This window comes from Tachyglossus aculeatus, chromosome 5 (assembly GCF_015852505.1).
Source record: "Tachyglossus aculeatus isolate mTacAcu1 chromosome 5, mTacAcu1.pri, whole genome shotgun sequence".
Classification (NCBI taxonomy): Eukaryota; Metazoa; Chordata; class Mammalia; order Monotremata; family Tachyglossidae; genus Tachyglossus; species Tachyglossus aculeatus.
The window spans coordinates 1,164,877-1,453,234 of record NC_052070.1 but is presented as its reverse complement, the minus strand read 5'-3'; the positions used below and the strand labels follow the sequence as shown (position 1 = coordinate 1,453,234).

General features: G+C 46.9%; 1 protein-coding gene and 1 long non-coding RNA gene across 7 annotated transcripts; both read left to right on the top strand.

Moving 5' to 3' along the window:
- Nucleotides 1–61,824: 61,824 nt before the first annotated feature.
- EBF2 (EBF transcription factor 2) lies at nt 61,825–275,652 on the top strand. 6 transcript variants are annotated; one of them, XM_038746489.1, is made up of 16 exons: nt 61,825–61,955; nt 65,226–65,382; nt 66,299–66,362; nt 66,836–66,891; nt 67,278–67,351; nt 74,819–74,887; nt 224,731–224,812; nt 241,935–242,052; nt 243,607–243,737; nt 243,895–244,021; nt 256,413–256,501; nt 258,426–258,491; nt 258,907–259,084; nt 261,116–261,301; nt 268,398–268,565; nt 275,410–275,652. In XM_038746489.1, the coding sequence occupies exons 1-16, from the start codon at nt 61,825–61,827 to the stop codon at nt 275,439–275,441; spliced, it is 1,728 nt and encodes a 575-aa protein (XP_038602417.1). In that variant the 3' UTR covers nt 275,442–275,652. The 6 variants fall into 6 exon arrangements, with proteins under 6 accessions (XP_038602417.1, XP_038602418.1, XP_038602416.1 ...); XM_038746490.1 differs by having other exon boundaries at nt 241,935–242,062; nt 243,587–243,737; nt 268,464–268,565; XM_038746488.1 differs by having other exon boundaries at nt 241,935–242,062; nt 243,587–243,737.
- Nucleotides 133,304–134,126, top strand: LOC119928330. Its single transcript, XR_005451071.1, has 2 exons — nt 133,304–133,585; nt 133,921–134,126. It is a non-coding gene; the product is annotated as an uncharacterized LOC119928330 (long non-coding RNA).
- Nucleotides 275,653–288,358: the final 12,706 nt, after the last annotated feature.

Here is a 288,358-nt window from a genome sequence, read left to right as displayed (position 1 = left end):
ACACTCTGACAGTCTCCTAAAGGATGTGCCATTCTCTTGATTTGTTTTTCTACTATTTTATGGTATTTGTTAAGCCCTTATGTGTACCAAGAAATGTACTAAGCTCTGGGGTAGATGCAAAAAATCGGATTGGACACAGTCCCTGTCCCACATGGGGCTCACAGTCTTAATCCCCATTTTACAGTTGAGGTAACAGGCACAGAGAAGAGAAATCACTTGCTCTATGTCACACAACAGAGCAATGACAGACCTGGGATTAGAACTCAAGTCCTCTGACTCCCAGGCCTGTACTCCTTATAATTATAAAAGCATTTATCAAGTGCTTACTATGTGCAAAGCACTGGTCTTTACACTAGACCACGTTACTTCCTTGTCTACCATTGCATCATTGGTCAGTGTGCTGCCAAGCTAACAGAATTCTGTGACAGCTTCTAGCTCTGTGTTGCGAATAGAGATTTTGGACTATATGTATGGCTTCCTCCCTGTGGTGCAGGCTGAGGAAACATCACCTCAGTTTTGTGTAGACTCATCTTCACCTGAAACACCTGGCTGATTCAGGGAAGCGGGTTGCAATCATTTGCTTGATGTCTTGGGTGATTGTGTGTAGTGCGCAGTCATCTGAACCTAGCGATTCTTGAGTGACTGTTTCTAGGCCTCCGGATGATCCTCGAAGTCAGTAGAGATGGAAAAGTTCCCCAGAGGTGTGGAAGCATATTCTAATTAACCCCCACGTCTAGATGACTTTTAGTTGAGATGGAAAAGTTCCCCAGAGGTGTGGAAGCATATTCTAATTAACCCCTGCGTCTAGATGTCATTGCATTGTGGTGGCATAGCACAAGTTAAACAGGACTGGGCCCATTCCCCGGCCCTGTCTTCCTCAACTGGCCATGGGGCATGTATCAGACATGGCATGGATCACCTCTGAGCCGGTCAGCCATGCCATCTTGAAGTAGCCTCAGACACCTGGTAAAGAACTTCCAGAATCCAGATATTCAGATCGAATCATGTGCTGTGGTCAGGTCTCTGAACAGTGTGTGGAATTCGAGGCACTGTTCCCTGCCCTTCTCTGGTAGCTAAGGTCCAGCTACATTCAGGTCTGCTGGGCCACGTTGGGGTTTGAAGCCACTTCATGATTCTAGAAGCTTTTGGTTGATAATATTCTCTAACAGCCAATGCTGGAGGACTCCGGCCAGTATCTTCCTGGCAATGGAGGGCAATGAATTGCCACAATTTGTTCACTTTTCATCTTAAGATGGTGATGATGGTGGGTTCTTTAAGATCCTGAGGCATTTCCTCAGTGATCCATGTAATAACAATCTCCTCCCATGTTCTCTCATCTCCTACTGCCTTCAGGACATCTCTATTTGGATGTCCTCCCGCCACCTCAACTCAACATGTCCAAGACAGAGCTCCTTATCTTCCTTCTCAAACCCTATCCTCTCCTGAACTTTCCCACCACTGTAGACAGTACAACCATCCTTCCCATTTCACAAGCCTGGAACCTTGGTATCATCCTTGACTCCGCTCTCTCATTCATCCCACATATCCAACCTGTCACCTAATCCTATCGGATGCACCTTCACGACATCTCCAAGATCCACCGTTTCCTCTCCATCTAAACCACTACCAAATTAGTACAATCTCTCATCCTATCCCGACTGGATTAATGCATCAGCCTCCTTTCTGACCTCCCATCCTCCTGCCTCTCCCCACTTCAGTCCATACTTCACTCTGCTGCCCAGCTTTATCTTTCTACAGAAACATTCAGGTCATTTCATTCCCCCTCGTCAAAAATCTCCATTTGTTGCCTATCCATCTCTATATAAAACAAAAATGCCTCACCATTAGCTTTAAAGTTCTCCATTCCTGTGCCCCCTCCTTCCTCACCTCCCTTCTCTCCTTCTACATCCCAGCCTGCATACTCCACTCCTCTGGTGCTAAACTTCTCACTGTGCCTCCATCTCGCCTATCTTGCCGCTGACCCCTGGCCCACATTCTACCTCTGGTTTGGAACGCCCTCCCTCCTCAAATCTGCCAGACCATCACTCACCCCCCCACCCCTTCAAAGCCCTACTGAAGGCACACCTCTTCCAGGAAGCCTTCCCAGACTAAGCCCCCTTTTCCTCAGTACCCCCTCCCTTCTACGTCACCTTGACTTGCTCCATTTGCTCTTTCCCCACCTCCCCACCCCACGGCACTTAAGTATATATGCATATATCTATAATTCTACTTATTTATATTAATGCCTGTTTACTTGTTTTGATGCCTGTCTCCCCCGCTAGACCGTAAGCCCCTTTCAGGCAGGGATTGTCTCTCTCTATTATTGTATTGTACTTTCCAAGTGCTTAATACAGTGCTCTGCACATAGTAAGAGCTTAATAAATATGATTGAATGAATGGATGAATAATGACGATGTTTGTTAGGCACGTGCCATGGGTCAAGCACCGTTCTAAGCACTAAGGTAGAGAGAAGCAGCGTGGCTCAGTGGAAAGACCGCGGCCTTTGGAGTCAGAGGTCATGGGTTTGAATCCCGGCTCCGCCACATGTCTGCTGTGTGACCTTGGGCAAGTCACTTAACTTCTCTGAGCCTCAGTTCCCTCATCTGTAAAATGGGGATTGACTGTGAGCCCCACATGGGACAACCTGATCACGTTATATCCCCCCAGTGCTTAGAACAGTGCTTTGCACATAGTAAGCGCTTAACAAATGCCATCATTATTATCATTATTATTACCAGTTAATCAGATCAGACACAGTCCCTGTCCTACATGGGGTTCATAGGTATTGAACAGGTTAAGTAACCTTCTCAAGGTCACACAGCAGACAGGAGGCAGAACCAGGATTAGAACCCAGGCCCCCGGACTCCCAGGCCCCAGCTCTTTCCACTAGGCCATGCTGTTCTTCCATATATTGAAGCAGAGCTCGTGTAAATATTGAGGAAATGTGTGACTTAGTGAAAGAGCATGAGCCTGGGAGTCAGAGTTCTTATCCTGGCTCTGCCACCTATCTGATGTGTGACTCTGAGCGAGTCAGTTAATTTATCTGAGCCTCAGTTTCCTCATCTGTAAATAAGAGATTAAATAACTGCTCTCCCTTGTATTTAGACTGTGAGTCCCATAAGAGACAGGGACTGTGTTCAACCTGATTATCTTGTCTCTACCTCGGAGCTTAGAACAGTGCTTAACATGTAGTAAGTGCATAACAAAGGCTATTATAATTATCATCGTCATTACTATTACTATAGGGCCTGTAGTCTAAGTAGGAGGGAAAACAGGTATTGACCAGGTCCCTCAGTGTTTAGTACAGCACTTAACAGGTACTACAATACCACCATAATCACTACATTGAAGAGGTAGAGTGGCCTAGCGGAAAAAGAAGTAGTGTGGTCTAGTGGAAAGATCACGTGCCTGGGAACCAGATGACCTAGGTTCTAAGCCCAGCTTTGCCAGTTGCCTGCTATGTGATCTTTGATATATCACTTCACTTCTCTGCACCTCAGTATTCTCATCCGTAAAATGGGGATTCAATATCTGTTCTCCCTCTTACTTAGACTCTGAGTATCATATAGGAAGGATAGGGACTGTGTCTAACCTGGTGGTCTTTTACCTACTCCTGCACTTAGAACAGTCTTCTAGACCGTGAGCCCGTTGTTGGATAGGGACTGTCTCTATATTTTACTGACTTGTACTTCCCAAGCTCTTAGTACAGTGCTCTGCACACAGTAAGCGTTCAATAAATACGATTGAATGAATGAATGAACAGTGTTTGGCACATAGTAAGCACTCAATTAATATCATAAAAAAGAAGGCCAGAGACTTGGGTTGCAGTCCTAACTCTCTGTCATGATCTGATTGTGTAACCCCCCAGGAAAGTCACATTTCTGGGCCTCTGTTTCCTCATCTGTAAAATGGGCATAATATCTGCCTTTCCCTACCTCACAGAGATGTTGTGAGGCTCAAACGAGATCATTGGTGTGTGAAAATGCTTTGAAAAAATAGAAGTGCTTGACAAATCCAAGATATGTCCAAAGAATAATGGCTTCTCAAAGCAATGACATGATGTTTGTGTGGTGCCTGTCTCTGAAAAGGTGGGGGAACATTATGAGCTTTCTCTAATTCACCCTCAGGCAACCAAGGAAAAAGGTAGACGAGAAGATGACTTCTTAGAGGTTATGCCTTGCTAGTTGTCATTCAGGAAATCTGTAGCATTGCTGACTAAGGCAGCCTGGCCTTGGAGAAAGAGCATGAGCCCAGGAGTCACAGGAACTGCCTGTGCTCTAATCTCAGCTCTGCCATCTGCCTACTCTGTGATCCTTGGGCAAGTCACTTGATTTCTCTGTGTCTCAGTTTCCTCATCTGAAAATGGGGATTGAATACCTGTTCTTCCTCCTACTTAGACTGTAAGTCCCATGTAGGACAGGGACCATATCTGACACGATTATCTTGAATCTACCCCAGTGCTTAATATAGTACATGGTAAATAGTAAGCCTTTAGAAAATATGAAATTCTTATTATTACAACCAGTAGATCAAGGGTTCTCATTCTTTTGTTCAGAGCTTTCAGTGTGAAGGAGGTTTAGAAAAGAGCGTAAGCCAAGGAGCTAGGAATCAATCAATCATATTTATTGAGCACTTACTGTGTGCAGAGCACTGTACTAAGCGCTTGGGAAGTACAAGTTGGCAACATATAGAGATGGTCCCTAACCAACAGTGGGCTCACAGTCTAGAAGGGGGAGGAAGGAAGGAAGGAAGGAAGGAAGGAAGGAAGGAAGGAAGGAAGGAAGGAAGAAGAATAAGCCTGTCATCTCTCTCTGCCTCGGTTTCTCTCTCTAATACACTCTCTCCATCTCTCTGCCTTTCTCTTTCTCACTTTTTTAAATGTTATTTATTAAGTGCTTACTATGTGCCAGGCACTGCACTAAGCACCGGGCCAGATGCAAGATAATCCAGGTTAGACACAGTCCCTGTCCCATATAGGACCCACAGTGCATCCCCATTTTACAGATGAAGGAATGGAGGCACAGACAATAATAATGATGGCATTTATTTAGAACTTACTATGTACAAAGCACTGTTCTAAGCACTGGGGAGGTTACAAGGTGATCAGGTTGTCTCATGTGAGGCTCACCGTCTTAATCCCCGTTTTGCAGATGAGGTAACTGAGGCACAGATAAGTGAAGTGACTTGCCCAAAGTCACACAGCTGACAATTGGTGGAGCCAGGATTTAAACCCATGACCTCTGACTCCAAAGCCCGTGCTCGTTCCGCTGAGCCATGCTGCTTCTAGAAAAAGTGACTTGCCCAAGGTCACAGCAGACAAGTGGTAGAACTGGGATTAGAATCCAGGTCCTCAAACTTCTGGGCCAATTCTCTTTCCATTAAGAAACACAGTTTCACTAAACCATTCTCTCTCTCTCTCTCTCTCTCTCTCTCTCTCATCTGCCTATCACAGTTCTTAGATTGTGAGCTGCTTAAGGGTCAGGGGCCATGACAGTTTTACCTGTGTACTTTTTTGCCAGGACTCAGTATGGTGCTCTGAACAAAGTTAGCTCTTAGTAAATACCATTACTACCACTGTCCTTTCCCACTCTTTTCTCCACCCCTCCTTTCTTCCCTACCCTTATCTCACTGAGAACTGCTGGAGAAATGAGAAGGACGTGAAGAACTATAAAATCCCAGAACTGGAAGATGGTTCTGGGCAGGACTGTCCCTAAACAGTTCCAGATAAATAGGAAACATTTCTATTTTTAAAGATCTCCAGGGATGGAGCCTCCGAAACTTCTCATGGCCATCAATCCCCGAGCACAGGGAAGAAAAACAAATCCACAAATAGCAACTCTGGAAATAAAAATCCACATGTTGGAAATCTAATTGCTTCAGGAGGCGAGTGGGAGAGACAGTGGGGACTGCACTTCTGGGTAGGTGGGTTCAGTTCTCTTGGAATGCAGGGTGCAGGAGTACCCTCAGTACCCCAGGTTACAGAAAGCTGGCACTGCCACTGCACCCCACCACTCCCCCCAACCCCATGACATGCCCATCCCCAAACGGGCATCACTGGAAAAGCATTTCTTAATTCTGTCATCTCATTCCATCTGTGGTGAAAACCCCACTGAGGAAGAATCCGCTGGTCTGGGAGAAACAGAAAGGAGCTGGGCAGAGGGAGGGATCCACTTAATAATAGTAATATATTATGCATAATATATTATTATTATTATCATTGTATTTGTTAAGCATCTACTATGTGCCAAGCACTGTTCTAAGCTGTGGGGTAGATACAAGGTAATTAGGTTGTCCCACGTGAGGCTCACAGTCTTAATATCCATTTTACAGATGAAGTAACTGAGGCACAGAAAAGTTAAGTTGCTTGCCCAAGGTCACACAGCAGACAAGTGGCAGAGCAGGGATTAGAACCCACGTCCTTTGACTCCCAAGCCTGTGCATTCTCCACTAAGCCATGCTACTTTCCTTAGAAATGGATTTCTCCCAAGCCTTCTTCATATAGTAGTAGCAGTAGTAGTAGTAGCTGCAATAGTAACAGCAGCAGTAGTAGTAGCAGCAATAGCAGTAATGGTAGTAGTAGTAACAATAATAATGATGATATTTGTTAAGCACTTACTATGTGCCAAGCACTGTCCTAAGAGCTGGGGTAGATACAAGGTATTCAGGTTGCCCCACGTGGGGCTCGCAATCTTAATCCCCATTTTACAGATGAGGTAACTGAGGCACAGAGAAATTAAGCAACTTGTCCAAAGTCGCACAGCTGACAGGTAGCGGAGTCTGGATTAGAACCCACGACCTCTGGCTCCCAAGCCTGTGCTCTTTCCTCTAAGCCATGCTGCTTCTCTAGTAGTAGTAACAACAGCAGTAATAGCAGTAATAGTAGCGGGAGTAGCAGTTGTAGCAGTAGCAGTAATAGTAACAGTATTAGCAGCTGTAGCCATAGTAATAACATTATTTAACATCAGCTGGGTGTAGGATCTGAACTAAGTCCTTGGGAAGTCTAGAATGACCAGTTGGCATGATCCCTGCCCCTAAGGAACCTAGGCCTCACTGGGACCGATGCTTCTTGTGCAGTTGGGGCTTATCCCTGGGAAAAGATGGTGCGGGAGCGGCTGGCCGACCACTCCTCGGTCCAGTAACCTGGAAGCGCCTCGGTTCTTGTGCCAGCTCCTGGTTCAGAGCTCAGCAGACAGTGAGGACTCAGTAAATACCCCCCAGGGTTTAATCAAGGCTCTAACCCTCTCCGTGGGTCTCTACTTTAAATACAGATGTAGGCTACTACCAGAGGCTGTGGGATTTTCTTCCCTAGGCTTAATAATCTAGGAGAAAGAGGGAAAGAGAGAATGGGGGGAGCTGGGAGGAGATGTGGACATTTTGGGAAGGACTACTACTAAGCACCTGATCAATATGCAAATTATTTGGCAAAGCGCAAAGGATGTTTGAGAATCCTGAGCTTCCAGGGCTGGTCATCTCCACTCCCACCATTGTTTCCTCCTGTCTGCAATAGATTTTAGTGCCTGTCTCCCTTGCTAGACTGTAGGCTTCTCGAGGGCAGGGATCGTAATTAATTCTATCGTCCTTCCCCAAGTGCTTAATACAGTGCTCTAAAGCACAGAAAGCACTCACTGAATACCACTGATTGATTGACTGTTTGTTCACTTCCATCCTGCTTAAAAGCAGGGAGTAGGACTGGGTATGGTCTAGTGGGGATCTCCCAACCAGGGGGTTATGAACTCTATTCCCCTTTCTAAGCATAAGAGAAAACAAAATGGAAGAGGCCAGCATTTCTTTCGACAGATTGGTTGACGGAGCTTGGAGACCACAGGGACTCAGGCTTTATACCAAATCAATGAGCATCACCTGAACCCGTGAGCCACATGGGAAAATCATGCTAAGATGAACTCCACAACAATTGAGAACAAAACACTTAGGAGAACAGCGTGGCTCAATGGAATGAGCGCGGGCATTGGTGTCAGAGGTCATGGGTTCAAATCCCGGCTCCGCCAATTGTCAGCTGTGTGACTTTGGGCAAGTCACTTAACTTTTCTGGGCCTCAGTTACCTCATCTGTAAAATGGGGATTAAGACTGTGAGCCCCCCGTGGGACAACTTGATCACCTTGTAACCTCCCCAGCGCTTAGAACAGTGCTTTGCACATAGTAAGCGCTTAATAAATGCCATCATCATCATATCGTATTCAGCTGTCCAAATTCCAAATATGTACTTTCAATCGATCAATCGCAAGTATTTTATTGAGAATTTACTCTTATGCAGAGCACTGCACTAAGTGCTTGGGAGACTAGAGTAGAGCTATTAGACACCACCCTGCCCTGGAGTAGCTAGCAATCTAATGAGGGGAGAAAGACAATAATTTTATCTCCCCCATTAGACTTTTAGTACCATTATTTATATTTCAGGCTGGGGAAGAAATTGAGTTCAGAGAACAGTACATTAATAATAACAATAACAACAACAATAATGGTATTTGTAAAGTTTTACTATGTGCTGTGTGAGGAGGAGGGGGATGGGGGGCTTTCAACCAAAAGGCCACTTCCTGTAAAGGCCTTCATCTAGCCCTCAGCATCTCCCACCCCTCAGCGAGGCCTTTCCCAGGTGGCTCTGGAGGTTGCTGGTGTCACCCACATGCAAAACCTGAAGGCATCAAGTCTTTTACTGCTTCCCAGTTCTGGACCAATTCAATCAATCAATCAGTGGTATTTATTGAGTGCTTACTGTGTGCAGAGAACTGTAGTAGTTCTTGGGAGAAAACAATACAGCAGGATTGGTGGACATGATCCCTGCCCACAGGAACTTAGAGGTTAAGAGGGAGAGAAAGATACTAAAATAAGTTACAGATATGGACATAAGTTCTGTGAGCTGAGGTTAGGGTAAATATCGAGTGCTTAAGGAGTACAGATACCAGTGTAAGTTTGGCTCAGTGGAAAGACCACGGGCTTGGGAGTCAGAGGTCATGGGTTCTAATCCCGGCTCTGCCACATGTCTGCTGTGTGACATTGGGCAAGTCACTTAACTTCTCTGAGCCTCAGTTACCTCATATGTAAAATGGGGATTAAGACCGTGAGCCCCACGTGGGACAACTTGATCACCTTGTATCCCCACCAGTGCTTAGAACAGTACTTCGCACATAGTAAGCACTTAACAAATGCCATTATATATACATATATACATTATATATGTTAATTATATCATATATTATATATAATTATATATTATATTATTATATATAATGTTATATTTATATATACATATATATGTGGAAGGGAGAGGGAGTAGGGGATATGGGGGTTTAGTCTGGGAAGATCTCTTGGAGGAGATGTGATTTTAATAAGGTTTGGTGGTGGGGAGCGTCTGTGCAGTATTTTGCCCACAATAATAAAAATGATGGTACTTGTTAAGCACTTTGTGCCATGCACTGTTCCAAGCACTGGGGTTAATCAGTTAATAAGTTAATCAGATTGGATGCAGTCCCTGTCCTACATGGAGCACACACTTTTACAGTTGAGAAAATTTTTCTCAACTCTTTCAGCTGATAAAATTGAGGCACAGAGAAGTTAAGCGACTTGCCCAAGATCACACAGCAGACATATGGGAGCTGGGAATAGAACCCAGGTCCTTCTGACTCTCAGGCCCGTGCTCTATCCACTAAGCCACAATTCTTTCCTAGTAAGTATTTAACAAATACCATGATTATTGTTATTAGGAAGAACTGAAGAATATTGCCATACTGAATAGAGATAACAGCGACCTCCTGGAACGCAGCGGGGTTGCTCTGGTGAGACAAGACTCCCAGTTGCCCGGCTTTGCAGGGTGGAATGTGGGAGGAAGGAGGACACGTTTTTTAGCTGCCCCAGCTGCAGCTGCTGTTGCTGCTGTGTGCTGAACTGCTAGGGGCTCATGCAAACCAGATGGAGGCAGAACAATTGTTTTTAGATAATAATAATAATAATGATGGCATTTATTAAGTGCTTACTATGTGCAAAGCACTGTTCTAAGCACTGGGGAAGTTACAAGAAGCAGCGTGGCTCACTGGAAAGAGCCCCGGCTTTGGAGTCAGAGTTCATGGGTTCAAATCCCGGCTCTGCCAATTGTCAGCTGTGTGACTTCGGGCAAGTCACTTAACTTCTCTGTGCCTCAGTTACCTCATCTGTAAAATGGGGGTTAAGACTGTGAGCCCCACGTGGGACAACCTGATCACCTTGTAACCTCCCCAGCACTTAGAACAGTGCTTTGCATATAGTAAGCACTTAATAAATGCTATTATTAAAAAAAAAGGTGATCAGGTTGTCCCACGGGGGCTCACAGTCTTAATCCCCATTTTCCAGATGAGGTAACTGAGTCCCAGAGAAGTGAAGTGACTTGCCCAAAGTCACACAGCTGACAATTGGCGGAGCCAGGATTTGAACCCATGACCTCTGACTCCAAAGCCCATGCTCTTTCCACTGAGCCATGCTACTTCTCTCGCTATGGGCAGAGAACATAGCTACCAACTTTTAAAAATGTAATTTATTATTATTAATAATAATAATACTTGTTAAGTGCTCAGTACGTGCTAAGCACTGTTCTAAATGCAGGGGCAGATACAAGGTAATCAGGTTGGACATAGTCCCTGTTCCACATGGGGCTCACACTCTTAATCTCAATTTTACAGATGAGGTAACAAAGGCTGAGAGAAGTTAAGTGACTTGCCCAAGGTCACACAGCAGACATGTGGCAGAGGCAGGATTAGAACACAGGTCCTTCTGACTCCCAGACCTGTGCTTTATCCACTAAGCCACGTGTTTACTACATTCCAACCATTGGTCTAAGCACTGGGGTGGATACAAGCTAATCGATTTGCACTACAATCTGCATATAGTAAGTGCTCAATAAATACAAATGATTGATTAAAGACACAGTGAAACATAGTCTGAAACCATGCACCAAAGGAGGGGACTACTGGGAAACCAGGGCAGGGGACAGACCAGCCTCGTGGGCAGCATCCAGGAGAAAGGTTGCTCTCTTTGAGTAGACACTTGGGAAAACCAGGATATCAGGAGACTGGATTGAAAACAGAGGCCAACCCTTGGGGCGCACACACGTCAGAGCAGTGACTTCCGTCCCTATCAGTGGCCTGGGACTGGTGCCCACCCACTGGGCTTTCAGCCTGGTCCACAGACCTGGAGACCACTAATGTCACTACTAATGTCCCCTCCCACAGTGAAGGACAGGTCTGTTATAATAATAAATATGGTACTTGTTATGTGCTTACTATGTGCCCAGCACTGTTCTAAGCACTGGGGTAGATACAAGTTACCCTCTCAGGATCCCACCTGGAGCGTTTCAAGTAAATAATAATAATAATGATGATGGCGTTTGTAAAGCGCTTACTAGGTGTGAAGCACTGTTCTAAGTGCTGGGGGGGAATACAAGGTGATAAGCTTGTCCCACATGGGGCTCACAGTTTTAATCCCCATTTTACATATGAGGTAACTGAGGCCCAGAGAAGTTAGGTGACTTGCCCAAAATCATACAGCTGACAAGTGGCAGAGCCAGGATTAGAACCCATGACCTCTGGCTCCCAAGCCCAGGCTCTTTCCACTGAGCCATGCTGCTTCTCTAGTACTCTACCAGTCTCAGCTACAGGAGGGAGAGTCAAGCAGAGGCATTTCTATTCCTAGCTTGTGCAGTGGCTAGCAAGTGGAAGACAACCTGCTACAAGTCAAAACTCATCTGTGCTGGGCAGCAGCAGCAGCCTGAGGAAGAGTTGAAGGTGGAGACTCTAGTTTACTGTGCAGAAGGAGGCAATTGTAAACCACTTCCAGATTTTTACCAAGAAAACTCTACGGATACACTACCAAAATGATTGCAGATGGAGGTGGGGCATTCGGAGAAGCAGCGTGGTTCAGTGGAAAGAGGCAGAGGTCAGAGTCAGAGGTCGTGGGTTCAAATCCCAGCTCCGCCAATTGTCAGCTATGTGACTTTGGGCAAGTCACTTAACTTCTCTGGGCCTCAGTTACCTCATCTGTAAAATGGGGATTAAGACTGTGAGCCCCCCGAGGGACAACCTGATCACCTTGTAACCTCCCTAGAGCTTAGAACAGTGCTTTGCACAAAGTAAGCACTTAATAAATGCCAACATTATTATTATTATTATTCTGGGAAAGATGTGTCCACAGAGTTTCTATGGGTTGGAAATGACTCAACAGCATAAGACAAGATACAAGTTAGTTTGGATGCAGTCCCTGTCCCACATAGGGCTCACATTCTTATCCCCATTTTACAGTTGAGAGAACAGAGGCACAGACAAGTGAAGTGACTTGCCCAAGATTATACAATAAACATGTGGCAGAGCTGGATTAGAACCCAGGTCCTTCTGACTCCCAGGTCTGTGGTCTATCCACTAAGCCAGGCTGGGACAACCCGATGATGGTGTCACTCATCAGGAACAAAGCTTCTCCACTTGTTTGCTCTGTGACTTTGGGCAAGTCACTTCACTTCTCTTTGCCTCAGTTACCTCATCTGTAAAATGAGGATTGAGCCTGGGAGCCTTATGTAGGACAGGGACTGTGTCCAACCCAACTTGCTTGTATCAACCCATGCTTACAGTGCCTGGAACATAGTAAGGGCTTATCCAATACCATAAATATTATTTATAATCAGATGAGCTTCCTGTCCTGGACATCTGCACGGAGCAGCTGATACCAATCTAGTGGCTGTGCAGCTCCACTGATGTTCTCTCATCTCTGCCAATGTTGTTCCCCCTGGGTCACAGAGGACAGCGAGCAAGTAAGCAGACAGAGCTCGTTCTCTAGACTGTAAGCTTGTTATGGGCAGAGAATGTGTCTGTTTATTGTTATAGTGTACTCTCCCAAGTGCTTAGTATACTGCTCTGCACACACTAAAGCGCTCAATAAATATGACTGAAAGAATGAATGAAATTTCACCTGCAGGGTTCCTGGTTGCTGGGACCATTTATGGCCAAAGTGAGCACAGCACAGTGCCAATGCTGGGCCCAGGTGCCACGATCCACCAGGCACTGGCCCCTGTGATGGCTGCTAGGGCCTCTACTGCCCACATAACCAGCTATTGGTCCAGATTCTCAAAGGGTCTGTCCACCTCAGGGAACACCTTAGGTGGCTCCTTGGTCAGAAACCTTCACCACTATTGCCCAGCCCTCACAGGCACTCTCGACCTGCCGCGTCGGGATGAGAATCAGGTGTCCTGGTTGGTCTCCATAACAATAATAATAATGATGGTATTTGTTAAGTGCTTACTATGTGCCAAGCGCTGTTCTAAGTGCTGAGGTAGATACAAGCTAATCAGGTTGTCCCACATGGGGCTCATAGTCTTAATCCTTATTTGACAGATGAGGTAACTGAGGCACAGAGAAGTTAAGTGACTTGCCCAAAGTCACATAGCTGATAAGTGGTGGAGCTGGGATTAGAACCCATGACCTCTGACTCCCAAGCCCATGCTCTTTCCACTAAGCTATGCTGCTTCTCCACAGTCATGTGTCGCTGCTCCACTGGAGCAATAACTGGGAGGGTCATTCTGTCCTGGGGAGAGACCTAAATGCTAATTTTCTTTGTAGAGAAATAAGCTCAAGGAAAATCCAGCTGACACCTATCACTTGGTTAGCCTATTTGTGCCAAAGTCCATAATAAGAGCTTCAATTTGAACACTAGTTTTCTTGGTTCTCTTCGGATGTGGAAACTCACTCACTCATAAATTGGGAATGTTAAGTTGTTAATAGCCTCCTGAGAAGCTTTGCTTCTTGCTCTGACACCTTCTGTGATTTCACACTAGCTAGGGCCTCATAAAATATTCCCCCTTCTGACCACAAACATGACATTCTCTCAGTAATCTTCTTTAGTGGAACAATGTAGTGGAAACCTAAATAACTGGGTTTCCTTTTAGTTTATTTTTTCATTCTCTGGGAGAGAAAGAACTTGGTTGCCACAGCAACAGATTTATTTCTCCAAATGCATTTTGATTTTCATCAGATGCTGAGTTTGACAGTGAAGTTCTGCTCTGTGGTCATCTGATTGGCATAACCACAGCTAATCACAAACCCTAGAGCAATTCCCTTCTGCTGCCCTAAGGGCTAATACAAAAACGTGGATTTCGAGGGGACGGACATGCGTGTTAGATTACAGAAATGATTCTTGGTGAGAACATAGTAAAACAGAGTAATTAAACCTTAATATTCAGAATCAAGACATGCTAAACTTTTTGATTCTTTGTTACTGCTAAGTTTATAAAGCTCCAGTGGGGAATAAAAAGATGTCAGCTTTTTTATTCCTTCATTCTCTCCTCAACCAGTATTCCCAGTTTCCAATAGAAATAGTGGTAGCAGTGGAGCAATAATATTTATTAAGCCACGACTATGCGCACAACACTCTACTAAGCCCTGGGAAAGAATACACACGTGGGAATTAGACATGGTCCCTGGCTCTAACAATCTAAAAGTCAGTCCGTCAGTCATATTTATTGTACATTTGCTGTATGCAAAACACTGTAGTAAGTGCGTGGGAGAGTTCAATATAACAACAAATACATTCCCTGCCCACAACAAGCTAGATGACTGCAAGATAAGTGGAGAGAGGGGACTGGTGATAGACACACTCTTTCAATCAATGTCGTATTTATTGAGCACTTACTTTGTGCAGAGCGCTGTATTAAGCACTTGGGAGAGTACAATACAACAATAAACAGACACATTCCCTGCCCACAGTGAGCTTACAGGCTAGATAGGGGAGGCAGACAACAATACAAATAAATAAATTACAGATACATACATAAGTGCTGTGAAGCTGGAAGGGGGCAAGAAAAGCAAGGCAGGGCAATGCAGAAAGGAGTGGGAGAAGATGAAAGGGAGGGCTTTCTGGAGGAGCTATGCCTTCAATAAGGCTTTGAAGTGGGACGAGTAATTGTCTGTTGGATTTGTGGAGGGAGGGCATTCCAGACCAGAGGCAGGATGGGAGCTAGGGATTGGCAGCGAGATAGGGGAGATCGAGGCACAGTCAGAAGGTTAGCATTAGAGGAGTGAAGTGTGTGGACTGGGTTGTAGAAGGAGAGTAGTGAGGTGAGGTAGGGGAGAGCAAGGTGGTGGACTGCTTTAAAGCCAATGGTGAGGGGTTTTTGTTTAAAATGATCCAGGTAGCAGAGTGAAGTATGGACTAAGATGGGGAGATGCAGGAGGCTGAGAGGTCAGCAAGGAGGCTGATGCTGTAAACCAGGCAGAATAGGAAGAGTGGTAGCAGTTTGGAGAGGAAAGTGCAGATTTTAGCGATGTTGTGAAGGAGGGACTGACAGGATTTAGTGGTGGATTGAATGTGTGTTAAATGGGAGAGAAGAGTCAAGGATGACACCAAGGTTATGGGCTTGTGAAACAGGAAGGATGGTGGTACCGTCTACAGTGATAGGAAAGTCAGAAGGAGGACAGGGTTTGGGTGGGAAGATTAGGAGTTCTGTTTTGGACATTTTAAGCTTAAGGTGATGAGAGGACATCCAGATGGAGATATCTTGAAGGCAAGAGGAAATGCAAGACTGCAAAGAGGGAGAAAAATCAGGGCTGGAGATGTAGATTTGGGTATCGTCCGCATATAGGTGGTAGTCAAAATCATGAGTTCTCCAAGGGAGTGGGTGTAGATGGAGAATAGAAGGGGACCCAGAACTGAACCTTGAGGGACCTCCACATTTGGGGGTGGGAGGCAGAGGAGGAGCCCACGAATGAGACTGAAAATGAAAGGCCAGAGAGATAAGAGGAGAACCAGGAGAGGGCAGAGTCAGTGAAGCCAAGGTTGGCTCCGCCATTTGTCTGCTGTGTGATCTTGGGCAACTCACTTCACTTCTCTGTGCCCCAGTTACCTCATCTGTAAAAGGGGGATTAAGACTGTGAACTCCATGTGGGCAGGGACTGTATCCAAACTGATTAGCTTGTATCTACTCCAGCACTTAGAATGGTGCTTCGCAAATAGCAAGTGCTTAACAAATACTATCCCCATCATCAAACACAGTGCTCTGCACAAAGCAGGTGCTCGGTTCAGTCTCCCTGCACATCTGCACAATCTGCTCCCAGCACAATGCTCGGCCCAGAGCAGATGACCAGTGTAGTGCTCTGCCCACGGTAGGCAACCTGTACAGTGCTCTGCCTATAGCAGGCAACTTGTGCAATACTCTGCACACGGTGGGTGCCCAGTACATATAATGACGATGATGGACTGATGAACGGACTAGAAGTGTGTCAGGCTGATTGATTCAAGACTCGTGGGGAGTGAATTTGTGCATAACCTCATGAGTGGAGGAGAGCTGGAGTCCCAGCCTCCCTGCAGACTGTCCCCCCTCCCCATACCAGTATACTGAACTCATTCCTGGGCCTGAGCTGCAGGGGCAGTGATCAGCTGGCCACACTTTCAAAAAGCTACAAGAGACTAATAATGATTATCCAAGAAAAAGGAAATGGAATGGGTGAGTAATCATTGCAATCTGTGATGAAATCCTTTTGAGTTTACCTTCACAGCATCTCTTGAATCCACCCTTTCCTCTCCATCCAAAATATTACCACTCTGATCCAAGTCCTCATCGTGCCCCACATGATTTCTGCATCAACCTCCTCGCTGACCTCTCAGACTCCTGTTATTCAAGTCCATACTTCACTCTGCTGTTTGGATTGGGTTTCTGAAGAAAGGTTCCGTTCATCTCTTCCCCTTTCTCAAGAAATTCCAGTGGTTACTCATCACCTCCATGTCTGTCCTCTCCTGGTTCTCCTCATCTCTCTGGCCATTCATTCTCAGTCTCCTTTGCAGGATCCTCCTCCCCCTCCCATCCCCTCACTGTAGGGGTTTCTCAAGGGTCATTTCTTGGTCCCCTTCTGTTCTCTATCTAAACTCACTCCCTTGGCGAACTCATTCGCTCCCATGGCTTCAACTATCATCTCTATGCTGATGACACCCAAATCTACATCTCTGCCCCTGCTCTCTCTCCCTCCCTCCAGGCTTGTATCTCCTTCTGCCTTCAGGACATTTCCATCTGGATTTCTGCCCGCCATCTAAAACTCAATATGTCCAAGACTGAACTCCTTATCTTCCCTCCCAAACCCTGCCCTCTCCCTGACTTTCCCATCACTGTAGACAGCACTACCATCCTTCCCATCTCACAAGCCCACAACCTTGATGTCACCCTCGATTCCACTCTCTCGTTCACCCACACATCCAATCCTTCACCAAAACCTGCCAGTCTCACCTCCACAACATTGCCAAGATCTGCCCTTACCTCTCTATTCAAATCGCTACCTTGCTGGTTCAATCTTGCATCCTATCCTGACTGGACTACTGCATCAGCCTCTTCTCTGATCTCCCATCCTCCCGTCTCTCCCCACTTCAGTCTATACTTCACTCTGCTGCCCAGATTATCTTTGCGCAGAAACGCTCTGGGCATGTCACTCCCCTCCTCAAAAATCTCCAGTGGCTGCCTGTCAACCTGTGTATCAAGCAAAAACTCCTCACTCTCGGCTTCAAGGCTGTCCATCACCTCGTCCCCTCCTACCTCACCTCCCTTCTCTCCTTCTACAGCCCAGCCCGCACCCTCCACTCCTCTGCCGCTAACCTCCTCACTGTACCTCATTCTTGCCTGTCCCACCGTCGACCCCCAGCCCACATCCTTCCCCTGGCCTGGAATGCTCTCCCTCCACACATCTGTCAAGCTAGCTCTCTTCCTCTCTTCAAAACCCTACTGAGAGCTCACCTCCTACAGGAGGCCTTCCCAGATTGAGCCCCCTTTTTCCTGTCCTCCTCCCCATCCCCCCCGCCCTATCTCCTTCCCCTCCCTACAGCACTTGCATATATTTGTATAGACTTATTAATCTATTTATTTTACTTGTACATATTTACTATTCTATTTATTTTGTTCGTGATGTGCATATAGCTATAATTCTATTTGTTCTGACAATTTTGACACCTGTGTACATGTTTTGTTTTGTTGTCTGTCTCCCTCTTCTAGACTGTGAGCCCGTTGTTGGGTAGGGACCATCTTGTACTTCCCAAGCGCTTAGTACAGTGCTCTGCACACAGTAAGTGCTCAATAAATACAATTGAATGAATGAAAGAATCAAACAGAAACTCCTCAGCATCAGCTTTAAGGGATTCAATCAGCTCTCACCCTCCTACCTAACCCCTCTGATCTACTACAACCCAACCTGCACACCCCACTCCTCTAACATCAACCTATTCTCTGTTCCTCAGTCTCATCTATCTCTCTGCCAACCTCTTGCCCATGATCTCCCTCAGGACTGGAACTCCCTTCCACTTCATATCCATATAGAGAAGTGGCTTGGCTTAGTGGAAAAAGCATGGGCTTGGGAGACAGAGAACGTGAGTTCTGTCTAATCCTAGCTCTGCCACTTGTCTGCTGTGTGACCTTGGGCAAGCCAGTTAACTTCTCTGTGCCTCAGTTACCTCATCTGTAAAATGGGGATTAAGACTGTGAGCCCCACGTGGGGCAACCTGACTACCTTGTATCTACCCCAGCTTAGAACAGTGGTTGGCACATAGTAAATGCTTAGCAAATACCATAATTATTATTATTATTATATCCAAAAGTCCACCACTCTCCCCACCTTCAAAACACTCCTAAAACCACAACTCCTCCAAAGAAGCCTTTCAGGATGAAGGCTTCATTTCCCTTATCTGCCCTCCCCTCTGTGTCCACTATGCATTTGGTTGTGTACCCTTTAAGCACTTTGATGCTCACTCCAGCCCTACAGTACTTATGAAAATACTCCCCTCTCCATAATCTATCTTAATGGCTGTTTCCCCCTGTAGACTGTAAACTCCTTGTGGACAGGGATCAGGGATTAGGAGCAGTGTGGCTTAGTGGAAAGAGCATGGGCTTGGGAGTCAGAGTTTGTGTGTTCTAATCCTGGCTCCACCAGTTATCAGCTGTGTGACTTTGGGCAAGTCATTTAACTTCTCTGTGCCTCAGTTACCTCATCTGTAAAATGGAGATTAAGACTGTGATCCCCATGTGGGACAACCTGATTACGTTGTATCTTCCCCAATGCTTAGAACAGTGTTTGGCACATAGTAAGTGCTTAACAAATACCATTATTATTATTATTATTATCATCATCATATCTACCTACTCTTTTGTACTGTAGTTTCCGAAGTGCATCATATCTACCTACTTCTTTGCACTGTACTTTCCGAAGCACTTCATACAGTGCTCTGCACATAGTAAGCACTTTATTATCATTATTATTCTTGTTAAGCACTTACTTTATGCCAAGCACTATACTAAGCAGTCAGTCAATCGTATTTATTGATCTTTTACTGTGTGCAGAGCACTGTATTAAGCACTTGGAAAGTATAATATGACAATATAACGAACACATTCCTTGTCCACAGTGAGCTTATAATCTACAGGGGGAGACAGACATTCATATAAATAAATTAAATTACATGTATGTGCATAAGTGCTGTGGGGCTGGGACCAGGGATAAATAAAGGGAGCAGGTCAGAGTGATGCAAAAGGGAGGGGAGAGTAGTGAGGTGAGGTAGAAAGGGACAAGGTGCTGGAGTGCTTTAAAACCAATGGTGAGTAGTTTTTGTTTGATGAGGAGGTGGATAGGCAAACACTGGAGGCTCTTGAGGAATGGGGAAACATGTCCTGAATGTTTTTGTAGAAAAGTGATCCAGGCAGCAGAGTGAAGTATGGACTGGAGTGGGGAGAGACAGAAGGGAGGGAGGCAATAATTAAGGTGGGATAGGATGAGTACTTGGATTAATATGGTAACATTTTGGATGGAGAGGAAAGCAACGAAGTAGGTACCAGGAAATCAGATTGGACATGGGACTGTGTCCCACCCAGGGCTCACAGTCTAAGTAGTAGGGAGGGAGGACCATTTATTCATTTATTCAATTATATTTATTGAATGCTTACTATGTGCAGAGCACGTACTAAGCACTTGGAAGAGTACAATAGAATAATAAACAGTGAAATTCCCTGCCCACAATGAACTCACAGTCTGGAGTGGGGAAGACAGACATCAATACAAGTAAATAAAATTACAGATATGTACATAAGTGCTATGGGGCTGGGAAGGGGGAAGATCAAAGGGGTAAATAAAATTACAGATATTCATTCATTAATTCAATCATGTTTATTGAGCGCTTACTGTGTGCAGAGCACTGCACTAAGCACTTGGGAAGTACAAGTTGGCAACATATAGAGACGGTCCCTACCCAGATATGTACATAAGTGTTTTGGGCTGGGAGGTGGGAAGAGCAAAGGGAACGAGTCAGGGCAATGCAGAAGGGAGTGGGAGATGAGGAAAATTGGGGCTTAGTCTACACCCTCTTTTCCTCTTCTCCCACTCCCTTCTGTGTTGCCCCTTCTCTTGGATTTTCACCCTTTATTTATACCTCCCACCTACCCACAGCACTTATGCACATATCTGTAATTCATTTATTTATATTAATGTCTGCCTACCCCTCTAGACTGTAAGCTCATTGTAGGCAGGGAATGTGTCTATCAACTCTGTTACACTGTACTCTCTCAAGTGCTTAGTACAATGCTCTTAAACTCACTCCATTTGCTCTCCCCCACCCACAGCACTTATGTTTATATATCTGTAATTCTCTTTATTTATATTGATGCCTGTTTACTTGTTTTGATGTCTGTCTCCCCCCTTCTAGACTGTGAGCCCGCTGTTGGGTAGGGACCTTCTCTATATGTTGCCAACTTGTACTTCCTAAGCGCTTAGTACAGTGCTCTGCGCACAGTAAGCGCTCAATAAATATGATTGAATGAATGAATTGTCTCTTGCTGAATTGTACTTTCAAAGTGTTTAGTACCGTGCAGTAAGCTCTCAGTAAATATGATTGAATAAATGAATGAATGATCTGCACATAGTAAGCATTCAATAAATATGATTGATTGTTTGACCCTCCCCTGCCCCTTCTCTTCCTCTTCTCCACTGCTTCTGTTACTGCCCCGCAGGCTTGGGCCCGGGTGGTCTGCACAGACAGCGGCCTGGAGCAGTGGGGCCGGAAGCAGGAGGCCATTTCCACCCAACACAAGGTATCGGCTGGCTGCCAAACAAAGGGAACGGCTATGCCTCCTTTGCCTCTTGGTCCTTTTCCTCCTCCTCCTTTCTTCCTCTTCCTTCTCCTCCTCCTCCTTTTCTTCCTTCTCCTCCTCCTCCCCCTTCTCCCTTCCCCTTAGCCGATCCATGGCCCAGGACCACCAACCAGTGGGTCACCAACCGCGACTTGGACCTGCCTGTTGTAAAATATCTGAGCTTTCTTGGCCCACCCAGGGAAATTGGTCCAGCTGCTGACACCCCCCTGCTCATGAGCCCTGGGATTCCCTGGAATCTGGGCTGTCATTTGTGGTTTGAGCACAGCAGCTGCTGGGTGGCTGGCGGAAATCACTTTTCTGATCACAAGTGCATTTTGGGAGGCGGAAGCCCAGTTTGTTTCATTGGCAAAAAATGAAGGTATTCTAAGCAGCATCTCTGTCTTAATGAACACGACAACGTCTAATGAATTATTCGGCTCAGGCACTGCCTATGACTGTGGTGATTCTGTTTTCCCTAGGAAGGATGAGGTCCTTCTAGCAATTAAAGAGGAATGTGTGAAGCCTCAGTAGAAAGAATCCAAGGCACACCCAGGCCAGCAAAGGCAACTCCTGCACAGCAACCTCTCTTTGAGGAATGAGCTAAAAGGTCAACTATTTACTAGGGTGGAGAAACTATGAGGTGTTTTCTTAGCAATAATAGCCTGGGAGCTTGGGAGACCTCAGAGCTGATGCTGTCTGCTTCTGGCCCGACTCATCGATGACTTTGGTTTCAGATGGAGATTGGAGTGGGAGAGGGAAGAAGAAAAGGGGTGGAAAAGGAGATGGGGAAGGGGTTGGGGATGAGGGACCCTTCCCAATGCAGCACACTTTGACATTCAGGTGGTGCAAGATTCATAAAATTCTTGAAAGGCTAAAGGTCCACTAGCCTGGAAGGTCCTGATCTCTACTGTCTAACCAATGACCACTGGCCCACATCCTGCCTCTGGCCTGGAACGCCCTCCCTCCTCAAATCCGACTGACAATTACTCCCTCCGACCTTCACAGCCTTATAGAAGGCACATCTCTTCCAAGAGACCTTCTCTGATTAAGCCCCACTTTTTCCTCATCTCCCACTCTCTTCTGCCTTGCCCTGACTTGCTCCCTTTGCTCTCCCTGCACCCTACCCCAGCCCCACAGCACTTATATATATACCTGCAATTTTATTTATTTGTATTGATGTCTGTCTCTCCCTCTCTTGACTGTGAGCTCGTGTGGGCAGGGAATGACACTATTGTACTTTCCCAAGTGCTTAGTACAGTGCTCTGCACACAGTAGGTGCTTAACGCAATTGAATAAATGAATGTTTCGGGGAGCTCACAGCTCTGGGAGTCTCTTCCACTCCAGAGTTGGGCTGGTGGGGATCATCCTGCTACCTACTATCTGGGAAAACACCACCTCCACTCCCAAGACTGGGGAAACACCACTTCCTCTCCCAGGGCCTGGAGAAACACCACCTCCTCTCCCAGGTCTGGGGAAAGAGCAACCCATGCCCCAGGCCTGCTAAACACTACCTCCTCTTTCTCCCACAGCCTAGAGAAACACCACCTCCTCTTTCAGGTCTGGGGAAACAACACACCCACCTCAGGCCCAGAGCAGTTGTGGCTTAGTGGAAAGAGCATGGGCTTAGGAGTCGGAGGTCGTGGTTTCTAATGCCGGTTCTGCCACTTATCAGCTGTGTGACATTGGGCAAGTCACTTAAATTCTCTGTGCCTTAGTTACCTCATCTGTAAAATGGGGATTAAGACTATGAACCCCACGTGGGACAACCTGATTACCTTGTATCTCCTCTAGTGCTTAGAGCAGTGCTTGGCACATAGTAAGTGCTTAACAAATACCATTATTATGAGAAGCAGCATGGCCTAGTGGAAAGAGCATGGGCTTGGGAGTCAGAGGGCACGGGTTTGAATCCCAGCTCTGCCATTTGTCAGCTGTGTGACTTTGGGCAAGTCACTTTGCTTCTCTATGTCTCAGTTCCCTCAACTGTAAAATAGGGACACAGACTGTGAGCCTCACGTGGGGCAACCTGATAACCTTATATTTATCCCAGCGCTTAGAACAGTGTTTGGCACATAGTAGGCGCTTGGCCAATACTATTATTATTAATAATAAACCCCGTCTCCTTTCCCAGGTCTGAGTAAACAGCACCCCCTACCCCAAGCCTGAGGAAACACCACCTCTTATCCCAGAACCCTGAGAAAACACTAAGTCTTCTCCAGTTATGGCAGAACTCTACTCCCTATCCCACATCCGGGAAAAACTGCCTCCTCTCCCACATCTGGGGAACCACCACCCTCTACCCCAGGTCTAGGGAAGCACGGCCACCTCTTCCTTCAGGCCTCGGGAAGCATCACCTGGGGTGTTCCCTACCCCAGGTCCAGCAAACACCACCCCCTCTCCCAAGCTTGGGAAAACACTACCTCTCAGAGGCCTGCAGAAACAGCATCCCCTCCCCCAAGGCTGGGGAAGGACCTCGTCTTCCAGGTCTGGGGAAACAGAGCTCTCTATCCCAGATCTGGCAAAAACAACCTCCTCTCCTAGGGCCTGGGGAAACCCCATCGCCTCTCCCAAGCAAGCCTGCCAACTCCAGGTGATGTGTTGTCTCAGCACCAATCATCTGATCTGGATCAGCTGGCATGAAGCATCCTGAGGCAGTAACCAAGGAAAACAGCTGCTGTGTTTCGGGGAGTGGGTGGAGGTGATGGTTGCCACCTTGCCTTGGGAGAGTGACCACACCCAGTCTTTTGTCCAAACGAGATGAGTGAATCATTGGCTTCCTCATGTCCTCAGAGAGGGGTGGTTCCCCAGTGGGAGCCCAGCCCTCGGCTCTACTGCTTCCACTTCTGCCCAATCCAGTTCAGCTCTGGGCTCGCAGGCCAAGCTGCCTCTGGAGGTATTGGTCCACAACTGGACAATCAATCAGTCGATCAATCCATTGTATTTATTAGGAGCTTACTGTGTGCACATCACTGTACTGAGCACTTGGGAGGGTACAATAGAACATAATTTTTTTTAATGGCATTTGTTGAGCACTTACTATGTGCCAGGCATTGTACTAAACACTGCGGTAGATATAAACTAATCAGTTTGGACACAGTCCAAATAGTAAAATTAATCCCCATTTTACAGATGAGGTAACTGAGGCACAGAGAAGTTAAGTGACTTGCCCAAGATCACACAGCAGGCATGTGGAGGATCCGGGGTTAGAACTCAGGTCCTTCTGACTGCCAGGCTCATGCTCTTTCCACTGGGCCATGCCGTTTCTCAACAGAATTGGTAGACATGTTATCTGCCCTCAAGGAGCTTACAGTGTAGAAGGGGAAACAGATGGTAACATAAATAAATTATGGATATTGACACATACCCTCCCTTGACCCCAGGGCTCCCTCCGGTTAGCACCCCATCTCCATCCTTCCATTCCTCACCAGTCTCTTTGAGTTGTCTCCACCTGGTGTCTCCACCTCCTCTCCATCAATTCTCTCATTGACCCCCTCTAATCTGGCCTCCATAATAATAATAATAATAATGATAGTATTTATTAAGCACTTACTATGTGCAAAGCACTGTTCTAAGCACTGAGGAGGTTACAAGGTGATCAGGTTGTCCCACGGGGGGCTCACAGTCTTAACCTCATTTTACAGATGAGGTAACTGGGGCACAGAGAAGTTAAGTGACTTTCCCAGAGTCACATAGCTGACAATTGGTGGAGCCAGGATTTTGAACCCATGACATCTGACTACAAAGCCCGGGCTCTTTCCACTGAGCCACACTCCATCCTCTTGATTCCACAGAGTCTGCCCTCTAAAAGGTCACAGATGTTCTCCTTTTGCCAAATCCAATAGCCTCTAATTCTCCTCAATCGCTCAGCTTCCTTCAACACTATGGACCACTCCCTTCTCCTAGAAACATTATCCAACCTTGGCCTCACTGAAGTTGTCCTCTCCTGGTTCTCCTCCTATCTCTCTGGCCATTCATTTTCAGTCTCTTTTTGCAGACTCTTCCTCTGCCTCCCACCCACTAATTGTGGGAGTTCCACAAGGTTCAATTCTGGGTCCCCCTTGTATTTTCCATCTACACCCACTCCCTTGGAGAACTCATCATCAACATGTCAGATAACATGTCTACCAATTCTGTTGAGAAACGGCATGGCCCGGTGGAAAGAGCATGAGCCTTGGAGAACTCATCTGCTCCCATGGCTTCAACTACCACCTCTATGAGGATGATACCTAAATCTACATTTCCAGCTCTGATCCCTCTCCGAGCTCTTTGCATTCTCGCATTTCCTCTTGCCGTCAAGGCATCTCTACTTGAATGTCTTCCCATCACCTCAAGTTTAACATGCCCAAAGCAGAACTCCTCATCTTCCCACCCAAACCCTGTCCTTTCCATGATTTTCTCCTCACTGTGAACAGCACCACCATCCTTACTGTCTCACAAGCCCATGATTTTGGCATTATACTCGACTCATCCCTCTCATTCAACCCACATATTCAGTCTGTCACTAAATTCTGTCAGTTCAATTTTCACAACACCGCTAAAATTTGATCTTCCCTCTCCATCCAAGCTACTACCACATTAATCCAAGCACTTATCCTATCTTGCCTTGGTAACTGGATCAGACTCCTTGCTGACCTCCCTGCATCCTGCCTCTCCCCACTACAGTTCATTCCTCACTGCTACCCAGATCATTTTTCTCCAAAAATGTTCTGGCCATGTTTCCCTTCTCCTCAAGAACCTCCAGTGGTTGCCCATCCACCTTCACATCAAACAGAAACTTCTTATCATCAGCTTTAATGCACTCAATCACCTTGTCTACCTCACTTCTCTGCTCTTCTACTACGATCCAGCCTGTACACTTCACTCCAATAATGCCAACCTACTCACTGTACCTTGATCTTGTCTGTCTCACCTGTGATCTCTCACCCTCATCCTGCTTCTGGCCTGGAATGTCCTCCCTCTTCATATCTGACAGACAGTTACTCTCCCCCTTTTTAAAGTCTTATTGAAGGCACTTCTTCTCCAAGAGGCCTTCACTGTCTAAGCCCTCATTTCCTCTTTTCTCACTCCCTTCACCCATGTGGATGGATTTGCTCCCTTGGATTTGCTCGCATCAGCCCCACAGCACTTATTTACGCATTGGTAATACATTTGTTTATATTAACGTCTGTCTTCCCCTCTAGACTGGAAGCTCACTGTGGACAGGGAATGTGTCTATCAACTCCATCATATTGTTAGATTGTAGTGCCAAGGTGAACCATAGCACCCGCCATCTCAAGGTCAAAACACTAACTCGTGACTGTCTGAGCTAGCAAAGCGGAACTCGGAAGTGTGGGCGGACACCGCCCCTGAGATCTGAAGCTGCTGGACACCCTAGGCCAGGAATGTGAATCAATCAGTCAATCAATTGTATTTATTGAGTGCTTACTGTGTGCAGAGCACTGTACTAAGCGCTTGGGAAGTACAAGTCGGCAACACATAGAGACGGTCCCTACTCAACAGCGGGCTCACAGTCTAGAAGGGGGAGACAGAGAACAAAACCAAACATACTAACAAAATAAAATAAATAGAATAGATATGTACAAGTAAGATAAATAAATAGAATAATAAATATGTACAAACATATATACATATATACAGGTGCTGAGGGGAAGGGAAGGAGGTAAGATGGGGGGGATGGAGAGGGGGACGAGGGGAAGAGGAAGGAAGGGGAGGTGAAAGAAGGTGTCCCTTGCCCCCATGCCAACCAAATAAGCTATGGAGGAGTAGGGGTGAGGGAATGGAGACTGGACAAGTGGAAAACAGAACCCCAAACTGCCCAGAAGGACAGGTGATAAATACCTGCTGCTTCCAATGTTCTGGGCAGCAGATCAAGACTTGTGGCAACTGGCTGCAGGTCACCTATGCCCAGAGCATGATATGCCCGCTCTGTCTGCACCAAGTGAGGGGCCGTGGGATGGGTGAGTGTCCTGCTGAGCACTAGTGGAGCTGTCAGCTAGATGCTTTGCCACATGTATGTCAAGCATAACTGAATTCCTCCCGAGTGGGAAGCATTCATGGTCGAGAATTAGGTGCTTTGCCACGTGCAAGTAACACATAAGTGCATTCCTCCCCAGAGGGAAGCATTCGTGGGTGGGAGCTAGGTGCTTTGCCACGTGCGAGGAATGCATAAGTGAATTCCTCCCAAGTGGGAAGCGTTTGTGGGCGGGAGCTAGGTGCTTCATCATGTGCGTGTAATGCATAAGTGTATTCCTCCCAACAGGGAAGTTCAATTCGTCCTATGTGAATAACTAAAAATAAGTATATTCCTCCCGAAAGGGAAATTCAAGTCACCACATAGAATAAATTTTGTATGGCTCAGCCTTTCTGACTCTGGTCTCTCACTTTCACAACGCCAATCCTCGAACTCACAACGGGTGACCACTGTACTGTCCCAAGCACTTAGTACAATACTTGGCACACAGTAAGCACTCAATTGATATGATTGATTGATCAATAATAATAATAATAATAATGGCATTTGTTAAGTGCTCACTATGTGCAAAGCACTGTTCTAAGTGCTGGGGAGGACACAAGGTAATCAGATTGCCCTACATCAGGCTCACAGTCTTAATCCGTATTTTACAGATGAGGGAACTGAGGCCCAGAGAAGTTAAGTGACTTGCCCAAAGTTACACAGTTGACAAATGGAAGGGTGAATAAAGGGTGCAAATGCCAAGTGGACAGATTTTACTCCCAATTTAGATCATGACAGTAACAGGTTTGCTAAACCAAACCAAAGCAAACTGAAATGAAAGCACACCACACTGGGAGCTTCTATTTTGGAGGGAGAGGCTCAGAGCACATGTAGACCCTTCCTGTGAAGCTGGAAAAACAACTCTTCATTCTGAATGGGGGGAGAACTTGGGGTTGGAGAAAGACAGGAAGAGAGGAGAGGGAAAGGGGGGACAGGAGGAGAGAAAGAAAGGAGGGGAAGAGGGAGGAGGAAAGACAGGGTGAAGGAGGAGTGGGAGGGGAAGAGGGGGAGAAGGAAAGAGGAGGAGGAATAAAACCAGGCAGGGGAGGAAGAATGGTACCAGGCAAGGGAGAAAAGATGGGATCAGGTAGGGGAGTAGGGGTCAGACCAGATAAAGGAGGTTCTATCTTTGCAGCATTTCCAGAATCTGCCCTTTAATTTCCATCCAAATCACACTTGTCACTTGTCATATCCCACCTTGGCTACTTCCTCAGTCTCCTCACTGACTTCTGTCTCTCCCCTCTCCAGCTATACTACACTTTGCGTATTGATTGATTGATTGATTTCCTCAGATTTCTAAAAAATGGTTCTGTGCACATCTCCCCACTACTAAAAAACTTCTAATTGTTGCCCATCTCTTTCCAGCACCCAACAGAAATGCCTCGCCAACTGCTCTAGGGCAGTCCATCAGTTCTCTCCCCACTAACCATCCAACCAACCAACCAACCATCCATCTATCCGGTATCCATTTTTCCATCCACCCACCCATCCATCCATCCATCCATCCATCCATCCATCCATCCATCAACCCACTTCCACTACCTATCCATCTCTTTATTTGTCCATCCAACTAACCAACTGATCATCCAACCATCTTCCCATTTCTTATTATTCAATTATCAGTATTAGAAATTGAGAGAGATCAGTGCTTGAAATGTAGATTTGTGTATCATCCTCATAGAGGTAGTAGTTGAAGCCACGGGAGCGAATGAGTTCTCCAAGGGAGTGGGTATAGATGGAGAATCGAAGGGGACCGAGAACTAAACCTTGAGGGACTCCCACAGTTAGGGGGTGGGAGGCAGAGGAGGAGCTCACAGAGGAGACTGAGGAAAAACGTCCAGGGGATTAAGAGGAGAACCAGGAGAGGACAGAGTCAGTGAAGCCAAGGTTGGATAACATTTCCAGGAGAAGGGAGTGGTCCACAGTGTCGAAGGCAGCTGAGAGGTAGAGGAGGATTAGGATGGAGTAGAGGCCGCTGGATTTGGCAAGAAGGAGATCATTGGTGACCTTTGAGAGGGCGGTTTCTGTGGAGTGACATACCTCAATTCCCTCATCTGCAAAATTGGGATTCAATACCTGCTCCCCCTCCTACTCAGACTGTGAGCCCCATGTGGGACGTGATTATCTTTAACCAAGGGCTTAGTATAGTGCTCGGCACTTAGAAAGCACTTAATGAAAACCACAATCATTATTATTATTATTAGAAAAAAAGACTGCAAGCTGGAGTGTAGTGGGAGAAGAGAATGGATAAGTAGGAGGGAGAGAGCTGATTTTGTGGTTCCCCACGAGGAGCTGAATTATTGGTTCTTCATTTGCCTAGTGGATAGAGCACAGGCCTGGGAGTCAGAAGGTCATGGGTTCTAATTCCAGCTCTGCCACATGTCTGTTGTTTGACCTAGGTCAAGTCACTTCACTTCTCTGTGCCTCAATTACCTCATCCGTAAAACGGGGATTGAGACTGTGAGCCCCACATTTTACTTGTACATATTTACTATTCTTTTTGTTTTGTTAATGATATGCATATAGCTATAATTCTATTTATTCTGACGATTTTGACACCTGTCCAAATGTTTTGTTTTGTTGTCTGTCTCCCCCTTCTAGACTGTGAGCCCATTGTTGAATAGGGACCGTCTCTGTACGTTGCCAACTTGTACTTCCCAAGCACTTAGTACAGTGCTCTGCACACAGTAAGCACTCAATAGATACGATTGAATGAATGAATGAATGACAGGGACCGTGTCCAACCCATTTGCTTGTATCCACCCCAACGCTGAGTAAAGTGCCTGGTACACATTCATTCATTCATTTAATTGCATTTATTGAGTGTTTATTGTGTGCAGAGTGCTGTACTAAGTTCTTGGGAAAGTACAATATAGAAGTAAAGAGAGACAATCCCTACCCACACCGAGCTCACAGTCTAGAGGGGGCGGAGACAGACTTCAATATAAATAAACAGACATCAATATAAATAAATTAAATTACAGCGTGGCTCAGTGGAAAAGAGCACGGGCTTTGGAGTCAGAGGTCATGGGTTCAAATCCCGGCTCCTGCACTTGTCAGCTGTGTGACTTTGGGCAAGTCACTTCACTTCTCTGGGCCTCAGTTCCCTCATCTGTAAAATGGGGATGAAGACTGTGAGCCCCCCAGGGGACAACCTCATGACCTTGTATCCCCCCAGCGCTTAGAACAGTGCTTTGCACATAGTAAGTGCTTAATAAATGCCATCATATACACAAGTGCTGTGGGGCGGGGAGAGGGGCAAAGAACTAACGGAGCAAGTCAAGCACACTTATCATTATTATTATTATTGTTATTTGGCTCTTAGTACAGTGCTCTGCACACAGCAAGCGCTCAATATGAATGAATTTGGCAGTGGGTAACTCCTGGCCAGTTGTTGCCGTAAAGAGCCTCTTTGTAAATCCTCCTCTACGGCCTGCAGAGTTCGACTCTACCTCTGTTTCAGCAGCATTGATCTCTCAGTAAAGGAGGACACGTTAGAACGTTTAGCGCAAGGTGAGGGCAGACCCAAACACCCTCAAGTCTCCATCAGACCCCTGTACGTCGGTACCGAAGTAGAACCGGGCCACCTTGGGGCTTCGTGGCGAGGGCTGGGCCTTGGAGGGAGCCGAGCGCCCCCTGGCGTTCGCCTCTTGCTGCGGCTTTCTTGGTTTCTGTTCAGCTCTACTGTCAATCAATCAATCAATCAATCAATCGTATTTATTGAGCGCTTACTATGTGCAGAGCACTGTACTAAGCGCTTGGGAAGTACAAGTTGGCAACATATAGAGACAGTCCCTACCCAGCAGTGGGCTCACAGTCTAAAAGGGGGAGACAGAGAACAAAACCAAACATACTAACAAAATAAAATAAATAGAATAGATATGTACAAGTAAAATAAATGAATAAATAAATAGAGTAACAAATATGTACAAACATATATACAGGTGCTGTGGGGAAGGGAAGGAGGTAAGATGGGGGGATGGAGAGGGGGACGAGGGGGAGAGGAAGGAAGGGGCTCAGTCTGGGAAGGCCTCCTGGAGGCGGTGAGCTCTCAGTAGGGCCTTGAAGGGAGGAAGAGAGCTAGCTTGGCAGATGGGCAGAGGGAGGGCATTCCAGGCCCGGGGGATGACGTGGGCTGGGGGTCGATGGCGGGACAGGCGAGAACGAGGCACAGTGAGGAGATTAGCGATGGCAGAGGGGCGGAGGGTGCGGGCTGGGCTGGAGAAGGAGAAGAAGGGAGGTGAGGTAGGAGGGGGCGAGGGGATGGATGGACAGCCTTGAAGCCCAGGGTGAGGAGTTTCTGCCAGCGCCCACTGGGTGGCGCCCGAACCCAGGCAAAAGGCCCCGGCTTCGGGGAAGGGCCTTTGGTCCTGCTCCCGCTCTCGCCCGCTCGCCCTCCCACCCGCCCGAGGCCCCGCGGCCCAGGGACGAGCCCTGCACGACTCTCCCAGAGAAGCAGCGTGGCTCAGTGGAAAGAGCCCGGGCTTTGGAGTCAGAGGTCATGGGTTCAAATCCCGGCTCCCCCACTTGTCAGCTGTGCGACTTTGGGCAAGTCGCTTCACTTCTCTGGGCCTCAGTTACCTCATCTGTAAAATGGGGATTAAGACTGTGAGCCCCATGTGGGACAACCTGATCACCTTGTAACCTCCCCAGCGCTTAGAACAGTGCTTTGCACATAGTAAGCGCTTAATAAATGCCGTCATTATTATTATTAACCCAAGGGCCGGGCGTCTGGTCTCTGCCACAACAGGCAAGTCTTTCGGACTGTGGGCAAACGGCAGGGAATAATCTTGCAAAAATGTGGGACTCTTTCCCACCCAGGGGCTACTGCTCTCAGGGTGTCTGGGGGCCGTGGGGTGGGGCTGCGGGCGGGAAGGGAGCGGGAGATATCATGGGAGGCACTCAGGGGGTGATATAGCTAAATGACCCTTCATTAATCCACCCGTTATCCATCCATCGATAACCAGAGTCTCAGCAGGTTCTGCCAGACATCCTTTTTCTTTTTCTTTTTTTGAAAATGGTATTTGCTAAGCTCTTCCTATGTGCCAGGCTTTCATTTATTCATTCAATTCTATTTATTGAACGCTTACTGTTTGCAGAGCACTGCACCAAGTGCTTGGGAAAGAACAATACAGCAATAAAGAGGGACAATCCCTGCCCGCCACGAGCTCACAGTCTGGGGGGGCGGGGGGGGTGAGGTGGGGGGGGGCAGACATCAATACAACTAAACAGACATCAATATAAATAAATAAAATTGCAGATATATACATAAGTGCGGTGGGAAGAGCAAAGAGAGCAAGTCAGTATGATGTGGAAGGGAGTGGGAGATGAGGAAAAGTGGGGCTTAGTCTGGGAAGGCCTCTTGGTGGAAATGGGCCTTCAGTAAGGTTTTGAAGGGGGAGAGAGTATTGTCTGGAGGATTTGAGGAGGGAGGGAGTTCCAGGCCAAAGGTAGGATGTGGGCCAGGGCTCGGCAGCGAGACAGGTGAGAAGGAGGCTCAGTGAGGAGGTTAGCACTAGAGGAGCGAAGTATGTGGGCTGGGTTGTAGAAGGAGATGGGATGGAAGGATGGGAAAGTTAAAGGGGGGGCAGGAAGGAGGGGTAGGGGTTATTTTGGGGAGGTCATATCTGATGTTGTCAATTTCTCAAAGTAGATGACCAAATCATTGAGATCAAGGAATGGGGGAGGGATGGGTACAGGGGGCCTGAGGAGGGAGTTAAATGTCTAGAACAACAAGCAAAGGTGATGGGCATGGGTGTCAATAAGGGAAGAGAAATAGTTTTGTGGGGCAGAGGAGAGGACAGAGTGAAGGCAAGAAAAGATAAACTTGAAGTGGACAAAGTCAGCCTGATATTTAGATTTCCACCAGCAGCATTCTGCTGCTTGAGCATAAGAGTGAAGGAGGCTGACAGTGCAGGTGATCCAGGGCGTGTGTTAGTGGTACTGAATTAAATGCTAAGGTAGATACTAGATAATCAGATTGGACACAGATGTCTCACTTGGAGTTCCCAGTCTTAATCTCCATTTTACAGATGAGGTAACTGAGGTACGGAGAAGTGAAGTGACTTGCCCAAGGTCATAAAGCAGACAAGTGGTGGAGCCTGGATTAGAACCCAGGTCCTTTGACTCCCAGGCCTGTGCTCTATCCATTAGGCCACACTGCTTCTCATAATAATAATAGAAATAATAGTAATAATAATTACGGTAGTTGGTAAGCACTTACTGTGTGCCAGGCACTGTACTAAGCTCTGGGGTGGATACAAGCAAATCAAGTTGGATAGAGTTCCTGTCCCGCAAGGAGCTCACAGTCTTTATCCCCATTTTACAGATGAGGTAACTGAGGCCCAGAGAAGTTAAGTGACTTGCCCAAGTCCACACAGCAGACAAGTGGCAGAACCCACGACCTTCCGACTCCCAGGCCTATGCTTTATCCACTGCGCATGGTGCTCCTCATCCTCGTCAAGAACAACAGATGACATCAAGGCCAAGGCAGGGGGGGGGTGGTGATGGTGATGGTGAAAATGATGATGGCGTCTCCCATCAGGAAGGATGGATGTACCCCAGTGCTTGGCACATAGTATGTGCTTAACAAGTACTATAATTATAATTATTATAGAGCCTGAGACTTCAGGATGGAGACCCTACACAGAGGAGTTGATGCTGCTGCTAGTGACTTGCAAGCACCACATGCCCTCGGGTTTCCTGCCCGCAGTGTTCCCAGTGGGGTTCTGAGGGTGATGAGTGAGCTGATGGGCAGGGGTACCTCACAACTGCAAATTGCAGGACTAGAACTCGGGTGTCCTGACTCCCAGGGTTGGACTGATTCCCTTGGACCCATAGCAGGGCCAGTAGAGGATGGATGAGCCCAGTGGGGAGTCAGAGGTGAAGGGGCAAGTTACGTCTGAGAGCAAACTGCTTGGCCACCACCATCATCATCAGTGGTACATATTGAGTGCTTACTGTGTGCAGAGCACTGCACTAAGCTCTTGGGAGAGTACAATTCAACAGATTTGGTAGATACATTCCCTGCCCACAATCAGCTTACACAGGGTCTGTCTCCTATTTTTATCCATCCCTCAGCACTACTGGTCCTGCCTCTTTCTCCGGTAGAAAAGTGACACAAATGTCAATAGCCAAGTGACTCAGATTTGGCTTATTTTTCACTTTGTCTTTCAATGGATTGGGTTCTCAAGGACGCGAGACTTAATCGGGACTTTGCTAATGACCAACTCCACCAGCTTTGTGGACCTCCATTTCTTCATCGATGAAATGTGGCTAATAATGAAACAAGAACAAATTAGTTCTTTGTTTCTTTACCAATTCTGCTGGGTCTCTCAATTCTAATTGTTACAAAAAACAGGACAGTTCACCCTTTCAGGATCCACCTCCACCCTCCAAACGAGGGAGAAGGTGGGGGTGGGATAAAAATAATAGTAATAATAATAGCAATAATGATAGCAATGATAGTGGTATTTGTTAAGCACTAACGGGATGATAAGCACTCTACTAAGTTCTGGGTCATTGCAAAATAATCAGGATGGACACAGCCTCTGTCCCACAAGAGGCTCCTGATCTAAATAGAAGGGAGAACAGGCTTTGAATCTCCATTTTACAGATGAGGAAACAGGCACAGAGAAGTGAAGTGACTTGCTCAATGTCACAGAGCAATCAAGTGGCAGAGCGGGGATTAGAACCCAGATCCTCTGACTTCCAAGCCTGTGCTCTTTCCACTAGACCACTCTGCTCCCTGACCCCAATTTAATTAAAAATGAAAGTTCAAATGATTTCCTAAATTCAGCCTTTCCATTGTTAGTGCATTCCCTTTTAGCACTCAGAATCAGTCAATCAATCAGTCAATCATATTTATTGAGTACTTAACTATGTGCAGAAAAGACTGCAAAGGGGCAGATTTGGTTTCTGTCTAGGAATTTCAAAAAATAATGCTTCGGATAGGGTCCAAGCCACTAACTTGTTAATTTAAACACCCATGGCAACCACCCTAGTTGTGGGGTCCATAGTCCATTGGTGGCTCATGAATGGATTTCAGGCTGCCCACAGCCACACCAATCAATCATGGTATTGATTGAGCCCCTTCTGGGAGAGTACAAGAGAGTTAGAAGATATAATCCCTGCTCTCAAGAAGCTTATAGTCTAGTAGGATGGTGGGGACACAGGGAGACAGACATCTGAAATAATTAGTACCACCATCACCACCACCACAAACGCATCTGGAGATATGACCCATAGTCCTGCGGTGTTCTCCACTCCTTCTAGCCCAAGTTGGCTTTCCTCACCTGGAGAGTGCCCATGCCTGGCCCAAGGCCTACAGGAGGTTGGTGGTGCTGGTTTTCGAATGAAGTGCTGCCTGGAGCACCTGAAGCAGCCTGGCTCAGTTGAAAGAGCATGGGCTTTGGAGTCAGAGGTCATGGGTTCAAATCCCAGCTCTGCCAACTGTCAGCTGTGTGACTTTGGGCAAGTCACTTAACTTCTCTGTGCCTCAGTTCCCTCATCTGTAAAATGGGGATTAAAACTGTGAGCCCCCCGTGGGACAACCTGATCACCTTGTAACCTCCCCAGCACTTAGAATGTAGTAAGCATTTAACAAATACCATCATCATTATTATTATTATTATTTAGGGGAACTATTGGGAGATGGTCTGTGGGAATGTCCCCCACCCCCACCCCCGCCACCACCCCAGCAGTGATGCAGAAAGCTGGAGGGGAGCCCCACCCCAGCATGCTGGTAGGAACAGGGGGAGCACAAGTGTCCAACCAAGGTGTTCCACAGCCTGGTAATAATAATAATAATGATGATGGTATTCGTTAAGTGCTTACTATGTGCAAAGCACTGTTCAAAGTGCTGGGGGAATACAAGGTGATCAGGTTGTCCCACGTGGGGCTCACAGTCATAATCCCCATTTTACAGATGAGGGAACTGAGGCACAGAGAAGTTAAGTGACTTGCCCAAAGTCACACAGCTGACAAGTGGTGGAATCGGGATTAGAACCCATGATCTCTGACTCCCAAGCCCATGCTCTTTCTACTGAGCCATGCTGCTTCCCTGTCCACTCGTGCAGAGCATTTCACCATTTCACCATTTTGTGCTCCTCTAACAAATGGAATGGGCACTGGAGGCGGTTCAATGACTCTGGGCTAGTTCAGCCCCTGAGGGCTGGGGTCTCTGGGGATGTGGCCTGTGGCTGTGGGCAGCTCCATCTTCTGCCACTCCAGGGGGCTAATGGAGCTTAGAGCTCTGGTTCCAGCCCCATTCAAACAACAGTCCTGGAAGCCAGAATATAATATGTTGCCAACTTGTACTTCCCAAGTGCTTAGTACAGTGCTCTGCACACAGTAAGCGCTCAATAAATATGATTGAATGAATGAATGAATGTCCAGAATGCTTCTGTAGAAAGATGATCCAGGAAGCGGAGTGAAGTATGGACTGGAGTGGGGAGAGGTAATATGGGGAAGGAGGGAGACCCAAGTCAGGGGTACAGGGTGAGCAAAGAGGCGGTGACAGGAGGAATGAGAGCAAGATGTATACATCACTGCTAGAGAGAACAGTCCTCTACCTCTCACCTTTCACTGTTCCAGGCAACCATCCATCACTGCTGGAGAAAACAGTCCTTGGACTCTTCATTGTTCCTTGCTTGCTCAACCTGAATCAAAGCAATCAGAGCCTTCCACACCTCTCCAGTATTGGGGGCCATTTCCGACTACCCAACTCCAGTGGGAGGGTCTTCATCCCCGCCGTAGCAGGAGGGGGAGGGAGGGAGGTACTTCCCCATGGCTCCCTTGGCTCCCCGCCACTACTTGCAGGGAAAAAGTGCCAGGCCAAATGGCTGCCCTTCTAGCACTTGTCTCCAGCAGGTGAGAGAGCCCCGCACTGATAGCCCTGCGTCAGGGACCATGGACTGTCAGCAGTAAAGGTCATAACCTCTCCTCTCCTGGCCAGGACCATCCAGGACTATCCTGGATTGAAACATTCCTGACCCTATCAGGAGGGACTTGTAGGGATGGAAACTCAGCAGATTCTTCAATTTCACTACTCATTCATTCATTCATTCAATCGTATTTATTGAGCGCTTACTGTGTGCAGAGCACTGTACTAAGCGCTTGGGAAGTACAAGTTGGCAACATATAGAGATGGTCCCTACCCAACAGTGGGCTCACAGTCTAAAAGGGGGAGACAGACAACAAAACAAAACATATTAACAAAATAAAATAAGTAGAATAAATATGTACAAGTAAAATAAATAGAGTAATAAATACGCACAAACATATATTCATATATACAGGTGCTGTGGGGAAGGGAAGGAGGTAAGGCGGGGGGGGATGGAGGAGGGGAGGGGGAGAGGAAGGAGGGGGCTCAGTCTGGGAAGGCCTCCTGGAGAAGGTGAGCTCTCAGTAGGGCCTTGAAGGGAGGAAGAGAGCTAGCTTGGCAGATGTGCGGAGGGAGGGCATTCCAGGCCAGGTGTCGACGGCGGGACAGGCGAGAATGAGGCACAGTGAGGAGATTAGCTGCAGAGGAGTGGAGGGTGTGGGCTGGGCTGTAGAAGGAGAGAAGGGAGGTGAGGTAGGAGGGGGCAAGGTGATGGAGCGCCTTGAAGCCGAGGGTGAGGAGTTTCTGCCTGATGCATAGGTTGATTGGTAGCCACTGGAGGTTTTTGAGGAGGGGAGTAACATGCCCAGAGCATTTCTGGACAAAGACAATCTGGGCAGCAGCGTGAAGTATGGATTGACAGGAGAGGGGAGAGACAGGAGGATGGGAGATCGGAGAGGAGGCTGATACAGTAATCCAGATGGGATAGGATGAGAGCTTGAACGAGCAGGGTAGCAGTTTGGATGGAGAGGAAAGGGCGGATCTTGGTAGCGTTGCGGAGCTGAGACCGGCAGGTTTTGGTGACGGCTTGGATGTGAGGGGTGAACGAGAGAGCAGAGTCGAGGATGACACCAAGGTTGCAAGCTTGTGAGACGGGAAGGATGGTAGTGCCATCAACAGTGATGGGAAAGTCAGGGAGAGGGCAGTGTTGGAGGGAAGACAAGGAGTTCAGTCTTGTACATGTCTTACTCCTAAAGAGCTTCCTCCTCCAGAAAGAATCCCCTAATTAACCCTGTCCCTGCACCAACTTTCCCAGTCAGACAAGTCCATTAGCCACCTCAGAGACCATGCTGTCCACCTGTTTTTCACCAAATTCATGTTTCACTTTATTGATCTCTGCCTACTTTCTCCCTCTTGACTATGACATATTTGTCGATTTATGTCTGCTGTCTCCCCAATCAATTCTAAACCTTTCAGCAGTAAGAACTGCCTCTTTTACTCCTTTGGTGTGTTCCCTAAGGACCTAGTGAGGGACTCTTCTTGAAGTAGGTTTTTTTAAATGTTATTTGTTAAGCACTTACTTACTATGCTTACTAACTTACTTACTATAATTCTACTCATTTTGATGGTATTGACACCTGTCTACTTGTTTTGTTTTGCTGTCTGTCTCCCCCCTCCTAGACTGTGAGCCTGTTGTTGGGTAGGGACTGTCTCTATATGTTACTGAACTGTATGTTCCAAGTGCTTAGTACAGTGTTCTGCACACAGTAAGTACTCAATAAATATGATTGAATGAATGAATAAATGAATATGTGCCAGACACTGCACTAAACACTGGGGTAGTTACAAGATAATCAGGTTTGACATAGTCCACATCCCACAAGGCACTCACAGTTTTTATCTCCATGTTACAGATAAGGTAGCTGAAGCACAGAGAACTTCGTGAGTTGCCCAAGGTCACACAACAGACAAATGGTGGAGCCAGGATTAGAACCCAGGTCCCCTGACTCCCAGGCCCATGGTTTTCCACCAGGCCATGCTGCTTGGTGCAGTGGCTTGGGAGTCAGAAGGTTGTGGGGTCTAATCCCAGCTCTGCCACTTGTCTTCTCTGTGACCTTGGGCAAGTCACTTCACTTCTCTGTGCCTCTGTGCATCTGTAAAATGAGGATTGTGACTGTGAGCCCGATGTGGGACAGGGACTGTGTCCAACCTGATTTGCTTGCATCCACCCCAGCACCTAGTACAGTGCCTGGCACATAGTAAGTGCTCAACAAATACCACAATTATTATTATTATCATCATTCTCAGTCAGAACATGGATGCTAATTCAATCTCTGGAATATCTAAACTCCAGATCCTCAGTTCTCCTCTCCCAGGCCATGCACCCGAGACTCCATAGCTTATTTCTCTTTCTATCTTCTACCTATTCCTCTGACAATTTCACTCCCTATTCCACTAACCATTCCATGGCCTATTTTTCTGCCTATTCCACTGCCTATCCTTCTGCCTATTCCACTGTTCATTCCACTGCCTAACCCTCTGCCTATTCCACTGCCCATTCCATTGCCTATTCCTCTGCCTATTCCACTGTCCATTCCATGGACTATTCCACAGCCTATTCCACTGCCTAGAGAAGCAGCGTGGCTCAGTGGAAAGAGCCCGGGCTTGGGAGTAAGAGGTTGTGAGTTCTAATCCTGGCCCCGCCATTTGTCTGCTGTGTGACCTTGAGCAAGTCACTTCACTTCTCTGTGCCTCAGTTATCTCATCTGGAAAATGGAGATTAAGACTGTGAGCCCCACGTGAGACAACCTGATCATCATCATCATCATCATCATCAATCGTATTTATTGAGTGCTTACTGTGTGCAGAGCACTGTACTAAGAGCTTGGGAAGTACAAATTGGCAACACATAGAGACAGTCCCTACCCAACAGTGGGCTCACAGTCTAAAAGGGGGAGACAGAGAACAAAACCAAACATACCAACAAAATAAAATAAATAGGATAGATATGTACAAGTAAAATAAATAAATAAATAAATAAATAGAGTAATAAATATGTTCAACCATATATACATATATACAGGTGCTGTGGGGAAGGGAAGGAGGTAAGATGGGGGGATGGAGAGGGGGACGAGGGGGAGAGGAAGGAAGGGGCTCAGTCTGGGAAGGCCTCCTGGAGGAGGTGAGCTCTCAGCAGGGCCTTGAAGGGAGGAAGAGAGCTAGCTTGGTGGATGGGCAGAGGGATTGGGGGCATTCCAGGCCCGGGGGATGACGTGGGCCGGGGGTCGATGGCGGGACAGGCGAGAACGAGGTACGGTGAGGAGATTAGCGGCGGAGGAGCAGAGAGTGCGGGCTGGGCAGTAGAAGGAAAGAAGGGAGGTGAGGTAGGAGGGGGTGAGGTGATGGACAGCCTTGAAGCCCAGGGTGAGGAGTTTCTGCCTGATGCGCAGATTGATTGGTAGCCATTGGAGGTTTTTGAGGAGGGGAGTAATATGCCCAGAGCGTTTCTGGACAAAGATAATCCGGGCAGCAGCATGAAGTATGGATTGAAGTGGAGAGAGACACGAGGATGGGAGATCAGAGAGAAGGCTGGTGCAGTAGTCCAGACGGGATAGGATGAGAGCTTGAATGAGCAGGGTAGCAGTTTGGATGGAGAGGAAAGGACGGATCTTGGCAATGTAACCTGATCACCTTGTATCAACCCCAGTGCTTAGAACAGTGCTTGTGGCACATAGTAAGTGCTTAACAAATACCATTATTATTATTATTCCTCCACTTATTTTCCTGTCCATTCCACTGCCTATTCCTCTGCTTATTCCACTGCCTATTTCCCTACCTACTCCACAGTTTATCTTCTTGCCTAGTTCACAGCCTATTCCACTGTCCATTCCACTGCCTATTCTGCTGCCTATTCTCATCCTACTTCACTGCCCATTCCATTAACAAATACTTTTCTACCACTATTTTGATAGGTGTACTTTCCTCATTCACTGATTCAAAGGAATGTGTTGATTTTCACTTAAGACAAGGGAAGCAGTATGGTCCTGTGGAAAGAGCATGGGCCTGGGACTCAAATGACCTGGTTTCCAATCCCAGTTCCACCACTTGTCTGCTGTGTGACCTTGGGAAAATCACTTCACTTCTCTATGCCTCAGCTACCTCCTCTGTAAAATGGAGGTTAAAATCTCCTCCATCCTACTTAGATTGTGAGCCCTATGTAGAACAGGGACTGTGTCCAATCTGATGATCTTGCACCTACCCCAGTGCTCAATACAGTGCTTAGCACATAGTAAGTGCTTAGCAAATAGCATTTTTTAAAAATGGCCCCACACTTCCAGCCAAGTATTGGTTCTCTGGTAGAAGGCTTCTAACAATCTTGGCCCCCAACAAAAGGTTCCCAGACTCCCAAGCCTCCCTCTGGCCTTTCCTCATGGGTCTAAATTAGTGTGTTGAATAGCCGTAGTGGAAAGAGATGCAAGCAGTGCTAGGGGAAGTGAGTGGCATTTCCAGTTTGGATGAAAATTCCTCCTTGCCCAACACCAACTTCTTTTAAGCTTCAAGCCAAAATTAAAGACTGCCTTGAAGTGTGCCATCCCCTACCCCATTCTGGAGAAGGAAAAATCGTTCTTTTGTTTGGAGGTGACAGTGATCATTCAAATAAATCAAATGGGATAGTTCAAGGTGGAATTGGTCCTGGGACATGTCTCATGAGGACTTCTGAGAAACATTCAGGAGCCATGTTCATGCACATGTTTGTTCTGAGGTCACTGTGTCCCCCCATCTATTAATCACATTTTCTGAGTGCTTACAGTGTGCAGAGCACTGGTCTAAGGGTCTGGGAAAGTAGGTGGGCCTGAATGGAGTGAAGTGTGTGAGCTGGAGAGTAGTGGGAGAGGAGCAAGAATAATTGGGGGAGAGAGTTGCCTATGTGCCTTACATCCGTGAAGTCCTCAGACTCCAAAACTAAAACTCTTGGACCAGAAAAGGAATTCCAAATTGAAGCCAGAAGTGTGCATTAAATGTGTTTTTGGAAAGTGATTTCACTGTTTCGTTCATGCTATCCAAAAGTTTCATTGCAGCTCCTGACTAAGCAAGATTTATAAATACCCAGAAATAAAAATTAAGCCTGAATTTCACTCTTAAACCTTCTGTGCCTCATCAATTACCTCTCCAAACCCTCTTCATATCTCTTCCTCCCGGAAGACTACTCTTAAGGCCTTATCATAACACCTTAATGAGTTGACTTAAAGTCCTCTTTGAATAGAAGAGGATAAGGGAGATCAGACTGATTCTGCTTTTAATATCTTTAATACCTAGTCATCTGGATGGTAAGCTTGTTATGAACAGGGGATGTGTCTGCTAATTTTGTTGTACTGTACTCTCCTAAGTGCTTAGTACAGTGCTCTGTGCATAGTAAGCGCTCAATAAATACCATTAATTGATTGATCTAGAAATCCCTCTCTCCCTTTCACTCCTTAATGGAATAGATCATTGTCATTCCCTTTATACCCCGTAGGTGAATTCTGGACAGAGAAACTGAAGGTGAGTTAACCCTATCTCTCCCCTTCCAACAGTCTTTGAAATGTTTTTCTGGGAAGCGTGGGAAGTTAGTTATCCTTGTTAGGAAAAGTTCAGTGTGCCTGGATAGACAACATTGTCCAACTGAAAGAAGCAGCATGGCTTAGTGGAAAGAGTATGGGCTTGGGTGTCAGAGGTGATGGGTTCTAATCCCGACTCTGCCACACATCAGCTGTGTGACCTTGGGCAAGTCACTTAACTTCTCTGTGCCTCAGTTACCTCATCTGTAAAATGGAGATTAAACCTGTGAGCCCCATGTGGGACAACCTGATTACTTTGTATTTAACCCAGTGCTCAGAACAGTGCTTGACACATAGTAAGCACCTAACAAATGCAATCATTATTATTATTATTTTAAAAAATGCTTTTCTGGGCTTTTAGGTGAGTTTTTGGCTGATTTTTATTCTTAAAACTCATGAAAGAAACAAAAGGACATTCCAGTCCTTCCCAATCCCTTCCCTCCTCCCTCTTCTCTCCTCCCTCTGACCTCCCTGGACAGCTAAGCAGGTGAGTGTGGGTCTTGAGGTAACTTGGAGCTCTGAGACACTGGGGAAATGGGAGCTAGAATGCAGTATTCAACAGCCTGGAAAAGATACATTTCCACTCCTGAAGGAATCAAGGGTGCATGTGAGAGTCGATGGATGGAGATTTCTTCCGGCAGCATTTCCTGGGTTTGCGGTTTGTTTGCCTGCCAAGTCCAGAGCAAGCTGCTTCCTCCAGGCCAGAGGTGCCCCCTTGCTGTTGTGGGTATAGGATGAGAACAATATAATGATAATAATAAAAAAAAGTATTTGTTGAACGCTTTCTATATACCACACACTGTATGTCACTCTGGAATAGATATAAGGGAGTTTGCACCCAAGGGAGTTTGCACTCTCGTGTAGGGTCACACATCACCCATATCCTCAGTGCTAGAGCACAGAAACACAGCTGGTGGTTGAAAAAGTGTCCTATCTGGGCCACTCAGCTCAGCTCCCTTCTCTCCTTCTACAGCCCACCCCGTACCTTCCGCTCCTCTGCTGCTAATCTCCTCACCGTGCCTCATTCTCGCCTGTCCCGCCATCGACCCCCGGCCCACGTCATCCCCCGGGCCTGGAATACCCTCCATCTGCCCATCCGCCAAGCTAGCTCTCTTCCTCCCTTCAAGGCCCTACTGAGAGCTCACCTCCTCCAGGAGCCTTCCCAGACTGAACCCCTTCTTTCCTCTCCCCCTCGTCCCCCTCTCCATCCCCCTTATCTTACCTCCTTCCCTTCCCCACAGCACCTGTATATATGTATATATGTTTGTACATATTTATTACTCTATTTATTTATTTTACTTGTACATATCTGTTCTATTTATTTTATTTTGTTAGTATGTTTGGTTTTGTTCTCTGTCTCCCCCTTTTAGACTGTGAGCCCACTGTTGGGTAGGGACTGTCTCTATATGTTGCCAACTTCTACTTCCCAAGTGCTTAGTACAGTGCTCTGCAAACAGTAAGCGCTCAATAAATACAATTGATTGATTGATTGATTGATTGACTGGTGCCCAGACCCATTCTGAAGAGATGGAATATGCAGTTCCTTCTCAGCAAGGCCTGGATGTGATGCGGGGAGAGAGGGACGTAAGGCAGAGGTGTGGAGCCTGAGGGAAGCAAAGGGTTACAAGGAGGATGAAGGGAATGAGTTGCTTCAATCTTTTTTTTTATGATGATGATGATGGTATTTGTTAAGCATTTACTATGTGCCAAGCACTGTTCTAAGCACTGGGGTAGATACGAGGTAATCAGGTTGCCCCACATGGGGCTCACAGTCTTAATCCCCATTTTACAGATGAGGTAACAGAGGCACAGAGAAGTTAAGTGACTTTCCCAAAGTCACACAGCAGACAAGTGGCGGAGCCGGGATTTAGAACCCACGACCTCTGACTCTCAAGCCTGTGCCCTTTCCACTAAGCCATGCTGCTTCTCTATGAGTAGAGGATAACATCTAAATTATAAGCTTGTGAGACAGAGGATGGTGGTCTTTTCTACAGTGATGGGGAAGACAGGAGAAGGACAGGGTTTATTTGGGAAGATGAGGAGTTCTGTTTTCTCTCCATCCTCTGCTTCCACAATACTTTCCCCTCCTCCCCTTAATCCCACGGGGATTAAGATTGTGAGCCCCACGTGGGACAACTAAGTCTGTAGTGTGACCTTGGAAAGTCACTTCTTCAACTCCAAAATGGGGATTCAATATCTGATCTCCTTCTTACTTAGTTTTGTGAGCCCCATGTGGGACCTAATTATCCTGTATCTACCCCTTTGCTTAGTATTCATTCAATCAATCGCATTTATTGAGTGCTTACTGTGTGCAGAGCACTGTACTAAGCACTTAGTACAGTGTAAGCCCTTAACAAATACCACAATTATTGTTATTATGTACATATCTTTATACATTTCCAATTTCCCTTTCTGTAATTTATTTTAATGTCTGACTCCCCATCTAGACTGTAAGATGCTTGTGGGCAGGCCAATGATATTGTATTGTACTCTCCCGAGTGCTAAAGGCAATACCCTGCATACCTTAAGTGTGGCTCAGTGGAAAGAGCCTGGGCTTGGGAGTCAGAGATCAAGGGTTCAAATCCTGGCTCTGCCACATGTCTGCTGTGTGACCTTGGGCAAGTCAATTAACTTCTCTGAGCCTCAGTTCCCTCATTTGTAAAATGAGGATTAAGATTGTGAGCCCTATGTGGGACAACCTGATCGCCTTGTATCCCCCCCAGTGATTAGAACAGTGCTTTGCACACAGTAAATGCTTCACAAATTCCATTATTATTATTATTATTATTATAAATAATGTGGGGCTGGGAGGTGGGGAAGAGCAAAAAGGAAAAGGGGAATAGGAGGGGGAATGTTGGTTATTTATGTTCAATGATTCTAAAGTACTTGGGAAAGTACAATACAACAATAAACAGTGATATTTCCTGCCCACAGTGAGCTCACAGTCTGGTGTGGGGTGGAGTGGGGAGATAGACATACAAATAAATAAAATTACAGATATATACATAAGTATATAGAAACAGCGTGGCTCAGTGGAAAGAGCCCGGGCTTGGGAGTCAGAGATCAAGGGTTCGAATCCTAGCTCTGCCACATGTCTACTGTGTGACCTTGGGCAAGTCAATTAACTTCTCTGAGCCTCAGTTCCCTCATTTGTAAAATGAAGATCAAGATTGTGAGCCCCATGTGGGACAACCTGATCAATCAATCAATCAATCAATCAATCAATCGTATTTATTGAGCACTTACTATGTGCAGAGCACTGTACTAAGCGCTTGGGAAGTACAAATTGGCAACACATAGAGACAGTCCCTACCCAACAGTGGGCTCACAGTCTAAAAGGGGGAGACAGAGAACAGAACCAAACATACCAAGAAAATAAAATAAATAGGATAGAAATGTACAAGTAAAATAAATAAATAAATAAATAAATAGAGTAATAAATATGTACAACCATATATACATATATACAGGTGCTGTGGGGAAGGGAAGGAGGTAAGATGGGGGGGGGATGGAGAGGGGGACGAAGGGGAGAGGAAGGAAGGGGCTCAGTCTGGAAAGGCCTCCTGGAGGAGGTGAGCTCTCAGCAGGGCCTTGAAGGGAGGAAGAGAGCTAGCTTGGCGGCGGGGCAGAGGGAGGACATTCCAGGCCCGGGGGATGACGTGGGCCGGGGGTCGATGGCGGGACAGGCGAGAACGAGGTACAGTGAGGAGATTAGCGGTGGAGGAGTGGAGGTTGCGGGCTGGGCAGTAGAAGGAAAGAAGGGAGGTGAGGTAGGAGGGGGCGAGGTGATGGAGAGCCTTGAAGCCCAGGGTGAGGAGTTTCTGCCTGATGCGCAGATTGATTGGTAGCCACTGGAGATTTTTGAGGAGGGGAGTAATATGCCCAGAGCGTTTCTGGACAAAGATAATCCGGGCAGCAGCATGAAGTATGGATTGAAGTGGAGAGAGACACGAGGATGGGAGATCAGAGAGAAGGCTGATGCAGTAGTCCAGACGGGATAGGATGAGAGCTTGAACGAGCAGGGTAGAGGTTTGGATGGAGAGGAAAGGGTGGATCTTGGCAATGTTGCGGAGCTGAGACCGGCAGGTTTTGGTGACGGCTTGGATGTGAGGGGTGAATGAGAGAGTGGAGTCGAGGATGACACCAAGGTTGCAGGCTTGTGAGACGGGAAGGATGGTAGTGCCGTCAACAGAGATGGGAAAGTCAGGGAGCGGAATCACCTTGTATCCCCCCAGTGATTAGAACAGTGCTTTGCACATAGTAAATGCTTCACAAATTCCATTCTTATTATTATTATTATTATTATTATTATTATAAATAATGTGGAGCTGGGAGGTGGGGAAGAGCAAAGGAGAAAAGTCAGGGCAACACAGAAGGAAGTGGGAGATGAGGAAAAGTGGGACTTAGTTTGGGAAGGCCTCTTAGAGAAGATGTGCCTTCAGTAAGGCTTTGAAGCCAGGGAGAGTTATTGTCTGTCGAATTTGAAGAGGGAGGGTGTTCCAGGCCAGAGGCAGGACATGGGCCAGGGGTCGGGGGCGAGAAACGTGAGATGGAGGCATGGTGAGAATGTTAGCACCTGAAGAGGCAAGTATGAGGGCTGGGTTGTAGAAGAAAAGAAGTGAGGTGAGTTAGGAGAGGACAAGTTGATGGAGTGATTTAAAGCCAATGGTGTGGAGTTTTTATTTGATATGGAGGTGGATAGGCAAGCCCTGAAGATTTTTGTGGGGGGGAGGGGGTGGTGACGTGTCCTGAAAGTTTTTGTAGAAAGATGATCCGGGCAGCAGATTGAAGTATGGACTGGAGTGGGGAGAGACAGGAGGTTGGGAGGTCAGCAAGTAATGTAGGTGGGAGAGGATGAGCAATTGTATTAACTTGGTAGCAGTTTGGATTGAGCACTTACTGTGTGCAGAGCACAGTACTAAGCGCTTGGGTGAGTAATGTACAACAGTAAACAATAATAATAATAGTAATAATGGAATTTATTAAGCGCTTACTATGTGCAAAGCACTGTTCTAAGCGCTGGGGAGGCTACAAGATTATCAGGTTGTCCCTCATGGGGCTCACAGTCTCAGTCCCCATTTTACAGATGAGGTAACTGAGGCACAGAGAAGTGAAGTGACTTGCCCAAAGTCACACAGCTGACAATTGGCAGAGCCGGGATTTGAATTCATGACCTCTGACTCCAAAGCCCGGGCTCTTTCCTACTGAGCCGCGCTGCTTCTCCTTGTGGACACAATCTCTCTCCACAAGGAGCTTTACAGTCTAGGGGTGGGGAGACAGACATCAATACAAATAAATAAATGACAGATATGTATATAAGTGCTGTGGAGCTGCGTGTGGGGGGAGGGGGGTGACAAACGGAGCAAGTCAGGGCAATGCAGATCCGCCACAGGTGGCCACGTCCGAACCTTCCACAGTGGACACTGCCGAGTCATTCATTCATTTATTCATTCATCATTCAATCGTATTTATTGAGCACTTACTGTGTGCAGAGCACTGTATTAAGTGACGGAAGTACAAATCGGCAACATATAGAAACAGTTTCTACCCAACAATGGGCTCAAAGATGACCGGGCGCTGTGGGGCAGCCATGCCATGCCATGCCCACCCGCTGGCTGCCACCTCCAGCCCCCAGAAAGAGCCACAGCCTCCTGCTGATGGTGGAAGTGGGACCTGGGCAACGTGGTCCACTGCCTGCCTACCCGCCCACCCTAACCAACGCCCAATGCCCGCTGAACCTCCAATCAATCCCGTGGCCTTTACTGGGTGCTTACTGGCTGCTTGGCACTGGACTAAGTGTTTGGGAGACTTCCATATAGCAGAGTTGGAAGGCACTATCCCTGTCCACAGGGAGCTCGCAGTCCAGAATCAATCAGACATCGATACTATTTACTGAGCACCAACGGTGTGCAGCTTGCTGTACTCAGCACTTGGGAGAGTACCCTAAAGCTAGAAGACAAAATCTCTGCCCTCCCTCCTCTCTTCTTTCTTCTCTCCCTCCACCCTTTCCCTCCATCCTCCTATCTTTCTTTTGTTCCCTCTTACGCTCTTTTCCCCCTCTCTCCCTTCCCCAATTTCTCTTTGTTTTTCCCTCTTTCTTCCCCTCTCTTTTCCCCCTCTCTTTCATTATCTGCCCTCTTTGTATTTTCTTCTTTTTAAATCTCTTTTCCCATCTTTATTTTTCTCTCTTTCTTTCCATTTCCTCTTTCGTTCCTTCTCTCTCTCTCTCTCTCTCTCTCTCTCTCTCTCTCTCTCCTTTTCATCCACTCTTCATGCCCTCTTTCATCCCCTTTCCATTTCCTTTTCTCCCTGCCTGCTCTTTCTTCCCTCCAAGCAAGAGCCTGGAGCGGCGGTGGGTCCCCTCTGGGTGCCTCGGGGTAGCAGGGGGGGCAGCAGGGGGGTGGCAGGGGGGCAGCAGCCGGCAGAGAGGTTTGGCGGCCGGGCCCGAGGCCCGGAGAGGAGGAGTTGGATGAACTGACTCAGCCCCGCCTCGGTTCCTCCGCCAGCCGCACCACTTCCGGTTCTCTGGCCATCTCCTGCCCCCCACCCCCACCCCCGGCCCTCCTCCCCCGCCCCGTCCAGCCCCGTCCAGCCCAGCAGAGACGGCAGAACAGTGTCCGTCCAACCCTTTGCCCCGGTCAGCCCAGCAGAGACGACAGGACAGTGTCCATACATCCCTCCCCCCGCCCCGTCCAGCCCAGCAGAGACGGAAGGACAGTGTCCATCCTTCCATCTCCCCGCCCCGTCCAGCAGGGATGGCGGGACAGTGTCCATCCGCTCCTTACCCGCCCCTTCCCTGGCCAGCCCAGCAGAGATGGCAGGACAGTGTCCATCCATCCCTCCCTCTGCCCTGTTCAGCTCAGCAGAAACGGCAGGACAGTGTCCATCCACCCTCCCCCACGGTCAGCCCAGCAGAACGACAGGACAGTGTCCATCCAACCCTCCTCCCTAGCCAGTCCAGCAGAGATGACAGGACAGTGTCCCTCCACCCGCCTGCCGGCCCAGCAGAGACGACAGGACAGTGTCCATCCATCCCACCCTGCCAGCCAGTCCAGCATGGATGGCAGGACCGTGTCTCCCCACGGTGCCTCGTGCTCGCCTGTTCCGCCGTTGACCCCCGGTCCACGTCCTCCCCCTGGCCTGGAATGCCCTCCCTCCGCACATCCACCAAGCTGGCTCTTTTCCTCCCTTCAAAGCCCTACTGAGAGCTCACCTCCTCCAGGAGGCCTTCCCAGACTGAGTCCCCTCCTTCCTCTCCCCCTACTCCCCCTCCCCATCCTCCCCGCCTTACCTCCTTCCCCTCCCCACAGCACCTGTATATATGTATACATATACATATACATGTATATATGTTTGTACGTATTTATTACTCTATTTTACTTGCACATATTTATTCTATTTATTTGGTTTATATGTTTTGTTCTGTTGTCTGTCTCCCCCTTCTAGACTGTGAGCCCGCTGTGGGGTAGGGACCGTCTCTATATGTTGCCAACTTGTTCTTCCCAAGCGCTTAGTACAGAGCTCTGCCCACAGTAAGCACTCAAAAAATACGATTGAATGAATGAATGAGAGTCCGTCCACCCCCCTCCCACGGTCAGCCCAACAGAGACGGCAGAACAGTGTCCATCCGTCCCTCCCCTCCCCCCGGTCAGTCCAGCAGAGACGGCAGGGCAGTGTCCGTCTGTCCGTCCGTCCCCCGGGCCCTGGCTAGGGGCGGCAGGGCAGTGCCCTAGGGGGCAGGCAGGGCCGAGGCTCTGCCCCACAACCGGCCGGCCATCAGCTGGCTCCAACGGGCTCGGGTTTCCCGAGGGCGTTTGCCTGCGGACGGGCGTGTGGACGTCTGTGGGTGCTTGTGTGTACGCGCGAGGGCACGTCTGCGGAAGTCCAGGAGAGCGTTTATGTGTGCATGTTTGTGTGTGCCTGTTTGTGTATTGGGGGTGGGGGGACGGGAGTTTCTACCTGGCGCTCTGCTGTGAAAGAAAAGAAGTCGCAATTTTTAAGCAAAGCTTCGTAAGGCGTGAGACCGGAGGCCAAAAGAGAAAACAGCGTTAGGTGCCGCAAACATTAGGCATGACAACACGGAAAGGATTAACCTTTCTGTGTGTACAATGTGGCGGTTATGAGGTTCCCGCACTGGCCTTTTCCGCCACGCACGTTCTCCAGTGAATTTCGCCGGCACTGGTGTCTTCTTCGAAGCTGATGGACAGCTTTCTCTGGGTGTTTGTCTACCTCTCTTATGGGCCCGATGGATATAATAATGATGGTATTTGTTAAGCGCTTACTATGTGCCAAGCACTATTCTAAGCGCTGGGATAGAAACAAGGTTATCAGGTTGTCCCCACGTGAGACTCGCAGTCTAAATCCTCATTTTACTGATGAGGGAACTGAGGCACAGAGATGTTGAGTAGACTTGCCCAAAATCAAACATCAGACAAGTGGCAGGGCGGGATTAGAACCCACGACCTCTGACTCCTAAGCCCGGGCTCTTTCCACTGAGCCATGCTGCTTCTCATATGAATTTGTGTGTTGTGCCTTTTCCCATTCTCCCATCGGTCGGCGGTGGGTGTGCGAGGGTGGCTGTATGTGTGCAAGGGCGTTGTTTTTGCACTACACAGCAGGATTGAGAGAACCAGCTTTCTGAATAATAGTAATAATAATAATAGCATTTGTTGAGCGCTTACTATGTGAGAAGCACTGTTCTAAGCGCTGGGGGGATACAAGGTGACGAGGTTGCCCCACGTGGGGCTCACAGTCTTAATCCCCATTTTACAGATTAGGTAACCGAGGCTCAGAGAAGTTAAATAACTTGCCCAAGGTCACACATCAGATACGTGGCGGAGCCGGGATTAGCAGGATTTTAAAAGAGAGCAATTTGGACGTCTGTCTTGCTGTAGTACTGTCCCTTGGTGAAAGATAAGGTTTGGCCTTTCCCCAAGTCGAATGGAAATCAACACTCCTGGAGCTTCTCCGGGGGAGAGGTAGGAAAACAGGTCGACAGAGCCAAGAGAACCGAGGCTCGGGTGCTTCTCAGAGTAATAATAATAATTAATAATAATAATTGTTTAAGTCCTTACTATGTGCTGCAAGACACTGTGCTAAGCGCTGAGGTAGATACAAGCTAATCGGGTTGGACACAGATCCCGTTCCACGTTCATTCATTCATTCATTCAATCGTATTTAGTGAGCACTTACTGTGTGCCAAGCATGGGGCTCACAGTCTTACCCATTTTAGAGATGAAGTAACCGGGCCGCAGAGTAGTGAAATGACTTGCCCAAGGTTCCGCAGCAGGCAAGTGGGGGAGCCAGGTTTAAAACCCAGGTCTTTCTGGCTCCCGGGCCCGGGCCACGAGGCTTCTCCAGTAAAGGAGCCGTCTGGATAAAGACCCTAGTTTTCTTAGAGCACTTTTATACCCAAAGCGCTCTCACATTACTTATCTCCCTTTTACCCTTACAACAACTCCGAGATAGGCAGGAAGGCAGGTATTATTACCCCGCTTTTCAGATGAGGAAACTGAGGTACAGAGAGGCTAAGCGACTTGTCCACGGTCACACTGCGGGTCGGCGGCAGAGCTCGGATTCGAACCCGCGTCCAGCGGGTTCCAGCCAGGCGGTCTTCCACTACCCCACGATGCCTCCCCGATGGGGTTATTTCAGAGGGATTGCGACGACGACGACGACGACGAAATGACTTTAAATCATCCGTTCCTAAAGAGGAAAGGGGCTTTCTCGTGAGGGTGTCCGCTTGTCGTTCGCAGGTTGAAGAAGGTGCCGGTGAACATAATAATAATAATAATAATGGTATTTGTTAAGCGCTTACTATGTGTCAAGCACTGTTCTACGCGCTGGGGTAGATACAAGGTATGGAGAAGCAACATGGCTTAGTGGAAAGAGCACGGGCTTGGGAGTCAGAGGTTATGGGTTCTAATCCCGACTCCCCCATTTATCGGCTGTGTGACTTTGGGTTGTAACTTAACTTCTCTGTGCCTCAGTTACCTCATCTGTAAAATGGGGATTAAGACTGTGAGCCCCACGTGGGACAACCTGATTACTTTGTATCTACCCCAGCGCTTAGAACAGTGCTTGGCACATAGTAAGCGCTTAACAAATACCATAATTATTATTATTATTATTCAGGTAATCAGGTTGTCCCATGTGGGGCTCACAGTCTTAATCCCCATTTTACAGATGAGGTAACTGAGGCACAGAGAAGTGAAATGACTTGCCCAAGGTCACACAGCGGACAAGTGGCGGACCCAGGTTTAGAACCCACGTCCTCTGACTCCTAAACCCGTGCTTTTATGGTATTTGTTAAGCACTTACTATGTGCCAGGCACTGTTCTGAGCGCTAGAGTAGATAAAATTGGGTTGGACACAGTCCCTGTCCCACATAGGGCTCACTGTCTTAATGCCCGTTTTCCAGTTGAGGGAATGGAGGCACAGAGAAGTTGAGAGACTTGTCCAAGGTCAAACAGCAGACAAGTGGCGGAGCCGGGATTAGAATCGTGAACGTGTGCACAGATGTGCGAGCGGCACAGTTCTGGGCTCCGCCCGAAACTCTTCTCTGGCCTGGGGCCTCAGGCCGGGGTGGGGGTGGGGGGTAGGAGCGGGAGGATCTCCGGGGTCTCGGGGGTCCTCCAACTGTCCGCTAACTGTTCGGACTAACAGGACATTGAGCCAGGAGAGGGGCTCTCGTTAGGCTGGCTTTCGCCACCCGAGGGAAGGTTGCTCCCGAGGGAGCGGGAGAAACTTTGAATGGGATAAGAAATGCTCCAGTGTGCCCTCCCTCCTTCCCTGGCCGCCTCTGTTCCCTCCCCACGACCCCCTGTCTCCCTGCAGCACGACCCCCTCTTTTCCCCTTCGTCCTAGACTGTGAGCCCACTGTTGGGTAGGGACCGTCTCTATATTGTTGCCAACTTGTATTTCCCAAGCGCTTAGTACAGTGCTCTGCACACAGTAAGCGCTCAATAAATACGATTGATTGATTGACTGATTGATTCAGTCCATCAAAGGCCCCCCCTTTGGTGGGGCCGCGGCTGTTCCCAAGACGCACAAAACGCCTTTGAGCAGGCGGCTCCACTCGGGTGCCTTTAAAAATAATAATAATAGTATTTGTTAAGGGCTTATTATGTACCAAGCACTGTACTAAACGCTGGGGTAGATACACGCAAATCGGGATGGACACAGTCCCTGTCTCCCATGGGGCTCTTCAGTCTTCATCTCCATTTTACAGATGAGGTAACTGAGGCACAGAAAAGTGAAGTATCTTGCCCAAGGTTACACAGCAGACAAGTGGCGGAGACGGGATTAGAACCCATGACCTTAATAATAATAATAATAATAGCATTTGTTAAGCACTTACTATGATGTGCAAAGCACAGTTCTAAACGCTGGGGGAAATACAAGGTAATCAGGTTGTCCCACGTGGGCTCACAGCCTTAATCCCCCGTTTCCAGATGAGGTAATCAATCAATCAATCGTATTTATTGAGTGTTTACTGTGTGCAGCGCACTGTACTAAGCACTTGGGAAGTACAAGTTGGCAACATATAGAGACAGTCCCTACCCAACAGTGGGCTCACAGTCTAGAAGTAACTGAGGTAACTGAAGCCAGATAAATGAAGTGGCTTGCCCAAGGTCCCACAGCAGACAGTGGGGGGATCCGGGATTAGAACCCACGTCCTCTGACTCCCAAAGCCCCGCTCTTTCCACTAAGCCACGCTGCTTCTCTATTATTCCCGTCCACTGACAACCGGGCGCCGCGCGCCTCGCCCCCAAAGCGCTGACCGGGCGGAGCTGACCGGGCAGAGCCGGGGGCGGGCACAGCTGACCGGGCAGAGCTGACCGGGCAGAGCCGGGGACAGGCAGGGATCCTGGGCTCCAGGTGGTCCTGCTTCAAAGCGCTGTGCTTTGCACATAGTAAGCGCTTAACAAATACCATCATTATTATTATTATTACGGGCACTGCGGGCGCTGCAGAATCGTTCTCCCGCCAAAGGCAGGCCCGCCCAGGGCAACCCGCGCTTTGGGACGAGGACATTTGTAACCTTGACCTTCAGCGCCTCTTCCTGGGCTCGAGCTTTATCTTTACGGTCTCTGAGCGGTAAAACAAAAACGTCTGCGGGAAATGCGTTCCTGACTTGAGCGAGCGTGTGTGCTCACGCGTGGGTGTGAGAAGGAGACCCAGAGTCTGAAAGGCATGAAGCCAAGTGTCTCCAGTTGAAATTCCCAAATTTCCGGACTTGAAGATCTTTAAGGTGTCAACAAACTCTATTTCTTTTACTTAAGCTGGGAGACACGGCCACTCTCAATGCATCTATCGATGTAAATATATCGATAGATATATCTTAATAATAATAATAATGTTGGTATTTGTTAAGCGCTTACTGTGTGCCAAGCACTGTTCTAAGCGCTGGGGTAGATACAAGGTAATCGGGTTGTCCCACGTGGGGCTCACAGACAGTCCCCATTTTTACAGATGAGGTAACTGAGGCACAGAGAAGTTAAGTGACTTGCCCAAAATCACACAGCTGACAAGTGGCGGAGCCGGGATTATAATGAACCCACCATATCTTCATTGGCTTACTGCGAAAAATGCTTCACCTGTTTAGAAAAAGACCATCTTCAAAAAAGGGTTGATTTGGGGAGGAGGGGTGGCAATTATTTTGCAGATTTTTCTCTGGGAGTAAGGGGTAATTTTAAGATGCCCGAAGATGATTGTGTACGTAAAAGAAAGGCACTGCGCATCCCAGCCTGGAGGCATTTCTGGAGGGAATTGCCTTAAAGCCGACACCTTCAAATTGCGGAATCAACTCCTAAAAACAAGTTTCGCAAGTCCTCTTTAAAATAAACAAGAGACTCTAACGGAGTAGAGGCAATGACACGGCGAATCAGGCCCTAAACAAATAAACAAATATACGGCTAGACGAGCCTGCCCATGAGGAAGAGTAAGTTTTCTTGGTTTGAAAGCTCCGAATCGGCTGGGTTCTCCCTTTTCCTCCTCTCCCCTCCCCTCGGTGTAGACAAGGACCGGCCCCTGGCCGAGTCCTAGCTGGGCTCCCCGCACCTCCGGCCCGCAACGAGAAGGCGACCAATCTGAAAGCGAGATTCCTCAATCTTATTTATCGAGCGCTTACTATGTACAGAGCCCTGGGATTGTCGTGGTTTAGTGGAAAGAACATGGGCTTGGGAGTCAGCTGTGCTGTGTGTGCTTGACCTTGAGCAAGCCGCTTAACTTCTCTGTGCTTCAGTGACTTCATCTGTAAAATGGGGATTAAGACAGCGAGCCCCACGGGGGACAACCCGATTACCTTGTATCTACCCCAGCGCTTAGAACAGTGCTCGGCACATAGTAAGCCCATAATAAATACTATCATGATTATTATTGTTATTACTACTGTACTAACGTTTGGGAGAGTACAAATACAGCAGAACTAGGAGACACGTTCCCTGCCCACAACGAGTTTACAGTCTAGAGGGACATCCCGTCCCTCAACAATTCGGGCGGAGGGTGACGCTTGAAAACAGGAGATAGAAACGTTGAGAGAACGTCTGGGAGAAATCTTTTGCCTGCCTCCTGTCTGTACGTTCTTCCGCCTGTCCGTCCTCCCGTCTGCGTCTATACCCCTGTGCCTGTCTGTCTGCCTGCCCGCTGCGCAGCCTAACTTGATTTTCTCCTCATCGTTTTATTTTTCATCATTTATTCCTTTATTTTTTTTCCCCAAGAGAAGAGGGAGGCACACTCGAAACCTCGCTTTACAGGCGGGACAGGTGAAACAAAAATACCCCCCACCCCACGGCGAAGCCAGCACGTCCCCTTCCTCCCCTTTTAAATCAATCAATCAATCAATCAATCAATGGTATATATCCCCCTCCTCCGTTCCACCATCCTTTCTCCCCTCGCCCTTCGCTTCCCCACATCCCCTGAGCCCCCCCACCCCCTCCCCACCCCACGTCTCCCTCACACTCACAGCCTACCCCTGCAGCAGAGGTAGCCCAGAGGACCCTGCCGACTGGGGATTCAGGTTGGGGGGCGACCAGAGCGGAGCCTAGACGCGCCATGTCGGGCCCCCTCCTCGCCCCAGCCGGCCCCCACGCAGGCCATCCCGGGTCCCGGGTTACTTCGCCTCGGCGCGCCCCCAGACCCAAAGTCTGAGGGGCGGGGGGCGTGGAGAACCTAACCAGGGGAAGGGGGCGGGGGGATGGGGAAGGCCGCGGAGGGGAGAAGGGGAGTGGGGGCGCGGAGGTGGGAAGGGAGAAGGGGTGGGGGGCGGGGAGAACCCCACCAAGCTCCAATTCAAAGTTGGCCTCCAACGCCAGGCTCCCCCGGCCCCCGGCTCGGGCCGCCCCCGGGATAAAGAGGGGGCCCGGGGACGCTCCCCTCGGCTCCTGGCCCTGCCCAGCCCACAGTGGGCGGTGGGCACTAGCCCGAGGAGCCCTCTCCCGGGCACCCCCCTCTCAGAAAGGCTCCAGTACTCCCTTTCCTGCCCGGGCTTGTGCGGGGACGTGAGCGGGTTGGGGAGCGAGGGGGGAGAGACGGGAGGGGCTCGTCAGATCATTTGTGGTGGGTCCCCGCGCCCCTCCCTGACTCCCTTACCGGGTGCCCCCCGGGGCCGTCCGCTAACTTGGCATTGGGGCGGGGGGCGGGGGGCGGCGGGGTAGGGGAAGAGGGGGGAGAGGCCCAAGAAAGGAACAATTCATTTGCTTCCTGAAGTGCAAAATTTGGGTGGCAGCTGTTCGGGGCGGGGAGGATGAGTGCCCCCTGACCCTGGGTGCTGCCCTCTGACCCTCCCACTCTGGAGCTCCCGAAGAGCCAGCCTCTCCCAGTACCCCGGCTCACGACCGGATTCGATTGTCCGGGCACAAGATCACTCCCCTGCTGCCCTCCCCCGGATCCTCCTCCACACCTCCTCCCCCTCCTCGCCCCTCCCAAGGTCCAAGAGGCGGCCCAACTGCCCAAGAGTTTTAACCCCCTAGGCTCTCTGAGTGAGTATCTCCATGGGCCTGGGCTTCTAATCCTTCTTCCCCGTTTCAATCCCGCATTTCACTGATGCTTTGCGGGGCTGTCCCGCTCTCCAACAGGTTGCTAGGGGAAACTCACGCTAACAATTTCCACCTCCATCACACACCCCTCCCGTCAGAAATCCCTCATTCAGACGCGTCCTATCAGACTCCCCCATCAGAGTGCCCCCGTTCAATCAATCAATCAATCAATCAATCGTATTTATTGAGCGCTTACTGTGTGCAGAGCACTGTTCAGACCCCCCCCCCCTCCAACCAGACACCCCATAGCAGGCATCCCCATTCAGCCTCCACCCCCCACCCCATTCAAAAGCCTCTGAAGATCCTCCCATCAGACACCCTCAGCCAGAAAACCCCCATTCAGACACCTCCGTTCAGGTAACCCCCTCCCCGGGCTGGGTTAGGGGCCGGTGGGGGTGGGAGGTGGTGGCGAGAGAGTGGAGGAAGCGAGGGAAGGGACCCAAAGGCCCACAGGTGACACAACAAAGCTGAGAGGAGGGAGGGAGGGAGGAAGGGCAGGATCTTTTCGAACTGTTTTTGTTGTTTTTTCCCATTTCTGGAGGGCGAAAATCTCAGTAAGAATTGAAGAAAATCTAGGTAAGAATCTAGGCTGAAAAGCAGCGGGGCCCAGGGGAAAGAGCATGGTTCTGGGAGTCAGAGGACTTGGATTCTAGTCCCAGCTCCACCACTTGTCTGCTATGTGACCTTGGGCAAGTCACTTATCTTCTCTGTGCCGCACTTAACCTTAAAATGGAGATTAAGACGGTGAGCCCTCTGTGGGACAGGGACTGAGTCCAACCCGATATCCTGTATCTACCTCAGTTTTTAGTACTGTGCCTGGCACGTAGTAAGCACTTAACAAATATCATTTTTTTTAATGTATTTTTGACTTGGGTACAGCCGATCTCTCTGAGAGGGGACAAGTGTAGCTCGACACTCCGTGTAAATCACTGTATACACTCTATAGTAGGTTTACGTGCATACATATGCACACATGTACACACCTGCTCACATACGTATGTGCGAGCACACCCCTACGCTCCCACTTTTCCTATAGCTTTACATTGTCAGTGCAACTCTCCCTCTTGTGATCCGAAATAACCTGGCGAGATTGTTCTCTCTTCTCCGTCTCCAAGACCGTGCATCGTGCCGTTCCCGACGCCCCAACGAACGAGTTTTGCTTATCTCCCTTAGCCACCAGAGCCCACCCTGGTCGTGGCAGCTGCTCGTGGCCTGCTGGTCGAGCGTGGCAGGTTGTTGTTGGTCGTCACTGTTTGTGTCCAGATGGTCGTGACAGTCGATCGAGAGGGGCTGGACGTGCCCACTGGACGTGGCCAGCTGATGATGATGGCCACTGGACGTGTCCGGCTGGACGTGGCCGCTGGACTTGGCCACCGGTCACGGAAAGCTGGACGTGACCTCTGGTTGCGGCCACTGGGCTTGACCAGTAGTCTTGGAAAGCTGGTCGTGTCCACTGGTCGAGGCCTCTGGTCGCACTTGTTTCTGAACCGACCTTACCTGGCTCTAAAACAGGCTTCAGCTGGAGGTTCGTTCATTCATTCAATCGTGTTTATTGACCGCTTACTCTATGCAGATCACTATGCTAAGCGCTTGCGAGAGGGCATATCACAATACACAGACACATTCCCTGCCCGCAACGACTTTACAGCCTAGAGGTCCGGAGGTCCGGCGGCGAACCAACAGCGCGAGGAAACGGGTTGAGGCCTGGCTTTCTGCGGGAGTGTAAAAGGGCTGCGTGATCTCTGGCGGGGACGAGCCCGAAAGTCATTCGGCCCAATGGGGCTGGACTGTCCGCCTGGTGGTCCGGCCGGTCCCGGCGGCCGCCGGGGAGTTCCTTACTCGGAGGGGAGCGGGCGCGGCCGATGTTGATCCGGGAATGAGCCCGGGAATGAGGCCGGAGTAAGCCCAGAATGAGCCCACGATGATGCCGGGAATGGGCCCGGGATGATCCCGGAGTGATCCCGGGGATGAGCCCGGAATGAGCCTGGGATGTGGCCTCGAAGCACCCAGGAATGAGCCCGGAATGAGATCCGGGATGATTCCGGGAAAGAGCCCGGAATGAGCCTGGGATGAGGCCGCGAAGCCCTCGGGAATGAGCCCGGAACTGGCGGGCGCTGTCGCTTTAACCACGGAACAGCTGATTGTCTTCGATGGCAGATGGCTCCGGTGCACAGATTTGCATTCATTGTCTTCAAATCTGTTTTCTCGCTGGTATTACAGATTTCAGCCGCAGATCCCCACGCTGATCCGAATACAAAGGGGAGGAAGAGAACAGACCAGGCCCAAGGGTTGTTGGGGTCTCCGCGGGGCCGGGAGGTCGGCTAAGGGCTCAGTCGGTGTTGGCGGCCGGACCGCTGGCTCCTCGGCCGATTCGCTGGGAGCCCGGGGACCCGGGGACCCTGGGACCTGGGGCAAATTCGAGGCGGCTGGGATGCCCGGGGCCCTGAGCCCCGGAGGCAATCCTCCAGGTTTGGGGCCGTGGTGGGATGGTGTGACGGATTGCATCGTAGCTCAGTGGAAAGAGCACGGGCTTTGGAATCAGAGGTTATGGGTTCAAATCCCTGCTCCACCAACTGTCAGCTCTGTGACTCTGGGCAAGTCACTTAACTTCTCTGTGCCTCATCTGTAAAATGGGGATTAAGACTGTGAGCCCCCCGGGGGACAACCTGATCATCTTGTAATCTCCCCAGAGCTTAGAACAGTGCTTTGCACATAGTAAGCCCTTAATAAATGCAATTATTATTATTGTTGTTGTTGTTGTTATAAGATCCGTGGCAACTGTCCACGCTCCTCTCTCCCGCTCTCCGGTCACCTAATCTGTCCCAGCCTCAGGTCCTGCGAAGGACCCGCTTCCCCCTCTCAGCCCCTCGCAGGCTCCGCGCCCGGACCGTGGGTTTATTTTGATTAGCTCCTCGAGCGTAGGCTTTAGCTCTCTCGGTTTATTTGGACAGGACTTGTACCTCTTTCTTTCCTCTCTTTAAACTGGAGGCCCTCAGAAAACACCTCCTTCTCGCCCTCTCCCGCCTCTTCCCCCAACCCCAAGCCCCGAGGTTCCCCTACAAATCCACGCTGGGCAAAAACCGAGATCAGGCCCGGTGGAGTAGTCGAGCGGGGTAGACAGCTCCTGGGAAAGTTTGCACACATAGATATGCGCTTGTGGGTACACTGTCCCGTCCCTTATAAATATGCATGCCGGCAGAAGCCATAAATAGCCCAGTTATGAATATGCATGCAGTGGAAGTCTGCGTAAATATTCACGGTGCTGGCGGAAGGCATATTCCGAAGACGTACACAACATATGCGGAGTTAAGGCGTTCCGAAAATATTTGGCGTGGCCCCTTTAACGAACGGAAATCGATTTCTGGGGAACTCGTTCGATTTTGGAGGAGGGTGATGGTGCGCGCGCGCGCGCGCGAGCGCGCGCCCCGCGCTCGGTCTCCTTTCACCTCCCGGGCTCGCCACCGCCCGGCGCGGAACCCGGGGCCCGGGGCCCGGGGCCGGACGGGGGGGAATGGGGGTGGGAGTGGGGGACTGTCCTCCAATCCGGCGCCTCGATGCAAATGAGCACCCCTTATATGGGCATCGGCCCCGCCTCCTTGGGGGCGTGTCTCTCGGCTCGCAGCAACCCATTCATGGGGACCAGAAGCCGTTGCATCTTGGCTTCCCGTAGCTCAGTGGAACCCGTCTCTCTTTAGCTCCATTCCTGCCTCCTCTTTTCCCGTTTCATTTTTTGGGTTTTTGTTGTTGTTGTTGTTGTTGTTGTTTGTTTCAGGAGTTGGAAGCAGGGGAGGGAGGGGGAGGAGGAGGAGGGGGGGAGGGGAGGGGAGGGGAGGGGGCGCGAAGGCGACCAGGCAGCAATCAATCTTCTCCGTTTCCCCGGGAGCAGCTGATGCCCCTCGCCGACAGCAGAGCCGGGGCGCAGCGCTGCCGCGATGCTGGCAGGATGATTTAGGCGAGAGGAGGAGGACGGGGAGAAGGACCAGGACCAGGACCAAGAAGGTGAAGAAGGAGGAGAACCAAAGCCGTAGAACTCACTTGGCCAAGGAGAAACTTTGACGGCCCTGGTTCGCCAGCGCGCGAAGCAGAAGAAGCCTAGGAGAGAAAACGAGAGGGAGAGCGCCGCTCTAAACTTTTCTGGGGATTTTTTTTGTTTTGTTTTGAGGGCGGGGGAGAAGGAGAGGTCGGGTGCACGCCGAGTGTTGCGTTGTTTTCCGAAGCCCGAGCGGGGCCGGCGGCTTAAATGTTCGGGATTCAAGACACTTTAGGAAGAGGACCAGCTCTGAAAGAGAAATCCCTGGGCGCCGAGATGGAGTCGGTCAGATCCTGGGTGAGGAACGTCGGGGTGGTGGACGCCAACGTAGCGGCACAGAGGTAAGGGAAAAGGCGCCGGCTCGTTTGGAAGACAAAACCCCAAGCAAGGCCGCCCCCTCGCCCTCTCCCTTTCCCTCGCTCTCCAGCTCGCTCTCGCCCTCTCTCTCTCCCCCATCTGTCGCCTGGCTCCCTCCGGGCTGGGGCTTAGCGTGGCGATGGCATTGATTTCCACTTTCGGCCAATCTGGCGGTGGAAATTTAGGCGAGGAGCCGGGGAGCCTGCAATCCCCGGCGACCCCTCCCCAGATGCGCTTGCCTCGGGGTCGCCCTAGAAGGGGCTGTTTCCCCGGGCCCCTCTCCTGCCGGCCCGGGCGCGCCCCAGCTCCCGGCGGGACGAGAAGTTGGGCGGCCCGGCCCGACCCGGCCGAGTTTGGGATTCCCACGCCCCCTCCCCTCCTTTCCCTCCCCTCCCGGTTCGGCGCGGCTTCTCGCCCGGCGGAGGGTCGCAGGGAGCCTGGAAATGGAAGAAGGACGTGGAGAGAGAGAGAGGAGAGAGAGAGAGGAGGGAGAGCCCTTCGGTGGTCCAGGGCGGGCAGAGAGCAGGAAACCGCTCAGTTCCCGTCGAAGCCACACACCTAGGCACACACAACTAGGCACCCCCCATCCCTCCCCCGACACACTCACTCACACACACACACACACACACACACACACACACACACATCCTCACACCCCAACCTGCTCCCGAAACTTCCCCACCTGCAGTTTTGGGGCTCTCGGGAGTCGGCCCCGTGTCCGAAGCTTCCTCTGGGGTTTCCAGCCGCGAGCAGGTTTGCCGGGGGGCTTGGGCTGCTGGGGTCGGGGCTCGAGGCCCGCGCGGATGGTCCGAGCCTCCTCGGGCTCAGCATCCCTCCGGCCCTCACGTCCCGCTCCCGGGGAGAGGAGAGGGAGTCTTTCGGCCTCAAACCGTTTCCTAGCCAAAACCCGTCTCTGCGGGAACGCACCCGGGGCCCGGACCGGCTTTCTGGGCGTCGGGGACGGGAGGGATCCCACTGGTCCGGGAGGGACCCTCCCCCCCCGACCCCCGACTCTAACCCCGGGACCCTCACGACTGCCCGGACACCACCCCCGCCCGCCCCCGGCTCTCACCGCCCGGGACGGGAACCCAGGAAAGTGCCTGGTTCCGAGCGAGGGCCCGGGCGCTCCGTTTCAGAGTTGGGGACCAGTGGACCATCAGGCGGCGGCGGGCTAGCCGCCGGGCGAGCGGCCTGTTTTCACCCCCCCCGCCCATGACCTCGTGTGTGTGTGTGTCGGGAGTGTCCCCTCCTCTAACCAGCTATTCCCCTGCCGCAGTAACCTGAGGTTTGTCCACAAGGAAAGCCTAAAGGCCTGTGGGAGAGCCCGTCCCATCAGGCGGAAAAGAAAGACAGGGAGAGGGAGATGGCGTCCCAAACGGATCTTCTTTCGTGTAAGCGGAGTCGTTGCCTCCGGCCTGCTGTTCCGAGTCCGGCCCGAGTCTGGCCGGGGTCAGCCCGGGTGCCCCCTCCAGGACCCAGGGCACGTTAGGGCGGCATTGATGCAGCCCGCGGCCAAGGGCGACGAGGTGTGCTTCCAAGCCAAGTTTGACCCCGAGAATCCCATTTAGTGCCGTCTGCGGGGCTGTCCAGGGCGGCCCCACGCTCTATGTGTGTGTGTATGTGTGTGTGTGTGTTTCTCTCTGTCTCTCACACACACACATGCATCCTTGGACCTAATCTTATGAGTGTAGTGGTTTGTAGGTCCCCTTCAAACAAACATACATATAAGCATCCGTTGACCGAGTCTTGTATGTGTGTGCGTGTGTGTATTTCCTACACACACACACACACACACACACACACCAATTCTCGGACCTGATCTTGTGAGTGTGTCTCCTGTACAAAAACACATATCCACACACACACACGCATAGGTGGCTCCAATCTCGTGTGTACCAATGTATCCGGGCTTGTGTGCCTCCTTCACAAACACACCCAAACACATCCACGCTCATCCTTTGGCCTGATCTTGTGAGCGTGAATCTGTCTGTCTGTCTCCTTTACAAACACCGCTCCGCAGTCTCGGACTTGATCTTGGCCGCATTTTCTGCAGGGAACACCGGGGCTGCGGGTTCTCTCACCTTCCAACCACCGAGAGGGAACTTGAATTCTCCAGTTTCAACACTCTTAAGCTTCTCCTCCCAAAGGCACATCCCTTCCCTCCGGATCGAGCTCATTCTAGACTGTGAGCCCACTGTTGGGTAGGGACCGTCTCTATATGTTGCCAACTTGTATTTCCCAAGCGCTTAGTACAGTGCTCTGCACACAGTAAGCGCTCAATAAATACGATTGAATGAATGAATAAGGGAGAGGGTGGGAGGTGGCATTGACCCACCCCGGAGCTCAGAATGTTGGAGTCGGGGGCGACTTTTCAGAACTCCGATCCATTTCCTTTTTCATGGGCCTGGGAAAAACCTGCCCTTAAACCATCATCATCGTCATCATCATCACCGTCGTCCTCACGAGACATTGGTGAAATGATGATGATAATAATAATAACAACGACGGTTTGGCCGGATTTCGGGGGAGGTTTTCAGGTCCATTCTCCTGAGCTCCAGTGTTGCTCCTCTTTAGAAACAGGGAGGCAGTCAGGTCCAAGGAGGGAAGGAGGCAAGCGTCGCGCCCGAAAGCCGGAGGAAGAAATCCGGCCTACCCACCCCCCTAAAAAACCCAGCAAACACCTCCTCTTGCCCCTGGCACCCCTGAGCTGAGGCTCAGAGCAGGCGTCGGCGGAAGGGAAAGGCAGAAGTCGATTTGGGGCGGGGGGAGCCGATGGAAACGGAGCCGGGACTCTTGATCCTCCGGGGGCCGCCGGTCCCACCGGGCAGTGCCACCCTCCGAGCCGGCGGGCGTTGGGAGGAAGGCCCTGGCGAGAGGTCTGGACGGACCCCGGCCCCGGGGAGTCTAGACTTCAAACCGTCCGGAACCCATCTCCAAAGTAGCCCCCTTCCCGCTTCCAAGCGCCCGTGCACACACACACACACACACACACACTCTCTCTCTCTCTCTCTCTCTCTCTCTCTCTCTCTCTCTCTCTCCCCCGCACAAACACACGCACACCCCCCGCACCCTGCCCGGGGCTCGTCCCGCGGGCTCCGGAGGGCCGGGGGGCAGCGGGCGTTGGAGGGGAGGCGTTGGGGGCGCGGGCGGAGGGGACGGGGGGCGCCCGGCCGTCGGGAAGCACACGATGCGTGGTTTAAGGACTGGCCCCGCTAACGACTCCTTTCCCTCTCGGCCACTTTGCTCTCTCGCAGTGGGGTAGCGCTGTCCCGGGCGCACTTCGAGAAGCAGCCGCCTTCCAATTTACGGAAATCCAATTTCTTCCATTTTGTCCTGGCGCTGTACGACCGGCAAGGCCAGCCCGTGGAGATCGAGAGGACGGCGTTCGTGGACTTTGTCGAGAATGACAAAGTGAGTGGCGGGACGAGGGAGCGGCTCGTGGGGCCGGGGTGAGGGGTCCTCTCGCCTCCCTCCACGCCATCCCAACTGCCCTGGAGCCCACGGTTCCCATCTGTGCCCTGCGAATCACCGAGGATGATAGATGGGCCAATCTCACCCAGAGCCTTTAAATCACCGTCCTCCCCGCTCCCCCCTCTACTTCCTCTGCTCCCCTCCTCTCTGCCCCCTGCCCCAGCTGCGCTCACGGCCCCGCGGCCCACGGTCGGTCCCGCTGCCCACGGTCGACCCCGAGGCCCACGGCCGGCCCCGCTGCCCAAGGGGCTCCGGAGTAGAAACTCGGTCTGGCGGCCGCGGCCCTCGCTTGTTGCGATTTTTCCACGCGCTGTCGCTCTCAGGTCGGGTTAAAATCGTGTTCCCCCGGAGCCGGGATCTCCCCGCGCCCCCGACCCCCGTTATCGGGGAGGTAGGGACCCCCGGCTCCAAGACACTTTCCTCAGCGGCGGCCCTCGGCCTCCCAGAGGGAACGGATCCCGGCCTCGAGGGCCCGGGCCGGGCCGGACCGGACAAGATCGGACCGGCCCGGGCCCGGGATGCCCCCCCCCGAGTGCGCCCCCCGCCGCGTTGGTGCGTGGGGGCCCTTGTCCCGGCGGGAGCCAGGCTGGCCGGGCTCGGGGAGACCATCCGAGGGCCGGGCGCGCCCGGCCGCATCCAGGGCCTGCGGGGGAAGACGCAGAGGAGGGGTTCCCTCCGGCCCGGAGCGGGGATGGAGGCCGAGGGCGTGTGCGTGGCGGGGGGAGGGTGCTGGAGGCGTGCGCCTTTCGGTCCTGGGACCCCGGCGTCCCGGCAGGGCCCCTCCCTGCCCCTGCCCTGCCCTGCCCTCCGTGTCCCGGGCCGGCGCGGGGAACAGGCTGCTCTCGTCCCTCCGCAGGAACAAGGCAACGAAAAGACCAACAACGGGACCCACTACAAACTCCAGCTACTCTACAGCAACGGTCAGTGCGGGCTGGGCCCGAGGGGAGACGGGACGGGACGGGACGGCCCGGGCCGGGGGAGGCCGGGGGAGGAGACAGGCCGGGGGAGGCCGGGGGAGGGGGCTCCGGGCCGCGGTGGACCTCCGGGCCGGAGGGCCGGAGCCGAGGCCGGTTGACCCCCACTGAGGCTGCCCCGCAAGGGGAGGCCACAGAAAGTCATCCGGAGCGTTTGGGCGGTGGAGACCGGAGACTTGGCTCAGCCGGGAAAAAACAAAAAACAAAAAAAAACAAAGCAAACCCACCACAGTTGTATTTTACTTTTAAGCCTGGAATCCGGATCGGGGATTTAACCCTCCACGCGACTCTGGGTAGACGGCCAGTTTCCTCGGCGAATTGAGGGCGGGGAAGTGGGAACTCGATGCATGGATGGATTGAGTGGCGAGAAGGACCGGGAGAGATGAATGTCTTTCTTGCCTTCTCTGCCCCCACTCCAGGTGTTCGGACAGAGCAAGATCTCTTCGTGAGACTCATTGATTCAGTCACCAAACAGGTGAGCCGAGCAAAGCGCCTCGGTTCTCTGCCCCCCCACCCCTTCCAGCTCCCCGGAACCCGACTCCTCCCCATCTCTGACCCACCATCTCCCCCAAACTTCCCCTTCCCGCCCCGGCTTGTGGGGGGGGGGGGGCAATTGACCTTGACTTTTGTCTTTTGGAATGGCGAGTTTTGCCATTATCCGGATCCTTCAACGATTTTTTCCCCGAAAAATATCCGCTCACTTGGGTCAAGGATTGGGCTTTTCATTTCTAAAACGAGACAACCGCGTCGATTCCCGATTTCTCTCTCCACGGGAGAAGGCGAGTCGACCGATCCGTGGGGTTTGTTTCACAATGTCCCGTTGCCCCTCTCTCCATCCTCCCCCGCCCCCCTTCCCGCCAGCCCATCGCCTACGAGGGCCAGAACAAGAACCCAGAGATGTGCCGCGTCCTGCTCACCCACGAGGTCATGTGCAGGTAAGAGCAGCTGGACCCCCTTTCCTGGGGCGCGCTGCCCCGCTCCTTCCTCCGCATATCTCCACCCCTCCGCCCCTCACCCGTTCTCTCCACCGCACCTCCCTTCTCCTTCGTCTATCCCTTCACTTCCCCCTCCCTCCCCTATCCCCCTTTTCTCCTCATCCTTCCGCTCACCTGCCCTCCACCCATCCCGGCCGTCCTACCTTCGTTCTCTTCCCAAGTTTCCAGTCCCCCTTCACCCTCCCCACCCCCAACCGCTTCATCTCCCCTCCCCCCACTTCATCTCTGTCGTCGTCCCCGCCGCCGCCGCCACCTCGGGTCACCTTTACTGTCCCCAGCCCCCAGGCCCAAAAGCGTGTTTCCCGGCTCCTCCACATGTCTGCTGTGGGACCTTGGGAAAGCCACTTTACTTCTCGGGGCCTCAGTTCCCTCATCTGTAAAATGGGGACCGAGACTCTGAGTCCCACGAGAGAGGGGGCTGTGTCCAATCCGATTTGCTTGCGTCCGCCCCAGCGCTTAGTACAGTGCTTGGCACATAATAAGCTGTTAACAAGTACCACAATTATTATTATTGTTATTATTCTGGACATTGCCGGAGAGAGTGGTTGCTGTCCCTCCGGGTCCAGATAGCCGGGGGTTTCCTCCTCCGTGTTGTAGCCACGAAAGGGGAGGACTGCTCTGGGCGCCCAGCGCGTTCAGGCCTAGCCCGGGACTCAGGCCTAGCCATTGCCCTCACCCACCTGAGGTTAGGGGCCGGGGGTCCCGGGGGGTCCCGGGTGGATCCCGGGGCTCCTGGTGGGGCCGGGGGATGGGCGGTCAGAGCGGTGTCTCCTCGCGGAAGGAGCGAACGCCCCGAGCGCCGGTTTTAGGCTGAAGTCGCCCCTCTCAATGTAGAGTTGCTATCGGCTTTAACACAAGCCCGCGAGTGTGCCGAGTCGAAGGCACCCGTGGATTTTGCGAGAACACTTTCCCCGCCAGGAAATGTATTGCCTAGGCGTTCCTTTACCACTTCTACTGTATCGAACTGTCCCAAGTGCTTAGTTCAATGCTCCTCGGCCAGTTGGCGCTCAATAAATAAATTTATTGAGTGGAAACGGCTTCGCTGTTTACCGACCCGGCCGCCCCCCCCCCCCCCCCGCCACCGCGGGATCCAGTGTCCGCCCCCCAGTTAGACCAGGGATCCGGGTCCGCAGAACGAGGAAGGGACCAGGTGACCACAAGGGGCCATGTCCCCATATGGCAGGCAGGCTGGCTTTCTTGGAATTACGGTGAAAGATGCGACTCTCTCTCAGGGTAGCTAGATGGTTCTTTGGTAGAAATGAACAGGACGATTATAAATGTATACTTCTTTATATTACTGTGTGTCTCCCCCACTAGACTGCGAACTCGTTGTGGGCAGGGAACTTGTCTACCTACTCTGTTTTATTGTACTCTCCCAAGCGCTTAGTACAGTGCCTTTGAACATAGTTAGCAGTCAATAAATACCATCGATGGTGTTGATTATGATGATGACAAAACACCTTTATTTTTCTCGGCTAGCATTAGGGTGCTTTAAAATTCCTGGTTAGCCTCTATCCCAGGGAGGTGTGAGGAACAAGGAATTACACGGTGAGAGAGACGTATACTGAAGGGAAACTTTGAAGATGTTTTCGTCAGGACCTAGAACTTCCCTAGAACTTCCACATTTCTCCTCCAAACTACCTTGTTTCTGTCACCTCGATGTGCTCTGCTTTGGCGAAACTTCAGTTCATCCTTCTGCTGTTAATTTAGGAAATGAAGCCAAACTTCCCGATTTATTCAACGACCAGACTTGATATTTTTCAGACACTCAATGACACCTGATTTATTTCAGATTGTTTTCCATGGGCCTCGACCCCCACTCCTCCCTCCCCGAACCTGTCTAGAGGGCATTCTTGTTTTTTCCCCAATATCACGTACAAAAAATAAAAAAGATCTCGCAAGTGCAAAGTTCATCTTTGCAACGGACCTCAGCTGACAGGAATCAAGCATCGTTCTCCCGGGCCTTAGAGATGGGGGACAGAGCCAGGCTACAAACATAAGGAGATAGTTCATTATTCCGTGGATACGGAACTGCCCCTTGATAGATTAGCTCAGGAAGAAAATACAATTCCAAGATTCATTTCCCATGTAATGCCTAGATTATATAGGCAAAGCCTTTTGATTTGGTTGGCTAATCAAAGACCTGTCCCACACCCCACTCCCTTTCAAATGTCTTTGTTTAGAGAGATTACCCTTCTTAAAAAGGTTCTAGCCCATTGTTTGATGCATCACACCTATCACTTTGAATCATACTTGTGTACCCCCATCCGGCAGTAGTTAAGGTTGACGTTTTTATTTTTAAGCCCAATCAAAGCCTCCTCATTTTATGCGGTTTAAGTGGCCGCATCCATTTTTAAAGCCTCTAGTTTAGTCAGCATTAGTAACAGTATATAAAAATTTAATGTTCTGTAACTGCTCTGCAGTTGAAAATTCTGAAAATGTGCTGCTATTTTCTAAACTGGATCTCCGTCCCCCCTGGTCCCCGCAATTTAGTAATGACAAATAAACAAGTGATTTTTCTGGGCTGTGATTCGCCCCCGGAGCGGGGGTGGGGGTCCCATTAATAAATCCCAAACATGTTTTCCAGCCCCGCCCCGGGAACGAGAGAGTCAGAGCCGGGTGTTTCCCGCGGGAAAAATACCCCCTTGTCGCCCTCCCCCCCCCCCCCCCCCGGCCAACCACCCCGGCACCCCTTCGTTTAGCGAAATGGGTAGCGCCGTCTAAATCACGTCCGCAGAAGCAATCAGAGGCTCAGCTCCCCAATAATTAGTTTGCCTAATTAGTCTCTTTTGCATTGGCTCCCTTTGGCGTACCTGGACGTTTTTATCAATATATATTCTGGGCACTTTATTCACCACCTTCCACGGATAAACTCGATTCTCACAATTCCTCTCTTACCTTCGAGAGCTAAAATAAGAGGTTAAAAAATAAAATCTCCTCTCAAGGAATAACTTTTCCCCCCCTTTATTTCATTTGGCCAATGATTAGCCAGGAGAGGGTCTAGTTGTTATGCTGCTGCCAGCCGCCCCTGGGCCGCCAATGCTCAGAGGGTTAAAAGATATTATAATTTGAACAGAAGTAGTCTCAAGGCCTACAGCTGGCTAATAACAGAGTTGTATTGAGTGCAAGCAAGCCCCACAGCTGTGACTTTTGCCACAAGGCTCCGGCTAGGCAGGAGCCTAATCAGATGGACCAGCCGGGCATTGGGGTCTGTGTCTTTATCGGCCAGATGGTGTGAATTTAGACACTTTTGTTATGCAATCACAGGGAGGAGTTGGGGAGAAGAAAACAAAACAAAAGCCACCATGCTGTGCGCTTATTTGAGTTTGAAATTAGAGACAGATTTTTGAAAGTTGAGGGTTGAATTTTAAAACCATTTTGGAGGGCAAGGAGGCTCCTAGTTGTCTTGAACAGTAGCTTGACTGACTGGCCGGACCCCCGGGGTTCCTCTCTGGGGTGGCTTGACCCCCTTCTTTCTGGAAAATACATGCTAGAGGCAGCCCGGCCGCCAGTCTTCCTCTCCTCTCTAACGCAGCTCAGTGCTTCCCCTCGCCGAGGAAGACCTGTCTGGGGGTTGGGGAGAAGCTGCGGAGGAAAGCTCTCCAACGAGTAGAATGATCAGAGATGCTTAGGGGAGGCTTCAGAGGCCAGAGCCGCCTCCAAGGAACCAACAAAAATACAGAAGGGTCTTTCATTCATCGAAAGGAGCCTCCTTTCATCCTTAAGACTGTAAGGTCAGTGTGAGCAGGGAATGTGCCTGCTATTGTCCTCTCCCAAGCGCTTAGGACACTGCTCTGCACACGGCGCTCATCCACCCCCTTGAAAAATGCTTAACCCCGCCCGAAGTCGGGTTAAAAGCAGTAATATGGCTTCTTCTGTCAGTGGTAAGCACATCCTGGCACTGCATTGGGTCGCTTAAGGTGCCAGTCTCTGTTTTTAACTAAGGTGATGTAATTCCACTAGGGTGTTTTCAAACTCCAATAGCTGGTTGGTTAACGGCCTTGGAGTCACGGGTCTCTTCCAAGCATTTAGCACAATACTCTATACGCAGTAAGCACTCAATAAATTCCCATGATGGATTGATTGAAGAGCTGGTCCCATTGAAGCCTGGAGACCAGAACCACACCCCAACAAATAAAAATTGGGATAAATTTGCCTCCATTATTATTTTTTTAATAAAAAGGGTCTAAGAGAGCCTCCAGAATAGTTAAATCTGAGGGGGCTTCCTTCACTGTTCTCAATGTAGTTGGTAAAGAGGAGAGTCAGAGTGGGTTTCCTTCCATTTTTTTGTCCAGCTATACATTGTGAGCATGGCAGGAGTTCCAGTGCCTCCCTGTTGGGAAGAGGAGCCAGGTTGGATCTCAGGGTTCAATTGGAAGCATTTGTTCATTTCCCCCAGCTAACCCTCCACACTGTATCACCTTGGCTCCAGTCAGACATTTTTATCTGCTTTTCTTCTGTCAGAGGAAATCCTCATGGAAAACAGTTCAATTCAGCTAAGGAATTTTGCAAACTCACCCGGCCCCTGGACCATCCCCACAACGCTAAACAGACGGGCACATTTTGACATTGTGTGTGTTCTTTCTTAAATTGTATGCAGCTTTGCATACACATTTTGGGTTCAGTTAACATGCTGGCAATGTCGAATGAGATCGTCTGCTTTGACATTCTCTAGTTAACACGTACGTGGCTTTCAAATGTGGGTGATTGCTGCAACAGCGATCCGTGTGCTGTGTGCCAAGGTGCTATGGTGATCGGCACTGGAGAGATAAACAATCCTACAGTGATTGGACTGAAGGAGGAAGAAGAGAGCAAGCGAAAAAGAAAGAGGACAGACTAGCATTTCATTGGTACGAATCTTGGGTTGGCTTAAAAATTTCAAGAAAAAAACTAAAGTTGTTGCAAAGACAATGGGCAAATCATTTTTTTTTTTCAAAATATCCCAGTGATATAATCCGGAATTTTAGAGGAAAAAAATCATTTTTCTGTATTCAATTCTTGAACATCTCAATAGTTTGTTCCCCTGAGCTCTTTACAATGATTCCTTAGCTGATCCATACATCTCAGAGGTGTTGCTTCCCATTTTCCAGATGAATAAACGAATGGACAGAAAGACTGGGGGTCCACAAGGCAGTGGCTGAGCTGTGAATAGACTTCCGAGTTATTGTTGGTTCAGAAAACTGTCACATGACTTCACACTGTGTTTAGCCTATTGATAACTCTGATATCAGCCATGTGCTAACTGGAGAATAATTTCAAAAGGAATGATTATACATTTTTTGGTTGTTGATAAAAGGGAAATGTCCAGTCTAGCCACAGAGCGTAGGCTAAGGTAGGGGCAGTAGTCAGAGTGTTAGGAGTAGGAGTAGGCACGGCAAAAGTAAGAGGACTAGTGGCATTAGTAGGGGCCATGGGGTAGGAGGAATGGTGGTAGTGGTAGTAATAGGAGGAGGAGGAGTGGGGGGAGTAGTAGGAATAGTAGGAGTAATAAGAGTGGTAGGACTAGTCATTCAATTCTATTTCAGTCATATTTACTGAGCAATTACTGTGTGCAGAGCTCTGTACTAAGCACTTGGGAGAGTACAATATAACAATAAGCAGACACATTCCCTGTCTACAGTGAGCAGTAAGAGTGGTAGGAGTAGTAAGAGTTCTAAGAGCAGCAGGATTCAGAGTTATAGTTCCAGGCAGGAGCAGGCCTGAATTTACCCTAGAATTGGTTGGGCCCACCACCTCAGGGGGTCCACCATGGCCTCCCCACCCCAGTGTCACCCCACTTCTCGCCAGCCTCCAACCCCACCCCCTTCCACCTCACCACTCTTACTGTCATGGCAGACACTTATCACTTATCACTTATCTGGGGTCAGAAGTCCTCCAACCCCAGGAAGGACAACGAGGGACTGCTAGCCCAGGGCACGGCTGGGACCTTAATCTGGCCCCAGCCCCACTCCGGGCCCCACCCCAAGCAACCCAAGCCACTTGCCAGCATCCTGCAGCACGGACCTGGCAGTCAATGGAGCCTCTATATTGGCCATAGGAGGCCTGGAGGCACTTCAGAGCCCCGAAGGCAGCTTGGCAAACTGCAGGTGGGCAGCATGGTGTGCTGAAGTCCTTCCTCTAATCTTTCGTCACCTAAGATTCCTTCTGGTAACCACCTAAATTCCACAGGCCCTTTTCCTGTGTCCTAACTGTTTGCCCTCCAGGATCCAATGCAACTGTTGCACTATCTTTACAACAGGAAGCAGGGTGGTCTAGCTGATAGAGCTCGGGCCTGGGAGTCAGAGGACCTGTGTTTTAATGTTGTCTCTGCCACTTGCTTATGGTGTGACCTTGGGCGAGTCATGTAACTTCTCTGTGCCTCAGTTTTCTCATCTGTGAAATGGAGATTCAATTCCTGTTCTTGCTCTTACTTACATTGTGCGGCTCCCATGGGACAAGGACTGTGTCCTATATGATTAACTTGTATCTACCCCAGTGCTTAGAACAGTGTTTAACATAGAATAAGTGCTTAACAAATATACTACTACTGCTACTACTACTAATAAATCTCTTGGAATCATTTCTTTCACCTCAAAGAAAACCCTGATTCCTTTACCTTTCTCCTTAAACCATCCATTTTCATTTCCTTATTCTTTTCTCTTCCTTTCCCACTTCAGACTCACCTCTTTCCTGCCCCTAATCACCCCCTCCTTTAACAGCTTTTGGCCCAGGGATCCCAAGTGGAAGTCTGTAGGGCCCTTTGATTCCAGGCTCCGTTTTGGAAAAGAGCAGTTGAAAGGAGAGCAGCCAGAATGGAAAGTGTGCCTGTGCCCTCTCTGATTCAGCCCCTCCTCCTCTCTCTGCTCAGTAATTTTTCTTTCAGAAAATGTAATCAATAGTGGTCCTCCATCCCCTCCTTATTTATGTTCCAGGAATTTGGGGTAAATGAGAGGACTAATGTCTGTAAAGTACATGGAGATTCTACATAAGCAATGATTTATCCTCATACATAATTTTATTGTGACTTCAATTAATCAATCAATCCAGTGGTATTTATTGAAGACTTACTGGGTGCCAAGCACTGTATTAAGCCCTTGAGAGAGTACAATACAATAGAATTGGTAGACATGTTCCCTGCTCTCAAGCAGCTTACGATCTAGCTGGTGAGAAAAACAGTAAAATAAATTACAGATAGAAGAAGTGACAGAGTATAAGGATATGGACATAAGCGCTGTGAGGCTGGGGTAGGTACAGGCCCAAGTACATAGGTGACACAGAAGGGAGGTTGAAAAGGGGTTAGTCAGGGAAGGCCTCTTGGGAAAGGTGTGACTTTAGTAGGGCTATGTAGATGGGGAAAGTGGTGAATTTGGACAAATTATGCTCATTGTATATTTTTGACTTCTTTTTCCCTCTCTCCCCAACCAAAAGTCGGTGCTGTGAAAAGAAGAGTTGTGGAAACAGAAACGAGACTCCTTCAGACCCAGTCATCATTGACAGGTAGGAAAGAAACCCTCGTGATGTGTTCTCTGTGAACCACAGTGCTGATGGTTGGGCCCCTGATGCTGCACGTGTGTTTGTGTGTGTGTGTGTGTGTGTGTGTGTGTGTGTGTGTGTGTGTGTGTGTGTGTGTGTGTGTGGCTGGGGTGTGTGTTCTAAGAGGCCCCCAGTGTGAAGACCACTGGTTGTCCATGTGCAGGTCTGGCTTCTCCATGGAGGGCCATGGAGGAGCTTTTCGGATTTAATGCATGATTGGAAATCAAACGCCGAGTCATCTTACCGTACGCTAATTTGAGTTTAACCAATATTCCATGGGTGGCCAGGGTGTGACATCTCTCTTAATCAGCAGGGCTGGGTTTAACCAGATCCCTGGAAGAGACATTGTCGAATATCAGCCTTCTGTTTCATTAACCATTGCCGGGGTGGCAGTCGTGCTTAGAGCCAAACTTGGGAGCTAGTGAGACGTCTCCATTGAACTCCGCAAATGTCCATGTTTCCGTGTTGTAGAGTGGTGTTGGATTTGGAGGCTGAAGTGGGGCGTTTCCCTCCAGGTTGAACAGTGGTCACTAATGGTCAGCACACAGGACTCCATGCCAGAATATGTGGATCAGAATCCTGGCATAGCCATGAACCGGCTGTAGGATTTTGGTCACATGCTTTAGCCTCTCTGGGCCGTGGTCGTTCTTCTAAATCGTAGGGTGCTTGCCACCGCAGGCACCCCAAGAGCTGTTGTACAGCTTCTTGGGGGGTGGAGTGTAATAAATAGTCGTGAGGTCTTCTGGCTAGCATGCAGGATATGCATGTTGTCCAGATGTGTGGATTATTCTGCCACTTTAGGGGACTCAAGGTGATTTTTGGGAGCTGCTTGGAACTTCTTTAGCCTTGTATGGAGCTCTCTCTTTTGGGCAATGCAAGATGTTCATGGTTAGCCCTGAAATGGACTATTTGGCCTGAACAGATTATTTCATACCAAATGGCAAATGGAAGTCAAAGTATATTTTGTGGTTCTGAGTTTCACAGGTAATCGATCGGTGGGTGGAGGCTGAACCTGAAAGACAGCACTCTGCTCCAGGGACAGGCTCGTGATCTGCCCAATGCTGCTCAGCCATTGTGGTTGCAGGACTGGGCTCTCCAGGCCTGACTGAGCCCCTGGGCACAGCCCTGGACAGCGGTCTGAGCTCTCCTCTCCTCTCTTCTCTCTGCCATTTTCACACTCCTCGAATTTGGGGTTTTGAAAATGCGTCCCAAATCAGAAGACTCTTGGGATCAGCCTGAAAAGCTCCCAGCACACTGAGAGCAGCCCCCGGGCCATTAGCACCCCTCCACATTAAGAGAGGGGGTGGGAGGGCAGCCATTGATTCCTCACGACTCCCACCTGGCTGATCCCCGAGTCCCTCCCCGCCTTCCATTTGTCCCTCCTCTGGAGCTCCCCGGTCAGTTCCAGGCAGGATGTTTCAGGGGTTTACTTTCTTAAGAAAGGGCTGTTCTCCCTCTGGCACTTGCCTGAGATCTGGGCCTGTTTGCCAAAACCAATTTTGAGAAGGCGTAAGTTTTATCTTCACCGTTAATGAAGGGGTTTTATGTAATTAAGAAGTTCACTTTTACTGTCTCCTCCGCAACAAAACAGTCCAGCAATGGCCGTGTGTCATCTGAAATGTATTTCCTCTGAAGCCCAGCACTCACTCACAAGAATACCTCCTAACAAATCCCCCACCCAACACACATCCCAAATGGCGAATGGTGTGCATTGCGTTTAAAGGAAAACTTTGCTTGCAAACTGATACATTTGGATTGCTTCTATTTTTTTATGGTACTTGTTAAGCACTTACTATGTGCCAGGCTCTGTACTAAGTGCTGGGGTAGATACAAGCTAATTAGGGCTTTGGTTTTGCCCCAGAGGCTCTCCTTTCTCTCTTTGTCTCTGCCCTTCCATGGGATGGGTCTGCAAGTCTGCAGGAGTCATTCACTTTGCATCACAGAGAGGATGGGGTTGAAGTCTGAGTTTCCTCTTTGAAGGGGAAGGATGCTCAGCTCAGCTAGAGCCTGGGAGAACTGAGGACCCATTCAGACCCTCCCATCCACCGGGTTTATGCAACAGAGCTGTGTGGAAGATGGGGTCAGGACCACAGGGCAGTGGTAGTAGAGAGACAGCATGGCTTAGTGGAAAGAGTGCAGGCTTGAGAGTCAGAGGTTGTGAGCTCTAATCCCACCTCTGCAGCTTGTCAGCTGTGTGACTTTGGGCAACTCACTTAACTTCTCTGTGCCTCAGTTATCTCATCTGTAAAATGGGGATTAAGACATCATCTGTAAAATGGAGATTAATAATAATAATAACAATAATGATATTTATTAAGTGCTTACTATGTGCAAAGCACTGTTCTAAGCTCTGGTTGGGATACAAGGTGATCAGGTTATCCAACATGGGGCTCACAGTCTTAATCCCCATTTTACAGATGAGGGAACTGAGGCACAGAGAAATTAAGTGATTTGCCCAAAGTCACATAGCTGACAAGTGGCAGAGCTGGGATTAAAACCCATGACCTCTGACTCCCAAGCTCATGCTCTTTCCACTGAGCCACACTGCTTCTCTACAGTCTTCTCACAGGATTCAAACTGTGAGCCCCACATGGGGCAACCTGATTACCTTATATCTACTCCAGTGCCTAGAACAGTGCTTGACACATAGTAAGCACTTAACAAATACCATTATTATTATTATTACTATTACTATCATTATTATTATTATTGTTATTATTATTATTATTATTAGTAGTAGTAGTAGTAGTACTGAGCTAGGGACAAGGTAGAACCAAGCCTCAGATAACGCTGCATCCCAGATGAACACTGGAAGTCATTAGCTGAGGCTGGACTTGCAGAACTCACTGCCATCAAGAAGGGAGTGTAAGTCTTTGAGCAAAAGCTCAGTTTGAAAAGAGAGATGATGCAAAACAGAAAGCAGTGTCAGGTGCTTCAAAACAACAAGGGACAACCTTGTTGTGTGCCCAGTGTGGCCGGGCCTGTGCCCCCATTTACCTTTACAGCCACACATGTACTCATGGATGAACTTCATCAGCAGTAGTGTTTAGTTCGAATACCAAGGGCAACTGGATATATTGATTGAGCATCCCCTGGGTGCTGTGCAGCCTACTAAGCACTTGGAAAAGTAGCTCAATGAGGCATGTTGCCTTCCTGCCCACAAGGAACTTGCATTCCAAGAGGGTAGTAGAGTAATAATAATAATAATAATAATAATAATAATAATAATAATAATGGTATTTGTTAAGCACTTACTATGTGCCAAGCACTGTTCTAAGCACCAGGGTAGATACAAGGTAATCAAGTTGTCCCACGTGAGGCTCACAGTCATAATCCCCATTTTACAGATGAGGGAACTGAGGCACAGAGAAGTGAAGTTGCTCAAGGTCACACAGCAGACAAGTGGCAGAGCCGGGATTAGAACCCACATCCTCTGACTCCCAAGACACGTGTTCTTTCCACTAAGCTATGCTGTGTAAATAAATGAAAGAACAGCTGAATAAATGTGTATGCATAAGTGCCGAGGACAGGTAAAAATAAATTCACTTGGGTAGCCGGGAATGAACTGGGAATGGCATGTGGGAGAAAGTGGGCTGTCAGGAGGGATTTGAATGTGGGGAAGGTTGTGGTCTGTCTGATGTGGGGAGGGAGGGAGTTGCAGCTCAGAGGAGAAGTTGAGTGAGGAGACACTCAAATCATCTATCTTACGTTGCTGATTTCCTAGTACAACCCAACACTCTTACTTCACTCCTTTAACGCCAGTCTACACACTGTACCTAGGTCTCGTCTGTCTCACCACCGATCCCTCACCCACAACCTGCCTCTGTTCTGGAACTCCTTTCCCCCTTCACATCTGGCAGACCATCACTCTCCCCTTCATTAGAAGCCTTATTAAAATCACATCTCCTCCAAGAGGCCTTCCCTGGCTAAGCCCTCATTTTCCCTATTCCCCCTCCCTTCTGCATCACCCTTGAGTTGGGGTTTGTGCTCTTTATTCATCTCATCCTCAGCCACACAACAGTTATGTCCATATCTGCAGTTTATTTTAATGTCTGTCTCCCCCTCTAGACTGTAAGCTCCTTGCAGGCAGGGAATATGTCTACTAAATTGTACTCTCCCAAGTATTTAGTATAGTGCTCAATCAATACAATTAATACAACTGATTGATTGATTGATTGATTGGGATAGTTGACAGCCAGTTATAGTCAGAGGGTGACTCTGGAGGGTAGGTGCATGATGGAAGAGGTAGGGAACAGTCCCATGTCTACTTACAAAAAAATCATTATAGCCCATTTGAAAGAGTTTTGAGACGTTTCTGTGTTGGGGATAAAGGATTAGCGGCTGGATGAGGGGGTGCTCAGCAGGGATCAGAAGGTACACAGAGGGAGGGGCACCGATCACTGATCACGGGCACGGAAATACAGAGCTGATGCAGTGCTTTACAGGGAAAGCCCAGTTCTGGTTCTGCTTTCTTCAGCTCCTGATGCCAACCCTGACCGCTGGGACCCAGCAAGACCCAGGTGTCCTCTCAGAACCACAGAACACTGTCCTCGGCACTTGTGAGATCCAGTCTCCTCCAAGCCACAGAGCATCATCTTTGGCCCCAGTGAGACCCAGGTCTCCATGCCCAGGGCCCACAGATAATTGTCTTTGGCCCCAGCAAGGCCCAGATCTACTGTGAGCCATGGAGCACTGTCCTTGGTCCCTGTGAGACCCAGCTTTTTTCCAAACCCAGCGCCCACAGAGCAGCGTCCTCATCTCCAAGGAGACTTGGGTCTCCCTCAAATCACGGAGCACTGTCCTTGACCCCATGGTAGATTTCCTATCCTTCCTCAGGTTGCAATTGCAGATCCAGAGAGGACCACTGCCTCCTATCCATGCGCAGCTGGGCACACATGCCTTCTGGGAACACTTACCACCTGGGTACACAAACCATTTGTGAACACACACATGATCCATGCACACATACCATCTGTGCACACACGTTACTCAAGCACACATGTGGTCCTGGCACATCCCGGTCTAACAGCGTTTGCTACCAAATCTTTGGCCTCCAGCAATGTCTTGCTTTTTGTGTGAAATCTGCAGTAGAAAACCATGGAAAGGCCCTATTTTTATGGTGGTTAATTTTTGGAAAAGAAATCCAAATTTTCTTATGCTGAACATTATGGTCCTCTCTTCAATTACCGGGACTTGGTAGCCACATAAAAACAAGAGACCAAAACTGAGACTTTTACAATTTGCAGTTTCAGGTAAAGGTAAAGATTAACCTTCCTAATAGACAGAATGTTCCCCTTCCCTTTTCTCCCAATTCTTCTTGATACATGGGAGTTTTTTTCCTTATGTTGGTTAAGTGACAAAGGCATAAACGAGTCTGTAGTTGCAGCGAAGAGTCATTTGACTGAAAGTTTGACAATCAGAGAAAAGATTGCTTCTCCTTCCTTTCCCTCTCTCTGTCCCATCAGCCTCTCTTGCTCAGTTCTTGGAGAGATGCCTCTTCGTGACAGGCCGTGGAGAAAGAGGGCTTGTCTTTTAGAGATCTTCTTCCCTACTCTACTCTTTTTCAGCCTCCTTTCAATGAATAGTAACATACTGGCAAGATATGGCTTGGACCAGCATGTGTTATGTCTACTGTCACCTCCAATCTTCCCATCAGTACTGCAAGGTCCTTTCTCGGGGCATATCTGGCAGGACCTCAGGCCCTCAGGATCCAGTTTGACCCCGGGACATCCACTAGAAACAGAGTTTTGGTGAAGGAACAAAATAACTGCTCAAAGGCCGATTCCCTACCTGTATTTGGACCTAGCTAATGCCTCCAGCTTTCTCCTGGAGGACCCTGCTGGAAGGCCCCTGTCCTGTGCTTCCTGCCCCCTCCTCTCTCTCTCTCTCTCCTCTCTTTTTCCCTCCCCCCACCTTAGCTTGTACCTTCAAATATTTCTCCCTCTGCTGCAACCGGTCCTTCTACCCTGCACCTTCTCCTGCCATCTGGCATTGCCTCTTTCTGCATCTCTCTGCCTCATCGACTTCCCATTTCAGTTGAAACATATGTTTCTATCCTCTTTTCCCTGGCCCATACATCTTAATTTCTCTCTCAAATTTAATGCTTAACTTCGTCTGCTGTATTTAACCCTACCACAGATTTATGGAGGCAGCAAACAGAAGAGGAGGTGGTGCAGAGCCTGGAGTGCAATAGTGAGGGGAGGAAAAACCCTTCTGTGTCATTCGCTCCCTCCTCAGTCAGTCCCCCCTGCTGCCTGGACACAAAGCCCTAGTGGTTCCTATACCTCACCGTGGCATCTTGTTTTAATTTTATATTGGCTAAGTCTTTCCCTTCCCTTCCATGAAGGAATCCCGAATGCTCTGGCCTTTCAGCTCACCATCTCTTTCTCCTTGGGACCACAAGGTTTGTGACATTTGATGAGGGTGGCTTAAAAGCCTTGGTCCTTAAAGGACTGACAGAGGGGCCACATAGCTTTTGCTTGCTGTTGCTCCAAGAGACAGCGGCTGGGAAAGGGAGGGGTTAACTTCAAGTCCGATGCTTTACTTGAATTGAGGAAAATAACCTTGATAACCAGAGAGCTGGAAGTGAGAGGACACACAGAAGTGCATCTTGGGAGAGACACAGCCTCTAGATTGACCATGGGATCTCAAGCCATCTATTTTTTGTTTGCCTTACTATCTGCACTTTTTCATTCATTCGTTCAGTGCTATCGACTGAGCACCTTTTCATTCAATTGTATTTACTGAGTGCTTACTGTATGCAAAACACTTTACTAAGGATTTAGCATTGTACTAAGCCTTTTGTGTGCAGGGCCCTGTACTGAGCATCTATTATGTGTAGTGTACTATACCGAGTGCCCCGCTGTGTTCTGGGCACTGTACTAAGTGGCTGTTGTGTGCAGGGTACTGTACTGAGTGCTAATTTTGTACAGGGCACTGTAATGAGCACTGGGGAAAAGCACAAAAAAAGGTGAACAAAGCTTGGACTGTGGCCCCCAGGGGACTCCCAATTGAAAAGTGGGGCTGGGAGGCTGGTGGTGGCACATGAAGTGGGATTAAATCTGCCGAGACAAACTGGGGTGAGTGCTTAGTCATTCAACGGTACTTATTGAGTGCTTACTATTGTAGTGGGTTGGGACCACCGTGGAGCCCCTTTAAATGGGGTGTCAGGGGCTGGCCCTCTCCAAGGGAGTGGTCTGCTGCACAGTTGGCTGGCCCTTTGGGTGGACAGGGTTTGCTGCCTTCTTGATGAAAGCCTACTCTTCTAGCAGTAGGGGACTCTACTCAGATGGCAGGCATGGACAAACCAGCTATTGAAAAAAACTTTCTCGGCTTTCCTCCCCTCCCTCTCCCAGGGTTCCACAGAACTCCCCAAGGGATTGGAGTGAGGCACAGGGACCCTTTGATTTCACTTGCCTATGGGGATTGATTTCTAGCCATCTTAAGCACTTAGGTGTTCATGTATATCCAACTGAATGTACCATTGAATTATTCACTTTGACTAATCCATTTGCAGATAGTTTTAAGCTAGTTTCCTTTATTAGAGTGGAAGCTCTTTGTGGGCAGGGATCATGTTATTTCTCTGTTTTGTACTTCCCACGTGCTTTGTGCATTGTACCCATGGGCTCTCAGTAAATACCGTTACTACTACTACTACTACTACTACTACTACTACTACTACTACTACTACTACTACTACTACTACTATCATCATCATCATCATCAGTTGTATTTATTGAGCGCTTACTGTGTGCAGAGCACTGTACTAAGTGCTTGGGAAGTACAAATTGGCAACATATAGAGACAGTCTCTACCCAACAGTGGGCTCACAGTCTAAAAGGGGGAGAAACTACTTGGACACTACTACTACTACTACTACTACTACTACTACTACTACTACTACTACTACTACTACTACTATTTCTACTACTGCTCCTGCTACTATTATTACTACTACTACTACTATGACTTATATTACTACTATTACTACTTGGGAGGCAGCATGGCACAGCGGATAGAGCACAGGCCTGGGAGTCAGAAGGTTATGGGTTGTAATCCCAGCTCTGCCTCTTGACTGCTGTTTGGCCTTAGGCAAGTCACTTCCCTTCTCTGTGCCTCAGTTATTTTATCTGTAAATTGGGGATTGAGAATGTGAGCCCCACATGGGACAGGGACTGTGTTCAACCCGATTTACCTGTATCCACCTCAGTGCTTAGTACAGTGCTTGGCACATAGTAACTGCTTAACAAATAGCACAAATATTATTATTACTATTATTATTATTACCACTACTACTAGTCTTGCTGCTGCTGGCTGCCAAAGAATGATCAAGGTTTCGCTATGTAGATTGAGGACTTCCCTGAAAAGCAAGCTGAGCCTAGGAATGAAAGGAAGAAATGAAGAGGCTGGGAATCTATCCTCTTCCTCACAACTCCTTTGATGTGCTGCTTTGGGAAAGTTGCCATCTCCTCCAGAAGCCTCAGTTTACCCATTAGTAAGGCAAGTGTGATCCCATCCCAAAGTCTCCTCCCAGAGAAGGGATAACCATGAGTGAAATAATAACTATAGGGTGTTTGTGAGGGCCTCAGAGGAAGGATGCCCTGTAAATACTAGGTATCATAATCATAATAAACAATTGCTTTGTTATCAGAGTGCCCCAGCTCTGGAAGCCTCTGTACATATTTAAAGAGCCGCTCTGTTCATATGGTTACAGGACCTTCTCCGGGGAAGTTCCAGTGTGACTGTAGTGGTAGTACAGTGCTAAACGCTCAGTACCGTGCTCTGCATAGAGTAAGTGCCCAATAAATATGATTGAATGAATGAATGCAGCCACATCCTGGCACCGTTGCCAATTCTGGAGGATGATTGTGCCACCCTCAAGCCACCCGGGGCTGGGCTGCCTCGCCCAGACAGGGCCATAAGGGGACCCAGATCAGGGTCTAGAGGTGGATTTTAGGCATCTCCAACTTTGTGCTTGCCCAACTGCTGAGCACCAGTGGCAAGGCACAAACACCCATAATAATAGTAATAAAAATAATGATGATGGTATTAAGCACTTACTATGTGCCAAACACTGTTCTAAGCATTGGGCTAGATACCAGGTTATCAGGTTGTCCCACATGGGGCTCACAGTCTTAGTCCCCATTTTACAGATGAGGTAACTGAGGCACAGATAAGTTAAGTGACTTGCCCAAAGTCACACAGCTGACAAGTGGCGGAACCGGGATCAGAACTCACGACCTCTGACTCCCAAGCCCGTGCTCTTTCCACTAAGCCACGCAGCTTCTGCTGCTGCTTCTTACCCAGTGCCTAACTTCCGTCATTCCCAAGATTCCTTGGTCTTTGTTTTGGGCCCTTCTGATCTCCAGTCCAGGTGGGATTACTCCCCATCCAGTCTAAAAAGTTTACCGCACAAGAAAGGAGCAGAGAGCCACGGCTTGTGGAGCAGTCCACTTGGTCCTGCTTTTCAGAGTTCTTCTTCATGTTGTCATCCCCTTCCACCACTGCCGGTTGGAAACAGCGAGCTCATCTTTCTCCAGGTGCACTGGCCATGGGGTATTGCGTTGTGGGGGCGGTGACAAGGCTGCCTCGCCTGGATCTGGAACACCCGGCTCCAAAGTCTTCGCCGATCTTTCCACTTGCCTCCAAGAGCACGGGCCCTTTGTTCCCGCGGAAACCCAGATCTGGAGCAGTTAGCTGCTGTTGTGCCATCTGGTGATCTATGAATTTTTTAGTAGACTGGATGTTTAGGAGGAATCTGTAACTGAACACAGGGCCCAAACGATTTCCAAGTTGTTGTCTTAGAAAAAGAGACCCCGCCTCTAATGCCCCCAACCCTCCATTCAAAAAGCCAGCCCATCCCCTGTGGGCTGAGGCCCGAATGTGGAGTAGGGGCACGAGCCATTTGCTCTGAGTTTCTCGGAAGAGCTAATAGGCTCCGTGCTTTCAGCTTCTTCCTTATCAAAGTGTGATGTGATTAGACAACAGATTTCCCAGCAAGTTGATGATTCAAGAGGAGTGCAGGATCCTTCCGAGTAAGTCATGCTGGAATCAGGAAATGGAAGCTAGATCCATTTAGAATGAGATGCCTTCTTGGGAAGCCATCTGGAGTGGGGGAGAGGAGAAAGGAAGTGGAGATTTTCACCCGATGACCTCAGAGCACTTCTACCCTAGTTTCCCAGGGACAGAGAAGACTGATGAAATCCCTCACTCATTCTGTGCTCCCAGAGAGCTCTCACTGGAGAGGGCTTCAGCTGGCACGTCAGCATCAACCCACAAGTTAATGGAGACCTCTGCAGATTTCTAGGGATTCATTCTGATTTTATTCATTTATTCATTCAATCATATTTATTGAGTGCTTACTGTGTGCAGAGCACTGTACTAAGCGCTTGGGAGAGTACAATGTAACAATAAACAGACACATTTCCTGCCCATAATGAGCTTATAGTCAAGAGGGGATTTTCCAGATAAGAAGACTGAGCAGGGAGGGGGCTCCTCAATAAACAGTAATGATAATTGTGCTATTTGTTAAGCACTTACTATGTGCCAGGAACTGTACTAAGCATTGGGGTGGATACAAGCAAATCAGATTGGACATAGTCCCTGTCCCACATGAGGCCCACAGTCTCAATCCCCATTTTACAGAGGAGGAATCTGAGGCCCAGAGAAGTGAAGTGACTTGCCCAAGGCCACACAGCAGACATGTGTCGGAGCCGGGGTTAGAACCCATGACCTTCTGACTCCCTGCCCCACACTCTGTCCATTACGCCACGCTGCTTCCCTTCTTAGGGACCATGCTAATATGACATTGGACAGGCAGTGTGGCCTAGTGGAAAGAGCTCCAGGCTGGGCATCTGGAGATCTGGGTTCCAGTCCCTGAGGGACAGGGACCAGTTTGAATTCCCACCAGTGTATTCTTTCTCAGTGTATACTATAGTGCTCTGCATGCACTAAGTGCTTAATAAGTGCTATTATTACTATTAGTACTACTGGTCCCAGCACCTGGCCAGTTGTGTGACCTTGGACAAGTCGCTGAACCTTTCTGGTCCTCAGTCTCTTCAGCTGTAAAAAGGGCTAAGATAGTAGCTCTCCCTACCTTCTTGGACTGTGTCCCCTGAGGGACAGTGACCATATCCCATCTGTTTATCTTGGGTCTCCCTGCCGCAGTTACTGGGTGTCAGAGCCCTGTGCTATAAATGTTAATAAAGATCAGAATTGTTCCATTACTGTTGTTAGGATAAGAATGGGGGGAATTGTACCAATGGGGCAACAGCTGTACGGTGGTATGACACTTCAGGGGACTGCAGCTTTCAGGGGCCCGTCCAGAATGTGTGGGGCCTGCCATTGCTCTAGCTTCATTCTGTAAACTCCATGCAGACCTGGGCCTAGGTGACCATATTGAGGCTAATAATGATAATAATACAATTGCAGTACAATAATGCAACTTAGCAGCAACATGGCCTAGTAGATAGAGCATGGGCCTAGGAGTCAGAAGGACCGGGGTTCTAAGTGTGGCTCCGCCATTTGTATGCTGTGTGACCTTAGGCAACTCACTTCACTTCTCTGTATCTGCATCAGGAAGAAACTCCTCACCCTGGGCTTCAAGGCTGTCCATCGCCTCGCCCCCTCCAACCTCACCTCCCTTCTCTCCTTCTACAGCCCACCCCGCACCCTCGGCTCCTCTGCTGCTAATCTCCTCACCGTACCTCGTTCTCGCCAGTCCCGCCGTCGACCCCCGGCCCACGTCATCCCCCGGGCCTGGAATGCCCTCCCTCTGCCCATCCGCCAAGCTAGCTCTCTTCCTCCCTTCAAGGCCCTGCTGAGAGCTCACCTCCTCCAGGAGGCCTTCCCAGACTGAGCCCCTTCCTTCCTCTCCCCCTCGTCCCCCTCTCCATCCCCCCATCTTACCTCCTTCCCTTCCCCACAGCACCTATATATATGTATATATGTTTGTACATATTTATTACTTTATTCATTTATTTATTTATTTATTTATTTTACTTGTACATATCTATTCTATTTATTTTATTTTGTTAGTATGTTTGATTTTGTTCTCTGTCTCCCCCTTTTAGACTGTGAGCCCACTGTTGGGTAGGGACTGTCTCTATATGTTGCCGATTTGTACTTCCCAAGCACTTAGTACAGTGCTCTGCACATAGTAAGCACTCAATAAGTATGATTGATGATGATGATGATCTTCCCCAGCATTTAGTATAGCACCTGGCACAGAGTAACTGCTTATCCAATACCATAAGAAAAATTGTGGTATCTGTTAAGCACATTTATTAAGCACTGGACTAAGTGGTGGGATAGGTACATATGATCCCTTCACACACAGTCCCCGTGTCAGACTGACTTACATTCTAAGGGTGGGGGAGGCAGATGTTTAATCCCCATTTTACAGTAGAGGAAACTGAGGCCCGGGCCATGTGACACAGGTGGCTTTTGTGATTATAGTGATGGTGGCGACTTCCCACGCGCTTAGTACTTCCCAAGCGCTTAGTACAGTGCTCTGCACATAGTAAGCGCTCAATAAATACGATTGATGATGATGATGATGGCGACATTGCTCACGATGGTGACAGTGGGGAAAGTCGCAAATCTGGTGACAATGGTGACGATGAGTCCGACGGGGCTGAAGGTCAGTGATGGTGGTGATGATGGTAACGGCAGCGATGGCGGTGATGGTAATGATGCCGGTGAAGGTGGTGATGATGATGCTATACCCTGATGACAGTGGTGTCCGTGGTGACCATGGCAACGACAGTGATGGTGGTGACGATGTTGACATCACCAAGGATGGTGACGGTGGTGAGGATGCGGACGGTGGTGAGGATGCGGACGATGGTGATGACGGTGACAATACTGACTCTGCTGATGATACTTGTGATTCATTCAATCATATTTATTGAATGCTTACTGTGTGTAGAGCACTGTACTAAGCGCTTGGGAAGTACAAGTTGGTTGTGATGCTGATGATGGTGATTCTGGCAATAGTGATGATGATGCTGCTGATGATGGGGATGATGGGGATGATGGTGTCATGGCTCTCTGGTGATGCCAATAAGGATGGGCAGTTCTTAGGCCCAAGAGTTACTCATTTGGGCCACTTGTTGCTAAAGAATCTGCTTTTTTCCCTTCCTGGATCTCTCCCCCTACTTGGTGATACTGCTCACTGCTCTGCCTCCCCTCTGCCCAGCCCCTTCTGGGTGGATCTGTCATCTCCTCAGTTTTGACATGGCCTGAGTGTCCTGGTCTGCTATCTCCTTATGGTTCCCTAGGAGCCTTTTTTTTTCTGGCTTCTCTGGGCCTCCCACGCTCCCGCTCTTTCTCTTCCTGAATGAATCATAGAAGTTCGCTTGGGTTTTCTGTCTGAGTGGCTTGGAGTCTAAGACACTGAAAATTCTTCTTTCCCTCCTTTTTGGGGTCTTTGATGTGAAAGTAGTTTGCCTCGATCCCATGATGACCATCATACATACATGGAGATGGTGTTATTAGTTTAAACATGGTATTATTATTATTATTATTTCATTATTATTGTTTTTGTTTAGAACTTACTATGTGCCAAACAATGTATTAAGCACTGGGGTAGATACAAGTTAATAATAATAATAATAATAATAATAATGAGAAGCAGCGAGGCTTAGTGGAAAGAGCACAGGCTTGGAAGTCAGAGGACGTGGGTTCTAATCCCGGTTCTGCCACCTGTCTGCTGTGTGACCTTGGGCAAGCAACTTAACATCTCTGTGTCTCAGTTACCTCATTTCTAAAATGGGGATTAAGGCTGTGAATCCCATGTGGGACAACCTGATTACCTTGCATCGACCCCGGCAAATAGTAAGCATTTAACAAATACCAGAAATTATTGTTATTAATTGTGATATTTGTTCATTGATTACTATGTGTCAAGCACTGTAATAAGTGCAGGAGTAGATGCAAGATGATAATAATAATAATAATGTTATTTGTTAAGCGCTTACTGTGAGACAGGCACTGTACTAAGCACTGGGGTGGATAAAAGCAAATTGGGTTGGACACAGTCCTTGTCCCACATGGGGCTCACAGTTTCAAACACCATTTTACAGATGAGATAACTGAGGCACAGAGAAGTGAAGGGACTTGCCCAAGGTCCCACAGCAGACAAGTGGCAGAGCCGGGATTAGAACCCATGACTTCCTGATTCCCAGCCTCATGCTCTATCCACTACGCCATGCTGCTTCTCTGATAGTCATATGGGGCTTACAGTCTAAACAGGAGGGAGACCAGGTTTTGAATCCCCATTTTTGCAGATGAAGGAACTGAGCCACAGAGAAGTTAAGTCACTTGCCCAAGGTGACAGAGCAGGTAAATGGTGGAGCCGGGATCAGAACCCAGGTCGTTTGACTCTCAGGCCCATGCTCTTTCCACTAGATCATGCTAATTCTTCACAATCTCTGTCCCACTTGGAGCTCACAGACTATGACTCTTTCTTTTTCTCCTCTTCTCCTTATTTTCACATCCAACTACTCTCTCCTTTTCCCTCCCCCTCCTCTCCCTCTCTGTTCCCGCCTCCCTCTCTCACTTTCCCCTCTCTCCCTCCCTCTCCATCTCAGTTTACAGTACCATCCCATCTCTCCTGTTCTCTGCCCAAGCTAGCTCTCCTCCCAGACAATGCCTCTCACCAAGTCCTTCCCCAGCTTTTCTGGCTCAGAGAGAGAGAGCCTTCTCTGAGCTAGCTGCTAATGCCTTAATGTCTTACTTTTTTCTCTTCTTTCTCCCTTCATTCCCCGATGAAGAATGAAATGCTTATTTCTCTGTAGGTGCTCCATTTATAACTGTGTGCCAGTGGTTTTTACTTCAAGTGGAGTCCATTGAGCTTGTAAATTGTATTGGATCAGTGAGCCTATAATGAGCCCTCCAAGCCCAAATAGTGGAAGTCTGCTGGGATTTTATTGTTCATAAAGCTTCTTCCCTGGGGAGTGATAGAGTCATTAGGTGTGTGCTGTGTTTAATATTTGGTCATGACAGGGAGCCATAATTTTCCATTTTTACAATGGCTTCTGAGTTTTTTAAGCAATTGCAGTGCTCAGATCACTGGCCCTGGGAGGAGATGAGCCTGGCTGCTGGTTGTCAGTCTGGGGTGGGCACCCCTGTCTCCACCTCCCCCACCCCCACGTCCTGCCACAGTCACAGGCAGATGGAGGGCACGGCTTCTCTCGGATCCCAGCTCCGCCTTTTGGCCAAATGGTTAGCTGGAGAGCCCTTGGGCTTTGTAGACAGAGGCTTCTTCTCTCTCTCATGCATGTGGGGCCTCGAGTGACCAAGTGACTGGTGATGGCTTAGGGAACCTTCCAGTAAGCTCAGGTTCCCCTCATGGGGCTGGGGCTGGGCCCAGTTGGGCTCTCCTTGCACTAGAAAGTTTTCAAACTGCTGGCTGGGGAGAGCAGAGGGTGGCCCGGTGGCCCAGTGAAAGCAACACAGCTGTGGGAGTCCCGAGACCTGGGTTCAAGTGCTATTTTTCAGCTGCATGACTGTGGATGAGTCACTTGACCTTTCTGGGTCTCAGTTTCCTCATCTGTAAAATGGGAAGAGTTAGATGGTGAGTCCTGGGTAGAACAAGGACTGTATCTGATCTGATAACCTGTTATCCACACTAGTGTTTAGCACCAAAAGAGCATTCATTCATTCATTCATTCAATCAATCGTATTTATTGAGTGCTTACTGTGTGCAGAGCACTGTACTAAGCGCTTGGGAAATACAAGTTGGCAACATATAGAGACGGTCCCTACCCAATAGTGGGCTCACAGTCTAGAAGGGCTAGACAGAGTACAAAACAAAACATATTAACAAAATAAAATAAATAGAATAAACATGTACAAATACAATAAATAAATAGAGTAATAAATACGTACAAACATATATACATATATACAGGTGCTGTGGGGAGGGGAAGGAGGTAAGGCAGGGGGGATGGGGAGGGGGAGAAGGGGAAGAGGAAGGAGGGGGCTCAGTCTGGGAAGGATCTCCTGGAGGAGGTGAGCTCTCAGTAGAGCCTTGAAGGGAGGAAGAGAGCTACCTTGGCGGATGTGCGGAGGGAGGGCATTCCAGGCCAGGGGGATGATGTGGGCCAGGGGTCGACGGCGGGACAGGTGAGAACAAGGCACAGTGAGGAGATTAGCGGCAGAGGAGCGAAGGGTGCGGGGTGGGCTGTAGAAGGAGAGAAAGGAGGTGAGGTAGGAGGGGGCCAGGTGATGGAGAGCCTTGAAGCCGAGGGTGAGGAGTTTTGGCCTGATGCGTAGGTTGATTGGTAGCCACTGGAGATTTTTGAAGAGGGGAGTAACGTGCCCAGAGCATTTCTGGACAAAGACAATCCGGGCAGTGGCGTGAAGTATGGATTGAAGTGGGGAGAGACAGGAGGATGGGAGATTGGAAAGGAGGCTGATACAGTATTCCAGATGGGATAGGATGAGAGCTTGAATGAGCAGGGTAGCGGTTTGAATGGAGAGGAAAGGGCAGATCTTGGCAATGTTGCGGAGGTGAGACGGGCAGGTTTTGGTGACGGCTTGGATGTGAGGGGTGTGAACGAGGGAGCGGAATCGAGGATGACACCAAGGTTGCGGGCTTGTGAGACGGGAAGGATGGTAGTGCTGTCAACAGTGATGGGAAAGTCAGGGAGAGGGCAGGGTTTGGGAGGGAAGACAAGGAGTTCAGTCTTGGACATGTTGAGTTTTAGGTGGCGTATGGCAAAGTGGATAGAGCATGGGCCTGGAAATTATAGGATCATGGGTTCTAATTCCCACTCTGCCACTTGTCTGCTATGTGACCTTGGGCAAGTCACTTCACTTCTCTGTGCCTCAGTTCCCTCAATTGTAAAAATGGAGATCATTAATTGTAAAAATGGAGATCAAACTGTGAGCCCTATGTGGGACAGGAACCGTGTTCAATCCTGTTAGCTTGTACCTACCGCACCACTTGGAACAGTGCCTGGCACATTTTAAGTGCTTAACAAATACCATTATTATTATTATTATTATTAATGATTAATTCCATCATTATAACTGATGTTACTCTGACATTACCCCCTTCCTCCACCAATAATAAGGCAAGTGTCCATAGAGGCACACCTGCTCGGAGAAGAGTCCAGGTAGCCAAGCTGACCCATGGTCAACTCGGCCCTGCAAACTAGAGTTTCCACAGTTGTCCTTGAGGCTGTGCTGCCACCCTCTAGGCTGTGAGCTCAGTGTAGTCAGGGAATATGTCTGTTTATTTTTATATTGTACTCTCTAAAGCACTTGATACAGTGCTCTGCACCATAGTAAGTGCTTAATAAATACGATTGAATGAATAAATGAATGAACTCCAACTTAAACCTTGTTGGTAGTCACTGGGTTTCATTGGACTGCCTTCTGCTATCTTGTGGAGGGGCTGGGCCCTGGGCTGATTTGGGGGAGAAGCTGGACCTTGGGCTGTTAATAATAATAATGATAATAATGATAATAATAATAATAATGGTACTTGTGCCAGACACTGTTCTAACCACTGGGATAGATACAAGTTAATCAGATTGGACACAGTCCCTATCCCACACGGGGCTCACAGTCTTAATCCCCATTTTTACCGACGAGGCAATTGAGGCACAGAGAAGTGAAGTGACTTGCCCAAGGTCACACAGCGACATGTGTCGGAGCCAGTATTAGAAACCAGGTCCTTCTGACTCCCAGGCCCGGGCTCTATCTATTAAGCCTGGGACTTGGGCTGATTTCGGGGAAGAGCTGGACCTCAGAGCTGAATCTTCTTCAGGATACAGTTAGTCTGTAGTCATCTGAACACAATGCCCGTGCACAGGGTGGATGGGGACTTCAATACTCACAGGGACACTGAGCTGGGGTCCCTTGATTCTCTTTGGGTGCTCACTAAATGATGCTACTGACACTCCTTCTACTGCTAATAATATTTTTTTAAGCCATATTTGTTAAGCACTTAGTTATGTGCTAGGCACTGTATTAAGTACTGGGGTAGATGCCTTGATCTCACCTGTCTCACCATCAACCTCTAGCTCATGTCCTACCTCTGACCTGAAATGCCCTCTCTCCTCAAATCTGACAATGATTTTCCCCCAGTTCAAATTCTTATTGAAGGCACATCTCCTCCAAGAGGCCTTCCCAGACTAAGCCCCACTTATCCTCATCTCCCACTTAACAAATACCAATCAATCAATCAATCAATCATATTTTTTGAGCGCTTACTATGTGCAGAGCACTGTACTAAGCGCTTGGGAAGTACAAATTGGCAACACATAGAGACAGTCCCTACCCAACAGTGGGCTCACAGTCTAAAAGGGGGAGACAGAGAACAGAACCAAACATACCAACAAAATAAAATAAATAGGATAGAAATGTACAAGTAAAATAAATGAATAAATAAATAAATAAATAAATAGAGTAATAAATATGTACAACCATATATACATATATACAGGTGCTGTGGGGAAGGGAAGGAGGTAAGATGGGGGGATGGAGAGGGGGACGAGGGGGAGAGGAAGGAAGGGGCTCAGTCTGGGAAGGCCTCTTGGAAGAGGTGAGCTCTCAGCAGGGCCTTGAAGGGAGGAAGAGAGCTAGCTTGGCGGAGGGGCAGAGGGAGGGCATTCCAGGCCCGGGGGATGACGTGGGCCGGGGGTCGATGGCTGGACAGGCGAGAACGAGGTACAGTGAGGAGATTAGCGGTAGAGGAGCGGAGGTTGCGGGCTGGGCAGTAGAAGGAGAGAAGGGAGGTGAGGTAGGAGGGGGCGAGGTGATGGAGAGCCTTGAAGCCCAGGGTGAGGAGTTTCTGCCTGATGCGCAGATTGATTGGTAGCCACTGGAGATTAAAAAAACAAACAAAAAAACTCCTCTGCAGCCCTCCCTGAGTTGATGCAGCATAGGCTCATTCCAGGGGCAGAGAAGGAGTACATAGCCATAGCCCAAGGTCTCTGAGAAGCATGGACCTTAGGGGCAGGCAGTCTGCCCAAAACGTAGCCTGGGAAAAGTCTCCAGGGGGACCCGCCAGCCAATCTCCACCCTCCCTCACTCTGCATTTAGGAGTATGGGCTTCTTTAAGAACCCAGAATGACTCCAACTACTTTGATTTAAAGGCTTAAGTGTGTGGCCTAGTGGGTAGAACACAGGCCTGGAAGTCAGGAGGACCTGGGTTCTAATTCCAGCTCGGCCACTTGTCTGCGATGTGACACTGGGCAAGGCACTTAACTTCTCTGTGCCTCGTTGCCCAGTGTGCCCTCGCTTACCTCATCTGTAAAATGGGGATTAATACTGTGAACCCCACATGGGACAACCTGATAACCTTGTATCTACCTCAGTGCTTAGAATTGTGCTTGGCACACAGAAAGTGTGTAAAAAATACCGTTATTATTATTATTATTATTCTTTGGGGTTCAGTTACCTCATCTGTAAAATGGGGATTAAGACTGTGAGCCCCGTGTAGGACATGGACTGTATTCAACCTGATTTTATTTAACCCAGTGCTTTGTACAGTGCTTGCCACATAGTAAACATTTAACAAATATTAAAAATTAAAGCATGTGGTAAATTCTAGAGTGAAGGAAAGTGGGCAACATGGTATGATTAGACTTTTCCTGCCCAACGTACCTTAGCCAATTAGGTCAATTGAAGTAAATTACTGGCAGTCTACTGAGGCCAGGCCTGCACCTTTTCTTCCCTTTGTGCACTTCCCACCAGGCTCTGCCCATGTAAGCCCCAAATAATAATAATAATAATGATGGTATTTGTTAAGCGCTTAACTTACTATGTGCTGAGCACCGTTCCAAGTTCTGGGATGGATACAAGGTTATCAGGTTGTCCCACGTGGGGTTCACAGTCTCCATCCCCATTTTACAGATGAGGTAACTGAGGAACAGAGACGTTAAGTGACTTGCCCAAAGTCACACCGCTGATATGTGGTGGAGTTGGGATTAGAGCCCACGACCTTTGACTCCCAAGCCCATTCTCTTTCCACTAAGCCATGCTGTGTTGATGACTAAGGTGATGCAAGTACAGTGCTCTGCACGCAGTATAAATGCTCAATAAATTCCACTGATTGATTACTGGTGACGCTTGTAGATTCATTCATTCATTCATTCAATCATATTTATTGAGCACTTACTGTGTGCAGAGCACTGTAGTAAGCTCTTGGAAAATGCAATTCAGCAACAGATAGAGACAGTCCCTACCCAACACTGGGCTCACTTGTAAACTGGATTTCTCATGATGGGTGTACGTGCATTGGAGAGTACCAACATTTGTTCCGTGACATGTCTACCAACTCTGTTGCATTGTACACTCCTAAGCACTTAGGGTAGTACTCTGCACAGAATAGGTGCTCAAAAAATGCCATTGGTGCGTTAATTGAGTCTCTATAAACGAACAGGTACATTTTCTTCACAGAATGAATCACCCATGGTATGTTTATTCCTTTCCTTCATTCAGTCGTATTTATTGAGCACTTAGTGTGTGCAGAGCACTGTACTAGGCAATGAGAGAGTACAAGAGAATAATAAACAGAGATGTTCCCTGCCCACAGTGAGTTTACAGACTAGAGGGGGGAGACAGACATTAATATAAATAAATAAAAAAAGCAGATATGGACATAAATGTCGTGGGGCTGAGAGGGGGAAATCTTTCTCTGCTTCGACCTTGGCCTCTGTCTCTGACTCTGCCTCCATGACTCTGCTCCTGGGCTTTCTCCTCCTCTCCCAAGTATGGCTGCAGCGCGCAGCTGCGGAGTTGGGAAGGATTCGGTGACGGCATGTTTGCGAGTTGGCTCTAGATTGTCCTATTACTCTCAATGGCCCATTTGTTTGCTCCTGAAAAAAAAAAGTTTTCCAACCCACGAGTTCTGTCGTCCCCCTTGGGATTCTTGTCGGAATCTTTGCTGCAAGATTTTCTCTTTATGAAGCACCAAAGAAATAATTGCCTTTATCGTTAACAAACAGAATCTGGCTCTTATCACCCTGTACCCTAGAGCTTCAGTGCAAAGTTGAATCGTGCCAAGTGCATGCGTTAACCTGATATGCGCAGTCCCTTTTCAGATCCCGTCCTTAGAGGACGCTCATTGCGGGCGTTTTTGTCAAGAAGTGGCACCGTGAAAGCACTTCTTATGGTGGCGGCAGCCAAGAGAGATTGGCTGACGAATTAGCCCGGTTACAACAAAGAGAGTGGATTTGTCTGGGAAGACGGGCATATGGCATTTGGGCACTGACAATGAAGACCACTTGCAGTTTTTACATTTGTCTTGGAGTGGCCCAACTTTCGTTCTCAATCATCAAAGGGGCTCTTGGGACTTTCTGGCCTTAAGGAGGAGTTGCCCCCAAATTCGGGTTGGGCAATGAAAGTAACCCAGCCCAGCCCTGGGATGGAGATGCCCACACAAAGGGCACCACACGCAGCCGAGGCAAACCTGTGGACGTTGATTCTGAGCTGGGATCGACTGATTGATTGGAGGCTGGGCACTATGTCTGGGATAACTCCCTTGCGCCCTGTGAGACCCTCACTGATTCAAGCCTGGCTACTCCCTTACTTTATGAAAAACCCCACCTGACCCACTCCCCATTTAGGCAGGGATAGCTTTCAGGGGAGCAAAGCAAAAGGCAGAACAGTCAGTCCCAGACTCCAGATTCTGGAGGGGCTTCCACCGCCTTGCAATTCTTCAAGCGGGGTGGCCCGCCCCAGCAAGGCTGAGACACGGCCCTCCCCTCCATCAGCCTGACTGCTTTCTGAGTCCCTGATTCCTCCTTCTTTTCTTTGGAAAAATCCCAAAAAAGATGTCCAAAGTGATGTCAGCATCCGACGCTGACAATGACTCCCTGAAGATCCTTGGGGAGGCCTTCATTGGGGGTGGGAGAGATTTCTTCTCTTAAGCATTTCCCGACATTCCTTCAAGACATCTGGTTCTCTCATTTTCTCTGCCTTCTGGACCTTAGGAAGGAAAATTGCTGTCATGTTTTTTAACCATTTAACTAAAGGTAAATGGGCTGTGTGCAAACTTACCCCCATGACTACTTGCCTAAAACCCAGTTGACTTTGAAAAGGAAGTCCTGCAGGAACCTTAGCTCTTAGCAAGTATATTGAGTTGAAAAGCTCCTGGGCCCATGTTGACTATTATTTGTTGAGAGAGGGAGAGGAAGAGAAACAGGCAGAGGCTTTCTCAAGATCAAAGAAGTGGGAAAGAACTCTGAGACCATCTGACCCATTTCCTCCCTGGGAGGGGCAGAATTTTCCCAGAAGTTGACATTTCTCTCCCCTTGTTCCATGTCCTTCACCACGTAAGGAAAACCCTCCCACGTGCCTCCAATCTCCTCACAGCCATCTCTTCTTTGAGCACCCTAGAGTTCTCTTCGATTTGTGCGAAGGGGTGTCACAGGAGCAGAGGCTTCCCCATGAGTCGCCCCATGGTTGGTGGACGGAGCCTGGGCCATGGAGCCTAATCCCAGCTCTGCCACTTGCCTGCTGTCTGACCCTGGGCAAATCACTTCTCTGTGTCTCAGTTTCCTCCTCTGTAAAGTGGGGATTTGACTCCTATTCTTCCTCCTACTTAGACTGTGAGCCCTATGTGGGACCGGGACTGTTTGACCTGTTCATCTTGCATCTACTCCAGCATTTAGCATAGAGCTTGGCACATAGTAAGTGCTTAGCAAATTCCACAATTAACAAATACCTTAATTATGCCAGTTCCTTGAGCCTGGAATTGGCTGGGCAGTCAGATGCCAAAACTCATTTGGGAGGCGAGTTGGGTCATTGGGTTCCTTGCTCTGACCTCCCTGCTGCCAAAGAAATGGGTCTGAGTTAGGGAAATTGACTCTGCCAGTTTCAGTCCCCTGCTCCTCCTGGGGCACCATCCCTAAAACGAAGTATAAGTCTGCAGAATGGAGTGTGATTGGCAGTCACTGGGCAAAGGAGGCCCCAAGGTGGAACGAGCACAGATAATGAATTGCTGCTGTACCCTGGGACGGGAGGAAATGAGAAATATTAGTGGAAGAGAGCGGGGATTGGCCTGCCATCACCACTCTGCTAAAGACAGGGCTTCACTTTCCAGCATCATAAATCTAAGAGCTCTGAAACTTGTGGGAAGAAAAAGGCACTGAAGCTGCAGCCTCCTTGCTGGCAGTGGACCTTGGTAAGGGGTTCCGGTTCTTTGTAATCGACAGCTGAGGGAAGTGCGGCTTACAGACCCCCAGTGGAACAAACGCTTTCTGGAAGGGGCAGTGGAGAGTGATGATGGAGGGGAAGGGGGTCCATCTGGACAGGGGGCAGGGAGCGAGGGTACTCTAACAGCCCAACCGAGTTCCAGGTCAAAGACCATGCAGAAGGGCTTCCCAAGGATCTTAGGAGAGCTTGTTAGATGCGCCTTTCCTTCCACAAGTTCTGGTGTTTACAGTGAGGCTGGAGGTTGCCACCAACCAAGCAATCATATTCACTGAGCACTTACTGTGTAAGCACTTAACAAATGCCATTATCATCATCATCATCATCATCATCATCATCATCACCATCAGAGTACTGTGCTAAGTGCTTGGGAGAGTACAATATAACAATATAATAGACACATTCCCTGGCCACAATGAGCTTACAGAACACTTCTGTCATTCCCTGGGCCCTTGGGTTTAGTGGTGATGGAGCCTAATGGTTAGGTTGGCATAAGTCGGGGGCGGGGGGGAGTCTCTCATCTCAGGAGTCTCTCTGCTGGTCACTTGACCCAGAAGGGCCTGAGGCCTTTGTGCTTCAATAATGATTTCTTCCTGGGAAAAGGAAGAATCCCAGCTGGCCTAGGGCTCTGGAATCCTTGGATGGGAGGTGTGGGTAGTAGAGGCTTGAAGCAGCTTGATGTAAGCTGGGTGGGTAGATGCTCTGGATGGTATAGAAGGAGGAGGGTGAGGGCAAGGAGCTTTCCTGCCAATGCCTAGGATGCCCCATCGATCAGGCTCCTTTTTCTCAGGAAAGGGCCCGGGGAGGGCGTGGGGAAACAACCGAATTGATCTCGGCTGAACATAGAGCAGGTCCTGTTGCCCCTCCCCCAGGCCTTGGGCTCACGGATTCTAAGCTCTGGAGGGTGGCAGGTGGGGCTCAGATGGGCTCCAAGACAGACTCCCGTTTGTGGGATATAGTCCTGACCAAGGCGGAAGGGGACAGGAAATGCAGACACAGTGAGCTCTCAATAAATACCATGGATTGATTAATGATTGATTGATCGGTTGGCCAGGAGGGCCAGCTACCCAGGCAGTCAGGGCCTTTTGTGCAGCTTGGCTTAGCTTCTAAACTCTTTCCCAGAAAAAAAAAGAAACACCAGGGCAGCCCGGGGCAGACCCAGGCAGAGAATCCGTTCTTCAAGTCATGTTGTTATTGTTGTTTAATTGTTTTTTCTTCTGTGGTCACTATTGTTTTCTCAGCCTACCCATCACAAAACAGAGGTCACGCAGCGTGACCTTTTGCTGGTAGCTCGGGCTGCTCAATAAGTCACATGGCCAAGGTGGTATCGAGGGTCCACATTTGTTTCCTCCACTCTTTTAATCAGAATGCTCATTTAATTCTATTCCAGCACCTGTTCAGCAATTAACACCCTACGATTTGCATCTTACCCTGACATTTGCTATCTTTCCAATTAGTTTTTATATCAGTATAATTAGGTAGGGTTATTACAGTGCATCAAGCAGGGTCATGGTTATTCCCAAGCCTTTAAGCTCTTTCCCAGATTTGTTTAGGGAAGCCACTAAGGGTAAATGGTTGATTAGGATCACTGTTTTTCTTCTTCATTCAGATCAGGAGAAAACTGTTTCCCCAAGTGGCTCGTGAAAGATCAGGGAAATATGTCAACCTATAAGAATTAGTATTATGTAGTTCATGACTTTTGGGTGAATTTACAGAGGATTATAAACAAGGTTCATAAGGCAGGAGCTCTGAGGAGGCTGCCTCTGGTGGAGAGCTCTCCTTAATGGGGCTTTTGGCAGCCAGGGAATGAACTGAGAATGGACCCAATGAGCACATCTCTCCTTCAAGCAAACTTTCCAAAGTGTTCCGAGAGGGGAAGACCCACCGGGACTGAAAACAACATTTCTTCAGGTGCCTGGGTGGGGAGGCAAGGGGCAGAGAGGTCTGGGGAAATGTCGAAGCTGAAAGCACCAAGTTGAACTACCAGCCTCTAGGCTGAAGGATTGAAAAGCAAACAAAGGGCATGGACACCTTCCACCCAAGCTGATATGTCCCTACTCATCACCTATGGTTTTTTTTAATGATATTTGTTAAGCGCTTACTATGTGCTAGGCACATCATTATTATAAATACAAGATAATCAGGTTGGACGCATTCCAACTTTAATTGAGCCCCAAATAAGCAGCAGTAGTTACGGCTTACTGTGTGCAGAACAATAGAGTGCCCTAAATGGATCTCTAGCCTGGGTTACAGCCCAGCCTGAATTTTGTGAGAAAGCTATGATCCAAAATATAATCGACCCAAAAATAAATGTGGACTAACATGATGGGCCACTTGGACAGTTCTCCTCCTGGAGTCTAGAGTTTATCAAACATGCTAAGCCCACAGCAGAGACTGTCTCAGCAGAATGACAACAATGCCCGTTGCTTCTGCCAGAGTGCCGGGCTTCACCCCTCATTTGGAGAGATCATGACGACGGCAGAATCAGGAACATTCCTTTAACAGTGCCCAGTTCCTGCAAACGTTGCCTTGGGTAGCAGGAGAAACAGTGTGTGTGTGTGTGTGTGTGTGTGTGTGTCTCTGTGTGTGTGTGTGTGTGTGTGTGTGTGTGTGTGTGTGTGTGTGTGTGTGTGTGCGCTTAGACAGAGGATGAGTGACCCGTGTGAGTCTTCTGTAACTCGGGGGTTCACACAGTTCCTGAGGGCGAGATTGACTGTGTGCATTGAGCTACTCTGTCCAAACAGTTGTAGGTGACACAGTGTCAGGATTGATGCCACACGACTGTGGGGATGAACGTCTCGCTGTCCGATGTCACCTAGAGAAGGCCTTCCTCTCCTCGGGACTCTCAGGGCCACTGCCCAGGGCTCACAGCCTGTTCTGGAGCAGCCCCCACATTTACCCATGTCTGCTCTCAGTATCCATTCTTGGAAATTTGAGGAGCATTTAAAACTTCATCTTCAGCACATGAGGGGTCAATATTGTGATAACCGAAATGTCAAGATTGAAATCAAAAGTTCTGCTTCTGGGTGCTGCCAGGGTTTCTGCCTTAATAAAGAAGGAGTATTGAGAGCACAGGCATGTGGTAAAGGGTGTAGAGGAATGGAAGAAGGAGGACAGAGGCGTGGGGAAAGAAGGGAAAGAGGAGCAGAAGAAATAAGGAATGAGTGAAGCACTTTACCACAGATAAATTCATTTTCAACCTATCTCCTCATGTAATCAACCAAAAATAAATATAACATTTTATTAACACTTACAGTGTACAAAGCACTCAACTAAGTACTCAGGAGAAGTCATCCAAGCACCTCCCTGGCTTATCATCTAAGAAGAAAGGACAGACCCATAAGAAAGAGTGACAGACTAAGAAATATTCCTAAGAAAGCAGAAATCAATAATAATAATGATGGTATTTGTGAAACACTTATTATGCGTCAAGCACCATTCTAAGATATAAGCTAATCAAGTTAGAGACAGTCCCTGTTCACATGGGGCTTATAGTCATAATCCCCATTTTACAGATGAGGTAACTGAGGCTCAGTGAAGTGAAGTGACTTGCCCAAGGTTCCCCAGCAGACAAGTGGAGGAGCCGGAATTAGAACCCAGGTCCCAAACCCATGTTCTATCCAGGAGGCTATGCTTGAACCGTGCTTTGCACATAGTAAGTAAGCACTTAATAAATGCCATCATTATTATTATTAAACTAGGAAAAGAGATAGGAAAGAATAGAGGTCATCCATCTTACTTGGACAGCTTAGAGCACCTCAGTGCTTAATGCTTTACTGATAAGGGCCTGAGATAATAATGATATAATGATAATAATAAATTATAATAGCAATAATAGATATAAGATAACCAGACTGGACATAGGCCCTAACCCACATGGGGCTCACAGTCTATCCTAAGAACTTTGCTGCCAGCTGAGATGTTGTTGCAAGGAATTTCTGCCCTGTGGAAGTGGAAATGCAGGTCTGACTGTTGGGGTTTCACAGTCCCAGTTTACCTGTGGGAGAAGTTTGATTGGTGCAGTGAGTTGTCTAATCTTTCACTGAGGCTCATTCCACCCCACGGTCCACATTGGTAGGGTTCGTGGACCTTCGCCACTTCTTCCAGGTATGGTAAAGAATGAGTCCTATGGGGATGTGTTTCCCTTTGGTAGCTCACTGAAAATCTGGGGCACTGGGTAAGCAGGCTGCCCTTCACGAGGGCAGAGAAAGCAGCAAGCTTCCAGTACAAGTGTAACCCAATCCACCGGCAGTCAAATTCATTCATTCATTCATTCAATAGTATTTATTGAGCACTTACTGTGTGCAGAGCACTGTACTAAGCACTTGGAAAGTACAATTAGGCAACATATAGAGACAGTCCCTACCCAACAACGGGTTCACAGTCTAGAAGGGGGAGACAGACAGCAAAACAGAACAAGTAGACAGGTGTCAATACCATCAAAATAAATAAAATTATAGATATATACACCTCAGCAATAAAACAGAGTAACAAATATGTACAAATATACACAAGTGCTGAGGGGAGGGGAAGGGGGTAGGGCAAAGGGAGGGAGTGGGGGCGATGGGGAGGGGAAGAGGAGGATGGCATTCTCCGCCCATCTCAGCTCTGGCAAGCACTAATACTTTTATATCACTAGTAATGTCAAATGCAAACCTCAATCAATCAATCAACCAATCAGTTGTATTTATTAAGTCTCTATTGTGTGCAGAACACTGTACTGAGTGCTTGGGAGCGTACAATAGGATTATGGAACAGCCTGTTTAATATAGTTTTGATCCACTCTTGGACTACAGAGAGAGGGGAAAGAAGGAGAGAGGAAGGGGGGGGAGGAGAGAGAGAGAGAGAGAGAGAGAGAGAGAGAGAGAGAGAGAGAGAGAGAGAGAGAGAGAGAGAGAGAGAAGAAGAAGAAGAAGAAGGAAAGAGGAACAGAGCATTCTAGAGATGCATCAGAAATCACCTAGGGTGTTAAAGGACAGGGTTTTGAATGGGACAAGGCTGTAATCTTTCAAATTGCTTAGCCCAGGTGGGACAGTTTTTTTTTTAAGGCCTTCTTTACTTTGTTGTTCATTCTTTAACATTTTTAATTGTCCCCCCTGCCCAAATCTCCATTTGCAGTCCATGAGTTCTTGGTGAAAGGGAAAGACTGCAACAGTCCTCTTCCAAGTCCGAGGACCAAAATAGAACTGCGTCTGTTTAATAAAAGTCTGTGGCCCCACGGCTCTAGGGAAATGTGACTCTTGCAAGAAGGGGAGCGTTAGAAAGATAAACAGGCAGTTGCTATAAAAAATAAGATCATTATTTTATTTTCTCTTTTGCTCTGGTATCAAAGCAGAGAGATTCAGCTTCAGCTTCAAGCCTCGATGATGTTTCCTTTCTCTCGCCTGTTCTCTGCGGCTTTTGTTTTTGCATGCTCGGCTGTGGGATCGTCCCAATTGGAACGGAGAGACGCTTGTGCTCTCTGAGGATGGCTCAGCAAGTGGTCCCCCATAGGAAGCATGGCCTGTAGGGTCAGTCCACACAGTGCTCATTGATATCAAGTTGTTTCTGCCTGTGCGAGGTCCAAGAAATTCAGAAACAGGGCAGATAGTGTGCAGATAGTTGGTTTTTCTTTTTAGAACCACAGTGCCATTTGGCTTTTGTTTTATGGACTAAAATGCAACCTAGAAAATAAGGGCCTTTTAGGCCATGGCCCTGTCCCCAGTTTGCTCATCGATCAGTGCTCTGAGAGCAGGAATGATTCCTCTGATCTTTTGGGAAGGATCTTCATAGGAAATTCTAAGTTCTACTCTATTCCTGGGCTACTTTAAGCCCCTCCATACCAGAAGTAGATGTGTTTCAGTGTCGCTGTATGTAACGTGGCTGGGGAATTTGACACAAACAGCTTCATATTAGTTTCTGATTTAACAATTGGCAAGCTTTTAGGGATTGAGGCTAATTAGAAGTGATGTGAAGCAATACTTTGATTCATCATTATAAACAGCGGGAAGTATGTCATTCCCAACCCGATGCCCGCTGGATACCATACCAGGGATATGAGGCGGGAGAAACATCCTCTGGAAGAAAGAAGAAATTGGTGACTTCCTCAATGCAGCTTTAAATGAAGGGGAATGGCAGTGTTTGGGAGGGAAGGATGAGTGACAAATAATCAATCAGAAGGATATTATCAGCGGAGTTTAATTTCCCTGGAAGCAAAGCTAAGTTATCCTGGAGCCCAACCTTAAGGAAGACCTGAATCTCAGTAACCGGGCTGGCCGGTTACATTTCTGTTTGCTGTCAGCTTATTCACAAGCAGTGATGCAGAGAGCTGCAGACACTCTATTTTGGCAGAGTCCACTCAGATGTTCTCCTCCTACTTACCCTGGAAGCCCCATCCAGGACAGGAGTGTCTGACCTGATGAGCTTGTATCTACCCCAGTGTTTACACACAGTAAGCACTTAACCAATGCCAGAATAATAATAATTATTATTACATTAAGCACCATTGCAAAGGTGTGTACTGTCTGGACATGCAGAACATTCATGAAACAACATAGCCATTCTGTAATTCCAGTATTGACACTGCAGCCTTGAAGAAACAAAAATAAAGGCATAGAGGCATGGACGTACACATAAAAGTACATGCAAACACACACACATTTGTGTGTGATGATGCACTCACACAGGTTCTAATGCTCATATATGGAGAGCCTAGAGACATTCACATGCAGTATAGAAAAATTCCCTGCTCTGGACTGTCAACAGGCACATTACGATGTTTCCTTTAGCTTCCTCCTCTTAATCAAGTGACGAAATTACAAGATGTCAGAAGAAAGTAAGTAAATCTTGCTTGCCTTTGTTTTGAAATCAATGCATTGGGAAGTGGAAAGGTCAGGTCAAGCATTTAGGGATTTCGGAGGGGTCCTCTGAGGGGCCCCGGCCTCCCGGCCCCAGTAGCGGCCATCCAGATCCGTGCTCGGCCGACTCCATGGCGGTGGCCAGTCTCTGTCTGAAACGGGTGGCCACTCCTTTATTTGTTGCTGCTGCTGCTATGGGTTTTGGTTCATGGGAGGTAGTGCTGGTGGGGGTGGGGGTGAAGTTGGGGGGGGGTGGCTCTGCAGGGTCGCATTTTAACACCTTCGCTGCTCAGCAGGAGGCCAGCCCAGGGTGCTAAATTCCTGTCTGTGGCTGTCTGTGAAATAAATCTGTGTGTTGTGTGTGCAGCGCCAAGCTGTCAGCAATGGTTTGCCCTGATGGGTTCTGAAAGGAGTTTCCTTTCGGTCTGCGGAACAATCAGCAGCCACTAGGGAGCTGTCTTTAGCTCATATTTCAGAGTCAGCTCATTAGACCAATAACAGCAGACACTCTCTTCAACGGATGCACAAAGTTAGAGCCGACAAAAAAAATCCAGGGAGACACAGGGCAGTATTCCGTTGCCTGGTCCTTCCTTCAGTAGGCCAGTGTCGATAAGGGCCCAGGTTCTCTCCCTTGGGCTCCCCTGCTTTTTGAGCATTAGTATTTTTGGAAGGGTCGCCTGCCTGCCTAATGACAAGCTGATTTGGAAAAGCAGAGGTCCTCTTACCTCCCCGCTAGGCTTGTGACTCATTTTATCTCTCTGTCTCTGCCTCTTTGGCTCACCTTAGAATGTGCCAGTCACATCCTGATAGGGTTTTCTCTCCTGGCTCTTCTTGCCCATTGGCAGTAGAAGCCTGGTCCCGCTTCCTCCAGATTCTCTGGCCTTTTGTGCCGTTCCTGAAATGAAGGCAGTAGGTGAATCGCTGGGCCAAATCCTGCCCTGAGCGACTTCACCGGCTAAGTTCTTCCACTTAAATATTCCTAGGCTTTCTGAGCTCGGGAATAGCATCTTCCCGAATCACCCAGTGGGGAAAGCGGAACTCAGGTCCCACGATATCACCGTTTCCAAAGAAGCCCAGACGATTTTTGGGTGGGGGTGGGTTTGTCTACGGCAATCGCTACGGGGATCCCAGCTGTTAAAGCAATCACGGCAGCAGCGATCTATGCTGCTGAATGCTCTTCCCCAGAGGTGATTGCAATTCAAGAAGCTATTCTGATGTGTCCAATTATTATTGTTTATACTTCTTCTTATTATTCTTATTCCACTTTGAGTGTTTTTTTTCTCAATCTCATGTTCAACTTGTTTGCCTTCCATTTTGGTCGGGCAGGTCACATAAGGTTCATTATTCTTAGAGTTATCATTTATTCTAAGGCATGGATAGCTTTGTGCTTGATTTGAAATTACACACATAGATTTTAAATATGCATTCCCTTTTTCTCGGTGGGCTGTTCATGTTGAAAAAGTTCATACTTGGCTCTAGCCCAGAGGTGACTATTTCTTTCCTTTCCAAACAAAAAAGGAGGTTGAAAAAAGTGGGGTGGAGGGAAAGAGTTTTCTTTCCTCTTCTTTAACCACTTACACCTGGTGACCTATATGTAGAACGCTGCTAAGTAGGACTCTTGTATGAGTGAAATGTAAAAGAGATATTCAAACCCTTTCCTCTCTTTGTACCCAGATTACTCAAAAATGGTTCAACTTGACAGTTCCCATGTGTCCCTTGCCCTCGAAGGGATTCTCTAAGGTAATCTGAGGGACAGAGGGCAAACCCCTTCAGAGCACACAAGCGTCAAAAAATGTTTTCTTATTCTGCGAACGCGTGGTATGATATTTCACAAACATTCTGAGTTTTGGAACTATTTCCGTCCACACGTTCTAAATCCATAGAATCGGCATTTGGAATTGTTTCCTTCCACATGTTTAAATCCACAGGGCCGGTGTTTGAGAGTTTTGGGGAGCTCATTGTGAGAGAGATGTGGGTGCTCTGGAGACTGGGAGCTAAGCCTTCTTCCTGACCCCAACCCCCACCCCAAGCCCTTCCCCTTCTTTTTTTTCCCTACAAAAAATAAGGCACTAGGCAAAAATCACCAACTTTTGTGCTAAGACTTTGAGCACAATAATAAGGAAAACTGATGGTTAATTTTCTCACTGTAGGCTTATTTCGACCACAGCCCACGTATGGAATATTCTTCCGTTCTAGCTGTATTAATGGTTATGAGCTGAATGGGTTAGGGTATACAAAGAACATTTATTTGTGTGGGGATTTACTAACATTTTCTTCTCAATTTATAGCACTTCTATTGCATTAAGATTTAGTTTTATTTTTGGTATTTCTTACCCAGAGTTTGTAAACATCTATTTTATGGGTACCAAATTCATTTGCATAACCTTCGTCATCTGAGCTTTTTTATTGTAGAAAGTGAAGGAACTCTTTTTCTGAGGTGGGTCTGTTTATACAGCAGGGAGAGAGAGTGAAATGGTACTTGCAAGAGAAGTCGGGGCAGGCATCATTATTCTACATATTGATGCAATTTTCTTTATGAGACATAAAGAGTGTATGCTTTGGGCTCTGATCTGGATATATGGGTATTCATATTAGTTAATATCCAAGTACTTATTGCCGTTTTATTCTCTGAACACTGTCTGGGAGAAATATATGGGCACAATCATGGAAATTGATCTAATGTAATAAATATGTTTTATACACGGGGACTGTATCCAACACAATTTTTCTTGAATCCACCCCAGTGTTTAGTACAGTGCCTAACACATAGTAAGTGCTTAACACATACCATTATTATTATTACCATTTTTATGTCCATAGACTTTGTGAAAAGCAATATTGACCTCTCAGATCTCCCAGACCCTGCCAGTGGTGGTGACTACTTTGCAATTGGGGACTGCGTATCCCTGGTGGATTCAAATATTAGCCTCTGTGCATAATCCACATGTAGGACATTTGAAACGATTTCACTTGGAAACTATGTAGTCATATCTCCCTTTAAATAAAGAAGTTGGAACATCTGGAAAAGGGAGTGGCCGGGAACTTGCCCCCTGCTACCTTCCTGTCCGTGTGAGGCAGGGTTCAGGGAAGGAATCGGGATCTCTCTCTGTTGGCAGTCTTGGGCACTGTGTTCAAGGAGCTCCCCTTTCCCCACCCCTCCCCAGCCCAGACTTACCTCCCCCTCCCTCTTCCTCCTCTCTTCTTCCCTCCCCCCCAACCTTTCTCTCCAACTTCTTCCCTCTCCCTGCAGTTTCCCCTCTTCCCCTCTACTCCTTCTCCTGCTCTCTCTCCAATCTCTCACCCTCTCCCCACCCTTGTCTTCCCTCTCTTTTCCCTTCCTCTTTTCTCCTATCTCCCTTCATCCCTGTCCCATTCTCTCCACCTCCTTCCCTCGCCACACTTTTACCTCTCCTCCTCTTCCTCCTTGCTTCTTCTCCCCTCCCATTCTCTTCACTTTCTTCTCTTCACCAACTTTTCTCCTCCTTTCTTCTCCCCCCCCAACTCCCATCCTCCTCTCCCCCCCTCTGTCCCCTCCCCTTCCCCTCTGACACCCTTTCCTTCCTTCTCCCCCTCGTCCCCCTTCTCATGCCAGAAAATTACCCAAGGAATCTGGTAAAAGCACTCCATGATCGCTGATTCTCTTCAACACAACTATCAGATCTTCCTGCTGACCTTCAAGTCCCTAGTACAATACTCTGACCCAGTAGACAATATTGACTAATTGTTTTTTTTGCAGTATTTGTTAGGTGTTTACTACATGCCAGGCACAAGTGTTGGGGCAGATAAAAGCTAATCAGGTTGGACACAGTCCCCAACACGCATGGGGCTCACAGTTTCCATTTCCATTTTACAAATACGGAGACACAGAGAAGGTAAGTGACTTGCCCAAGGTCACACAGTGGACAGGTGGTGGAGCTGGGGTTTGAACCCAGGTCTTCCTGACTTCCAGGTTGGTGCTCTGTCCACTAGGCCATGCTGCTTCTAATTGATCGATTGATTTCATAATCTGGTACCTGACTGATCTGGAAGCAGAAAGTGTTCTGTATGTCAGATGCATACATATTTGGGATATATGTAGTCCACCTGGGCTGGCTTTGACATTTTACACCTCTGCATTCTGGGGAGAGAGGGAGAGCTCTATGTACCTTTTGCCTATTTCTTCACTTGTGTATCTATCGGTTTAGCACCTTCCTGGATTATTTTAAGAACAGCAAAAGAACTGGAGAATTATAGTTCTCTTCAATCAATCAATCAATCAATCATATTTGCTAAGTACCAATCATGTGCAAAGCCCTGTACCAAATACTTGGGAGTGTATAAAAGAGTTTGAAGACACAGTCTCTGCCCTCAAGGAGCTTGCAGTCTATCATCCTAGAGCAGTTACAGAACAAACTGACAGACTGAAGTAACAACAATCCAATGGCAAACTGGAACAAACCCCATTTCAGGGGTAGGAATCACTGGATTCAAGCCATGTGAGAAATTCCCCAAGGGCCTAAAGGGAGTCATTGGGGTAATCAGGAGAAAACACTGCCTGACTCTCGGCTTATAAATTTACAAGGCCCTGTCTCCTGGGGCTTAAGCACTTTCATTCATTCATTCATTCATTCATTTAATCGTGTTTATTGAGCACTTACTGTGTGCAGAGCACTGTACTAAGCGCTTGGGAAGTACAAGCTGGCAACATATAGAGACGGTCCCTACCCAACAGTGGGCTCACAGTCTAGAAGGGGGAGACAGACAACAAAACAAAACATATTAACAAAATAAAATAAATAGAATAAATATGTACAAATAAAATAAATAAACAGAGTAATAAATATGTACAAACATATATACATATATACAGGTGCTGTGGGGAGGGGAAGGAGGTAAGGCTGGGGGAATGGGGAGGGGGAGGAGGGGGAGAGAGCCCTGCCAGCAGATTGGGGTGGTCACAGCTCCCTTGTGAAGGACAGTGCTCTGCACACAGTAAGTGTTCAATAAACACGATTGAATGAATGAATGAATGAGTCCTGAACAGCAAGGAGAGCCCTTATCATACAGGAGAAAAGGCAATAGTATTTCTCCATAAGCTACTGAATGAAGGCTTTAGTCAGTGCCCTCCCTTCCCGGACCTACTTCTGCTCTTTATGATGAAGGTCCCAGAAATGTTGATTTCTCCATTCAAGGATGACAGTATTAATGATAATAACAATAATAATTGTGGCATTTGTTAAGCACTTCCTATGGGCCAGGCACTGCTCTAAGAACTGGGTTAGAGACAAGATTTTCAAGTCGGACACAGTCCCTACCCCACAAAGCGCTCACCACCCCCTTTTTCAGGTGAGGGAAATGAGGCACAGAGAAGTTAAGTGACTTGCCCAAGGTCACACAGCAGACAAGCGATGGAGCTGGGATTAGAACACAGGCCCTTCTGACTCCCAGGCCCATGCTGTATCCACTATACCACACTGCAAGTACACAGAATGAGGTTGGGGCTGGGGAGCCAAGGGAGGAATCAGATCGCAGATCCCCAGGGAGAGGGTGGGGGAAACCAGAGGGGCACGATTTCTCAGTAATAGTGGCTCCAGGGATCAGAGCTCCGATCTCTGAATAGTGGTTTAATTGTAGGGGCTACTGGCATTATCCGAAAGAACTTTTCTGCTCTCCGACCCTCTTGGAGCGTAGAATTCAGTTCTCTTGCTGGTGTGCTATTGACTCTTGGCTCACTGTTGGACACTCACTGTGAACTGCCCCATCCCATCGTCCTGTTAAAGAGTTGTAATGGGAGGGTCCTTGGATTGGGTCGGCAACACAGAATATTCAGTGTTCTTCTCTGGGGTTGCCCCTTTATCAAGAGAATTCATTCATTCATTCAATCGTATTTATTGAGTGCTTACTGTGTGCAGAGCACTGTACTAAGTGCTTGAATCTGTTCTGGCACCAAATGATGAACAAACACATTGGATTTTCTGGCTTCCTGAGGCTCTGGTGGACTCTCCATAATAATATTAATAAAATGATAAAACAAACTATTTGTTAAGCACTGACTGTGCTAAATAACAATGATAATGGCATTTATTAATCACGTACTGTGTGCAAAGCACTGTTCTAAGCACTGGGGATGTTACAAGGTGAACAGGTTGTCCCATGGGGGGCTCACAGTCTTAATCCCCATTTTACAGATGAGGGAACTGAGGCACAGAGAAATGACTTGCCCAAAGTCACACAGCTGACAATTGGTGGAGCTGGGATTTGAACCCATGACCTCTGACTCCAAAGCCCGGGCTCTTTCCACTGAGCCACGCTGCTTCTCCATATAAACACCATACCAAGTGCTGGGGTAGATTCAAGATAATCAGGTCAGACACAGTCCCTGTCCCACACAGGGCTCACAGACTAAGAAGGAGGGAGAACAGGCATTGAATCCCTATTTTACAGATGAGGAAACTGAAGTATTGGAATGTTAAGTCACTTACCCAAAGTCACACACAGCAGGTAAGTGGCAGAGGTGAGATTAGAACCCAGCCCTCTGATTGAATTCCTATTTTACAGATGGAGAAACTGAAGTATGGGGATGTTGTCACTTCCCCAGAGTCACACACAATAGGCATGTGACAGAGCCTGGATCGAGAACCCAGGTCCTATGACTCCCAGGCTGATGGTCTTTCCACTAGGCACCACTGATACTTGTTAGCATCGCAGAGGCCCGTTTGGCTGTAATTAAAACAGAACCCAGAAGGCGTGTTTGAGGAATGGGTCTTTTATGCTTGTTCATTTACTCTGGACCTTCAAGGGAATGCAGGATTGCCTCAGGTTCTAATAAGAGTGACTTCACAATGAGCTCCGGGCCAAATGGGCTCAAAACCGTTTTACGCCTTCAGGCTGGAAGACTGGTGAAATTTCATCCCGGGACCAGCAGGGGTCGTCGATTGCGATCAGGGCGGTGGGCCCGACGGTCAGGCACACTGTCACTGGAAGACTACCGGAGTCCAGAGGGGTGAACTCTTTCGGGAGAAATCTTTTTTTCGTGGGAAATCTCATTCAGGCAACCAGGGAGCCGGCCCTGGTGGGCTTGAGACCGTGACATGTTGCAGATAATAATAATGTTGGTATTTGTTAAGCGCTTACTACGTGCCAAGCACTGTTCTAAGGGCTGATGCTGATGACGGTAATGATGATGATAAAAAAAACCCAATAATAATAATTGTTACTATGTGGCAAGCGTTGTATTAAGCGCTTGAATAGATACAAGACAATCAGGTCTCACATGGGGCGCACAGTGTAAGTAGGAAGGAGAACAGGGATTGAAGCCTCATTTTGCAGATGAGGGAACTGAGGCACAGAGAAGTTAAGTGACTTGTCCATTCATTCATTCATTCGTATTTATTGAGCGCTTACTGTGTGTAGAGCACTGTACTAAGGTCACACAGCAGACAAGTGGCAGTGTTAGGATTAGAATCCAGGACCTCTGACTTCTAGGCCTATGCTCTTTCCACTAGGCCATGCTGCTTCTTACTTTAGTCTAAAGAAGGGAGAACTGTCAGCAAAGGAAACTTGGGCTTCATCTGTAAGAGTTTGATTTTCCTTTCAGAAGTAGTCAGACTGCTGGGCATTGGCACTTGGAGGATAGAAAGGAAGGCTGGATTCTTGGGCTGGATTCTTGATCTCTCCATCAGGATAGGACAGACGAGATGGTGGCAACACCATCAGAGAAGCAGCATGGCTCACTGGAAAGAGCCCAGGCTTTGGAGTCAGAGGTCATGGGTTCAAATCCCAGCTCCCCCAATTGTCAGTGGTGTGACTCTGGGCAAGTTACTTAATTTCTCTGTGCCTCAGTTGCTTCATCTGTAAAATGGGGATTAGGACTGTGAGCCCCCCCCCCCCGCCCCCCACCCCCGGGACAACCTGATCAGGTTGTAACCTTGTAACCTCCCCAGCACTTAGAACAGTGGTTTGCACATAGTAAGCGCTTAATAAATGCCATTATTATTATTATTATTATTATTATTATTATTATTATTATTATTATTAACACAGCCTGGTGGATTGAGAACAGGACCTAGAATCAGGCAACTTGGGTCCTTGTCCCAGCTCAGCCAATGGCCTGCTGGGTGGCCTTTGCCACAGTTTCCTCATTTATAAAATGGGGATCTGGTAGGCTGAAAGTTCCTGAACTTCAGGTAGGCATGGGGAAATTTGTTCCCTGAGAAATATGGTGGAAGTTGCTCTTTAGCCATTCAGAGACAATCCAACAGCTGACACAGGTTTCTCTTTGCTTCCCTGGCAATAAACCCCTTGTCAGTAGAAGATGAGCTCACCTTTGGACACTGGCTCTGGCCCCTGCAGGGAGACTAGCACGGATGCTCAGGGGCCAGTGGAAAGGATCCATGGCTGTTCAGACAGCAGCCGTCTGGATTCTGGAATTTCTCTTACGTGTTTTCTTGGCTTATTTAAAATGCAGAAGTGGATTTAGGGCCCTGAGGCAGGTATGCAAATACAAATTCAACAGTTCATCTACTCTCAGGGGCAAAAACCCTCCCCTAGGAAACAGGCTAAACTGGGGTATCACCCAGCAGATCCTTGTCCTCAGACCAGAAGATCACCAAACTGTGCTCTCTGACCCCAGAACGGGTAGAGCCTTTCAATATGAAGATCTTCCCCGGTCTACCATGGTTCCAAACTCAGCCTAGCAAGGGGATGGGGTGGAGGCTACCTGCTCCCATGCCAACACAGAGAGAGGGCAGCTGGGTGCGAAAGGAGAGCAGGTGCAGCCCCTCACAGGAAGCGCTAGAGACCTTTCTTCATCAGGCCCGGTGCACTGAGCCTGATATTATTATTAATATTAATAATAACAATAATAATAATAACTGTGGTATTTGTTAAGTGCTTACTATGTGCCAGGCACTACAAGCAAATCAGGTTGGACACTGTCCCTGTCCCACATGGGGTTCACAGTCTTAATCTCCATTTTACAGATGAGGTAACTGAGGCCCAGAGAAGTGAAGTGTTCTGCTTAAGGTCACACAGCAGACAAGTGGTAGAGCTGAGTTTAGAACCCATGACCTTCTGACTCCCAGACCCTTTTTCTATCCATGAGGCCATGCTACTTCCCGGAGGAGAGCAGCCACTGAGTCTGGAGGTGACTGGGGAGTGGTGGCTTTACAGCCAGCTCTTCCCACCATTGTCCCACCACACTTCTGATCCCATGACACCAGGAGCAACTGGGGGCCGAGTTCAGGACCTTGGGTCCCCCCAGCCTCCAGCCCATGGGGTCTGAGCCAGGCTGGTTGTCCTGGGTACGTTGGGCTGGATGATCGGTTCAGTGGGGTAGGGAGGTCCTGGTACCTGGGGATGCAGCAGGTGGGGAACAGCCCCACTCAATTGTCTCTGGTGCCCCTAAGGTCATAGTAGCTTCATAAATACATTCAATCATTTAATAATAGTATTTATGGAGTGCTTACTGTGTGCAAAGCACTGTATTAAGCACTTGGGAGAGTACAATACAACAATAAACAGACATGATTCCTGTCCACAACGAGCATACGGTCTAGAGGGGGAGACAGACATTAATATAAATAAATAAATTACAGCTACGTCCATAAGTGTGGTGACATTGGGAGGGGGAGATGAATAAAGTCTCAATGAACAAAGTCCCGTCTCTCCCTGCTTCAGTCTATACGTCACTCTGCTGCCCGGATTATCTTTGTACAGAAATGCTCTAGGCATGTCACTCCCCTCCTCAAAAATCTCCAGTGGCTGCCTGTCAACCTAGGAATCAAGCAAAAATTCCTCACTCTCGACTTCAAGGCTGTCCATCACCTCACCCCCTCCTACCTCACCCCCCTTCTCTCATTCTACAGCCCAGCCCGCACCCTCCACTCCTCTGCCACTAACCTCCTCACTGTGCCTCGTTCTCACCTGTTCCGCCATAGACCCCAGGCTCACGTCCTTCCCCTGGCCTCCACACATCCACCAAACTAGCTCTCTTCCTCCCTTCAAAGCTCTACTGAGAGCTCACCTTCTCCAGGAGGCCTTCCTAGACTAAGCCCCCCTTTTCCTCTCCTCCTCCCCATCCCACCCACTCTGCCCTACCTCCTTCCCCTCCCCACAACACTTGTGTATATTTGTACAGATTTATTACTTTATTTTACCTGTACATATTTACTATTCTATTTCAATCAATCGTATTTATTGAGCGCTTACTGTGTGCAGAGCACTGTACTAAGCATTATTTTGCTAACGATGTGCATATAGCTATAATTCTATTTATTCTAGTGGTTTTGACACCTGTCTACATGCTTTGTTTTGTTGTCTATCTCCCCCTTCTAGACTGTGAGCCTGTTGTTGGGTAGGGACGGTCTCTATATGTGGCTGACTTGTACTTCCCAAGCTCTTAGTACAGTGCTCTGCACACAGTAAGCGCTCAATAAATATGATTGAATGAATAAAGGAATAAAGGGAGCAAGTCAGGGTGTGCAGAAGGGAGTGGGAGATGTTTAGTCCCACCTCACCTTCCATGGCTTTCTACCAATCAGGAGCCTCAGTTGGCCCAGCCCCCCTGAGCATGTCTCCTGGGGCCCCATCAGGGTGACCCCCACACCTCGGCAGCCCTCAGTGTTGACAAACCACCCCAGGAGCCAGGGTCCACGGGCAGGGTTCCAGCCTGCAGCCCCAGAGGCCACTGGGAACCACTGGCTGCGATGGTTGGCCAGGGGACATCAGGCCAGGCCTTCCAGAAGCCTGATGCCAGATTTTCATCCTGCCTTCCGTGAAGCAGGTGAAATCTATATTCTGGCTTCCAATTACTGCATTGATTTCAAAGAACTGTATTATTATCGATCTCCAGGTTCCCAGCAGCCCCAGCTGAAGTGGCTCCAGGTTTGCCCTTTGTGTGGCCTGCCTATAATGTAAGGGAGAGAAGGAATTTATCTTTTTTTGCAGCAAAGCCTATTTCTAGTGGATCCCATTTCAAAACTTGGCTGGGGATGTATTTATCTGCTGCTCTTTGCGTTGTTGAAACAATCGGCTTTGAGGTCAAGGGTGCTCTAGAAATGTTAATAAGCAACCCTGGGGCACTTTATATTTGCAAAGTGCTTAGAATTCATTTTTATTCATGAGCTAGAAAGGAATAAAGCTATTTAGAGGGGTGGGCTAGGAGTCTCTGTTCCCAAGAAGCATGGGAAACAGCATGGCCTAGTGGATAGAGCATGGGCCCCCAAAAGTCAGAAGGTCCTGGCTCCTAATCCCAGATCCACCACTTGTCTGCTGTGGGACCTTGGGTGAGTCACTTCACTTCTCTGGGCCTCAATTACCTCATCTGTAAAATGGGGTGTACGACTGTGAGCCCCATGTGGGACAGGGAGTGGGTCCAACCTGATTACCTTGTATCTACCCCAGTACTCAGAATAGTGATGACACAAAGTAAGCACTTAGCAAATACTATTATTAGCGGATACTCAAGTTTACTGTGCAGAAGGAGGCAATGGTAAATCACTTCTGTATTTTTGCCAAGAAAACTCTATGAATACACTAGCAGAATGATTGCAGATGGAGGTGGGGCATTTTGGGAGAGATGTGCCCATAGCGTCGATATGGGTCAGAGGCGACGACTGCATGACAAGCAATTATGATTATTATTGTTCCCACCGTGGACTCTGTGGCTTATCTGGGCTTGGCATCTCTGCCCACTCCCATTTTTGCCTCTGCACACAGACGCATGCACATTCACATGGGAGGTGGGGAGGGTCTGTCTGGCTACGCACTTTGGGATCCCCTCAGGCAAGAGCCAGCAGAGTGTTGAGGGGCTCCTTCCTCCAGCCTGGCCACACAACTCTGCTGTAGGACCAGCCCGTCCAGGCCCAGCCCAGCCTAGTGCCCTGGCCTCAGAAGCCCTCATCTGGACTCAGTGCCTGCCTGGTGGGTGAGGGCGGCAGTGGCAGAGGGGAAGAAGCCCAGGGAAGAAGGCTTGGGCCGCGGTTTCATCCAATGCTCCAAAGAGAAGGGGAGTCCTGCTACCCTGTTGCTTTCACCTGCCAGGGCTTCCGCTGTGAATATCCCTGCCCCTACCCAAGGAGTCCTGGATTCTGTAGGCCCCAGCTGGGGGTGACACAGGCCAGGAGCGCAAGGAGAGAGGGAGGGAGGGAGAGATCCCCTCGGAACCAGGTGTTGTTTGTGCAGTACTTTGCACACAGTAAGCGCTCAATAAATATGATTGAATGAATGAAGAAGCTGGGCTGGCAAGTGTCATTTCCACACCTCCCCTAATGTGGAACATGCGTCTCCACTCCCGAAGACCTAGAAGTGATACACTGCCGTCTGCCTTTCCGTGGGCCTACTCGGTGCTTGTCAGCCACCCTGTGGATGATGGCAAAGTAATATGCTGATTACTTTTTTCTATCTGGGATGAGGACTAAAAGAAAGACAGACAACCAGCTGTCTGCTTTTCCTCCATGGGGCAGGAGGCTGAAGCCCAGCCCCTGAAGTTAGGGAGGCAGGGAGTTCCAGGGGGACCATCACGGTCTGGTCTGTCGCTGGTGCCCGTTGCCATGTGCTCATGTTTGTGTGCTCCCAGCTGTGTGTCATGGCCCCCTGACTCTTCCAAAGGCTGGGGCCGCACATACCTTTCCCCCTTCTACCCCTGGTATCCGCACATCACTCGCTTACATGGTGGGGGCAGAAGAGGGGCCTGGCTGACTCTTCACTAGCCAAGTGAGCAGGAGCTCCATCTCCAGGACAAGGACAAGGGAGAAATTGTGTAGCCTAGTGGACAGATCACGGGCCTAGGAGTCAGAGACACTGACTTCTAATCCCAGCTCTACCACTTGTCTGCTTGGGGACCCAGGGCAAGTCACTTCACTTCTTTGGGCCTCAGATCCCTCATCTGTAAAATGCGGAGCAAGAGCGTGAGCCCCATGTGGGACAGGGACTGTCCAAACTGATTAGCTTGTAGCTACCCTGCACTTAGAATAGTGCCTGGCACAAAGTTAGTGTTCAACACATACCATAAAAAACCAAAACAACAAAATTGACCTTCAGGGAGGCAGCCTTGCCACGGGCAGCAGCTCTGCTTTCAACCCAAGGATGGCTCTTCTGGACTGTGGAGGTCCCTCCTGAGCACTCTGGGTGGCAGGCGGCCAGGATCAGAGCTGACCTCCACCTCCCCTAGGCGGGGAGCCCAGAATCAATCGATCAGTTGGATTCATTCTCAGTCACTTTTGCGGGCTCCTCCTCCCCCTCCCATCCCCTTACTGTAGGGGTTCCTCAGGGGTCAGTTCTTGGTCCCCTTCTGTTCTCTATCTACACTCACTCCCTTGGTGAACTCATTCGCTCCCACAGCTTCAACTATCATCTCTAGAGAAGCAGCATGGCTCAGTGGAAAGAGCCCGGGCTTTGGAGTCTGAGGTCATGGGTTCAAATTCCAGCTCCACCAATTGTCAGCTGTGTGACCTTGGGCAAGTCGCTTAACTTCTCTGGGCCTCAGTTCCCTCATCTGTAAAATGGGGATTAAGACTGTGAGCCCCCGAGGGTCAACCTGATCACCTTGTAACCTTCCCAGCACTTAGAACAGTGCCTTGCACATAGTAAGCACTTAATAAATGCCATTATTATTATTATTATTTTTTTATTATGACACCCAAATCTACATCTCTGCCCCTGTTTTCTCTCCCTCCCTCCAAGCTTGTATCTCCTCCTGCCTTCAGGACATCTCCATCTGGATGTCTGCCCGCCATCTAAAACTCAACATGTCCAAGACTGAACTCCTTATCTTCCCTCCGAAACCCTGCCCTCTCCCTGAGTTTCCCATCACTGTTGATGGCACTACCATTCTTCCCATCTCACAAGCCCACAACCTTGGTGTCATCTCGACTCCACTCTCTCGTTCATCCCTCACATCCAATCCGTCACCAAAACCTGCCGGTCTCACCTCCGCAACATCGCCAAGATCCGCCCTTTCCTCTCCATCCAAACTGCTATCCTGCTCGTTCAATCTCTCATCCTATCCCGACTGTATTACTGCATCAGCCTCCTCTCTGATCTTCCATCCTCCTGTCTCTCCCACTTCAATCTATACTTCATGCTGCTGCCCGGATCGTCTTTGTGCAGAAACGCTCTGGGCATGTTACTCCCCTCCTCAAAAATCTCCAGAGGCTACCAATCAACCTACGCATCAGGCAAAAACTCCTCACTCTCAGCTTCAAGGCTCTCCATCATCTCGCTCCCTCCTACCTCACCTCCCTTCTCTCCTTCTACAGCCCAGCCCGTACCCTCTGCTCCTCTGTTGCTAGCCTCCTCACTGTACTTCCTTCTTGCCTGTCCTGCTGTCGACCCCCTGGCCCACTTCCTACCCCTGGCCTGGAATGCCCTCCCTCCACACATCCACCAAGCTAGCTCTCTTCCTCCCTTCAAAGTCCTACTGAGAGCTCACCTCCTCCAGGAGGCCTTCCCAGACTGAGCCCCCTCCTTCCTCTCCCCCTCCTCCCCCTTCCCATCCCCCCATCTTACCTTCTTCCCTTCCCTACAGCACTTGTATTTATGTTTGTACGTATTTATTACTCTATTTATTTTACTTGTGCATATTTATTCTATTTATTTTATTTTGTTAAAATGTTTTGTTTTGTTGTCTGTCTCCCCTTTCTAGACTATGAGCCCACTATTGGGTAGGGACCGTCTCTATATGTTGCTAACTTGTACTTCTCAAGCGCTTAGTACAGTGCTCTGCACACAGTAAGTGCTCAATAAATATGATTGAATGAATGAATGAATGACTATTTGCCGAGGGCATAGAGCTGGATCTGGTGCTCAGAGGCACAGTAGAGTCAATAGCTATGACTCCAGCCCCCAAGGAGCTTGCAGTTCTGCGGAGAGACTCCTCCAACTGAGAGACCTCAGTTGGTGAAAAACTATTCTCCAGTTTTTCAGCTCCCCAGGGCTCCTTTGATCAAAAAATCAATCCATCAGTGGTATTTTTTGAGAGCTTACTGGGTGCAGGGCAGAATACTAAGCCTTTGGAGAAGTATAACAGAGTCAGTAGATGTGATCCCTGCTCACCAGGAGCTTACTGACTAGTTGGGGAGATGAACATTATTATAAATTATAGTTAAAGGAAGCAGCAGTGTATAAGGATATGGACTTAAGTGCTTTTGGGCTGGGGGTGAGGGAAAATTCAAAGTGCTTAAGGGGTGCAGCCCCAAGTGCTGTGGCGATGTAGCAGGGCGAGAGAGCTTGTGCTCGGAAGCAGGGTACAGAACTATATGAAAGTCTGGGACCTGATCCATTCTGAGTTGGAATGAGGGATGCAGGGTCAGAACCCAGCAGAGCCCTAGGCCCTTCAGCTGGGGATGCTGGGAGGCATAAATGACCAAGGCGTGAATGGCCACTGTCCAGCACCCATGCCATTGTTCCTGAGAACAGTGGTCCTGGCTAGGATCAGGAGTTGGGCTGGGATGTCTAGGCTCAGGGGGCCAAGGCAACCATGAAGACACGTCCACATCACTCTGGGGCTTCCATGGGCAGGCGAGGCTGCACTCCTGGGCAGTGGAGGCCCACTGGGCCCATAGGGGTTGGCACTGACCACTCACTTTTCTGCAGTTCAGAGAGCCCCAGGGTCAGGTATAATCATAATCATAATGATTCTAGTATTTGCTCAGGACTTGCAATGTACCAAGCACCGTTCTAAACACAGGGGTAGATACAAGGGAATCATGTCACGCATACAGTCCCTGGCCCACGTGGAGCTCAGGGTCTAAGTAGGAGGAAGAACAGGTATTGAATCTTATTTATAGGTGAGGAAAGTAAAGCTCAGAGAAGTTAAGTGACTTGCCCAAGGTCACATAGCAGATAGAGGAGCGAGATTAGAATCCTGGTCCTCTGACTCTCAGTCCCAGGCTTTTCCCACTAGGTCATGCTGGGAATAATAATCTAATTACAATTCTGACTTTTAACATGTTCTAGAATCTTCTCACGAACATAAAAATGTTTCCTGATCACAAATGTGCAGTTCCTGTTTCTCTAAACCACAGCAACTTCCAGGCCTCCTCATAATTATGGCACTGGCATTTATTAAGTGCGTGGCTCAATGGAAAGAGCACGGGCTTTGGAGTCGGAGGTCAGGGGTTCAAATCCCAGCTTTGCCACTTGTCAGCTGTATGACTTTGGGCAAGTCACTTAACTTCTCTGGGCCTCAGTTAACTCATCTGTAAAATGGGGATTAAGACTGTGAGCCCCTCGGGACAACCTGATCACCTTGTAACCTCCCCCAGTGCTTAGAACAGTGCTTTGCACATAGTAAGCGCTTAATAAATGCCATTATTATCATTATTATTATTATTACGATGTGCTAAACACTGGGGTAGTCACAAGGATATCAGAACAAACAGAGTCCCCACCGCACAAGGGGTTCAAAGAACTCCCCCCTTTCCCCAAGACTGTAAGCACGCTGTGGGTGGGAATGTGTCTGTTTATTGCTGTATAGTACTCTCCCAAGCGCTTAGTACAGTGCCCTGCACATAGTAAGTACTCAAAATATACAATTGAATGAATCTTATCCCCATTTTACAGATGGCCCAGAGAGGCTAAGTGAGTTGCCCAAGGTCACCCAGCAGGGCAGTGGCAGAAGTCTCTACTAGACCCACCACAGAAGGGGTTTTCTTTGTTGTTTGGGCTTCCTTGCCAGGATTTGTACAGTGACCTGTTTGGCTGGATTCTATTGCTCTGCCCTGCTGGGGTCCATTTAAGGTGGAAAGCTTCCAGAGGGCAGGAAGCATCCCCATCTCCCAGGGTCCACTCAACTTCTGGCCCGGCACCACCCCCAGGCTGCCGATGTGGAGTCAGTCAGCCCCGGGTGACCATGCTGGGAGCTTTGCGCTGCCTTGTCACCGAGGCCAGCCAAAAACTGACTGCGCCTGTTTGCAAACCATCTGCATCGTAACTTGCTCCTTTCCCTAGGCAGTGGGAAGTGGGGACACTGAACAGAAGGCAGTGTCTAGCCTCAGTCCCCCAAGGTTCCAACGATTTGGGAGCTCAGATTCCACATGCCAACTTCCTATTTGACTGTCATTTAGGAGACTTCAGCCCTCTTGAAATTTACTGGTGCAATAAAATAGTGATTTCTGCAATTTTCATACTGCTTTTATGAGTTTCTTGCAGGGTGGCAATTGTCTGCCGTGGCAGCCCCATTGTTTATGAGTGCACTGGTGCAGCTGCTGCAGCTGCTATGGCTGCTGCGGCGGCTGTTGCAGCTGCTGCGGCTGCTGCTGGCCCTCAGGCCATCAGAGCGCAGGACTCAGCAGCCGGGCTGAGAGAAGAGCTAGCCATCTGATAGAGTGGAGCTTCTCTGTCGGCTGAGAATGTCAGGATACAGGCATGTGATGGTCTTGGTCCGAGCACGAGGGGAAGAGAATCGGAGAGGTGGGACTAGGAACGAGGTCTAGGGAATGGAGACTTGGTGAGAAGTGGGAACTGGGCATGGAGGGGCAGAGGAAAGGCATGAGTAGTTGACAGAAAAGCAAACCTTTAAAAGGGGAGAGGGACTGGGAGAGGAGCAATGTGAAGACAATGGGGCATGGGAAAACGAGGTGGGGAGAGAATGGAGGAAGAGAAGGGAGACAACGGATGGTGGGAGACATTATTAGAAAGGAAGGATGGAATAAAAAGAAGGATGGGAGAGAAGGAGGAAGGAAGAGAGGGGAGAGAAGGAGGAAGGAAGAGAGGGGAGAGATGGGAAGAAAGAAAACAAGATTGAGGGTGCTGTTTGAAAGGTCTGAGCAAGTCTGTCAGTCCAGTGAGATCTCCCAGCAGCTGAGCTTTGCCCTAGGTCCAGGGCAGAGACATCATCTTGGATAATTTTCCCCGCAGCCAGCCTGGGCTGAGAGATAGAAAGAGAAAGACAGAGGGGAAGGGGGAGAGAGAGAGAGAGATACAGTAGCTTTTTGGAAGGCAGGAGGATGGCCTCTGAAACCCTGCAAATCCAGGCAAATTCACCACAGAAAGGTGTTTTGAAAAACGTAGGCAGCCAAGAAGTAATTGCTGTACTAGGTTATTTTTCATTTTCCATTTTAGAGACAATTTAGTAACCAGGCTTGGCTTCCCCTGTTTTGATCTTTGGTTGTGAGACTATTTGGATTTCTGGTCTGCATTGTTTAGAGCTGTGCCTTTTCCAGGTTGGGTCTTGCTCGGGTAGAACTCTGACGGGACTTTTCTCCCAGACTCTCTAGTTGACCCTATTCCTCCGCCACTCTTCTGCCAGCCTCAGGACTGGCTCCAACTCCCCCGCTGGCCCAAGACCCTGTCCTTGCCTCTCCCTTCCCCTCACCCCCTGCCTCTTCCCTCTTCTTGAAAAGCCTTTCTCGGTGGGACTCGGTGGTCCCGATCGGGGTAACTACAATGCTGCTTGTTGCCGTGATGGACATTTCCCGTATTGAAGAGTCTGAACTCATCTGTGCTACTCCTATAGCAAGATATCCATCTTGGGTGTAATGCTAGGTACGCCTCTTAATTGGCCCCTTGTAATGGGTTATCCCAGAGATGATCATCTGAGTTATTTCTTTGTTAACCTTTACACAGCCAATAACAAATTAAACATCATTATCAGAGTTTAAAATAGGCCGTAAATCTCTAGGCCCTGGTAATACACTGACACGTACAACAAGGGAGCTGTAAAATGACATTTAATGACACTCTGAAACACAACCCAGAAAGTGCCATAAGTAAATGGGAAGAAAACAGGACGATTATGAATAATCTGTCGCCAAAATGAGTTTATATAAGTGATCAGCTGCCATGTGCCGATACGGCCCAAATGACCCTAATTGTGTGCCCCCAGCATGCGCCAGGTGAGGTGATAAGCACAACCCCCATAAAATACAGATCCCTAAGTTGGTTTGGGGGCTGGCTGTCCTGTAGTTAATGCCAGACCTTCTAGGAGGGACTCCCCTCAGCTCTCCCCAGCTTTGGGCTTCCCCCTTCCCATTTTTAGGGTTTAGCCTGAACACTTAATGGGGAGCCTAGAAGGGGCCGAGGAGGGAGAGAGACACTTGTGTCCATCTGACCCGCCAATCTTCCAGGCTTGCCCAGAGCCAAGCCACCAGCCTCCTCTCCCAGCATCCCCCAGGAGGGCGCTGACTGGCAGCAGTTTCCTGTTTCCATTTGGCATCTACTATCAGCAGTGCACTGTAGGCACTGTAGTGTGCACTGCAGTGATCCTCCACCCTACCCTGCCCCCTAACACACCACACAAAAATCAAAGCAAGATCTAGATCCAGACTCCCAGTCCTCAGGAGCTTGCAGTCTGAATGGGGGAAGTGGAAGGGTAGGGCAGGTAGGGCTCAGCTGGGTAGTCGTGCAAAGAAGTAGTGGTGAGGAATAGGAGGTGTGTGTGAGAGAGAGCAGGGAGTGGGGAACTTGGCAGTGTGGGAACTGTAGTATTCTCCAGACTCAACACTAGGCCCAGCTGTGGTGGGCATGGGCAATTTCCATTTCCACCACCTGATATCTCACAACAATAATAATAATAATCATTATGATACTTGTTTAGCATTATGTACCAAGCCCTGATCTAAATGCTGGGATAGATACAAGTTAAGCATGTTGGACACAGTCCCTGTCCCACATTCATTCATTTATTCATTCAATCATATTTATTGAGCGCTTACTATGTGCAGAGCACTGTACTAAGCACTTGGGAAGTACAAGTTGCAAGCCACATGGCGCTTGCACTTTTAATCTACATTTTACAAATGAGGTAACTGAGGCCCAGAGAAGTTAAGTGACTTGCCCAAGGTCACACAGCAGACATGTGGCAGAACTAAGATTAGAACCCATGTCCTTCTGACTTCCAGGACCATGTTGTATCCACTAAGCCATGCTGTTTCTCTCTCTCTCTCTTTCTCTCTCTCTCTCTCACACACACACACACACACAGACACACACACACACACACACACACACACACATCTCACCCCCTGTTCCTCACCACTACTTCTACACATTGGGTGGGGAGTCAGGGGATTTGGGTTCTAATCTTGGTTCTGCCATGGCTTGTTGTGTGATGTTGGGCAAGTAATTTAACTTCTCTGTGCTTCAGTTTCCTCAGCTCTAAAACGGGGATTCATTACCTGTTATCCCTCTCCCTTAGGCTGGGAACCCCGTGTGGAACAGGGACAGTGTCTGACCTGTTTTTTCTTGTATCTACCCCAGTGCTTAATATAATGCTTGGCACACAGTAATTTTTGGTAAATCTCAGAGTACCACAAGATCAAAATCCCAGTACTGGGAATCTGTGACATGATTTGCTCAAAGTCACACAGAGCAGGCATGGAGCCAAGTCAGGGTCGGAATCTTGTTCTTCTAACTTCCAGGCCCTTGTTCTTTCACCTCTGGACTAATAATGATGATGATGATAATAATGGTGGTATTTGTAAAGTGCTTACAGTGTGCCAAGCACAGTACTAAGAGCTGGGGTAGATACAATGCAATCAGGTTCAAACTCTAGCCTGAATGCCCCAAGGGTGAAGCGACCAGTAAGCTCACTGTGGGCTGGGAACTTGTCTACAAACTCTGTGGTATTGTACTCTCCCAAGTGCTTAGTATGGTGCTTTACACACAGTAAGCGCTCATTAAATATGATTGATTGATTGAGTGATTGATTGATTGATTGCCCAGCCAGGGCGCCTCAAGAAGGCTAGTAAGATAGCATCTCTCAGAGGGCTTGGTCTGAATATTCCTGTCATTATTCTGTAATAATAATAATATTTGTTAAGCACTTACTATGTGCCAAACATTGTATTAAGTGCTGGGGTGGATATAAGCAAATTGGTTTAGATACAGTACCTGTCCTCTGTGAGCCTCACAGTCTCACTCCCCATTTTACAGATGAGGTAACTGAGGCAAAGAGAAGTGAAATGACCTCCCCAAGGTCATACAGCAGACATGTGTCTATGTTTTGTTTTGTTGTCTGTCTCCCCCTTCTAGACTGTGAGCCCGCTGTTGGGTAGGGACCATCTCTACATGTTGCCAACTTGTACTTCCCAAGTGCTTAGTACAGTGGTCTGCACACAGTAAGCGCTCAATAAATATGATTGAATGAACGAATGTGTCTGAGTAGGGATTAGACCCATGACCTTCTGACTTTCAGGCCCATGCTGTATCTACTACATCATTCTGCTTCTCTAAGCCATGCTGCTTACCTGGGGAAGTCATCTTACTTTTCTAGGCCCACGTTGGCTCCTCCCAGAAATGCCATCACCTTCCTCACATTTGTCATAGGGGTTGGGGAGTGGAGGCCTGTGGGGGAGAGGGGCCGAAGGGGTAAGGAAGGGAGTTAAGCCTCTGTCTCAGGATTGTGAAAAGGGAGTAAAAAATGAAAATGGTATTTGCAAGTGAACCCCACCCTACAAGCACTTCTACTTTCCCATGGTTCTGCGAGGACGCTGCAGATCTTTGGATAAAACCAATCTTTGGATAAAACCCCGTAATTCAAGAGCCCGGTTCTCGGCTGGGGGGTTGGGGGGAGGGGCATTTCACTGCCATTAGCCAAGCTCCGCTAGGACTAAGCAGTTTCCATTGGAGCCTGAAGAAGTTTATTTTCCCATTTTCATTCGGTATGGCTTTATTTACTCCATTTGTGCAAACCCAAATTGGCACCCGCTCTGCTCTCAAGTGCTAATTTAAGTGACATATTTCCGTTCTGCCTGGGAAGAATACACAGAAGAGCCAAAAGACGTGTGTTTGTAATTATAAGGTACCAAGTTGGCTCCCAAACCATCTCTGAGCATATGGGAACTATGTGGGCTAGTTAGTAAAAGTTTATACTGAAGCCTGATGCTGTTTGGCTGAGTTTTGTAAACTCAGAGTTGTTAAGCTGTGTCTCATAAAATACGGGTTAAGTCAATTTGCTGTTTCCAGTTTTGAGGTTGTTCTGAGTGTGGCCTTCTGCTGTGGTGGGATGAACAGCACTCCCTCTTTTAGGTCTGTGATGGAAGAATCTGTCTTGATGAGGAGGGGGCTGCAGGGGAAAGGGAACATTTTCCTTGATTTCAGCAGCACGTGCTTCAAAGCGTGGATGGGACCCACAATTTCCTAACTTTGACTTTCCACTCTGATTAAATACTCCCCTGCACGTTGATCGAAAAATGCTTTTTTTGCTAATGGAAGAAGCATCCACTGAGTACAGGACAACCTAAATAGACCCAACCCAAGCCCGGAGCCCCACAAAGGGGCCCAGGACTGGAGGTCAACAGTCCCGGTCCTTTTTGCCTTTTTCTCTACCCGAATACATCCGGTTGCTTGAGTGTTTGTGTGTATGTTTGTGCGCGTGCCGGCATGCTTAGTGGCAATGGACTAACTCACTCAGCTCTGCCGGTGATATGTGCTTCCACTCTATGTTCGGCTGGAACTTTGTTGGGAATTGGAAGCCAGTTGTCTGGCAATGCGAAGCGGTTGCATAATGTTCATAATGTTGCATTATGGGAAGTAGCATGACCTAATGGAAAGAGCACGAGCCTGAGAGTTGGAAGACCTGGGTTTTAATCCCAGCTCCACCACTTGCCTGCTGTGTGCTGTTGTGCTGCCTCAGTTACCTCATCTGTAAAATGGGGATTGAAACTGTGAGCCCCATGAGGGACGTGGACTTGGACTCTGTCCAACCTGATTATTTTGTATAATAATGATAGTAATAATTGAGGTATTTGTTAAGTGCTTACTATGTGCTGGGCACTGTACTAAGCGCTGGGGAGGGTACAAGAAAATCAGGTTGGATGCAATCCCTATCCCACATGGGACTCACAGTCTCAATCCCCATTTTACAGAAGAGGTAGAGGCCCTGAGAAGTGAAGTGACTTGCCCAAGGTCGCATAGCAGACAAGTGGGAGAGCTGGGATTAGAACTCAAGACCTTCTGATTTCCAGGCCTATGCTCTATCTGCTGTGTGAGTGTGTGCCCATGCTGTATCTACTCCAACACCTGGTACAGGGCCTGGTACATAATCAACCAATCAATAATGGTATTTATTGAGAGCTTATTATGTGCAGAGCTTGGGAGAGTAAAAGAGAATTAGCAGACATATTCCCTGCCCATAATGAGGTTACAGCCTACAGGGGGAGACAGACATTAATATGAATAAATAAGTAACAATGTGCCAAATAAGTAAGCACTTTAATACTAGTAAAAAAGTGACTTTTTCAAAAAATGTGTATTCAGCTCTAATGACAGTACACTTAAGCATATTGGTCAATCAGCATCTGCATAACATATATGTAACATACATAATATATATGAATATATGTACACACATACACCCCTCCCACCATTCGCTCCTGGCTGGTCTCTCCGTGGGTCAGGTCTCTAGACGTCCTGGCATGAGAAAATGTATGTGAATGAACCTGATGCTGTGCAAGGCTCATTGTCTTTGCACCCAGTGTGAGTTCTCTGGGCGCTCCCCTTTCTAGCTGTCATTATATGGTCTCTGGATCATGTAATAAGAGTCCATCCAGGGCCACTGAGGGTCTCGGGATCTGGATATTTTACAAAAACCTATATGGACTTTTGGACCCAAGTCCTATATGGACCTAAATGGGCCTATTGATCTGCATGCTATATGTTCACACAAGATTTTAGTTTGGGGTTTGAATAGAGAAAGCATTTCTTCTATGGCCGTTGCACAGTTTCTAACATGCCTGTGGTTATGTGTGTGTACTTCTGAACCTACTCACTCTTGGCTTGTTTTCAATGGGTGTGTGTATGTGAGTGTGCGTGCATGAGAGAGAGAGAGAGAGAGAAAGAGGAAGAGGGATAGAGGGAGAGCATCACGTGTGTCCTTTGGGACAGCAAGAATGTTTGTAGGGAGACCATTGTGTAGGAGGTGGAGACGGGCCAGGGCACTGCCCTAAGGACCTACTGCTAATGACTGGTCTGATCTTTCATCTCCTGATGTTGTCCAAGCCGGGATTACTGTTTGCCCCAGAGGAGTGACTTTGGACTGCCTCCTTCCCTCCCCATTCTCTCCCCAACCCCTCCCACACACCAAGCATAAAGACTCTTTCTAGCCAGCTTTTGAATAATTGGTCAAATGGAGGTATGGAACGGGAAGAGGGGGCAACAGCTAGTCATCTATGGGAGTCCTTGGAAACCCCCCCCTGCTGCCCCCCATGCACACATACACATGCAGATGAACACATCCCACACATAAGAATTACAGTATTTGTTAAGCGCTTACAATGTGCCAAGCACTATTTTAAATGCTGGGGTAGATACAAGGTAACCCCACATGGCGTTCATAGTCTTAACCCCCATTTTACAGATGAAGTCACTGAGGCACAGAGAGGTTAAGTGGTTTGCCCAAGATCACACAGCAGAAAAGTTGTGGAGCCGGGATTAGAACCCACATCCTGTGACTCTCAAGCCTGTGCTCTTCCCACTAAGCCACGCTGTTTCTAGAATTGAGTTCCCTCAGAGTCAACGGGAAGTGGATCCATTTGCTAAGTCTGAGTCAGGGGAGAATCTTCAATTTTGTCCATTGCTGGAGTTCCTGAAATATATATGAGGTGCAAACTTTTTAAAAATGAGATACGAGCGCCCATGCCTAGTGAGCAGCCAGTGGGTCATGTCCCACTGATCTCACTACCCTGTAATGGGAGGGGTTTTCCCTGCTAGATGGCAGCTGCTTGCCCATAGTCTGGGCCGTGAAAGTGCTTGGCACTGGGCCCCAGGCATGGGAAGCTGTGGAGCCTAGTGGATCGAGCACAGGCCTGGGATTCAGAGGACGGGAGTGCTAATCCCGGCACTGCCACCTGTCTGCTGTGTGACCTTGGACAAGTCACTTCACTTCTCCATGCCTCAGTTGCCCCATCTGTAAAATGGGGATTAAGACTGTGAGCCCCATGTGTGACAGGGACTGTGTCCAACCTGATTACCTTGTATCTACTCCAGTGCTTAGAAGAGTGCTTGGCATATAGTAGGTGCTTAACAATACGTTCCTCTAGGACCACAGTGCTGTGTATGTTCCTCTAGAACCAACTTTGTGGTTGGGAAGTAGTGTAGCCTATGTGAAAGAGCATGGGTCTGGGAATTAGAGGATCTAAATTATAATCCTGACACCACCGCTTAAATGTTGTATGACCTTGGGCAAGTCATATCACTTTTCTGTGCCTCAGTTCCCTCATCTGTAAATCTGTAAAATGTGAGCCCATGTGGAACAGGGACTGTGTCCATCCTAACTACCTTGTAGCTACCCTAGCACTTAGTTCAGTGCTCTGCCCCCAGTAAGTGCTCAATAAATACTACTGATTGATTCACTGATTGATTGACCACGGTACTATCCACATCCCCCTGGGATCCCTGGGAAGCAGCATGGCCTAAAGGGAAGAGCATGGGCCTGGGGGTCTGAGGACCTGGATTCTAATCCTGGTTTGGCCAATTGCTTGCTGTGTGACCTTGGACAAGTCACTTAACTTCTTTAAGATGCAGTTTCTCAACTGTAAAATGGGGATTAAATACCCGTTCTCCCTCCCATTTAGATGTGAGCCCCAAGTGGGACAAGTATAGTATCTGACCTAATTAACTCGTACCTACCTACTGCAGTGCTTACTTAGAACAGTGTTTGACACATAGTAAGTGCTTAACAAATACCATTTAAAAAAACCCTAGCTCCTGTGTGTAGATGGGCCTCTTTTCCCCGCCTCCGGATGTTCCCACCTCAGAGAAGTCCCCTCTCATGTCTTTCCAAATGCATTTCAAAGAAAATTGTCCATTGATCTCTCCAGTTAATGCTTTCCTGTGGAATGTGGTGTCATTTTGGGCGTATTTCCCACATGGAGAATCAGGCCGAGGTCCTATACATTTCACCCAGTGATTGCGAGTGTCCGCAGTGGGTTCTGTCCACCAAAGTCCAAGCCAATTTAAAGAAGCGAAGTTGTCCAAGTGGGAGGTAGGGCTGGGAAGGGCTCCTGGTGGATTTTGATGTAAATTCAAAGTGTTAAATGGGGGTTTGTGGGCCTACAATACAGAGTTAAGCAGCTGTCTTTCCCAAATTGATAGCAACTGCCCGAATCCACGCCAAGTTCTTCTTCCCAGCTCGATTCACGTCTTCCCCTCTGTGACTATCGCTGCGCCTTCTTACAGAGGGCTTGGTTTCTCCTCCGTGCAACCCCAGGACACAGGACTGGCAGGGCTTGGCTTGCTCAGAATGGAACAGAGCCTTTTAGGTTGCGGGTGAGGGTTCAGTGAGGAGTTTCTTTGGTTTGAGGCACAACAGCCAGGGAGCCAAGTTCCCAGAGAAAATCCTCTGCCAAGGAGGGTTGCAGAGCTTACACTTTGCAGCCCTTTCCTCTCCCAGTCAGCAGAAAACCTCACGTGGGGAGCCCTGCAGGAGTCTGAGCAGGAGCACCCTCCAGGAGCACAAGTCTAGGCACACACACAGGGACACTTACCCGGACCCCGGGTGGGAACACACATGGGGAGCATATGCAGATAGCGTACGTGGGAGCACATACAGGGAGCACACATAGGAGGACATGGAGGAGCACGTGCAGGAGCACAAGTAGGAGCCCACTCAGAGAAGCCTGCAGTGGCTCTAGGATGTAGACATGAAGAGACCCTGGGTAATCTTCATCGGATGCATCACACATTCACACGCTTCACTGATTTACACAGGGCTTAGAGGCATGTTTGCTTGTCATCATTGGCAAACCCGGATTTTTACATTGTTTGCATAATCTGTCAATTACCTGGTTAATGTGGCTAGGTATAAATCTGACATTAATTTATACAGCTTTTCTTGAGGCAGTGCTTTGCACTGGGTTGTAAAATACCCATACAGATATTAATAACAGTTTGAAACTCAAGGTCAGCCCAAGGCACGAGTTCTAGAATGGAGGATTTACACTTAACCACACCGCCTGCAAACTCCTGAATGCAGGAATCATTTGTGGAGTTAATCAGTCAATCAATAAATGGTGATTTTTGAGTGCTTACTATGTGCTGAGCACTGTACTAAACAGTTGGAAGAGTGCAATACAACAGAATAAGCAGGCATGTACCCTGCCTGCAACATGAACTATTTAATCTACCCAAGCCACTGACTAGTGCAGGGGGAGCATCTGTTAACCAGAGTAACTGTTTCCCATGTTTATTTTTAAAGTGTCATTCAAAAGATCAAGCTGGGATTACTGAAATAATAATAATGATGAAAATAATTATCGTGTCTGTTAATAGTGTTACAGATGAATTTTGAAACAGGGTCCCATTGTTCTGGAAAGGGAGAAAGCACCTTTTCCTAGAGTTCCAGAGGGATGACTCTCACTCAGCTCATCAGCTTTTACGGTGCTGCTAAGGCCTGCACCCACTCCACAGGGAACCCCAAAGAGCTTGCAGTCATTCATGAGAAATAGCTGCTCTTCAACATGAGAACTGACTTCTCTGGAGGAAGGAGAAAGAAATGTCGGAGGGAGGGTGGGCTCAGGATACAGATGGGAGGCTTGGAAGGACAGAGGGAATTTGGGGGAGCAGGAGGGGTGGGGACTCAACTTACTTGGTGACCTTGAGCCCCGAGACCCCCTGCCTCCAGGAGGCTGACCCCTGGCCCCCAACGGACCTGGCTGGCCCTTGCTGCCTCTGGACACGACCTCTCCCGGGCCCAGAATTTCAGGCCTGGGGCTTCCTCTAGAGGAGGGACAAGGAAGCCAGGCAATGTCTGGGAGCTGGGGGCAGAGGGACTCGGCAGTGGGGGAGCCCTGCTGACAGGATCCTCAGCCCCAGAAGCAACCGTAAGCAGCTGTCCACCCCCCCCCCACCCCCAACTCAAGCATCGGTGCCTCTGCGCCTGCTTCCCCATTCCGGGCTGACTCGCTTGGGGCCCTCTGCTGCCCTGCCTGCGTTTTTTTTTTTAATGCCACTTATTAAGCACTTACTATGTGCAAAGCACTGTTCTAAGAGCTGGGCACTGTTCTAAGCTCTGGGTTCTAGAGAGGCTCCCCGAGGACCGAGGCTGGCAGACATGAGAGAAGAACCTGGAGGTTTAGAAGGGAGAGCAACAGCTGCCTTCTTGGCGCAAACACCATTTCAAGCCCAGGTGCCCGAGACCAGGAGAAAGAGGAGGAAACTCTAATTGGGTCAACTTGCTAAATGATATGAGGGGATTGGAGGTCCTTGGAGCTTGCTCCCCATGGGAGGGGGATCTGCAGAGGGCTTGTTCCAAAGCACAGCCCATTCCACTCCACACAGTTCTCCCTCCAAGTGCTCTGTCAGATGGGGAGGCCCAAGGAACCTTGTTACAAGCGTCCCGTCAGCCAAAGGATGGATGGATCTGGATGGGTCCCACCGGAAGGGAGAGGAGACGGCCTGGTTCCACAGGCGGTTGCTAGGCAACAATGAGCCAACTAGTTGGGCCGGGCCACTCAGGATGTGGGCCACAGAGCCCGGGCTCCGTCACTGGTCTGGTCCCCAGGCCGGCCACAATGACAGTCGGGTTTCATGGTGGAAAGAGAAACTCAGGTCCATTTACTTAGCACACTGCTCCAACCCATCTCTTCCACTTCCTCTCCCTTCTCCTCAACCTTCTCTTCCCTCCCGTTCTCCTCCTCCCTCCTCCCCCCATCCCCCCTACCCCGCCTCGGCCTTCCTGTGGTATGTGACCCAGCATTCGGAAGGTGGACTCCCGATGTCATTAAACAGGTCAAAGGTCAGTAGTCTAGAAATTGACACACTTGACCCATTTCCTCGCTGTGCTGGACCTTGAGTCTGGAGACAGCCTCCCCAGGGATCGGGTCCAGGGCCTGAAGCTGAGTCCTCGGTCCTTTCTTCCCATGAGGTGTATAATTTGATATTTATTGCCTCTCTCTCCAACAAGGTCTATGGTGCCACTGGGATCCATTTTGTAAAGAATGCTGATCCCCTTTATGAATTTTTGATGGTGGAGGAGGGGCATTGGAGGCCAGGAGGGGATCGGGGGAAATGCTAATATTTTCCCTTTCTTGGTTTGGCGTTCTTTTTTATTTTTTATTTTTTTCCTTAAAGACGTGTTAGCAGTCGGTGTAACGCCTGGGCTAGATCAAGTTATCCGGTCTCTTTACGGAGGGAGAAAAGCCCACCCTACAGCTCGAGATACGCATTTATGGCAACAATGGAAACTTTATTCATGAAAAGCGATTCCTGGGCACCAAGGAAAAGAAAATTGGAACAAAGCAATAAACAAGCTTTGCTCTGGGAAAGCGGCGAGAGTCGACACGCCTAGTTGTTGTGGTTCCTCCTTTTTGGTGGTCTGTGGGGGTGGGACTCAGGGGACAGGAGAGTCAGAATCTGTATTTCATTGCAGAGAGTTTGACAGCCGCAGTGCAAAGCAATACAATCCTGCTTTTTATTAGCATGTGTGAGTCCTGCATTGAGCGGAGTATTGTGTTTGCCCTTCGTTTTTCAGAGGTGGAAGTTTTTGCCAAACTATGAGATGATTTAACCACAATTTCCTTCCTGAAGAATATTTTTCAGGGGAGTGGGGTGGGGGTGGATGGGTGGGTGTTATTGTTTAGTGGGATTTGAACAGGGTCCCCATTATAAGGCAGGAAAGGCCTCTCGTGCCCTTTCCCTGGGCGGGGATTTCAGTCCGATTTTTATTTTGGGGACATATGGCCCATTGCATAATAAAAAGAGATGAACCATTCAGATTTAATTTGAGCAGTGGAGAACATCAGAGAGTTTCAAGGGAAGGCCGTACCTAAGCTATCATCTGTAAAAAAAAAAAATTAATTGCCCAGATAGGGGGAGAAGGTGACTTTAGGAGCAGGTTCGTGGTATGCTTAGGAAGAAGCTAGCCCCGGAGAAGAAAAGGTCACTTTAGAAGTTAGGGATATTTTCCAGGACGGCCTACATCTCTCTTTGACTTGAGGTGGGTCTTGGGGCTTTTTGTCAGATCAGTCCCTCAGGGCCCATTCTTTTTCCCAGCTTCTCCCACGAGTAGTGAAATGGACTTTTATTGTATTAGTTGTGCAGCCTGCTGCGCCCGGGCAGAATATTGCAGGGCATGCTCAGTGCACTTCACGGGCACGGGCACAGGCCTGGTCTAGCAGCCGGCACCTAGGAAAAAAACAGGCACTGTGCCGGTCTCAGGGCATGAAAACCTCCAGCGGGTGGGCACTGTCTGGCTCCAGCTGGCACTGGCGGCTGCCAAGGGCTTTCCCCCTTGCTCTGACACAGTGATTCCAAAGCTGGACTAGCTTTCCTCGACCTCGGGCACAAAGATAATAATAATAATGGCATTTATTAAGCACTTACTGTGTGCAAAGCACTGTTCTTAGTGCTGGGGAGGTTACAAGGTGATCAGGTTGTCCCATGTGGGGCTCATAGTCTTAATCTCCATTTTACAGATGAGGTAACTGAGGCACAGAGAAGTTAAGTGGCTTGCCCAAAGTCACACAGCTTATAATTGGCGGAGTTGGGATTTGAACCCATGACCTCTGACTCCAAAGCCTGTGCTCTTTCCAATGAGCCACACTGCTTCTGGACTTGGCTGGGGCTAATCAATCAATAAAATTTACTGAGCACCTACTATGTGCCAAGCACTATACTAAATGCTTGCAAAAGTACAACACAGCATATTTGTTACACATGATCCCTGCCCATAAGGAGCTTACATGCACTAAGAGTTAATTATACATCCTATTGCTTCCCTGCTCCACCTACAGATGGGAAAGGAGAGATGTGAGGTGTTTATTGCAGAAATGCAGTTGAAGTTGAGAATTCACTTTCTCTTGGCCCTTCTCTACCCTGGTCACCAGCCAACAGCTCGGTGGCTCATGGACCGTGGCCATGGAGGCAATCCTAGGGCACTGAGGTTGCAGGGCTTTTCACGGATGAATGCATCACCCTACCCCGAGGCGGCCTGGGCTTGTCTGTATCCCTCTGTAGTTTCACTGCTTCCCTCTCCTCATCTCCTCTGACCACGACTTCCCGGTCCCTTCCCTTCTCTTCCCATCCCTCAGTCCTGTCCTGGTCCCCCCTGTCTCCCAGCCCCCTTGCCCTCCTGGCCTCCCCCCACCCCTACCCCGCCCTGTGCGGAATGGTGGGGTAAAAGCCCAAGGTATCTCCACTGCTGATTTATTTTCAGCAACAAGGAGCATCTCTGATGCGGAGAGCCATCTTGCAGGGAAACTGCACTCTAATTGCTTGGGGAGAGCAGCAGACATTTAACAGTCGTAAAATCCCTGCCCACTGCCAAACGATGTCTGCTTCCTTCTTCTGGGCCTCCCTCCTCCTCAGTGCGGTATCAACCGTGGCTTCGCCTTCCTCTCCACGGTCCGGTAGTGCTTGGCTCCTGGTTGATTTTTCTCCTGGCATCTGAAAGGGCAGTGTCCCTGCCGCTCCCTCTTGGGGAAGCTGGCGGGAGGGAGCCAGTGGGGGTGGGGCCAGTGGGGTGGGTGACATTCGCTTTGGCTTCCAGTGTGATGGGAATTCAGTGACAGGTGGTTCTGATGGCCGCTGGGGCCGAGACCAGGCTGCCCAGTAGCCTGTGACCAGAGCCTATCAGCTGGAGGTTCTCAGTGCGTTAGCAGCCTCTTCAAAGTGACAAGGAGTGATTTTGAAAAAGTGACAGTAAAAAAACCCCCCGGAGCTGATCGATGGAAAGCGATCGATGCTCTGCTAACCTCATGGAGGTAAAGTTCCTCATGGGTGCAGCCCCTGCTAAACCCCAGTCCCCACTCTGTCTTGGCCTCTGGGACAGGAAACCTGCAGTTTAAACCCAAGCCAGGCCAGAAGCTACAGCAAAAGCCATCTGCAGCCTGAGGACTGAAAGCCTCGGGTTTGGAATACCACCCCACTGCCACAGTGGCCAGCAAGGGTACCGTGGGATTGGAGAAATGATATTTACTGCTCCTGTCCAGCCCCCTGCCCTCCCCCCCCCTCCCTCTGGCCCCCAGTCTAGTCTCCCCCGACTCCCCCCAACCCCGACTCGAGAGCATTAACCAGTGGCCACAGCTAGAAGCAACAGCCTTTCCTCTAGATCCCCGGGGATGGGAATGGACATTGTCCAGAGGGACTGGCGGTACTATGCTCACCAGACTTGGGGTTTCTACCAGAAGGTGTGGAAATTCTCCCAGTGTCAGTGCCCACCGTGACCCCTTCACCTGTGATCGGTCCCCAGAGAAGGGTTTGGAGGCTTTGGGGCGCCCCTCTTTCCCTCCTTCCCACTCACCCCCCCCCCACCCCCCCGGGGCAAGCTGACCCCTTCCTCCCAGAACCCAGGCTGCTGTCAGTCAGTTACCAGGGCTGGATCCTCTGGTTCTGCTCTGAGTTTGGAAGTGCCTCCTTTCGGTATTCCCTAATCAGATCTCGGGCAGATAACAGCCCAGACCTGGGAACATGAGATTTTAATGTGAAAATGAATAAGTACCCTGAGACTGAAGCCTGTCACCACGGCTCATGTGGAATCACTTACCGCTGGGTAACTTCGCTTGAAGCTGCAACTCCAGTTAACATGAGGTTTTCAAGGAGGCACCCAGTGCACTCCTCTTAATGTCTAAACAATCTGATGTTGACAAGCTGTTCACATTAACCCCGAAGTGGCAAAGTTTAAACCCACTGCCATTTGATTCTGTTTGGCAAGTCACCTGGAGTTCTTACTTACAGGGAGAGGACCAGCTCGGATCTAGTGCACAAATACACAAGTGCACATATGAGTGTGCGTGCATGCGCACACACACACACACACACACACACACACACATATGAACACCCCGCTCCTTCCCACCCCCTCTTACACATAAGTGCATCTCTGCTCCTAGGGCCTAAATGTACCCTCAGTTAAGGAATGAGTGCCCAGAGAAGGCAGTGGATCTGGAAGCTCATCGTGGGCAGGGAACTGGTCTACCAGCTATGCTGTATTGTATTCTCTCAAGTGCTTAGAACAGGGCTCTGCACACAACAAGGCTCAATAAATACCATAGATTGATTCCTGGGAACCTTGAACTCTCTTTAGAAAACCCAGTGCTCGAACATTCCCAACCCTGGAAAATGGATCAGATTAGCAAACAAGTGAGGGAGAAATACAGGAAAGTGTTTCCAAATATTACTAGTCTTCGAATGAAATATATTCTATTTTGGCAGCGCACTGGCACTTTATGTCATTTTCCTAAGGTTCTGCCCAGAACATTATGAGCACTTCTAATGTAGGGGAAGAGAAGTTCAGGTTTTGTAGTGAGCGGGGGTGGTGGGGGTGGGGGGAGACACAAAATATTCTGGAAGTTAGAAAGCTTAGCCCTTGCATAGCATCGGCCAGTCATCTGTGGAATGGATTGCCAAATTGGCGAAGGGATAGGATTTTGATTCTAATGTGGGGAAAGAAGAACATGGAAAAAGGGTTGCATGTGGTGTTTTAAGAGCTAGGTTCAATAATAATCAAGCAATTTTTCACCACATCCTATTTAAGCATGAAGCTTTTAAAATTCATTTTTCAAAGATCCTGATACCACCAAGTTTAGTTACATCTGGTGCAACCTTTTAAAAGTTCCTGAAACCTGTAACTGTAAACCAAAACAAATCGAACTCCATTTCTTTCCACTCTTCGACAGATTTTGATGTTGGTTTGAATCCTATCTAAGAAACTCATAAAGATTAGGGCTGCAGCATCAAGTTTTAACCACAGCTGTTCGTCCTCTGCATTGTCATTTTTAACTTTCTGTAGGCAGCTACGCAGGCTCTGTGCTCTTCTCTAGCCATGACCAGCACTGCTTGGACATAATTCTGTGCAGGCCTGAATCTTTTCCCTAGTAACCTTCCTCCCCCCATCATTCTCTGCATCATGCCAATTCTTCACATCTAAAAATAAGACTCATATATGGAGGAGAATTTCATTTTTATAGGAATACATTTTCTCTTTGAGCTTAAGGCATCTTATTTTTAGCAAGTAGGGACTGTAAACACGCACAATTGTTGTTCTCAAACATATTCCTATTTGTGAAATGCAAATTTTTTTTCCAAAATGAAAACAACCAGCATAGAGAGAGAGCTCATCTGTGAAGCTGTCACTTAGCCGCTTCTCATCAACTGCTCCCATTTTCCCGCTCTGAGCATGAGGCTGGGTGGTGGACACAATCCCATTTCACAGAAGAAGCAGCGTGGCTCAGTGGAAAGAACCCGGGCTTTGGAGTCAGAGGTCAGGGGTTCAAATCCCGGCTCCGCCAACTGTCAGCTGTGTGATTTTGGGCAAGTCACTTAACTTCTCTGTGCCTCAGTGACCTCATCTGTAAAATGGGGATTAAGACTGTGAGCCCCCCGTGGGACAACCTGATCGCCTTGTAACCTCCCCAGCACTTAGAACAGTGCTTTGCACATAGTAAGCACTTAATAAATGCCATCATCGTCATCATCAATACATGGTCCTGAGCCAATATGACCACAAGGGTGTAATAATAATAATAACTGTGGTATGTGTTAAGTGCCTATTGTGTGTCAAGCACTGTACTAAGCACCACGGTAGATGCGAGACAGGCAGGTCGGACCCAGTTCCTGTCCCATGTGGGACTCAGTCTAATGGGGAGGGAGAACGAGGGTGGTCATTTTGGAGCTCTGTGAGGCACTGACAAAGAGGGGAGGGGGCATTCCCCTCACCATTTGCCCAGTCTAGCTCTTCTGCTACTGCACATTTGGAAGTTTTCTGCCTCACTGCAAACTGTGTCTCACCAGTAAGTTCAGAGCTCTTTCAGTTTCAAATAAACTCAGCTGCTGGAGTCTTCAACTTGGTTTCTCTCAATTCCCTTTCCTAGCTACATTTGGAGCCTGCTGAGCTAAATGGAGACTGTGATTTGTGGTTCAGTGGCTCTAAGGGGGGAAGGTAAAAATGAAATCAGCAAACTTTCTCCCCCTGTATCAAGATACATGATCGAGAGGAAGGTGGAATCAGGATCTCGGTGCAGACTAATTTGAATGGTGTAATTGCTCTAATTAATGATCTTTTTGCTTTTCCTTGCCATCAAAGAGAAGCAGTGGTTTATTCTCAAAAACAGTGTTAGCTTCGTAACGAGAGGGGAGGAGCAGCTGGCCGCTTGATTGTTCTGGATGAACTATCAGGGATCTATTGGGAATTCTGGTACCGTGACCCCTTTGACCCTCAAAGTGCTGAGTGTGGAAAATGGGAAGTCTCTATGGACCTCACTAGGCATAAGATGTCAGAAAAATGCAGTTCTCAGAAAACTGCATCGTGGTACGAACACTACAAGAGGCTCTGTCATTTTTCTAATGCGCGCTTTCCTGTTTCCTACAGTAGTTGTGTCCATGTTTGGAGGGTGTGATGAGGTTTTGTGTGTGAGTTTTGTGCCCTGGGAAAACAGGCTGCTTGCAAATCCTAATCACTGAGCAGTAAGTGTTTAATTCCTCTGAAGCTATGTGAGAGGATCAGATAAGTCGAGGTAAAACGACTTATTTCCTCTGAGTCTAGAATCAGACTCAAATCCGCCCAAATGAGTGATTAGCCGAAACTTGAATCGTTGAGGTTGAAGCTCTTGTTTTGATAACGAAAATGTTTCTTGGGCCACATTTTCCCTTTGAGACAAATTCAGCTTGGAGAATCCATTACTTTCCATACATTCCAAACTCTTATTTTCTGGAGACTGTGAGCCAGGGCGGTGCTGATTGCAGAGGGGCTGCTGGTGTTTGGGGAATATCTGTCAGGCACATGATTTCAGGTCCGGAGCTGCAGAGGTAGCTCTCTCAAATCACCAATTTTGCTGCTGAAAGGAAGCAGAACCACATAAAATGCCCAGGTAAAAGGGGCCAGGCCTGTCCTAGTTTTAACGGAAAAAGAGGCAGAAACATCGAGGGTGGGAACTTGGATATTTTTCTTGGGTGATTCAGAGCAAACTGCAATTTTTTTTGGTGGTTTTTTTTTTTGAAAAATTAAAACTTGTTTCCCGAAGGACTCTGGGTTCTTCAGAGACAGCTCCCCAGTGATTGACAGCAGATGTTGCCTGGAGGGGAGATTTTGACTCTCCTGCCCCTGCCGTTTTCCCCTCAAAGGGTGGGAGTGGAAGCTTTGTGTGTTGCAGCTGTGATACAGGCTGGAAGAGCAATTCCTAGGTCTGACACGGACTCGGAGAGCCATTCCTATCCCTGAAGCAGACAAGGAGAGCTGTTCCTAGCCCTGACACAGAGGAGGAGAGACTGTGGGCCATTCCTCCCATTCTGTCCTGTGCCGAAGGAGCTGAATTTTCCTAAATAATTTCATTCATTCAATTGTATTTATTGAGCTCTTACTGTGTGCAGAGCACTGTATCATTTGCCACTTGGAGTGGGGAATAAAAGGACCAAAAGGGTGAAATCAATATTTTGGGGGAAAATTCCATAAGCAGGTTTTTCATTGTTTGCTTATTTAAAAACAATTCGGCTTGAGCTCATGTTTACCCGGGAGACCCGTGGGCACCCAGGGCTCTGCTTTGGTCCCATAGGTAAATACCAAATGGGTTTCAGACTGCCTAATTGCACCTCATTCCCTTTGCACTCTGTAGGCCCTCTGGGCAAACAGTATGCTTAAGAAACTTCCTAAAAAAAACTATCAAACAAAACACCAGGTTTAAATGCACCAATTTGGCTGGAGACTGCCCAGACCAGAGATGCCCCAACCAGCCTCCTGCTGGCTGTCAGCCAGCTGACAGTATGTACTGAGCATCTCCTGAATGCAGAGCATTGTGTTGAGCACTTGGAGGAGTACAGTAGAGTGAGTAGACATGGGATGGGGAAGCCCAGGCCACCATCACTGATGATGACTTGGCCCACTACCCCACTACTGTCTCAGTTTCAGGAGAATATAAGTGGTCATTGTCCTCAAAAGTGGTTTGGGATCTTCAGGGCTGTAGGTCTGAGAGGGCAGCATTAAATAATAATTGTGATATTTGTTGAAGTGCTTACTCTGTACCTAGCTCAGTGTTAAGCACCGGGGAAGATACAAGATAATCAGGTTGGACATAGTTCCTGTCCTAGATGGGACTCACAGTCTAACTAGGAGGGGCAACAGGTATATAGTCCTCAATTTACAGGTGAGGAAACTGAGGCCCAGAGAAGCGAAGTGATTTACCCAAGGTCACACAGCAGGCAAGTAGTGGAGCTGGATGGAATTAGAACCCAGGTCCTCTGACTCCAAGGCCTGTGCTCTTTCCAGTAGGCCCTGCTGCTTCCCTACTGCTTGGACTGCCTACCCTCCTCATTGCTTGAAGGGGCGCCTTCTCCCGGCCTACTAACGTGGGACATTAAAGTGTTTCTGCACTATGCTGGGGAAGCAGTGTGGCTCAGTGGAAAGAGGATGGGCTTTCAAGCCAGAGGTCAGGGGTTCAAATCCTGGCTCCGCCAATTGTCAGCTGTGTGACTTTGGGCAAGTCACTTAACTTCTCTGTACCTCAGTTACCTCATCTGTAAAATGGGGATTAAGACTGTGAGCCCACCGTGGGAAAACCTGATCACCTTGTAACCTCCCCAGTGCTTAGAATAGTGCTTTGCACATAGTAAGCAATTAATAAAAGCCATTATTATTATTATTATTATTATTATTATTATTATTATTATGTGACTGGATTGAGGACTCACTGAGAGTCTCCTGGTCCCAAACCCTGGAATGCAAGTCTGTGCCAACCAAAGGAGGCCCTCCTGGTCTTCATTCTTCTGGCTGGGTCTTTCCTCCCCCTCGGTTTTGTGTACAAGGGCAAGCAATGTCTGGGCTGCTGTTTCCCGAAGTGTCACCCTGGGCCAACCTGAAGAAGACCCTCGGCTCTTCAAAAGCCATCTTCGATTTTCCTTGTCTTGAGGCAGCGGAGGTGATGGCAGAAGTGGCAATGGCAGTGGCGGTGGTGGCTGTGGTGGCGATAGCGATGGCAGCAGGAGGTGAGGGACTGATACCAAGCGGCCTCTGGCCGCACCATCTGGCTTTGCCCGCCTCAGGCTCCTACGACCGTGACCGTGCTTTTAAAGGGACCCATAGCGAGCGGGAGCATTTCCCATAGAGCAAGAGGGCAGGTCCTGATTTTTGTTTTTTTGCAAATTGCCCTATTAAAATCCAGATGCAGGCTGCAGCCAGTGACTCAGAAAACCATAAATAATACAGCAGACTTGCTTTTTTTTTTCTTTTAAAGGGCGTATCTATCATTGGACTTAAAGAGCCAGTAACAAGTTGAAGATGTAGTTTATTGGTGAACCTTAAGCGAGTGTGACAGGCATTAACCTATCAATATTAGTGAGTGATTTAAAATACCAACCAACATTTGCCTGCAATAATTTCTGTTGTAAACTAGTCCTTCTGGTCCCTCCTACCACATAATTCAGTGCTCGTAAATCAGAGCCCAAAGCGTGTGGCTTCTCTGTAGCCCTGGGCTGTTCCTTCCGTCTTTTTTTTTTAATCGTTGGACTGGATTCTATTCATGGTTTTCCTCCATCATGCTGCCATCTTGGTCTGGGGCATTTGGGAAGAAGATATGTCAGAAACAGCAGATGGGAGCCCAGTGCCCTCCCTGCTTGATTCCCAATTCCAGTCTTGGTGGCCTGGGGACAGGCAGGTCCTCGTCCTTGCACAGAAACCTCTCCAGGCCCAGCGCTTCTGCTGAGGGGATTCAGCTGCTTCATTCTGGATCAGCCCAGTGCCAGTCTCTGCTCAAAACGAAGGGATTCACGAAGGGTCAGCTGGGAGGCGGGTGCACAAGAGCGAGATCACCACAGCCAGTTCCAGTCAGCATTAGAGAGATGGGAGCTGGAGTAGCTGGAAGGGGGGTTCCGGCCCTCTGGAAGCAGGCTGCTTGGTATCCCCAAGGAGAGGGAAGTGTGAAACTGGCCCTCCATGGCACTGCATTCCCCATAGGCCCAGGGCTCACTTCCTGTATCTGCCAAGTCTTTTGCCCACACCCAAGTTCCCAACGAAGCCCGAGAATAATAATGATGGTACTTGCTAAGCGCTTACTATGTGCCAGGCACTATTCTAAACCCTGGGATAGATACAAGGTAATAAGGTTAGACACAGTCCCTGTCCCACAAGGGGCTCACAAGTCTTAATCCCCATTTTACAAATGAGATAACTGAGGCCCAGAGAAGGGAAGTGATTCACCCAAGGTCACACAGCAGACAAGTGACAGAGCCGGGATTAGAACCCATGACCTTCTGAATCCCAGGCCCCACAACAAGACCAGGGGGACCCCTCCTTGGGTTAAGGGACAACTCTGACCCTAATTCTAACCCTAACCCTAACCCTCCTTGTCATCAGTCATTCTCTTTACAAGCCAAAGAGATTTATTTCGTGGGTTGAGGTGGGGACAGGAAACATTCGTTAAGGTTTGGAATGGGAACAGGAAACCAACTTATGAACCCATCTGGCTCGTTGCGAACCTTTTTTATTAGGAGGGGGAAAATAACCCACTGGATTCGTATGTCTGCGGAGAGCACAATTAAAGTTATTTGCTGTTGCTTAAAATAAGCCTGCACCTGCTTCAGCACAGCCCCGGAGATGGCTCCTTCTCCCAGAAGACCCGAGGGGGCCCTGGTAGGCTGAACGGCAGAGCGGGCATTGTTTCAGGCAGGCCTGGTGTCAAGCAGTGGGAGGATCCTGTCACAGCACTGGCTCCAGACTGTTCCCAGACCTCCCCACTCACACTCCCCACTCACACTCCACACTTGCTCTCCCTGCTTACTCTCTCCATTCACACTCCCCAATCTTCCCACTCACACTCCCCACTTATTCTTCCCCTTCGCCCTACTCACTCACTCTTTCCCCTCACTCTCTCCACTTGCCTTTCCCCCCTAGCCCTCCACACTCACTCTTCCCCTCATGATCTTTACTCCTCCTACCCTCATCTTGTCACTGTACCCAGTGGTCAACCCTCCCACCTCTAATCCCCCTGTTCATGTTGTTCCCCTAGCCTGGAACAGCTCCTTGTGGGCAGGGAACGTGTCTACCAATTCTATTGTACTCTACAAGAGCTTAGTACAGTGCTCTGCTCACAGTAAGAGCTCAATAAATATGACTGATTCCCCAGACTACAGCTCTCCCCCTATTGAAAGCTTCCTAAAATCCCCAAGTGCTTTCTACAGTGCACTCCACAGAGTAGACACTCAATACCTACCACTGATCTACTGACTGCCCTTGAAGAACTATCTGGGTTTTCCCCGGAGCCCTAGTCAGAATCTCCAACAGGGGCTCCACCGTGGCTCAGTACTGCCACCCAAACAGTTCGGCACTGCCAACCGTCTAGTACTGGAAAATGGCACAGAACTCTGGAGGAAGCCTGCCAAGCCCTGGAGGAAGCCTGCTTCTCCATTGAGAAGCAGTGTGGCTCAGTGGAAAGAGCCCGGGCTTTGGAGTCAGAGGTCATGGGTTCAAATCCCAGCTCAGCCAATTGTCAGCTGTGTGCCTTTGGGCCAGTCACTTAACTTCTCTGTGCCTCAGTTACCTCATCTGTAAAATGGAGATGAAAACTGTGAACCCTCCATGGGACAACCTGATCAGGTTGCAACCTTGTAACCTCCCCAGTGCTTAGAACAGTGCTTTGCACATAGTAAGCGCTTAATAAATGCCATTGTTATTATTATTATTATTGTTTCCTATGTGCCTGGGATGGATAATAATAATGATAATAATAATAATAATAAGGGTATTTCTGAAGTGCTTACTATGGGCCAAGCACTGTACTAAGCCCTGAGGTAGCTACAAGTTTATCAGGTTGGACACAGTCCCTGTCCCACATTAAGTTCACAGTCTAAGTAGGAGGGAGAACAGTTATTAAATCCCCATTTTGCAGCTGAGGGAACTGACACACAGAGAAGTTAAGTGACTTGCCCAAGGTCACATAGCTGGCACATAGCGGAGCTGGGATGAGAACCCAGGTCCTCTGATTCCCAGGCCTGGGCTCTTTCTACAAGGCCCTGATGCTTCTCCTCTCGGGCAGTGTACATAGACTATAATTATGGTATTTGTTAAGCATTTACTATGTACTAGGCCCCCTTCTAAACACTGGGTGAATAGAGAAACAGTATGGCTCAGTGAAAAGAGCATGGGCTTTGGAGTCAGAGGTCAGGGGTTCAAATCCCGGCTCCACCAGTTGTCAGCTGTGTGACTTTGGGCAAGTCACTTAACTTCTCTTTGCCTCAGTTACCTCATCTGTAAAATGGGGATTAAGACTGTGAGCCCCCCATGGGACAACCTGATCATCTTGTAACCTCCTCAGCGCTTAGAACAGTGCTTTGCACATAGTAAGTGCTTAATAAATGCCATCATTATTATTATCATTATTATTACAAGCAAATCGGGTTGGACAGAGTCCCTGTCCCATATGGGGCTCACAGTCTCAATCCCCATTTTACCAAGGAGATACCTGAGGCCAAGAAGTGAAGTGACTTGCCCAAGGTCAAGTGGCAGAGCCAGAATTAGAACTCATGATCTTCTGACTCCCAGGCTTATGCTCTGGCCACTACGCTAGCTTATAACCTATCTACCCATCTATGTATCTCACGTATCTGGGAGGGCGTAATGGCCGCCATGCCTGGAGGCAGGGGGATGGACCAGATGGGACTGTCCCCTTACCTCCAGACTTGGGCGCCACTAAACCTTCCCAGATTGGTGAGATTCCACTCTATTCTTACAGCTTCTAGAAGATGAGATTTCACTACTTCTCTCATCAGCGCCCCATAATTCCTTTCCTTCTTCTAAACTGTAAGCTCCTTATGGGTAGGGAATGGGTTGGCTAATTCTATTACATTGTGCTGAGCTTTAAAGCACTCTTTCATCTTGCCCCCTCCTACTTCACCTTGCTCGTGGCCTAGTGGCAAGAACAGGGAGTGGGAGTCAGAGGTCGTGGGTTCTAATCCTGCCACTGCCACTCGTCTGCTGTGTGACCTTGGGCAAGTAACTTAACTTCTCTGTGCCTCAGTTACTCTATCTGTAAAATGGGGATTAAGACTGTGAGCCCCATGCAGGATAGGGACTGTGTCCAACCCAATTTGCTTGTATCCACCCCAGCGCTTAGTACAGTGCCGGGCACATAGTAAGCACTTAACACATACCACAACTATTATTATTATTATTACTACTTCAACCCAGTTCGAACAATTAGCTCTTCTAATGCCAACCTACTCACTGTGCCTACATCTTGTCTATCTTGCTGCCAACCTCCCGCCCACATCCTACCTCTCTCCCTTTTTTATCTCTGACAAACAATTACTCTCCCCACCTTCAAAGGCTTATTGAGGGCACATCTCCTCCAAGAGGCCTCCCCTGATGAAGGTCTCATTTCCTCTTTTCCCACTCCCTTCTGCATCACCCTGAGTTGCTCTCTTTATTCACAATCCACCCTGTCCAGCCCCACAGCACTCATGTACATATCCGTAGTTTATTTATTTATATTAATGTCTATCTTATCCTCTAGACTCCAAGTTCACTGTGGGCAGAGAAATATGTCAGATTGTTGGGTTGTACTCTCCTATGCACTTAGTACAGTGCCCTGCACACATTATGTGCTCAATAAATATAATTGATTGATTGTTGTCCCGAGTGTTTAGTACAGTGCTCTGCACAGAATAAGCTCTATGTAAATACCATTAATTGGTTGATTAGTTCTTCTGTGGATGTCATTAGTGAGAAGTATGGAAAACTCAAGGGTGGCAACAGCAAGACAGCCTGGTGATCTTCCTTCAGAAGCCAGAAGAGCAATTTACCATGGAGGTGCAGGGAGGATGGAGTCTTCCTGGATTTCAGAGCCATCCTACCTGGCTCCCATGGAACTCTCTGATGTCTCTGGTGGCCCAGTGGCCAGCCTTAGTTGGTACCTGGAATGGGAGTGGATGTGGGGAAGCAAAGTCTTCAGTTCATAGTTTACTCTGCTGCCTGGATTATCTTTCTACAGAAACATTTTGGGCATGTCACCCCCTCCACAAAAATCTCCCATCAACCTCTGTATCAAACAAAAACTCCTTATTATTGGCTTCAAAGTTCTCCATCACCTTGTCCCCTCTTACCTCATTTCCCTTCTCTCCTTCTACATCTCAGCCCTCACACTCTGCTCCTCTGGTGCTAACCTTCTCATCGTGCCTTGTTTTCACCTCTCTGATCGCCAACCCCTGGCCCACGTCCTACCTTTGCCCTGGAATGCCCTCCCTCCTCAAATCAGCCAATCACACTTCCTCCCTTCAAAGCCCTACTGAAGGCTCACCTCCTCCAAGAGACCTTCCCAGACTAAGCTGCCTTTTTCCTCAGCTCCCCCTCCCCTCTGTATTGTCCCTACTCGCTCCCTTTGCTCTACCCCGCTTCTTCGTCCCACAGCACTTGTGTATATATATATATATATATATATATATATATATATATATATATATACATATCTATAATTTTATTTATTTATATTGATGCCTGTTTACTTGTTCCGATTTCTATCTCCCCACTTCTAGACTGTAAACCTGACATGGGTAGGGATTGCTGAATTGTACTTTCCAAGCGCTTAGTACAGTGTTCTGTACATGTAAGCTCTCAATAAATATGATTGAATGAAAGTTTTCCTAAGAAAGGTCTTTCTTTCAGGAGAGATCAATCAATCAATGATATTTATTGAGTACTTACTCTGTACAAAGTGCTGTACTAAATGCTTGGGAGAGTACAGCACAACAGAATTAGCAGACACATTTTCTGCCCTTAAAGAGCTTACAGTCTAGAGGATAAAGAGATAAGGCACTCAGCCAGCTTGGCCCCTCCTGTCATACCTTTCTGATTCCTTCTACAACCCAGCATGTTCACGTCAATCCTCTAAGACCAACCTACTCGCTGTACCTTCATCTTGCTGCCAATCCCTCACCCACACCCTACCTCTGGCCTGGAACTTCCTCCTGCCTCATTATCTGACAGACTATCCCTCTCCCCTCCTTCAAAGACTTATTAAAATTGCATCTCCTCCAAGAGGCCTTCCCCGATGAAGCCCTCATTTCCTCTACTCCCTCTCCTTTCTACATTGTTCTTGCACTTGATCTGTACCCTTTATTCATTCCACCCTCAGCCCCACAGCACTTATGTACATTTCTGTAATTTATTTTAATATGTGTCTCCCCTTCTAGACTATAAGCTCCTTTTAGGAAGAGAATACGTCTACCACTCTATTATATTGTACTCCCCCAAGCTCTTAGAATAATGCTCTGCACAGAGTAAGCACTCAAAAGTACGACTGATTGACTGATTGATTGAGGGTAGAGACCCGACACAAATAGGTTTCATCTCTTGTTTTCTTGGTCCTATGATCCAGAGTGATTTTAAATATCTGCCAAATGTCTCCTTCCCCATACAAGCCTCCTCCCTCCAGAGGAGGGTTGGAGGGAGAGAGAGAGAGACCCCAGGGTTTTCTGAGGCCCCTTAAATTTCCGTGCTTCAGCAGATACAGGTGGCCCTAATCAGAAGCCGGCAGTTCTGTGGCTGACTTGTGTGGGTGAATGGGAGAAAAGGGAAACCACCCAGGTGAGCTGGAGCAAGTCACCTATCAGTTAAAAGCAAAAAGCAGAGAGGGAATGCTGATCTCTCCAGGCCAATTCAGCAGCAGGTTTTGGGTCCCTGTCCTCTCTCCAGAACAGTGATTGAATTAACACAAATCTCATTTCCCTCCATTAACCTCCACTCCAGGCTCCCACCCCAAAGCTTGTCCTGGGCACTGGGAGTGTGAGGCGTGATTTTTCCACAATCAGAGCTCAACTGGCCTCTCTGGCTGGCTGATTGTGATGGCTTCTACAGCCCTCATGGATAATACTACTACTACTACTACTACTACTAATAATAATAATAACTGTGGTATTTGTTAAGTGCTTACTATGTGCCAGGCACTGTACTAAGAGCTGGGGTGGATACAAGCAAATCAGGTTGGACACATTCCCTGTCCCACATGGGTCTCACAGTCTTGATCTCCATTTCACAGATGAGGTAACTGAGGCCCAGAGAAGTGAGGTGACTAGCCTAAGGTCACACAGCAGACAAGTGGAAGAGCTGGGATCCTCTTCCACTTCAGCCAGAGCTCCTGTTTCCCACTGAATTAGCTGAGAAGGTGCTACCTATTTCCCACTGGACTGTAAGCTCCTCAAGGGCAGGGACCGTGTCTTGGAATTCTGTTGTACTCCCTCTAGCCCCAAGTACAGTGCTCTGCAAACAGGAAGGGCTTGTTTGATATCATTGATTGGTTGGAAGACAGTGTGCCACCAAGGGTCCAAGTTCCCTATCCATCCTCTGGCACTCAGGGGAACATGATACAGGCATGAGACTGTGGTACAACAAAGGAGTCAGAAATCTTGGCTCAACGTCTGGGCCACCGTGATTCAACCATCTAGTCCCATGGATGGGACAGAGACATTTGTCAGTGAGTGACCCTCTTTCCCCCAAGAACAGTCATGGGGTCCCTGTCCTCTCTGGTCCAAGCGGCCAGGTTCTATGATGCAGCTATGTTGACCAGTCTGGGATGGTATAGTTGGCAGAAAAGGAGTTGTGCTGGGGATGAGGAAAAAGATGGTGCCTTCGGAGACTCAGTGTGAGTAGCGGGCGATGGTGCGAATGATGGCACCTCCCATGGCAAGTGTCCCACTAGCCTCAGTGTGATCATGAAGAAATCGGGGCCAAGAACCCCGAGAAGCAGCATGGCCTAATGAGTAGAACCTGTTCCTGGAAGTCAGAGAGCCTGAGTGCAAATGCTGGCTAGGCCACTTCTCTGTTGTGTGACCTTGGGTAAGTCGCAACTTCTCTGTACCTCGGTTACCTCAACTGTAGAATGGGGAATAAGACTGTGAGCCCTATGAAGGACAGGGGCTGTGTCCAAACCAATTATTTGGCATCTACCCCAGGGCATAGTACAATGTCTGGCACATAGTAAGCACTTAACAAACACCATTAAAATAAATAAAAAAAACAGCACGGAGGAACTGATACCACTGCTAGTGGCTTGCCCAGAGCTACTCTAACTGTCATCACATTTCCACTAGGGCAAAAAGTGGAATGAGCAAGGAGGCAGGTCCCCCTCCCCATTTCTCCCACCTTCTTCTGCCTATATGGGGAATCCCAAAACAAGGCCACCACAGGCGCCAATGGTCGCAGTTATTTGAGAGCTGCTCTGGGCAGCACATTGAATACGTTAGTCATGACAAATTTCTCCTTCTCTGCTATCCTGGCTTCCCGGTTCCCAAAATGGAAATTAGGGAATTGACCAGTTTCTGTACAAAAAAGCCAGTTCCTCAGGGAGATGTGAAAAGTCCCCATAAGGCACCTGGCCAGTGGCAGTTTGGGAATGAGCATTTCTCTCCTTCTGTGTATCTACGGTTGGCCAGCCTGTGACTTTGACCAAGTCCAAACTAGAAGAAGCCCTGCAAAGTTAACCATAGCTCCATTATAACTGTTGGAACATTCCAAATTGGCTCTTTCCAGTCCAGTGCTGGGATTCTCCCCCTCCATCCTCAAACCTGATGTGAAAAGCTGATTTTGTCTGGGAAGAGAGCAGGCCCATGTTTGTAATTTTAGAGGTCAGGAAGGGAGATAAGACTACTGGCCTCACTTTGACCTAACCTCCCGGCACTAGTACCTCGTGGAGGGGGTGATACTGCCCTCTAGTGGTTGCATCCTGGAGCAGTTCCAGGCCTGCTCCCGCAAAAGGACTTATATCAAAAAAGTAATTCCTTAGTTGGAATGGCCGAGATCCCGCAGTTTGGAGAGAGGGGCTCGGGGTTCCTTCTCTGGGCATCCTTAGTCTCCTTGGAAAAGGTCGACAACTCGAATGTCTACCTGGTAGCTGCTGCAGGTATGTGACAGTCAGGCTTTCCAAGATTTCAAGCTGAGTGAAAGACTATATTATTTTTGGCTAAGGAGAAAAAAAAATAAAATCCCAATCTCCCACGACTTTGGCATTCGCATGACATTACAACATGTGTGTCAGAGCCGTTGGCCTTGCCTATTGGTGGGACAGGCCAGGTCGAAAGCATGCAAAATCTGCATATCAGTGAAGTAATGCAAGACGAGATCTGTCAGCAAGCGCTTTTAATGTTGCTTAACCAAACATGCTACACTAAATCTTTGTAGACGGGATAAGTACGCTGAATCCCACCAAAGTAAACCAAAGTAAACATCGCTCTTATGGGAAATAAAATTCCATGGGGCTGTGGCAGATCTGGGATGAATGCAACAGCCATGGAAGGCCAAGAAAATACAGTCATTATTGATGCTGAGAAGCAACTTTGTGTCAGGAAAAAAAAAGTTGAACACCAAATGATGGGCAGTAAACAAGAAATTAGAGTTCCTAAAATCTTTAGTAGCGGATTACTACACTGCTGCTCCAGCTACCAGCCTTCCATCAATTACTGATCCAAGCCCACTGCAGACTCAGTAAGGAAGCAGTGTGGAAAGGAAGTGAGTGGAGTGGGGGGAAGGGGGTTCAGGAGTTTGTGTATGTGTGTGTTTGCATCTGCACAACTAAATTAACTTCCCTAACTATTATAATCAAAGCTAGAGAACCCTCAGCGCCCCGTCGGACTGCAGCCTTGTCCAGAATGCATGGTTCATAACGTGTGTTTTAACGTTAAATGATTTTTAATATTCCACATATGGTTCCATGGTTTTAAGCCTCCTCACTGGGAATGAACAAGGCTGTGGTATTATGATGAATAGTGGATTGTGTCCAGGACACCCACTTACTTCATTACATATCAAACATGTGGGACTCCCATTAAATATGGGAATGTCTCTGGGGATTACAGTTGTCCTATCTAATCCAGGCCTATTTTGTTCCCTCGACCCGGATTGAGAAGGATACATTGTTCCCATACATTCTTCTTTTAATTAAATGCAGGAGATATGTCATGTCAATGAAATATTCCAGGTCTGTTTCTACATCTGTGGCCATTTTCTCCTACTTCCATTTGGCTTCTTGGAAAGAAAAATCAGTGTTAACTATTGACTTGTATTCCCTGATTTGGTTGGGTGCACATGGCCAAGGCAGCTCAAAAAAATCAGCCTCATCACGTCCCTGGAAAAAGTCACCATTCCTAGACATGGCTTCTTGCAGAACCGGCCCTTGCAGGGGATTCAAATGTGCGGGGAAGGAGGAGGAGGAGGAGGAGGAAGAACTAGAGTAAGGGAGGTGGAGGATAAATAGGAGGAGGAGGAAGAGGAAGAGGAGGAGGAGCAGCATGCTTAGAAAGCAACGTTTTGTGCCCTTAACTAGATTCTCCCAAACCACTTTGTGCCCACGGGTGCTGCTGGCTCTGGCGTGATCGGCAGCAGCAGCTTTGCATTTTTTGAGATTTAATTGTCAGGATGATTTGCTAATTGATCCTGTCGATACTGAGTGCCGTCACAAAAACTCTCTCCTCACACCAGGCCTCCTGAGCAGCCAGGAAGCCGATATCTCAGAAACCGCCCAGTTCAATTAGGCTTTGAAAATTCTGGAGGAAACACCCACCAACTCACAAGAGGGTAAACTAGAGCCTTATTACAGGGTACTACAAGTAAACATTATTAATTATAAAAAATTGCCTAAATTAGATTTTTTTCACACCTGCTTCTTGCTTAATTAGCTAGCAATCCGCGTATTTCATTCAGTTGAACTCTTACTATTTATTCAAGCATACTTGACATTAACATACTGTTTGATGTTTGATATCCTCAGTTTTAATTTAACCACATGACAACAAATGGTGTTTATGAAATTCCAGTGAGCTGGAAAAATATCCTGTGTTGGAGTCACACATGGTAGTGAACAGAAAACTGTTTCACTCCTCCCCGCCCCCCGACCCAAGATTTAGAAAGAGAGTGCAGGCATTGAGATAATTTCTCTCTCTCTCTCTCTCTCTCTCTCTCTCTCTCTCTCTCTCTCTCGTTCTTTTTCTTTATTTCTCGTTCCCTTTTCACTTGTCTCTTTCTGCCTCCCCTCGTGTCTTTCTCTCTAGACTTCCCCAGCGATAGCTGTGGATTGCGCAACATTTTATGAGACTATCGATTCCCATTATTCAACCAGACCACGTGCTGGGATCTGGGTGTTGGAGGGAAATATGGTGATGGACACTTAAGATTATTCCCAACGGAATTACAATGAGGATTAAACCTCAGTGGCCCAGCATCGTGCACTACCTTTGATCACAGGTGGTGGAAGCTTTGGAAGCTCTTCTAGACTGTGAGCCTTCTAGACTGTGAGCCCACTGTTGGGTAGGGACCGTCTCTATATGTCACCAACTTGTACTTCCCAAGCGCTTAGTACAGTGCTCTGCACACAGTAAGTGCTCAATAAATACGATTGATTGAATGAATGAATGAATGAACACATACGCATCTCCCTTCCTTCCAGTGGTGGAAATGTGTTGGTGCTTGGGAGTCCTTTGGATTTCCTGAAGGCAAGGTTCCACATGAATTACACAGATATCCTTGACAGGATTCTAAACAATATCCACTTTTGTTGCTGACAATCCTTTCATTCATTCATTCAATTGTATTTATTGAATGCCTTCTGTGTGCAGAGCACTGTACTAAGCGCTTGGAAAGTACAAGTTGGCAACATATAGAAACAGTCCCAACCCAACAACGGGCTCACAGTCTAGAAGTGGGAGACAGACAGCAAAACAAAACATGTAGACAGGTGTCAAAACCGTCTATCATTAACATTAGGCCCTCTCTTCAGGGAGAAGATTAGTGGGGGTAGGGGGTGAAGGGGGTGGGGGAGTCCCCGCTTCTAGACTGTGAGCCCGTTGTGGGCAGGGATTGTCTCTCTTTGTTACTGAATTTTACTCTCCCAAGTGTTTAGTACAGTACTCTGTACACAATAAGTGCCCAACAAATATGATTGAATGAATGAATGAATGAATGAATGAATGAATGAATGAATGGAGAAGAATGAGCCAATACATTAAGGCAGGCTAGACCAATCCTTTTAGGGTTATTACAAGGGTTAAATCTAATCTTAGCCTCTTGTTATTACTAATGGTCAGGGCAACGATGACCCAGCAGTAACTAAAGGCTGTAGTCTAGGACCTGGTCTAGGTGTTCCTGTGCTCATAACTGACCAGTTTTCCTGAGTGCCCTGATTTGTCACCCATCCCCATGGAACTGGAGGCCATTGGAAGGCCATTAGAGGACTTTCCGACTAGGCTCTCATTTCCTCTTTTCACCATTCCCTTCTGCGTCACCCTCATACTTGGATTTGCACCCATTCACCCCTCTCTCATGCCCACAGCATTCACTGTACAAATCCACAAGTTATTTATTTATATTAATGTCTGTCTCTCCCTCTAGACTGTAAGCCCCTCATGGGCAGGGAACTTGTTTAGCAACTCTTTTATATGGTACTCTCCCAAGTGTTTAGTACAGTGCTCTGCACACAGTAAGTGCTCAATAAATACCACTGATTGATGGATTGATTTCACATTTTTTTCACTGAGGCACCAAAGATGTACAGTGTGGCCCCATGCGTTTTTGAAAAACCCTCTCAGCATTGACATTCACTTCCCTCCCCCTTCTTGTGTCCTTCCCCTTCTCATCCCTTCCCTTATCCTATGGATGTATATACACAGCCAAATCTTCAACAGGTCAGCTGAATCAGTCAGCAATCTATCAATCAGTGTTGCTTATTGAACACCTCCAATGTTCAGAGTGTAGAACTAAGCGCTTGGGAGAGTACAGTACAGCTTGTAGACTTGAGCCCTTCTCTTGAGGAACTTACTAACTAGTAGGGAAGACAGACACTAAAATAAAATGTAGGTTGGAGGAAGCAAAAGCATGTAAAGATATATACATCAGCACAGTAGTGGAAGGTGAGGTATGAGTGCCCAAGCGTGTGGGTGTCTTGGAAGCACTGAAGTAGTAGTTGGAGAGGAACAGGATGTGGAGATGAGAAGTGAATCGGAGAAGGCCTCCTGGAGGGGATGTGACTTCAGAAGGGCTTTGAAGAGGGGGAGTAGTGAGTGATCTGTAGGATGGGCAGAGGGAGGGAGTTCCAGGAAGAGAGGAGTGCGTGAGCAAAAGGTCAGCAGTGGGAAAGGTGAGTCAGTCAGTCATATTTATTGAGCACTTAACTGTGTGCAGAGCAGTGTACTAAGTGCTTGGGAGAGTACAATATAACAAGATAACAAACATATTCCTGGCCCACAGCAAGCTTACAGTCTAGAGGGAAGGCAGAGGTCTGCTGAAACCAGTGGGTCACTGCCCTTTGTGACACAGTCCCCTGGGCATAAATGATGATGATGATGATTATGGTATTTGCTAAGCACTTCTTATGTGTCAAGCACCATTTTAAGCCCTGGGGTAGATACAAGTCATTCAGCTGGGACACAGTCCCTTTCCCACCTGGGGCTCACAGTCTAAGTAGGAGAGAGGTATTGAAGCAGCATGGCTTAGTGGCAAGAACAAAGACTTGAGAGTCAGAGGACATGGGTTCTAATCCCGGCTCCACCACTTGTCTGCTGTGTGACCTTGGTCAAGCCACTTTCATTCATTCATTCATTCATTCAATCGTATTTATTGAGCACTTACTGTATGCAGAGCACTGTACTAAGTGCTTGGGAAGTACAAGTTGGCTTCACTTCACTTCTCTGTGCCTCAGTTACCTCATCTTGGAAAATGGGGATTAAGACTGTGAGCCCCACGTGGGACATCTGATTACCTTGTGTCTACCCCAGTACTTAGAACAGTGCTTGGCACAAAGTAAGCACTTTAAAATACCATTACTGTTATTATTATTATTATTAATGAATCCTCATTTTACAGATGAGGAAACTGAGGCCCAGAGAAGTGACTTACCCAAGGTCCCAGAGCAGGCTAGTGGCAGAGCCAGGAGTAAAACCCAGGTCTTCTGACTCCCAGGCCCCAGGGTCTTTCCACTAGGCCACGTGGCTTCTGAAAACTTCGAAGTACTAGACTATTTCCAAGGCCACCCCCCCAGGTGATTCATGGAATCCAGGGCTCTCGCCTACACATCTTTCAGCACTTTACTTTTACCAGGAGATCATACGCCAGGTTGTCCGTGAGTTTTCTTCTGACTTCTCAAGATCCCCAAACCAAGACTTGTCATCCAAACTACTTTCAGGCAGCGAAGACGGGTCGGGTGACTGGGCACTGAACCTGCAGATGAACTTTTGGGAATCTTGACACGTTCTCGTGTCCCATCAATGTCCAAGCCAAATTCTTTCCTTCAGCTTCTCTTCCTTCTTCCCAGGAAAACACTCTTGATTTCTCCCAGACACGTGTAAGCGGAGAGGTGGGTCGTGTCAGCTGAGTTGTAATGCAAACGCTTTTCAATCCAATGATGAAATTCAACTTAGAATTTCCCTGAGCCAAGAAACAAAATAGAAAATTGTCTCCATAATGTATTGATTCTGGCTAATGACATAACTTGTTTTCGGGGATTTGGATTGATGGTCCCTGGCTCTCCTCCAGTGAGACACCATTTTACATCTGATTCTGATCAAACCGTCTGTAAATCATTTTTCACTTGGGTCCTGTAGATTTTTTGTTCACACCATCAAACTGTGGCTTGGGTTTGACATCATTATTCTTACTTGGGCTGTCTTCGTTTAAAAGCCACTTAGCATTTTTGGCTGCTGGGGGAAAGGGAGGCTTGTTAGCAGAGCTGCAAACACACTGGTGTCACACAAGCTTGCAGAAATTTTATTTCAGTCAGGCTGCTTGGATGTAATAAAATGGGCCAGGTTATGTATGAGGGATGGATGGATTGCCCAAGGTTCAGGGGCCCATGTAAGTCTGGATACTTTGTGGAAGCCTAAACCAAAAGCAGTGAGAGAAAACCAGCTTGGAGCACGTGCAGTACCTCCTGCTGGTAGGGGCAGAGCTACCCGGATACTAGCCTGTTTTCACAGGTCAAGTTTCCTCGGCCTTGAAGTCCAGGAGAAACCAAATAAATAAGCACCAAAAGCCAAAGAGCCACCCATTTGGTGGGACCTGAGCTATATTTGGTCCCACTTCTGTGCGCTGAGGAATAATGTAGTCCAGAGAGTTATATGACAATGTCAGCCACTAGACTGTAAGCTCCTGAGGCCAGGGATCATGTCTACCAAATCTGTTGTCTTGTACTCTTTCAAGGGCTCAGTTCAGTGCTCTGCACACCGTAAGCACTTAATAAATACTACTGATTGATTGGGACAAATCCTTTTGAGCACGTTAGCACTGTGGTCACTCCTCTTAGTCACCCTTTCTCTGCTCACGGGATTTGCTGAAGAGTCCCTCCTTCCAGGAGTTCTTCTCTATGAACCTCACACTCCCCCTGCTCATTGCTCATTTCCACTCTGCCCTCAGAGAAGGATGGTGGAAAGAGATGGGGGGAAATGGCAGAAGGTTCCCTGTCCATTTTATGAATTATTTGAAGGCACATCTCCTCCAGAAGGCCTTACCTGTCTAAACCCTCATTTCTTCTTCTCCCACTCTCTTCTGTGTTGCCCTTTAACTTGGATTTGTACCCTTTATTCATCCCTCCCACAGCCCCATAACACTTACGCATATATCTGTAATTTATTGATTTATATTAATGTCTATCTCCCCCTCTAGACTGCAAGCTCACTGTGGGCAGGGAATATATCTACCAATTCTTATATTGTGCTCTCCCAATCGCTTAGTACAGAAGTCTGTACACAGTAAGTTCTCAACAAATGTGATTGATTGAATGATCTGAACAGGGTAGTTCCATTGATTTTAATTTGGTTTTACAACAAGTGTCTCTCCGTTGAGGCTGGGAATGGACCTCAGTGGAAATGAGGGTGTAGGGTGGCACCCATCTCCCTGGAGTGGACAGATATTTTCCAGGGTTGAGGCGCTCCTAATGGGAGAAAGGAATTCTGCTCTGTCTAGCCAGTTGGTGAGGGAAACAGTCAGAGCTTCCTTGCTGAGTGCTGTGGTCTGGCATTTTGAAAAAAGCAAAGGCTGCTAATAGAAAGAACTCTCCCTGCTTGATATCTTGTATCTGCTTTGTTTTCAAAGTCTCAGTAAGGCATTTCTCCTCCAGGGGCTTCAGCCTGCCCGGTGGGGTATTCAAAGCTTGTATGGCAAGAGGGGAAAATGACCCATCCCATTCAGTGCTCAGTCAATCAATCAATGGTTTTTATTGAGCACTTACTGCATAGCAAGTGCTTGGGAGACTCAAACAATAGAGTAAGTAAACATGATCCCTGCCAATAAGAAGCCTACATCTACTGTGTGTAGAACACAGTACTAAACACTTGGGAAAGCATGGTAGAATAAGTAGACATGATCCATGTCCTCAAGGAATTTACAATCTAGCGGGGAAGACAGAAAATAAAATAGATTGTGGAAGCAACTGAGTATAAAGATATGTATATAAGTACTGTGGTGGTGGGGGTGAAGTGAGAACCTAAGTGCTCAAGGGAATTGGACTCAAGTGCACAAATGAAGCAGAAGGGAGGGAGAAAAAGGGAGGAGAGATGAGATTAGTCAGGGAAGGCTCACTCCCACTCACACAGATCGATCACCACCAAGATCGACATTCTGACCCTTACCCAAGAGCAAGACACTATGGACTCTTATTGGTACTGAAAAATAAGAAATTTGTCTATCCTGTCAAGAAGCATGGATTGGGAAGGATTGGGGAAGGGTTGGAGGAGTGAGTGAATAATGCTTGGGTTTCCCTCACAGCCAACCCCCAAGGTTACTGAGTGCTGTAAACTGAGCACTGCTCCAGAGGGAAAATGGGAGATGCTGGCATGGGGGCGGGGGCGGGGGGCGGGGGGGGGGGCGGATAGTAGAGCAACCCTTAGAGGGTGGGAGTGAAAGGGTGGCTCTCTTCCTTCACAGCTGCTGAAGCCCTCAGACCAGGGAGGCCAGTGGAGGTGCTTGGGACAGAGATGGTCAGGAGCACCACCAGCCCTGCTGCTGGTAGTGATCCCTCCCTACCTTGTCCCTCTCCGCTCAGACTGCCCAGCTCTAATGATGAGTGGAGCATGTTCAGGCAGTGGCATAAGAGGTCGGTCGGTCCCGTGGGCATAGAGGGAAGGGATCCCATAGCCAAGGCCGTTGCCTTAAGAGGCCAAGCTGAAACAGCAGCAACCCCCAGAGACTTTGTGTACCAGTGCCCAGAACTTGGGCTGGGAGCCAGGTGTACTGTGTTCTAGATTTGGGTGAGACACTGGTTTGTTTGGGAGACCTCTCAGTTTTTTCATTTGTAAAATGGGAGTGAAGTATCTACCACCTATTGTCTCTCCAAGGATGTCAAGTAAATTAGTTAAATAAAGGAGTGAACCAAAAGGGCATCACACTTGGTGCTCCTCAGGTACAGATGACTGTTCTTGAGGGACTACCCTTCTCTTCCTCCCAGTCAGAGCAAAGGGCCAGCTCAGCCCTTCTGGAAGAGTGGCTTTGCTCTAAAATGCAAAGAAAGTAAAATAAATGAAAAATAACACGCTTTTCTTTCCAAGCACATGACCCATCTGTACCACAAAAGCCCACGAGGAGGCCCGCTCCCTTCACTTGCCCAAGCTGTAACATCATGGCTTTCCAAGCCAGGAAAAAAGAGAAGGTGCTTGAGGACATTTCAACTTTGTGAGATCGAAATTTCCTCCTGGGGGCAAACAGATCTGAATGTAGCCTCACTGAGGTGGGGTGGATGGGCTGTGGGGCTAGGGGAAGGGGCCAGCATCGCTGTCAGATTGGCCCCCACCCACAGGGAGATCGGTTTGGGGCTGAAGGGGGATGAATGAGTGGAAGGGGAGAGGGATCCGTGGATAGTTTTCTCCACGTATGGGGAATTCTTTCAGCTTTCCCCTGAACCAGTCAGCTGTCCAACTGGTGCTCACATGTGTGCTGTCTGCTCTGTTTTGTTTTTTTTTAAACAATATTTGTTAACCACTTACTATGTTCCAGGCACTGTACTAAGCACCGAGATAGATGCAAACTAATCAGGCCAGACACAGTCTGCATCCCATTTCCCAGATGAGGGAACTGAGGCCAGAGAAGTGAAGTGACTTGCCCAAGGTTACACAGCAGACTAATGGCAGAGTTTGGATTAGAACCTCCAACTCCTCGACCCATGCTCTATCCACTAGGCCACTAGGTTCAGACAGAAGCTGCCAAGGAGGGGAGGGCTTGGAAAGGAGAGAGAAGGGGACCTCGAAGGGCAGGATCCGGGGGCAGGGCACCTTGACCTGACAACAGTCTACAGCCTGTGGCCGGAAGAGGGATCTGGTCCAGGGACCAGAGCTAAGGGCTGAGAAGAGAGTAGGCCAGAATCTGCCCCACTCAGTGAGTTTGTGGTAACCAGCCTCTTGGCAAAACTGTGTTATTTATCTTTTCACGCCACCATACATTTGCTTATAAAAATCTGTGTTTGTTACTGTCCCGGGAGCCATCACCCACGGCAGCCCGGGGCCACCGCTGAGTGTATTGAGAGCCTGCCCAAACCCTAAAGTGGGATGAGGAAGCTCCGCGAGTCCTTCAGTGGGCTCTGACCACAGACAGCCACCCTCCCGCCAGAGTCCAGTCGACCTCTGCCCCACTCCCCTTCCCCACTTTCCAGGGCTTTTTTCACTTGCTCTGCCATTGAATGGGGCTGGCTGGAGGATTCCCAAGTGGATCTTTTCAGAGCTTGGGGTCTGGAGCAATGATTCCCAGGCTGGCCTGGGGCCACTCTTCCCCCTGCCCCCACCCCAACCATGCCATCTTAAGAGTAAATAAGGTTTTCAGCCTCTCTCTTCATTTTATTTTATTTGCCCTCAAAAAAAGGAGGCTACTTCAGATTCTCCAGAAGTAATAATACAACTAGACCTAATGGGTCACCATATGGGGAAAGAAGTTCTCTTGGGTCTTAGGATATACACTCAGAGAGTGAAACAAAGAAAGGGAAAAAAGCAGTAATATTGGCAACTGTTGTTAGGTAGTGTAAACAATGGCCAGCCATTGGCGTGGAGCTGGGGATCAGATTCCAATAGCACTCAATGGGGAGCCTTCCTGAAAAAATTAGAAGAAGCTGGGCTGGAGCTGGTCCATGCTGGGAACGGCAGAAGAAGCAAAAACAAGAGTAAATGAATGGAAATTAAGCAGCAGGAAATGGGGATTTGGCACAAAGTTGGAATTTGAAACTGCAGAGAGGTGTCAGTGATAAGGCTGGATAGAGTTTCTGGCCAAAAAGAGAAAGAAAGAATGCAGATGTGTTCATTGAATAAAGTACAGATGTAGAAAAGGGGGCAGAAAAAAACACAGAGGAAATCGTAATGAGCAGAGGGCATTTCTGTTTAGCGTTCTGTAAAAATTATTCTCCCCATATATCTGGATGAAATTACAGGTGGGGGTGGTTCAGATTGTTTCAATCTCCAGGAGAGGTGAGGGAAGCGAGGATTTCCTTGTACCTCTTCGTGTTCCTGAAAGGCGGTTGGAGAGGCAGGCAGGGTCCGCTTCACTGGGGTTTTGGGCCTGGGCCTGGGCCCGGGCCTGGGTCTGAGCCACCAGGTGTGCAACGACAGTCTGGGCTTCCTTCATGGGGAACAATTATCATTTTCTTTGTGGGTCCGAAGTGGGGGAGCACTGCCTCTGGGCAGACTGGGTTAGGGTTCTCTAGGCATCCCCTGGGGAGAGACACAGCAAAGGTGCCCTGATTTCTGCTTCGGAGCATTCACTTGCCGGGAGCCTGGGGGATTGGAAGTTTGATTCCCCTTCTTCCCCTCTGGATCCCAGCCTGGGAATAACCTTTGGCTGGAGGAAACGCTGACTGTGGGCAAGATCCTGCTTGGTCTCACAGCAGAGGAATCGATTTCCCACTGGGGCATTTGTCTCCAGACTCTTCACGAAGGGTCCAAATTCTGAAACCCAGCAGCAGGCGGGACCCAGTGCATAGTTCAGATCTAGTGGGTAACAGACTGCGTGCCTTGGAGAGCAAGTAGTTGGAGGAGGCCGGGGGAAAGAGGGTAGGGCTAGCTGCAGTGGGGGAGATTGAGGGTGAAGGGGACCTGTTATTATCATGAGAGAACATCGGGGACATTGGACAGGAAACAAGGCAAAGCTGTGAGTGTCTCAGGGTCAGGGATCCTGAATACAAAGTGCTCCCTTTGGCTTAGAATGGCCCCAAATTCACTCCCCACTCATATTCAGTGCTTAGAACAGAGCTCAGAACTTAGAACAGTGCTTTTCACATAGTAAGCACTGCCAATCAACCTACACATCAGGCAAAAACTCCTCACTCTCGGCTTCAAGGCTCTCCATCACCTCGCCCCCTCCTACCTCACCTCCCTTCTTTCCTTCTACAGCCCAGCCCGCACCCTCCGCTCCTCTGCCGCTAACCTCCTCACTGTGCCTCGTTCTTGCCTGTCCCACAGTCAACCCCCAGCCCACGTCCTCCCCCTGGCCTGGAATGCCCTCCCTCCGCACATCTGCCAAGCTAGCTCTCTTCCTCCCTTCAAAGCCCTACTGAGAGCTCACCTCCTCCAGGAGGCCTTCCCAGACTGAGCCCTCTTCCTCTCCTCCTCCTCCCCCTCCCCATCCCCCTGTCCTTCCTCCTTCCCCTCCCTACAGCACCTGTATATATGTTTGTACTGATTTATTACTCTATTTTACTTGTACATATTTACTATTCTATTTATTTTATTTTGTTAATATGTTTTGTTTTTTGTTGTCTGTCTCTCCCTTCTAGACTGTGAGCCCGCTGTTGGGTAGGGACTGTCTGTATATGTTGCCAACTTGTACTTCCCAAGCGCTTAGTACAGTGCTCTGCACACAGTAAGTGCTCAATAAATACGACTGAATGAATGAATAAATGCCTTCATTATTATTATCTGACAGATCACAACTCTCCCAACCTTCAAAGCCCTCCTCAAATCATACCTCCTTCAAGCGGCTTTCCCTGACTAGGGCTTCATTTCTCCTTTTCACCTTCCCTTCTGCATGGCCTATGCACTTGGATTTGTACCCCTTAAGCACTTGATACTCACCCCACTCTCTGCCCCCAACACTTTTGTATATATTCCTACATTCTCCCACTTCCCTCATCTGTAATTTCTTTTATTGTCTTTTGCCTTCTCTAGACCATAAGTTCCTTGTGGGCAGAGAACATGTATATTTGCTCTACTGCATTATTCTCTCCCAAGTGCCTAGTACGGTGCTCAGCACAAATAAATACCACAGACTGATTGATTGATTTAGTTACTAGCTGATGTTCCAGCATTTCAGGGATGAACATTTGTTTCAGATGGCATCGATAATGCTTTTCTTTTGGGAAGGAAGAGAAGTAAAAATAAATCTGACATGTATAGGTCATGTATTTTGCTATTGTGAGCTGTGTCATATATTTTCATATCAAAATCTCCAATTATTAGTAACCTCAAATTGAACTGTGATGACCACCAACATGTCCTCTGGGACAAATGCAAATTTTGTTTTCCAAAACAATCTAACATGTAAGAAAACCTGGGATACATTCAATTATGGCTAGCCGTCGCCTAAGGAGAGTGTGTTGTTTAACGGCCAGGAGAATGGAAAATTGGGTGAGAAATGGAGAAAGTCCAAGTTCCCCATCATTTTATTTCTTAAATCCCTCCTTTGCTTCTCTTTCTTGCCCTGGTCTCTGCTTTCCTGGCTTTCTAAGAAGAGGGCCATTCCCCAGTTTTCAGACCCCCAACCTTCATTCATTAATTCATTCAATCACTCAGTCACATTTATTGAGTGCTTACTGTGTGCAGAGTACGGTACTAAGCACTTGAAAAGTACAATTGGGCAACGGCTAGAGACAATCCCTTCCCAACAATGGGCTCACAGTCTAGAATGGGGTGACAGACAACAAAACAAAACAAGTAGAGAGGCAACCATAGCATCAAAATTAACAGAATTATAGATATACACACATCATTAAATAGAATAAATAGAATAATAAATATGTACAAATATACACAAGTGCTGTGCAGCAGGAAGGGGGTAATCAATCAATCAATCATATTTATTGAGCGCTTACTGTGTGCAGAGCACTGTACTAAGCGCTTGGGAAGTACAAGTTGGCAACATATAGAGACAATCCCTACCCAACAGTGGGCTCACAGTCTAAAAGGGGGAGACAGAGAACAAAACCAAACATACTAACAAAATAAAATATATAGAATAGATATGTACAAGTAAAATAAATAGAGTAATAAATATGTACAAACATATATGCATATATACAGGTGCTGTGGAGAAGGGAAGGAGGTAAGATGGGGGGGATGGAGAGGGGGACGAGGGGGAGAGGAAGGAAGGGGCTCAGTCTGGGAAGGCCTCCTGGAGGAGGTGAGCTCTCAGTAGGGCCTTGAAGGGAGGAAGAGAGTTGGTTTGGCAGACATGAGGAGGGAGGGCATTCCAGGCCAGAGGTAGGACATGGGCCAGGGGTCAATGGTGGGACAGGCGAGAACGTGGCACAATGAGGTGGTTAGTGGCAGAGGAGTGGAGTGTGCAGGCTGGGCTGGAGAAGGAGAGAAGGGAGGTGAGGTAGGTGGGGACAAGGTGATGTAGAGCTTTGAAGCCAATTGTGAGGAGTCTTTGCTTCATAAGAAGGTTGACAGACAACCACTGGAAATGTTTTTTGAGGGGGGTGCCATGCCCAGAGCATTTCTGTAGAAAGATAATCCAGGCAGCAGAGTGAAGTATAGATGGAAGTGGGGAGAGACAGGAGGTTGGGAGATCAGAAAGGAGATCAGAAAGAAGATCAGAAAGGAAACCTTCCTAACGCCCCCCACCACACACTTCATGAGCAGGCAGGCCTGTTTCTACCTGGCCAGCTGAAATGCACATTTACACTACAGGTCTGTGTCCTTATCAGACACAAACCCAGCAAGAGTTATAAAACAGAGATTCCTGTAATGTTGGCATCGAAGGCCCTGGCAGAGTGGGTAGGTCAGTCAGTCAGTCAATCATATTTATTGAGCACTAACTGTGTGCAGAGCACTGTACTGAGTGCAATAAAACAATAGGTGCATCTGTGCCAGTCACCCCTTTCCTCCACGATTACTTATTTTCCTCCTGCTGCTCCCTCAAAGTCAACTAAAGCATCCCCATTCAAGATCTGCTAGGGGAGAAGCCTTGGGCAAATGTAGCCCCCAGGTCCTTGCCCACCTGGGATCCACCTCGGTCTCACTAGCAGCAACACATCCATCTCTGGTCACTTAGCCAGCCGGGCACCTGGTTCCACAGCCACTGCCAACTGACAGGAGCACTTCTCCCTCCTGCCTGGAACTGATGAGTCTGGGCAGCTGTGGTGCCCTGTCAAGCCGGGCCCCATGAGCAAAAGCATCCAAGACCATTTCTAGATGAAGGAAGCCCTCACCTCCAAAGGCTGTCAGGACTCCTGGACTCTAAGGAACCTGGGTTGGGGGAAGACTCCAGGTTGTGGTGGAGCCTGCCCGCCATCCCTGCTTCCCCCCGGCATGAACTATTTTGAGCGAGTCCTTCCATCTCTTCTCTCTCCCACTCATACCTTTAATATGCCTAGGGTGTGGGGAGTGGGAGCTAACATATGTTCTTATGATGATGTTACTAGCGTGCTAGATTATTTATTCCACCTCCTTTTCTTGCAACCCTAAGTCTAAGTACAGAGACCAAGATGCTTGTTTAAATAAAGACACACGGCTGCACCTTGACAGCAGCCTATAAGTCCCCCCCCCCCCAAACCTCGAGAGGTCTCAAATCTGCCTCCCATCTGTTTAATATGCAATGTGACATGTTTCCACTGGGATCCCTTCCTCCCCATGAGCTATGAGAAATCGGGAAACAGCCTAAGGGAAATGCTAAGGCTGCCTGCCCCAGGCTGTTCTAGCCCTGTTGGGCAGACCTAAGTTGGGCTGGGCAGCCCAGGACAACCTTGCTTTGACCGGCACCAAGCCACAGGCTGAGGGGTGGTGAGATCAGGGCCTTCCCCGGGAGTTCTCATACACTGGAGTACCAGGAACTCTGAGGCAGGTTTGGCAGGAAGAGATCTGGGAACCTGACCTGCTAGAGGACCGGGAGGGCATCGATGGAAAAGGGGTTGGGAGTGCAGAAGGGCATGAAAGGAAAGGGGTTTGCAACCTCTTTATCTGTCCCCTCCTTATTGAACGTCTGGCTGGGATAAGAGGGAAAGAACTCTCAGAAAGGTTGGGGCATCGAGCCTTGCTGAAAGAGCCCAGCGATGGCTTTGCTGGCCTCAGCCAGGCAGTTGTGGAAGCTTCAGTTCTTGTAGTCCTTCCTCCCTGGATCCAGATAAAATGTTGACCAGCAGGCAACCAACTGCACTGTGGGGAGGGTCCCCTTCATCACATGGGAGCCCTGCTGAGGGGGCCTGATCCTTACAGCTGCTAGGGGAGTCTTGGGTCGGGGGGGGGGGGTGGCTGTTACTGGGATTCACTAGGGTCTTAGAGAGAGCTGAGTGGGGCATGGCTACTGGTGTGGAGACCCTGCAGGGGGCTGGATTGGGGCTCCCCTCCCTGATGGGTCAGGGGTGTGACTGAGCTGAGTGCCCCCCTCTTGGTCCTCCCCCAGTCCTTTCCTAATAGCCTCCTCATGCCTGCGGAGCTTCTAGCAGCTCAACCTCTTTTAGTGGCCCAGGGCACCTGTAGCCAGCTGAGCCAAGCCATCTAAGTCTTTCACTGGAACCTTGGAATACCTGAGCTAACTCATCATCGATCAATCATTAAACCAATCAATTGTATTTATTAATAATAATAATAATAATGGTACTTGTTAAGTGCTTACTTTGTGCCAAGCACTGTTCTTAGTGCTGGGGTAGATATGAGGTAATCAGGTCATCCCACATGGGGCACAACAGTCTTAATCCCTATTTTACAGATGAGCTAACTGAGGCACAGAGAAGCTAAGTGACTTGCCCAAAGTCACACAGCTGATAAGTGGTGAAGCTGGGATTAGAACCCATGACCTCTGACTCCCAAGCCCAGGCTCTTTCCACTAAACCACACTACTTCTCAGTGCTTTATTGAGCACTGTACTAAATGCGTGGGAAAGTACAACACAACAATATAAAAGACTTATTCCCTGTCCACAGTAAGCTTACAGTCTAGAAGGGTTCATCATCCCTCAGGACTCAGAGACAAGCCAGCATGGTTCAATCCAGTGCTGGAGAATTTGTGAGATTTCTGGGGCCTCTAGAAAGGCTAGACATTTGACAGCTTAGGGGGAATGGGCTGTGACCTGGGATTCAGTGCTTAGAACAGTGCTTTGCACGTAGTAAGTGCTTAATAAATTCCATTATTATTATTATTATTATCAATTGCCCCCCAACCCTGACCAGGGGCTGAGAAAGTGGGTGGGAAGAGGTGTGATTCTCCCCTGCCATGGGCAGGTGACTGGATCATCCTGGCAGGGCTTCCATCTCTGCTCCTGGAGCTGCAGCCTCCTGTGTCAGAGAAACAGAGAGGATTCCACCAGTCGGGGCAGGTAATTCTTTCCTCCACCTCTTCATGAGCTCTACAGTCACTAAAATAACAAATGAAAATGGTGTTGTTTGTGTCACTTCAGCACTCTTCCCCCACTTCAATAGAAATTCTAAACTCTTGGGGTCCTCGCCTGGGTTTGGGGTGTGGACTCAAAGAGATTCTACTAGCGGCTGCCCGTTGCCGTAAAGTGTCCGAGGACCTGAGGTGACTATGAAGAACAGGGCAGAGCAATGAATGCAGTGTCTCTGCCTCTGAGCCAGTAGTTTTCAGGACTTCCCTATCCCTCCCCGGCCAACACCCCCGCCCAGCCTCCCCCCCCACAAAAAAAAAACCCAAAACAAGAAACAGCTTGTTCTGCTTGCTACCTGGACAGGATATAGCTCCAGTTATATGGTCCACCCTCTGCTCCAGTTTGCCAATCTGCCCAGCAGTTGGTCTGGAGAAGGAGGTTCTGACTTACAGAATTTCTGAAATGGTGTCTCCTCCAGGGAGCCTTCCCTGAATAACTTGAATCATGCCCAATTACATCCTCCCATCTGCCACTTGAGAATTTCCACACCACCTATGCCCTTGGGCACTTAAAATCTCCCATAGCACTTCTATACAAGCTTACAGTCCCTATTTCTTCAGTATCCATTAATTTACATTCTTCACTTTCTTCCTCTATGTCCCTGATATTAGTACCTCGGTGTTCCATGATAGATTGTACATTTGCTAATTCTTGTGCACTCTCTCGAGCTCTTAGTAGAGTGCTCTGAACAAAGTAGGTGCTTTGGAAATTCGATTGATTGAATGACTGACTGATTACTACCTAGTTTTCAAACTCCCCGCCCTCCTACCTGTCTGATTTTGCCAAGCCTCCGGGACCAGTGGTTGGAGGCCATTCCCTTCCTGGTCATGTGTCTGAAGAGGTGTAGGTGAAGGTACTTAGGCAATGGTCCACAGATGCAAATCATTTGTGCTCTCTGGCTTGGGAGAGTAATAGCTGTAAAATACCGCTCAAGGGGTAGAAAAGTCACTGAGATTGTGATTAAAATGCCTGAAGCGGAAGGCCCTGTTTTTTATTTTGCAATCAATGTAACTTTGAAATCCCTGGGGCAGTATTTTGTAGGTATTATTTGAAAAACCAGGCCCGTTTTATTACACATTTCTATTTTCCTTTTTCATAAAAGTGTGCAAATCAGACACAGGGGTGGGTGTGGATTGTATTAGCCATCTTGTTTTCTGAAAGAGTTGAGCGGGGGAGAGTCTGTTCCCTGGTTCTGAGATATATTTGCAGGAAATAATGCAACTGTACATTCCTGGGGAAGAAGGGAGAGAAAAGGAGGGAGGCAGGGAGAGAGGGGTCTTGGGGTCGGGGTTGGGCAGAGAAAATATGGACCTATGACTTTAGAGTCCTTGTTTTATCTGGATTACCCTGCAGACAAGTTCATGTTTGGGTGATGTAGCTCATCCTTATCAGTTAGGTCTGCTTCCCCCATGGGGGTCTGGCTCTGTTTGTGTGCAGAGCTAAGCTGGTTAGCCTTTTCAGCTTTCCCCTACTGGGTGGAGAGCCCAGGGGTTTGTGTCACCCAGAGAAGAGAGCAGTGAGTCTTTAAAATCATCATTTCTTAGAGAAGCAGCGTGGCTCAGTGGAACGAGCATGGGCTTTGGAGTCAGAGGTCATGGTTTCAAATCCCTACTCTGCCAATTGTCAGCTGTGTGACTTTGGGCAAGTCACTTCACTTCTCTGTGCCTCAGTTACCTCATCTGTTAAGTGGGGATTAAGACTGTGAGCCCCCCGTGGTACACCTGATCACCTTGTAACCTCCCCAGTGCTTAGAACAGTGCTTGGCATATGGTAAGCACTTAATAAATGCCAGTATTATTATTATTATTATTATTTCTCTGTTTCCCTTTCTGTTACCCATTTATTCAGTGGTATCATTCATTCATTCATTCAGTCATATTTATTGAGTGCTTACTGTGTGCAGAGCACTTTACTAAGCACTTGGGAAGTACAAGTTGGCAAGATATAGAGATGGTCCCTACCCAACAATGGGCTCACAGTCTAGAAGGGGGAGACAGACAACAAAACAAAACATGTGGACAGGTGTCAAGTCATCAGAACAAATAGAATTAAAGCTAAATGCACATCATTAACAAAATAAATAAAATAGTAAATATGTACAAGTAAAATCAATAGAGTAATACATCTGTACAAACATATATACAAGTGCTGTGGGGAGGGGAAGGAGATGGGGAGGAGGAGAGGAAAAAGGGGGCTCAGTCAGTATCGATTGAGCAGCTACTGTGTGCTGGGTGCTGGACTGAGCACTTGGGGGAGTCCCTACTATCTAGGTGCTTCTCACGGAGTGCGGAGAGGGGAAGGCATAAATGGCACACCTACAGCAGGAGCAGGATGAAAAGAGAGGGGAAGGCTTAAATGGTACACATACAGGAGGAGCAGGATGAAAAGTATAGCTAAAACTGAAACAGTGAGAGTGTGGGAAAACAAATAAATATGTTAAAAAATGGAGCAGGCAGAGTGAAATGTGTCTAAGGGCCCTTGGGGGACTGTTGGAGGGAAACCAGTTGGGAGACATCTCCTGAAGGGAGCGAATGGTAGTGCAGTCCTCTGATGGTCAGCGAGCCCATTGTCCAACACCTCTGGGAGAGAAACTGGGAGTCATTGGCATACCTGCTTCCTGAATGGCAACAATTTCCTGGCTCAATACTTGGACACTTAAACCTACATGATGTTGTCACTGATCCCACAAAATAATAGGTATTTCCGCTTACTAAAAAGCTAGCTGTAGCCTGGAAACATCTTCCTCCGTTTTACAGATGAAGAAGTCGAGGCCCAGAAAGGCGAATGGCTTTCCACTGGTGAACCAACAAGGCAGCACTGAGCCGCTTGGCACTTTAGCGCTTTAAACTCTCCTCCAAGGAGCTATCCTGTGCTCCTCTCCTTTGCTCACCAGCACTCAGGACATGCTGTTGGACTTAATGTCCCAAGAATAGACCTGAAACTGCTTTTCCCACTGAACAGAAGGGTCTCTGCTCATTCCACAGCTTTGGCCCCACATAATTATCGGCATTTGAGGCGAGCAGTAAACCCACCTCTTTAATGGTGTGATAAGTGTTACACCAAAGCAATTTAGGAACTGAATTCCTTTTGGTAGTCCAAGGGGCAAAACTATGTTCTGCTCTCATTCTTCCCAAGATTGTACTCGAGACCAAAACAGGAAGGTACTGACTGGTTTACTTCTCTGTGGCCTGGAAGGTCTGCAGGAAGGAAGCCCTGTCTAGCCCAGTCACCTCTGAAAGCTGCGTTCCAAGAGTTCAGGCTGAGGAGAGTGCCTAGGAGAGGCATTTCTGATGGATTGTCTTACTCCTTGACTCCTTCCTGGGCAAAACATCTTGGATGGCTCAGTAATACGTGCTTTTATTTGTGAGGCCATTCTAAGGAGCTTATTTTGGACGTCCAAGTACCTTAGAAAAACTCCTCACCACTGATTTTAAAGCATTCAATCATTTGCCCTCTCCTACCTCACCTCGCTACTCTCCCACTACAATACAGTCCACACACCTTGCTCCTTTAATGCTAACCTTCTCACTGAACCTCAATCTCATCTATCTCGCTGTTGACCCCTTGCCCACGTCCTCCCTCTGGCATGGAATGCCCTCCCTCCTCAAATCTGACAGACAATTACTCTGTCCACCCTTCAAAGCCTTACTGAAGGCACATCTCCTCTAAGAAGCCTTTCTTGACTAAGCCCCTCTTTCCTCTTCTAACACTCCCTTCTGTGTCACCCTGACTTGCTCCCTTTATTCGTCCCCATCCCAGCCCCACAGCACTTATATACATATCTGCAATTGATTTATTTATATTAATTGTCTGACTCTCCCTCTAGACTGTAAAGTTGTTGTGGGCAGGGAATGTGTCTATTGTTATATTGTTCTCTCCCAAGCACTTAATACACTGCTCACAGTAATCGCTCAATAAATAAGATTGAATGAATGAATGAACGAACGAATGAATGAATGAATGAAAAGGTTCCTTCAGGAATAATGCCTGGTATCTGACCAGCCAGAAGGAATAGCCTCCTCTCACTACTCTCCTCCTAGAGGCAGTCTTTCTGAGAGAGAGCAGCCATCCTTTCAGGTTCTGTGATAAGGGCGTGCTAAAGCACTCAAATCTCTGCTACAGATTGCACTCACACTATTCATTCATTCATTCAATCGTATTTATTGAGCACTTACTTTCTGCAGAGCACTGTACTAAGCGCTTGTAAAGTACAATTTGGCAACAGAGATAATCCCTACCCGACAGGATCACCCTACTATCCACGAAGCTTTGAAGAAGAAATCTACAGGTTTTCTGGCTGTTGGACCCTGTCCTTCTCTCACTGATTGACTGATTGTTGATCATGCAGGATACTGCCTAAATGATCCACTACAGGATGTCTCTTCTGTAGCCAGAAACCCAAAAAGGGTATTCTAGCAAGGTTAGAAGCACAGCATTTCATAGTCAACAGGAATAAATCCCTTTCGCCAAAATCATTTATCTACCCCCTTTTCAACAGCCTAACAAAATGAATTGTTCTGGTTCTGGATTCCCTTCTTTCTCTCCTTTTCCTCTCTTCTCTCCTCTGCTCTTCCCTCCCTCCTTCCCTTCCTCCCTTACTTCCCACCCTGTGTTTTTGCAGCCATTCAGGTTTCCCAGGAGCATTGCATGATCAGAAACACACATGTCTCCTCGTGGTGGGTTACAAGCTCCCTTTGCAATTTTGCAATCAAATATGGATCAAACAGACAGTGAAATGGGGTGGGGAAAGTAAAAGATGTTATTTGCTCAGAATAAATAAATAATAGCCATCCCTTCATCTCCTCACCTTCTGCATCTGGGGCACAAGATTTTCATAATCACAAGAGCATGAGGAAGTTTCTTTTCTGAGGTTCCATACTTGAGGATTGGTTATCTTCTCTAAATACTTAAGGGAACAAAGAATAAGAAAGATAAGTCCCAAAGAGCACAATCATCATCATCATCATCAATCGTATTTATTGAGCGCTTACTATGTGCAGAGCACTGTACTAAGCGCTTGGGAAGTACAAATTGGCAACATATAGAGACAGTCCCTACCCAACAGTGGGCTCACAGTCTAAAAGGGGGAGACAGAGAACAAAACCAAACATACTAACAAAATAAAATAAATAGAATAGATATGTACAAATAAAATAAATAAATACATAGAGTAAAAAAATGTACAAACATATATACATATATACAGGTGCTGTGGGGAAGGGAAGGAGGTAAGATGGGGGGGATGGAGAGGGGGGCGAGGGGGAGAGGAAGGAAGGGGCTCAGTCTGGGAAGGCCTCCTGGAGGAAGTGAGCTCTCTGCAGGGCCTTGAAGGGAGGAGGAGAGCTAGCTTGGCGGATGGGCAGAGGGAGGGCATTCCAGGCCTGGGGGATGACGTGGGCCGGGGGTCGATGGCGGGACAGGCAAGAGCGAGGTACAGTGAGGAGGTCAGCAGTGGAGGAGCGGAGGGTGCGGACTGGGCTGTAGAAGGAGAGAAGGGAGGTGAGGTAGGAGGGGGCGAGGTGATGGAGAGCCTTGAAGCCGAGGGTGAGGAGTTTCTGCCTGATGCGCAGATTGATTGGTAGCCACTGGAGATTTTTGAGTCTTTCAAGTTGACATTGTCATTGCACCTCATCCTAGAAAAGACCACTGCACAAAGCACTTGTAGCAGCAAGCAGTGAGGACCCAGAATCCCTCTTTGTTGGCCTGTCCAGTTCTGCCATCCCTTATGACACAGTGACCTGTTGGCACATACTAAGAGTGTAGCAATTATCCCTATAATTATCATGATTACTTCATTTATGCTTCTGGTAGTACTTCAATGCAGCCCCTGATCACACAAAGAAGAGAAATCCAGGGGCAGAAGCCCAACCTCGGTACTTGGAAGAGTTTAAAAAGTTTCTCAACACCCCCTCTCTGCATTGTGGCCTATTGGAAAAAGCATGAACTTGGGAGTCAGAGAGCCTGGGTTCTAATCCCAACTCAGTTACATCCCTGCTGTGTGACTTGGGCAGATCACTTTACTTCTCTGTGCCTTTGTTTACTCATCTGTAAAATAGGGATTGAAGCCTACTCCCTCTACTCAGACTGTGATCCCCAAGGGGAACAGGGACTGTGTCCAACCTGAATTTTTCTTTATGGTGTTTGAATTTTTCTTTATGGCATTTGATAAGAGCTTACTATGTAACAGGCACTGTACTTAGCACTGTAGATACAAGTTAATCGGGTTGGACACAGTCCATGTCGTACATAAGGCTCAGAGTCTTAATTCCCAGGTTACAGATGTGGTAACTGAGGCCCAGAGAAGTGAAGTGACTTGCCCAAGCTCACACAGCAGACAAATGGAGGAGCTGAAATTAGAACTCAAGGCCTTCTGACTCCCAGGCTCATGCTCTATCCATTAGGCCACTTGATGGTATCTACATCAGAGTTTAGGACAGTGTTTAGCACATAAGTAAATGCTGAGCAAATACCATAATCATCATATCTAGAGCAGCAGAGGGGGGAACATCAGAGCTCAAAAAGGAATTAGCGATTCCTCCATCATGTTTGTTTCCTCGGTGATCTTAGACCAGGTATTTAATCTCCCAGGTATCTCTGGAAAAGGGGGTCAAACCCCATAGGGATATCATTTCATTTTACTAATTTTTGGGAAACACTTCAAAAATCAAAAGTACTGGAGAAGGAATATGGGTCATAGTAGCAAAGTCAAGAGTGGTCATAATAATAATAATATGGTACTTGTTAAGTGCTTACTATGTGCCAAGTACTAAATGTTGGGGTAGATACAAGTTTATCAGGTTGAACACAGTTCCTGTCCCACATGGGGATCACATTCTTAATCCCCATTTTACATATGAGGGAACTGAGGCCCAGAGAAGTGAAGTGGAGCCGGGATTAGAACCCCAGTCCTTTTCACTCCCGGGCCTGTGCTCTATCCACTAAGCCATGCTGCTAGCCTGTCTTCAAAAACCCAAGGATCTTTTAATCTTGGTAGTTGTAGTATTAGTATCTATCTATAGAGAGCCTACTGTATGCAAAACACTGTACTAAGCACTGGGAAAGAAGTACATGGCTGGGATATACACATGGTTCCTGGACCCAAAGGGGCTCACAATCTAAGAGTAAGGAGAGAAGGGGCTGGGGACAGACAAATAAGAAAATGTAAAACAAAAATACATGAGATGAAGATAACATTAAATATGACAATTAATCATTCATATTTATTGAGGGTTTACTGTGTGCTGAGCACTGTCCTAAGGACTCGCCAAAGCCATACTAAAATGATGTCTTCTTCTCCAAGGGGCCTTTTCTAACTAACCACTTCTTTCCCCACCATATTCGCTCTCCCCTCTGCATGGCCTATGCATTTAGATCTGTATCCCTTAAATACTTAGATTCATTCATTCATTCAATCAATCGTATTTATTGAGCGCTTACTGTGTGCAGAGCACTGTACTAAGCGCTTGGGAAGTACAAGTTGGCAACATATAGAGACGGTCCCTACCCAACAGCGGACTTAGATGCTCACCACTCCCTCAGCCCCACATCAGTTATGTACATGTTCTTATATCCTTCCCTGATTAAGCCTTCTTTTCCCTGGCTCACTCTCCCTTTTGTGTCATCTCTGCACTTGGATCTGTGCTCTTTGGACAATTGATATTCACCCCAGCCACAACCCCACATCACGAGTGTACATATCTTTAAATTACATACTACAAATTATTTATTCGTATTAATGTCTGTCTCCTCTTCTAGACTGTAAACTTGTTATGGGCAGGGAACATATCTACTAATTCTGTTGCACTGTACTCTGCACATAGTAAGTACTCAATAAATACCATTGATTGATTGATTGCTGCTTCTAACTGAATCCTTCCTGGGTCAGAGCAGGGGTCGATGGGAAACCTGGTGGCATTGTCCTAGGCCACACCCCACCTTGTTTGGGGGAAACTTTTAAGTGACAGGGAGAGACAAATAGAGAGACAGATACATTTAATTATACATACAGAGACAGAGACAAAGACAGAGACACTGTAAGCTCCCTGTGAGCAATGATCAAATCTTCCAGCTCCGTTTTATTATTCTCTTCTATTCACTTAGTACAGTGCTCTGTACACAATAAACTCTCAATAAATACCATTGATGGATTGATTGGGAGGCAGAGAGTAAGAGAGAAGATTGCAGGAGAGGAGTCCCTCTAGACTGTCAGCTCACTGTGGGCAGGGAATGTGTCTGTTTATTGTCATATTGTACTCTCCCTAGTGCTTAGTATAGTGCTTTGCACTCAGTAAGCACTCAATAAATATGATTGACTGACTGACTGAGGAGGAAAGCATCTAGTATGCTCCCGTTAAAATCTGGGGCAATTTCCAGTGCTTATGGTCAAGCATCCCACGCTGAAGCCTGTCCCTGCCTCTTTCTGGCCTGAATGAAGGGAACTGAGAGATTTAGAGAAGAAGCATGGCTCAGTGGAAAGAGCACAGGCTTGGGAGTCAGAGGTAGTGGGCTCTAATCCCAGCTCCACCACTTATCAGCTGTGTGACTTTGGGCAAGTCACTTAACTTCTCTGTGCCTCAGTTACCTCATCTGGAAAATGGGGATTAAGACTGTGAGCCCCATGTGGGACAACCTGATTACCATGTATCTACCCAGTGCTTAGACCAGTGCTTGGCACATAGTAAGCGCTTAACAAATACCAAAGTCATCATTGTTATTATTTGGGCTAAGGGAGGGTGAGGACGGCTTTCAGGGAGCACATAGCTTAGTGGAAAGAGCACGGGCTTGGGAGTCAGAGGTTATGGGTTCTAATCCCGGCTCCAGCACTGGTCTGCTGTGTGACCTTGGGGAAGTCACTTAACTGTGCCTCACTTACATCATTTGTAAAATGGGGATTAAAAATGTGAGCCCCATGTGGGACAACCTGATTACCCTGTATCTACCCCAGCACTTAGAACAGTGCTTGGCACATAGTAAGCACTTAACAAGTACAATCATCATTATTATTATTATCATTATTATTATTACTTCACACCTTGTCCTCACCCCACTTCCCTGAGTTAGACACCGGGTGAGGCCTCCAAGAGATTCCCCTCTAGGACTGTGGTTCAGCGAGCCTTGCTCGAGTGTGGGGTTTGTGATCACAGTCGCAGGCTGAAACTCAGACATGGAAACCAGAGGGAACACCTGAGCAGGGGTGAGCAGGGATGTTGTTATTCCAGGTAAACTGATGATTCCTGGGAAAGGATTTGAACACTGTAGCTGGTCCCAGACACCTCTGCCACCCACTCTTGTGTGCGGTGTCACTGCCCAGGAGTGAAGCAGAAACTCCCTGTAGGCAGGGAGCATGTCTACCAACTCTGTTGTATTGAACTCTCCCAAGTGCATAGTACAGTGCTCTGCACATGGTAAGCGCTCAGTAAATGTCATTGATTGATTGAAAAAGTGATTTTCCAATACATGGCACTGTGTCATTCTTGCAAAAACACCAAAACCCTACTTAACCGGCTTGCAACATTCTTTTTGCTACCACCAGTCTGCCCTTTTCTTAAAAGGTACCCAGAGAGTAAAATAAATGAAATCAGTGTTCTGAACCACTTATCTGACCTAAATCATATTTGCTCATGGCACATGTCTGAGAGAAAGTACTAGAGCAGACTCATGGTCTCCTAATCTCCAGGCCTCAGTTTCCTGCTCTGTCAAATTCAGGTAATACCTCTCAGGGAAAGTCAGAATATGTAGGTGAAAGCACTTTGACTCCTTGGAAGGAAGATGCTATACCAATGCAAGGTAATCTTGTCAGATGAATCTACGGCATTCCCTTCTAACAAAGGGTTTTGCAATAACTTTTATTAGTCATTCCTCTCCACTCCTTATCCACTGCAGTAGTGTGACATTCCCCATTTAACAGATGAGGGATCTAAGCTACTGAGAGGCTAAATTATCACCCAGAATCACAGGAATAAAACAAAGATTTTCAGGGGATTAGAACTCACCACCCAAAATCTGCTCCTGCTGCTGTCACTGCTGCTACATCATGGCCTGCACAGCCCTCCAGGAGCTTGGGGAAACCCCCATTTCATTTTACCCACAAACCACAACCTTGTTTTGGTTTCAGCTGATGGGCCAAATATTTTAATTATAGCAATTTCAAAGGTTTTTCTGGTTGACCCAAAACATACCTCATTAAACACAAAAATACACACGGACACCAGACACACTCACACACACTCAGTCACACACAAACATCTTTATTCTCTAGTTTCAAACCTGAAACAAAAAAGAGAAATAATACAAAACTAAGAAAAACAATCTTCTGGATCTGAAGCAGGTTTCTTCAGCCGGGTCAAATCCATAAAAAGGGAACTTTGGAAAATATAGGCAAAAGGAATTTGAGCTTCATTTTGACAGAGAAAGAAATGTGTCTCCAAATCCAGGTTTTCTGATTCAGTCCCCAAGAGAAGCAGTCCAACGGATGATAGAAAATGATTGAGTGACCACGTCCTGTTGGGGAAAGGGGACATCCCAGAATGAGGGATGGGATAGGGGAGAGAGGGGAGGGAGAAGGGACTCTGCAGAGGGCTGGAGTGGGGAGCTCGAAGTACCTCAAAATGCAGAGCAGGAAATGCTAATGAGATGCTAAACTCTGTTTCTCATTCTCAAATATTTTTTGGAAATCAGAGATTAGATTACTCAATGCCTACTTTCCCTTCTGGAGTTCGAACCTCTGAAGGCAATTCGCCTCCTCCATGTTTGGAGGGGGTGAAGATTTGCCCCTCCCTCCCTCCCTCAGGTCCTCAAAGATAATATCTTGGATTTTTTTCTCCTTAATGAACATTATGACACAGAATTCAACATCAGATTCATGTCTTCTGTTTAAATCCAGTATTATACTGGCATAAGATATCAATCATCTATAGAAGCTGTAAATCTAGACATGATTCATATCCGTGGCAAAGCTGTAAAAAAATGTATTTCTTATTTTCTCCTTTTTTTCCAAAGTAGGAGAAAAAATAGCATTAACACAAAGGATCACTCTTACTAAGAGTAGGTGGAGAAAGGCTTCGGAAAAATAATACCTCAAGATGCATTGAAACATTTTAGGGAATTAGGGAATTCTGATCTCTTGCAAAAAAAGAAAATTAATATTAAAGACAAGCTGTGAGTTTCCATCTGGCCTTGCCGCTTTCGACTAACACTTCCATGACGGAATTCATCTGTCCATCAACTGTCAAAAATTCTGTCAGTAAATCCCAGGGCTCCCCAGCTAGCCCACCCCGCTCAAAATATTCCATGCCACAAAGTATTCCCAATTCTGAATTATTTTCAGATCTCTGTACTAGATAATATAAAAGTTGTTCGTTTCTATTTCTCCCCCCACCTTCCCCAGTCTTCCTTTTTTGCCTTCCACCTAGTTTAGGGGGTACCGGGGAGTGGAGAAACTGGCGGGGGGGGGGGGGGGGGGGGGGGCTTCCTTCAATCATCTGGAGATTATATTCCCAACACCAAGATTCTTTTCTAAACCTTCCCCCTGCAGTCTGACAACAGACAGCCCACATCTGTTTTAAAACACTGAGTGGCTGTGAAGTGTGAACTCCCCACTGTTTAATGTAACTACATGACTATTTAATGTACACAGTGGTAGGGCAGCTCAGAATGCCAAACTGTTGTGACATGCCTGAAGGACATGTATAAACACAATATACGGTGGTTTATTGTGACAAAATACATTTAGACCACAAATAGGAGGACCTGTTTGTTCATGAGAGGAGTCAAATGAAAGAGGAAGGGCAATTTGGGAGCCCGTTTTCGACGGGGATTCGAGGTCGATGGAAACAGAACGGGCATTTGAAATAAACGGGTATGAACTGTATGAGATGGAGGGCCCTTCGGATTAGTAGTTACTGAAGTGACTTTAAAGACGCAATTGCAGTGACACGGAGGATGTTGTGTGTGTGCTTGTACGGCGAGTGGTGAGGAGCGGAGGCAGGTGGTGATAGAGAGGGGAGAAGAAAGGGTGAATTTGAATTGTTTCATTCAACACTTAGAAAAACTGCTAACTTTTACCCGTGTTGGGCGATATGTGTGTGTGTGTGTGTGTGTGTGTTGGGTTGTGTGTGTTGGGTTGTGTGTGTTGGATGTGTGAGGGGCGGAGGGAGAATAGATTTATAGATTTTTGGGACAGGTATTGATACATTTCTTTAAGACTGGTAAAACACTGTGTTGTCTGTCTACAGCATTTGAAACAACTAAGCAAAGTAAAAAAACAAAAACCACGAAATACCGAAGTCCTTTGAAAATACGTTTGATTTCAAAATGTTCTCCAAAAGGTGGCTTCTTTTACTTTCTGACATCTCACTGATCAATTGATATGGGACAGAGACTGTGTATGTCTAAAATGATTAACTTGTACCTTCCCCAGAGTTTAGAACTGTGCTTGACACACAGTAAGTGCTAAACAAATATCACAATAATAATAATCAGAATTTAGAATTTTATCTCTCATTGCTCCAGTTCCAATTACCCTCTGCGCAGTAAGTATCATTGAAAAATTAACTCGTACTGCAATTCATTATGAAATGCATTTTAGTAATTTTTTAAAGAGAAAATGGAAAAGGATCATCTGTTTGTATCTATCCCACGACATATGGAGAATGTTGGATGAAGCTTATACCAACAGAAAGTGTGAGAATTATAATACCTGTAGAATAACTCCAAAACGATAGTGTAGATATATTTCTAAATTCCTCTGGAGAAGTGTTTTTGTTTTCATAAATCAAAGCTGTTGTTTTCCAGAAAATAGCAATTTCTGTTGTAAATTTTTTTAAAAAGTCAAAACAACAGAAGTTTTTTTTTTTAAAAAAAAGAGCTAGGAAACTCAAGAGAAAATATATCTGAATTGAATAGAGAATGGCTATGACTGTTCTTATCATTATGATTTATATTTTACTTGCTCCAACTGCTTTCGTGGAGTCTAACATTCAGCCTCATTCGGGATTCCCGGATTTAAAATCCCAACCCTGAAACTGGAGCAAAAACGTCTGGAAGAGGACGTTTTTCTGGGCGATCCTTGATTTTTCTCATGTTTCCAATCTAACGTTTTTTGTCAACCCCCAAAATAGCTGGAGCCTGCGCGGGGAAAGCCGTTCGCGGCTGGGAATTCGGGTTGCCTCTTTCGGCAAAGACCCCGCTCCAAGGGGGTCAGGACGCCCTCCGAGTGGGCTAGGACCCTCTCCGAGTGGGCTAGGATCTCCTCTGGCCCCTCCTGCCCACCGGTGCAACGGCGCAGTGCCCTGAGCAGAGCCTGTCTTTGGCAAACCAGGACCATCCGGCATCCTGCACCCCCTCCCGCTCCCCTCGGGGTACCCCCAACCCCCCCCCCCAACTGCCCACTGCCCCTCGGACCGGCCCCGGCCAGCTCTCCCCGCGCCTGGCCGCGGACGGCCGGGGACCCTGGAGTCACTGGCTCTCGCCCCCGTTTCGTTTCTTAGGGAGGAGCGGAGAGGACCGGGTCCCGGCCGGCCCCGCAAGGAGCCCGGGGTCCTGGGCTCTCCGGCGCTTGGGCCTGCAACTTGGCGGGGGCGGGTGGGGGGCAAGTCCGGGCCTCCCCCACGAACAGGGCGAGTGGCTCTTTAAGGGATACTGGCTATTGCGTTTCCTCCTGTCAGTTAAGTCTCATCAATCACGTTTTTAATTAAAAAGAAGGACATCTCCATCCCGTTTTCGACTCGAAGCGCATAATAAAATCGCAGCTCGGGAAAGGCCCGAGAGTGGGGCGCGGTGTATCCGGGGAGAGAGGGGAACCCCGCCGGCGCCTAGGCGAGGGGCAAACAAATAGCGCTCCCTCCGGGGCCAGCGCGGCTGGGGGTCCGCGGCGATCCCGAATCTGACCAAGCGGGCCCGCTCCCTGGCCAGGCCGGACCCCCAAACCTGGGCCTGGGCCGGGCCTGGCGGGGTAGCAGATGTCGCCCAGCATTGTTCCCCTCCCCGCGGCTCCCTCGGTGTCCCCCCCCCCCCTCCCCGGCCCCGGGACATCTGTTGGCCTTCATTGCCGCGGGCCTGGGGTGCCCGCCCCGCGCACATAGCAAACCCTCCAGAGACGCACAATGCCCCGAGCTCGCACCACGATTTAAGGGGTGACACTTGATGGAGAGCGACTGGCTCCCCCCTCTCCCCATACCTCTCCGGGGGGGACACCCCGCCCCACCCTGAACGGTGCGGTGACACGCGTTCTCTGCTTCCCTCCTTTTGTTTTCACCATGAGGGGCTGTCGAGGGCCATGAGAGACCAGGGACCAAGCGGCGACGGCTTAAAAAGTCAGCTTAAAAAAAAAAAAAAAAGAAATCCCGTTTCCATTCAATGGAGTCTGGTTGTCACTTTGGGAGTCCGTCCAGCGCTCGCACCGGCTCAGGAATACGGGCCTCCCGGGTCTGTCCGTCAGACCGGCTGGACACGCAGCCCCCTGCTGATTTAATCATTGTAATGATGATTTTTGTTAAACGCTTACTGTGTGCCAAGCACTGTTCTAAACGCCGGGGTAGGTACGAGGTGATCAGGTTGTCCCACATGGAGCTCACAGCCTTAGTCCCCATTTTACAGATGAAGTAACTGAGGCATAGAGAAGTTAAGTGGCTTGTCACAAAGCGGACAAATGGTGGAGCTGGGATTAGAACCCACGACCTCTGATTCCCAAGTCCGTCTTCTTTCCACTGAGCTCGCTGCTTCTGATTTCTCTTTCTCTCTCTCTCTTTCTCTCTCTCTCTTTCTCTCTCTCTCTCCTTTCTCTTTCTTTCTATCTCTCTCTCTCTTTTCTCTCTCTCTCTCTTCTTTCTCTTTCTATCTCTCTCTCTCTCTTTTCTTTCTCTTTCTTTCTTTCTCTCTTTTCTTTCTCTTTCTTTCTTTCTTTCTTCTCGCTCCCCCCCGACCCCCCCCCCCCCAATATCCTGGACAGCCCCGGCACTCCCTCCAAAGCCCTAGTTAGTGGCGACGGTGTTGCAATCTCGTCCCGCGGGGGCTACGCGCCTCCGAATTATTAGTCTTAGCTTTAGCATCAGGTTTATCGTTCTTCTTATGCTGAGAAAGATCAAAAGCTACGAATCGCAATGTAAAGAGCGAGTGTATAAAGGCACTGCAGGAAACCGTCCAGCCCGGGGAGCAGCGAGTCTCCCGCCAAACTTTACAGTCTCACTTGCCTCCTTGGCAAAGACTCAGAAGCAGAGGCTGCCGCGAGGTCCCAGGCCACTAACACTCTGTTGCTTTTGTCAAGTCCAGCAGGACTCATAAGTAGGGCACTATGCTACCCTGCCGCACAGACTGAAGAGTAAACTCTGCTTCTCAAAATAAATGGACAAAGTGCATTTTGTGAACTGGCAGCCTTGATTTGGATGTATGCGGTTCCCGCCCCCACTCCCAATCCCCAAATTTGAGAATAAATAGACACAATTTGGAAATTGTGGCAACTCCCTCTGCATTAATGCAAATGAAAGAGGTTCTTCTAGGTTGCTTAGGGCTAAACATCAGCAAGAGCGAGGGGAAAACGGCGAAATCACCCCGCGAAAGAACGAAAGGTACAGGCGAGCCTCGAGGCTACACAGTCTTACAGTGTTTCAGCCTGGTGCCTTCAGATTCCGAGAATGGATTCTATCAGAGCCTAGGGAATCTGTTTGTTTGTTAAAGTTGGCGATAATCAGTAGGCCGGTGCTGACGGTTTGGTTTTGCTGGATTCTTCCTGCCGCAAAGTCTTAAATCAGAGGAGAAAGCAAGCCGTCCATCTAGGACAGCAGGTCTGACTGGGGTTATTTGGTTGTTTTGAAAGTCAATGAAAGTTTTCTCTATGTGTGTGTGTACGTGTGTGCATGCACACATTCATGTTGTGCAATCATGTGTTTTCTCCCACACTGAGAATGTATAGGCTCGAATATGTGCACACGTTCATGCTGTATAAGCATGTGTGTGTCCGTGCGTGTACATGTTCATGATGTGTAAGTATGAGAGAAGCCCCACTTAATAAAATCACAGAGATCACCGAAAGGTGGTTTTGGTGAAGTGGCTACAATTAAAATGCCTTTACCTCCCACTCTTTTTTCTTCGTCGCTTTTCCCTACCTGTAGTGGCTAAAACAACAACAACAACAAAAAACCCCCCACTCCAAATAGCTACGTGTTGAGAGACGCCCCAAAGTTTGGCAGCAGCCCACTTTCCTTCCCAGCCCTTGCAAAGTATGACACGAGTAACGGTTGCCGTTTTCACCACCCGCAGCAGCAGCAGATGAGGTGCAAATCGGCCTTGGGGTTGAGGCACAACGCTGAAAGGAGCCCGTTTCTCCGGGACTTAGATCGGGAAAAGTCGTTCCAGGCGGAGCTGTTGAAGGGGAATAAATATGGTGTTTCAAGTTCATTCGCTCATTCGAACGTGACTATCGCTGGGCTGTCCCTTTAAACACGGTTTTCCTTCCCAGCGCCTGAATATACCTTTTGGGATTCAAAATAATTTCGCAACAGTGGATACAGACCTTCTTTATGTGTTATTGGTCTGGGAACAGCAACAGATTAAAAAAAATATTACTAGGTCAAATAACAGCTGTTATTATTAAGTTCAGCTTTTATTATCAATTTGCCAGTAGAATTAGGCAGTAAAAAAAAGTCTGCATCTGAGCTTTTTCCTAATCAGTACTCTCATTTTGCTAATATTCTAACGACTGTCAATTTACTTCAGTGCTGCCATTTGCAGAATTTTCCAATTAGCAGCAAACCTGTTCCACCTTCCTCCTTAATTACGGGGGACTCACTGCAGATCAGCTGAGGCCAGACAGCCCACGATGGGCTCGCCAAAATCTCTGCTATGTTGTTTCTGACCTTTGCGTGTACTGCCACCGATGCTGCTTCTCTGCTTGCACGCAAGGAGCCTGGACCACGAGGGGCACGTGTCAGAATAACGGAATCTTTCCTAGTCAACCCCTGGGGAGGAGCGGGACTCTGGGAGCATCTTGGTTTTGGGGGGTCCGGGCAGAGAATGTGCCAGGATCAGCGTTCTTTATGGATATCTTTAAATTATATATTATAAATTATTTATTTATTCATATTAATGTCCCTTTCCCCCCTTCCCCCACACTGTAAGCTCGTTATGGGCGGGGAACATGTCGGCTAATTCTGCTGTATTTTACTCTCTCAAGCGCTTGGTGCAGTGCTTTGCACAGAGTAAGCTCCCCTTTAATACGATTGATGGATTTGATGGAGATTTTCGTGGGATTTGGAGGAGAGGAGGCTGGCAGACAGTGAGTTCTTACTTCTCCTTCCCTTCTCCCCGTCCTTCCTTTCTTCCTTCCATCCGTCCTGTCTTCTCCGATTTTATTCGTCATATTAGAAATCTGCATTTTCAAGGCTTCTCTTCTAAACGTGTTAACGGAACTAATGGTGAGCGAGTGGTCTGCCCACCTCTCTAGCCTGATCCAAACCAATCAAGGGCCTTTCAAACCTATTACCGCTGACACTGCAGGAAGAACAATGGCGCAGCAATAACTATTATTGCTACATGAAAAAAATATATATTTAATAATAAGCTCATTGATTTTTAACAGCATCTCTGTGTTGCCTAATTGATGGGAAGTTGTATGTTTGTGTAGCCGATGGGGGTTATGAATTAAATATGGCCGCCTTTCCTTGAGGGATGCATGTCAATGCAAGAAAGACGGAGGATCTACATTTCCCCCAAGCAAAATAGCCCCCGTGAAACAGATGCAGGAAAGACTGAAATACGAACAAAAATAAAAACCATCCATCACTGTTTATTAAGTGCTGCTACTTGAAGGTAAAAGGGGTATTGAACTGTTTTTAAATTGGAAAGAATGTAGCAGGACAAAATATTGATGGTAATATTAGGTTGGTGACAAATTTTATCCTTTTGTCCACATTTATCAAAGTAGCAATTTGGAGTGATTTATACTCTGCATGCCCATAAACCCATTTTTCTTTTTATTTTTTAAACACGAGTTTATTAAGTAGTACCAGGATGTGGGGAAGTGGGGGAGAGGAGTTCTCATGAAACTCTATGCCCGGACCAAGCGACTTCAGTAGACAACAACAACAACAAAATTATCAGGCACCAGGGCACTTGACCCCAGAAGATTTGAACTTGATCTTAAAATGGAGGCCAATCGGCTTTATTCTTCTAATTGAGAAAAATCATTAGAATAGTACCCTAATGAATAGATCAATTAGATTTATTGAGTGCTTACTGTGGGCAGAGCACTGAATTAAACATTTGGCAAAGTACAATGCAATAGAGTTATACTTATTATGGTATTTGTTAAGCATTTACTATGTGCCAAGCACTGTTCTAAGAGCTGGGGTAGATACAAGATAGTCAGCTTGTCCCACACGGTACTCACAGTCTTAATCCCCATTCTACAGATGAGGTAACTGAGACACAGAGAAGTTAAGTGACTTGCCCAAGGTCACACAGCAGGCAAGTGGCAGAGCTGGGGTTAGAACCCACATCCTTGCAGTCATGATCCCTGCCCTCAAGGAGTTTACAGTCCAGAAGGGGAGACAGACATTAAAATAAATTATAGATAGAGGAAATGGTAGGGTGTAAGGATATGCACCTGTGCTGTGGGGTTGAGGACAGGGTGAATATCAAATGCTTACAGAGTACAGACCTGAGTGATTGGAGGACACAGAGGGGAGGGCAGGTATGGGAAATGAAGACTTATCAGGAAAGTCTTCTTGGAGGAGTCACAATCTTGATAAGACCTAGAAGGTAGGGAGAATTGCATCCGTCAGTTATAAAGGGGAAGGGGGGGCCTAGGCTAGGGGAGGACATGAGTTAAATGAGATCAATGTACGGTGAGTAGGGTGGCGTTACATTAGCAAAGTGCAAGTTGAGTTGTAGTAGATCAGTGGGGTGAAGTAAGAAGGGGAGAGCTGATTGAATGCATTAAAGCTAATGAAAAGAAGTTTCTGTTTCATGTAGAGATTGAAGGATAACCACTGGAGGCTTTTGAGGAGTGGGGAGATATGGACTGAATGTTTTTTTAGAAAAGTGATCCAGGCAACAGAGGGGAGAGGAAGGAGGCAGGGAGGTTCAGTGAGGAAGCTGCAATAGTCAAAGTGGGATATAAGTGCTTGGACTAGCTTGGTAGAAATTTGCGCGGAGAGGATTCCAGAGATTCTGTGAAGGTTGTGAACTTAATAAGGAGTAAAAAAAGGAGAGGGCCAGGGGAGAGAGGAGAATTATATTTTCCTGAAGTTTTAGCAGGAGCATTTATTCATTTTTTCAAATGTATAGTGGGCTCCCTCCCTCAGTGTTCAGTGATTCACTGGTTGCTCTATAGTGAAAACAAATAAGTGTCTGGGGAGAAATAGGCTGAGGCAGGAAAGTGGAAATTTAAAATGGTGGCTACCATTTGGGTCAGTTACAAAACCAACCTGGAGTTTTACCCCCAGCTCTAATGAGGGCACTCATTAAATACTTACTATGTGCTCTTCTAGACTGTGAGCCCACTGTTGGGTAGGGACCGTCTCTATATGTTGCCAACTTGTACTTCCCAAGCGCTTAGTACAGTGCTCTGCACACAGTAAGTGCTTAATAAATACGATTAAATGAATGAATGAATGCTGAGGTCCATTCAAGATTATCAGCAGCATGGCCCAGTGGAAAGCGCACGGGCTTTGGAGTCAGAGGTTGTGGGTTCAAATCCCGGCTCCGCCGCATGTCTGCTGTGTGACCTTGGGCAAGTCACTTAACTTCTCTGAGCTTCAGTTACCTCATCTGTAAAATGGGGATTAAGACTGTGAGCCCCACATGGGACAACTTGATCACCTTGTATCCCCCAGCGCTTAGAACAGTGCTTTGTACATAGTAAGTGCTAAACAAATGTTATTATTATTATTATTATTATCCCCTGTTCCACCCAGGGCTCACAATGTGTCTTATCCCCATTCTAAAGATGAGGGAATTGAGGGAATTGAGGCCCAGAAGCAGCATGGTCTAGTGGCAAGAGCACGGGCTTGGGAGTCAGAGGACGTGGGTTCTAATCCTTGCTCTGCAACTTGTCTGCTGTGTGACCTTGGGCAAGTCACTTAACTTCTCTGGGCCTCAGTATCCTCATCTGTAAAATGGGGATTAAGACTGTGAGCCCCATGTGGGGCAACCTGATTGCCTTTATCTACTCCAGTGCTTAGAACAATGCTTGGCACATAGCGCTTAACAAATACCATTATTATTATTATGTCTATGGTCACACAGTGGCAGGGCTGGAAGAATCTGGTTCTTCATGACTCCCAGTCCTGTGCTCTATCCACCAAGCCATACTTCCTTCCCAAACTGTGATCTCTTCAGCTTCAGACCCACTGATTTTTCTGAAATTCCCCAAAACTCTGAAATGAAGCACATAATTTATGGGGCTGCCTAGCACCCAAGATTTAGTCTGGGGGCCCTTCTTTCTTCCTCGATCTAATGGGGATGGGTGGAGGCAAAGTTTGAGCCATCAGGTTTTGAGAAGCAGTGTGGCCTAGTGGAAAGAGCGTGGGACTTGAAGTTAGAGGACCTAAATTCTAATCCCTGTTCTGCCCATTGGTTGCTGTGAGACCTTGGGCAAGTCACTTAATTTCTCTGTGCCTCAGTTTCCTCAACTGTAAAATGGGGATTAAATCCTACTGCCTCCTACTTAGACTGTGAGCCTCATGTGGGATAGGGACCACGTCCAACCTGCTAAACATGTATCTTCCCCAGAGGCTTAGAATAGTGCTTAATAGAAAATATTTAACAAATACCATTAAAAAAAACCCCAAACAAAAACAAACAAAAAAAACTTTCAGGATCTGTCCATCCACACTTCAGATTGAAATTTCTTCTCCAGTCCAGTTTGGCAAAGGGCAATCTGAGTCCAGGAAGAGGCTAATCTGTAACTCCTTCGATAGGTCTCGGGCCTTGTTTGCGGTTTAGCTGGCTCACGTTTATGCAGCTCTGCCTTCTTGGGGATGCCGAGATTCTAACTGAATGTACAGTGCTCAATCTCCCACTTCAGAGAGGCAAGCTCTCCATTGAAGGCAATAATCCCAGCATGCCTTGGAGGCCAACGGGGCATCGGGCTCAGGCCCTGAGAACACATGATCACCAGAGAGCCAGGTGGCAGCGCTCGGAGGCACCTTTAGATACCTGGATGATCTTGAAGTATTTGGTAGATTTCCTCACTGGGATTAAATTTATTTCAAGCTATGGTGGTGGGTTGTTTTTCTTCTTGATTTGTAAGATGTTTTAAAAAAGATTTCCCCAGATGGCTCTGGTCAGAACAGTGTTCTGATACTCTACCCTGCTGCAGCCCCAGCCCAGACACTCTTGGTGTTAGAATCCTGCAGGCAAGAGGGGCCTGTGTGCTGCAGTTTTACTCCTGCTCTAATGAGGGCACTTATTAAATACTCACCACGTGCTGTCCAGTGGCCCTGGTTGAAACCACGTGCATGGAAGAGAGACCTGGACTCCTGGTCTTGTCGACGGAAGAATGACCATGGAGTATATATGTATATATGGTTGTACATATTTATTACTCTATTTATTTATTTATTTATTTTACTTGTACTTATCTATCCTATTTATTTTATTTTGTTGGTATGTTTGGTTTTGTTCTCTGTCTCCCCCTTTTAGACTGTGAGCCCACTGTTGGGTAGGGACTGTCTCTATGTGTTGCCAATTTGTACTTCCCAAGCGCTTAGTACAGTGCTCTGCACATAGTAAGCGCTCAATAAATATGATTGTTGATGATGAGTCTCTTCTGAAAACCTAGTGTAGCTGAGAGCCCTGGGGGTAAGACAGATGGCATAGTGTATAGAGCAAAGGACTGGAAGTCAGAAGGTAATGGGTTCTATTCTCAGCTCTGCCCTTTGTCTGCTGTGTGACCTTGGACAAATCACTTCTCTGTGCCTCAGTTACTTCATCTGTATTGATACTGAGAGCCCCATGTGGGTCAGGGACTGTGTCCAACTTGATTTGCTTGACAACTCACCAGCACTTAGTACAGTGCCTGGCACACAGTAAACCCTTAACAAATACCATTGTTATTATTATTATTATTATTGTGATGATGACACCGGCTTGATGCCTAGAAATCAGGCACAGCTCTTGGGTTGCCCTCGCCGGATGTTCGCGGCCTCCTACTGGAAGCAAACCATATAGAAACTAAAAATTCACTGGTCCACAAATGATTTTGTAAAGTTCTTGGGGGAGAAAGCAACTTAACCCTCTGCCCCCAGCTTGTACAATTTAGGGATCAAACAGCAGCTTTGAAACTCCTGATTTTGGTGGGGTTGGGACTTTTCCTTTCGTAATCTAAACTCAGTCATTCCACTGTTTTAAAACTGTGAAACAAATAAATATAATGTTTGCCCTTAGGCAATGGAATGCCAAGTTTCAGCAGTGACTGAATTTTTGTTTCAGCTGTACAACTCCTTTAGAAAAACAAGTTTCCTACAAAAAAAGCTGTCACAACATTTGCTGTCTCTGTGCTGTATTAATGTTGTCATAAGCAAAGTTAGTGTAAGGATGAGACCACCCCCAACCAAACCTGTTCCCTGTGCTGATTATGTAGGACCCAGGGTGAGGAGATTGGAGGTGGGCTTGATCCTGCCAGAACTGGGCTTTCTTAGCTGAAATGTTGTTAAGGAACTAGGGAGTGTGCTTCCGACGTGCCCATTGTCTGATGCGGCATTCACATGTGACGAGTGTTTAGACACAGTACGCTATAGTGGCATAAGTGGGCATAGCACCAAACAACATGGGTGCTGAAGCATGAGATCCCCTTAATGAGGGGTTATATGAGGAAACATGGCTTGTGGGAAGAGCACAGAACCCGAAGTCAGGACACCCGGCTTCTAGTACCATCTACTCCACCTACTTGCTGTGTGACCCTGGGCAAGTCACTTAACTTTTCTGGGCCTCAGTTTCCTCATGTGTAAAATGGGGATTTGATAGCTTTTCTCCCTCCCTTTTAGAATATGATCCCAGGATGGGGTAGGGCCTGTGTCCGACCTGATTCTCCAGTATTTACCCCAGTGCTAAACACAGTGCTTGGCACTACAAAAGTGCATAATAAATCCCATCTCCATCATTATGATCACCCCTATCATCAACTCAGTCCCGGTGTTGTGGGAAGGATAGGTGGAATAATAAAAGTGACCCACACACTCTCCTCCCTCTCAGACATATCAAAAGGAGGCCCAAGTGACCTTTCACCTCTCCCACTGGGGCAAGTAAACTGGGTTGGAGTCTTGAGGAGACAGGGCTGTTCAGTAAATGCCACCACCACTACTACTACCTCACCATCTTTCCCCATCCAGATCTGGCCGAGTCCACTGAAAGGTTACTCTCAGAAGCTCCCGCCAAAGGGGTGTTTGGCTGCTTCTGATAGCCTTCACCAGAGCCGGATTCCTTGAGGCTCCCTGTGGCTCTAGGAGCAGGGCGGTACTAGGTGAGAATAGGCCTCTTCAAACTGCAGCTGTTTCCCTGAACCTTCCAAAGGGCCAAGCTACAAGCCGACAGAGCAAGTCCAGCTGGTTTTACTGTTTTGGAGGAGATAAAAGAGAAGCTTTTTACTCTCCTCTTTATTAAACTAATAAAGATTAAACAACGGTTTGGCTCGATCTCTGCTGGAAATAAAAGGCCCGTTACAAACAGCCTGGATAGAGTCCGAGGAGTCCCAGATTCTCCTCCTCCTTCCACTTTCCCACCCCAATCTGCCCTGCCTCCAGGAACTCTTTCAAGTTCACATTCCGGTCCTCACCCTTGCCCCAAGTCCTAGGTTTTGCTCACATTCGGGACCTCGGAGGATCTTCTTGGGTGGTGTACTGAGCTCAACAAGGAACGTTCTCAGGAGATCCAAAATGGGGATATTTCAGATCTCTTAAGAATGACAGATCCCCTAAAACTAGTGGCAATTCAGTCATTTGGCCTTCTGGAGGTAGTTTGCTAACAACAAACATTTTCCTCGGATTCAGGTGGAGAGGGGATGTGGCTTCTTGGAGTGGCATTTGTGCTAAGGTACAGGTCCCAGGCAATCTCTTGACTTCAATTTCGAACCATCTGCTTCAGTACCCACTGGATGTTTGGAGGATTTACTCATGGGTTATGGTGTGCTTAAATTTTGGACATATCTCCTCTATTAAATATTCTAAATGGGTTAAGCATAGCCAAGTGGAAAGGATGGTACACAGGTTTTAGTCAGGGGACGCAGGTTTTAGTCTTGGCTCCACCACTTGTCTGATGTGTGACCTAGGGTAAGTGTGGATTCTCTGGGTCTCAGCTTCCTCATCTGTAGAACGGGGATAAAATATGTGTTCTTCCCCCTTCTTAGACTGGGAGCCCCTGTGGGACAGACTGTATGCAACCTGATTTTATGGTACCTAACCTGATGCTTAGCACAGTGCTTGGCACATGGTAAGAGCTTAATAAATACCCTCATTCTAAGTATTATATCCCAAAAAATAAGTCCACTGGAAAAAACAGGTAAAATAATTTTGAAAAAGTAAAACTGTCTTAATGGCATCAAATGGAACATTACTTCACGTGCCTAATTTCTATAAACTTTTATATCATACTCTCTCAAGCTCATAATACAGTGTTCTGAACACAGTTACTGCTCAGTGACTACCATTGATTGAAATATAATTGATTGATCATTTAAAAATAATCACTTCCATTAGATGGAAAGGAAACAAATGAAAAAAGAAAAAATCCAAGCATTCTGGCTGATAAAACAGTGACATAGCAGAGCCCCAGGGACACTTAGAATCAATCAATTGCATTTAATGAGCGCTTACAGTGTGCAGAGCACAGTACTAAGTGCTTGTGAGAGTACAATATAGCAATTATAAGGAGGCTGGCTGCTTCTTTGACCTGGCCCTTATGTCCTGGCTCCAGCGCCTTCTCCCTCCACTTGTGAAAGCAAAACTAGGCTGGAGTTTGCTGAGATTCTGCCCAATATGAACAGTTCTTAACAGAGGGCACTTATTTCCCCAGACAAACTTTTAAGATAGCCAAAATTTGCCGAGAGGGAGTAGGCCTCATGCATCTGAGAAGAGCCATGGCCTAGTGGAAAGACCCCGGGCCTGGAAGTAAGAGGACCTGCATTCTAATTCCAGATCCACTACTTGTCTACTGTGTGTCCTCGGGCAAGTCACTTCACTTCTTGGTGCCTCAGTTACCTCATTTGTATAATAAGGATTAAGACCGTGGACCCTATGTGGGACAGGGATTGTGTCCAACCTGATTAGCTTGTATCTGTCTGTATCTATCTGCACATATAATTCTATTTACTCTGATGGTTTTGACACCTGTCTACATGTTTTGTTTTGTTGTCTGTCTCTCCTTTCTACACTGTGAGCCCGTTGTTGGGTAGGGACTGTCTCTATATGTTGCCGACTTGTACTTCCCAAGTGCTTAGTACAGTGCTCTGCATACAGTAAGCTCTCAATAAGTATGATTGAATGAATGAATGAATCAATCTATCCCAGTGCTTAGATCAGTGCCTGGCACATAGTAAGTGCTTAACAAATATTTTAAAAACTCCTACATTTCTCCCTTCCATTTCTTCTCCTTTCTGAGCCTCACCTTTTCCTGCAGCTCTCCATGCTCCTTGGAGAACCAGTGTCCTCAGGTCTCCACAACAAACCAGCACCGTTGGAATAGAAGGAATAGGGGACCAGGGTTCAACTCCCTCAGTTAAGGGGTCTGAGTGCCCTAAGCCCAATGATCAGCCTCCAGGCTGCTCCTCTCCACTTCCTATTGGCTCTTACTCACTTCATGGGCTCCTCTACAGGGCTGATCCTCAGTAATTATTACCAGAGCAGAATGGGTGATTCTCAAGGCTCTTCCTTGGAAGGATAGTTGGCATCAATAATCACTTTGATTCAACAGCTCTCCCCACCTTTGAAGTCCTTTTGAGATCACATCTCCTCCAGGAGGTCCTCCTTGAGTCACCTCTCATCACCCCACCCTATATCCCATCCCCACTGCCAAATCAGCCCCCTTGTCACTTCAGTTTCCAAAACTTCAGTAGCATTTATGCACGTTTTATATATTCTATTACTCCCCCTTGGGAATTTATTTCAGTATCTCCAGCTAGACTGAAAGTTGCTTAAGGGCAGGGATTGTACCTATTAACTCTTTTGTACTCTTCCAAGTGCTTAGTACAGTGCCCTGTACCCTGTAGGTACTCAATAAGTGCTAGATTGATTGGTTGGTTGAAGGGTGCGACTTAGCCTGCTTTCAGAAAGTCATGGTTCAGAATGCTCATTCTCATTCTGTAGCTGAGTCCTGATTTGCCAACGCTGATGGATTTTACCAATAGCTTTTCCTTGTGGAGGTCTCTTCACCTTATGGAGGCCTCTTCTCTTCACGAAAAACTCTTCATCAGGTAGAGGCTCCTCTACCTCATGGAGGCCCCTTTTCCTCCTGAAAGCTATTCTCCTCATGAAAGTCCCTTCTTCTCATGGAGACCTCTTCAAATTGTGAAGGCCCCTTCTCATAGAGTCCCCTTCTCCTCATGGAATCCCCTTCTCCTCATGGAGGCCCCTCCTGCTCATGGAGGTCCCTTCTCGTGAAGGCCACTTCAACCCGCAGAGCCTTTTGCCTCACAGAGGCCCCTTCATCTTATGGATGCCCCTTTTCCTTGTGGAGGTCCCTGTTGCTTGCCAGAAGAGGCAGAGGAAAAGCAATTTATCACATCAGCTGCCAGACTCCTGATTCCTTGGAGTTTGAGTTCCTCAGGATTTTTAAACTTTGTGACTTCCCCGACTAGCCCTTCATATCCCCTACTCGCTCTCCCTTCTGCATCACCTATGCACTTGCATCTGTACCCTTTAAATACTTGATTTTCACCCCACCCTTAGCCTCACATGACTTATACATGTCTGTAATTTATTTTAATGTCTGTCTCCCCCTGTAGATTGTAAATGCCTAGGAGAAGCAGCTTGGCCTAGTGGATTGAGCACGGGCCTGGGAGTAAGAAGGTCATGGGTTCTAATTCCGACTTTTGTCTGCTGTGTGAACTTAGGCAAGTAACTTCACTTCTCTGTTCCTCAGTTCCCTCATCTGTAAAATGGGGATTGAGATTGTGAGCCCTACATGGGACAGGGACTGTGTCCAACCTGCTTTGCTTGTATCCACCACAGCACTTAATACAGTGCCTGGCATATAATAAGCACTTAACAAATACCATTATTATTATTATTATTATTATTATTATTGTGGGCAGGAAACATGACAACCAACTGTATTGTATTGTACTCTACCAAGTGCTTAGTAGAACATCTTCACACAGTAAGCGCTCAATGAATATGATTGATTAATAGATTGATTGATAAGGGGGAGACATATTTAATCTTTGTTTTACAGATGAGGAAACTGAGGCACCAAGAAGTTAAGTGACTTGCCCAAGGCCATTCAGCAGGCAAATAGCACAGCTGGAATTAGAACCTAGGTCTCCTACCCAAAAGCCTGTGCTTTTTCCACTAGGCCATTCTGTTTTTCAAAGATGATACCAAACATTTCCAAAAAGGTATAGGCATTGGAACAAAAGACCATGGAAGTATTAGGCAATATCTCTAAGGTATTGCTTGATTTTTGAACACTCTGTCCATTGTCCTCACAACTGCTTGGAGATGCCCAAATAAACCCTTCCAACAGCCTCGAATGAATCAAGGACCCAAACCCAGGGCCCTTCACAACTCACCCACAACCCTAGCCACTAGGCTTTACAGCTGCTTTGTCCAAAGTCATATCAAGTCATAGTTCATTTGCCAAAAATATTTCCTTCAGGCCCAGCAGGCCCCAAGGAAAAAAGGGTCTAAATTAATGTGTCTGTGATCTTAGCAAGGATGAATTTTTAAATTGCCACTGTTTCTAGGTGAGGGAAATAGGGAAGACCAAACAGCATAAGGGGATTATTTTTTCCAAAATGGTAGTGGAAATAATGATAGATTCTAAAGTCACAGGGGCATGAGTAGACCCAGGCAGGATATATGAAGGAAAAGCATGCTGTTCAAGTGCTACTGGAGAGCTGTGAAAATGGGTCTGGTAACTATCGCCCCAAACGGCCAATGTTTGTGTTTTGAGGTACTGTGAAAAAGCCATCTGCAGACTCCTTGTTCTCTGGAAGGAGGGATTCTGACCTCCTCCTCTCCCCTTGCCCCCCACTCCCACCCCATTTTCCATCCATTTTTTTACTCTGGGCAAGAGTAAAAAACAATTACTGATGTGTGCTGGCAAGGCTTGATCAAGCAGGCTGGCTCAGCCTGGAGCATGTTCTCTGGTGACCCTGGGTCTGGACTGGAAAACTCCAGAAAAAGACTTGAAGTGGCAAAGAAGGGAAAGGAGGAGATTTGAGAGAAACAGAAGTTCCTTCACTTCTACTGTGTAGCCCAGAGTTTCCAACTATGGAGAATTCATTTTACAAATAGTAGGGTTAGAAATGAATGACTCTCATCTTGCTTTACTGACATATGAAAAGAGATGGCAAGTAGGCATTTCAGAAGGTGGGGTAAAGGAGGTGGTGGCTATTGTTATGGGAATGGTTGGCTAGACTCATGGCAAAATCTGGAAAAATCGCTGTCAGCTGTCAGCAACCTGAGCTCACAAGCACCTGCTGCTTTAAATAAGGAGGTGGTGGCTGTCATTGTGGTTGTGGCAGTAGTGGTGGCTGAGGCAGTGGGTGGGGCAGTGGCTGTGACTGGCTGTGATTGTGTCTGAGGCTGTGGCAATGGCCATGGCTATGGTGATGGCTAAGGACTGTGGCACTGGCTGTGGCTTGAATTGTGGCTGTAAGTGTGTCTGTGGCAGCGGCTGTGACTGGCTATGCTGTGGCTGCAGCTGTGGCTGCGGTGGTGGTTAGGACTGTGGGAGTAGCTGTGGCTGAGATTGTGGCTGAGATGTGGCTGTGACAGTGGCTGTGACTGGCAGCAATTGGGGCTGTAACAATGGCTATGCCTATGGTGAAGGCTAGGACAGAAGCTGTGGCTAAGATTGTGGCTGAAAAGGAGGCCATGGCAGTGGCTGTGACTGGCTGTGGTAATGGCTGAAAATCTGGAGATGGCTAGGACTGTGGGAATAACTGTGGCAATGTCTGCGCTGTGACAGTGGATGTAGTTGTGGCATTGACTGTGTCTGAGGCTGAGACTGTCAGAGGGGTTGTGGCAGTAGCCGTAGTTGTGGTAGTGGCTATGGCTGTAGCTATGACATCCCCAGGATTCGTCCTACCACCTCTGAAGTTTCCCAGATCAGTCCTGGGGTCCCTAGAGAAATGGTGTCTGGGCAGTTGTCCCCTTCAGCAGAATCCATTCAACTCAAAATACCAGGTATTTAACTTTTTACTGGTTGAGTATTAAGCATTCCCATTGTATAAAGAAACTGAGGTCCACAGTGGGAAGTGGCTTGCTCATGATCATAAAACAGATTAAGGCAGGATGGGGACTAGAACTCAAATCTCCCCATTTCTTTCACTAAGCCACATTCCCTCCCTATTAACATAAGCTTGGAAAATTAATTTTGCAGATCACTTGACAAAGAGATGGCATTCATCTTCACTTCTGAATGTTTCATCTCTTTAGGGGAAGGATAAACGTTCAGCTGGGGCTAAAATAGCTGGGCTGAAGTAAAATGAAACCATTGACTGTCTAATAGCTTGTTGTGAAAAAACAGTGATAAAACCAGTTTGCAAGCTTGTTCTCTCAGCACTTCCCATTCTCTATTGAAGACCTTATCCAGCCTCCATTAAAGACGGAAACCTGCTTTCTAAAGCTCTGCAGATCCAACCTGATATCGAAAGAAGGTATTCAAATTTCCCAGTTGGTTCAACAGCACATGATTCATGCTGAGAAATGTAACCATGGGGTGATCTTTGCCAAACACAGCCAGTGCAAGAAACTCTCAGGAAAAGAAGTCACAACTCCTATCCTAAGAAAGAACATCACCTTTGCTGAATTCCTGCTCAAAGAGAGTAGAACTCAGTCATCCATGATGGTTTAGGAACCCTGTCTGGAGACAGAGGGATGGCCCAGATGACTGACCTCTACAGATCTCATTCTCCGCTTTATTCAGTGTGTCTAGTTACAAAGAACAGGAACCTGCCATCTGTAACAGGATAATAATAATAATAATAATGATAATAATGACAGTATTTGTTAAGTACTTAATATGTGCCAAACACTGCTTTAAGCATTAGGGGGGATACAAGGTAATCAGGTTGTCTCATGTGGGGCTCACAGTCTTAATCCCCATTCTACAGATGAGGTAACTGAGGCACAGAGAAGTTAAGTGTCATTCCCAAAGTCATACAGCTGACAAGTGACGGGGCCAGGATTAGAACCTATGACCTCTGATTCCCAAGCCCGTGCTTTTTCCACTGAGCCACAGTGATTTGATTTAATTTGACTTTATGAAGAAGAGGATATGGAATCTGAGGAGACTGAATGATTGACGGAGGAGATGGCAGCTGTTTAAGAAGGATTTGCCAATGGGTATAATTGGGGCACTTCCCCAAAGGTTGATCTGGAAAGGATCAACCAGTGTACATTGCCTGAGAATGCCGAAGCAAAATAACTGCTCACACCAAGGCCATTTGCCTTGTGCCTGGCCCCTCGTAAGCACTAATTAGACACCTTCATTATTATTATGATCATTATTGAAACACTTTACTCTTAGCCCTTGGAAAGCATCCTGGGGCAGAGGAGGGGGGATGACAGGTGACAGGAGATCCAGACCACAGTTTCAGCTAGTCACATTTCTTGGTGGCTGAGGAAAATTGCATCACACTCAGGAGAAGCATGGCCTAATGGATAGAGCACAGGCCTGGGAGTCAGAAGGACCTGGGTGCTAATCAGGGCTCCTCCGCTTGTCTGCTACATGACCTTGGGCAGGTCAGTTCACTTCTCTGTGCCTCAGTTACTTCCTCTGTAAAATGGGGATTAAGATTGTGAGCCCTATGTGGGACAGGGACTGTGTCCAATCTGATTAGCTTGTATCTACCCCAGCGCTTAGTACAGTGCCTGGAACATGGTAAGTGCTTAAATACCACAAGAAAAAAAAGCAAAACAAAAAAACCCTCAGCATTCAAGTCAGTAAATCAACCAGTCAATCAATGGCATTTATTGTGTGCTTACTGTGTGTCAAATATTGTACTACACACTTGGAAGAGTATATAATAGAGTTGGAGAATTCGATCCCTGATCACAAAAGTCTATCTATAGAAATAGACAGACATTTGAATCAAATCTTGGGTCTTCACTCACGACTCACTAGCAATTGGGTCTTTAGGTTGGGGCATCATCATTTCATGGCACACAGCTGTATTTTGCAGAAAGGGAAAAGGGAATGGCAAATCACATTTCCTATCACATTTCCTCTGGGATACCTGAAGGAATCTTTAAACTCTTGAGTAGCCCCTAATCTCTCCATTTTATATCCCCCAACTGCCACTTCAGCCCTTATATGCCACCCAAGCTCTTATGAACATTATTTTACATACTGTATTCTTCCCCCAATCTGTAATTTATTGTAAAGTCTGTCTGTCTCCCCAGCTAGACCATAAACTTCTTAAAGGCAGAGATTACATCTAGTACCTCTAAAGTACTCCCCAAAGAGCTTCGATCAGTGCTTTGCACATGGTATATGCTCAGTAAATATTATGATTCATTGATAGCGACTCAAGGGGAGAAGGTGGTGACTGTTTCAGAAGAGAGAGGTTATGACTGGGGGTCTGAGGCGTTGGGCTTGCAGGGCTGGGAATTTAAAGAACTAAACGTTTTGGTTTCATCTGTCGTCTGTTAAACCTGGAGAAAACAGCAAACTGAGGAAATTGAATAATGTGAGCAGTAAGCCATGTTTCTGGTGGAGGGGCTATAGACTTCTCCATTGCCTTGGACTCTCCCCAAGAAATGTTCCTGAATGGGAAATGCTGGCTAGGAAAGAGGCCCTGTGTCTATATAACCTCCCTGTTGAGGAAGAGAGCAAAAAGGGGGAAAGATGGAGAAGAAAAAGCAGTTGAGAGAGAGGGGGAGAAAGGGACAGGGAGAGAAAAGAGACTAAAAGAGAGAAAAAAGATGAGGGAAAAGGAGAGAAGAGACTGAGAGAAGAGGAAAAGAAGGAGAGAGTAAGGGAGACGAGAGGATAGGAGAGGGAAAGGAGGGCAGGAGTAAAGGAAGAAGTGGGAAGGGAGAGAGGAAGATAGAGAAGAGAGAGAAGAGGGGAAAAAAGGGAGATGGGGTGGAGAGGAGGAGGAAAGGTGGAAGGAGGGCTGCTGAGAGGGAAAACAAGCAATTTTGCCAACAGCTGCAAAACTGGTACCTGTGGACCTGGGCCCTGCCCTGTTGGACTGAAGGGTTAAATTGGTGGGGAAGGGGAGGGGGTGCTAAGGAGAAATTGTCATCTTGGGAAAGAAGCCCAGTGCATCATCACCACCAGACACCCGATAATTTTTATTGGCCCATGATTCTACATGGGGGCCCCACTCCCCACTTGCCTGGCCTGGTAGGAGAATTCCTGTCCACTTACCACCACTGTTCTTGGTTGCGTTGCTGCGGGCAGGTCACTGGAGAACTGGAGTCCCAGACTGGGGTTCAGCACAAGATCCACTGACTGAAAACCAGGTCACAGCTCAGCCCCAAACATATCTTGATGAAGCCTCTTCCCAACTCTAGATGTCTGTTCCACGGCCTATCTTGCAAGCTGGCCTTGTGGCAAAGAAAATCCAAAGTTGATTTTCATTTCCTGTGGCAAAGAAAATCCAAAGTTGATTTTCATTTCCTGTGGCAAAGAAAATCCAAAGTTGATTTTCATTTCCTATGGCAGCATCATGGCCTAGTGGAAAGAGTAGTTGGCCAAATGAGAATCAGCACTCCCAGCTCTGCCCCTGGCCTATTGAGTGACTTTGGCAAGTTGTTTAACCTCTCTGGACCTTAGTTTCCTCATTTATAAATGGGGATAAAATACCTGATCTCCCTCTCTCTTAAACTGTGATCTCCATTTGGGATGCAGACTGAATATGGCCTGTCTGGTATCTACCCCAGTGCTTAACAGAGTGCCCAGGATTTAGTATGTGGGCATTAATCACCAGAACCATTTATTATTTCATCTGAGATTATTGTGTTGCAGCAAGTTTGTTGCTTTCACTTATGAGTCTTTCCTTATTCATTTCTCTTCTCTCTCAGGTTTATTCCCTAACTTTGCTCCGGCCCTTTGTGTACTTGTAACAAACCAGTCGTACTTGTGTCCATACTCTGTTACTTAAGTATTCACACAACTGTGTATTCATTTTCTTCTTTTTCTTTATGGTATTTGTTAATCACTTACTATATTCCAGGCACAGCACTAAGCACTGGGATCGATACAAGCTAATCAGGTTGGACACCATCCCTTTCCTACATGGGCCTCACAGCCTTAATCCCCATTTTACAGATAAGTGAGGTGAAGTGACTTCCCCAAAGTCACCCAGCAGACAAATGGTGGAGTTGGTATCAGAACCCAGGTCCTTCTGACTCCCAGTCCTGTAGTCTATCCACTAGATCATGCTGCCTTTCCTCCTACCGTCTTCCTTCTACCTTTAATTTATTTCAGCAACGCAAAAAGCTTCTTGAGGGCAAGGATTATGTTTACCAAATTATTGTACTCTCCCAAGCTCTTAGTAAATTGCACACAGTAGGAGCTCAGTAAATAGTCTTGATCTCTTGATTGCTTTAACATTCAGAAACCTTGCAGGTGTTGGTAGATAGAATTGTAATGGCTCTGAAATTCTAGGAAAGTCTGGAATGGGCACTTAGTTTATAATCAATAATTAATCAATCATATTTATTGAGCACTTACTGTGTTCAGAGTACTGTACTAGACTCACCTCGCTACTCTCCTACTACAATCCAGCCCACACACTTCTAATGCCAACCCTATTCATTTTATTACCTCAATCTTGTCTATCTTGCTGCCAGCTTCTCACTTATGTCCTTCCTCTGGCCTAAAACACCCTCCCTTTTCATATCTGACAGACAATTATTTTCTCCACCTTCAAAACTTTACTGAAGGCACACCTCCTCTAAAAGGCCTTCCCTGACTAAGCCCTCATTTCCTCATTCCTCAGTCCTTTCTTCATTGCCCTGACTTGCTCCCTTTATTTCACCTCCCCCACCCAGCCCCATAGCAATTATATACAGATCTGTAATTTAACTATTTATATTAATATCTGTTAATGTCTAGTTAATTAGATTCTTAGCTCACTTTGGGCAAGGATTGTGTCTGTTATGTCGTTATATTGTACTCTCCCAAGCCTTTAGTACAGTGCCCTGCACACAGTAAGCACTCAATAAATATGACTGATTAATTAATTAAGTGCTTGGAAGAGCATAATACAACATAGTTGGTAAACACATTCCCAGACCATTGGGGGATTAGGCTAGCAAAAGCGTTTCCAAACCCTGCCCCTTGATTGTCTTCCTCTAGACTATACTCTTCTTGTGGGCAGGGAACTTGTCTAACAACTCTTTACTCTCTTAAGCACTTAGTACAGTGCTCTGCACAGAGTAAGTTCTCAATAAATACTGTTGATTGATTGATTCTGGGGACACCTTGTCTATTTCTATTCAAGTAGCTAGGAACTGATGGAAGCCAGAATAGGCTCAAGTTGTCCTAGAGGCCTTGACCTTGCCTCATCTGGTTAGGTCCCACCCAACCACACCTGGCCCTACCCCATCCAAATCATTCTCCAGGTTATGGTATTGGCCAGTCTAGCCCTGAGAGTCAATTCTCAGGCCCCTTGTCCTAGTTGTTTCTCCACAGGACCCACTGCAATTGCAGGCCGGTGGCCTAGCTCATGCTGCAATTCCATAGCAATAAAACGGAGATGCAACTGTTTGTCTCAAGGAGTGGGCGGTAGAGCCAGGTGGGAATTGATCTTTGCACTTAAAATACAGACTCTGCAAATAGCAAATGCTCTGGGATGACAGAAATGAAGAAAAAAGATGAATTGTTCAAAAATTCTGAAGGGTGCCTCTAGCTCATCATTTCGCCTTGTACTTCATTTCAAACCTCCAGAAATGGGGCAGTTTTCTTTCTAACAAAATTAGAAGAATTTGAATTGGAAAAATGAGAGCAAAGTATTGATAATGGTTGTCATTTATTGATGGTAGAAATTTCATACTTATTCTTAGACAAGACTAATTAAAATATTCACAGTCTACCTAGTTCAACCTGGCACAGTTTTAGTGTCATCTTTTATGTTGCCGTCCTGCCCTCTTTTTTGACTGAGTTTTTCTATTTTACTATCTACACTGTAATTCTTGTATTAATCAGTCAATTAATAGCTTTTATTGAGCTGTTACTGTGTGGAGGCTTTACATTTATGAGTCTGTACCAGAGTTGGTAGGCACGTTCCCTGCACACCAGGAGCTTACAGTCAGCCAAAAAAGCAAGAATCCCACCAATGGTAACTGTGAGGAACATCAGCAACTCTGCTCTGCTAAAGGAGTGACAGAATTTTGAAAAATGCCCAATTTGGAAGTAATGTGAAAAAGTAGAATTTATCATCCTGATCCAGAGAATGAAAAAAAAATCTAAAGTCTCAACTGCCTGGAGTGACCCATTGCCCCAAATTAAAATAGGATAAAGAATATTTTCATGATGTAAAGGGTGGAAAGAAACATGTGTGGATTCATGTGTGGATTCATCCACAAAGATGTGGATTCATTTGCTGTTCTGCATCTGTTTTCCAGTCAATCAAATTTATTGAGCACTTACTATGTGCAGAGCACTGTACTAAGCACTTGGGAGAGTACAATAGAACCAATTTGGTGGACATGTTCCCTCCCCACGAGGAGCTTACAGCCCAGAGAGGAACTTTCTTACAGTCTAGAGGCTGTTTAGGTCCAAAGCTTCAACTACTTTTTAAATCTTTATATTAGCCTGATAGAAGATTCTTCCTAGCAATCCCTGCGTAGGTCCCAACACCCCTTCCCTCTCCTCCCCTTCTCCCTCAACTTCCCTCTCCCCTTCATCTTTTCCTCCCCCACACCACCCCTCCCATCTTCCCCAGCAGGAGGGGTTTTTAAAGGGGCCAGATCATACTCTAGAAAATCCGTGAGAGAGAAAGGCTCTTTACTGGCTGGGAACTGACAAGATGACCGAACAGTCCTTTCCATCTCTAATCACCGATTCCACAACTAAGTCCACATGGTCCCTCAGTCAAACACAGTGTGAACAAACACCCCTTTACACCAGGGAGGAGGTTGAGTTTAACTACTTAGTGCTCCACTGCTTTAGAAAAACACATTCACATCCCTAACTCGAGAGGAAGCAGGTTTCCTATTCTAATCTTTGACAAGGGAGCTTGGGGAGGGTGGAAAGGAAATCCATTAAAAATGGTTTTCCTTGAAAGGCAAAGACATTATTAAAAATTTCCACGGCCATTCACATTTTTGCAAGAAAATAATTTCTAGCCTCTTACAAATATTATTTTTCCAGCTGTTGTTTTGCTCTCTTTGAGTAACTACTAAAAGATGGGCCTTTCAATTTTGCTTTTTTTGAAAAAAAAAATCTTCCTGAACCCTCTAACCTCATCAAATGGGGCTCCTAGCAAAGGCTGTGTTTTGGCATCCAAATGCCAACCCACGGCCTTATGATTCCAAGCTGTCCAAGTAATAACACCACTTAGCACATAAATATTGTTTCTTTTCTATCCAAGTGCTTTAAAAACATCCCGAGGCCACACCTGAGGGAGCCCGTGCCTGGTCTTTTTCTAGGCAAGAGCAGCAGAGGCACTGTGGTCTCAGGAGGCGGAGGGGAACTAAGCAGAATCTGCAATTAATACATGGTCTGCTCCAGAGCCTCCAGAGCTGGGACCTCCTCATCTGGAACCCCCAGGCCCATACCTAGAATTTCCTGACATGGAATTTCCTGAGCTGGGCTCTCAACTCCAGGATCCCAGGGCAAAGTCTTCAGGGGCTGTGAAACGCTCTCTATTTTTAATCAATCAATCAATCAATCGTATTTATTGAGCGCTTACTATGTGCAGAGCACTGTACTAAGCGCTTGGGAAGTACAAATTGGCATCACATAGAGACAGTCCCTACCCAACAGTGGGCTCACAGTCTAAAAGGGGGAGACAGAGAACTGAACCAAACATACCAACAAAATAAAATAAGTAGGATAGAAATGTACAAGGAAAATAAATAAATAAATAAATAAATAAATAGAGTAATAAATATGTACAACCATATATACATATATACAGGTGCTGTGGGGAAGGGAAGGAGGTAAGACGGGGGGATGGAGAGGGGGACGAGGGGGAGAGGAAAGAAGGGGCTCAGTCTGGGAAGGCCTCCTGGAGGAGGTGAGCTCTCAGCAGGGCCTTGAAGGGAGAAAGAGAGCTAGCTTGGCGGATGGGCAGACGGAGGGCATTCCAGGCCCGGGGGATGACGTGGGCCGGGGGTCGATGGCGGGACAGGCGAGAGCGAGGTACAGTGAGGAGATTAGTGGTGGAGGAGCGGAGGGTGCGGGCTGGGCAGTAGAAGGAGAGAAGGGAGGTGAGGTAGGAGGGGGCGAGGTGATGGACAGCCTTGAAGCCCAGGGTGAGGAGTTTCTGCTTGATGCACAGATTGATCGGTAGCCATTGGAGGTTTTTGAGGAGGGGAGTAATATGTCCAGAGCGTTTCTGGACAAAGATAATCCGGGCAGCAGCATGAAGTATGGATTGAAGTGGAGAGAGACACGAGGATGGGAGATCAGAGAGAAGGCTAGTGCAGTAGTCCAGACGGGATAGGATGAGAGCTTGAATTAGCAGGGTAGCGGTTTGGATGGAGAGGAATGGGCGGATCTTGGCAATGTTGCGGAGCTGAGACCGGCAGGTTTTGGTGACGGCTTGGATGTGAGGGGTGAATGAGAGAGCGGAGTCGAGGATGACACCAAGGTTGCGGGCTTGTGAGACGGGAAGGATGGTAGTGCCGTCAACAGAGATGGGAAAGTCAGGGAGAGGACAAGGTTTGGGAGGGAAGACAAGGAGCTCAGTCTTCGACATGTTGAGCTTTAGGTGGCGGGCGGACATCCAGATGGAGATGTCCTGAAGGCAGGAGGAGATGCGAGCCTGGAGGGAGGGGGAGAGAGCAGGGGCAGAGATGTAGATCTGGGTGTCATCAGCGTAGAGATGATAGTTGAAGCCGTGGGAGCGAATGAGGTCACCAAGGGAGTGAGTGTAGATTGAGAACAGAAGGGGACCAAGCACTGAACCTTGGGGAACCCCCACAGTAAGAGGATGGGAGGGGGAGGAGGAGCCTCCAAAAGAGACTGAGAAAGAACGACCGGAGAGATAAGAGGAGAACCAGGAGAGGATGGAGTCTGTGAAGCCAATGAAGCCAGTCTATTTTTAGACTGTGAGCCCACTGTTGGGTAGGGACTGTCTCTATATGTTGCCAACTTGTACTTCCCAAGCGCTTAGTACAGTGCTCTGCACACAGTAAGCGCTCAATAAATACGATTGATTGATTGATTGACCTCTCCCCACCCCAAGGTAGCTAAGCCCCCCATCCTGAAGTGGCAGATGAGTCTGATGGAAGGTTGGGGTGGGGAAGAGCTCTACTGTATAGTGATGAATTGGGGAACGCCAGGAGCTTCATCCCATCCTCATTTTGGAGGCTTTCCCATAATTGGGGGGAGGGGGGAAAACCATTTTTTCACTCTATGATGGTGGCTAAAGCAAGGGAAACACTTGCCAGTCCAGTCCAGTAGCCCTTGAAATCAGGGCTTTACCTAGGGGAGAGAACATCGAAGCTGGACACCCTCTTTGGGTGCCTGTGTCCCTGGCTTTCCAGGGCTACTCAGTTCCCTTCTGCCAGAGAAACCTGCCTTCCTTACCCTTGGCATAGTGGGTAAATCACAGGCCTGGGAGGCAGAAGGTCATGGGTTCTAATCCCAGATCCACCACTCCAGCTCTTAGAACAGTGCTTGGCACATAGTGAGCACTTCACGAATACCAACGTCATCATCACTTGTCTGCTGGCAAGTCACTTCACTGTGCCTCAGTTATGTCATCTACAAAATGGGGATTGAGTCTGTGAGCCCCATATAGGACAGGGGCTTTGTCCAACCTGATTTGCTTGTATCCACATGAGCGCCTAGTGCGGTGTCTGGTGCACACAGTAAGTGCTTAATAAACTACCACAATTATTATTATTATCGTTATTTCAACACAATTGCTCCTCTAAGGGGCCCCACCAACCACATCTTCCAGGACTCCAGGTGGACCATGTCCTTCTCCTCCCAGCAAATGACCTCCTCCCCTGGGAAGGTCACAAGAGATAATCCATCAATCAGTCAATGGTACTTACTGAGTGCTTACTGTGTGATGAACTCTGGTCTAAGAGCTTAGGAGAGTACACTACAATAGAGTTGGTAGACACAATCACTGCCTGCAAAATAGCTTACAGCCTAGAGGAGGATAATAAATCTTCATTAGGGGCCCAAGGATTAATAGGGAGTGGGGGAGTTGGGTAGAGTTCCCGAATTTGGTTGTCAAGCTCCAAGAGTGTCCTTTATCTGACAAGGGGATTCCTAGGTTTCTTGGAGTATTGTCTCTTCAGCATGAAAGAGGGACCCTTCATTGTAATCATTGCCGAATGGATACAGTACTAATGGTACTTAATTGTTTCACTAGGTGGATCTGAGTTGTTTTTGGCAGCTGAGGTGAAAATGATTCCAAATCCATCTAAGGAGCTTATAAGCACACAGCATGTTTGGGACGTTTTGCTACACAGTGGAGTGTTAACACCATTGTATCTCCTGGTAACAACATACGGTCACTTTAATCCTTTCCCATCTCTGGCTATGATCTTGGAAGATTCGACTGGTGGAAGGCAGGGAATGAAATGCCGCATACAAGGAGACAAAGGGAGTATTAGTCTTCATTCCTGAATTGGAATTTTGTGATGGTTTGAATGTTGGCTTCAATAGGTGTCTCTATCAAGACTGACTTCTGTATCTTCCACGCTAGTTTGAGTTTGTACGCGACATCAAACATACCTTTTCACACATGTTCTTTCCAGATTTTTTTTAACACTTACTTAGCAGTTTATAGAAGGAAGTGAATGATCTCCTCAAGCTGCTTACAAATTAAAAAAAAATCTGTGCTTATTAATTATGCAGGATTAGTCTAATTATAATTCAGCAAATTAATTAGCGACAGAAGGTGTTCTGAAACATTGGAGTACATTTGCATGTTAAATGGAGAGGCTAGTCTGTAATATATGTAAATTTATGCATGGCTTCATAGTTTAATTTAAAAATTTGCAGCTGCATATGGTATGGGAGCAGGTGAAAAGTCAGTTTTAGTTTAATGATGCTAACAAACATTGGAGGGGTGTCCTGTCTTAGCAAGAGAATGCAGCCGTGCCTGCTAATGGATGGATCTGTCGTCGGAATAGAATAGTGCCCCAGGGGTCAGGCTCAAGGTCATTCCTGATTGGACCCAAAAGGGTCAGAGGTGGAAATCGGCAAGATGCAGGTGCTGGTGGCCCTACCCAGTCTTAGGCCCCCATTTAAGCTGAGCCCCCACACCCAGACTGAGCTCCCCAAAAAGGCTGAGCTCCCCCAGTGAGGCTGAGCTCCCCACTGAAGTTTCTAGACTGTGAGCCCAGTGTTGGGTAGGGACTGTCTCTATATGTTGCCAACTTGTACTTCCCAAGCACTTAGTACAGTGCTCTGCACACAGTAAGTGCTAAATAAATACGATTGAATGAATGAATGACCTCCCCACCATGGCTGAACTCTCCACGAGCCTGAGCTTCTCAACAAGGGAGCTTACCTACTGAGTCTAAGTTCTCCACCCAGGTGGAACTCCTCAATGAGGTTGAGCTCCCAACTGAGGCTGAACTCCCCCAAATGAAGGTGCATAGATTAATCAGCCTATGGGGGATACAGCAAGTCCCCAGATGGGGCAAAGAAAGGGGCTCATTTTGATGGACTGATATCGGCTCCGGCAACTGTAAAATCAGGCCCAACCTTGATTCTCCTTTCCCAAAACAGGCATTTGCACTTCATTTCAATTTCCCAGAGTCATGGGAAAGTTATTACCGAGTTACGAATTAATGGGAGGGTAGAGAGTTTTACTTGGCAGCCTCCTCCATCTGGCCATCTGATCAGTCAGGGGCAACGAAAGGCTAATGGGGCAATGGTGTTCACTGCTCAGCCTAGCACAGATCCCCTTCATGGCTGGAAGAAGGGAGGGATGGAGGAGAGAATAACAATAATAATTTGGTATTTTCTAAGCACTTACTATGTGCAAAGCACTGTTCTAAGCACTGGTGAGGATACAAGGTGATCAGGTTGTGCCATGTGGGGCTCACAATCTTAATCCCCATTTTACAGAAGAGTAACTGAGGCCCAGAGAAGTTAAATGACTTGCCCAAAGCCATTTATTCATTCATTCATTCATTCATTCAATCATACTTATTGAGAACTTACTGTTTGCAGAGCACTGTACTAAGCACTTGAGAAATGCAAGTTGGCGACATATAGCGACGGTCCCTACCCAACAACAGGTTCACAGTCTAGAAGGGGGAGACAGACAACAAAACAAAACATGGGCTGACAAGTAGCGGAGCCGGGATTTGAACCCATGACCTCTGACTCCGAAGCCTGTGTTCTTTCCATTGAGCCACGGAGGGAGAAGAGGAATACTTAAAGTCAAGCAATCAGTAGGTAGCTGACTGACAGACAAATAGCTTCACTTCTTCCTTACATAAGAGTGACTGCAGCAGGAACTGGGTTTTTTTTGTTTGTTTTTTAAAACCTCTCCTGGATTCAGCTGGCCTATCCCTACCAGATCACCCTGCAGTTGGCCTGTTAGTTAAGCTACCAGCAATCATGCTCCTCCCTCCATTTTTTCTTCGATGAGATGATGGTGGGGGGCGGCGGAGGAGAGGTGAGGAGGAACGTGATCTTTACATGTGGCAAAAATCCTTGGAAGACTTGGGGAGAAAGATGGCAGTGGTGCCCTGGGCTGCTAGTGCTTGGTGTTATTTCAGACCCAGCCCACAGGAGACAATTTTTTGTACATTAATGGTGCCAGACTTCCACCCTACTACAGAATCCCGGCTTTCTTCTTGGAGTCGTTCTCCTGGCAAGCCTCGTGTGGCCAAGCAGTGGCAGTCGGGATAAACACCCGAGGGTCCATCTGCCTTTGCTGGGTGCTGGCCCCCCGAGCCTCAGACCCAGGTGGTCTCTTAGCTGCCGTGTCTCCTGGTCATGGTCACTGCAGCACCACATGGCCTCTGGTTGTGGTGCCACTTTGGGGGCCAGCTGAAGGCCATAAAGCCCTCGGAAATGCCCACCCACTGCCAAGGATGCAAAGGGCAGACTCAGCTGCCATAAAGGAGCCTGCAACCAGTCCAGTGCAAGGCCGGGAACCCATGTGAATGGGACAGACCGTCTTGTTGTCGGGGTGGGCTGCCACCAAAAGTGAAAATGCCTCCGCTGCCAATCCCCAACTCCATCTTGAGGAGGTCAGAGCTCAGTGGCTGAAAGTGCCATGAAGAGTCACAGTGTGATTGGGACACATGACCCTGGGAAATGTGTGGCTTTGCGTAGTGAATGCTTGCTTCTAGTGACAGCCTCAGGTGCAGCCTCAAACACTTTGAAATAATAATAATACTTATGGTATTTGTTAAGCACTTACTATGTCCCAACCACTGTTCTAAGCACTGTGGTAGATGCAAGGTAATTGGGTTGGACACAGTCCCTGTCCCACATGGGGCTCGCAGTGTGGCTCAGTGGAACAGAGCATGGGCTTTGGAGTCAGAGGTCATGGGTTCAAATCCTGGCTCTGCCAATTGTCATCTGTGTGACTTTGGGCAAGTCACTTCACTTCTCTGGGCCTCAGGTACCTCATCTGTAAAATGGGGATTAAGACTATGAGCCCCCTGTGGGACAACCTGATCCCCTTGTAACCTCCCCAGCGCTTAGAACAGTGCTTTGCACATAGCAAGCACTTAATAAATGCCATAATTATTATTATTATTATTATTATTATTAATCCTCATTTTACAGATGAGTTAACTGAGGCACAGAGAAGTGAAGTGACTTGCCATAGGTCACACAGCAGACAATTGGCAGAGCTGGGATAAGAATCCATGACCTTCTGACTCCCTTGCCCGTGCTCTATCCACTAAGCCACAATGCTTTGTCCCCAAGCAGGGGATGGGACCTGGCCCCTGAATCATCTGCAAACCCAGCCCCCTGCCTATGGTTCCCAGGGAAGCCTGTGGTGCTCAGCGAGGCCCTCCAGGGTGGGAGTCAGGGCTTGAGAGGAGACTCTGGATGCAAAGTTAGCGTTGCTCTTCCGTTACCATGACTTAACTTTGACAAACCAGCTCTTCTTTGCGGGGAGGCATCTACAGGGTAGTGGGTGAAGAGGACTCAGAATGTTGTGTGGTAATTGCTTAGTGCTGTTAGTACAGAATGTTAGTGCAGAATGTTAAGCACTTAGTAAAGTACTCTGCTCAGTAAGTACTCAATGAATACCATTGATTGATTGCATCAGTGCCAGGCATTAAAACAAAACATCCAGAATAATTATTATGGCACATGTTAAGTGCTTGCTTGCTACACATCAAGTGGTGTTCTAAGCTTTGGGGTAGATACAGGTCAATCATGTTAGATGCAGTCCCTGTCCTACAGAGGACTCACAGTCTAAGAAGGGGGAAGAACAGGTACCAAATCCCCATTTCACAGGTGAGGAAACTGTGGCCCAGAAAAGTGAAGTGATTTGTCCAAGGTCACACAGGAGACAAGTGGCAGAGCCAGGATTAGAACCCAGGTCCACTGACTCCCAGGCCTGTGTTCTTTCCACTAAGCCACATGGCTTAGAAAATGTAGGACCAAAAAGTAGGATTATAATAAACCTCCTCTCCTTCCCTTCTGTGAGGGAAACAATTCCACAGTTTCAGAGTTCCTCTTGACTACTCTTAAAATGTCCGATTGTACTTCCCATCTTGCTCTCCCATGCTCTCCACAGGGGAAAAAGGGATTGTTATCATCCTGACATTATTGAGAGTAATAATAATAATAATAATAAAGACATTTATTAAGCTCTTATTTTATGCTATAAGCACTGGGGTGGATCACACCCAGTTCCCGTCCCACATGGAGCTCACAATCTATTACAACCTCATTTTACAGAAGAGAAAACTAAGGCCCAGAGAAGATAAGTGACTTGCTCAAGTTCACACAAAAGGCAAGTGTTAACACCAAGGCAGATCAGTTCCATGGTTCCTATAGCATCTAGCATCCAATATTGAGATGGTGAAACTGAAGGCTAAATTCTGGGTCCCCTTCTATTCTCAATCTACACTTACTCCCTTGGAAACTCATCTGCTCTTCTGGTTTCAACTACCACCTGTAAGTTAATGACTCCCAAATCTGGCACACTAGCCCTGACCTCTCTTCAGCTCTGCAATCTCATATACCCATCCAAACTGCCACTAAACTTGTCCAAGCTCTTGCCATATTCCAATTAGATTAATGCACTGACCTACCTGTCTCCCGTCTCTTCTCTCTCCAGGCCATATTTCACTCTGCTGCCCAGATTACTTTTCTAAACATCAAACATCCATTTCCCCACTCCTCTCAAACCTCCAGTGATTGTCTAACAAACAAAAACCCCAACCATTGACTTTAAGGTAGTCAAATGTGACTCAGTGGAAAGAGCATGGGGCTTTGGAGTCAGAGGTCATGGGTTTGAATCCCGGCTCTGCCAATTGTCAGCTGTGTGATTTTGGGCAAGTCACTTAATTTCTCTGTGCCTCAGTTACCTCATCTGTAAAATGGAGATTAAGACTGTGAGCCCCATGTGGGACAACCTGATCACCTTGTAGCCTCCCCAGTGCTTAGAACAGTGCTTTGCACATAGTAAGCACTTAATAAATGCCATTATTATTATTATTATTATTATTATTATTATTATTATTATATTGTACTCTCCCAAGTGCTCAGTACAGTGTTCTCCACACAGTAAGCACTCAATCAATTTGATTGAATGAATGAACTCTCATCCACTACTTAGCCTCACTCTTCCACTACTCTCCAGAATGTTAGTATACATCATTCCTCTTTAGTCAACCTGGTCATTTTACCTTGTTCTTATCTCTATTGCTGCTGACCTCTTGCCAACACCCACCTATCTGCCTGGATCTCTCTTCCCGATTTTTATGGTATTGCTAAGCGCTTGCTGTGTACCAGACATTGTTCTAAGCACTGGGGTAGATACAAAGTAATCAGGTGGGACACAGTCCATGTCCGCAGTGGGGCTTATGGTCTTAATACTCATTTTATTCATTTTAATTCTCTCTGATCTCCCATCCTCGTGTCTCTCTCCACTTCAATCCATACTTCATGCTGCTGCCCGGATTATCTTTGTCCAGAAATCCTCTGGGCATATTACTCCCCTCCTCAAAAACCTCCAATGGCTACCAATCAATCTGCGCATCAGGCAGAAACTCCTCACCCTGGGCTTCAAGGCTGTCCATCACCTCGCCCCCTCCTACCTCACCTCCCTTCTCTCCTTCTACTGCCCAGCCCGCACCCTCCGCTCCTCCACCGCTAATCTCCTCACTGTACCTCGTTCTCGCCTGTCCCGCCATCGACCCCCGGCCCATGTCATCCCCCGGGCCTGGAATGCCCTCACTCTGCCCATCCGCCAAGCTAGCTCTCTTCCTCCCTTCAAGGCCCTGCTGAGAGCTCACCTCCTCCAGGAGGCCTTCCCAGACTGAGCCCCTTCCTTCCTCTCCCCCTCGTCCTCCTCTCCATCCCCCCATCTTACCTCCTTCCCTTCCCCACAGCACCTGTATATATGTATATATGGTTGTACATATTTATTACTCTATTTATTTATTTATTTATTTATTTATTTATTTTACTTGTACATTTCTATCCTATTTATTTTATTTTTTTGGTATGTTTGCCTTTGTTCTCTGCCTCCCCCTTTTAGACTGTGAGCCCACTGTTGGGTAGGGACTGTCTCTGTGTGTTGCCAATTTGTACTTCCCAAGCGCTTAGTACAGTGCTCTGCACATAGTAAGCGCTCAATAAATACGACTGATTGATTGATTGATTGATTGATTTTACAGAAGAGGTAACTAAGGCACAGAGAAGTTAAGTGACAGACAAGTGGCAGAGCTGGGATTAGAACCCAGGTCCTTCTGACACCCAGGCCTGTGCTTTATCCACTATCTAGCTCTATCCATGCTACTTAGAGAAGCAGCGTGGCTCAGTGGAAAGAGCACGGGCTTTGGAGTCAGGGGTCATGTGTTCAAATTCCGCTTCAGCCAATTGTCAGCTGTGTGACTTTGGCAAGTCACTTAACTTCTCTGTGCCTCAGTTACCTCATCTGTAAAATGGGGATTGACTGTGAGTCCCCCATGGGACAACCTGATCTCCTTGTAACCTCCCCAGTGCTTAGAACAGTGCTTTGCACATAGTAAGTGCTTAATAAATAATAATAATGGCTTGGCTTTGCATGGCCTAGAGGAAAGAACACAAGCCGGGAGTCAGAGGACCTGGCTTGCAAATCCTGGCTCTGCCGTTTGTCTGATGTGTGACCTTGGACAAGTCACTTCACTTCTCTGTGCCTCTAGTGCCTCATCTGTAGAATGGAGTGGGAGCCCCATGTGGGACAGGGGCTTTGTCCAACCTGATTAGTTCATATATAGAGAAGCAGCATGGCTCAGTGGAAAGAGCCCGGGCTTTGGAGCCAGAGGTTGTGGGTTCTAATCCTGGCTCCGCCACTTGTCAGCTGTGTGACTTTGGGCAAGTCACTTCACTTCTCTGGGCCTCCGTTACCTCATCTGTAAAATGGGGATGAAGACTGTGAGCCCCATGTGGGACAATCTGATCACCTTGTACCCCCCCCACAGCGCTTAGAACAGTGCTTGGCACATAGTAAGCGCTTAACAAATGTCATTATTATTAATTGGTGGAGCTGGGATTCGAACCCATGAACTCCGACTCCAAAGTCCGTGCTCTTTCCACTGAGCCATGCTGCTGCTTCCTTCACATAATAATAGGGCTGGACTGGTACAGATGAGGCTCAGAGAGGTTGGGTGACTTGCCCAAGGCCACATAGCTGACAAGTGATGGAACAAGGATTAGAACCCATGACCTTTGACTCCCAGGCCCGGGCTCTTTCCACTGAGCCACGCTGCTTCTCTACTATGTTCTAGACTGTGAGCCCTTTGTTGGGTAGGGACTCTCTCTATCTGGTGCCGAATTGTACTTTCCAAGTGCTTAGTACAGTGCTCTGCACACAGTAAGTGCTCAAGAAATGCGATTAAATGAAAATGAATAATAATAATAATAATTATGGTATTTGTTAAGCACTTACTATATACCAGGCACTGTACTAAGCGCTGGGTTGGTTACAGGCCCTGTCTCACAGAGGGCTCACAGTCCTATTCCCTATTTTACAGCTGAGGTAACTGAGGCACAGAGAAGTGAAGTGACTTGCCCAAAGTCACACAGCAGACAAGTGGCACAGCCAGGAAGGGAACTCATGACCTTCTGACTCCCGGTCTGTGCTTCACACAATATGTCATGTTTAGCCATGTTCAAGGCCCTTCTGAAGTCATTTAATCAGTGGCATTTATTCAGTGCTTAATTGTGTGCAGAGCACTGTGTCAAGTGCTTGGGAAAGTGCAGTACAACTGAGTTGGTAGACAAGATCCTTGTCCATAAGTTGCTTAGAATCTACAGGAGAAGATGGACATTAAAATAGATTAAAATAGGGGAAATAATAGAGAATAAGTATATTTACATAAGTATGGTGGGGCTAGAGTGAGTATCAAAGTGCATAAGCGGCACACAACCAAGTGCATAATCGATGCCAAGGGGGGCATTGGGAGGGGAAATCATGGGTTTATCCTGAGAAGTCTCTCAGGAGAGATGTGATTTTTTTGGAGTGTTTGGAAAGTGGGGAAAGTTGGTGGGCTGTTGGATATGAAACAGGAGGGAGTTCCAGGTCCAAAGAGAGAATGTGGCTGAGGGGTTGGCAGCGGAACAGGCAAGATCGAAGGGCAGTGAGTAGGTTGATGTTAGAGGAGCAGTGTGTGCAGGCTGGGTTGTAGTAGGAAATCAGTGAGGTTAGATGGGAGGGAGAGAGTTGAATGATGTCTTAAAGCCAGTGTTGAGGAGTTTCTGTTTAATGTGGAGGTGGATGGGCAACCACTGAAGGTTTCTGAGGCATGAGGAAATATCCTGGAGGCCTATCCTGGAAACCTTCCCTGATTAGTCTTTCATCTCCCTTAACCTAATGCCTTGTCAGCGCTTCTGAATCACCTAAGCACTTGGGTACTTGCCCCCCCAACTCCCTTGTAACACTCACACACACACACACACACACACACACACACACACACACACAAGGTTGCTTCTCACTACCTGTAATTTTTCTTAGTGTCAGTCAGCCTTGCTGTAAGCTTCTTAGGTCAGGGGCCATGTCTACTAACTCTAGAAAAGTGCAAAGAGTAAGCACTAAATAAATACTAGTGAATGACTAATGTCAGCATATCTTGGATTCACATCAAGGAAATGCTCTCTGATTTCTTTTGAGATCCGGATTAAAATGGGAAACCAGTACCTTGAGTTCTGGGTTGGTTCTATATGGAAATCCTCCTCCTTTTTGCCTGCCGTAGCTATTTGTGAGGAGCAAGATATCAATCAACCTTCCTCCTTTTCCTCTATTCTCTCCTCTTCCTCCTATGCTCTTGGAGTATGCCAACAGTCACATCTCAGCTGGTCACCAAGCAAGGCTGATGGCAGTGGAAGTGTGACTTCAGACAGACAGTGCTCTGCACACAGTAAGCAGTCTATAAATACGATTACATGAATGAGTGATACCATGGTCAGGTGAAAGGAAGGGATTCCCGTTGGACATGAGGCAGGCAATCAAACTCATGGATTAAATGTAACTTTAATTCAGTGCATATCATGGCCAGAATTAGCCTGCGGAAGACTAGATCTGAACTCAGGTTATTCAGAGACTGAAAATAATCAAGTTACATTAATGATCGTACAAGGTTGCTACAATTCTCTGCTTGTGGCTTCGGAGGAAATACATACTTCCATGTTTCCAATATCCACCCATGTTTGCCGTACAGTTTACAAGGCCTTATGTCTGAGAGGTTTTGTGACCCTCTAAAGGCTAGTTAAAGAGGACTGGGCTCCTTCCGCCCTGTATTGTGGTGAGGTCATATAATGCATCAACTCTGATGTGTCGAGCATCGTTGCCTCCAGTTGCAGTGTCCTACAGGCTGGGATGCAGCCGATAACCCTGGAGCTGGAGTGTTTTACCGACCAGAAACAGGGAATGACTCAAGACTCAATGACTCATGTCCGTGTGGACACTTGGGTGGTCTGAAGAGAGTTCTTTGAGCTCAGACCAGGCTGTGACAGGAACACTAGCAGGGCAAAAGAGTGATGAATGGAAGGTCTGGGTTTGTTTCTTAACTCCAGCACCAGGATGGGTTGCAATCATTGATTCAGTGAACGGGTTTGACTTGGATAATAATAATAATAATGGCATTTGTTAAGCACTTACTATGTGCAAAGCACTGTTCTAAGCACTGGGGGGATACAAGGTGATCAGGTTGTCCCGTATGGGGCTCACAGTCATCATCCCCATTTTACAGATGAGGTAACTGAGGCTCCGAGAAGTTAAGATACTTGCCCAAGTTCACACAGCAGAAATGTGGCGGAGCTGGGATTTGAACCCACGACCTCTGACTCCAAAGCCCGGGCTCTTTCCACTGAGCCACGCTGCGCGAGAAGCAGCATGGCCAGGTGGAAAGAGCATGATCCAGGAGTATCAGAAGACCTGGGTTCCAGTCCCAGCTCCATCCCTTGCTTGCTGTGTGACGTAGGGCAAGTCGCTTAATTTCTCTGGGCCTCCATTTCCTCACCTTAAACAGTGAGCCCCATGTGGGACAGGACCTAATTATTTTGTATCTCCACTCCCTTGGAAAACTCATTTGCTCCCTTCGCTTCAACTACCATCTCTAGGTGGATGATTACCAAATCTTCCTCTCCAGTCTTGTTCTCTCGCCTTCTCTGCATTCTCATATTTCCTCCTGTGTTCAGGAGGAAGCTACTTAGTTGTTCCACCAACACCTCAAACTTAACATGTCCAAAACAGAGTTCCTCATATTAATACCCAAACCCTATCCCCACCCCTGACTTTCCCATCACTGTAGAAAAGCTCATAAACTTGGCATTAACTTCAATTCATCTCTTACATTCAACCACATATTCAATCTGTTACCAAATCCTGTCAGTTCAAGCTTCACATCACTAAATTCCACTCTTTCCTAACCATCCAAACTGCTACCATGTTAATCCAAGCATTCATCCTATTCCACATTGATTACTGCATCAGCCTCCTCGTTGACCTCGCTGACTTCTGTCTCTCCCCACTCCAGTCCATAGTTCACTCTGCTGCCCAGATCATTTTTCTAAAAAAAAAATTCAGTTTATGTCTCCCGACTCCTTAAGAATTTCCAGTGGTTGCTCAACCAGCTCCTCATCAAAAAGAAACTCCTTACCATCGGCTTTAAAACACTCAATCACCTTGCTCCTTCCTATCTTACCTCACTGATTTCCTACAACTCAGCTCACACACTTCCTCCTCTATTGCCAACCTATTCACTGGACCCAGACTGAGCCCCTTCCCTCCTCTCCCCCTCGTCCCCCTCTGCATCCCCCCATCTTACCTCCTTCCCTTCCCCACAGCACCTGTATATATGTATATATGTTTGTACATATTTGTTACTCTATTTATTTATTTTACTTGTACATATCTATTCTATTTATTTTATTTTGTTAGTATGTTTGGTTTTGTTCTCTGTCTCCCCCTTTTAGACTGTGAGCCCACTGTTGGGCAGGGACTGTCTCTATATGTTGCCAATTTGTACTTCCCAAGCGCTTAGTACAGTGCTCTGCACACAGTAAGCGCTCAATAAATACGATTGATGATGATGATGATGATGGACCTCGATCTATCTCAGTGCTGATTCCTTAGTGACACTGGCCTGGATCTCCCTCTCTCTTCATCTCCAACAGATGTTCACTCTCCTCACCTTCAAAACCTCATTAAAAACACATCTCCTCCACTTTCTCAACTAAACGCTCATTTTCTTTTTTCCACTCCCTTCTGTGTTGCTCTTGCACTAGGATTTGCACCTTTTATTCACCCCTCCCTCAGCCCCATAGCACTTAGGTATATATATATAATTTAATTAACTTATTTTTATTAATGTCTGTCTCCCCTTCTAGACATTAAACTTGATGTGCAGAGAGTATGAATACCAACTCTGTTACATTGTACTCTTAGTAAAGTGCTCTGCACACAAAACGTGGCTCAATAAACACAATTGCTTGATTATACCAACCTCAGTGCTTAGAAGTGCACCTAATCTTAGCCTAGAGAAACAGGGTGGCCTAGTAGATCGAGCATGGGCCTGGAAGTCAGAAGGACCTGGGTTCTAATCCTGGCTCTTCCATTTGTCAGCTGTGTGACCTTAGTCAAGTCACTTAACTTCTCCATGCCTCATTAAGGCTGTGAGCTCCATGTGGGACAAGGACTGTGTCCAAGCTGACAAACTTGTATCTACCCCAGTGCTTAGTACAGTGCTTGGGACACAGTAAGCCCCTAACAAATACCATAAAAAAATACCTCTACCCCAAACAGATGGTGGGACCTTCCAACAAACTAAATCACTTCAATTTCAATCTCCTAAATTTCTTGATCAACAAAAACTAAAGCAAGACACTGACTTGATTTCATCTGAGTATCAGTCAATCAATCCATGGTATTTATTGAGAATTTACTTTGGGCAGAACACTGTACTAGGTGCTTCAGAGAGTATAGTACAGCAGAATTAGCAGACACATTTCCTGCCCATAATGAGCTTACAGTCTAGAGTGGGAGACAGGCATTACTATAAATAAATAATTAGTTTGTAATATATAACATATAATTTAAAGATGTATACATAAGTGCTGTGGAGTTGGGGGTGGGGCGAATATCAAATGTCCATAGGTCCAAAGTAAATGTGAATGCTGATTTTGAGGGGAAGAAGTAGAATGTCCCTGTGGGAAGAGGATGCGGCCGGGATCAGGACACCTGGGTCCCAGTCCTGACTCTTAATGCTTGCCTACTGGTTGACCTTGGCCAAGGCACTTAAAATCTCCAATGGCTCAATTTTCCTCTTCTGTAAAGTGGCATCTCTAACTCACAGATTGTGATTCCCACTTGGGCCAGGGACTGTACTTAATCTGATTACTTGTAACTACCCCAGTGCTTTGCACAGACTTTGGCATACAGTAAATACACAGTAAATAGCTTCATCAAATTAAAAGATATGAGTCTGAGACACATTCCACCTACATTTAAAAAAGTAAATAATAATAGCATTTATTTTGGTTTGTGTTTATGGACAAAAAGGAAAACAACATTATCTCAAACCTACATGGACCATCGGGTTGTGTCTTTCTAAAGCATTTACAAAATTTAAATGAGCTTATTTTGACTTCTTTGTCCTGGAATTTTCCTCCTGTGGGAGGCCTTCCCAGATTAAATTCCACCTTCCCAGGTTCTCATCAGCCAATCTGCGACTTCATCATTGATGTTTTCACCTCTTTGGCACTTCTGCTTATCCTCAATTTAGAATGTGACACTCATTTCAATTTCCATTTATCCTTCCTACTTCTGCCATCAACAGTCATAAAATTTTTTGAATGACGGGTTTATCAGCCTCTCTGAAGGATTGTAAGCTCCCTGAAAGCAGGGGTCATGTCTCTCACTGAATTGTGCCCACCTAAGCTCTTAGTACAGTGTTGTGCTCACAGTAAATGCTCAGTAAATTTTATTGATTGCTAGATCATGATCAGCATGTATAGCTTGGGAGTTGCCCCCTCATTGTCCTAAGAGAATCTGGAGAAGACTCTGAAAAGAAAATATGGAGAGAAAAAAAGCTAACAACGAAAGGAAGAAGAGCAGGGATTGTTGGCAGAGGCTCCCAAACCTATTTTTCGGTCCACATGTTAAATGTCCATGTCTTGCACACACCTGCCAGATTTCTAGGACTCATCATGCAGAATTAGTCAAGTTTCACTCAACCCCCAAAGCCTGCTGATATGCCATGTAAAGTGGCATTAGCTTTCTCCCCTGGGCCCTGCTTTGAACTGTCTGCTGAATCTACAGTGAGGAAAAGCCACACAGAGCAGGTCCAAACAGGTTGAAGGAGTTAAAGTTTGGTGATTTCTATCCAAAGGGTGTCAGAGGTCTGAGTTTAACCATGAATAAAGCTTCCCTGCTGGCTCTGTTACCGACCTTAAAATCAATTCAATTTTCTGTAAAACCTTATCTCCTTCTCTATTGCACCTTCTGTCCTATATGGCACCCTTCTGATCATGCCTCAATAAACATTAATATTCAAGCCAGGCTCAAAATGGTATTGAGTATGCTTTGTAAAGATCTCTATTATAATGAGACATCCCAAATATTGGGGTTCCAGGAGAAAAATGACACTCTGTTCAAAAGAGGAAAGTTTTATATTGCTGGGGGAGGCAGTTCACCAACGCAGCTCAGGCTAGAGATTAAAAATTGAGTTTTTCATATTTCCTCCGGGCAGTGTGTTGGTGTGGCTAGTGGCTGTGCCTGAACGATTGTGAAGAGCAGCCAGAACTATGGGAATGGAGAAACATATTTCCTCACTCAAAAAGTCAAATTGGCGAGATTTGATTCAGACTGCGAGCCAGAAGTGTTGGCTTTCCTGCCTCATTGCTCCACTAGCAAGCATGTCACACTCAGAAGGGCGGGGTGGGTCAGGAGGAACCTCAAATCACAGCACCTTCACAGAGGATCAGGCGGCAGACTGGGTAGACTGGGAGAACTGGGCAGACTGGGCAGAAATTGTATAGCAGACTGGTAAAACCACATTACCTCAAAAAACTCCAGTGGCTACCAATCAACCTACGCATCAGGCAAAAACTCCTCCTTCAAGGCTCTCCATCACCTCGCCCCCTCCTACCTCAACTCCCTTCTCTCCTTCTACAGCCCAGCCCGCACCCTCCACTCCTCTGCCGCTAATCTCCTCACTGTGCCTCGTTCCCGCCTGTCCCGCCATCAAGCCCTGGCCCACGTCACCCCCCTGGCCTGGAATGCCCTCCCTCCACACATCCGCCAAGCTAGCTCTCTTCCTCCCTTCAAAGCCCTACTGAGAGCTCACGTCCTCCAGGAGGCCTTCCCAGACTGAGCCCCCTCCTTCCTCTCCCCCTCCTCCCCCTCCCCATCCCCCCTCCTTACCTTACCTCCTTCCCCTCCCCACAGCACCTGTATATATGTATATATGTTTGTACATATTTATTACTCCATTTATTTTATTTGTACATATTTATTCTATTTATTTTACTTTGTTAATATGTTTTCTTTTGTTGTCTGTCTCCCTCTTCTAGACTGTGAGCCCGCTGTTGGGTAGGGACCGTCTCTATATGTTGCCAACTTGTACTTCCCAAGTGCTTAGTACAGTGCTCTGCACACAGTAAGCACTCAATAAATATGATTGAATGAATGAATGAATGAATCACCTCCATCAGCATCATAGAAATCTGCAGAGTCTGGAAATGAACAAGAAGTGAAAAGGGGACTTTACAAAAGAATGGAAGAATGGATAGCTATGTTTTCTGAATTCTCACCCAAACCTCTTCAAGGAGAGATCAGTGGTGATTTCTGAAAATATGTTCACAGATTGGAAACAAAAAAAGCCTTTAAATACATAAATCAATCAATGCTTTTCTCTCCTCCTCCCCTACCCTACTACTTCACCTTCTTCATTAGGTTTATCATCACCTCTCTTCTTTCTTCCAAGAGAGAAATTAAAATTAATTGGGACATTAGCTATGTTTTTGTGTCTGGAGGAGGGGGTGTCTACTATTAAAGTGTCTCCCTCCCCTACCTGAAAGAGAATCTGTGAAAGTATTGTTGATTTCCACTTATTTTTGTTGGTAAATCCTGCAAAATGTATATCTTTTCCTTTAAAGTTCTAATTCAAGGCGTGGATGTGAGAGTTCTGATGGGACTTGGGGACTGCGGTAAGATTTCGTTGTCATAGTAACAGGAAGGGAAATAGGCCTCGCTCACCTGGGACTTTAACTTACTGCAAAAGCGTTATTTTTTTTTTTTTTGGAAAGGATTCAGCTACAGAAATAAATAAATAAAAAACACATTGTTTGTCAAAACCTATTTTTCCAATATTAAAAATTGAACCCTCAAAATGCCATCCCTTCCATTTAACTTGTTCTGGGATCTTCTCTCCTGCCGATTAAATACAGCTTGTTTTGAAGTTGTCCGCACACACAGGGCATTGCAAGAAACATTGTCTGGAAATGTGTCTCACAAATGATTTCTGAGTCATTCCAGAATTCTCAGGCCGCAGTGTATGTTGGTCTGGATGAGCCTGGAAGGAGCTATATAAATTGTTATCGGTCATAATAACTTCAGTATTCATGGAGAAAGAGCCTGTTCCAGATTCTGCCTTCAGGTTGTAAATATCTGATTTTCTGGGTTTTAAATGAATTGGTTGACAAGAATGAAAACATGGCTGATCTAGTGTGTGTGTGTGTGTGTGTGTGCGCGCGCACGCGCATGTGCGTGCGTGCTTGTTTGTGTGTGTTTGTGTGTTCAGCTGAAAATCCAGAAATCTGAAAAACACACTGATGGAAACTCTTGGTTTATGTTTTGATATTTCTAACAATAATAATAATAATAATAATGGCATTTATTAAGTGCTTACTATTTGCAAAGCACCATGCTAAGCACTGGGGAGGTTACAAGGTGATCAGTCTGTCCCACAGGGGGCTTACAGTCTTAATCCCCATTTTACAGTTGAGGTAACTGAGGCACAGGGAAGTAAAGTGACTTGCCCAAAGTCACACAACCAACAATCTAATCCTAAATGAGATATTTTGGCTTGGCAAGGGTCACTTTTGCTGGGGAGAGACCATTCCAGATAGATTGTTTACCAGGAGGCAGTGTCAAATCTACTAACTGCAACTTTGGTTTCATTAGACTATCCCTTGCTTTATCCAGGGAGATAATAGTGTGTGACTGTTGATTAAAAAACAAACAAAAAAAGTCCAAAGATCAGTAGTGCACTCCCACTATGTGAAAATCACCTGAAATTCACCAAGTCTGAAATGTAATCAGAGCACCAGCAAAATAGCTAATTGAACAGAGTGCAAAAATACATAGTATTTACATAGGATACATTATTATATATCATTTACATCACTGTGTTATATTGTGTAAATAGGCAATAGAAACTGTTCATTTAAATAGGTAATGTATCCCTTTCTCTTCACAGATTCTTTTTAAAATTTTTTCTCAAGTGCAATCAGAATTGTTTGAAAACAGCAGGAAACCCAAGAGATATGCGACGTTTTCAGGTAAGGAGCTAGGGGACTTTCTGTTAAGTAAATCATCCCACTTGCATTCTCTCCTCTCCCTCTCTTTCTCTGTCTCTCTCTTTTTCTTCCCATCTACAATGTGAGCAATAAAAGAGATGACAGTAAATGAGAAGCCATATCAGAGAGTGTTAAAGTTTTCTTCATTTGTAGTGTTTAAGCCTTCTGCCTCCTCTGCTGAATCCCACAGGGAGATGATGTACCAACCAGTGGTGGATATTTGATTTGAGCCCCTCAGGCTACCATTCACACATACAGCTGCCCACAGCAGGAATCATATGTTCTTGATATTCAGCAACCTCGGAATTTTCAAAGTAAATCGCTATGCCTTCTGCAAATAGCACCCTCCCTCTCCATTCTCCCTCTCTGTCTGTCTCTCTCTCTTCTTCCCTTTTTCTCTCTCTCTCTCTCTTCCCCCGTTTCCCTTCACCTCTCTGGATGTTCACTATTCCGTGGCTTCTTCTGGAGTCTTTCTGAAACCAACAACCAAAATAGTCATGGTCACTTTAAGATCTCAGCGTGGCAACAAGACCCATGAGACTGTGACCCAGCTGCTTGGGAGTTTAATCTGCCACTGGTTTCATCACCCTCCACACTGATGTATTGAGAATACGAGCTAATAAAAAACACAGAGCGAGGTGAAGTGTGTCAGGTTGGAAATGCAGTTCACAGGAGAGGAAACCCAATAAATTCCCTTTCCCTAATCTTTTTAGGTGCTGTATTCAATTAATCAAATTTCCTCTCTGACATTTGGTTTCTTGACATTAGGCTCACCTACCTGAACCCTGTAGAGTTTTGATAATCAACTTGCACTTGGGAGCTCCTCCCACCTGAGATACGGCTCATGTTCAATCCTGCTTGACCAGTTAATCTCCCCTAACTCCAAACTAGCCTCTCTCTTGCTTCCATTCTACAGATAGGAAAACTGAAACCCAGAAAAACAAAACAGCTTTTCCTAGCCATCTCCCCCTTTGCCCTCTGCCCTGCTTATAGGCTCTCTGGCAGAGCTGGAAGCTGAAAGAGCTGTCCTAATAATAATAATGGTGGTATTTGCTAAACACTTACTATGTGACAGGCACTGTACTAAGAGCTGGGGTAGAAACAAGGTAAATGGATTGGACAAAGCCCCTCTTCCATTTGAGGCTCACGGTCTTAATCCCCATTTTCCAGATGAGGTAACTGAGTCACAGAGAAGTGACCTTGGACATGTCACATAGCAGAAAAATGGCAGAGCCTGAATTAGAACTGATGGCTTTCTGACTCCCAGGCCTGGCACTTTCTGCCACTAGGTCATTCTGCTTCTCTAATCATAATAATTCTGTTATTTGTTATTATAATGATTAGAGAAGTAACATGGCCTAGTGGATAGAGCACTGGCTCTTGGGCCCCATCTCTGGTCCAATAATGATAATCCATCATAATTATAATAATATAAATTGATTACTATTGTGGAATTATTAATCATTCAACCATTGACATTTTTGAGCACTTACTGTGTAAAAAGCACTGTACTAAGCTCTTGGGAGAGTACAACAGAGCGCTTATTATGGGCCAAGCCTTGTACTTAGCATGGGCCAGATACATGATAATCAGATCAGACACAGTCCCCATCCCACATGAGACTCACAGCCTAAGGGATAGGGAGAAAGGGTATTTAATCCCCATTGTACAGATGAGGAAACTGAGGCACTGAGCAGTAAATTAGGCAAGTGGAAGAGAGGGAAACAATTCCAGCTCTGCCACTTGTCTGCTGTGTGATCTTGGGCAAGTCACTTCACTTATCCGTGCCTCAATTACCTCATCTGTAAAATGAGGATTGAGACTGTGAGCCTCATGTGGGACAGGGACTGTGTCTTGCACTATTTGCTGTATCCACCCTAGTGCTTAGTACCATGCCTGACACACAGTAAGAGTTTAACAAATATCATTATTACTATTACTACTACTAATAATAATGGCCATTGATCATCAGTATCTTGATTGACTACGAACAGTTGGACTACTCTTCATCTATCTGTTCTCTGAGGCACTGATTAGGGTCTGAGGGTCTTGACTCTGAACTCCTGGCAAGAAATGTGAGTGTTTCAATGAGACTTACTGTGCATCAGTCACAAAATTCTTCTCCATGAGCACCGCAGGGGTAGAATCAGCACAACTCGATCGGGGTCAAGAGTTTGCCTAGGTGATAGGACAAGAGATCCCATCCATTGCCTTGTCAGCTAGGCAAATAGGATCTGGAAGCCAATGAATGGGACCAAATAAAGAATCCAAGAATCCAGTTTTGTAGCAAATGAACACAAACTTGTACAAGGACAAATAAGATCTGGCACATCAGCATTCCATTCCATCCACTTACAGTTTGTCTTAGGCAAGTAGGCAAATGGCTCTTTGCAAGGCTGCACTAATGCTGCCTGTTGACAAATGCTGGATTCTTGTCCACAGTGAGTCTCTGAACTCCCCGGTGACCCTGAGTAACCAATAAAATGTATCCGACCTGCAGTTTTCCCCCAATAGAGGGAATGTAACATCCTCAGTAGATGTCTTGTAAGTAAGGGAAAGAGTTCACCAATTCCTAACAGTTTGGTGACTAAGTGTGTGCTCTTGCTTGGTGACACTCTGACCCCAAAATGGATAACCCTCGACTTGTTTCCTAGTGGCTTGGAGGGAACCAGAGTGCCTGAGCCCAGCCGGAGAACAACCTGCCACAAGGCTTAGATTTAGCTTTAATGATGCTCGGGGTGTTATCAGGCCCAAACAGAAACACAGATTTTTATTGCAAACAGAGGATGAAAAGAATTTGGGTACCCCTGCTTATTTTAAAAGCATGAATAGACTTTGTTCATTTTTTGATAAAGTATTCAAACTTTTGACATTGTCATTCAGGTACTAAATGGGCCTTCACCACCCAGCCATATGTTAGATGTTAATTTCACTTAGACTTACGTGAACAGTGGTTACCAAGTTAAGAGCTCCAGGAACTGGGGGCAAGTGAGGGAAAGGTGCCAGATAGGCAGGGAGGGCGAAGACTGACATTGTGTTAATAGAGTCTTTTGCTGGTCCAGGCCCTTGATGGCTTTAAAAGGGACAGCTGCCAATCCTGGAATGACAAGTGTGTTTTAACCGAGATGAAATAGTGTTTGACTTGGCCTACTAGGGGCAGAGGATGTAAATGGATGTTTATTGATCTCATGACTGTCATATTCAGGAAAAATAGCTAAGGAAAGTAGTTGATGTGCAGCTTTCCTTATTTATTTGACTCCTGTAAGGAAAATCAGGTTCAATGAAATTCCCCATAAATCAAAGTAAACTAGTGCATTAGTTTGATTGTTCATTAGCATTTAATGAGCTCCTACTGTCTACAGAACTCTGTACTGGGTGCTTGGGAGAGGACAATGATTGTAAAAGAGGGTCCATGTTCTTGAAGAACGTTCAGGCCAGGTGTCACAAGCATCATTGGTACAGGAGTTGTTTCCTGAGCACCTACTATGTCTTGAGCACAGTACTAGGCACCTAAGATAGAAGAAGCGTGGACTAGCAGATAGATCACGGGCCTGGGAATCAGAAGGACCTGAGTTCTAATCCCAGCTCCGCCAGTTGTCTGCTGGGTGACCTTGGAAAGTCACTTCACTTCTCTGTGCCTCAATTACCTCATCTGTAATATGGGGATTAATGCTGGGAGCCCCATGTGGGACATCGACTGTGACCAACCTGGTGAGCTTGTATCTACCCCAGAGCTTAGTTTCCGTCCTCCACACTCCACCGAAACTGCTTCTCAAAGGTCACCAATGACCTTCTTCTTGCCAAATCCAATGGCTCCTACTCTATCCTAATCCTTCTCGACCTCTCAGCTGCCTTTGACACTGTGGACCATCCCCTTCTCCTCAACACATTATCCAACCTTGGCTTCATGGACTCCATCCTCTCCAGGTTCTCCTCTTATCTCTCTGGCCGTACATTCTCAGTCTCCTTCGTGGGCTCCTTCTCCCCCTCCCATCCCCTTACCATAGAGGTTCCTCAAGGGGCAGTTCTTGGTCCCCTTCTGTTCTCCATCTATACTCGCTCCCTCGGTGAACTCATTCGCTCCCACGGCTTCAACTATCATCTCTACACAGATGACACACAAATCTACATCTCCTCCTCAGTTCTCTCTCCCTCCCTCCAGGCTTGTATCTCCTACTGCCTTCAGGACGTCTCCACCCGGATGTCCGCCTGCCACCTAAAGCTCAACATGTCCAAGACTGAGCTCCTTACCTTCTCTCCCAAACTCTGTCCTCTCCCTGACTTTCCCATCACTGTGGACGGCACTACCATCCTTTCTGTCTCACAAGCCCACAACGTTGGTGTCATCCTTGACTCCTCTCTCTCATTCACCCCACACATCCAATCCATTACCAAAACCTGCTAGTCTCACCTTCATAACATCGCCAAGATCTGGCCTTTCTTCTCCATCCAAATCACTGCCTTGTTGGTCCTTCTAGACTGTGAGCCCACTGTTGGGTAGGGACTGTCTCTATATGTTGCCAACTTGTACTTCCCAGTGCTTAGTACAGTGCTCTGCACACAGTAAGCGCTCAATAAATATGATTGATTGATTGATTGGTCCAATCTCTCATTCATTCATTCATTCATTCAATCATATTTATTTATTTATTTTTGACGGCATTTATTAAGCGCTTACTGTGTGCAAAGCACTGTTCTAAGCGCTGGGGAGGTTACAAGGTGATCAAGTTGTCCCACGGGGGGCTCACAGTCTTAATCCCCATTTTACAGATGAGGGAACTGAGGCCCAGAGAAGTGAAGTGACTTGCCCAAAGTCACACAGCTGACAAGTGGCGGAGCCAGGATTTGAACCCATGACCTCTGACTCCAAAGCCCGGGCTCTTTCCACTGAGCCACGCTGCTTCCCAATAAACCACGCTACTTATTGAGCACTTACTGTGTGCAGAGCACTGTACTAAGTGCTTGGGAAGTACAAGTTGGCAACGTATAGAGACGGTCCCTACCCAACAACGGGCTCACAGTCTAGAAGTGGGAGACAGACAACAAAACAAAATAAAACGAAACAAAACATGTGGACAGGTGTCAAGTCATCAGTCCCATCCCAACTGGATTACTGTATCAGCCTCCTTTCTGATCTCCCATCCTCCTGTCTCTCTACTCTTCAGTCTATTCTTCACTCTGCCTCCCAGAGTATCTTCGTACAGAAATTCTCTGGGCATGTCACTCCCCTCCTCAAAAATCTCCAGTTGTTGCCTATCATCCTTTGCATGAAGCTAAAACTCCTCACTATCAGCTTCAGAGCTCTCCATCACCTTGCCTCCTCCTACCTCACCTCCCCTCTCTCCTTCTACAGCCCAGCCTGCACACTCTGCTCCTCTGTTGCTAGCCTCCTCACTGTACTTCCTCTTGCCTGTCCTGCTGTCGACCCCCTGGCCCACTTCCTACCCCTGGCCTGGAATGCCCTCCCTCCACACATCCACCAAACTGGCTCTTTTTCCCCCTTTAAAGCCCTACTGAGTGCTTACCTCCTCCAGGAGGCCTTCCCAGACTGAGCCCCTCCTTTTCCTCTGCTCCTCCTCCCTTTCCCATTGCCCCCGCTCCCTCCCTCTCCCCTACTCCCTTCCCCTCCCCACAGGACTTGTGTATATTTGTACATATTTATTACTCTATTTATTTTATTAATGATATGTATATAGCCATAATTCTACTTATCTATTCTGATGTATTGACACCTGTCTACTTGTTTTGTTTTGTTGTCTGTCTCCCCCTCTAGACTGTGAGCCCATTGTTGGGTAGGGACCAGCTCTATATGTTGCCGATTTGTACTTTCCAAGCGCTTAGTCCAGTGCTCTGCACACAGTAAGTGCTCAATAAATACTAATGAATGAATGAATGCCCAGTACATCGTAAGTGCTTAGCAAATGCCATTAAAAAAAGAAGAGGATGTTAATAAAAATGATACAGTCCCTACCCAACAAGAAGTTCTCACTCTCATTAGTTGCAACCAGCCTAGTAAGAGTTAAATTTCTCTAACCAATGGAGGCATTGCTATAAGCAGGGAGATTAACTTAGGTCTGATTTAAAAATTACAAAGGAAAACCACCTTTTAGAGCCTACTGGAATGTGCGGTTTTTTTGTCAGAAATTCTGAAGTCAACATTTAGCTACCTAGCTTTAATCTGATGGAATGTTTGGGTTCTCCATCTAACATCCTCCATCTCAAGGGACCAAATTTAAAGAAAATTGTATGGTTATAAATAATGGAAGTGATATTTGGTATGGAGTCTGGAATTTGATGGCCCCCAAAATGTTAACAATGTGTGAACTGATGCCCTGAAGAACCACTCTCCCCATCACTTTAATCACTTTTGAGAGGGAACAGAGCAACTAGCTGGTTAGGGAAGGAAGACCAAGAGAAGCTCCTGTCTAATTGAACTCTAAGGGCCATTGGGGCACACTTAAGGTTTTCTAATTCAAATTCTGAATCCAATGTGATGAGTGACATCAGGGATAACTGGCTTCTCAGCATACACACACACACACAAACACACACACACACACACACACACACACCTTGCTGATGGTTCTTCAAAGAAAAGAAGTCATACTCCAAAGTACATGGAGAGTGACTCTTTATTGGGCATGCAACTAACATCTCTTCCAGCTTCCTCATGAAGGAGCCTTCTATCCCCCAGAATCCCAATTTACATATTCCTTTGCTGCTGCCTGGAACAATAGTGACTGAGGGAAACCTTTTAACCTCACCTCCAGTTCACTGCCTCCTAAGGTGGCACAGGGCCCCGGGCTGTCACAAAATCATCCTGGATTTATTTAAAACTGTGGTTAGGAACTGGATAGAGTAGATAAGTAGACATGATCATTGGCCTGATGACTTGGAACCTAAATGCTACAGACTGGAATGGTGTAAACATGAGAAAGGTCTGGAAATTCAGAGAGGGGAAAAATCATCTTTGCAAGGTGTGTGGCAGTGCAGAGGCTGGTGGTTATGAATCCTATTTCAAGATGATATTTCTAAAAGAAGGATGTTGTTTCGTACTTCCCAAGTGTTTTGTGCAGTTCATTGTGCCCATTGGGTGCTTAGTAAATGCTATCTCTACTCCTACTATCAACCAATTGGTCCATCAGTGGTATTTATTGAACACTTACTGTGTGCAGAGCCCTTGGGAGAGTACACTATAAGAGCGTTGGTACTAGATTACTAGTCAAAGGAGTAGCAGGATTACTACTGTTGCGGCTGCTACAAAGCGGAGCTTGGGCTGAAGGGCAGTGAGAGGTGATTCAGATGTTTTCAGATTAGCATGAAAGACTACCTCAGGCCAGAAGGAGAGGAAGGAACTCTGTCCTCCCCCTGACTTTCCCATCACTGTAGACAGCACCACCATCCTTTCTGTCTCACAAGCCCATAATCTTGGCATTATCCTTGACTGCTTTCTTTCAAACCATCACTAAATCCTGTCGGTTTGACCTTCACAACATCACTAAAATCCACTGTTTCCTCTCCACCCAAACTTCTACCATGTTAATTCAATCACTTATCCTATCCCGCCTTGATTACAGTATCAACCTTCTTGCTGACCTCCCAGCTGCCAGTCTCTCCCACTCCAGTCCATACTTCACTTTGCTGCCAGGACCATTTTTCTACAAAAATGTTCAGGCCATGTTTCCCCACTCCTCAAGAACCTCCAGTGGTTGCCTATTCACCTCCACATCAAACAAAAACTCCTCACCATTGACTTTAAAGCACTCAATCAGCTTGCTCCCTCCTACCTCACCTCACTACTCTCTACTACAACCCAGCCCACACACTTCATTCCTCTGAGGCTAACCTTCTTGCTGTACCTCGATCTCACCTTTCTCACTGCCGACCTTTGCTCACATCCTGCCTCTGGCCTGGAACACCCTTCCTCCTCATAACTGACAATTACTCTCCCTGGCCTTCAAAGCCTAACTGTAGGCACATCTCCTTCAAGAGGCCTTCCATGAGTAAGTCCTCTTTTCCTTTTCTTCAATTCCCTTCTGCTTCAACCTGATTTGTCCCCTTTATTCATGTCCCCTCCCAGCCCCACTGTAATTTATTTATTTATTTATCTGTAATTTATTTATTTCTATTAATGACTGTCTTCCCCCCACACTGTAAATGTGTTGTGGTCAAGGAATGTGTCTGTTACATTGTTATATTGTACTTTTCCAAGCTCTCATAATAATAATAATAATAATGGCATTTATTAAGCACTTACTATGTGCAAAGCACTTTTCTAGGAGCTGGGAAGGTTACAAGGTGATCAGGTTGTCCCAAGTGGAGCTCACAGTCTTAATCCCCATTTTACAGATGAGGTAACTGAGGCACAGAGAAGTTAAGTGACTTGCCCAAAGTCACACAGCTGACAAGTGGCAGAGTCGGGATTTGAACCCCTGACCCCTGACTCCAAAGCCCGTGCTGAATGGTGTTCTGCACACGGTTAGCACTCAATAAACACAATTGACTGACTGACTGACTGACATAGGGTTCACAGTCTTAATCCCTGTTTTACAGATGAGAGAACTGAGGCACAGAGAAATGAAGTGAATTGTCCAAGGTCACACAGCAGACAAGTGGTAGAACTGGAATTAGAACCCAGATCCTTCTGACTCCCAGGCCTATGCTCTTTCCACTAGGCTATGATTCAGGGTCAAAGAGCACAGAGATTCCATCTTCGGAATGAGCTCTGTTTCACTCACCCTTCAAAGGAAGCAGTTCTCTCTCTCTGCCTTATTTTCCAACTCCTAAAAGCTATTGTATAAAACATGCGTGGCATCACCCTCTATTTTTCTTAAGTAAAAAAAAATGTTGAATGTTTCTCTCACACCAGTTTAAGAGGGAAACTAGAGTTTAAATTAACTCCAAATGGTAAAAATCCAATCCAACTCCAGCTGCCTGTGGGTTTCTTCAGCTCAAATCTTTCAGTTTGAGAGCAACGCCAGCTGCTTTGTGATCTCATCCTCCATTTGAAATCTGCTATGCTACTGAGCAGGAGTTTTAAAACACATAATGAAAATCACTTGACTTTCGGCCTTTCCGACCAACAGGCTAGTCCATTATCTACTGGTAAAACAAACCAGATATTTCAAGTTAAGAAATAATAATTATCTATTTGGAGGTAGAAAACCTCTCAATGTCTGTGGATCTCCCACACAGTCTGATGTTCCAAGCATGTAGAACAGATCTAAAAAAATCAGTTCAAACTTTTCCTCTCATTTGTGTGGGGACCAAACATCCAAAATCATCCTGTACCCCCAATATGAAGAGAAACAGAGATGACAGCATATTCTGAAGTCCAGGTAGAGAAGTGCACACATTTTCTAAGGTTAGGAAAGAACCACTCTGAGTCATAAACTGTTTTTAGTCAAGTACCGCATGGGTTAAAATCCAAGACCAAACCCCATTTTTGACTACCCATATTCTTTGTGGATTTCTAAGGACCAATGGCCTTGCAACTCTATATAAAGTTCTGAGGACTAGCAGTCTCGTAACTGTAGGAAGAGTTCTGAGGACCAATGGCATCACAGCAGCCCCAGGAAGAGTTCCAAGGGCTAATAGCCTGGCAGCTCTAGGAAGGTTGCCCTGATTCCCTAGCTGTTTCAGGGCAGGCACACCCCACTCCTGGTGCCTTTCCATTCCTGCTGACAATAGGATGTCTGCCATTGGATATCCAGCTGATTCATTAATTCATTCATTCATATTTATTGATCACTTGTGCAGAACACTGTACTAAGCGCTTGGGAAAGTACAACAATAAACAGTGATATCAGTTGATATTAGGTACCCTCTAAGTACTTGATATTCGCTCCATTTTCAACGCCGCAGCACTTAATTCATTTTAATGTCTCTCTCCCCCTCTAGACTGTAAGCTCCTTGTGGGCAGGGAACATGTCTACCAACTCTGTACTCTGTCAAGTCCTTAGTTCAGTGCTCTGCACTGTAAGCACTCAGTAAATACAATCGATTGATTGACTGATTAGGAGGCATTCTCCAGATGAGATAGTATAATTTGGTGGATTGGAGCCACTGGCTCAAATGAAAGCCAAGCTAGGTCAGAGGCCCCCAATAGAGACACCTAATTAAGAAGGTACCTTGATATTTGTAAGCTCACAACTGGCAAAGTACTATTCTTCCGTTTAGTCCTGACACGGCACTTGGCAGAAACGGAAGACGGCATCTGAGTCCCACAGAAAGACTGAGAAAGACAGTAAATACCAAGGGTATGTGCCTTTTAGGATGGTGGGAAACTGGTGGGGTGAGTCTCCTAGGCAATCCCTTTAATTAATAATGATAACAATAATGATAATAATATAATAACATTTATTAAATTCTGAGAATGAGGTAAATTGAAAGTTGTGAGATCAGAAACAGTCCCTGTCCCACATGGGACCCCTAGTTTATCTTATTTTCCTTTTACAGATGAGGAAACTGAAGTCCAGAGAGGTTAATTGATTTGCCCAAATTCTCAGAGTAGCCCAATGGCAGAGCTAGTACTCAAATCCATGTCTCCTGATGCTTGACTCCCCAGTCGCAGGCTGTTTTCCAGGAGGCCAGACTGCCTTGTGCGAAGAGCTATTCTAAGTGAATTAATGTCCTCAGGCCATCCTCAAGATCCTGGCTTATGGAGTAGAACTTTTCCTGAGGCCCTAGTCCTGGCCTCAGCTCAACCTGGCATACCATGTCTTCATGAGACTGGCTCTTTGTCTTCTGAGCACTTGTTTGACCATCTTTCTCAGGCGAGATTTGCCTCTCTTCAGAACACTCCATGCTCTCTTCCTCCTTCCACAGGTGGAAAATAAAAGCCCACATAACAGTTATTCTTTGGAAAAGCTGAAATAACATGTACGGTAACTGCTCAGTTATAAAGGAAAAGCACATCATGAATTTAATAGCATTTCCAGATGTAAAATGTCATAAAGAATTTTTTTCTATGTTTGGCAATGTAACAGGAATTTTCAGAGACCATTTTCATCATGTTTGGGGTATGCACCAACAGAAGTGGGTGTTTGGGGGTACTCAGCTGTTTGGAGGTCACAGATGACACCCACTGGCACTATATTGGGTCTAGGGAACAGTAGGCTAGGGGAGTAAGAGTGGCTGGCGTCCCAAGGTAGAATCTGGTGGGTTTTCCAAGTCAAAGTTCTTTTCTATTTGGGGTGGGTTCCAAACGATGTAATTCCCCTCCAGGGTATATGTTGGGATTGTCATCCTCTTCAAAGCAGAAGAGGTAACCATTCTGCACATTTCTTATTCTGACTTTCTCCCTTTCTGCCTTTTCTGGTATGAAACTTTGGATCTTTCCAGTAATCCGTGGGTGGGAGCGCTGGGAGAGGCGAGGCTGGGCAGTTAGGGTCATGGTTCGGAGGGTGGAGGGGTGCTGACGAGATCATGGATTTGTGTGATCTGAATGAGCCAGAGCAGAGTTGTCAGAGAGGTGGAGATTCAAAGGCACAGTAAGAAATACATGGAGAAAAATACAGCCATTCTATGTAGATGGCTAAGGCTAGGCCAGCTTGAGGAGGTGGAAGTCAAGATTACCCAGCTAGTGCTTTCAGGTCTCTAGATTGTAAACTCGGTGTGGGCAGGGAATGTGTCTACCAACCCTTTTGTAGTGTACTCTCCCAAGTGCTCAATATAGTGCTCTGCTCATAGTAAGCGCTCAATAAATGCCGTTGATTGATTGATTGATTGATTGATGGCTCCTTTTGCCCCAGTGCAAGACATCAAGCAGTCAGTGGTATTCTTTGAGCACTTATTGTGTGCCAAGCACTATACTAAGCACTTGGGAGAGCACAACACAATAGAGTCAGTAGACAAAACAAGCCAAAAATCCAGAGTGAATGGAATTGTCCTTTTCTTTCTCCTCTGGACCTTAAATTTGTTGTGGGTAGGAACGTGTCTACTGATTCTGTTTTGTTGTGCTCTTCCAAATGCTTAGGAGAGTGCTCTGCTCACAGTAAGCATTCAATAAATATGATTGATTGATTGACTGATTGATTGAAGCAGAAGGAGTTCTGACCCAGACTGGGCAGAGTGGATGCCACTCTTAATTCTTGAAGCCTGCTTTCAGATATGTAGGAGAACAAGCAGCAGGAGGCCTACTGTCTTGTGGGCGTGCTTCAGAAACTGGCTGTGTCTGGGTTGGATTCTCTTTGGATTACAGTGCTCAGGAATCCAGCTACCATGCTGGCTTGGTTTGAGGCAGTCCAACCTCTTCCCCTCTAGACTGTAAGTTCACTGTGGGCAGGTAATATGTCTGTTATATTGTTGCATTGTATTCTTCCAAGCACTTAGTATAGTGCTCTACTCACAGTAAGTGCTCAATAGATACAATTGACTGACTGACTGACTAAGCTGTTTGTGGGTAGGGATCGTGCCTTCCAACTCTATCGTGTTGTACTGTCCCAAGTGTTTAGTAGATTGCTCTGCACACAGTAAGCACTCAATAAATACCACAGATTGAGTGACTGAGTCAAAATCAATGATGTAGAAGCAGCATGACCTAGTAGATAGAGCACGGACTTGGGAGTCAGAAGGACCTGGGTTCTAATTCCACCTCTGCCAATCACTTGCTGTGGGACCTGGGGCAAGTCACTAAACTTCTCTGGGCCTCGGTTTCCTCAACTGTAAAATGTGGATACCTGTTTTCTCTCCTACCAAGACTGTGAGCCCCATGCAGGACGGGGACTGTCTCTGACCTAATTAATTTGTACCTTCCCCAGAGTTAAGAACAGTGTTTGACACATAGTAAGTGCATAATAAATACCATTAAAAAACTCAGATTGATAACGGTATCAGTCAAAGTCATTAGCACCTATAAAAGGAACTGTGTGTCTGGGCCACCCAAACAATCATCAACTGGACCATTCATTGGCATCCTGTTAGGCAGAGCCACCAGAGATGCCATGGAGGAAAGCCAATATGTGCTCCTAGAGATGGCACAAGGATTATCATTATTGTATGGTAATTTAATAATAGTAATTGTAGTATTTGGTAAGTGCTTACTATGTGTCAAGCACTGTATTAAGTGCTGGAGTAGATACAAGATCATCAAGTTGGGCACCTTCCCTGTCCCACATGGGGTTGGCAGTTCAAGGAGGAGGGAGAACAGGTATCCACATTTTACAGTTGTGGAAACTGAGGCTCAGAGAGCTGAAATGACTTGCCCAAGCTCCCAGCAGGAGACAAATGGCAGAACCAAGATTAGAATCCAGGTTCTCTGACTCTAAGCCCCGTGCTCTTTCCACTAGGCAACACTGCTTCTTGATGAAGAAATGACAGACATTTGCAGCCATGGGAGGTGGCTCATTCTTCTTCATGGAGGCTTTGCCAGTTTTGGAGACTGCCTGAGGGTCACATCAATCACTAGGCATCCCCAACTGGCACCACATTCACTTTGCTCAAGGAAAGTCATATTTTATGATCTTTGGAGAACAAGTGGTATTGATGGATGTGAGATGAGAAAAGCATTGGCAAAGAGGCCTATAAATAGTTAACAAGGTAATGGTAAGAAATGTTGACCTTGATTTGTTTAGCTAAGATGTAAAGATTTTTGAAGGTCAAAGGTGTTCTTGTGTAGTGTTTTGGAGTCTAACTGTGTCTGACCCTCTAACATTAAGCTGCTGTGGCCTGCAGTTTTGAAGAGTGAAGCAAACCAGGGGGAAAGAGAGAAGGGGGAGAGAACAGGAAATGGAGTGAGGTGTTTCAGGAAGTTGTCAGGAGTTGACTGATTGATTCCAGATGGGAAGGGTCAGTCTCCATGACCCAGGAAATACTCACTGGGGGAAAGTAGTTGGCTTGTGCAAGGGGCAGGCCTGTGAGCTGCGAGGCCGTTGGAATGCACATTTCACTTCCTTAAGTCTTAAAACATGGAGAGTTTTTCACTCTTTCTGAACCAAACAATTTCATTGTTGTCATCGCTAATCAGAAGGTGTGGAGCGGAGTTAAATGGGAAGCTTTGAATGTATTTAAGATCTCCTCACCTCAATAATATAAAACTTGCCTGATGGCAGGACAGCAAAGAGGCTAGCCATGACAGCGTTCTCTATGCGGTCTCCGTGCGTGTGTTGCGAATGATTTTCCACTCAAGCTCAACTGGTTGGTTCCACTGCTTCCGTTCTGAGATATTCAGATTATCAAAAATAGACCTAGAAGAGTATAAATCCGGGTATATATTGATTTACATTTGGATGTGATTTAAAGTCTTGTCATAAATATTTCAGGCACTGAAATAATTCAGGTTAATTCCCCTGCTGCCTTAGAAGGGCTATCCTAGCCAGTGAGAGATTAAAATTTATTTCCATTGTTAATAGAAAATAATGAAGTGCATCAGAACTGTCAGGGTATGTCATTCGGGAAATGTTCACTTTGGAACCGAGACTCACTCCACCCAAATGGAAGATGATGAAACCAGTTGGCACGTGAAAAGCCCACATTTCAGGACAGGAATGCATGAGAAGCATTAGTGTACAGTATGACAAGAACCTTGTGGAATGAATTAAAGTGGCCTCCGCAAGAACATTCTTTACATCCACATAATCCTCCAACAGAGCCAGGTTTCCCTTAAGTGTGCTGAGTACAGTTTATCAACAACTAAAGTCTGAAGCCCTCCCTCATTTTTTTTCCTTCAGAGCGTGACAATCGCATCTTTGAAAATTCATTCTCAAAGTCCGTAACATGGCATATATTCTTCTTATTTTTCTCGTTGAAATGTAAGCCTATTATTTCAAAAGACTTTTGGAGGTTTAAAGTGTGCAGTGGTGATCCACTTAAAACTTCACATTTATCTTTTTGGGTTAGTTACTTTTTGGCTCGAAGGAATGTATTTTCCTTCAGCTCTAATGAGCTCTTGTATTTTATTGAACTCGCTCTGATAGGGCTGTGTCCTCCACTGAGCTTATCGAGATAAGGCAAATGTTCACATTTTCTATGTTTTTTGAGGTGCTTTTAATCTAAAATCAGAGTATTAACATGTAAACAATTGAACTACAGAATTAGTGCTCAAAAGAATGCTCCTTTGGATTCTTACACCATCATACTGAAAGACATTTTCTCAATAGCAAGGACCAACACAAATGAAAATGACCTTCAAATTTACCCTTATGTCATCAAGGCGGAGTCACATTCATTTAAAGAATACTTTTATATTTATTTTTAGAATGCTCACATTTATATTGCACCCAAGAATCTCAAAGTACTTGAAAATAATTGTGCAGATAGACACTCACTTGTATGCCTGGGGTCCAAGTGTGTTGAGGATGAATAAGGAATGCAGATTTCATTAGTTTTTCTCTCTGCTATGCTTGGAGGGAAATTCTGAAGATATTTTCTTGGGCTGGTAGATTTTTGGCTCATATCTGCAAGTCTTCTCTAAAGGAACACACACTATGTCTTCGGGAGCTAGAGCGAGGGGGGTGGTTAGGAATTGGTGGTCTTATTAATCAGTCAATCATATTTATTGAACACTTAACTGTGTGCAGAGTACTGTACTAAGCACTTGGGAGAGTTCAATATAACAGAATTAGTAAACATGTTCCCCTCCCACAGGAGTTTCATTTGACAGAAAAGTACACTGGGACATAGAGATAATAATAACAATGATGATAATAATAATAATAAATGTAGTATTTGTTAAGCACTTACCCTGTACCGGGCACTGTTCTAAGTCCTGGGGTGGATATAAGCAAATCGGGTTGGACACAAGTCCCTGTCCCATTTGGGATCACAGTCTCAACTCCCATTTTACAGATGAGATAACTGAGGCTCAGATAAATGAAGTTACTTGCCCTAGGTCACCCAGCAGACATGTGGCAGAACCAGAATTAGAACCCCTGACCTTCTGACTCCCAGGACTGTGCTCTATCCACTAATAATAAGAATAATAATGGCATTTATTAAGCGCTTACTATGTGCAAAACACTGTTCTAAGCACTGGGGAGGTTACAAGGTGATCAGGTTGTCCCACGGGGGGCTCACAGTCTTAATCCTCATTTTACAGATGAGGTAACCGAGGCCCAGAGAAGTTATGTGACCTGCCCAAGGTCACACAGCTGACAATTGGAGGAGCCGGGATTTGAACCCATGACCTCTGACTCCAAAGCCCGTGCTCTTTCCACTGAGCCATGCTGCTTCTCAAGCCACCACAAATGAGAAGTGAAGCCAATAGAACAGGGGTCTCCAGTCTTCTAACCCACTTGACAACCGTGTTTCACTTTGAAGTGTTCAGATTCAGAATTTCGCTTTTGAACCGGGCACGGCCTCAGTTGTTCCAAACGAGGGCTCAGGACCAAAGCACAGCCTCACTACTGCTCTCTTCTGGCCCAGAACGGTACTGCTGATGAAAATGCTACCCCCTGGTGGCCGGAAAGTGCAAGTAACTTGGGTGCAGGAGTGTGTGCCTGGAAATAGCCTGTTGGAGTTCTGCGTCTTCACCTGGCTGTGTGAGTGTGGCTTAAACCGAGGCTGGGCGAGACAGGCGGAGGGCCACATATCACATCAGCCAGTGCTGCCTGGATGAAATCAATCAGTGATATTTACTGAGTGCTTACTGTCTGTGCAGAGCACCGCGCTAAGCATTTGGAAGAGTACGATCCAATAGAGTCGGTAGACGTTCTCTGCCCACAGAGAGCTTACAGTCTAGAGGAAGAGTTTACAGACTAAATGAGATTAATACCCCACAGAGAGGCAAAGAGCATTAAAATATCCCCAGAGTTAGAACTGAAGCTCCGTGGAATTTAAATGAAAAATTGAACTCTGGATTGCATGCTTGAAGTAGTGAGAATAAGGATGATAGCATTTATTAAGCACTTACTATGTGCTGAGCCCTGGGATAGGTATAAGGTTATGAATCAAACACAGCCCCTGCCCCACATAGAGCTCACAATCTATCTTATCCCCATTTTACAGATGAGGAAACTGAGGCCCAGAGATGTTGTGATTTGCTCAAGATCACACGGTAGATTGGTGATGGAGTGGTACTCGAATTCAGCTCTCCTGACTCCCAGTCCTGTGCTCTTTCCACTAAGCCAGGCTTTCTGCCCTAATCTTCTTTTTTCTTCACATATAGGTTGTGCTGTCCACCACGGTGAACGTGGATGGACACGTGTTGGCTGTTTCTGACAACATGTTTGTTCACAACAATTCTAAACACGGGAGGCGAGCGAGAAGACTCGATCCATCTGAAGGTAATGGCCAGTAAAGAAGGGCAAGTATGTGCTCTCCATATGCTTCCTTCCTTGAATTCCACCTTTACTTCTCTGGATATGGGGGAGAGCCAAAGAAGGGGGGATGGGGGAGGTTGCAGGGGATGTGGAGTTCACCAGGCCATGTGCATTTAAGAAGGTGTAAACACTAAAGCTAGTGTGCATTTGCACAATCACAAATCCACAAATGCAAACCCTCACCCCAGAAGCTTGCCGTTTCTTCCATCCAACACGGTCTTCATTTTTTTTTTTTTTTGCCAGCCTGGCTTTTCAGGCAAATTGAGTAATATGACATCTTAGTTAAACAGGAACGCTACAGTGCCAGGCATGTATGAATAAGTGTCAGTTGTTCCCTTAAACAAATTGCGGGAAAAACATAACAATGTGCAGAATGAAACTGACACTAATTGATTTTTGTTTGCTTGGGCAAGGAGAAATCACGGTCAGCTCTGGGTAGTTTAGTTTTCTGAGCACGTTTAAGCAATTACAAATACCTGTAACTGTTAAGCTTCAAGTTGTCCAAAAAAATGAAATGCATCGGTTGGGATGACTGACAAACTTAAGTCAATCCCATCCAGTTCTTCTCTTCCCAGCTCAATCGGCCAGCAAAAGCACCAAGATATTAAGATGTTCATTGAACGGACAAGCCAGGTTATTATTTCATTACGGTGTTTTGCTGCCCCTTTTGCAAACGTGCCCTGTATCGGCCTAGAGAAGAATTAATGAACTGGAAGAAAATGATTGAATCAGTAAAGAATTTGGAGTGGTGTTAATTCTCCCCCAGCGGGCATTGAAACGGGAGAAGAAATTCCCAGTGTACCGAGAGAGGAACCCGTCCAGTTTCTCCTTGACTGATTGGATGTGATTGACTGGCTGCTCAAAGTAGGCTCATGTTTTTGGAGCCCTGCCAAAGTTCTCCTCCACCTTTGGCCCTGTCAACATTGGAAATGGGGTGATGGATTGACTTTGCTTGTGGCCTGGAAACCATATTGGGTTCCTGATGGGATGTAAAGTCCAGAGGCCTCAAACATATGGAAGAGGAAAAGAAAATTTAACCTGCAAACTTTGGAAAATTATTAGAAATTGTCTTTTGGAAGGGAAAAAAAAAGCCTCCAAATGACCCAGCCTGTGGTAGATTCATTCATACCATGACCCTCTCTCCCGCTCTTTCTCAAGCTCTCTGTCTTCTTCTCTCCCCCACCAGCCCTTCCTCCCTGCCTGGAAATCTTAGATGGACATTTTTTTACGCTTATAAAAAATTCGCTAATGAAAACAGAGAGTTTTTCAAAACACCCATTGCACCATCAGTTCAGGGTTTCACTTTTCCTTCCTTCTTGCCAGCCTACTAGGGTTTAATGTCACAGCACTGAAAGGCTGATAACGAATAACCAATTCGGTCACCATGGCCAGGCCAACACAGCCCATTTCTTGATTCTGGGGTAGCAACCAGTCTTCAGGGCTGATGACTTACAGGATCCCCTAAGCCCCGAGTTCCCCTGGCACAGAATGCCCAGAGGGCGTCTTCTGTCTCCTCAGCCACACCGTGCATCAAAGCCATCAGCCCAAGTGAAGGGTGGACTACAGGAGGAGCCATGGTCATCATTATAGGAGATAACTTCTTTGACGGCCTTCAGGTTGTGTTTGGGACCATGCTCGTGTGGAGTGAGGTAGGCACGTATGGGTGGAAAGAGGCGTAAAGGTTTGGGTGGCACCTGAACCAGAACCAGGAGGTCGGGGTTGGTTTGGATGTGGGGGTGGGGTGGGGAGAGGGGTGGCTTGAGAACTTTCCATAACGACCGTGTGTCCTTCTTGCTTACCCTTCAGCTGATAACTCCTCATGCTATCCGAGTGCAGACTCCCCCACGACACATCCCTGGTGTGGTGGAAGTGACATTATCCTATAAGTCCAAGCAGTTCTGCAAAGGGGCTCCTGGAAGGTTTATCTATACAGGTAGGTGAACACTTCTAAAGTAGGACGCAAGCCGAGTTCAGCTTCACCTTTACCATTAGGTATGATCCTTATCCTTTTTTATACTCTGGGTCATCTTCCCAGTCTCTCCCCCAGTAGGGGAGAAGTATGGTCTGGAATGCTGATGTGGAGATGGTTCCCCATTCCTGAACACTTACTGTGTGATGTGAGGGAAGGCATTTACTCTTTATGCCTTCAAAGCCTCATTGAAGGCACAACTCCTCCAAGGGGCCTTCCCTAGCTAAGCTCTCTTTTCCTCTTCACGCATTCCCTTCTATGTCACCCTGACTTGCTCCTTTTATTCACCCCACTTCCCAGCCCCAGAGCACTTATGTCCAGATCTGTAATTTATTTATTCCCATAAGTGTCTGTCTTCCCCTCTAGACTATAAGCTTATTGTGGGCTGGGAATGTCTCTGTTCATTGTTATATTGTACTCTCCCAAGCACCTAGTACAGTGCTCTGCACATAGTAAGCACTCAATAAGTACGACAATGAATTTACTTCAGTTTCCCTATTCATGCAATGGGAATGATACTGGGCGATCTAATTAACAACCATAAAGTACCTGAAGAGAAATAATGTGCTAAGGAGGAGAAATGTTCTTAGACTTGTATTTGGCTGGGCTGTATAAACTAATTCAACTTGCACTTTGACAATCCTTCCCACCCCCAGGCCCACTGTAACCCTTATGTCTATATCTTTTGCTCTCTTACTCCTGTCTGTAATTTATTTTAGCATCTGTCTCATCTACTAAATTGTAAATTCCTTAAGGGCAGGGATAGCGACTACCAAACTCTATTGCATTCTCCCTAGAGTTTAGTATAGTGCTCTGTCACAGTAGGAGCTCAATAAATACTATCAATTGGTTGATTTGATTGAATCATTTTAGACTTTGAGCCCCCCATGGGACAACCTGATCAGCGCTTAAAAAAGTGCTTTGCACATAGTAAGTGCTTAATAAATGCCTTTATTATTATTATTATTAATTCCTAGGAAAAAGAGCCCAGTTCTTTGGCAGTAATATCCAGAGACAGGTTCTTTCATCCTTTTAGTTATCAGTAGGTTTTATCGAGTATCTCCTGTATGCAGAGCACTGAACCAAGTGTCTACTGTATATGGAATGCTACATTAAATGTCTACTGTGTCCAGAACACTGTACTAGGCACTTAGGGGACAAAAGAGAAGTACAAGGCATAATTGCTGCCTGTGAGGAATTTACCTTCCCATGGGGAAGGCAGGCAGGCAGACAAAACCAAACACTCTGTAGTAGAATTTGAGAGAAGAAATAAAGGATAAACAGGTAGAAAAATAAAATCACTAATGAATGATCCAACAGAAAAGTGGACAAGAATGCTAAAATGTCTGAGGAAAGGCCTGGTGAGAAAGATAGGAGAATTGGCCAGAGAACGCCTCAATCAATCAAGTGGTGTTTTTTTTTTTTTTAAATTGGAATTTGTTAAACACTTACTATGTGCCAGGCACTGTACCAAGAGCTTGAGAGAGTGCAATAAAATAGCGTTTGTAAGACACAATCCCTGCCTTCAAGGAGCATATGGTCTGTTTGGTGGGGAAGACAGACATTAAAGTAAATTTCAGATCAGGGAAGCGAAAGAGAACAAAGCTATGTACACAAAGTACTGCGGAACTGGGGTGGATGGGCAATGGTGGTGAGTATCAAAATGCCTGAGGGGCACAGACCCAAGTTTATAGGTGATGCAGAAGGGAGGGTGAATAGGAGAAATGAGGGGTTATTCAGGGAAGGCCTCTTGGACACGATGTGATTTTGAAGGGCTTTGAAGATGCGGAAAGTTCTGTTCTGTCAGATACGAAGTAGGAGAGAGCTCCTGTAGGAGATGACATTTTAAATGGTTTTTGGAGGAGGGGAATTTGGTGAGGTGGGAAGGAGGGGTGTTCTGGGAGGGGGAATAAGTGCTTTTTGCAGTTAGGGTGAAGGGAAAAGGGTTTGTTGGTCCCTCACAATGGCACTGTGACAGAGCCCAGCCTTGCAGTGCACAGATACAACTCGACATGTGCTCTACAGGGCCATTGCAGAATGTCACCATCGTGGTCTGCATTTTCCAGGGAAAGTTTTGGGTCTCCCCTTCCTCCATGTGTACCCAGGACTACTGCTCTGCTTCCAGCTGCTGCTCCTGCTTGGGAAGGGCAGTCCAAACTCTTGGAAGGAGCTGGGATTTTATTTTTCATAAAGAAAGGTGCCAAGAAGTTTGGTGCCCTGTGACTAGGGAAAACAGAGTTTATCCTGACTCATTCAGAATTATTTCCTTCATTACAGCTTATTGCATTCTTTTTGTTTCATTGGAATTGCTTTTGGAACCTGATTTTGGTTATGTCAACTTACCCCTAGTGTGTTTTATTTTTTATTGAGAAGTTCTTATCTTTAACATTTGTATAAACTCCTCTCCCTTTCTCTCTCTGTGGGAACCTCCTCTCCTAACAATGGCAGTGTAGTAGATGTGAGAGAATCCAGGGAGGACACAATTGGAGTTTGTGGAGCAAATTTGATATTCAGACTGTTCAGTGCCCATCTTTGAATACTAATAGTTATTATTATTATTATTACTATACTTGTTAAGCACTTACTATAAGTCAAGAATAGTTCTAAGCACTCGGGTAGATACAAGATAATCAAGTTGGACACAGTCTTTGTCCCACGTGGGGCTCACGGTCTAAGTAGGAGGGAGTAGGATTTAATTCCCAATTTACAGATGAGGAAACTGAGGCACAGAGAAGTGAAGCCTCCAGACTGTTAACTCATCTCCAGACAGAAGCTTGTTGTGGGCAGGGAATGTGTCTACCAACTCTATTTTATTGTACCTTCCCAAGCACTTAGTATAGTGCTCTGCACAGTAAGCATTCACTAAGTACCACTGATTGATGGAATGATTAATTGATAGGGTAATAATGATAATGATAATTGTGGGGTTTTTAAGCGCTTACTTAATAAAGTACTGCCGAGCACTGTACTAAGTGCTGGGGTAGGTACATGATCATTAGGTTCCACATGGGGCTAACATTCTAAGTAAGTGGGAAAACAGGTATAGAATCCCCACTATGCAGAAGAGGGAACTGAGTCATAGAGCAGATAAGTGATTTACCCAAGCAAGCAGGGTACAGCAGGCAAATGGCAGAGATGGGATTAGAATCCAGAGCCACAATATGTGATATAGTTTAGGGGCCTATCTGCCTGAACTAAAATATCTCTTATGGTCCTTTGAAGTTTTTTTAAAAATTCATATTCCCATTTTATGAATTGGGAAACTGAGGCACTACTAGGTGAAGAGATTGACTGAAGGCCATTTGGTAGATGAGTGACAGAGCTGATATTATAATTTGGAATTTGCTATTATTTAAAGTGATCCTTAAGCCCTTCTGTCTTGCTTCAAAACCAGTCCGTAAGATTGGACCAGAAAAAGATCATAAAGGTTGAATTTTGGTACCATTTTGAAGGACATTCCCAAAGTCCTGGGGAAGAAAGGAGGATCTGACTCTGGCTCAGAACCTATTTGTACTGGTTTATACTAACTGGTATTTTTAAGCACTTCCTATATTCCAAGCATGGTACTAAACACTGGTATAGATAGAAGATAATCGGGTTGGGCGCAGTCCCTGTCTCACGTGGGGCTCACAGTCTAATAGGGAGGGAGAACAGGTGTTTAATCCCCATTTTACAAATGAGGAAACCTAAGGAACTTGCCCAAGGCAACACAGTAGGCAAGTGATGGAGTCGGGATTAGAACCCAGGTCTCCTGGGTCCCAGGCTCTTGCTCTTTCCACTAGACCATGGTGCTTCTGTGCACAGTTAAGGAAAGGCCAAAAAGAGATTTGGACATGTGAGGGAGGAGCCTGTTGTGAGACATGTGGGGGTAGAGGATGCAGGGAGGCGGAACATGATGGGAGGTTGGTGGTGGGCCCCTCCGGGCCCCTTCATCTCTAGAAATGGTGCCATATAGCTGCCAAATCAGGAAGGAAAACAGAAAGAAAAATGCCCCAGCAGGGTTATATAGGTGGCTCAGGAGATTGGAAGGACTAGACAATGCCTGATGATGGTACTTGTTAAGGGCTTACCATGGGCCAGGCACTGTACTAAGCGCTGGGGTGGATACAAGCAATTTGGGTTGGGCACAGTCCCTGTCCTACATGAGGCTCACAGTCTTAATCACCATTTTATAATAATTATAATTACTATTATTATCATTATTGTACTTGTCAAGCACTTACTATGTGCCAAGCACTGTTGTAAACTCTGGCATAGATACAAGTTAATCAGGTAGGACACAGTCCCTGGCCCACATGGGGCTCATACTGTTAATCCCCAGTTTACAGATGAGGTAACTGAGGCCCAAAGAATTTAAATGACTTTCCCAAGGTCACACAGGAGACAAGTGGTGGAGCCGGGATTAGAAACCTGGTCCTCCTGACTCCCAGGCTCGTGCTCCATCCACTAGGCCATGCAGCTTTGTAGTCAAGGAGGTTGCTGGATCAATCAGTCGATCAGTGAATGGTATTTACTGAGTGCTTACTATGTGCAGAGCACTGTACTACAATTGGAAAAATACAAAAAATAGAGCTGATAGACACCATCCCTGCCTCTCCCTAGGGAGCTAACAGTCTGTAAGGAGAGACAGACATTAAAATAAATTACAGATAGGGGAAATAGTAGAGTATAAAAATATTTATATAAGTACTGTGGACCTGGAGAGAGTGTATCAAAGTGCTACGGGGGGCACTGCCGAGTGCCTCATTGCTGCAGAAGGGAGGGTGGGGAGGGGAAATGAGGGCTGGATCAGACAGCTGGAGCTCAGGATGGATGTAATGGGAAGCTGACACCTAGGGTGGGGGTCCTGAGCCCCACGTGAAACCAGCTGATGGTCCCCACCAGACCCACCGAGTGAGCACTCATCTGACAATCAATCAATCATATTTATTGAGAGCTTACTGTGTGCACTAATTGCTGGACAAGAGGGTGTCTCTATCCAACGGCTGAAGACTGAAGAGCCCCCGGAGACACCAGAGTTGACTGCTCTGAAATCTGAGCAGAATCTTAGCACAGGCTGCTGTGAGCCACCCTGGCTTGGCAGATAAATAGAACTGACGGGTCTGGCTGTGTTTCCTGAGGGAAGGAGAATGGTGAGGGGATGAGAGGTCCATCAGGGAAGGCTTCCTGGAGGAGAAGTAATTTCAGGAGGCTTCTGAAGATGGAGAGCGTGCTGGTCTGTTAGATTTGAAGTGGGGAAGGGAGCTCCAGGAAGCAGGGAGGGCCTGAGAGAGGAGTCGGTAGCAAGAGAGACAGGGCAGGGCTCCTCGCATGCCGAGCACTGTGGAGCAGTGGGGGTATGGAATTATTTTTAGCGGACAAGGCCAACAACCGGCCAAAACAAACACGTTCTGCACGTGAGAGATAAAGGAGTCCTGAAGAATTGGAGGCACAGCCACTGTGTGGGCCAGATTAGTGTTGTTCTTTCAAAGAAGTGTTTCAGGAAGAGCCCGGGATCAAAAGCCACTCCCACTCCGCTCCTTTATCTGAAAGGCTCCAATCCCCGTAGCCTGGGAGGCCCCACCTTAATGGGTCTGGCCCCACTAGGTTGCTCTTACCTGGTGTAATTAGGCAGCATTGAGAAGTCAATTCCCTGAGGTTGCTGCTGCCAAGAGTCGCAAAAACAACATCCAGGCTCCAAAAATAATATGTTTTCTTCGCACTTGTGACATCACAGGTCTGTTTTTCTCACAGCAAGGTTTTATAGGGAGCAGTTTACTGCTGCTTAAGGAAGTGAAAGGTTAGTATTTATGTATCCATGCAGTCTCATTAACGAGAGTACAATCTTGCACATTGGGTCTCTGAAGAAGGCACTGATGGCTCTTTCCATCATGTAGCCCCTTAGGTTTCTATTCATGAGCTTTCCCCATGGAAACATATAATGGACACGTTTTAAAGAAATGGAGCTTTTCTTTAGCACTATTTACAAGGCCCTTCAAAATTTTTTATGGTGGTCATGTTTCACAGTGGACTTGGGAAAGGGGTCACTGCCATAGGTCCATTTAACAGCTGAGAAAAACGAGGTCTGAAGAAGTAAAACCAAGAGGGTGCAAGGTTACAAACTGCATCAGTGGATTGCATGCAGGAGAAGCAGTGTGGCTCAGTGGAAAGAGCCTGGGTTTGGGAGTCAGAGGTCATGGGTTCAAATCCCTACTCTGCCAATTGTCAGCTGTGTGACCTTGGACAAGTCACTTGACTTCTCTGTGCCTCAGTTACCTCATCTGTAAAATGGGAATGAAGACTGTGAGCCTCACATGGGACAACCTGATCACCTTGTATCCTCCCCAGCGCTTAGAACAGTGCTTTGCACATAGTAAGCACTTAATAAATGTCATCATCATTATTATTACTGCATCAACAGGACTAGAACTCAGAACCTTTTAGCTTCTGAGGTGGAATTGAGTCCACCGAGTTATACTGTACTACCTCTGCTGATTCTGCTAAATGTTAGCAAACACCTCTCTAACACGATAGCCAGTTTATGGGAATGTCCTCAATTTGGAAGAGTGAGGAGACCACAAATCCGGTTACTATGTTAGCCACCACTGAGGGGCTGTGACTAAAAGCCCTGAACAGGGGTTAGGGTCTGCTGCTCCCCTCTTAATCAAAGAACAGTCCAATCATAACAATCCAACTGTCAATGAACATGCCTGAATAATTCAGGCTAGGGACCTCTGCAATGATTTTTGTCATGATGACTGACCCCTAGCATGCTTCTAGAAGCAGTGTAGGTGTAATGCGATTGGAGGAGCAACATTGGCAACAGCCAATCACAACACAAATGTCAGAGACTCCCAGAGTGAGGTTGTAGGTGGCCTTCATGCCAAGTTCTGGATAGGCCCTGAAATATGGAACTTGATCTAGTTAGCCAGATTTGGTACTGGCCCAAGCCAATTCCAAGATCTGGTCACATGACTCTGAGGCACTTTACCTAATGCCATTTGTTTTGCTTAGCCTCCACACGATTTAAAGGCAACTTCCCCTCTGTACGTCTTCTCCCTGGGAACAACCACGTGCTACAGCCAACTTAAAACTCTCTTAGTTTCACCCCAACAGCCTGAACTGTGACTTCGCTGTGGGACCTTGGCCTAGACACTGACCATCTCATTGCCTGCCTCAATTTCCCCATGTGCAGGCAGGAGTGCTCCTGCCCTCACCCACCTTCGCAGGATGCCCTCTGAGGACTGCTGAAGGCCACTCAAAGGCCAGGCCCAGTAACATTATCAAGTGTTGTCTGGTCACACCATAAAACCTACCTTTTTGGGACAGGGATCTGGGTTGGCGGGTCTGTGATTTCTAAGTCATGGCAGCCTTAACTTCCTGGACTGATGAAAAGCATTAGTTGAAATCCATAGAACATCCAATCCTCTAATTTCTTTTTACACAAATATCAGGTTGCTCTGAAATGATGATGAGCCTCTAAAATGATATCTATCACATAAAACAACAGGAGAATTGTACCTTAAAGAAAGTCTCCAGAGGAAAAACCAGACCCTCTAATAATAATAGTGATTGAGGTAAGAGTTAAACACTTCCTATGTGCCAAACACTGTACTAAGTGCTGGAGTAGATTCAGGATAATCAAATTGGATTCAGTGCCTGTTCCACCTAGAGCTCCCAGGCTAAAGTCCCCACATTTTCGGGTGGTGTAGGTAGGTATCCCTCAGGCCCCCCGGACTCATCATCACCTGCTCCAGCTGCTCCCCTTAGAGGGCGAGGTGGGGCTTCAGGGGTTTCACCCTCCCCACCCAACCTTTAGGCAGGACCCTAACACCTGGCCAAATTAAACGGTTTCAATTGGGATTCCCTTTATTTCCATGCCCTCATTCTGGTGTCTCCAGTAATGAGTTGCGGAATGGTCCAGAGATGGCCAGCAGGAGCAGGGAAGGAGTCTGAGCAGAAGGCCTGGATGCTCTGCCGTCCGGATAATCAACCCCCAGATAATAGAGCAATGATCATACTGGGCTTCAAGGATGCCAAAAGGAACACGCCTCCTTCTCAAAAACCTTGACTCTGCTGATGACTGAGCTGAGTTCCAATATTAATAGCTCATCTGGTTTGCATTTAACATGGTCGTTTCTCTTTTAAACGGGCTAGCCCTGAAAATCCCATTTAAGAAATGAATCTGTTTTGGAGTTAAAAGCACCCAAATCAAGCATCAAAACCTGGCCCGAGGACAACTGCTCCTACCTCCAAATGGAGCGGGCTTGAACCAACAGCCCTCTTGATATCCTGCGGCTCTATCGAAGTTGCCCCCTGATGGGAAATTCAGATGCAGACTTTCAGCAGAAGGGAAGGATGATGGCTCAGTTGTCGGCCCCTGAATGACGGTTCTTTCTCAGCAAACTCGAACAGCTACCTAATGGCATCCGGGCAAGCCCAGGGCACTCAGCGATAATATTCTAAATACACATTACCGGGAGCATGTGCGTTCACATCACAGCTCCACTGTGGCATTTAGATTTACCCTTGGAATTTATCTTTCATTTTTACAGTTGTCTCTTTAACTGTGGATATTACTCTCTTCTTCAAACAACCTGACTTGCCAAAGCACTTTTTCTTTAAACCAAAACATAATTAAATATTAAATTAATATTTCATTTAAAATTAAATATCAAAGTCTTCACTATAATCTTTCACTTGTGCAGTTCAGGTACTCGAGTGATAATCTCTTTCCTGTGTCCACAAAGAGAGATTCCACCTCTTAATAATGTGTTTACCTTTCATCTTTCTTTCAAATTCCCAAACATGGAACTTTTGCTCCATTAAACTGAACGGAATTTGGGGACCGGTGAGGGGGAGGTCGTAGATCCACCCTTACGGATCACAACTATCAACTCTGTTATAGTGTAATCTCCCAAGGGCTTAGTATAGTGTTCTGCACACAGTAAGCTCTCAATGAATACCGCTGATGGATGGATTGATTGCTTAGCCATTTGAATACTGTTTTTTCATGAGGAGAGGTGGCAAAAAGCTTTAACATTTTTGTGCATCCCCATTCCTTTGGATGAACTAATGTTGAAGTCCAGCATCTTTTTATTTTTTTTTCCTTGAGCGATATTTTGTGGTTCCCATTAGTTATTTTTAGTAAGTGTTTTGTTTTGCTTTATTTTTTAAAAAATACTGAAATCTGACCATGGAAATTCAGATCCATTTGTTGGGTCTCAGCTAAGTAACCTTATATTAGATTCACAATCAAAAGGAGAAGTGACATAAGACCAGGGCTCTCAAGAGAATTATTATGAAATCTCAGGGTATTGATGAAAGTTTTTCAAGGCTGATCCAAATGGGATTTAGATTCTGTGGCAGTTGAAATGTGTATTATTAAACTCCTTAAGCAAACCCGAATCACTCCCAGTGGAGGATTAAGACGTTCTATGTCTAGCAAAGACTAAATTCTCAGGTCTGGGTTTTCTCTACTGAACTCTCTCTTGATTACCTTCTGTAATATTTAACTTCTTGCCATGCCATAATTATTTAATAAAAAGTAAATATAAAATATATTTCAGTGGGGATATGACCTTTTACCTTAATGTTACGTTCCCGAAGAAAGGCATAGACAAATAGAGCTTATGGATCAAAGCATAATTCTAATTCACTTTCTGGGTTCACTCTGCCAACATTTCTCTGCTTGAGCCTGTCAAACACATTGCTGGCATGACTTCAGGCAAGCAGCACTTAAAAAGAGACAAGCGGACAGGGATAGGTTTCAAACTGGCTCAGAGTAGTAGAGTAGATCTTCTTGTGTCTTAATAATCCAAGGTTTCTTAGTAAGTCTTCCCAGGCATTCCTTAGAAAGTCAGCATCTGCTTCTCAATCCAAGGACCAAGATGAGAAAGCCAATTCAGATTCAAGTCACTAAATGGAAAAATAGCCTCAGCGATTACACCCCTCACAAACTTCCAGTGGCTGTCCATCCATCTCCGCATCAAACCGAAACTCCTTACCATTGGTTTTAAGGCATTCAATCAGCTCTCTCTTGCTCCTGTCGAACCTCACTGATCTCCACACATTTGGCTCCTCCAGCACCGACCTACTCACTGTACCTCTGTCTCGTCTATTCCGCTACTGACTCCTTGCCAGATCCTCCCTCTGGCCTGCAACTCTCTCCCCCTTCATATCTGACAGACCACCACTCTCCGAATCTTCAAAGCCCTCCTAATATCACATCACCCCTAAGTGGATTTCTCTAAGTCCTCATTGCCCCCTCCCTCCTTTCTGCATTACCTCGGCACTACTGTTAGCTCCTTGAGATCAGGAATCAGTGTCTACAAACTCTATTGTAACATAGGCTCTAAAGCACTTAGTACAGTGCTCTGCACACAGTAAATGCTCCACAAGTACCAGTATTTCCCAGGACCTATGCGACTGAAAAGACCTACCCCCAATTCTGCTTGATTTAGGTGAGCTTGGGTCTCCTTTCCCAGCCACGCCACTGTCCTATGCCTGAAGGTGATTTGCTGAAGAGGATCTGGGCAGGCAGATTCATCACTGCAGCTGCTCCTCCCCTTCCCCCGGCACATGTGTTTCTGTCCTCTGGTTAGCGTCTGGGCTGGCCTTTGCAGGGTCTTTCATAAAACCACCCCAATGATAATAACAGAAGCTCATCATTTTGGTTCCCAGTGCACTTTATAATAATTAGGCTACACATGAACAAACTGAACTGGAGGAACAAAATGAAGTAGCCAAGCCTACTCAGTATAATGTTAGGAAAAAAGAGGGATTAGCAGTCCAGCAGCCCAACTGTTTCTTTCATTCAGGGAGGTGGTAGGGCCTAGTGGGAAGAGGATTGTCAGGAGTCCAGGAGTCAGGAAACCCTCTTGTCATCCCGACCCTGCCTCCCTCTTCTGGGTGAGCTTGGGCAAGTTGCTTAACCTCTATCAGCTTCTATTTCCTCATCTTTAAAATGGAAATCAGATTCTTGTTCCTCTCCCTGCCCTTAGAGTGTGAGTCCCATGTGGAACAGAGGCTATGTCCAAACTGATTATCTCATTTCTACCCCAGTGCTTAGTACAGTACTTGGTTCCACTATAAGCACTTAAGAAAATACCATCATTATTCTGAGAGGGTTCAACGGAGTCCAGAAAAATTACACATGTGGATTACAGGTTGCTAGATACAGAACTGTATAACACTTTGACATTTCTGAATGTTGGCATAATCAGAACACTGAGCAGTTTGATTCACAGTAACCTAATGTACACCTATCTTATGACTTGTTAGCTGACATTTACAGGTAAAATAATTGTGGTATTTGTTAAGCACTTACTCTGTGCCGAGCCCCTTATTAACTGTTAGGGTAGATACAAGATAGTCACGTGATGGGGCTCACAGTCTATCTAGGAGGAGGAACAGGTATTAATTCCCCATTTTGCAGAGGAGGGAACTCAGGCACAGAGAAGCTAGGTGACTTGCCCAACGGTCACGCAGCAGGTAAGTGGTGGAGGTGAGATTACACCCATGTTCTCTGACTCCTAGGCCAGTGTTCTTTTCAGTAGGCATGTTGCTCCCTCTAGAATGTAAGCTCATTGTGGGAGATGAATGTGCCTGATATACTGTCCTTTCCCAAGTGTTTAGTACAGTGTTCCTCACACAGTAATCAATAAATGTGATTGGTGGACTAAATATGATTGACTGACTGACTCTTCTAAAGCCATGAGTTCTAACTGTGTTTCTTTGTGAGGGGGTATCATCATCATCATCATCATCATCATCATCATCATCATAATGATGGTATTTTTTAAGTCCTTACTATATGCCAAGGACTGTTCCAAGGGCTGGGGGGATACAAGATAATCAGGTTTTCCCACACGGGGCTCACAGTCTTAATCCTCATTTTAGAGATGAGGTAACTGAGGCACAGAGAAGTTAAGTAACTTGTCCAAAGTCACACAGCAGACAATTGGTGGAGCCAGGACCCACGACCTCTGACTCCCAAGCCCATGCTCTTTCCACTGAGCCATGCTGCTTCTAGCTGCTGGATCATACTATCCAACCTTAGAAAAAAAGTGACTACGGTCTACTGTGGTCTCTTAACAGTGTGTATCAGGGAGTAGACTGGCATAGAGAAGATGTTCAGTATGAGGTCTGATGTGGCAGTTGGGATTGGCTGATTGGTAAAGTACACACAGCCCAGAGAATACAAGAGGCACTCTGGTCCTTCATCATCTCCGCGAATCGACCAGTTGATTGAATTTAGCAAGGCCTCAGAGCTGTCACTGAGTTCTGGATCCTAGATTCAGAAGTTCTTTCTTTGTGTACTAGATGGATCACAATGAAAAGCCTTGGCTTATGCCCAGGGACTTTTGTTTTGCAGCATTGAATGAGCCCACCATAGATTATGGCTTCCAGAGACTCCAGAAAGTAATTCCACGGCACCCTGGTGACCCTGAGAGATTAGCAAAGGTAAGCAATTCTGGAAGTGACTCAGAGGGAATGCCTTTCTGGATTTTAACTCAGGTACATTGACCCCAAATGTGGAACCCCCACAAACCCATATCCCCCCCACCCCCGCAACACATGCCCACACTGTGTCACCATGATTTACTATTATATTATTTATATTATATTATTGTATTATTTTAGCTTTAATTCTATTTAATTCTATTTATTCTGATGTTTTTGACACCTGTCTACTTATTTTGTTTTGTTGTTTGTCTCCCCCTTCTATACTGTGAGCCTATTGTTAGGTAGGGACCTTCTCTATATGTTGCTGACTTGTACTTCCCAAGCGCTTAGTATAATGCTCTGCACACAGTAAGCCCTCAATAAATACGATTGAATGAATGAATTTACAAAGCTTCACTTCGGTTTTCCACTGTATGTAGAGGTGGGATAAATGCTGAGTGTTTATTAACTCCCGGCAAATTGCCTCACCCTGTTTTCCCAAAGGAATATGCACCCTTCTTGTAGGATAACTGGGAGGTCCTTATCTTAAGACAAGGCACACTATTCTGCTAGGAATTGCACCTGTTGATGAAAGTGACACTAAGTGAGAGTCACTAAGACAGCAAATCCAGTGACACCCATGTGGAACAGGGACTGTATCTGTCCTGATATTGTTATGTCTAACTCAGAACTTAGAAAATGCTTGACACATAACAATTGCTTAACAAATATTACATTGCCATTATTATTATCACTATTATAATTTAATATTGCAGGGTATGGTTATTGGCACAAGAGCTTCCCAACATCCAGACTGGCCCCAACCTGTCCTCTTTCCCATCCTGCTGTTTTGTATGATAGCGTTCATTTCTGCCAAACGTAAATGAGGTTTTGGTCTGGCACTCCTCCTGGAAGATCATGTCCTAACCTCCATTGTTTCAACACTATCCCAAAGTCCTTGGAAACAAGCAATCCCTTAGGGAGGGGAAAAAATATTTTTAATTGAATGATGTGCTACATTTTGAAGTTATGTGCCTTAAAGAGACTCAAGCAAATGGCCTTGGCTCAGTATTTTAGTTTTATTGAATTAATCATTGCATATCATGACATTTCAGCAGAACGATGATCTCAAGGTTTTCCCCCAAAATATTTGAAAAACTGAAGATTTGGAATTTTAGATATTCAGGTGCTAAAATGATAGCTTACTTTTCTCTGAGCTGTGAGTATAATCGAAATGTCACAATTGCTTCTACAAAGCCATAGATTTTCCTTTTTAAAAGAAAAAAATCCACGATATAATCATCATAAAGTAAGTTAATAGCAATTTAAAGGGATGAAAGAAAGCAAGTAGATGGCTAGAAATAGGAGAGGAAAGGGTTACTGATTACACTGTCCCTCCGATGTAAACTAACAAGAGAAAGTAATTGAAATAATTCTTCTTCATTGGAATCAAATTTCTCACAAGGCAAGTCCAAAATGATTTCAGAACTCTGGATAGCTCCGCAACAAGAGAATGAACTCAGGTCAATCAATCATCAGAGAAACGTATGACTTATGCATAGGGAAACTCTGGGGAAAAGGCTACCAGTTATTTCCACCCAGACCTGCACCAATTTGATTCCCACCACGCTTGGGCTCTGGAGAGCTCTTCTAAGACACAAATCAGCAAAGATGCTCACAAAAGTGCAGTAGAACATGTGATACACACAGGCACACAGTCACGCACAAGCGCACACACATACAGGCACATACGTATATCAGGAGATTAATACTATGGACCTAACACAATTCCCTAAATATTTCTGGGGCTGATAAATGACCAATTTTCATCAGTCAACACCTTCAATATTTGCCCACAGGCCAATCTTTGCCAAGAAAAATTCTCCTTTTTGTCATCCTTCCCTTTAATACCATGTGGTCCTTTTCCCTTTCTCTCTTCCAGGAAATGCTGTTGAAAAGAGCTGCAGATCTAGTGGAAGCCCTCTATGGAACACCCCACAATAACCAGGTTTGAAAGCATTGCCAACAGAAGTTCCCACTTTTCTTCAACTCTCCCCATTATAGCTTTTGAATTTGACATTTGCTAGGAGTGTTAACCAGTTACAGCATAGTCTGGAGGAAAGAGCGTGGGACTGGGAGTCAGGACACTCGGGTTCTAATCCCAGCTCCACCACTGACCTGTTGGGTGACCTTGGGAAGGTACAACTTCTCCAGGCCTCGAGTTCTTCATCTGTAAAATGGGGATAAGTTCCCTGTATCTCACTTCTTCTCAGACTGTGATCCCCATATGGGGCAGGGACCGTGTTCAATTCGTTTGTCCAGTATCTATCCTAGCACCCAGCACAGTGCTTGGAAGAGAGTAAGTGATTAATATGAACCATAATGAACTAAACAGCCCCATTAACCCATGGATCATTCCATAGGACATAATCCTGAAGCGAGCCGCCGACATTGCTGAAGCTCTCTACAGTGTCCCCAGAAACCCCAGCCAGATACCCACTTTGTCCAGCTCCCCAGCTCACAGTGGCATGATGGGAATCAACTCCTATGGTAGCCAGCTAGGGGTCAGCATCTCGGAGTCAACACAAGGGAACAATCAAGGTAATGACTTCTTGACAGTACTGAGGCAGACTAACACTAAGAGTCTAATCCTTTAGGGCTATGAGTTGATGACTGAGTCCTGTCACTGGACAGGAAATGTTCCTTAGAGTAGTAATAAAGTCACAGATTTGACCAATTATCTCACTGCTCGGTGGTGTTGATGAAAATATTGTTATACAAAGTTGGACTCAGATTAGGGAGCTTTGGGGATTGCCTGCATTGAACATCTTTAAGAGCAGGACTAATAGTCATTCATTTGGAAGGTTTTATTACAGTGCCATCATAAAACTATGTTCCTGAAACTTTTTCCCTGATCAAATAGAAGTTTACTTGGATTGGACTGGGGACTGGTAAAAGTTCACTTAGACTGGACATCTGATGCCAAATGACAGTTCACTTGGATTGGATTGGTGATGGGTGACAGACCACTTGGATTGGACTAGTGATGGGTGACAGTTCACTTGACCTGGACTGGTGACGAGTGACAGATCAGTTGGATTGGACTAGTGATGGGTGACAGGTCACCTGGATTGGACTGGTGACAAGTGACAGTTCACTTGAATGGATCTGGTAATGGGAAACAGTTCACTTGGATTGGATTGGTAATGGAATAATGATGGCGAAGAGTTCACTTGGATTGGACTGTGACTGGCAACGGTTCATTTAGATGGACTAGTGACAACTCACATGGACTGGATTGGTGAGCAGTTGCCAAAAGGATGTCTTTGCATTTCTGTAGGTGAAATGGATCCACATTTGAAAAAATACCAAATTAGTTCTCTACCAGATTCTGATCAAATTTGCCTAATGCATAAGTATGTAGTCCTGAGTTTGTGAGGATAGGTAAACATGCATAGATTTCACATAAACAAAGGAGAAACTTCTTATTTTGGATAGATCTGACGATTAATACATCAGGGTGAGTTCCAGTCATTAATACTTCATTAACCTCTACATTTTTTGGAGTTAGGATAGGACTCCTCATTCTTCAAGTCACAAGATTTAACCAAGTTGGGTATTGCATGAGAGTGAAAGAGACATAGCCAGCCATCATTCCTGATGGGATACTCCAGACCCCAGAATGAGGCATAAGAAAAAGAGATCAATCAATCAATAGCTTTAATGAGTGCATACTCTCAGCAGAGCACTCTGCTAAGCACTTGGCCAAGTATAATATAGTAGTCATGATCTCTGTCCTCAAGGATCTTACAGTCTACTGTGTGCAAAGCACTGTACTAGGCACTTGGGAGAGTACAATTGGCTAAGTAGACACAATCACTGACCTCAAGGAGTTTATATTCCAGTGGGGTGACTTTCCTTTGTGTCAGAGGCATTAGCGTGACTTGATTCCACTTGGCACCTGCTGCCTTTTTTTCATTTAGGGATTATCCTTGGCTAAAATATGTCGATTCATGGGTAGCTGGTTACCTGAGAAACAGTGTGGCCTGATGGAAAGAGTCCGGGTTTGGGAGCCAGAGAACCTGGGTTCTAATCCCAGCTCTACCACTTGCCTGTTGTATGACCCTGGGCAAGTCACTTAACTTCTCTGTGCTTCAGGTTCCTCAACTATGAAATGGAGATTCAATACTTGTTCTTCCTCATACTTAGACTCTGAGCCCCATGTGGGACAGGGACTGTGTCCAAACCAATTATCTTATATCTACCCAGTGCTTAGTACAGTGCTTGGCACGTAGTAAGTGCTTAACAAACACCACTGTTATTATGTAGATTTACAGACTGTTACTTGTTTAGCTGGTGTGCAAATTCAGTTACTTGGGTAGCTGGAGTGTAAATTCACAGGCAATTAATCTAGGTAGCTGGACTAAAGGTTCACAGTTACCTTGGTACAAGGAATGCAGGTTCTCAGGGATTTAGTTACCCGGAAACCCAGTGTACAGATTCACAGGCAGTTAGCTACCTGGGATGGTGGATCACGGCATTGGCCCCAGAAGACGGAAAATTCTCCCCAAGAAATATGCAGTCGAGCCCTGCCTGGGCCTTCATTTCCTTTGACTTTCTTTTCTTCTGCAGGCTACATCCGCAACACCAGCAGCATCTCTCCACGTGGCTACTCCTCCAGCTCAACACCTCAACAGTCTAATTACAGTACCTCCAGCAACAGCATGAATGGGTACAGCAATGTCCCCATGTCTAATCTGGGGGTCCCAGGGTCACCAGGGTTCATCAACGGCTCGCCCACAGGATCTCCCTATGGAAGTAAGTTCCCCACTGCCCCTCTTGGGAAAGGACTACCACCAGTTATGTGCTGTGACTGATGTGCCATGCGGTCTGCTCCCTGCTGCCGCTGCTGCTTCTCTAGCATTCCCTTTAGCTGCTGGCCCAATGCCCGGCTGTTGTTAGCTCAGAACAGCGCCTCCAGAGGGGAGGCCAGGGGAGGGGCAAGAGTGAAGTGAATGGCTTCACTGAAGAAGGGAGGAAACCAAAGACAAAAGAAGAGATGGAAATTGCTCAGGTTTGGTTTAGACTGTGCTTCCCCTCTTTCCTTAGCGAGCTGGGGATGGCTGGGGCCAGGGTGGGTGGGAGGGGTTGTGAAGTCCTTCTCTCGATCTTCCAGGACCCCAAGACACCCCCTGGAAATAGGTTCGACCGCTTTGGAAGCTGCATTCACTCTTGCAGCTCACTAGGAATACCTTTAGGATACAAGAGCAGAAACATTTTGGGAAGCACGTCAGACCGATGCTATTTCACTGTGCGGTAACCATCCGGGGACTTTAAGTGTGATATTGGCAGCAGGCCTGGAAGATTGAAATATCTTAGCATGAAAATGCCAGGGGAGGCATGGGGGAAGGGAGGAAGGGAGGGAAGCATGGAGGCAGGAAATATTTGTTGAGAATTTATTTTTGGTTTTAAATTCCATCTAGGCAATAGGAGATGAATCTCTTTTGGGTAGTGTGACCCCTAGTGGGATCATAGCTGTGAGGTTGCCACTGATTGAACTGGCTTAAAATCTCACCAATTGTGAGGGTCGGAGAGAGTCATGGGGAGGAGGCGGCTGGAGAGGAACGGGGGGAAGCCTTGGTAGCAATTGAGGGAGCAGCAGATGGAGCAACCAATCGTGGGGTAGAAGAGGAGCATGGAGGGACAGGAGGAATTGGGTCAGCAGTGGTGGGAGCTGCAGACAGAGCAACCAATCATGGGGTAGAAGTTGAGCATGGAGGGACAGCAGGAACTGGGTCAGCAGTGGTGGGAGCTGCAGACAGAGCAATCAAGCATGGAGGGAAAAATGGAGGCATGGACGGACAGCAGGAACTGGGTCAGCAGAAAGTAGGTGAGGAGTGGCAGGAGCTACTGGAGGAGCAGCTAGAGGCTGCCATCTTGGGGCAGGGGAGGTAGGGATTTGAGGAGAAACGTGACTGTGGAGACCGAGCTGGGTCTCCCCGGCTTGCCTTCTCCCTGGTCCTTTCCGGTCCCCCTTCAGGCTTCTGGGGCCTGGTTTCCACCTCGGAGAAGTAGCAGGACTCTGATTTAGTTCAAACCTCCTGCATGTGAGTGGAGGTTTCTGATACAATTGAACTAGTCAGGTTGCATGAATGCAGTAGAGGATAGCCATTTGGTCTCACACAGGTCAGAGGTACCTCGAAGGGCAATCTGGCTCTTTGAGGCCTTTACCCAGGGGTTAATGAAGCAAGGTTGAATTGGGGACATTTGGGGGAGATTCCAACGGCTTTGGCATCGTTGATTCCTCCTCGTGACCTAAACAGTGATTTCCTCTTCAGTAAGAAATAAGAGCGTATGCTAGGTAGCTTGTTCTAATAATGTGGGCTTCCGCTTCCTGAGCAGAAAACTCTCCTGTCTGAATCAATCAATCAATCAATCGTATTTATTGAGCGCTTACTATGTGCAGAGCACTGAAGAGAGCATTTATATCACTGGACAGTAGTAATAATAGTAGTAGTAGTAGTAACAGTAGCAGCAGCAGTAGTAATAGTATTAGTAGTAATAATAGTAGTAGTAGTAGTAGTAATTGTGGTAGTAGCAGCAGCAGTATTTTGTAGTAACAGTAGTAGTAGTAGTATTGTACTTGTAGTAGTAGCTGCTGTATTTGTAGTAACATTAGTAGTAGCTGCAGTAGTACTAGTAGCAGTAGTAGTAGTAGTAGCAGTACTTGTAGTAATAGCTGCAGCAGTAGTAGTAGAAATAGCAGTAGTTGTAGTGGTAATAATAATAATAGTAATAACGGTAGTAGCAGCATAGAGTGGTATATATGGAACTCTCACTTGGTGTGGTGCACTGTACTAGAAGCTTGGGAAGGACAGAACAGAACCAAGAAGTGACATGTTCACTATCCACAAGGCGCTTACCCTCTAAAAGATCTATTTGATTTAGTGAAGGCCTCTTCATTTAGCATGTCTCCCCCAGTGTAACTGAGTGGATTCTAGACCCTCTAAATCATCTGTAGGACTTCCAAAATATGCCTAGTGTCATGGGCATATGGCTAAACATCCCAAGCAGAATGATTGATTTCATATTTCAGCCCATTGCAAAATATGAAGACCCTGTTTGAAAAGGAAAAACAAACCCCATGAGGAAAGTTATATTCCATTTGTCCAGTTGCCGTTGTTTGAAATCTCAACTCTGTGGGTTTTTTTTTTAATTTTTCAAAATAGTCTGATGGGCTGGACCCTGCCACAGGGTAATTACTTGTCCAAGTAAATTAAAAAAAGAAAATCCAACTCCCACAGTCATGTTTAACTTGCACGGCTGCCAAGATGGGGGTATCCAAAACCTGCATCTTTATTGTTTTTGCACTCACAGAACTTCAAAAAATGGCCAAACAGATGTTTTTCCCATTTTACATACAAACCTCACTTCCTGGCTGTAGCAGTGCATGCCAAGTTTCAGCTCTGAGCAAGTTTTTATGGCTGAGTTGTAAACCCCTGACAATAGGGGTTATAATGAAATGCTGACAGACCCCTTAACTTAACTATACTAAGCACTGGGGTGGATACAAGCTAATCGGGTTGGACACAGTCCCTGTCCCTCAAGGGGCTCATGGTCTTAATCCCCATTTTACAGATGAAGTAACTGAGGCCCAGAGGAAAAAAAAATGTGGTATTTTGTAAGCGCTTTACTATGTGCTGGACACTATACTAAGTGCTAGGGTGAATACAAACAAACCAGGTTGGATACAGACACTGTCCCACACAGGACTCACAGTCTTAATCCCCATTTTATGGTTGAGGCACAGAGGAGTGAAGTGAGTTGCCCAGAGTCACACAGCAGACAAGTGGTGGAGCTGGGATTAGAACCTTGGTCCTCTGACTCCCAAGCCTGTGCTCTATCCACCAGGTCACACTGCTTCTCAGCGTGGTTGGTTTGTGTTTTGGTTTTCTTTTTGGTCTTTGTCCATATGAAGGTAAATAGCCAGTGAAGTACCCTGGAGAGAGTAGGTGTAAAATCAGCTACTTAAAGCAATGATATATCTTACAGTCCATTCCAAAAATTCACCTGAAAAGCCAGGAAGATTCACCAGGAAACCTTTGCAGAGTACAAATGAGCAATGCCAGTGGCCCAGCATTGAAACTCATAGCCCATTGTGGGGCTATAGGAATCCCTAGCTCACATAGGCACGAAACCTTCATACATATTGGGTCTAGCCTTAAAGTGAAATGCTGATTGAAACATGCCTGTCCTTGGAAAGAGCATAGGTTTCAGTCAAGTTATTCTTCCAGGCTGTAGGTTTAGCCTGCTGGAAGGGGAGGAACATCTCTCCATTGAGGTGCACAGAACTGAGTGGTCCATCTGGTTTAACTCAATTAGGTGGCCACGCTGCTTCAGACGGACTGCATTTTCCTCATCTGCACTATGCCACCTTAGGTTTGGGCTCACAGTTATTACCTGGTCTTGATAGAACACCTTTTGAAATCTGACAATTTATCATCCGGACAGCAGCAGCCTGCACTCCATCATTCTTGGAGCCAAGTTGGGTGGACACTTACTTTGCTGGGTCAATCTGGTGGATTTAACGCAGGCTCCCACAGGCAACTCAATGTAGTCTAAATTCTCAGGGTATACACAATGAGCCACGAGGACAGAAAGGATGACTAACCCATTTTTTCAGTTCCTCACATTACATGGAGACCTAACTTGAAAAGGAAAAAAAAACCCAGAGAGGAGTATTCTAATCCATTTAATTGGATTTGCACAGCATGAGTGGATATTTGGGTCCTGGACTATGTGGATTGCCCAGACCAAAAAAACAAACAAAAACAAAACAAAACCAAGAGGAATAGTCTAATCCATTTAACTGGATTTACACAGCAAGGAGTGGCTATTTGGGTCCTGGATTATCTGGATTGTCCAGACACAGCTCACATTCATGAGTTACTATTAATTCTCTGGGAATTAATTAATGGAGGGTATTTATTGAGAGCTTACCGTGTGCAGAACTTTGTGTTAAGTACTTGGAAGAGTACAGTACAATAGAATTTGAAGATACTATCCCTGTTCACAAGGTGTGTACAATCTAGAGGCGGATACAGATATTAAAATAAATTACAGATTCACAGATGATTCCCAAATCAACCTCTCTTTCTCTCCAGTCTTGCATTTCTTCCTGCCTTCAGGACATCTCTTCTTGGTTGTCCTGAAGACATCTCAATTTTAATACATTCAAAACAGAACTCCTCATCTTCCCATTCAAACCCTGCTCACTCCCTGACTTTCCCATCACTGTAGACAGCACCACCAGCCTCTCCATCTCACAAGCCCTTAACCTTAGCATGATCATTGATTCACCTTTCTCTCTCATTCAACTCACATATTTAACCTGTCACCAAATTCTGTCAGTTCCATCTTCACAGTTACAAAATTCTGCCCTTTCTGCCCTTTCCTTTCCATCCAAACTGTTACTACATTAGTCCAAGCACTTACCCTATCCAATCTTGACTACTACATCTGCCTCCTTGTTGCCTTCCTACCTCTTGTCTCTCCCAACTCCAGTCCATACTTCGTTCTGCTGCCCAAATGATTTTTTCTGCAAAACCATTCAGTCCATGTTTCACCATTCCTCAAGAACTGCTCTCCAGTGGTTGCCCATTCACCTCCTCACCAAAAAAAAACTCCTTACTAACATCTTTAAAGTACGCCATCAGCTTGCCCCCTCCTATCTTACCTAGTGTTGTCAACAGTGATGGAAAAGGCAGGGGAGGCCAGGGTTTGAGTGGGAATAATAATAATAATAATAATAATGACATTTGTTAAGAGCTTACTATGTGCCAAGCACTGTTCTAAACATTGGGGTAGATACAAGGTAATCAGGTTGTCCCACGTGGGCTCACAGTCTTAATCCCCATTTTACAGATGAGGTAACTGAGGCCCAGAGAAGTTAAGTGACTTGCCCAAAGTCACACAGCTGACAAGTGGCGGAGCTGGGATTAGAACCCATGACCTCTGACTCCCAAACCTGTGCTCTTTCCACTAAGCCACGCTGCTTTGAAGAGTTCTGTTTTGGACATGTTTGGTTTGAACTGTTGGCTGGACATCCAAATAGTGATGTCCAAAAGGCAGCAGGAAATGCAAGACTGCAGAAAAGAAGAGAGTTCAGGGCTGGAGAGGGAAATTTGGCAATCGTCTGCATAGAGATGGTAGTTGAAGCTGTGGGAGTTAATGATTTCCTGAAGAGAGTGGGTGTAGATGGGATTCATAAGGGGACTCAGATCTGAGCTTTGAGGGACACTCAAAAGTTAGAGGGTGAGAAGAAGAGAAGACGACTGCAAAAGAGACTGAGTGGTGGTCAGAGATATAGGAGCAGAACTTAGAGGAGTGAAACCAAGGTTAGATAATCCTTCCAGGAGAAGGGGGTGTGGTACTAATATAGTACTAGTATGATAGCTTTTATTAAGCCCTTACTGTGTGCAGAACACTGGACTAAGCATGGGGAAAGAATACAAATGTGGAAATTCAACAGGATCTCTGCCTTTCATGGGGGAGGGGAGTACATTCTAAAAGTAAAAATGGGGAGAGGAGACTTGTGACAGACATTTAAGGAGAAATGAAACTAAACACTACAACAATATAAAGACAAAAGCAAAGATCAGCAGGGAACTGTGACAGGAGAAGCAGATTTCTGGCTTTTTGTGGCTTAGAAACCAGAGTTGCAACCATAGCCACAGTGACCACTACAGCAGCAGCAACACAGTCTTTCCAAGGATTTGTGAAGGTGGCATCAGGCTGTGGCTGCTTTTCTCCATCCCACCATGCAGGGCAGGGCAGGGCAGGATGGAGGGTCCTCATTGAGTTCCTCATAGTTTATTTTATTTTAATATCTGTCTCCACCTTTAGACTGTAAGCACGTTGTGGGCAGAGAATGTGTCTACCAACTTAGAAGTACTGTCCTCTCCCAAGCACTTAGCAGAGAGCTCTGCACACAGCACTCAATGAATATGACTGATTGATTGGTTGATAGATGGATGAAGAGGAGAGCCAGAACAAGATTTCAGAGGAGGCAGTGTGATGGTCAGCTAGAGGGCTCTGAGAGCTGTGTTGGAGAGAAGTGGGTGGAAGGTACCCAGAGGAGTGATATAGCCATCTGGTCAATTTGGTCTGGGCCCCATCTCTGGTCTCTGCCTCTACCTCCTATCTCCCTGCCTCCCAAATCGATCTAGTAAACAAAAGTCAGTAGACCCGAGTTATATTTCTGGATCTATCCCTAAACCCCTCCATGACCTTGGGGTCAATTTGGTGACTCTCAAGATTTCTGAAATTCCCCATTTTGATTCCAGGATACTTCACCTTAAATGGTCTATTTGGAGGTTTAGCCCAGTAACCTCAGTTCTAACCTCTTGCACCAAAAACGTTGAAGGTGCAAAATAAAATGCCCTAAATGATTATGCTTATGACTTTCTGGAGTATGTGACACTAATAGGTTGTGGGCTTCACTGTGCAAATTGCTTTCTTTTTGGCAGTTACACCACTTAGCTCTTTGGCATCGTTTCAGTCCTTTCTATGTTATTATCGGTATGTTTTCCTAACCATTACATCAGAAAGATCTGGGGTGTTGCTTTTATTTCCCTTGAGCTCTAGGGAGGGTAGGCGGGGACAACTAGACTAAATATTAATAAACTTTTATATCCTCAGAGTGAGTGGTCCATAAAGATGCAACTTTTTGCTTGAGAGGAGGGCTGTAGCATTCTGGTGGAGGAAACAGGCCATTATGAGGCCAGGCATCCTTCAGGGGAAGAGAAGGGACCTTCTTCTCCAGGGAGGATCTGGTGACTTTAAGGCACTTGAGAAATGTCCTCCATTTGGAGGCATCAAAATCTCGACTAGGATCATATGCTTTCTTTTCCAGTCATGTCTTCAAGTCCAACTGTCGGCTCTTCCAGCACCTCCTCCATCCTCCCATTCTCCTCCTCAGTCTTCCCTGCTGTCAAACAGAAGAGCGCCTTTGCTCCTGTCATCAGACCCCAGGGCTCCCCTTCTCCAGCTTGCTCTAGTGGCAATGGCAATGGATTTAGAGGTAAGAAAACTAACCTTTATGGGAGGAGGATGAAAAAATTGTTTTCTGTTGGAGAACTGAGTAATAGTAAAAGATATCATCATCATCATCCTATTTCTGTAGCTTCCAACTACAAAGGGATCCTTTGGTATTTTCACCATGAGACATGCACAGATTTTTTGACCAGCTCCACCCTCAATTAAAAAGCAAGGTAGAGGGAACAGAGATACCAAGAGATCTACCTACAGACCTGAGGTCACAGAATTTATCAGGGGTGGAGCCAGACATAGAATCCAGGAGTTCTTGACTCCCAGCTTTGTAGTCAGCCCACAAAGCCATGCTGCTGTTCCAGGGGGTGGGCTGGACCATCACCACGGGATGCCACGGGCCACCATTTGCTCCTCACCTAGTCTGCTTGCCATCTGTAGTGCATACACATTCCAGTGGTAGAACTGGATAGGATCCACCCAGAGTCACCAGCCGTTAGGAGGACTCTGAGTTGCAGGCATGGCAAATTGATAGCAGGTGCCCAATCAGTGGGGTGGGGAGGGGAGGATAAGAGTGTGTCTCTAAAAAAATTAATATCACAGTCAAACCCACTTGTGAGCAGTGCAATAAAATGTAATATGACATGACGTAACACAAATGTGATGAGTACACGAGTATCTAATCATCTCATCATGAGGTTAAGGCAGCTGATGGCTAGAGAGCAAATTGAAAACTGCTGAGCACCATGGATCACTGACTGACCAGATTATTTTAAGGCTGTTCGGCACATTCTGACGTGAAAACACATGTCACGAGCAGTGATGGCTAAAAACCAGGAGGTCAGAAGTTCATTTAGCAATGAAGACTAAAACCCAGGGGGTCGGAAGTTGAGTTAGCAATGATGGCCAAAGCCCCCAGGTGGTCAAGGGTTCAGTTAGCAAAGTTAGCCAAAACCTGGGGAGGGGGGGCGAGGGAGGTGTCAGCAGTTTGGTGAGCAATGATGGCCAAAACTCAGGGGGTCCAAGAAAGTCAGAGATTCAGTCCACCTTAGTCAAATTCAGCCTCTGAGCTGAGCTCGGCAGAACTGGTGGGCAATGTTGGTTGGATGGGTCGAACACTCCCCTAATAGCCCATCTTTTAGTACCTCCCCAACCCCTACCTGGCTAATGAAAAACTTCTGGGTCCACTGGGTCTCACTTCTGCTCGTGAAAGCAGTGGGAACTGAGTGAGTGCCAAGGACCCCCCTCAAGAGTAGAAGAGCCGGGGGCCCAAGGAGGATATTCAGGAATCACTGAGCGTTCCCGACGGAATATAAGCCTCAATACCACACTCTGAGTTTCAGTCCAGAATGTGACTGTGGAATCAGTTATTGAGAGAACAGACCTGACCAGGCCCAAGAAATAGCTAAATAAGAGAAAAAACTGTCAGAAGAAGCAAACTGAACATTCTGGAAGCTCACGAGAAAGGTGTCAGCCCGGGAAAGGTGTCAGTCTATCAATCAATCCATCGTATTTATTGAGCGCTTACTGTGTGCAGAGCACTGTACTAAGTGCTTGGGAAGTACAAGTTGGCAACATATAGAGACAGTCCCTACCCAACAGTGGGCTCACAGTCTAAAAGGGGGAGACAGAGAACAAAACCAAACATACTAACAAAATAAAATAAATAGAATAGATATGTACAAGTAAAATGAATAGTCTTCCGCTTGCTCTGAATTCAGACCCAAGCCTGGTGTTAGAGTGTCCAGTGGCTAGTCCCATAGAGGGGATAGTTACCAGTCATCAGCCTGGTGTGTTTTTGTTTTGTTTTGTTTTTAATGGTATTTGCTAAGTGCTTACTGTGTGCACTGTACTAAGCAAGGCTAAAATCCAACTGCCAGTCATTCCCTGCAGGTCCTTTCTCCTCTCCATCTAACGATGTTGATTGCCACAGCCAACACTGGCTTCATTTATTTGCATGAAGTAGGGTTGAGTTAACAGCCCTCATTAGAAGGGGACTCATTGAAAAGGCACAGAATCTAAACAGGAGCTATAGTTTAAAGGGTTTCTCCCAATATCCCCAGAGTAAGAAAATTAGAATAATGATATGACTCTTGCCATCCATCATCGAATACACGTTTCTGGCCACCTTTGAAAATTCCTTTACACTCTTTAAGAAAGGAAAGATTCACATCCTGGAACTTATTAGGGAAGCGAGAGCTGACCATCCAAAGATTCCCTCAGTCTTGCCCTGTGCAGAGAACCAACATGACCTCCAGCCCAGACCTGGCCAGCAGAAAGTATGCAAAGCACATTTTTCCTGGTTTCCAGGGGTAGTACTCCTGCCCCTCCCCCACCCCATCACAACTCCCTCCCTCTTCCCCTTCCACTTTCTCCAGGACTGGCCAACTTGCCAAATCTGAAACATGGCTGCATTTAAAGTGAGCAGGGCAGATCAGAATAGCTTCCAATTAATTCAGTGTGCTTGGCTCAGCTACAAGAGAGCTTAAGGACACCTTTAATTTCACAGAGCACTTTTATTCCCAAAGTGTTTCACATGATTTAGGGATGAACCCCATTTCACAGATGAGGAAAGTGAAGAGAAGCAGAGGTAAATGACTCTCCCAAGGTCACACAGCAGGCAAGTGGAAAAGCTGGGGCTAACAACCCCATCTCCTGACTTCTAGGCCAGTGCTCTTTCCATTAGAACATCCTGCTGTGTCTCTAGTACTTTTCCTGTGGGTTGGAAGAGCCACCATCCTCTGCTTCTCTTCTCCACTGCATGGGAGATCCCATAGACATGTGATCATGGGGTGGGAAATCCCACTCTCCCCTTTATCTTCAGGAATTCCAGCTCAAGAGTGAGAAGAGAAGGAGGGACCCAGGATGGGGTTTAAATTGGAGGGCTAGTTATTCTGGCCCAAAGGCTTCTTACAGACATTGGCAGCATGCAGAGGGGTCACCTTTCCCACCACCACTCTGAGAACAATGGTGAGAGTTCTCATCCTGGAAGGAAGCTCCGGTGGATGGACATAGTCCATGACCCTTACAGGCTGCAGCTCTTGGGGTCATGGTGGGCCAGGAGGATGATAGGACCTATCAAACCTAGGACCTGAGAGAAAAGTCTAATGCAATAGGGACTCCCCTTTATCTAAAGAAAAGAAGGCAGAGGGAAATGATCATTGCTGTTCATTATAGGAAGAACAATTTTACACAGGGGACAACTAGTTGTTTTGTCTCTCCCCTGAAAACAAAACCCAAGGGAATAGGCTTAAACTGCAACTTGAAGGATTTGGATAAGATCGAAGGAAGAACACCTAGGTTGTGGTGGTTGCTTTGATAATAATAGTAATAACAATAACATAATAATAATTATGGTATTTGTTGAGTGCTTGCTATGTGCCACGTGGTAATGATAATAATAATAGCTATGGTATTTGTTAAGCACTTATTATGCACAAGCAGTATACTAAGCTCTGGAGTAGATATAAGATAATCAGGTCAGACACAGTTCCTGACCCATATAGGGCTCAGAATCTAAGGGGAAAGAAGAACAAGTTTTGAATCTCCATTTCACAGGTGAGGAAACTGAGGCGAAATGAAGTGACTTACCCAAGGTCACACAGCAGGGAAGTGCAGCTGGAATTGGAACCCAGGTCCTCTGACTCACAGGCCCTTGCTCTTTTCCCTGGACTAGGCTGCTTTGCTAAGAAAGGCTGAAGAACGTCCTTCTTTGGGGTTCATAAGAGCAGGGCAGAGTGTCAGCCTTAAGATCGGCTTAAGCACGATCCTATTTAAAGATGGGGGAGTGACTAAATAACATCCCACAGTACCTCCCAGCCAAATAATTCCAGGATTCCAAAAATTTCTCATGAGCAGAGATCAGCTCTGATACTACATCTAGCATAAAGCTCTGTGTTTGTTCCAGGGTGGAAGCAGAGTGCTGCAGCCAGGTTGGAATTGCTAGGCAAGAGATCTAGTAGAGGAAAGACAAGACCCGGAAGAAGCTCACTCCCTCCATTTTTTTTAATGGTATTTGTTAAGCGCTTACTTTGTGTCAAACACTGTTCTAAGCTCTGGGGTAGGTATGGGTTAATTAGTTCAGACACAGTCGCTGTCCTTCATGGAGTGTACAGTCTAAATAGGAGGGAGAACAGATATCCCCATTTTACAGTTCAGGAAACTGAGGCACAGAGAAGTTAAGTGACTTTCCAAGGTCACACTGCAAGCAGTTGGCAGAGCTGAAATTAGAACCCAGGTCCTTCTGAATCCCAGGCCCATGCTCTCTCCACTAGGCCATGCTGCTTTCATTCAATTTAAACTCATTCTCCCGTAGTGGCTTTGATTCTTTTGCGTTTGGCTCCTCAGAGCAAAAAGTGTTAGTCTTTTGCTGCAAGGAGACAAGTCAGATGCAAGCAGCCAGTGCAGGGCTAGAAGAAAGGAAAGAAACTTGAAACCTCGTATTTCTTAGGCAGCTTGTGGCATATCCCATTACCCCATCCAGGCTGCCCTTTCAACAAGTTCCTTGGTAACCCTCTGAGGGACCTGAAGAAAGCAGTTGGGAAAAGGAAGGAGCTGTGTGGCTTTAAATTAAACAGCCAAGTTAAAAGTGGAGAATATCTGCTGGAAATCTTCTGGCCAGAGATTTATACCTGGTAGGCTAGATCCAATCTGGAGACGGCGTTAATCAAGCATTTCACTGCTGATTGCAGGTTGTCAAGGTAATTTGAAAAACTACACGTCTAATTCTTTCTCCAGTTCCCTTAAGGAAAAAAAGAAAAGGAAAGAGAAAACCCTCACTCTAGGATAATTACTGGGGTTGCTATATCCCCGACTCTTCAGGGAGTGTCCTGAGTTGAAGCACTTTTATTGAAAAGTTACATCGATTCGATATAAAGTAATTCAGGCAAAAATAATTACGGCTCTGCTAGCTGTGTAAGACCTTAATCCAGAACTCACAAACATTCAATAAAGGCTGAACAGGCTGGGAAATAGGTTACCAGCAGTGTTGCCCAAGAGAGCCGCAGAGAGGTAAAGAGAGAAAGACAAGGATTCAGGCATGGAAGGGGGAGGCCTTCTGCAATATGCCACTCGGTCAGCATGAAGTAGCAATGTCCTGAATCAATGGACAAATGGATCTGGGATAAGCTTTCAGTTAAAGGAAAAAAGAGGATCACTCAAGCTATTAAAACTCTCAACCTGTCACCATGTTGCTTCAGGGTCTCAGGATCTGGATCCATTTGGGGGTTCTTCAATCAATTAATTGTCTTTATTGAGGGCTTACTATGTGTAAAGCACTGTACTAAGTACTTGGAAGAGTTTTATGCAACAGAATTAGCAGACATGTACCCTGCCCATAACGCGTTTACAGTCTAGAGGGGGAGACAAAGGGGTATTTGTTAAGGCCTTACTAGGTGCCAAACACTGTGCTAAGTGCTGGGTTAGATACAAGATAATCATGGCTCACATTTTCTACGAAGCCTTTCAGATATCAATCTGGTTTGTGCAGAAAAAAAAATTTGAACAGAACAGGGTACCAGGTATCAAATCCACGTTTTGCAGATGAGGGAACTGAGGCCCAGAGAAGTGAAGTGACTTTCCCAAAGTCACACAGCAGGTAAGTGGCAGAGCCAGGATTAGAACCCAGGTCCTCTGATTCCCAGGCCTGGCTCTTTCCACTAGGCCACGCTGGTTCTTGCATGTTAATCACCTGGGTGGTAACTAGGCACTGTGGGCTGGGGATGGGGAGGTGGAGAACGGCCCCCTCCGTCGCTCCCCCTCCCATCTCAGGATGAGCAGGTATTCTGTGGATATTTCCTCTGCCTCCTGGATGGGGGTCTGGGATGGTGCAAGTGCAGATTTGCCCCAAGGGGAGAGTTGGAGCCAAGAATGGCACACCCAGAAGCCCGACTAGCTTTGCCAATCATGCACCCGCTGAGAGCTGTCAGGGTCTGAAAGGGATACTTGATCAAAATAGCCAGACTCGTCCTTCTAAAAATAATTCAGTGAGGTTGTGAGGGATGGAAATCCAGATGTATATTAAGAGAAAATTCAGTGTTATTGACAATCTTGAGACTAAAGTTTTCAGTTGCCTGAAAATATCCCCTATCCCGCCTTGAAAATGTATGTTTTTAAAGGAGCCAGAAGGGAGGAAGATTTCCTTGATGTCTCCTTGGGGTCTCCCAAAGGGACTTTCCCTTTTAAATCTTTGTTTTGGAATCTAGTGACTTAATGAGTTGGGCATGTCCCAAGGCTGCCCGCTGCCACAGTGGCACCCGAATTGCTTAGCCCCAGCTGCGAGGCAAGGCAGCTGGAATCTGCTCCGGCCTTGGTGACAGATGCCCTATGGCCATTGGCAGATGGGGGCGGAGGGAGGAGGAGAGGAGAGAGGAATGCCGTAGGGAATGATGACCCTGTCCTACTACTACTACTAATAATGATAACAGTCCCCCTTTTAGACTGTGAGCCCACTGTTGGGTAGGGACTGTCTCTATATGTTGCCAATTTGTACTTCCCAAGCGCTTAGTACAGTGCTCTGCACATAGTAAGCGCTCAATAAATACGATTGATTGATGATGGTATTTTTTAAGTGCTTACTATGTGCCAAGCACGGTTCTAAGTGCTGGGGTAGATACAAGGTAATCAGGTTGTCCCACGTGGCGCTCCCAGTCTTAATCCCATTTTACAGATGAGGGAACTGAGTCACAGAGAAGTTAAGTGGTTCGCCAGGATTAGACAAGCAGACAAGTGGCAGAGCCAGGATTAGAACCCTCATTCTCTGACTCCGAAGCCCAGGCTCCTTCCACTAAGCCACACTGCTCGTTCCTGCCCCACCCCCTCAGGCACCGACTGGCCCGGGGCCACCAAAGTCTCATGTCTCCCCCACTCTTTGTTTGCAGCCATGACTGGTCTTGTCGTCCCCCCAATGTAAAGAGGATGAAGAGTTGCTTTTCCCCAGCACAAAACTACTTATTCTGATGGACCACTAATAAGGAAAGCACTACAAGCTCTTTGGGGAACCCCAGGCCCCTAAAGGAACACTATATATGGATCTGGATATGCAAGGAGCCTGCATCTTCACTCGGTCTCTCATTTCTCCTGTAGTTGCGACCAAGCTACACAAACTGCAGTCCTGTTTTGGACAAGGGCGGACAATGCCCTCGATCTGGTCAGTTTTAGGAATGGAAATGCAAGTTCTGACAATGGACCTTACAAAAAAACCTTCCTATGTTTGTAAAATATTCAAACAAATTGGCAAACGATTCAAACTTGATATTTTGGATACTATTTGATTTTCTTTGTAGGAAAGAGTTGAAGTTTCTATTTTCTATGAAGCCTTTCAGATATCAATTTAGTTTGTGCAGAAAAAAAAAATTTGAACAAAACAGGGTACCAGCATGGAAGACTTTCTAAAAACAAAACTGAATTGAATGATAAAATGTTGTTGTCTGTGTGTTTGCTTATAGTTGACTCTTGAAAAACACAAAAAAACAAAAATTTAAAATGTTTTACAATTATTTAAATGAATAAATGTGTAACTTATTGTAAGTAGAGGTAGAAATGAAAACCTTTTTGGAAGGGGATTTTCTCTTCCCATTGTACAATGAAAATGATGCAAAAATATAGGAACAAGTTGAAAGGTTTGTGACGATTTCTGCAGCTATGTCTTGGCCACACCTACCTACTCACCCACCCCTGTGGTGTTTTTCGTCAGGTGCAAGGAAATGTGATTTCATGGATTCTTTTAGAACAACTCAATGAAAAGTCAGAAAATCAAAAGGGAACCCACATACACACACGTGTGCGCACACACACACACACACACACATGCCACATGCACACATGCCACACAGACACACATGCACACACACACACACACACACACACACACACACACACACCACACACACATACATGCATGGGCACATTAGTTCACTCTTCAGCCACAACCATATTGGATTTCAACTTAACTTGTGTATCCCATTTAGTTTTCCATTTCTATTGCCATTCTAGCCAGGAGGGGCCTTTCACCCCACTCCAGAGCCACACAGTATCCTCTGACTCCATCACATTTCAGTTGTATTAGTGTTGGCTTTTCCACATCTCACCTTAGGCTCTTGCTTCCAAGCTCTCCACCCATCATTAAAGGCTGAGAGCCGGGTGGGCATGAGAGGCTCCACAGTTTGGAGCTAATGATGCAAGACCCAGTAAAGATATCTGGAATGAGGGCTTGGTGATGGACATTTCTCCCCCAACTCTCAGGACTTTAGATCAAGCACCAACAGAGTCACTTTGGTGACTCGAAGTCCACATTGGCCACTAGCCTGAGTGAGGAGGCCTGTGTTCCCGACCAGGTTACTTTCCCTCCTTGCCTGCTAAATACCCCAGCTAAGCGATGAAGAAGCTTTCTGGTCTGAGCTCACCTCTGGAGTCTCACCTCCAGATTGGTATCTGGCCTCTCCCACTGGCATTAAATTCATTTGGTTAAATACACCCAGACCCACTCGTGGGCACCCAGACACATAAACACACACACACACACACACACACACACACACACACACACACACACAGAGGAAAAGTTGAAGCCATTGAGTATAGTTCCCAGGTGAGACTGCACTGGGGAGTGGAGTCGAGAGGGAAGAACGAAAAATCCAGAAACGCCTCCACAAGCCGCTAGTTCCAAGCAACACAAGTCTGAATGGTAGGAGACCCATTGAATGGATTTACTTCCCTAGACATTTCAGTTGTATACCCATGATGTGTCTGCTAGATTGCTGAGATGCTTCGGGCTTGAGGAGGTGACTTTAGATGCATTAGTTGCCAACAAGGGGCAAGTCACAAAGAGGCTTCAAATGCCCCTAGACTCTTAGTTGTACAATTCAAATAAGGTCATCATGAGTCTGCTGGCCCAACAGGAGGCCAGGAGGAGCTCACACATCTCCCCCAACCATGTTTTTTTGGGGGTGGACCAAAACAGAGACTAATAGAGCTCTCATCAAGCTGGGCACATGGAGAGACATATTGAAATAATGAAAAGAAAATCTTTATCACTTTTCTAAGCCACCCACATTCTCATGCCCACCTATCTTCCCTTTTTGATTTCTCTTTTTTTTTTATTCTGAAGCTTTCAGAAATGACCTGAGTAGGATTTCTATGCACCGAGAAAATCCAAAGTTTTGGATAGCTGGAGTGCACGTAACTACTGCTTATGGAAAAGTCTAGGGCCCCAATGGGTCCAGACCCGAAGAAACATCCCCAAGAACATCCCAATTGTAAACACGTAGAAAAGGGGAAAGCAAACATAACTGTCCAACAATAGAGGCTGACCAACATTCAGCATGTCTGGACCTGGATTTGAGCCAATCAAACATAAGGAAAATTTTTTGAAAAAGTAGCATTGCTTTAGGATCTGTGAATTTTGCTCTTGCATGGAGATGAGTACAGTACTGTCTTCAAAATGATTGTAGAACTTGTTGGTAGCTTTAACACCGAAAAATGTGTGTAACTGAATACCCAGAAGTCCTGGATCACTCAGCTAGGATGTTGGCAACAACGGAAATATTTAAATGTACAAATTTGTGTGTAAGGATTTTTTTAGTGTATTAAATGAAAAGCTACTCTATCCTTTTTAGTCATTGCTGTTTAATAATCCCCATCCCAGCTTATTTTGTGCCACTTGAAATACAAGTATTTCTATAGGTAACTACAAACTTTATCCTGACTTTGTAAGAGGAATTGTGTTTTTTTCTTTAAAAGGGATATTTTATTTCATTATTTATCTTGTTTTTGTTATAGCATCTTAATTCTCCCCTTTTCTTTGCACACTTTAATATGCATGGTTTAAAAACCGTTTTCTCCTCTCCTTTTGTAAAGTAAGGTCTCATTTCTCAAACTGTATAGTTCATTTTATCATTTGGCTTTGTCAGTTATATACAGTATAAAGTTGCTATGCACAGAGCATTTTGTAAAGATAGCTTTTTTTGGTTTACTGTTTTTAATGGTCTTACTTATGGAAGAATATCTCGTTTGTAAAATGAATATGTCTACTTCAGTTTTAAACTTTAAATTATCCTAACAAAAAAAAAATAAAATTTTTGTACTGTAAAATGGGACTGGAAAGTCAATTGCCTGAAAGTTCCAGAGCTTCCATTTGGATCCCTCCCTCATCACCCCATGGACTTTCTGGCAGCCTCGAGGGTAAGGGATCCTGTGAGTTCCAGGCCTGGTTCTGGCCAAGTTACTGGTCAAACCTCCATTGGTAATAATTAATAAGAATAATGATGGTATTTCTTAAGCACTGTCCTAAGCACTGGGGTAGATGTAAATCAATGGGTTCTGGCATAGTCCCTGTCCCACATGGGACGAACAGTCGAAGTAGGAGGGAGAGCAAGTATTGAATCTCCATTTTACCAGATGAGGAAACTGAGGCACAGAGAAGTTCAGTGGCCTGCACAAGGTCACATTGCAGGCAAGTTTGAAGCAGTGTGGCTCAGTGGAAAGAGCCCAGGCTTGGGAGCCAGATGTCATGGGTTCTAATCCCGGCTCCACCACTTGTCAACTGTGTGACTTTGGGCAAGTCACTTAACTTCTCTGTGCCTCAGTTCCCTCAACTATAAATTGGGGATTAAGACTGTGAGCCCCATGTGGGACAACCTGATCACGTTGTATCCCCCCAGCACTTAGAACAGTGCTTTGCACACAGTAAGCACTTAACAAATGCCATCATTATTATTATTAAGTGATGGAACTGGGATTAGAACCCAGGTTCTCTGACTCCCAAACCCAGGCGTTTTCCAGTAGGCTGCACCACTATTCACTGATGATGAAAACTCCCTCAAGGAGCCACTTAGAGTTTGGGAGATGAGGTTCCACTTTGCCACTTCTTTCCACCCCTCTGGAAAAGACATTGGACTCACTATATCAGTTTCAAGATCCCACTGGAGACAGGAAACTCCTTTTTTTTTTGCACCCTTTATTCAACCCTCCCTCAACCTCACAGCACTTATGTACATAGACATTATTTATTTAACGTGTCATATTTGACAATTACTCTCCCTGACTTCAAAGTCTTATTGAAAGTATATCTCCTCCAAGAGGCCTTCCCTGACTAAGCCCTCATTTCCTCTTTTCCCACTCCCTTCTATATCACCCTGACTTGATCCCTTTATTCACCACACCCACCCCCAGCCCCACAGCACTTATGTACATATCTGTAATTTATTCATTTATATTAATGTATGTCTCCCCCTTTAGACTGTAAGCTCACCGTGGGCAGAGAATGTGTCTGTTGTATTGTTGTGTTTTACTCTCACAAGTGCTTAGTATAGTGCTCTGCAAACAGTAAAAGCTCAATAAATATGATTGATTGATTATTTACATTAATGTCTGTCTTCCCCTACAGAATGTAAGTTCACTGTGGGCAGAGAACGTGTCTACCAACTATACTGTATTATTCTCCCCCAAGTGTTGGCATACAGCAAGCATCAAAGATTAATCGACTGATTGATCATAAGAAGGATGATAGGTGCTCAATAAAGCCAAATGCCTGACAGATTGGTCAACAATCATCATATTTATTAAGCACTTACTGTGCTCAGGCACTGTCCCAGGTGCTTGGGAAGAGTACAATATAACAGAGTTGGAAGACATCATCCCTGTTCACAATGAGTTTACAGACTGTGGGGAGACAGACATTAATATAAATAAATAAATTACAGTTATGTACATAATCAATCAATCAATCATATTTATTGAGCGCTTACTGTGTGCAGAGCACTGTACTAAGCGCTTGGGAAGTACAAGTTGGCAACATATAGAGATAGTCCCTACCCAACAGTGGGCTCACAGTCTAGAAGGGGGAGACAGAGAACAAAACCAAACATATTAACAAAATAAAATAAATAGAATAGATATGTACAAGTAAAATAAATAAATAAATAGAGTAATAAATATGTACAAACATATATACATATATATAGGTGCTGTGGAGAAGGGAATGAGGTAAGACGGGTGGATGGAGAGGGGGCTGAGGGGGGAGAGGAAGGGGGGCTCAGTCTGGGAAGGCCTCCTGGAGGAGGTGAGCTCTCAGTAGGGCCTTGAAGGGAGGAAGAGAGCTAGCTTGGCGGATGGGCAGAGGGAGGGCATTCCAGGCCAAGGGGATGACATGGGCCGGGGGTCGACGGCGGGACAGGCAAGAACAAGGCACGGTGAGGAGATTAGTGGCAGAGGAGCGGAGGGTGCAGGCTGGGCTGGAGAAGGAGAGAAGGGAGGTGAGGTAGGAGGGGGCGAGGGGATGGACAGCCTTGAAGCCCAGGGTGAGGAGTTTCTGCCTGATGCACAGATTGATTGGTAGCCACTGGAGATTTTTGAGGAGGGGAGTAACATGCCCAGAGCGTTTCTGGACAAAGACAATCCGGGCAGCAGCATGATGTATGGATTGAACTAGGGAGAGACACGAGGATGGGAGATCAGGAAGGAGGCTGATGCAATAGTCCAGACGGGATAGGATGAGAACTTGAACGAGCAGGGTAGCAGTTTGGATGGAGAGGAAAGGGCGGATCTTGGCAATGTTGCGGAGCTGAGTCCGGCAGGTTTTGGTGATGGCTTGGATGTGAAGGGTGAATGAGAGAGCGGAGTCGAGGATGACACCAAGGTTGTGGGCTTGTGAGACAGGAAGGATGGTAGTGCCGTCAACAGAGATGGGAAAGTCAGGGAGAGGGCAGGGTTTGGGAGGGAAGACAAGGAGTTCAGTCTTGGACATGTTGAGTTTTAGGTAGCGGGCAGACATCCAGATGGAGATGTCCTGAAGGCAGGAGGAGATGCGACCCTGGAGGGAGGAGGTGAGACCAGGGGCAGAGATGTAGATTTGGGTGTCATCAGCGTAGAGATGATAGTTGAAGCCGTGGGAGTGAATGAGGTCACCAAGGGAGTAAGTGTACATAAGTGCTGTGGAGCTGAGGGAGGGGTAAATAAAGGGTACAAATCGAAGTGATAGGATGGGGCAGAAGGGAGTGGGAGAAGAGAAAATGAGGGCCTACATATGATTCAATCCTTCACGAGTGAGGCACAACCAAACCTCAGTAAAAACATTTACAAGTTCACCCCCATTTTCTCCCAGTTAATCGTCACTGTGGAGATCTGCGGGTCAGTTTGCTCTTGGTATGGTCTTCCTTACCCTGGACAAGTAGGTGGGCTACACTAAACCGAGCCCTGCAGGAAAAGGGCTAAGAATATACCCAAAGACTCTCTGATCAATCAATCATATATATTGAGTGCTTACTGTGTGCAGAGCACTAAACACTTTGGAGAGTAAAATATGACAGGTTGGTAGACATATTACCTACCACAACAAGCTTATAATCTAGAGGAGGAGCTTACAGTCTCTCCCTGTTCATAAGGCAGAAACATGAATCTCTGTAGTAACAGAACCAAAGTCAGAATCAATAGGATTCACTGAGGGCCTACTTTGTGCAGAGCACTTTACTAAATGCTTGGGAGAGAACAACAGAGTTAGTAGATATGAGCCCTGCCCTCAAGGAATTTGCTATCTAGCAGGAGAGGAGGACACTAGAATAAATTACAGATAGGAGGAAGAAGATAAAGGGGATATGCCCGTGAGTCATTGTTTAGAGTTGATTCAGATGTCTGAGGGAACACTTCCCAATAAAGGAAAACTAATTCTTTCCTTAGTCATAGCAAGTTTTATTGTAGTTGATTAACTATCCATTGCATCAATAGTATTGACTGAGGCCCTGCTATGTGCTGAGCTCTGTACTAGGGGCCTTGGGAGAGTACAACAGAAGTGAGAGATTCGCTGTCTGCCCTCGTCAAGCTACAGGTTGAAAACCCCTTCCTCCACCACTCTATTCTAGGGTAAAAATGATTTATTCCCTAGTTGCTGCTCTCCACCACACGCATGTCATGGCTGAACTTGCAGTCATGAGACCAACCCTCTTTGTCAGACTCTATCCGATTTTCTGGGGCTGAATGTTTCTCTTTTCCCTATATCTCATGTACCATACCCATGGAGGGTTTTGAGTTGAACTCCACTGACAGCTGTCCAGGAGGCCTCACTGAAGCTGAAGTTGATTTGACCATGGTGAGCACCAATTTCCATCCATCAATCTTATTACCAGCTCTGAACTATGAGGACAAAGGAAACTGCTCCCTGCCCCCAAGCAGGGGCTGGCCAGCACTGGGCTTCCACCTGGGTCAAGGTAATGTGCACTCATAGCTGACAAACCACCACTCTCCCCACTTGAAAGCTTATGGAAGGCACATGTCCTCCAAGAGCCATCCCTAACTAAACCCTCCTTTCTCTTTTCCCACTACCTTCTGAATCTGCCTGACTTGCTCCCTTTATTCATCTCCCTCGCTCAACCCCACAGAATTTATGCACATATCCAAAACTTATTTATTTATGTTAGTGTCTATCTCCCTCTCTAGACTGTAAGATCTTTTTGGGCAGGGTCTGTACCTGTTATATTGTTATATTGTATTCTCCCAAGTGCTTAGTACAGTACTCTACACCCTAACTGTGGGTGTCCCTCAAGATTCAGTTCTGGGTTCCCTTCTATTCTCCATCTACACCCACTCTCTTGGAAACTCATTTGCTGACACGGCTTCAACTACCACCTCTATGCAGATGATACCCAAATCTACATCTCCCGCCCTGACCTCTCTCCCTCCTTGTAGTCAGGTATTTCTTCCTGCCTTCAAGACATCTCTACTTGGATATCCTCTTACCACCTCAAACGTAAATTGTCTAAAACAGAACTTCCTATCTTCACCTCCAAACCTTGTCCTCCCCCCGACTTTCCCATCATTGTAGACAGCGCCACCATCCTTTCTGTCACACAAGCCAATACCCTTGGCATTTTCCTTGACCTCTCTCTCTCTCATTCAACCCTCATATTCAATCCATCACTAAATCCTGTCGGTTCAACATTCACAACATCGCTAAAATCCACCCTTTCCTCTCCATCCAAGCTGTTACCATGTTAATCCAATCACTCATCCTATCCCACCTAAATTACTGTATCAGGCTCTTCTTGATCTCCCTGCCTTTGTCTCTTTCCACTCCATTCCATACTTCATTCTGCTGACTGGATCATTTTTCCACAAAAATGCTCAGTCCATGTTTCTCCACTCCTCAGAAACCTCCAGTGGTTGCCCATCCACCACATCAAACAAAAACTCTTCACCATTGGCTTTAAAGCACTCAATCACCTTGCCCCCCAACCCTGCCCACCTCACCTCACTACTCTCCTACTATAACCCAGCATGCACACTTCACTCCTCTAATGCTAACCTTTTCACTGTACCTCAATCTCATCTATCTCGCCAGTGACCCCTTGCTCACATCCTGTCTCTGGCCTGAAATGCCCTCCCTCCTCAAATCTGACAGACCATTATTTTCCCCCCTCTTCAAAGCCTTGTTGAAGGCACATCTCCTCCAAGAGGCCTTCCCTGACTAAGCCCTCCTTTCATCTTCTCCCACTTCCTTCTGAGTCACCCTGGCTTGCTCCTTTCATTCATCCCCCCTCCCAGCCCCCAACACTTATGTACATATCTGTAATTTATTTATTTAAATGAATACCCATCTCCCCTCTAGACAGTAAGCTCATGGTGGGCAGGAAATATGTCTGTTTATTGTTATATTGTACTTAGTACAGCTTAGTACCAAGCACTTACTACAGTGTTCTGCATACAGTAAAAGCTCAATAAATACGATCAGCTGACTGACAGTAAATGTTCAATAAATAGCGTGGCTCAGTGGAAAGAGCCCAGGCTTGGGAATCAGAGGTCAGGGGTTCAAATCCCACCTCCGCCAATTGTCAACTGTGTGACTTTGGGCAAGTCACTTCACTTCTCTGGGCCTCAGTAACCTCATCTGTAAAATTGGGATTAAGACTGTGAGCCCCTCGTGGGGCAACCTGATCACCTTGTAACCTCCCCAGTGCTTAGAACAGTGCTTTGCACATAGTAAGCGCTTCACAAATGCCATTATTATTATTATTATTAAATACAATTGATTCATTGATTGATGTCCCGTGTGGGAGATGGGCCATGTTCAACCTGTTCCCAACTTGTATTTTTCCCAGCCCTTAGGACAATGTTTGTCACTTAGTAAGAGCTTAATATTATAATTATTGCTATTATTATTACTACTACTAATAACAACTATGGATCATTAGTCTTGCCCCAAATCTGCCCTAAGAAATGTGATGTCTGTTCCCCTGCTTGACTGATAGACTGTTTCTTGGACCTTTATCCCGCCCTTAGCCCTGATCTTTCATCTTCTCATCAGAGAAGCAGTGTGGCTCAATGGAAAGAGCACGAACTTTAGAGTCAGAGGTCACGGATTCAAATCCCACCTCTGCCACTTGTCAGCTGTGTGACTTTGGACAAGTCACTTAACTTCTCTGGGCCTCAGTTCCCTCATCTGTAAAATGGGGATTAAGACTGTGAGCCCCACATGGGACATCCTGATCACCTTGTAACCTCCTCAGCGCTTAGAACAGTGCTTTGCACATAGTAAGTGCTAAATAAATTCCATTATTATTATTATTATTATTATTATTATTATATCACCCCACTCTCCTGTCCTATCACACTTCTCCCTTGGAGACTGTAAGGTCTAAATTGACCATTCCTCTCTAGACTGGAAGCTCCTGTGAGCAGGGAATTTGTCTACAAACTTTGCTGTAATAATAATAATAATAATGATAATAATAATAATAATGATGGCATTTATTAAGTGCTTACTATGTGCAAAGTACTGTTCTAAGCGCTGGGGAGGTTACAAGGTGACCAACTTGTCCCACATGGGGCTCATGGGTTTAGTCCCCATTTTACAGATGAGGTAACTGAGGCACGGAGAAGTTAAGTGACTTGCCCAAAGTCACACAGCTGACAATTGGCAGAGCCAGGGTTTGAACCCATGACCTCTGACTCCAAAGCCTGTGCTCTTTTCCACTGAGCCACGCTGCTTCTCTGCTAGTCTTAATCCCCATTTTACAGATGAGGGAACTGAGGCACAGAGAAATGAAGTGACTTGCCCAAGGTCACACAGCAGACATGTGGGGGAGGCGGAATTCGAACCCATGACCTCTGACTCCCAAGCCCGCACTCTTTCCACTGAGCCATGCTGCTCACTTGCAATTGTACTGGACTCCCCCAATTGCTTGGAAATTCCAGCCCCTCGATACACTCCAAACCACCATTTTCCCCACCTCTGAAGCCTTATTAAGGTCACATCTCTCCAGTTCAGTCCTCTCTTCCCCTACTCCCTCTCTTCTGCCTCACCTATTCACTTGGATCTGTAACCTTTGAGAACTTGATATACACTCCACTCTCAGCCTTACAGAACTTGTATACATATCCATAATTTATTTATTTATATGAGTGTCTGTCCCCCTCTAGATTGTAAGTTGCTTGACGGCAGAGAGCTTGTTGTATTATTCTCTCCCAAAGGCTTCATATGGGGTCTGCACACGGTAATCACCCAATAAATACCACCGATTGATCTTATTATCAAGGGCATAGGCCTAACCCTCAACTAACTCAGAAGTAGCAAAATACTTACAATACAGGAAAGAGAAATAGACTTCAGTGAAAAAAAATAGATTCTTCCTCCCACAAAAATAACAAAAGGATTCTTTTATTCTTTTGGGGCCTTGGTAGCTGGAGAACAAATTGCAAATGAGTCAGCCTTCCTTCTCCACAGCCATTCTCTGCAACTGAAACCTCCCAACTTCCCTTCCATTTCCTCCTCTTGTGCCCTCTTCTATTCCTCTCCACTCTCCTTCGATTTTTCTCCCCACTTTTCTTTTTCTTCCGTCTCCTCCCCACATCTCCAATTCTTTGCTGTTCATGTGAATTGCCTTTTGGATTTGGACACATTTTCATCTTGCTACATTTTCAGATACTTGGAAAATAGCACTGGAGAAAGGATGAACAATTATGTAACTATGGTCTGTAAAACTGAAAATCACCACATAATGGCTGAATCTCATCCCATCCTGAGGATGGGGTTAGCATACCTATCCAATGGATCAGGTTCTGCTAGAACAAAGGCTCCTACAGCTGTCGCTTTAATATAGGTGGCGGTGGAGGGGGGAGAGTGTGGCATTGAATAAGGCCTTGTATGGACTGAGTTAGTGCTCTGCAGAGCTACTTATCATGGGAAAGGCATAGGACCATTGACCAAAACATTCCTGGTCTATGGAAACCTTCTTCTTGGTCAGTCTGGGCAAGTTGACAATGAAATACATTTAAGTGGAGACAAGGTATAGGTATAAAGTTTGGGAGTTAAGAACTCTGTGTGTGTGTGTGTGTGTGTGTGTGTGTGTGTGTTTATTGCCTTTACATGTAATACTTTGCATTACCAATCAGGGTTGGATTTACTTTTATCCATATTTGAACTAGTAAAATGTACCAATGAAGCATTTCTAAACTGCAGGAAACCTGTTTGATTACAGAAATCAAAGCTGTGTGAAAAATCTGGTTTGGCAGTGAACAAATAAACATGTTTGGAGGGTGGCTAGGGCCAGATTTTACTGATTGTTCTTTAAACTTGGGAGAAGACTCTCAAATGATACTAGTAGAAAGGTCCCTGGCCTGAGAATCAGAGGACCTAGGTTCTAATCCTGGCTCCATATTTACCTGCTGCATGTCCTTGGGCAAGTCACTTCATTCTCTGTACCTCAGTTCCCTCATCTGCAAAATGGGGAACCAATGCCTGTTCTCCCTCTTACTTAGATTGTGAGCCTCAGGTGGGACTTGATTAACTTGTATCTACCCCAGCACTTAGTACAGGCCTCGACATAGAGTAAGCACTTAACAAATAGCAAAATTATTATTAAATCCTATAGTCTTCCCTTTAGTATTCTGATCATCTTATTGCCTGTGGACAAAAGCACTTTCCTTCCAGTCCCTGCATTTGTCTGCTGTAGCTTTTTGCCCAGAAGTAGTTTCATGGTATTGGTGCTAGGCCTTACCACCAACCTTCGATGGTTTGAACTAAAGAAAGAAAAGGAAAAAGAAATGTAATCTCTGTACAGTCACCCAAACTCACTCAAATAATCGATCAGTTGTATTTATTGAGCCCCTACCATGTACAAGATATTGTATTTAGTGCTTGGAAGAGTACAACACAACAATATAACAAACACATTCCCAGCCCAGAATGAGCTTACAGTCTACAGGGGGAGACGGGCATTAATATAAATAAATAAATTATTGATTACGTACATATGTGCTTTGGATCTGTGGTGGAGTGGGAAGGAGAATAAAGGGAGCAAGTCAGGGCAATCAATCAATCAATCAATCAATCGTATTTATTGAGCGCTTACTACATGCAGAGCACTGTACTAAGCGCTTGGAAAGTACAAATTGGCAACATATAGAGACAGTCCCTACCCAACAGTGGGCTCACAGTCTAAAAGGGGGAGACAGAGAACAAAACCAAACATACTAACAAAATAAAATAAATAGAATAGATATGTACAAATAAAATAAATAAATAAATAGAGTAATAAATATGTACAACTATATATACATATATACAGGTGCTGTGGGGAAGGGAAGGAGGTAAGATGGGGGGGATGGAGAGGGGGATGAGGGGGAGAGGAAGGAAGGGGCTCAGTCTGGGAAGGCCTCCTGGAGGAGGTGAGCTCTCAGCAGGGCAGTGTAAAAGGGAGTGGGAAAAGAGGAAATGAGGACTTAGGGAAGGCCTCTTGGAGGAGATGGGCCTTAAATAAAGCTTTGGAAGTGGGTAGTGTATTTTTATCTGTTAGATATGAAAAGGAAGGGTGTGCCAAGTCGTAGTCAAAATGTAGGTGA

Excerpts from the sequence above, each read along its gene's own strand:
- EBF2 (XM_038746488.1), top strand. The coding sequence starts at position 61,825 with ATGTTCGGGATTCAAGACACTTTAGGAAGAGGACCAGCTCTGAAAGAG. Across the intron at positions 67,352-74,818 it reads ACCCACGAGGTCATGTGCAG|TCGGTGCTGTGAAAAGAAGA; the intron begins GTAAGAGCAGCT and ends CCCAACCAAAAG. Across the intron at positions 258,492-258,906 it reads GAACACCCCACAATAACCAG|GACATAATCCTGAAGCGAGC; the intron begins GTTTGAAAGCAT and ends ATCATTCCATAG.